Source organism: Anabrus simplex, chromosome 11, assembly GCF_040414725.1.
Source record: "Anabrus simplex isolate iqAnaSimp1 chromosome 11, ASM4041472v1, whole genome shotgun sequence".
NCBI classification, from domain to species: domain Eukaryota; kingdom Metazoa; phylum Arthropoda; class Insecta; order Orthoptera; family Tettigoniidae; genus Anabrus; species Anabrus simplex.
The window spans coordinates 11,492,774-11,754,145 of record NC_090275.1 but is presented as its reverse complement, the minus strand read 5'-3'; the positions used below and the strand labels follow the sequence as shown (position 1 = coordinate 11,754,145).

General features: G+C 41.2%; 1 protein-coding gene across 3 annotated transcripts; it reads right to left on the bottom strand.

Annotated features, from left to right (window-relative positions):
• Window positions 1–31,511: 31,511 nt before the first annotated feature.
• Ork1 (open rectifier K[+] channel 1) lies at window positions 31,512–254,668 on the bottom strand. 3 transcript variants are annotated; one of them, XM_067155657.2, is made up of 8 exons: window positions 254,645–254,668; window positions 143,389–144,729; window positions 99,955–100,116; window positions 98,060–98,181; window positions 96,119–96,326; window positions 92,754–93,013; window positions 73,380–73,948; window positions 31,512–32,599 (listed from the first exon to the last, which is right to left on the bottom strand). In XM_067155657.2, exons 2-8 carry the CDS (start codon window positions 143,531–143,533, stop codon window positions 31,642–31,644), a joined length of 2,424 nt encoding a protein of 807 aa, XP_067011758.2. In that variant the 5' UTR covers window positions 143,534–144,729; window positions 254,645–254,668; the 3' UTR covers window positions 31,512–31,641. The 3 variants fall into 3 exon arrangements, with proteins under 3 accessions (XP_067011758.2, XP_067011757.2, XP_067011759.2); XM_067155656.2 differs by lacking the exon at window positions 254,645–254,668 and adding an exon at window positions 180,359–180,399; XM_067155658.2 differs by lacking the exons at window positions 31,512–32,599; window positions 254,645–254,668 and adding exons at window positions 69,440–69,575; window positions 180,359–180,399.
• Window positions 254,669–261,372: the final 6,704 nt, after the last annotated feature.

Sequence of the window (261,372 nt, the reverse complement as noted above, 5' to 3'; positions counted from 1 at the left end):
CAAGTTCAGCCACCATCACCACGGGGGGATGAGAAAGAGTAAAAAGAAAATGACTCAGATTGTGTATGTTACAGTGTAGGTCTCAATTAAACTTGATAAACAAATGACTTACTATCTGGAGAAAATTACTGTGGGGTTAAGACACCCCTTAGCAGCCCCATGGGTGCCATTAGGGGTTGGGAGGAAGCGATATACAAAAATAATTAAAAACGACCAATATTAATGTTGAATCCATACTTTTCTGTGCCCCTGAAATGAATTGTGGGACTATGGATGTCATTTAAGTCGAAGTTTGGCCTGTCTGTCATATCTATAGGGTGACATGTAAATACATACAATATCACTTCGTTTTTTAATTCATTTGAAAGGATCAACTACTTCCCAGACAATACAGGCTGCAACAAGGACAAAGCTCCATGCGAAACAAATTAATCTACAACTTTAAATTAAATACATAACAAAATAGTTGGTAAAACGTCACAATAAAGAAATCTATGAAAATTCACATGACACATACTTAATTGTTGTTTATCATGTACTTTATCACTTTATTTATATCTTCATCCTTTATTCTAAAGTTTATTTTGTTGTATTTTCCAAAAACTGCTTACTTTGAGATAGATATTAATAATAATTAAAGTAATGCTGTCTTAATATTTGATTCTTACCTTTAGAAGAAGAAAATATTTGTTCATCTTTTGAGCTAATTTTGCATTCTTACTTAGTGAATATTGTGTTAGTCCATAGTTCTTGGAGGGGCTGCCTAGCTCAAGCAGTAAAGGCATGCTCAATTCACCCAGAAGAATGTGAGTTTGATTCCCAGCCAGGAAGCTGAAAAATTTAGAAGTGAGATTTCCACTTCTGGAAGTTCTCTCGGCCTACACCAAGAAATGAGTACCAGGTTAATTTGCGGGGGCAAAGCTTTCAGGTTGTTCTAACATTGTTAGAATGTCTCGGTTTGAAACGTCTTGTGTATTCCCATCCAGCCATTCCTATTTTAAATGATGCATGACTTTTGCTCCACTAATTAGGAAGCTAAATTTGTAACTTTGTCACTCCTCCCGTGAGTGAAGAGGTCTGGTTTTGTTTCCACAGAGTTTATAACATTTATAAATATCCCAGTACCTTCTGTCCCAGTACAGTATTTGTTCTCAACTAAATACAGGGTCATCCAATTAACGCATTACTGCAGCTGAGGCGAGGCTGAGGCCTTGGCTTCCGGTCGCCTGGGCAATGTGAGAGCGAGCTAGCGTGTCTGCCTGGTAACTTCTATTGCACTTTAAAAGTCATGAAAAGGTTCCTCAAGTAGCAGATTAGGTTTATCAGCACTCCAATGTCGGCTGTTTTGATACATACCCACTTACGTAAAACAACAAGACAATAAGGAAAAAGAAGGTGGAATAATTATATATTTTTTACAATTTTCTGTACAGTCGGTACAGAACAACCCAAATATCATTATCATCATATGCAGTTTCCAGTTGTTGGCCTGGTCTGCTTAACCCAAATATGTGATTCTTAAATTGTAAAGAGAAGAGAATGACATTGAGATTATTTCTCCGTCATGCAGTTCGTTCAAAATCTAATCCTGCACACAGGATCACCCAGTACAAGTTCTTGCATCATAGTACATTTATAGGATTTTAACCTAAATAACTTCATAAGCCTTTATACGGAACTATAAGAAATTCCTGTTTCTTGCGAAAAATGGGTAAGAGATTTCTGTGGAGAATTTTTTAGGCTTAAAGATTTTCTTCTGTTAACATTGTATGTTGCCTTCTTCACTTCTTATCATTAATATTTTGAACAATGATTATTGAAATAATGAACGAAGCCATCACATTATAGAAATGTGCTATTCATGAGCATAAATGGAAGGAGATATTACTGCACAAAAACAGAAACAGTAAACAGTAAAAAACATAATGAGGTGAGTCTGAGACACTCTCGTTAGTATTAAGAAAACACTTTGAAAATATCTGGATAAAGAAACCATTTAATTAATAACAAAATGACACGTTTGTTCCCTCAGGTATAATTTAGTGTTTTTGTGATCTTGCATTAGTTCTTACAAACTTAAACTTCAAGGTTATAAGTTAACTAAGTCAAAACTGAAACGAGAACAGCTTCCACTTTAACGAAACAACTCTCTGTTCATCTTCCTTGATCTTTCTTTTTCTTACTTCTCCCTGTATCAAGCTCAAAGTAGATTAATATGAAGTTTCCAACTGACTTAAAATAGAGGTCTTAATTATACTTACCATAATTAAATGGACTTTATCTGAATGCTATGTCATTCAAATCCAAGTATTATTTTTCATAACCTGCACTTTGGTTTGCTAAGCTTGATCAAACTTTACCTTAGTATAAATGTATTTGTCACAATGTAGTTTCTGTTTGTGTTTCTCAAATGTGTTTTATACAGAATGTCCTAGTGTGTGTAGATAAGTGATAAGAAATCCTGTTGCAGATCTGTAGTGAATCTTTCTGCTTAAAAGTAGTGTGCTTGATTTATATACATTGTTATATTTATAAAATGAGGTGGTATCCAATTTTTGTAACATTGTTTACACTATACTAGAGCAACACTATTGGAGCTATAAAAGTGATAGATTGTTTAAATTTGTGCAATTAAATTTATACTATAATTTAATTTTCATTTTGAAATATTTTCTACTGTTTCTTTCCATTTTCTGAAACTGTGTGTGAATGCTGTATGTAAGATGTACTTTTAATTTTGTGAAATTTAATCTACCACTTTGCTGCTTAAGACTACAACCACACAAACAGCATTTATGGCTGGAAATCTGCAACAAACAACGCAGCTTCAGCTGTAGCAGATGAGGTGGCCACATGGAGCTGTCCGCACACCAGTCCTAATGCAGCAACTGTCATCGTCTCAGTGTGTGCAAAATATGATGAATGGTAGACGAGAAGTGTCAGCATTACATTTACTTCTGTCATTGTTTGTGCAGTTGAATTGATACTGTGATTTGATTTTCCTTTTGATATTAAATCATAGCATCAAACAGCATAATTCTTCTCAAATGAGCATCTTAGAATAGCAACTCATTTGTTTCATTTCATGGTAAATACATGGATGCCTTTGAACCTCCACAATTAGAAGTTAGCTGTTTAGCGCCATAGCAATTGACCATCAAACAAAAACAAGATTCAAGTATCAAATAAAGTGTGTTACAAATGAAGTTCATGCAGCCAGACAAAGTTCAGTAGGTGCTCTTTAATCCGGGACCACGTCTGTGCCAGATTATTTTGCTGGATTATCGAACTTGAATACTGTAATTTTAATTTTGTATTCTAGAAACTGAAAAGTTCAAAAAAGAACATGGGAACACAAAATTAAATTTGAACGTTGAATTCTCATTTAATTGAACATTTGTGTTTTAATGAAAAACCCAGAACAAAAGAAAAATGAATACAGTGCAATGATGTTTAAATCAAGAAAAACTACACATTACTGTTCAAAAAAATCTCTGATATTACATTGCTCTCATGATTCAGATCTCTTGTTTAAAAAATCATTACGGATTATACACAAATTATGAGTTCTGCAGAGTCGTAAGTTTTGTGGGATTCGAAAAATGTTATAAATTTATCAGAAGTCCGTTTCCACGAGACTTTAGCTTCTTCTGCCATGACTTCTTCTTCTTCGTCCGATTCCACCTCTTAAATCCAGGGAATCTGTTCATCACTCAGTTCTTTGACCTCTCACCCACTTTTGTTGATTTCAGTCCAGTCTGTAACTTCCTCAATGGGTACATCTGTGAAAGGGTTGTTTGACACAGCTTCTACCAAATCTAACACCATGTTTTGACCATCTCTGGTATTGTTTGGAAGGCAATTGTGAAAATTGCATCTTTGACATTAAACTGGTTTTGGAAGTCTATTACATCACACAGAGTCCAAAATGCTTTGCATAAAAAATCTATCAAAGCACTTGAAATTTTGTATCACGCCTTCATCCATTGGCTGAATCAAGGAAGTTACATTTGATAGTATATAAACTGCAAAACTATTGCCAGAAACCAAACCAGAAACAGGAGGATTCGAAGTACAGTTGTCTAACTACATAAGTGCTCTGTTGTCTTGTCATTCCATGTTTCTGAAAGCTTTTCTTTACTTCTGGTGCAACATGATGAAAAAACCAGTCCTTAAGCAACCATGCGTTGCTATGCACATCATAATGAACTGGCAAGTTTAAGACTCCTTTTAAAGCTCTAGGTTTTTTATATTTGCCAGTCACAGCATATGTCAGCTGTTGTTTGCACACAACAAAACAGTCATTCTTTCTTTTTTCTTGAACACCTTGGCTCATTTTGATTCCCACGTGCCGAGTAGATGTTGGCAAACAGTGCCGTTAAATGCCTGCTTCATTGACATTGTAAAATTGACAATGGGCTAAAGTCCCACCATAAAAGAAGGCTGCTAAAAGTGTCTGTATAATCTTCAGTGGCATTTTCATTGGCTGATTTGCTCTCTCCAGCCATGTCCAGCCCCTGGATTCCTTATTGAATTTAAATTTCTGAAGGCAAGCATCGGAAAACACATTGTAACAGATTGAATAGCAAACTTCTCAAGTTATTCCTTCTTGTTTTTTACATCATAAATTGACGATTTATTATCTCTAGTGTATAGTGAGGATCACATGCTTGCGCTTAGTTTTAGTAGCACTTGAAGAATGCATGCTGAGCTTCGAGAACATCTTACAGCACACTACACTGTAGGTGTGATATGAAACCTACTAGAAAACAGGAAACACTGAGGAGTGAGCTAATGGTAGAGCCGTACAGAGAGCGAGTCTCAGCTCATTTGGTCAGAAAACTGCTAGAACAAACAGAGATACACTCATAAATGAATGAGTCTGGACAGACTCAAACCAGACTCATTGCTGTTCGGTAGACACGTTTGTTCAGTGAAGTTTCTACAGTTCATTTTGTACAGCTCTACACAACGGTTCCGAAATGGGTGTGCTGTCTGATCACAATGAGCAGAAAAGAGTGATCAGACCAGAACTCGAAAATTCAAGTAACCCATTCATTGGTACACTGTTGCCACATGCATTGGTTCTCCAAATACCTTGTACAGCTACTGCATATAACACTTGTAACATACACGTGACTACTTGTGATTCAATCATCCACCGAGTGACTGAACAACTGAGTGGTCTAGTAAAGTGAGCCTATTACTGAGTTTAAGAAAACTTGAACCAATCATTTTAGAAAGAATAAATTAAATTTTAACATAATCATAAATTTGCATGTGACAAAATAAGTAAGGAAATTTCTTTTCTTTTAACAATGTTTCTTTTCAGGTCCTCGACCAATTTTTGCACGATCCTCTCCGATTAAACCGTACATAGCAGAATGTTTATTTTTATAGTACTGCTGTATATTACATTTATTTTTGGGGATGACAATACTACATTTATCAAACATCTCAACCTTTCTCCCATTTGATAGAGGAGTACTTCTCTTCTCCATCTATCTCTTGAGTTAAACTTCCTGAACCTCACCTTTTGTGCATGTCAGCTGCGTTCATGTCCATATTGCAAGGTTAAAGGAACTTAAATCTATTAATTACTTCAGCTCACGGAGTGAGTTGGCTCTGTTGTTTTGGTCACGTAGTTATCAGCTTGCTTTCGGAGATAGTGGGATCAAACCCAACTGTCGGCAGCCATGAAGATGGTTTTTTTTTTTCTTTCTCCACTCCACACAAATGCTGGGGCTGTACATTAATAAAGGCCACAGTTGCTTTCTTTCCACTCATAGCCTTGTCCTATCCCACTGTTGCCTCTGTGTGTCAGCGAGATGTGAAACAGGTAGGGAAAAAAATCTCTTCAGCTCAACCTGTGCAGCATTGCAGTCAGAGCAGTGTAGCCTCTGCCCTGTAAATAAGCCCTGTATGGGTATGGTTGCTCTGTGTGGCCTTCTCATGTAACTCAGGTATTTCCTGAGCTTCATTTATTGCAGATTTCGAGCAGTAAATGTTGCTTATGTGACCATAACTCAACTGTAAATATTTTGTATTTTCAATGTGAGAACTGATGGAAGTATTTATGTGCAACTATATTTTTATTTTCTGGCTCTGAGCTAGTAAAGGAAGAGAAATCCAAAGAGCACAGTCTTGTACTCTTCAAAGTTTAAACAGAACAAAAGAAGCAATGTGCACTTACCAATTCAGTCATTATTTTTATGATTAAGTAATTGTGTGTTTGAATTTAGCTGTAGAGTTGTATATTATAGTAAAATATATATTTATAAACAGAGGAATTAATGAGAATGATGTAAATTTGCATCTGAAATATCAATCATATAATAGAAGTATGTTATATTGATTATGAAAGCTGGAAATATAGTAGTTTAGACCATACTAAGATATCACTTGAAAACATTAAATGATATTACCATTTTGAAAATAAAGTATATATAGGTAAAATGGCTAGAGAAGGAAAAATCTGACTTAATAAACTTTTTACCTTCTCATTCTCTACTTAGCTTTCTATATTGAACCTGTAAAGTGTTAAAGAATTGTTGCTCTTGACAGGTCTGACCTCCACAAAAGAACTGTTACCAGTGGTTGCACTGTAAAGATTTAAGTAGGAAATAAAATAGATTTATTTTATTAAAAGTCATCCATCTCAGTTAGGGTTGACCGCAAGGATCTTAAACTCAGTGTAGATAATTACTGAACACATAAATGCTAACAAAAGAAATCCTCTATGTAAGGGGAAAGAATCCTCGTTAATTTTTAGCTGTATTTTCTTTGCTCAGTTATTAAAGTGAAGATGATAGCGAAGTATTCAAAGAGAATTCTTTAAAATATGTTCAAGTATATTCTCAGTTTCAGAGAAGGGCATACAGAGAGACTTAAGAACTTGGAGTGAAAGATGTGATAATGATCCTCTAGCACCAAAGAACAATTAATTGTGCCACTGTCCAGCTATGACGTGGGATGCCATAATGTGAACTCAAGCATGGCACACATGGCTTTTAAGTCTCCTCTTCAACAGAACCCCATCATATGATACAGATGTTGATTCCCATAGGCAGACATCAATTTTTGGTAATGAGACAAAGTCTTTCAAAGTGCATTGGCTCCAAGTAGCCTACGCAGTGGCCTCCACGGTGTGCTGTTTACCAACTGATGAGCTCAACTTAACACACTGGGGCAAAACTCTGGCAACCAGGAATGAGTTCGCTGGAAAATTTATAATGTCCAAAAAAGGACAATTATATTGGTATTAGAACCCCATCATATTGAAGAGTTTTTGTCTCATTGCCAAGCAGATTTTGATACAGTTTTCATTGTTATATAGAGCATTTATTGAGGAAGGTTTGGATTTATGGAACTAATCTGTGATGACAGGGAGCTGATCAGTGGCAATTTTACTGAAGGTTGTCAAAGTAAAAGCTGCCGTCAGAGCACTTTCTTGGCTTATGCCATTTAAACTGTTGGCAATAGACTCCAAGTACGTGTGAAAGAATTGTTGAGTGTAAGAAGCTCTACAAAAGTTGTGACACTGTACTCCTGTCTGTAAAAGAAATAGATCTCGATAAGCGTTTTTGTGTTATAATATGCAGTGAAAACTCGACCTGAAAGTCTGAAACATTTTGAAGTTAATTTGATAATCCTTATCTAAATAGTTCAGTCATTTCAATAGTCTTATTAAGATAAAAATGCACTCACAGTATGTAATTTCCATGTATGGTTTAGGAGTTGGCATCAGTTTAGTAAAAGCAAATCTTGCCAGGGGAGAAAGGAAGAAGGTGGCCAGAGGGACGTTGGAGAAAATTAATTTATGTGTTGGTCATTGAAGAGCTGTGGAGTTAGTTGGTTGGAATATGAGGGTTTTTTTTCTTTTTTCAGTGTTATTTTTCTTTAAAATCTTTTGAAGTGTTACTACTGGTAACGTGTATAGACAAGACCTTCCACACCACTGATTCCATTACTGAATCATGCTTGGCTTCTTCAGTCATTTTGCTTATATAATTTAGTTCCTTCAAATAAATCATTCAATTCCAAATTGTCCTCTTTTATAATGCTAAACATTCCTTGACTACATTCTTATTAAATGGCACACTTATTTCCTATAATCCCTACTTCCTCCATATTGCTGTCAACTTTGATCAGTTCCAGGAAGAGGCTACAGGGCAGATAGGTTGAAGAATCATCTAGATGACATAGGAATCAAGTACTGCTGAAAAAGAAATTTATCAAGGTATGATAGGAGATTGTGTAAGAAGGTGGTCCAAAGAGTGAAGGACTAATGGTAAGGACAGAATATAACAGCAAGAGAACACTAGTAGAATTCTGTAAAGTAAGTAAAAATATTGCAGTAAGGAATAAATATTAACTAAAAGGGAAAAGAAAGACATTATTTGTTGGTTGATGAAGAGAAGAAGTAAGAAAAATTAAATATTTTTATGCAATAAAAAGATGGAAGTGACACTCTTACTAAAATACTGCAAAGAAAACAAAAAAAAAGACAGAAAAGATCATCATCTTCATCATCATTTTACAGTTCTAATTTCCTGAGCACTGGTGATGAGCCTCTTCCACCCTGTGTTCTAGGTTCTGTTGTTAAGTGGGTTCTTGGTCTTCCTGCCACATGTCTCTCCAAGTTAACATAAGCTGTCCTTGTTGGCTCCATCCTGATTACATGCTGACCCGATCTAACAATGATGTCTCAATTCCAGGAAAGATATAGGTTAAATTCAAAATGAACTTGAACTATTATCCCATGTGATGGCCATGATCATTAAGGTGTCCGACACCGGGGTTAGCTGGTTCGATTCCCGTTGGTCGAAAAATATTTTATATTATATAATGTGGGCTGGCAGGGTAGGAGAGGTGGTGATGTACAGTCTCTAATCATTAGATAACCTTTCCGCAATGTTGATATGGAGTGAGAGCATATGAGGCTGTTGATGACGATTCATCAAGCCGAGGTGTGGTTTCAGCCCCTCTCTCTCCCTACTATCATATGCAGTTCATTTCATCTCATTAACTCCTCTAATGAAGTCGATGTCACAAAGGGCAAAATGGGACAAGGGTTGAACACATAAAACTTGAACTTTGCATTCTTGTTAAGTAATTAAACTCAGAATGAGAAAACATAATCAGAAAATGTGGGTGGGGGGCAGTGGAAAGATGCCTGTAGCTAAAAGTAAAGAGGTATCCTAGATTCTGTGATGGACATTTTATAGGTATCTTATAGATTTTAATTTTCTCTAATTATTAAAGATACATCCAAGAAGAATTTAAAGGATAAACATTGTACTGAGTGATTCGAAAGGGTTCGCAGAATCTGGGGTAGCCCACGAAATTGTCAATGTATAACTTTTGAATAGGTATTGGAAAGGAACAATCAAACGTCATATCAAATTATATATAGAGAGAGAGAGATAGGAACAAGGTAAGACAGGACAAAACCAATGGCAGTCAGTGTGGAAAGACACTAGGACATTCACGAAAACAAAAGCACAACGACAATCACCACATTTTCACACACTGCATTTCTCAAATAGATAGGCTCTCTCCTTATTCAGTCAATCCCATTCCTTCTCAACCCGTGACATGCTTGTTTCTGCTTCCCTGTTTCATCAGAATGGAGGCATCAAGATTCATAGAGCAGCCAACTTGACAGATCTTCAGTCTGCATGTGGGATAAGTGTAGGATTAGAAGAAAGCCGGATAAGTACAGGAAGAGGGAAGAAATATAAGACAAAAGATAAATACAGGTGGTAACAGATTAGAAACCCAGACAAATTCAAATGGAGAAAAGGAATCCCAATGGGATAATAATATAAGTATAGGAGAGGAACAAACAAGTATCAGATCAAGTCTTCTACGGCGAGAATAGTGTTGCTCATTGTGCTCGTCCTGTTTTGTTTTCTTCCTATTTCTCCACATGTGATTTGTTTCAAATAAGAATGTGTAGTTCAGGCCAGAACCCTAAATCAGGGCAAGCAATGACAGTTTGAACAGCTTTTGTAAAACACATAACTCGATTAAAATAAAGAAATAAATATACTTACAGGATTAAAGCCACCGTTCTATCTACGGTCCCCTGTACTAACTGGTCTCGGGGATCGTCGCGCTGTGCTGATTCACTGGCTGATGATGACATTTTATGTGTCGAAACCGGTCCCAAGTTGAATAAAAGTGATTAGTAACATCAACACGTAATTAGTATTGAATAGGTGGAACCTAATAGATATCTCATCTCTGTCGACAGTCTCTTGAGTGCGTGCCATGGTGGTGTTATGCATGTATTTCTGGAGTACAGGTCTCCACGTATTTGATAATTGGAAGCCGTATTCCCTTTTGTTGTTATTTGGGTGCAGCTGTATCTCTATGGCTTCCCTTACAAGTCGAGCGTAGAAATCTTTTACAAGCGCAATGACTTCCACGTTCCTTCAAAGAATTTCTTTGCTCACTGTCTAATTCACATACCCTGATGAAAGCCATTGTAATTTGGTGGAAAGCTTGGCTTTGTTAAAGTGGCTTTAATCCAGGCACCCTCAACTCTCGATTAACCGGGATAATATAGGGTTAAGGCTTCCCGGATAAGTAAAATCGCGGTTAACCCGCACAAAGTTAAAAATAGAAAAGGCATACTGAAAGTACAATTGAAATGATAATAAATGGTACTACTGTATTTTTTAAAAATCAATTTACCCAATACGTTGCAGTAAAAGTAGCACTTAGCACAATTAATAACAGCACTTTTCGTTGAAACTAATAAGGCAAAGAAAAATATTCAGACTACCTAACTTTACTGTTTCTAAAACTAATTAGTCATGATTTTCTGCTTTTGTGCAGAGAAACGCTTTTTTAAAATTTTGCTTCTCAAGTTCCTCAAAGCAAGTTTTTCAGTGATGAGAGCATCATCCTGGCCCTCCAGCAATGACTTGGCATTTGCCAAGGCAGCCCCATGCATTACTGTTTGTTGCGCTTGTGCAGCGCAAGCAGCTGTTTCCCCCTCCTCATCACTTTCACTTCCCGCTCCTTTCCTGCCCTTTATGTTGTCAGTAATCTGTTCATCTGTCAGCTCTACGTAGCTTTGGTTGTTCTGGTCACAATCAAAACACTGACGAATATTGTCTTTGTCAACTTCTTCTCCACCTGGGACAGTTTTTAAGCCTTCAGTCACTGTACTAACTGTATCGGCTTCATCAAATCCGAGAAATCCACCGTCTTCAGAAATATCTGGGATGATTCTTTTTCAAGACCGCACAATTGTCAATGGTTTTATTTTTAACTTAAAGGTTGCGCCACCCCTGCTACTATTACGACTCAGCAATATTATCCCGACCCTTTGTAATTCTGTATTACTGTAACTCCTAACACTCGTGCCGCAACGCGGTTGATCAGATTACAGTAAATCAAGAGTTGTGTGTAGTATATTTATTTTTTTATTTTAATACAATGAGCCACGAAAACCTATGTTCATTAACGTAACTTCATTGTGTGCACGAATGGCGCAGCACATCATTGATTGTCAGTTCTACAATTTTTAGGAACATAGAGCATTCTGGAAAAATTAATTGTTCTTTAATGTCGTCTAACATTTCCAGGGTTATCCTGTCGCAGACTCCTTTATGGGTTACTTCAGTTTCTGCACACCTGTATATAAGTAAATTATACTTTAATTATATTTTGCATCATTTTGTTAGTTATAATATCTTCAGTGTTTTACATTATAAACAACCTAACTACGTGTATACTCTCTCTCTCCAATTGGTGGTTATTGGGAGAGAAGAGTATTCTGTTCTATTCTTTTCATTCTGGGAATTTTGTTTTGAAGTATTAATAGTGATCATGTCTTTGGTAGTTATGCACATAGAGCTAATACCTTGTTCATCAGTTGGTACTTCTGAAAATGATTATCAATTGAAGGCAGTGTATGAAGTGTAGACTATTAAGCATTCTGCCCCGTTATCCATCAGAGTTATAAGTAGGGCTCAGATTTTTGCGACATCTCATATTTTTATCCTGGTTCCTTTTTATAAACTTAAACACATTTTGTGCTTTTTTTTTAAAATACACAATAACATGATTTGTATTTGTCGTATAAATGCATATTTTACTGTGTTTTATTATTAATTCATATCTGACCAAAAGAATAATACAAAAGCGTACTTTTGGCCATATTGTAACTGCTTTTATCATTCTCCAAGTATTATTCTCATGTTTTGATACAAGTGATAATGTACAGTGAGTTATTTTAGACAGTTTCAAAGAACTTAGCCTACATAAAATCTAACTTCAGCATCATTTCAGAATTTATCACTCATCTAGAAGTTGTGGGTGCCCAGGTGTGTAAAATAAACCAAAACCGATTGGAAGGAGCTCAAGGTGATCTAGCTGACAGGGTTAGTGCAAAATGACAAAGTGTGATAGTTGAGAACTTGAAAATGCATGATGTTGTCCAGCACAATTCTGCTGAAAAGGAATACTAAAGTGGTGGTGGTGATTATTGTTGTAAGCGGAAGTACAACTGGGCAACCATCCTCTGAAGACTTAAGGCCCGCTCCTGCCAAATGGAATGGAATGGAACTACCCTGTATTAAAAGGTGCTTGTACACAATCAAATTTTTGTTTCGGTGCAATAATATGCAAGAAAGATTGTTTGTCCCATACTTTTGAAGACTTTTGTAATATTTGTCTGCATTTCGTACAAAATGAGGGCTGTACAACTTGCATTTGTAATTGATCTTGGTTTACCTGTAGAATGGAGTTTAGCAAGGAAAAGGAGGAAGACTACAAAATGTTGGCCGAGACCATGAGAACAAACAGACACGTGTTCCAGCTACTGCATTGAGAATCAGAAACAAGAGGATCCAGACGGAAGACAGGAATGAAACAACTTACATGTTACGGTAAGTAGGCGAGAGGGAGGGCTAGGAAAGGGAGAAGTCATGCAAGACAAGTGGGCTAATCTTTTTAAGAGAAGGAAATTGGGGACTAAGGGTTCAGACCAGGGAGTGAATTCAGGAGAGGAATCAGTATGAGTCACTGCGGGTAGAACAGCAGAGAGAAGATGGGAAACAAGGAAATACTACAGATGAGAGGGGAGTTAGGAGGAAAGGGAAGTGTAGAGGATAAGAAGAGGAAGGAGAAAAAGAGTTATGAGAGGGAGACAAGGGAGGAGGAAATAGGTTCTGCAGCTATTAGGGAAGTTAAGGTTGACCAGGAGAGGAGGGAATTTAATGGGGTGGGAGAGGTTGAGGCTCTGGTCATGGGCAACTCTATTGTTAAGCATGTTGACGGAAGGGAATCAGCACTCAAACTGTGGGCAACTCTAGTCTAGCAGGGCCAACCTCTAAGTGGATTAAAGACGTGATGACAAAAGAGATTTTTCCCGCTAGCCAGTTGGGGTTTTGAGCAGGATAGCAATGTGAAGCACTCCTTGAAATTGGGAAAGTGAAAAAAGCTATACCGATGGATGTTTACCACATTGAGTTGCTTGCCCTAAGGGCTAGAACTGTGGAGTTTTTCATGTATACATGCAAAGAACAAGTACTTTAGCTAGGATTTTTAAAACCAATTATTGAGTTTCTTTCTCTCACTTAAGTTTCCTAGCCCTGATAAGTGGATTAGAGACTGCAGCTATCTAATTAGCCTAAAGAAGTGTGTTTACGAGAGATAAAGTGCATCGTGAGCTCTTGTGAAACTAGGGCATGTGAACAACACAAAATCTATATTAAACTTGCAACTATATAAAGTACACTTAAATGTTGATCATTTAACGACCCCATTGGAATGGCATTCCATCCAGCAGCATACCAATGAGAAACTTGTCAACATCTTAGAGAAAAAGAAAAACACGCTAGTAAACAAATTAGATCAAGTAAAAGAAATATATAATGGGTCTAATAAACGTGAAATCAAAAAAGAAAAAGAACTAACCTCACCACTATTAAACATCCCCAACACAATTTACTTATCGAACATTAAATTTTCCAATCAAGAAATGAAAATATTAAATAAAGGAGCGATGTTTATTCGGTCCAACCCACACAAAACAGAAGATCTAACAACGACAATAGCGGAAACACACTGCATCATATCTTCTCCACTTGAAGATTGATGCTGCTGTCTGGGGTCTCATTTGAACAAATATCTCAAGGTTAATAAGATATGGCTAAAGAACGAAATTAAAAAAATATATAAAAATAGTATTGTTCTAAACATCTATAATATTTTGCCAAAAATCTCGTTAATTCCCAGTTTCATATTTTAGAACTACAAAATCATGATTTTTTACGAAAAGTGCCTGGCAGAAAAAATGGGAAGAAGGTATCAATAAAATTCGACAGTTGTGGCAAGAAGTCCAGAAAGGTAATATGGGATCGTTTAGTTACTCCATGAACCAAATATGCAAGGAAGTACTAAAAAACCAAGGAATTTAATATAGGGAAACTGCCGATAGAAATACAAAATGATGTTAAATTTGAAATATAAAAGAAACTCTCAAATTTAGTAAAAGAAATTATAACCGACTCTAATCAGCCCCTATCAAAGCAAATAAAGGAGTTAAAAACCAAAATAAAAGTTATTAACGTGATTGTAACTAAGGCAGATAAAAGCAAAACAGTAGTTCTAGAAAATAAAAATGACTACATTAAAAAATCCAAAGAGTTTTTCTCGGATAAGTCCTATACTGTGGTGAACAAAGATCCGATCCCCAGAATCAAAGAACAAAAACAACAGAAACTGATAAACATGACCCCGAAAATACCTAAGGCAAAGGCTCTGCCCAAAATACATAAAAATAGCATACCTATCCGACCAGTCAGGAATAGCCCCCCTTATAACACATCAAATTTATACACCGATTTCTAAAAAAATATTACAGATTTAATGAATGTCGTATGGCTTTTAGTGCCGGGATATCCCAGGACGGGTTCGGCTCGCCAGGTGCAGGTTTTTCTATTTGACGTCTGTAGGCGACCTGCGCGTCGTGATGAGGATGAAATGATGATGAAGACAACACATACACCCAGCCCCCGGGCCATTGGAATTAACCAATTAAGGTTAAAATCCCCGACCCGACCAGGAATCGAACCCGGGACCCTCTGAACCGAAGGCCAGTACGCTGACCGTTCAGCCAACGAGTCGGACACAAATTTAATAATACTTCTTCAGTCAAACATTTGATAGAATTCTGTGAAAGATTAAAAAAGTTCAACCTGCAGCTCCATCTCAAAATAATCTCATTTGATATTACTAATAATAATAATGCTATTTGCTTTACGTCCCACTAAGTACTTTTACGGTTTTCGGAGACACCGAGGTGCCGGAATTTTTTACCGCAGGAGTTCTTTTACATGCCAGTAAATCTACCGACACAAGGCTGTATTTGAGCACCTTCAAATACCACCGGACTGAGCCAGGATCGAACCTGCCACGTTGGGGTCAGAAGACAAGCGCCTCAACCGTCTGAAACACTCAGCCTGACTTGATATTACTAACATATGTTCAAACATACCTATTAATGAAACAGTTGAAATAATTAAATCCAATTTATCCAAATATAGCCATTTAAGTAAGCTAGAAATAGAAGTATTTATTACATTACACAAATTTGTATTGAACAACAGCTACTTCTCTTTCAATAATAAAGTTTATCACCAATTAAGCTTGGCTATGGGGGACCGCAGCTCAGGGATACTGGCAACAGTAGTGATGGATTTCTTTTTTACATTCCCACAATCTGTGGATAGGGTGGCAGGGAGAGAACACTCTTCCAGCAACACCCACAGATAGGCATCATTCTGGAACAAATTAGTATAAGGATGATATTAATTTAAATCTGCTGGGCCGAGTGGCTCAGGCGGTTGGTGCGCTGGCCTTCTGATCCCAAAATGGCAGGTTTGATCCTGGCTCAGTCCGGTGGTATTCGAAGGTGCTCAGATACGTCAGCCTCATGTCGGTAGAATTACTGCGACACTAAATTCCGGCACCTCGGCATCTCCAAAAACAGTAAAAGTAGTTTGCGGGACGTAAAGCCAGTCACACATTTCTCAGTTTAAATCTGTGTGACTTTTGAGGTTATAAATTTCATTTCAGATGCCACAAAGTAACAAGGAAAGGATGGCAATAACAGAAAAAACTAAATACAGGTGGAATTTTCCCAATTGCACGAGAGGCCTAGATGCCGCATATTGTAGTTAGCACTGGATCATTGTTTTATGATTACAAGAACACAAAGAGCATTGTCCTTTAGGGCTCACTGATGCCAGTTACAAGTTTATTTATTTGGATGTTGGAGTGAAGGGCCATGTTGTAACCGTACAACAGGGTTACAGATTTCATTCAGCATTTATTATTATCATCATCATTAATTGTCCTGATTCATTAGATTTTATATTCTGATTTTCATCATTTAGACTGTAATATAATTAAGTATCATGCATATTATGTCATTTAATCATAGGATAAGGGAATTTTGTTTGTAATTATTTTGTACATAAATAAGTGAGATTTGTTGATTTGAAATGGTCATGCTGTGACTTGTAACTGTGGGTAGGTGAGCTTGCATGAGATTTTGCAACCGAAGCTATGTTTAACCCAGGCTGTATTAGGCAAGTAAATTTTCTGCTGACACATTTAGGTAGTCATCGTTTTTTTCACATGGGGAATCTATTACGACACATGGCTACTTTTGTATAGTACGTGGCCACGTGGTTTCGATAGTGTGTCCGAATTCGCCAGCTACCGTGTGTCGATGTGGAAGGGATGACCAGATAGTAGGGAGATGAGTGGTCATCGCGAGTTTATATAAGTCGATGTAAGAGTGGTGGTCAGTGCGAAGAGGTCTAAGAATTGTCAAAGAGGTGTAAGAGTGGTGGTCTGATCTGAGTAGAGACTTGTACTGGGCTGATTGTGAAGCAGCAACATCTAATTGCAGGGTAGAACTTAGCAATGTAAGTTTATTTTAGTAGATTTACCAGAGATTTAGTGCCGTGATCTGTACAGTATAGGAAATATATTTATATCGAATTTAACCGATATATGCAGTTAATACTCGTCATGGTACTTCGAATTCTTTATTGAATTGTACTAGGCAATTCATGAACTTTGTTTGAGAATCAAACCTAACGTAGATATATCTAACATTGCATAGAACTGTTGCATTTATTTCAACAGTCTCTATATTAGCTATCAGGATGTGTGAAACTAGATAGTATGCCTGGATATTACAGGTTCTTTCAGTAAAGGTTTTTCCAATTTCTAACAATAAATATTGAGTGGACGTAACCACATTGGAGCTTACTACACTTGGACAGGGAATGTCGGTCAACTCCAAGTTACATAAGAAGATAAGATAACAACAGATGGCTTCTGACTTCAACCCAATGGTTTTTCCAGGAATTTCAAGTTCAACAGTGGTGTGTGCAGACATCAGGTAATTACAGTATCAGACATGTTATGCATATATAACATGAAGAAGAATGTAATCAACGCCAATATCATAGTTCAATTCAAGTTCATGCCAATAGCTTTCTTTATTTAGATCAGATTTTCTGTATATGTAACAACAAATCTCACAGGGTATATTTTTAGTGTTAAATTAAAGTACGGCAATGCTAGTTCATTGTAATGTAAAGTATAGTCATAAATTTGGTTTTCTTTTAATAATAATAATAAGAAGAAGAAGTGATTATATTTCCAAGTACAATCCTCAATTGTGGAAATGCAACCATAATCTACAATTGTCCTGATCCATATTCCTGTATATTGCCAGATGTGTGAGTTTATCACCTCATGCCTTGAGATAATTGAGATAAGAGGCATGCTCTCCGAATTTTGTTTCTTATTACAGCAACTGGCGCTCGACCAATTTATAGTATATTGTGTGCAGGATATTACTACTAATGGTAGTGCTAGGAGTAGTGACAATGTAAGCGAAGGAGGTGTATTCAGAGAGAGTGAATTGGCGCAAGTTTTGGACACAAAAACACTCAATCTACTAGTTAATGAACCTTTACAACTAGTAGGTGACCCACTCCTGTTCATTATTGTAGCTGATGATTCATTCCCTCTTCATTTGCATGTAACGAAACCCTTCAGAATTTGTGACAAGAGAATTTTTACTTATCACCTCATCAGGGTGGCCAACGGCCGTAGCCATGTTGAAACACCGGATTCCATGAGATCTCCGAAGTTAAGCAACATTGGGCACGGTCAAGATTTGGATGGGTTGCCACGCGCTGTTGGTGGGAGAGGTAAGGGAATGGAAGAGCGGAAAGGAGCTGGCCATCCTACTGTACGTAAACTCCGGCTCAGGCACACCTCTGCGGAGGTTCGGACCTGCCTTCAGGCAGAATACTACCTTACCTTACCTTCATCAGGGCGTGACTTGTTGTAGAGAATGCATTCAATATTCTACCCAATCGTTTCTCATATCTTCTTCACTGCAATAGCTCTGTCACCAGAGAATGTTGAAACTGTCACATTGGTACATTCAGTGTAACCTGCCACCCAATGTAAACAAATACACGTGAAAAAGGTCATATTCTGATTGGCTGCTAGCTCTGCAGCATTCATCATCATTTTCCACTATCCAGCTGTAGCCGGATAGAGGCAAATATGGTTCCTCTCCACTTTCTTTGGTTTTTCCACCACTCCTCCTCCAACACTGTGTCCCAGTCCAGGTTTCTTTCTCTAATACTGCATTGGATTGTGTCCTTCCATCTCAATCGTGCTTGTCCGCTGCCTTTCCTTCCTTGCATTTGCATTTCCATCACCTTTTTTTGGCATTCTTTCATCATTCATTCGCTTTATGTGCCCAAACCATCTTAATTGGCTCTTCTCAATTCTCTCATTCATTTTTTCCACTCCAATTTCTTCCCAGATTTTCTCATTCCTTATTCTGTCTCTTCTACTCCTCTGTATCACACTCCTCAAGAACATTTCGGCTGCCTGTATCCTTATTTGTCCTTTTCCAAGTTTTTGCTCCGTAAATGGTTAATGGGTACGTAATACATCTTGTACATAGTTTCCTTTGCTTCCATTGGCACATCTTTGTCCCATAACATGTTACTTACACTATGATAGAAACTGCTTCCAGCTTAAATCCTCTTACTAATTTCAGCATCCAGTCAAGCATTCTCCAGTAATTCACTGCCCAGGTATTTGAACGTCTCCACTACTTCAGGAGCTTGTCCGCAAGTCTAATCTGACCTTTCCCTTCTTTTTTCCCTCTAGTCATAACAAGAGTTTTACTCTTTTCTACACTTATTTTCAATCCACATTCTTCTATCTTACCATTCACCACATCTAAATGTTCTTGAACATTCATGTCCTCTTCTCCCCAAATCAGAATATCATCTTCAAACAACAACATGTTCGTTTCTCTTCCTCCATATGCTACTTTTGCTGTTCTCATGATGTCATCCATTACTATTGTAAACAGGATTGGCAATAGAACACTTCCCTGTCTCAGCCCACTAGTGATTTTGAACCAACTTGTCCTGCCAACTTGTGTTTGCACGCAACTACAACATTCCTTGTACATTGCCATAATAATTTTTATTAATCCCTGTCCAATTCGATTTTGCACCAGACTGTCTCATACTTTAGTCCTGGGGACACTGTCATATGCCTTTTCAATGTCAATGAATGTCACACTTCTGAAACAGAACTGATTTTCCTGTATCTGATTTTCAGCCCTCAGCCAGCAGCTTGGGAGATCAGAGTAATTCCCCTGTAGTTCTTCTCTGCAGCATTGTTCAACCAATATTTCCTATTTTATTAAATTTACATCATCCTTTAACTTAACTAAATGCTTTTCAGAATATTATATTTTTGTTGTTGCCTTAATTAGTAAATTTTGTGGGGAGAAATCGTATGACAAAAATTGCACCAAGCATACAGTGATGTTGAATTATGAATAGTGTCGTGTAAGGATAACGAAGTTTGTGAAACATCGGTCTGGCAAGCACTTGAAAAGTGGTAATAAACAATTGGTTTTAAACATATTCCACAAATTTTGTGAAAAGTATTCGACATTAGCTGTGAAAGAAATCGATTTGTTAACTGCAAAATTTTCCTGTGGAAGGTAGTATTTTTCAATGAGCACAACACAACTTTTAGCTTAAAGGACTCACAAGCCTTATATTTAACAAGGACTTGCCCACGTAACAATAGAGAAGGGACCAGGCGTGCATCGACCGTGTGGTGAAGAAACAGGGACAACTATGGATGTTAGACAGTATTACGGGCTCTGTGGTTGACCAGTTTGTAATTAGTGTAAATGGTTCATCATCGCTAAGTGAAAGCGAGGATTCCAACACGGATATGAAGTGAGTCGATCCAGTGATGGAAGAAGACTAACGAGACTACGTAAATACAAAGTACTTTGAGCAGATGTCATATTTGTTCTGAGAGCTTATTTTGATTTCTAACTATGTTGGTACATACGTGTGAGTCTTCTGAAGGAAATTGTGGAGTATTTATTTTGCTTGGTAAGTCGCATTTTGGACCTTTCTGAGATATTGGTCATATTTCTGCTTATCTTCCATTTCCCTGGTCCAGCTCCCGCTGAATTGGTATGTTTATGGCACCTTTCCATCTACCACTACCACTGTTTCTCCTTCTCGTTGTTCCAATCCAGCTTTCTTCTGATCTGATTATACTAGTCTTGATCATTTACAGCCACCTTAGTCTGGGTTTCTCTCTTTCCCTTCTATCTGGGTCTCCATCATCTACTTTGATATCCTTCCCTCTTCCATCCTCTTAACATGTTCAAATCATCTAACTTTATCAATCTCCATTCTATCATGAAACTTTTCCACTGTGATTTCCTTCCTGACATCCACATTTCTTATTCTCTCCTTTCTTGTCTTTCTTATCATATTTCTTAAAAATGTCATTTCACTGGCCTGGATTTATGTTGTCAATGTCCAGGTCTCTGCTGCATTTCCTGTTGAATCCATGTCCAGCCATGCATCCTGCATCAGTTCGCTTCCCAAGTGCTTGAAGCTCCCCACAATTTCTGTCCCTTTATTTTTATTATTCCTTTCTCTATTAACACCGTTGTCTTACTCTTCTGTATGTTAATTTTCATTCCACAATTTTCTACAGTCTCACTCAACATGTCAAGTTCCCCTTGTACTTCCTCTCTGTTTGCTGCCCTCTCCACAATATCATCTGCACACAGCATTACCTTCTGCCCCCTGTCCCCATATTTTACTTTTGTCACCGTCACAATTTCATCCATAACCATCATGAATAACGGTGGTGACAGCACACTTCCTTGTCATCATTTAATTCAGGCAATCCAAAACCAGTCTGTCCTCCCCACATGTGACTGGACATTGCTTGCACACGTTCTATCATTTCCGTTGCATTACTTTCCGTACCCTTACTCCGGGTACACTGAATCAAGGAATGTCATCATCTCTCTTCTGTATTTCCAATTCTTTCCCATTAACTGCCTCATACTGAAGAGGGCTCTAGTGTTGACGTTTCATTTTGAAAGCCATATTGCTCTTCCTGTAATTATCCTTCCACCTTTCTTCTCATTCTTTTTTTCTAATAACTTTTCAAATATTTTTGCTATGTGAGATTTTCAGGTTATTTCTTGATGCTTGGTGTTGAGATGCTGGCTGTATGTTACCGTAATGGGATAACCAGCCAGACAGGCTCCCATGACAGTCACTTCGACATCCTTTATTTCTCTCTTCATGTCCATATCTTCTTTGAATCTAGTCAGAGCTGTATACACTTGGATGAAATGTTAATTCTATATAGAGTCATACTTTTGTCATATTCCATAAAATTTGACATTGGTATGCATCTTTCTGATGCAAACTTTCTTGTATTACTACTGCAACAAGTAGGTGTCTTTCTGTGGAAGAAATATTTTTCATTTTTGTTCTATTTTTAGCAGGTAGCCATAAGAAACATGGGCAAAGGAGGATTATTGGAAATTTCTAATAAGTACAACCTTGACAATCTAAGACAGTATTTTGAACAAGGCAACTTGGCTTGGGGCATCTTAATTTCACTCTTATATGAATGTTCACATTGCCAGGATTTTTGTTTCCTGGAAAAGCAAGGGCAACTGAACTAACCTCCCCTCCTTTTGCCCTTGGTGTTAGATCACTGTTTCAGTTTTTTATTACGATTTAAACATGCCTAAATGGAAGTGTTCTGAGAGTGCAAAACTGAGGAAGTTCATTCAAGAATCTGGGGAACGGATTTTTAGCATTCATAGCATTATTTTACACTGTAAACTCTGTGACGTTAAGGTATCAACTCAAAAGCATTTTAATGTGCAACAACACTATGATACTGGTAAGCATCAAAGGTATTTAACAAAGTTTTGTGTTGCAGAAGAGTCATTCTGCCATTGCAGTGTTGTTTGATCATGACATGCAGCTACTCAGACTGGATGGTGTAATGAGGGAAAACATTCTACGTTTTATAACCGATGCTGCCCCATACATGGCCAAGGCAGTGAAAGGGTTTAAAATACTTTACCCTAAACTGGTCCGTATTACGTGTCTCGCACAGGGTTTGCATAGAGTGGCAGAAGAGGTTCAAAGGAACTACCCCAACATAGACAGGCAAGAAAATGTTTCTGAAAGCTCCTCTTTGAGTACAGAAGATAAAGGAAACAGCCCCTTGCTCTACCTCTTCCTCCTCAACATATTCTTACTTGCTGGGGGAAATTATGATTCCTTTGAGAGGGCAATCTGAGAGTTTGATCCTTCCCATTTGCCATGTAAATTGTGCAAGATATGATTTCTCTTAAGAACTTGGTAAGAAATGTGGCATACATTACATCAAATTTCAGAAGAATATCAAGATAAATCACTCATCTTGAAACTGCAGGGGTTCCACTTTGTGATGCACTGTGGATGATCTGAAGTGAGCAAAAAGTGAAGTAGCTGATAGATTAGTGCAAAGATGCTGTTGTCCAATATAGGTTATTCTATACTTCACTAGATAAGTGGCATTCTTTGTGCACATGAAGAAAAATTTGAGAATTGTGAACCAGAATTTTCTCCAGATGAAATAATTTGATTAAAATTTTATCCCACAACATTATGTGACGTCGATCAAAGTTTCTCGAGGTACAACAACATCCTATCTGCCAAATTAAAAATGCTCATGATTATCCAGTGTAATTTCATTGAGAGGCACCGGTACAGACAGATATTTTTAAATCTCATTTTTATTAATAGTTTTCTGATTAGACACTTGCCATGTTCTTTGTCACTGATAGTTATTCTTTTCTTTACTTTTCAAAGTGCCATAGCCTATATAGTTTGCTACAGCTGAAGGGAAAGTGGAACAAAGAAATTTGTGATAGATGATAGAAATAATGTGTAACCAGCAGGCCTAACAATTCTGAGATGTTAGTTATATCTGAATTAATTAAACTGTAAGATCATATTCTTGTCTTTTTGGGTCATATCTGAATGCTATTTAGGTTATCTTTACTTTCATATTTTTAGGTCATTAATATCCAACCCCTATTATGAGATAATTCTATCTATTCTTGTGTTATTTATTGAGAATGGGTCAGTGGGGTTTCGTTTATAATTTTACCGGTAATATTGTAGGTAAGATGTCAGCGAAATTGTCTGTCTGGTGGCCATGGGTGTTCAGGCGTCAAGTCTATGTGGTCCAAACCTCTCCGCAGTGAGAGCATTTGGGGCATGTGGAGATTCGTCCGTCGGATGGAGACGTAATGCGTTGAACAGACCTCTGATGCTGTTCGACAGGAGCAGGCTTTGTTCTGGCACTGGGTTTCAACTGTTCCCTTCCTACTATCATACATCACGTCATTCATTTCATCTCTTTTATTCCTCTGATGAAGTTGACGTCAGGAAGGGCATCCTGTCGTAAAAACTCGCTACGAATATTCATCTCTCTTCATACCCGACACCGTAGAGAAACGAGACAACGGTTGGACATACAGATCTCGACGAATGGATGAAGTTGGTTCGAAAAATATCGTCGAGTCACGGCAGACTTGCGTCGCCTTAGCTAGCTCAGCAGCGTACCGCATATCTAGTCGGCCGTGGTCGAGTGTACTTCATTCTTCTCACACTCCGCAGGCTGTACATAGCGAACTTCTAGGGTTTAAGAGGCCTATTTTGGATTTATATTCGCTGTACAACTCTCCGCGTGACGAGAGATTTCTAACTAATCAGATTTTTTCTCAGTGGAGGGTTTCACTGGCTTTGTTTACATTGGACAGCAGGTAAAACAGACCATACATATGGTTTTTTAATGTACACAGAGATGAGTATTTCAGCTTTGATATTTACCAAGTGACATTGATATAGACACATCAGTTATTTTCTTGCATGTGTCAGTGGGAGAGTAGATAATCGCTGTACCAAGATTGTAGTCCGTCTTGGCTATACTCGGGATGTTATTTCAGTCAGGAACGTCCTTGTCAAAGAGTATTTATGGAATATTTCAATTTTGTCAGAAGTGTGACATTGCCATGGCAAGTTCAAATGGCGAATTAATAGACAAAAACATTAACTTAGCAGATAGAGATGGCGATTATCTCTCAAGAATATTAACATGGATATGTTTCCAGTGCTCGTCGCCTATGTATACTAGGTCAGCAGCTTTATCTATACGTTGCTATAAGAACGTAAACTGTTGGTTACATGTTATAATTCGCTCTGTGGTCTTCTAACCCTAAAAACATGCCCATGATTCTACGCTTTTTCCGTGTTACGGAGAAAAGTATACGAGTCAATTTTTTTATCCGGAAGAAGCTTAGCACACGGACTCCAGCAGACAATTGAGATAGAAACTTGGTGCAGTGTGATGCTCTTTTCTTATTCCGCGACGGGAGTGCCGATAGGAGCACTGTTGTGGGGTGGGACTGGTCGGACTGGTACTTTTAAACGGAGGTATACCGCAACAATTGCTAATGTTGTACGTGGAGGCTGCGAGTTGGAGATTAGCAATTTTATTCCTTTGGAGAATAATTTGGAGCGTCTGTAAAACGTTTACAAACGGCACGGGTTGATAATAAGAGAGAGTAACTGCAAGAAGTAGGGGGGAAAGTTGAATGTTCTTGGGAACTAATAACGTATTCCGGATAGTGACAAAACCATTGGTCTGGATTGGTTAGGTCTGGCTAGTGACAATACAGTAGGACTCCATTAAGGTAAGTTTCATAGCAAAGTATTCTTGTTCTGTATTCCACATTGTTTCTGTCACGGCATTTTTTTACGTGTGTTTTTATTCCGCGCAGGTTGGTGACGTCATTTTTCATTATGTCAGACAATGGCAATGCTGTAGCAACTGAACAACCATTGCCGTACCCAGGGGGTGGGGGTATGAAAACAAGCAATTGCAAAATAAACAATTGATTTTGACCTATAAAGTCTGCGCGATCTTTAAATGTGTCTCTATGAATTTGGTTAGCAAATTTACAGAAAACATAAGTGGGCATTTTAATTTTGGTGAGATGTATGGATGTTTATCTTAAATGTTCTTAATACATTTTGCACCATCATTCAATTAATTTCACTCCACACCAAGTTATTCATTCTGGAATATATTGCTTGGTCTTTTTATTAGCGTCGTATGGGACTTAATTACAGAAACAGGAAGACTTGAAGTCTATTATCTTAATATTGTATAATAATTGCATTTGGGCAAAATATTTCTAAAATTACTATGACTGTTGAAGATGGTGCAATATTTATTTGCTGCACCCTCGCACAATACAAATGTGGAGAGACTTTTATCATTAACGCAAAGGTAGTGGACCAAAGGCCGGCCCCGTGGTGTAGAGGTAGCGTGCCTGACTCTTAGCCGGAGGCCCCGGCTTGAATTCCCGGCCAGGTCAGGGATTTTTACCTGGATGTGAGGGCTGGTTCGAGGCCACTCAGCCTACGTGATTACAACCGAGGAGCTATCTGATGGTGATATGGCGGCCCCGGTCTAGAAAGCCAAGAATAACGGCCGAGAGGATTCGTCGTGCTGACTACACGACACCTCATAATCTGCAGACTTTCGGGCTGAGCAGTGGTCACGTGGTAGGCTATGCCCTTCGGGGCTGTTGCGCCATGGGGTTTTGTTTTGTTTTGTTTAGTGGACCAAGAAGGCGAACATTTTGGCTGTAAAGTCTTTCAAAAGCATATTTGTTGTACAGTAGGCATGTTTCGTGTAAATGTTTTCATTCTCGCCTACAAATCAATTAGAATTTGCTGAAGAAGATGCGGTCGATAGTAAAATATTCATGGGCAAATGAAAATGGAGCATAATTTATATTAAAAGACTACTGGCAGGTGAGAAGACAGGTTTCAATGAACTCTTTCCCTTATTCACGCCGTGTTTTTAATGTATCGTCGTTGCCAGGACGAAACCTCCTATGTGATAATATTTTTTGTAGATATACTGACCTGCAGCACATACATTATGAAGAGCGAGAATGCCTTGACAATATGCACACAATATTGCACCTTAGATGACAGAACCTTACCGGCCAAAGTTCTGAGCTGAAATATTTCGCATAGGAGGCTTTGTCCCGGCAGCGACGATATGTGTCTCTATGTACCGGTATTGTTGTTATTGTTATAAAGTACTGTATTCATATCTCTATGATAAAAACTAAAAGATTAATATATTAATGTATTAAATTTGCAAGAAAAACAGTTCGCAGCAAGTAACAACATTGTATTAATGGAAATGTGATAAGACAAACATTGGCCGCTTCCTTCCCACTCCTAGCCCTTTCATATGCCATCGTCGCCATAAGATCTGTTTGTGTCTTTTCGGCGTAAAGAAAATGTAAAAAAAAAAAAAATACGACCTTTAATTGTTTTTTACCACCCCTAGAAAAGTGCCGTTCTGGTTGCAGGTCTCTTGTAAAATCGGGCCTGACGATCATGTCAGACTCAATAGGGCTTGGTCAATCTTGCTGTGCTCGTCACTGAAATTGATTGGATTGGGAAATACCTGAGACAAATTTGCTAACGAAAAAAAAACAGCGGTAACCATTAAGCTGATGATATTCGGGATATAGTAATCGTTATACAAGACATATCTGGCTTAGAGAAATGAGACGAAGTATATTTCGAAGTTGGGAGAATGTTAATGGCTTTGTTAGGTTGTTAAAAATTTCCTATAAAAATAATAATTTTCTGTATTTTGAAATTATTATTATTTCCATTTCTCAATCTCTGTACTAACTATATCCCCGACAGTAGGAGCTGTTTTCTGTAGATTACAAATATGTAGACTATAGTAGGCGATGGCACAGTAAGTTTCTTTTGTTTTTTCTTTAATGTACTTCGCTTTCAACCTTCTTTTGTCATCGTGAAACTTCGTGTAATATTTGGTTTTCCCGGCGCTGTTTGTTGTTGGTGTTGTGTAATTTATATTTTAATTGTACTTTGTTGTGATACTACCGTAAGTAAGCATTGCCGCCGAATTGCAATATATTTGTTAATAATAATGTCTTTGAATCTTGTACGTACGGGAAAAGGTTCGAAATGACCCATACAACAATTAATTTTGTATTTGGCGGTAATGTAATAGATACTCGGCTCCATAACTGATTGGTAAGTTTCTTGTTCTTCAGAACTCGGGCCCTGAATTCGATTCTCAGCTGGATCTTGGAATGTTTATTAATATTGGAGAGGCTCGACTAAATCTCCGATCCTGCTAATTCCACAGTTAACAGAGAGAAGTTCTGATCGGCTTATCTCGTACTCTTTGGTCGTGCAGCACTCGCATGAGTCCTTCAAAACGAACATCGGCTCTTATAATTCGGAAACATTTTCTAAACCGATTTCTTTGTTTTGAAAGAAACTGAAATGGAAACAAATTTGTCCGTGATAGAGTGCCTTCAGAATTAGTTTTATCCAGTGTCAATGAAATAATTTCATGTTCCACTCTCCGTTCTAAGACAGTCGAAGTGCCACAATTTGTCCTGCCACAGGTCTCTTAACTGCCAACCAACCAGCTCTTAAAGTGGCTATGCATGTAGTGATAGAAACTCCTTGAACTTGCCTTACCTTCGGGAGCGAGTTTTTATTTATGGGTAGATTTATATTCGTTTGAAATATTCTTTCTGTGGTTGTTTATGTCCCCTAGCACGGGGACTGGGTGTATGCGTAGTCTTAATCATCACTTCATCCTCATCACGACGCGCAGGTCGCCTACAGGTGTCAGATCGAAAGACCTGCACCTGGCGAGCCGAAGTCCTCGGACACACCCCGGCATTAAAAGCCATACGCCATTTCATTCCATTAGACTACTATCAAAGTAAATTTCTTCTGGTTGAAAAATAACTTGATTTCACGCCGATGAAAGCAGAAATAATACTAAGTTATTGCATAGTATTCTGAATTTAAACAGTATTCAATATGTCTGTTGATTTCAACAATGAAATCATTAACAGACTTATCTCTGTCAGATTTTTAGTTTTACTTTACTTGGAGCATTCTAGAGTACTACGTGTAGAAATCATTATCATAATGAAGTCAAATAAATATGAGTAGTCTCTGGAAGTCAAGTTTGTCTGTCAATTGCCAAAATAGTACCTCAATGGTATATGATGTGTCCAATCACTTCTGTCGGGCTGAGTGGCTTAGACGGTTGAGGCGCTGGCCTTCTGACCCCAACTTGGCAGGTTCGATCCTGGCTCAGTCCGGTGGTATTTGAAGGTGCTCAAATACGTCAGCCTCGTGTCGGTACATTTACTGGCACGTAAAAGAACTCCTGCGGGACTAAATTCCGGCACCTCGGCGTCTCCAAAAACCGTAAAAGTGTAGTTAGCAGGACGTAAAGCAAATAACATTATTATTAATATTCCAACCACTTCTTTGACAAATTCCATTTTTTTTTTCTTGAAATGAGCATTCTGGTAGATGGGCAAGCCGCTGGCATATTATCAGTGCAATCTGGAATGATTCCTTCGCGTTCTTCTGTTAGAAGAAATGTATTTTTAACAAAATCATGAAGGAATGGAAGTGTTATCATTTTCAAGGTAATTTTTTTCCCTTTCAAACTGCTGGGTTCAAAGAAAACTTCCTTAGTAGGTTGTTCTTTACAGTCTTATATCTTGTTCCGATCGTAACCTACACGGTTATTCTTTCTCCCTAGTGCCACATTGTTCCAGCAAACAGTGGCGAACTAGTTAAGAATGTTCTTAATGAACATGCGGGACTCAGAACTGATTGTTGGAACAGGTAAAACTCAACTTCAAGAACGTCATCTACGAATTATGTTACAAAACACTTCCGACAGATGATCGATAAATGAGAAGTACATAATCACGCCGCTCATTGGTCAAATGTAATGTGCTTGTCCAGAATTCGTAGTCCCGAGACTCGGTTCCGAGCTTTAGTCGGAACAGCGTGAACTCACAGTTCAGAACGAGTTCTGGATGTCTGTTGGAACAGTATACTGTGTTATATGCTTCGCCAGTTCTAGAACGGTTCTCGCGCTTGTAGGAAAAACCTATTATAAAGGCTTACGGTAATGTAATTTTGTACCGCCAAAAAAATAACATCAGACCAAGTCGGCTAAACTTGTTCACACCGGGCGAGTTGGTCATGCGGTTAGGGGCGCGCAGCTGTGAATTTGCATCCGGGAGATACTGACTGTCAGCAGCCCTTAAATGGTTTTCCGTGGTTTCCCAGTTTCACACCAGGAAAATGCTGGGGCTGTACCTTAATTAAAGCCATGGCCGCTTCCTTCCCACTCCTAGGCCTTTCCTATCCCATCGTCGCCATAAGACCTATCTGTGTCGGTGCGATGTAAAGCCAGTTCTAAAAAAAATTCTTCAGTTGTGCCGTATCTTCTGTACGTCCTGACACCAGCACTTGTCACACACGCTAACTTCGGGAAATGACTTATTTGGTTTTAACACCAAACAAGAAAACGGCATCCTGAGTTCGTAAGGAGAAGCATGCCATTCCAAAACCGGACGACCAACTATAACGTATAACGTTCTCTGAGATACAGAAAATCACAAAACCCGCCAAAGCTAGCTCAAGGAAACGCTGAAGCGCACTTTTAGCTGTTAGGTTTTTTTTTTCTTTTAGTGTTGCCCTTTTTCTTCTTCTTAATGTTATCATTATTATAAAATTGTTTTGTAAACCATGTAAGGATTCGGGGGGGAGACCTAGCTCAACACGGGAAAAAACAGGCCAATAGTCATTCGATTGTTAAATATGCTACAAACATTGTTGAAAAATTCTGCACATATCCCAGTATTGGCATGCTTCCTAGCAATCAGAAGCAACTGCAATAATGTCAAAATTCTAATTATATCATCTTAAATTAAATTTCCCGCCTTTTTAACAATATATCACTGTTTCCCTTATAAGTTCCAAGTTTATAAGAATTTTCGTACTTTTCCTTTTTTTAAGTGTATATCAAACCCCCACCTACAAAATGAACCTCAATCACTAACATAGATTGTGATTTAGATATCTTTGTCGAGTTTTTATTCCGCGCACCTGAAAATACTAAAAATAAATATTTTATATAAAATCTAATACAAACCCCATTGACCTGAATGAGGTACAGATTGTAGGACAACAGTATGGGAAGAAACCCTGAAAAAATCGTTATTATCCGTGAAACAGTAAGAGAGTTATGAAGGAAACCGTGATATTTTGTTAAAAAGGCGGGAAATTTTATTTTAAGATGTTATAATTAGAATTTTGAAATTATTGCAGTTGCTTCTGATTGCCAGGAAGCATGCCAATACTGGGATATGTGCAGAATTTTTTTAACAAAATTTATAGCATATTTAACAATCGAATGAATATTGGCCTGTTTTTTTCCCGTTTTGAGCTAGGTCTCCCCCCTTAATAGACATTTAACGGTAATCTCTTGTTATATTATTTTCCAATTTTCAAATTTTTAAGAATGTTGAGGATTTAAGCAGTATTTAAATACAAATGTTTATAGGCCTACATTCCTAAATATTTTTGAGTGTTTTTTGATAGAAACTGATGATGTTTCAACGATATCTGTCAATCTATTTTAATGAAGTTGTTGTACGGCTCCATGGCTAAATGGTTAGCGTGCTGGCCTTTGGTCACAGGGGCCCTGGGTTCGATTCCCAGCAGGGTCGGGAACTTTAACCATCATAAGTTAATTTCGCTGGCACGGGGGCTGGATGTATGCGTCGTCTTCATCATTTCATCCTCATCATGACGCGAAGGTCGCGTATGGGCGTCAAGTCAAAAGACATGCACCTGGCGAACCGAAAATGTCCTTGGACACTCCCGCCACTAAAAGCCATACGCCATTTCATTTCAATGGAATTGTTCCTTTTTCGGGTATAATTCTGTTACCGTATGTTTTCTCTTTTCAGGCAGTTTATAAATGTATACATTTTAGTTTCGGCAGACTGAATAATTACATGTCTCTTCATACCAACACACGCCATTTCTTGAAAATAATATGATAAATACCCTTTGTCTTCGGGGAATGTACGGATAAACTACGTGAAATGGAAACAGTAGTGATTATAGTTAAGTCAGTAAAACATTTATTTGCGGTTAGAGACTGTTCTTCTGAAACTGGTCTGTACATTTGGTGATGCATCAGTTCAGATATGAAACAGAGACTGTTCTCTGGATGGTCACGAAGTTTCCGTTACGATTTATCTATGAACACATCTGGAACATCTCTCAAACTCTCATGACGAGTCCTCCGTGGTAGGAGGTTCGTATCACTCAGTTGACGTTGGAACATTTCCTGCCTGAGATTTCTGGTCCTTGTTGGAATGGGCGCTGGATTGGCTGTAGGTCGAACAGAGAACCTGCGGGAACCCCTTGTGAATGTCGGTGTGTTGGTTGGTTTGAGTGATGACCGTCTGTACGTTGAAGAAGGTGGCGGGGGCGGAGGCGGTGTGGTTGGTGTCGGTGGCCTCAGGGAAGACCTCCTCCTGTTGAGCAATGCCGGGGGTATCGGCCTCAGTGACGATCTTCGTCGCTGAATAGCAGATGCTGCCGGACTGTTTGGAGAAAGAAGGTTGGATCCTGCAGGCACCGGTCTGAGGGAGAAGCGGCGTTGACTGTTTATTTTTTGGTTGGCCAAACTCGGGGGAGGGACGAACAGTGAAGTGAGAGAAGAGTATGGCGGAGTTAAACTGGCAGTTCCCATCTTCCTGCGAGGAGCTGGCGGCTCTAGCCGGGAGTGTACTGAAGACAGGGCTCGGAAGAAGTCCGCAAGGGAAGTCTCCTCCAGCACTGAGTTGATGTCACTGTTACTGCCACCTGTGGACGAGAAAATACTTCTCCTACCCGCAGCAGTGTTCGCGAGGTAGCTCTGGAGGGGATTGCGTCCTCCAATTTGAGTCAGATAGTTGAGCTGGCTTGCTGTCATGGATGAAGTGTCTTCTTTGGACGGGAGACTGTCCTCTTGTAAAGACTGAGACCGCTTTGCCTTCTGGAAAAAGAACATGTCACTGAACGACCTGGTCTTCTTGCGCCTCTTCGTCGACCGAAGTGGGTTACGCCATTTTGATAACTGGAACAACGAAGATGAGAAACTGCTTCGTTTCTCGTCGGACATCTTCACTGCTTCCATCTCCTCCTTCTCTGTCTTCATGCTGAAAACAATAAACAAATTATATTAGGCTTATCCTACGTAATAATTACAGAACAGTCTTACAACTTCTAGTGCATGTCTGCTGGATACCAGATAACGGCCCTAACCAAATAATTGATTGATAGGTGGAGGCAGGTAGCAACAAGAGATGTTGTGGGCAAACAGAGGCGGCGTATTAAACCAATTTCTCAGCCTGAGAGTGGATAAATTCAGTTGAACTGTTCCTAAAATATTCATCAGAAATGAAAGAAAACATCTTATTTGGATATAATACGGTAGAAAACGTCCGCGGACCGAATCTACCCAGTAACAAAACAGCTCTACGAAGTAGGATCAATAAGTTCGTGGACTGGCCATCTAGTGTCGCTGTGGTGCACTATAGCGGAGAGTTCACACCACAGGATGTTGCCGTGACAGTTCCTCGCTAGTTGCGTGCAGAACTACGGTCTATGTTGTGAAGGGTAGTTGAATGTTAGCGGCGGAACTTCAGAATGTCGTATTTTGAGCAAATGGCAAATTTCAAGTTCTGCCAAAAATTAGGCAAGTCCACTAACGAAAAACGTTTGAGATGATAAATTCAAAATCGCCTGGATCACCACGACGGGAAAAAAGACGCGAAAAGGCAGGTCATGTGATTCTTGAACTGTTAGCGCCAGTCCACGAACTTATTGACTGTAGTGCGTACATAGGAGTACACTGTGTTGCCTATATTGTACTCGTAGGCGCGAGCGCATGAACTTAGCCAGTGTAAGCTGAGTGGCTTCAGCCTTCTGTGGCGAGCGGGCAGTAGGGTCCGCGCGCCTATCTCTAGCTGTCCTGAGTGGGTTATTGTTTACTAGAGTGAAAAGTAGCTTGTCTCGTGGCTATTTCACATCATGTTTATCTGCTTCAAATAGGTATCGTTACTTTATTGCTTCAGTTCTATCTTCAATGAACAGAAACATAAAGATGGGAGATAGTGCAGAGACTTCAATTCTATTGATTTTTCAGTGCCTCATTCTTCCGAGTGCCTGCTTTTCGAGCAACAAGTTAATTTAAAATCAAAAATAGACCTTCATGGGCTAATTATTTCTCAGAAAGATTTAAAAATGTGGAATAAGAAAAAACTTGGCACTCGTACATTTTATACGGAAAAGCATAGAATCATATATTTTTTTGGCTGAGAAAGCGAGCAGATTCCCCTCTTACTATATGGGTGGAGGGGGTGCACTTCCAGGGGTGATAAAAAGTTGCAATAAATTGAAAGAAAACTTACATATTTCTTCTTCTAATAGTAACGTGATTGTGTCTACGTCCCACTTACTACTCTTATTACGGTTCTCGGAGACACCGAAGTGCTGGAATTTTGTTCCGTATGATTTCTTTGACGTGCCAGTAAATCTACCGATACGAGGCTGACATATTTGAGTACCCTCAAATACCACCAGTCTGAGCTACTCAGACTGACTGTTTCTTTCCAATATCGCACCGAGTGCGTTATTCTCTCCGTCCTATATATTTTCCTTTAGGTTTCTTTGCAGTCCGCCTCTGCGGTATAGTGGTTAGCGTGATTAACTGCCACCCCCTGGAGGTCCGGGTTCGATTCCCGGCTCTACCACGAAATTTGACAAGGGGTACGAGGGCTGGAACGAGGTCCACTCAGCATCGGGAGGTCAACTGACTAGAGGTGAATTCGATTCCCACCTCACGCATTCGCGAAGTGGTTTTCCGTGGTTTCCTACTTTTTCTCTACGCAAATGCCGCGATGGTACCTGAATTAAGACCACGGCCTGTTCCTTCCCTATCCCTTCCAATATTCAACCCCACCCCAGGCCCCTGTTCAGCATAGCAGGTAGGGGCACCTGGGTGAGTCACTGGTCCTCCTTTTCATTTGTATCCCCAACCCGAAGTCTCACGCTCCAGGACACTGCCCTTGAGGCGGTAGAGGTGGGATCCCTCGCTGAGTCCAACCCAGGATTGTAAACGGATTAAGAAAGTAAGTTTCTGTGGAAGTTTTGTTTTCCTTGGTAATCTTAGTTTTATTTTCACTAACTAATTGTTTTTCAGGGATAGTGATGGATTTAGAAGTTTCTTTGTCAGCCGGTTGTTATCCATTCTGTGTAGGTGTCCGTAGAACTTTAATCTCGTCTTTCTCAGCGCATCTGTGATTTTTCTGACTTGTTAAATGTCCTGTTGTTTCTTTTTAATCCACATTCATTTTAAGAGTGTGATGCAAATATTTTACCATGGAAATGTTTTTGGACTGGGATTCTGTCGGGAATTAACGTAGACAGAAAACAGACAGTGTGGTAACCAGGGAACCAGTGTTCGTCATCTTCTTCTTCTTCACGTTACATACAGTTTCCACTGTCTTTGACTGGCGTTTCGTCGCTTACACACTGTAACGTCACCGTCTTCGTGATCTATGTACTGTAGCATAAGCTCATTTCTTGTGGTGAACCTCTACACTGCTGCCATCTGTCGCACTACACGTAAACTCGCTCTCTGTTATTATTTCTGAGGATTTTTCTCTCCTGTCTTTCGATGATTTTATTTGCGACCTCCCGCCAGTTGCAAGAAATGAAATTCATATTTCAAGCTCAAAAATCCCTTCGACTCGGCTAAGTACTTCCTGGTTTTGACTGACGTGACTGTCCGACTCGTTGGCTGAATGGTCAGCGTACTGGCCTTCGGTTCAGAGGGTCTCGGATTCGATTCCCGGCCGGGTCGGGGATTTTAACCTTAATTGGTTAATTCCAATGGGTGGGTGTTTGTGCTGTCTCCAATATCCCTGCAAAATCACACACCACACTTAACACTATCCTCCACCACAATAACACCCAGTTACCTACACATGGCAGATGCCGCCCACCCTCATCGCAGGATCTGCCTTACAAGGGCTGCACCCGGCTATAAATAGCCACACGAAATTAAATTAAATTAAATTACTGACGACTAGCTGCAAACACACGTTTACGCAGCTTTCTCTGGTACGTCTAAGATTTTACAGCCCCCAGAAGAGGAAATGTAAGAAATTTAAATTGGACTTCTCGCTGGCTTGCCGATGGGGCCTGAACGTCCAATCTGTCGCTGTTCAGTCTTACTTTGTAGAATGTATTCAAAGCCAGTGACCCAATGCTCTTCAGATCTTCACTGATGGCTCAAAAATACCCTCATCTCCTGCAGTGGGATGCGCTTTTTACTGTTCCACAACTGAAGAATCTCGTTTATTTACTTTACCAAATGACTGTATTATTTTGTCAGCAGAAGCTGTTGCCATTTTCAAAGCTGTAGCATGCAGTTTAATTGTTAAAAAATGATTTAGTATTATTAAGATTTATTTGGGAAAAAATGTAAAGAAAACACAGATAATTATATGTAGTTCCGGAAGAGGTATCCTGGACTGTACAGCTTAGTTAAAATCCAGGAAATACCTCATAAGGATAATGTTGTATACTTTCAAAGATATATTTAAGTAACTATTAAAGAATATGTCTGTGCTAGTAAACTATAATTGAATGTGGTATCAGTTACAAGTGAGTTGCATTTCGAAATTGAACAGAACCAGTGGCATGTGATAGCGATGGATGCGATGATCGGACGGTCTCTCCCCCAGGTTGGTGGCCATCCGTGAATGGGTGAGAGGGATGTCCGTTCCTTGTTTGCAATCGGTCCTGTGGAGTTAAATATATTTGATTTACCGTAATTAATAATTCTGGTCGCATGTGAGTGCAATGGTCGCGGCGGGCGGACCTTCTCCCCCTCCCCGGTGGGTGGTTGTCCCTGACTTGTGGGGGGGGGGTCTGTTCGCTGTTTTTATAAGGATGTATAATGGGGTATGCAACATATACTAACATTATGTAACTGTTAACGAATTTGAATATCTTTGGATTTTTTGTATCTTGCTTTCGTTTATTGGTTTGTTTGGAGTACGTTCAAATTTAACTACATGTAATGTTTTAGAATACGCTCTCCCCAGTTGGTGGTCATCCGTGACTGGAAGAGAAGTGTATCTGTTCATTCATTCAGTTTAAGTGTTAAAACTTCAGCAGTTCTTATAATTACTGACTCTGTCAGTCTCTTGAAGACTCTACAGTCAACTGCTACATACAAACTAACGGTTCATCAAATACAGGTCATTCAGAGATTTCGACAACTTACACGTCTCAATATTGAGGTGCACTTTATTTGGATACCTAGCGATAAAAGCATCATACACAAATAATATGTTGACCGGCTCGCTAGATCAGCAACGCATTTGGGCGAACGCCCATATTCACCAGTGTCAATTCGAGACGATGTGCCACATATCAAGCAGCGTTCCCGGACGCAAATTCAGGTAACGGGAAAAACAATACACTGTAGTCCAACCATACCCTCCTCACTCACCATGTCGCCGATACGTCATTTCTCTTATTCGCATGAGGTCCAAAGACGCCAGTTTTGAAAACCATCCCTAGCGGATAGGAGTCCTAAATTCGCCTTACTGCTCCTATTATCTTCAAACAATCGCTGATCTAATCGCATTTTCTTCTCGTGCCATCTTTATAATGATAAAGATGTTGATTCCCGTAGGGAACCTGAAATATTAGTTCCGAATGAGTAAATAGTTGGTACGTTATTGGACATTACAAATTTTCCAGCTAATTCATTCCTGGTTGGCAGCGTTTCGCCCCAGTGTGCTAAGTTGGGCTTATCAATTGGTAAATAGCACACCTATCAAGACTCATGGCTAGTGCATACCGTGGAGGCCACTGCGTAGGCTACCTGAAGCCACCAGCAGTGCCAATGCACTATGAGAGACTTTGTCTCATTTTCAAAAATTGATGCCTGCCTGGCCATCAGATTAATTCCCATAGGGAATGTGCAGCGGAAAAAATGTATAACATCTTCGCTTTCATTGAGCTTCCAACTCAGCACACAGTGCACTTTATCATTCCAGCAACCAGAGATGTATAATGCAATCGCCATATTAAAAGACATCAATTTAAGACTATAAACTTCGACGTGCTACAACATCGGAAAAAATAACCAAACATACTATAGTTGCAGATGTCAAATTCCTTCTTTATTTCTCTGTGTATTTGTGTGTGAGAGAGCATTCTGTAAGGACTTCGGACGTAATCCAAGTACAATATTGTGGAAGATTCATATGTGTCTATGTATTTTAAGTGTATGTTTACTGTATTTGTAACTGGTCATTTGATCTGGTACCTAAAGCCAATACATTTTTTTTTAAATCTGGCGCTGTGGATAGGTGTTGTCTGGAAGGCGATGTAGTGTGTTGGTAATGGTGAAACCACATACGCTGTCTGGTCTAACGTCCATGCCCAAACGTTGATGGAAAACCAAACCTCGTGATAGGAACGTTGCGCCGTACAGCTTGGGGGATTTTTCTTAACCACACGTACATGTGGCAATTTAGTCCCGCATGAGTTATTTTATGTGCAAGTAAATCTACCGACACGAGGCTGACGTATTTGAGCACCTTCAATAACTGAGCCAGGATCGAACTGCCAAGTTAGGGTCAGCCCGGCAGAGGGCACTCTAGGCATGATTCTGATGTTACTCTTCCTCAGAAAAGAACTGAAAAACAAATTTCCGTCCAGGAACACCAAGATGAAGTGCTCTGATCCATGGCCAGCCAAGAAAGATGACGACTTGTCTAACCTCGTACGAACACATCGAACGTTTTCGGTGCCGGAAGGATTGAGAAAGCAGTGGCCTTGGTCTTAATTAAGGTACAGCGCCAGTATTTGGCTGGTGTGAAAATGGGGAACCGCGAACAACATCTTCAGGGCTGTCGACGGTCGAGCAAGCGCTCACAGCCAGCTCGCTCGGTCGGAAATCTCTGAAAGAAAAAAAATAATGTGGAATGTGACGGGGTCAGAAGAAAATTATATAATTATATAATATAATATAATTATATATATTATATAAGTGATGAGGCGTTCAAAGAGAGAGATAATCGCGTGTCTATTTGGATGCAGACAGATTCTGTGGGCTGCTCATGTCTCCAGAAAGGTCAACAGCAAGGGCGGTAACGGATGAGACCTTCAAGAACAAGATGGAGAAGGACCGAGGGGAGCTAGAAGTAGATACAGACTGGACAGCGCGTGATCTAAGCTAGATATGTATGTGCAGGATGGAAGATAATTCATTCACTGAAACAGGTCTGTTACTATCTGGTGAGAAGTCTGTTCGCATTGTAACCCACACGGCAGCAATATTGAGCCTGGAGAGGCGACAACCTGCTCTACAGCAGTGATAACTCAGGTGTCCCTGTACTGGAACGGCTGGGAGTTAAGGCGGGAACTTGTCCGTGCACGCCGTTAAGCGGCTATGTATACCTTCCAGGCGTTCTGAATGGCGATACGAACAAACTTTTATCCCTACCAGGTTGATCTTAGCGAGAGCAGCTTGTCCCGCTATGCAGGAATATAACTTACTTTATCAAATGATAAACACTGATGTACCGTGGTAATGGCCTATCCGACCTCCCTTTGTCAGTTCTTGTTCTCATTTGACTTTGGCGGTATTAGGCTTTCGATGTCTAGGGAGTCTTTCTATTACCGATACCTTCATTTTTCGAAGGATAGGAACTTTTCTTTCTTGCGTCTGATTAGTGTTAAGTGAGGGTGGTTGCCCAGTTGTACTTCCTCTTTAAACAACCACCACCAAGAACAATATCCTTTACGAGTCTGTTGAATTTATTTCGAAGTAATCTTCTTCAGAGTTTAGGCTGCTTTAGACTCCCGGAGAAAATAGGATTTCTTAGTTACCGAAGCCAGCGGTATCAGGTACCGGCTGCTCTTCACTATCCATTTAGTTGGATAAAAATTATTATTAAATTCATAACACTACCTAATAAAAACAGCGGTAATTATCAAAGAAAGCCACAGGTTGCGAAGTAAACAGCACAGGTATCTTCGATTGTAATCTGGCACAGTAGCTGGCCTAATATCAAATTGAAACGTGTTAATCGTTTTTAAAGAACTACGAGCTTGAATACGTTGATATAGTTTTGAAGAACTGTTGAGATACATACACCCCAGTGCAGTCCCTGCGTGTCAGCAACCTCTCTGCATCACCTGTGCGGCGGGACGGTCTACAGATTCTTTACACAGTCATTAGCACCACCACCACCACCAATGACATACTAGGTGGGATTTGAAGCATTTATTGGCGTTATGACTTCGCTCTCAGCAGAACTTTATTAAACGTTCACGTTACATGTTGTTCGTTATTGAATGGATCAGCGACGTTATAGTAACAAGTCGGTACATACGTTGTTAGATAACAGAAAAGTCGAACAAATGGTTTTCATTTTGTGGGGCTACATGTGTGACATAATTTACGCAATATATATTCCATCCCTAAAACAAGATATCACAGTTAACAGAAAGGAGATATTGTAATACCGTCGGGGTCGGAAAAGAGCAAGTGTTGACCAAGAGAGGTTGGATAGCATAGATGAAAGTGATGAGCCTGGCACAAGTAAGTGGAGGCAATGTCAGGACTCAGCTAAGGACCCCGCGGTCGCCAACCCATGCTCCCAACTTAAGGGGAGGTTGTAAGTTCTCCACTGGCAATAAATTGAGGAACTTTGACTGCAATTCTTTCAGAAACCATTAAGCCTATGAGGTTGAACTTTTATGTAGTTTTCGATACAAGCTGTTTCAATATATTGACTTTTTTGTTTCAACACTTTTGGTCCTGCATTTATTTACCTAAGTTCGAACAAATACGTTAATGTAATAAAGTACAGAAAAATACTCGTTTACAAATGAAGCTTTACTCTTGAGAAGTAAAAAGAATAAAAAGAAGCTATGTACAATATAATGTACATGAGGACTGATTGAGTTAATTCTGAGTGAAAGGATTATTTTCTACATTGTTTTTTTTTATTTTACACTAACTTTACCCCATATTTTCCCATAAAATATTTTATGACTTCCATCATGAAATTATAAACAAAAGACTAAAATATCAAAAACACCACAGCTAAGTATGGAATAACTGTAGAAAATTTCGTACATCTAGGTAAAGAACTTCCTGAGAAGATGCAACAATAAATTACCATGACAATATTTTGAATATTGTCCTTTTAATGCATGCCACTGCCATATGCTGGATTTTTACTCGTCATTTCTGGTTCACTTCAGCTTTCTGGCTCTCTTTGCCACATTTTCCGCATCTAAATCAACTTTTGAGCCTGCACCTTGTGAATGTTCAGCGCATGTCTCATCATCGTTCAGAATCTACCCCACAAATTCCTGTTTTGGATCTTTCCTTTCTTTCTTTCTTTTTCTTGAACATTTTTGTTGGTGCATATCAACCACGAGGATAGAAACAAACTTCGACCAGCTCATGTAACCGCAAACACTAGCGTACCAGGATCGGCCGATAGAGGGGTGATAGAACATGGCACAAGTGAATTATGCTGATATTCAGATTGCAGTAAACTAGAACAAGAACAATACGGTCAACAGTTAACACTTTATAATCTAAAATCCAACTTTCAAGACTTCTTAGAAAAATATATTCAACACATTTCATGTCTCTGAATGTGTATTCAGTTTATTTTTTATTGTCAGTTTATGTTTATCAGACTGGCCAACACACAAAACTCCCCTAGAGCGAAAATCTCAAACAACAACAACGAAAAGAGAACTAATCCAGGAAACAGAAAATACCGCAGTTCTCAGGACTGAAGGAACAAATCTATATCTCTTATATCACGTGGTATTTGAATGGAATTTGGGGTACTTTTTCAGCAAAAAACATTTGCACAATAGAAATGGACTTGAAGCTATCAAAATCATAAAATATCTAAAAGTTGCCAACCCAAAATGGCTTATAACCTTTATTGAAGAGCGCCTGGGGTTCTGTTTGAAAGACCAGATTACCTTAGCGACAAGACAAAAGTCTACAGACTGCCCATTTTATAGCGAATACCGGCGGACAACCAGTAATCATGATCGTTAAGGCGTCCAGTAGTTTGCCGGATCGATTTCCGTCGGTCGAAAACATTTTCGCCATCAGAACATTGGCCAGCATGGTAGGAGAGGTGGTGGTATACAATTTCTATTCACCAGATCTCGTACCAAAAGCCTCTTCGGTGTTGGTATAGAGTGAGGCCATTGGTCCCTTTAACCCTTGGTGCTATTCGACATGAGTAGGCTATGTGCTCCCACCGTGTTTCATTCCCTCCCTTCCTACTGATATATGTCACGTCGTTCATTTCATCTCATTAACTCCTCTGATGAGGTTGACGTCGAGAAGGGCATCAGGTCGTAAAAACTCGCTACGGAGATTCATTTCATTTCATACTCGACTCCGTAGGAAAACGGGACAAGGGTTGGACACGCACCGACGCACAACTGGACGACCTTTAAAAGCTTGTCGTAAGAGAATAAGGCCGAAGCTAGTCACGACATGACTCAGTTCATTCCTGACGAAACATGACGTTCTGTAACAGGATGCCGCTTCTCAAGTTGGTGTTAACGGTATCTCACATCCTCTAGGAAAAGTCTTTCGAACTAACATACGGGCGTTTCCATTGGAAGTGTGAATTGACTCCATATCTTCTTTCTCCTGGCTTTATCCTGTAACAGGGCCAACGCCATATGACAAGCTCTTCTCATCACATCGTGTCCTTAGCATCAGCAGCGAACAAACCAATCAAGGCCAAACGTTGCCGGACTTTAATTTCCACAGTCAGCCTGGTCGTCCTCTATGCATCCTGTTCTCTGAATTACTTGCATCGTGTGATCATTCTCTGAACATGGCCCCTTCAACCAGACCTTGTCGATGATGTTGATTGACTGCACTTGACACGGACAACTTCATTATGACACCTCTCGGCAAATGTGATGCCAATGACCCTCTCAGCACTGTTCCTCCCTCCACCCTAAGAGCCCAGCATTCTGCACGTGTTTCAGATAGATACAGCTCAGTAGTTGCGTGGCCTCGAGTAGTATCAAGATTTTTGGTCCTATCTCCGGAAGTATCGGCAACTTTTCTGCTGTATCTGTGGAGCGGGTCAGTCTGCTCGAAGGCTGAAGACCTTGAGTACTGGAATGAAGGAAACGCTCTTCATGCTATTTCGTTACTGTGTAGTATCATTGTACTTTTTAAATATGTTCAAAATACTCACCTCTTTTTCCGCATCCCCCTATGGGTGGGGGTGGTAGAATAACACCTACGGTAACCGCTACCTCTCCTAAAGAGGCGACTAATAGGGGCCCAGGGGTTCTTAACTTGGAAGCGTGGGTTGGCGTCCACGGGGCCCTTAGTTGAATCATGGCATTGCTAACGCTTATTTGCGTCAAGCTCTTTATTTTTCGTCTATCTTATCCGATCTCCCTTGGTCAACCCTTGTTTCTTTGGCACACTGACGGTATTAGATTTGCGAATACTAGGGAGACTTTTATTTGCAAGCCCTTCGTGGCCCGTGGCTTTCTTTGGCTGATGCCTTCATTCAACGAAATGTCGGACCTCTTCCACATTTCCCCGCTGATTAGTGTTGTTAGAGGATGGTCGCCCAGTTGTTCTTACTCTTAAAATAATAATAATAATAATAATAATAATAATAATAATAATAATAATAATAATAATCACCATTACTCTTGTTCCGTACAAAACATTTGTACACACTACAGAATGGAGGCTGTGACAGTTTCACTTGTTGTTGTAATCTTTCCCACAAGATCGTCACGCATGAATTCCCTCATAATAAATCCATTTCTTAGTTAGTACACTAACAGTACTGTATATCCACTAACTGATCGTTACTACTGTTCGGTCTCGTGTTCGAGTGGATCACTCATGTCGAACGAGGCCTAGCTCTTCGCACAGTCCACGAAATGCATTTCATTATCATTAAGTGCAAAGGGAAGGCCAACATAATGTACATTATACACATAGGACGCTGTGGTCCATGATGTTGCACACCAAACTCACTGACGCCGGTGAGTCGCGTCACCTCGTCTGCTTAGTGCTGCCCTCTAACGGACAAACATACACATGGCGTTGAACAACTACAACATTACATCCAACCGGAACGTTTACTAATGTTCTACTGTCAGGAAGGTCATAATGTGCCTTCATCGAATGCTAGTGTGTTGTGGAATATGAATCTTCAGCATTCGCGTTGATTTAGAGTAGACCGTCCCGCTCCACAGGTAACGCATACAGCTTGCCAACATATCGGAACTTTGGACTTAACACGAGTCTGGTTTGAGCTGTGGCAGAGAGTGGTTCGCTGTAGTCTGCCTTCATTGCGTGTGACGTTGGGGCGTTAATATTTTCCAGTAAAATAAAGTAAAGTGATAATGGCAACCAATAGCATTAGAAGAAATACAATAAAATGTACATTTACCGACAAGACAAATAAAACAGGGCCAGCAGAAATTCATGAGTGGATTCAGCAAACCTTAAAACTTAAAGTTGATCAACTGGAAGCCATTCAACTCGACAATCTGGAAAGCGCTGTCTATAACTAACCAGTAAACTATTGATGGGGAAGATATTACTAACTACAAACGGAAAATCACAGGTACGAAAATTTAATGGTTCCTTCTCTGATGTTGTGCAGATGTTGATAGTAAATTGGTCAGAATAATGGATCTACCAACAGAAATGCCGAACGAGAAGATAATGTCATTTTTAGCAAGTATGGGAAAGTAAAGGAAATAAGAAATGAAAGATGGTCTTCAACCTACATCTACAACATTTACAGTGGTATCAGAGTTATGCGAATAGAACTTAAAACTGCCATATCACCAATCGTGGCAATCGAGGGATATAACGCGCAGGTAATATATGAAGGGCAACCTATATCTTGCCTTTACTGCAACGCTACGGATCACTTTAGACAAGATTGCCCCATAAGGCGAGGCGAGAACGACAACAAAACAGGGCCCAGATTATTCAGTGAGATAGTTGCGAACAGGGAACGTCACATGGATTCACCCGCTGTATTAGAGCTGAATACTATACCCACACCGGTCAATGCCTGGAAAACAGGTTGCAGGTTTTCATTTTCTCTATACCCAGAAGCATACTTCACACAGACAAACCTGCCTCAGTACAAACATAGGCTGCAGAACAACACGAAGTGGATGAGTCACTCACTCCAATACCTTATCGCCAACACAAGCCAGCCTGGCTTTCTCACCAAACGACCAAGCAACAAATACAGCTATCAACACAAGACGAACACGAGCAACAACTAACATCCGATAATAGTCAACACAAGAATGAAGGTCATGTCAGAACGTTCTCTAATACACAACAACGAAATTGTAAACACACCTGTCAGAACTTTATGCCAATTGCAGGGCAGACTGACGTCACTGAGGTATGCTCATGATGTGAAATGCGCAGCTGTAGCGAACGATAAATGGGACACGGCGTTGGCGAATGGCCCACTTCGTACCGTGATTTCTCAGCCGACAGTCATTGTAGAACGTGTTGTCGTGTGCCACAGGACACGTGTATAGCTAAGAATGCCAGGCCGCCGTCAACGGAGGCATTTCCAGCAGACAGACGACTTTACGAGGGGTATGGTGATTGGGCTGAGAAGGGCAGGTTGGTCGCTTCGTCAAATCGCAGCCGATACCCATAGGGATGTGTCCACGGTGCAGCGCCTGTGGCGAAGATGGTTGGCGCAGGGACATGTGGCACGTGCGAGGGGTCCAGGCGCAGCCCGAGTGACGTCAGCACGCGAGGATCGGCGCATCCGCCGCCAAGCGGTGGCAGCCCCGCACGCCACGTCAACCGCCATTCTTCAGACCCTGGCTGTTCCAATATCGACCACAACAATTTCCCGTCGATTGGTTGAAGGAGGCCTGCACTCCCGGCGTCCGCTCAGAAGACTACCATTGACTCCACAGCATAGACGTGCACGCCTGGCATGGTGCCGGGCTAGAGCGACTTGGATGAGGGAATGGCGGAACGTCGTGTTCTCCGATGAGTCACGCTTCTGTTCTGTCAGTGATAGTCACCGCAGACGAGTGTGGCGTCGGCGTGGAGAAAGGTCAAATCCGGCAGTAACTGTGGAGCGCCCTACCGCTAGACAACGCGGCATCATGGTTTGGGGCGTTATTGCGTATGATTCCACGTCACCTCTAGTGCGTATTCAAGGCACGTTAAATGCCCACCGCTACGTGCAGCATGTGCTGCGGCCGGTGGCACTCCCGTACCTTCAGGGGCTGCCCAATGCTCTGTTTCAGCAGGATAATGCCCGCCCACACACTGCTCGCATCTCCCAACAGGCTCTACGAGGTGTACAGATGCTTCCGTGGCCAGCGTACTCTCCGGATCTCTCACCAATCGAACACGTGTGGGATCTCATTGGACGCCGTTTGCAAACTCTGCCCCAGCCTCGTACGGACGACCAACTGTGGCAAATGGTTGACAGAGAATGGAGAACCATCCCTCAGGACACCATCCGCACTCTTATTGACTCTGTACCTCGACGTGTTTCTGCGTGCATCGCCGCTCGCGGTGGTCCTACATCCTACTGAGTCGATGCCGTGCGCATTGTGTAACCTGCATATCGGTTTGAAATAAACATCAATTATTCGTCCGTGCCGTCTCTGTTTTTTCCCCAACTTTCATCCCTTTCGAACCACTCCTCCTTGGTGTTGCATTGTCACTGTCAGTCAGTGTATAATAAGTACTGGGTCACTAGAGAAACCGGAGGGAAGGACATAAGTATTCAACCACTGAACAAGAGCGTTATTCAAGACACTACGACTAATAGCATGCAATGGGTCGATGAGATAGAAGCGGAAACCTCGAATCTTTTGAAAATACAAGATACGAGGTCAGGGAATCAAGAAAGCTTGAAGACCAATGAAGTACCAACCCAATAAATTGTCATTTCGAAAAGCAAAACAAAAGTAAAAGCACATCGACGCTCGAGGGAGGAAACACAGAAGCCATACAACAGCAGAGACCCGCGGCTACAGAGGAGTATAGTGTCCCTCCCCCATCTCCGTTGAATTTATTAGGAGAAAAAAATGCATATTTTCACGAGTATGCTGTTAACATACACACTGATGACACTAAATATAAATTGCATTCAAACTGCAAGTAAACAGTCGCCTTTTAAGCAGATTATTCGTGTCCAGGACGTGGATATAGCTATGTTGAAAGAAGTGGCAACCGAAGACCTTGCTCCCATTCCTGGGTACGATAAAATTTATAATGTTAACGAGCACAAACGCGGTACAGAAATATACATTAAGGACAATATACCATACACCGACACAACACTGCTGCCAAATTATCGAGGAATCAACATACGCATTCGGGACTTACATATTGTAAGCATCTATGCCTCATCAGGCTGACAAGCAAGGACGCAAAGACGGCTGTTCTATACCACATAAATCCTTCGACTTATTTACAGACATAGAGACAATATGATCCTTGGAGGTGATTTTAACGCAGTATTACCACCCAAAGACCAAACAGGACAGTTACATGGATGTCCCGCGGTATCTGATTTAATAGAAGGGTTACGCCTAAAAGACACATGGGAAGTGAAGCAACAGAGGTCAGCTGGATATAGCCTACGTATTATTACGAAGGTGGCGCTTCTCGACTAGATAGAATATAATTATGTCAGTGGGGGACTGGAAAACCAAGTGAGGTAAACAGATGTATGCCCAGTGGAATTTTCGAACCATTGTGCGTTTATCTATAAGATCCGACAACTTGAATGGTGAGCAAGACGCGGACGAGGAATTTTTAGGTTAAATGAGAAGAACATGGATTTAAAAGAAAGATTTTTTGCTGAATTGCAAAAAATGGAAAACATACATACCCCGTATAGAGACACTCTTGATTGGTGGCTGTTATACGCTAAACGTCACACGATCTGGCTATTGAAGACATACAGGCAGTTTAACCAAACGCCAGAATTATGTTATAAATGCTTATGACAGTTTCATAAGAAGGATCCTACCAACCCTGATGCATATCGAGGAATAAAGAAAACAAGAGCGCAGCTACTAACGATACAGCGAAGAGAAATGGAAAGTCTGAAAATTCAAGCGCAAGATCATCAACATCTTACCATCTTATAAGGAACTGCAGAAAAGGGCTTCAAAAATACATCCATCACATCACAACAACTAATAGACAAATAACGAATTGCCCCGAAATAATAAAAGAAATGGCGAAGAGCTTTTTCCAGTCCTTGTATAAAGAAAAGTCGCCCAACCTCACAAATCATCAACATCCATTCTCTGATGGTATAAGAGGAAGAATTCAGCGTAGGGAACAAGAACGTTTGACCCAAGACATCAAGGCAATACTACAAAGCGCACCGAACAAATCTCCTGGCCCCGATGGTCTACGAAGAGCCTTTTACATGACATATTGGTCCATCATTAGAGATGAAATTGTTGCAGCAATGAATGATTCCTGTAATCCAGAAAGGAACATTGACAGGATGAAAGAAGGCCTTGTGTTCCTTCTTCCAAAGATGACAAATCCAACCAAGTTATCTGACTTTCGTCCCATAACGATCTTAAATTTTAACTACAAGCTATTAACTAAATGTGTGAAAAACAGACTAAGGAGAACGCCACATCCGAACACCAGTCTGGGGCGATACAAGGAAGATGTATAATAAATTCTCCGTGTAATTCGGGATATTATAAGCGAGTCATTGGTCAACAATAAAAGGAAACTTCTAATATCACTACATTCTGACCGCGCATTTGACAGGGTAAACCACAATTATATTGAAACACTAAATGCCCTTGGCTTTGACACTCGATTCAAGACTCTCATGGGTAAAATTCTTAATGGAGGCTTTTCAAAGATTAACATAAATGGTTATTTAACAAGGCCAATCCACATCCACAGAGGAGTACGACAAGGATGTCCACTGTCTATGTTGAATTTTGTTCTCTCCATAGATCCCCTTCTTAGCAATTTGCAACAAACTTTCAGTCCTAGTAATATAGATATTGTCGCATTCGCAGATGACGTTACTCTAATACCATATTAGATCAACCATTGACATCCAGCATTTGTTAAAGGTAACGGAGGATTACGGGAGATATTCCAGGGCTCATCTGAACCGCAAGAAGACAAAGGCGATGTGGATTGGGAAAATGGGCCGTGTCCAATGGGCACTTCCAGAGTGTGTAACATTAACACAAGAAATTAAAATTCTGGGAATAACCTGTTTTAACAGTGTGTACAAGATGATCAAAAAGAACTGGGCCGATGCTTTGCATTCTGTAAGGGACATATTGCAACATGTTAGATATAGATCTTTCCTCTTGCAACAAAGAATAATGTATGTGAATATGTACTGCTGAAGCAAAATATGGTATCTGAGCCAAATCCTTCCTATGCCAAGGATGATTGGTAAACGTATAATTTCGGGTGTTGGTTGGTTCATTTGGTAAGGGTCATTCATACGTCTTACCAGAAGTACACTCACCTTACCTAAATCCCAGGGTGGGCTGGGACTAATCGACGTCAAAGAGAAAGCAAAAAACCTTGTTTCTAACAAGAAACGTAAAGATTTTTCACAGAGCAGAGGATCATAAATCGAAGAATTTCCTCACGAGATGGTGCAGTTTTCAACAATGCATTAACCCACCAGTTTATTAGGACATCCATCACCATGCACTTCACGCAAGATATCTAAGAGTCGAGTTAAGTTATTTGCCAACGGACGTCGTCACATCTCCAGATGTCTCACCGGAAAAGGGTTTATAAGTCTATCCTGTCTCAACAATATTTATCCCCTAACACAACGAAAGCAGCTATGATAATCAACTGGAATCGAGTATAGGGGAATGTCTCCAATCGCATACTTCCAGACCCAGCAAAAGAAAATTGGTATAAAGTAATCCATGGCATTATACCGACAAACACCAGACTTCATCATATTCATATGATGGAGACGGATTTGTGCAACTTCTGTCAATATAAAGATACAATCAAACACAGACTTATAAGTTGTGCGAAGATTCGACCGACATGGAATAAACTGAAACAGATGCTGAAGTACATCATCGGACGTGTGAACACATATATCGCACCTGAATGGGTGATCCGCCCTGCACTTAGTTTACAACCACCGCAACTGAACAGTGCTGTCGTGTTACTGTTTGGTTGTTATGTCGACTGTGTGCTGAAATCTTCTGAGTCTTACAGTGAATTCGAAAGAATGTCCGAGATAAGTCACTATGCTATAATATCCGTTCAGTGTCCGAAAAAGAAGAGATGGTTGGGAGAATATGTAGAGCAGCTAAGTAGTGTTCTGTAAGTGTGAAGTGCTGGAAGTGCCAAGGGTAAATTTAAAAAAATCGAGATGGACTATGTAAAAGTGTGATATGCGTTTGTGTGATTCATTCATTTGTTAATTATTCTTGTCATCTACGGATGGGCATTATTGTGGTATTCTGAGACTTCAACATTAGGCAATAAGAAGTTGTAAAGACGGTTTCTCTTTGTGTTTTTCTCTATCTAATTGTGTGTTCATTTGTTAAACAGTTGAAATAATTTTATGTATTAATTATTATATGTAAATAAATCAGATGTGCAAAAAAATCTACTTCGCCGAAGCGCCTGTTAGGTAAGACCACCCAACTTACTGAAGTGCATGCACAGGCTGCATTATGCGTGGGCGAGTATTTTATTTGTAGAATTGTTCCCGCTCTACAATATCCGCTACGTCTAGACAATTGATCTGAGGTATGCCCTTAACATGATTGCTAAAGAATACTGCGATGAGGCAGCTCATACACTGCTGTTTTGGACATGGAAAAAGCATCCGATCGCGTTTCGAGAGGCGTAACATGTTAGGGCCTTTGAAAGAAAAACTTTTTCCTCCTTGGGTTTTCTCGTCAAGATGTGGGATCTGCCAGTCGTCCACTTTGTCTGATCTGTGGCATCGAAAGAAAAAATATTCCCGGGAAATACATCACAGGTGTTTGTCCTGTTACTCTACGGGGTCTGGTGTAGCGAGTTTTTACGATCGGATGCCCTTGTTGACGTCAGCCTCGCCAGAGGACTGAATGAGAGGAAGTGCATGACGTGATGTATGAGGGAGAGGGGAAACCCAGTGCCGGCACATAGCTTACTCTTATCGAATAGCAGCAAGGGGTCTGCTCACCGCTTAATGTCCCCATCCGACGGACGAATCACCACAAAAACATCATATGGTCTCGCTCCATATGGAGAGGTTTAGGATTGAATCCAGGCTTTTGGCACACAATCTAGTGATTAGAAAGTGTGTACTACCACCTCACCTACCCTGCCAACCAACATTCTGATGAGAATTTTTGGAACAATGGGAATCAAACCATCTGATCACGGCATCAGACCATGTAGACTTGACTCCTTAATGAACATGGCTGCTGTGGGAGTCACAGAAAGAGTAGGTGAAGGTTGAGTCTGTTCGGTCTGGTTCAAGATGCACTTACTGAAAACGACCAGACTAAAGGAAAATGGATTTGAGATAGCTATGTGAACAGAGAGTCGCTTTAACATGTTCTTCTGGAATGGCAACCGTTGTTAAAAAGAGACGGATTAATGCTGACTGTTAACAAGATAACATACTGAATGACCCAGACGATGGGCAACAAGTCACCGAGTGTGACCAATACAGGGACCTCGGTAACATAGTGTATGGCTCAGGAAAACTTAATACGAGTTGTGGCCACCTGCCTCAAGCGACTGGTGTTTCATGTGACAGTTTAAGATGACAGGACCTGAGCACCATGACAGAGAACCTCACTCAACAGGAATGAAGACGTTCAGGTGGATGTGCAGCGTTACACAAAGAGCAACAGAATACGCAGTGTGAATGTATGAGGCAGCCTTGGAATTCGTAACATCGCCGATAAGCTGAAAAATATAGAGTGCGCTCTTTTGGGCCTATTCGAAGGAAATCCTCTGATTACGCTAGGAACATGGCCCTAACCCTATCCCCGCCTCGACGGAGATCCTAAGGTAGACGAAAAATGAGGCAGATAATTCTAAATGAGAAGGACATGCGGCAGTGCAAACACTCCGAAGACGATGTCATCGACAGACCGAAGTGCAGGACAATAAGAAAAGCTGACGCCGTCGCCATACGGTATAAAAGTTTGGAAGTAGTGGTGTTTGTGGTGTTGGTGATTGTTGTTTTAAGTAGTACAACTCAACGATCTTTCACCTTTGTCGGCGTCTTCTTGTCCTTAACCGTTCTCGACAATCACGCCACTTCGCCCAACCGTGTTGGACGACCTCTTCTTAAGCCCGAGATCCTCGACGCCAGTGGATCCTGTCTCTAATTTCAGTCTTTATTCCGCTTGCTTTCGGCCTCACTTCCGCTGACAGTACAGGAAAGGACAAAGTGCTGATCCTTGATGCAGTCCACGTCTGACAGGGAAGGGATCTGAGTCCTGGTGCATATCTTCAATCTGGACTCCTCTCTGCTTGAGACAATCCTAAATCAAAACGATTGCCTCGATATCTCGAACAAGTAATCATTGCCAGTGCGATAATGCGGGTGAAGAGGTGGCGAGGTTGCCGGGAACTTTCTGCACTTCTCTGTCATCCTCATGTCTTCGGCGTAAACGGAAATACTCACAGTATATTTCCATTTTCACGTTTGACAGTTTTCACTATAGTGAATAATAATGGGCTCATGAGGTATCCTTGAAGAACATTTTATTGCGCTATTTCCACTCATATTTATAGTTACACAGGAATAAAGCTCGTAACATCGAAAAATACAGGGTTATAAAAAAATATTCTTGGGAATTATTTCAACTGAAAATATATAAATAGTTGTAGGTTTTCCTGCTACGGAACAACGCATTTTTGTATCTGTTTTAAGTCATTTTCCATTCTACAGTATTTTGCCTTTAGTTATTGTTTAGATTTATATGAATTTGACTTTTTTCTTAGCTCTTTTTACTAAGTTGCGTCTTCTTCTAAGCTCACAATCACCTCAAACCATACTGACTGAACATTGTTCCCAATATCACATATAACGTCAAAATCACGAGACGTTACCACAAATATCGGGTATTACGTCACTCCGCATGGTCTTCGAGATGCTCGGTTCCACTAAAAACAGATAACAGACGCGGCGCTATTAGCGACTTTCTCAAATAATTCATCATTAATTCAAGAACGTTCTTTTAAGAAAAGTGCGCGATAAAGTTAAGGAAATGTACGTTTTAAATTTTACTTTTCTGGGTCGAGGAATCAAATCGACACCATTGACGGCTAAGGAGTTATATACATGCCCACATTTCCAAGAAGCCTATCATTTTAAGGCTTTTAATTTAAGTATATTTAGGCAGAGCTTTCGGACAACATAAAATCGTTAAAGTCGTCCGAGAAGAAATAAGTCTTGATGATGATGATGATGATGCTAGATTTCGGCTAGAATGACCTGCACCATACGGCCAGTGAGTGTCCATGTCCTATTATTTGAGTTTCGTGATAATTACTTTCCTGTGGAGAAGATCAAGTAATCGAATGACATTTAAAATAAGATACACAAGTTGAAAACTAGAAAAGCGACTGGAATTGATAAGATTTCTGGGGATATACTAAAGACAATGGGTTGGGATATAGTACCATATCTGAAGTACTTATTTGATTATTGTTTGGTCAAAGGAGCTATACCAGATGAACGGAGAGTTGCTATTGTAGCCCCTGTGTATAAAGGAAAGGGTGATAGACATAAAGCTGAAAATTACTGGCCAGTAAGTTCGATATGCATTGCATATAAGCTTTGGGAAGACATTCTTGCTGATTATATTAGACATGTTTGTGAAATTAATAACTGGTTCGATAGAAGGCAATTCGGTTTTAGGAAAGGTTATTCCACTGAAGCTCAACTTGTAGGATTCCAGCAAGATATAGCAGATATTTTGGATTCAGGAGGTCAAATGGACTGTATCGCGAATGACCTATCTAAAGCATTTGATAGGGTGGATCATGGGAGACTACTGGCAAAAATGAGTGCAACTGGACTAGACAAAAGAGTGACTGAATGGGTTGCTATATTTCTAGAAAATAGATCTCAGAGAATTAGAGTAGGCGAAGCTTTATCTGACCCTGTAATAATTAAGAGGAGAATTCCCCAAGGCAGTATTATTGGACCTTTATGTTTTCTTATATATATAAATGATAAGAGTAAAGGAGTGGAATCGGAGATAAGGCTTTTTGCGGATGATGTTTTTCTCTATAAAGTAATAAATAAGTTACAAGATTGTGAGCAACTGCAACATGACCTCGATAATGTTGTGGGATGGACAGCAGGCAATGGTATGTTGATAAACGGGGTTAAAAGTCAGGTTGTGAGTTTCACAAATAGGAAAAGTCCTCTGAGTTTTAATTACTGCGTTGATGGGGTGAAAGTTCCTTTTGGAGATCATTGTAAGTATCTGGGTGTTAATATAAGGAAAGATCTTCATTGGGGAATCACATAAATGGGATTGTAAATAAAGGGTACAGGTCTCTGCACATGGTTATGAGGGTGTTTAGGGGTTGTAGTAAGGATGTAAAGGAGAGGGCATATACGTCTCTGGTAAGACCCCAACTAGAGTATGGTTCCAGTGCATGGGACCCTCACCAGGATTACCTGATTCAAGAACTGGAAAAAATCCAAAGAAAAGCATCCCGATTTGTTCTGGGTGATTTCCGACAAAAGAGTAGCGTTACAAAAATGTTGCAAAGTTGGGCTGGGAAGAATTGGGAGAAAGAAGACGAGCTGCTCGACTAAGTGGTATGTTCCGAGCTGTCAGCGGAGAGATGGCGTGGAATGACATTAGTAAACGAATAAGTTTGAGTGGCGTTTATAAAAGTAGGAAAGATCACAATATGAAGATGAAGTTGGAATTCAAGAGTACAAAGTGGGGCAAATATTTATTTATAGGAAGGGGAGTTAGGGATTGGAATAACTTACCAGGGGAGATGTTCAATAAGTTTCCAATTTCTTTGAAATCATTTAACAAAAGGCTAGGAAAACAACAGATAGGAAATCTGCCACCTGAGCGACAGCCCTAAATGCAGATCAGTATTGATAGATTGATTGATTGATTCCAAATTTCCTTTCTGGCTTCCCTGATGTCCTCGAGGAGACGTCCAACCGCTTGTAGTGTCGACCTGTTCCTGCGCAATGCAAACTTCTGCTCTGATCTATTGGTTGAGCATTTCCTCGTAGCTGGTATGTTGGTGAATGTACTCTAGGGCTATTCCTTTATACCAATGCGGATCGTCGGTGTCTCCCGTTATTTTTAAACTGTACCATCATCCACGACCTTCTACATGTTTCAAGAGTTTCCAGTCATTCGGCGCATATGTTGAATAAATTTGTCTACGTGACTATGAACCATGACTACCTTTCCTTCAGATGTTCGTTGCGGATCTCATCAGGACTGGCTGATTTGTTCTATTCTGCTATCTTTGCTGAACTTGAAGTTTCCCTTGTACGTAACAGAGTTAGCTTCCGATGACAAGCCCAGTAGTTCGGGGCTGTAGAATACACCCACCCACCCCCTGTTTTAGGGAGACGTGGCTAGATGAAGTGTACTTTCTCGTTGTTGTATCAGGCAAAGACTGCTACTTTATAGACATGGTATTGCCCGAGAGTTACTGCTGCTGTTAACGCAAGGAAATGGCCAACACTGTTGTCAGCGTGAATGGAAGCAGCAACGGAAAAGTACCCAACACAAGAATGTGGGTGTGGAAATCAAAGCCAGAATCAGCACTGCATGAAGCGTGTTCCTGGAATTAAACATCCCGTGAACAGCCGTGAACACCGATGTGAGACTCGTTGGTGTGTTGTGAAGTGTTACTTGTTACTGGTGTTGCTTTACAATGGACACTAAAGAGTCCGACACACAAAGGAGGAAAAATACTCCATAATGGTCGCCAACCTTCTGTGAGCAGACGGTAGCAGAAAAATCCATAGCCAGTCATTATTTCAGGACTGCTACGCTAAATTCAGTCTTAACTAATGTTTCTTAATAATTATTAAGGAAGTTTTTCGAGAAAGAATGTAACAAATCTTTCTCGATTAGTATAAAGTTCACTTTCTGCCCTACATCTTAAGCAACTGGATATATTGCGTATTCGATGATCGAGTATATATTACTTTCTTCACTAACAATAAGATGAATGGCTTTGCCCCTTAACCTTGTTAGCGCCAACTAAAAATGCATTGTTCTATGCTAAAAGTGCCTTGCCCACTTACCTAAAAATGCAGTGTGTTTGGATAAGTGTTTATAATTTCTTGGCAAGTTAGACACTCGATTCCTTTCTTGACAGAAGCCCAACGTCCTCTTCTGTTTAAGAATTACAAAAATCGAGGGAGTTGGCCCTGCGGTTAGGGAATAATAGGTTTGAACCCCACTGTCGGCAGCCCTGACATGGTTTTCCCTGGTTTACCAATTTCACACCAGGCAAATGCTGGGGCTGTACCTCAATTAAAACCAGGACCGCTGCCTTCACACTCCTAACCCTTTCCTATTCGATCTATCTGTGTGGATGCTACGTAAAATAACTTGTAAAAGAAGTATTCCAGAAATCTAAATATTGTTGGTAACAACGCGAATGTTTTTAAATGTCTTCTTCTGAAATTAATGTTCTCTATTTGGTATTCCAAAGACAGCAACTAAATGAGATATTTACTTTACTCTAATTAATAACAAAATAGTTAACAGTTGACAGATATTAATATTTCAGTCATGCGATTGTATTATTTTGGGATCTCTCCAGAAATAAGCCAAGTTGTACATTTTATGAAAGAATCTATTATGAGGAAAGACATCTTACTAGCTACAACGAGTGAATGAGTTATTATGTACCGTATACCATTTCAACATTCACAGGGCACACAATGTTTCAGAATTCTTATTTATGCCATGAGATACAGTTCGAATGTAGTAACAGTCTGTTTCTTGGTTTGGTCAATGGAGCCGAACCCGACACAGTCTTGTTCAACTGTTGGGAAGTTTTATGTCACGAAAAGACAATTAAAGGCTTGTATTTTTAACGTGAGAAAAATTGCCACAATTAATTTCCCTCTTTACTTCAAAGTGCGATTATGTCTTGCTCCTCGAGCCAGCAGTAAGACTGAACGATGCCATCCAGCAGTCACCCAGGTGGAAGATTCCCTATCTGTTGTTTGCCTAGTCTTTTCCTAAATAATTGCAAAGAATTTGTAAATATATTGAACATCTCCCTTGGTTAATTATTCCAATCCGTGACTCCCCTTCCTATAAACGAAGTTTTGCCCCAATTTGTCCTCTTGAATTCCAAGTTTATCTTCATATTGAGATCATTCCTACTTATTAAAACTTATTTGTCTACTAATGTCATTCCACGCCATAGTCCTCACCTTTACATCTTTACTACAAGCCGTAAATACCCTCATAAACATGGGCGTTGTCTGTACCCTTTATTTATAATCCTATTTATGCGGAATACCGCAATGGAGATCTTTCTTATATTAACACCTTAGTACTTTCAGTGATCCCCATCAACCCGTCAACCCATCAACGCAGTAATTAAACCTGAGAGAAGAATTTTCCTAGCAGTAAAACTCACAACCTGACTTTTATCCCTGTTTATGATCATGCGATTGTCCGCTGTCCACCTCTTTAACATTATCGAGGTCTTTTTGCAGTTGCTCACAATGTTGTAACTTATTTATTACTCTGTACAGAATAACATCATCCGCAAAAACCAGTCACAAGACCGACTCGAATACTCAGGCCGTAACATAGAAAAACATGGGGACCGAAGAAGCCAGACTGCTGGTATTGGCTAACACGAAATTATTACGTAGATATTATACCAAAAGCGGTAATTTAACATGATACATATAACAGCACAAGGAAAAATCACATTTGCGCGTATTAAAAACTCTTCGCGAACAACTACCCATACCGAGCTCGATAGTTGCACTCGCTTAAGTGCGGCCAGTATCCAGTATTCGGGAGATAGTGGGTTCGAACCCTACTGTCGGCAGCCCTGAAGATGATTTCCCGTGGTTTCCCATTTTCACACCAGGCAAATGCTGTGGTTGTACCTTAATTAAAGGCACGGCCGCTTCCTTCCCACTCGTAGCCCTTTCCTACCCCATCGTCGCCATAAGACCTATCTGTGTAAAGCAACTTGTAATATAAAAACAACTACCCTCACATATAATAAACTAGAATAGACGGACATCCGCGCAGTGAGAGAAGACACAAACTGATTATTTAGAAATTTCACTCAGTCAAATCACAGCTCGCCTAGGATCGTTAACGAGTCAAGTCTGACACCATAGTTAGCCGGTTCGAGTCCCGTTGGTCGAAAATGTTGGCCGTAAGATTAGGCGAGGTGGCATTATTCAATTTCTAATCACTGGACTGCGCGCCAAAATCCTGGATTCATTCCAAACCTCTCCGCAGTGTTCAGATAGAGTGAGAGCATATGACGCAGTGTCGGAAGGTGTCGTTAAGCCTTGAGCAGTCTCCTTGGTGTATTCGACAGTAGTCTATGTGCCGCCACCGGGTTTCACCCTCTCCCTACTATCATATATCACGTCATTCGTTTCATCTCATTAACTACTCTGATGAGGGTGACGTCAGGAAGGGCATCCGGTCGTCAAATCTCGCCACGAAGATTCGTCTCATTTCACTCCCGACCCCGGGATGTGGATTGGACACAATCACATTTTCTCGTCACTGGATAGATAGAAATACATCATAAAACTGTTAAATTGATATTTATAACAACATTTTTAATGTAAAAAAGAAATTAAGGTGCGAATTCTTCAAATTTATTTACTCTCATGAGAACCATAAAACATAACGTGTTGCCTTAATTTATAAGTAGTGGACAATTTCTAATGTTCCATCTAATGAAAGGGAAGTGCACACGAAATGATGATTCTAACCCAATTAACGCCTCTGCCGATGCTAACCTTTCTTTTTTTTTTGGAAACTCTTAAAGTATATGTTGACGTATGGCATAGCAGCACCTCACTCAATGATGGTAAACTTAGTAATTAAACGTTCAGGTGTTTACCCATTGAGATACATGAATGCAAAAACTCCATTGACTAATGATGTCTAACCTACATGGACGAGCTTCAATATGCTTGATAACAGTTAACCACAGCATGAATAAATAAAAATCAGCTCATTCTTGTATTCCGATCATTTGTACTTCTGAGTAGGCAGTTAAAGTATCCTAATTTATATTTTGCACTCTCGATCTTTCAGTATTTATGAGCGGTTAGCTATTAATAATCAAGTTCCTATATCCCAATAATCGCAATTGAATTGTAGTGTACATACGGTATATTAGATAGTATCTTGCCTGTTGTATTCGTGTGTATCGTTGTGTTCGGTAACCCTTTCCATACTTTAGCATTTAACCAAATGGCACGTTTCATTTCTATTACAGCATAGTAGGATAAAGTAGTACTAATATGCGCTTAACTTTGTTGGTAATCCTTGAGTAGTTCTTGCGAATTTCAAACTTTAGGCCTAATTGCAATTTTCATTTCTATTTGTGCTTAGTAATAACCTGTTGTAATTAGAATACATCTGAACGGAGTTTAAAATTATTGTAGTGTACTATAGTATCTTATTAGAAATGAGTATATTTATTCTATTACTGTGAAATATTTGTGTAGTATACAGTAGTATCTGTTTTACTCTCATACTAGAATTCTGTTGTAGTAATTAGGGTAGACTTAACTGTAGTTTAGAATTGTGTAATTCTTGTGTATTACTTTCAGTTTGCATTAATTAACAGCAATATTCATTCTGTTAGGGTGTTGTAGGAAAAAATCGTACATCTAAGTAGTACTGAAGTGTAGTATTAGCCTATAATAAGTATCCTAGACAATATTTCTTTCCTTTCACTTTTATTTTGCACAGAATAAGTTATTTTATTTTTCTTTTATTTTCATTATTCCATAAAAAATGGCTAAGGAGTGCAAGTGTGGGAAATGTGGGTGTGGCCAGGCATTAAGGAGTATGAGGGAGAGAGTTTGAGGGGGATAATTAGGATTCACTCAGAGGACAGGGAGGGAAGTAGGCCTCCTTCAAAACCGTACAGGATACAGTAGGTGTAAAAGTTGGATGGGAGGGAAAGGGGAGAATTCTAGAAGACAGGTGGTCTAATGTTTTAAGGGGAAGGAGATTGCAGGCTAAGAGCTTTATTCAGGATCAGAATTTAGACCAGGTGTATGTGAGAAATCGGTACGAGTCACTGCAGGTGGAATAACGAGGGAAGATGAGGAACAGGGAACTGTTGCTGAGAAGTGTGGAAGTAGGAGGAAGGGAAAAGGTAGGAAAGGGCAATATAGAGTAGTGGGTAAGAAAAGACAGGTGGAACAGGTTCATGGGAGGGAGAAAAGGGAAGAGGAAGTAGCTTCTGCAGCTGTCAGGAAAGATAGGGCTGACCTGTAGAGGAGCGGATCAAATGAGGGGGGTACGGTTGAGGCTCTGGTCTTGAGGGATTCCATTGTTAAACATGTGGGGAAAATGTGTGGAGGAAAGGGAACCAGGGTAGAGTGTTATCCAGGAACTAGGTTGAGGCAAATGTTGAGGAAAGTAGAAGAGAAGGAGGAGGGAAAGGAGAAGGTGGTAGTGTTTCACGTTGGTACTAACAACGTAAGACAAGCAGGTATAAGTACCAACATACTGTAGTTGGGGATGTGTGGGATCTGGTAAATGCAGCACGGGTGAAGTTTAAGAAAGCGAAGATTCTTTTCAGTGGAATACTGTGTAGGAGGGATACTGACTGGAATGTGATTGGGGATTTAAATGAGACTATGGAGTGGGTATGTGGGAAACTGGAAGTGAGATTTCTAGATCCTAATGTGTGGGTACGGGTAGGGATCTGCGCTCAGATGGCCTTCACTTCAACCGCAGTGGTACATATACGTTAGAAAATTTGTTTAGAAGGGTCATAGGGAGGTACATTCAGGGAAACAGGATGGCCTAGGGAGCGGTGTTAAGGGTACAGGGAAATGGGAACTGGAAGTCAAGTAAGGATGACATAAAAATGTTAGTGGCCCGATGACCTTCGATGTTAGGCCCCTTAAAACAACAGGCATCAAAAATGTTAGTGCTGAACTGTAAAAGTATTGTAAAGATTGGAATAGAATTAAGTAATTTAATAGATATATACTTACCAGATATTGTAATAGGAGTTAAATCTTCGCTGTGAAATGATATAATGGATGCAAAAATATTCTCACGGAACTGGAGTGCTTTCGTAGAGATAGGATAGGAATCGTAGAAGGGGGAATATTCATTCTGATGAAAGAAAAATTTGTAAGCTACGAAAATGTTAAAATGACAAACATGAAATTGTAGGTGTAAGGTTCATATCTATAGATATTAGGCAACTTGATGTCTTTGGAGTGTACAGACTGGGAAAGTGTAGCGCTGAAGCTGATTCAGAATTATTTGATAAGATAATCAGCTATGTGGGAAACGATATGGAAAGGAACGTGATAGTAGCAGTTGATCTCAATTTACTAAATGTCAATTGGGAAGGTAATGCAAACGACAGGAAGCATGAACAACAAATGGTAAATAAGTTAATATGGGAAGTGCATCTGATTCAGAAAGTGATGAAACCAACTAGAGGGAAGAATATCCTGGATGTGGTGCTGGAAAAACCAGATGAGCTCTATAGAGAAACCCAAGTAATAGATGGTTACTAATGATCACGAAGCTGTTTTTGTCGAAGTTAAAAATAAATGTGAACGAAATGAAGGCATTAAAATTAGGACTGTTCGGCAGTACCATATGGCTGATAAAACAGGCATGAGGGAGTTAAAAAAAAGTAACTATGATCGGTGGAAAACGGTAAATAAAAATGTAAACAGACTCTGGGATGGGTTTAAAGCAATTGTTGAAGAATATGAAAACAGGTTTGTAGCTTTAAATGTGGTAAGGAATAGTAAAGACCCGCTTTATCATAACAGAGAAATAAAGAGACTAAGAAGGAAGTGCAGATTGGAAAGAAGTAGGCTGTGGAAGTTAGGAGAAATTGAAGGAACTTACTAGCAAACTAAATCTAGCAATGAAGTCAGCTAAGGACAACACGATGGCAAGCATAATGGGCGGTCATAGAAATTTTAGTGAAAAATGAAGAGTATATATAAGTACTTTAAGGCAGAAACAGGTTTCAAGGACATTCCAGGAATAATTAACGAACAAGGGGAGTGTGTATAGGAGGATCTTCACAAGGCAGAAGTACTCAGTCAGCAGTATGTAAAGATTGTTTGTTACAAGGAAGATAGAAGTATTAACATTTACCTATGACAACAATGACATTTACAGTAAGATACAAACATAGAAAACTAGAAAAGCAGCTAAAATAGATAAGGTTTCAGGGGAAATACTAAATACAATGGGTTGGGATGTAATACTATATCTGAAGTACTTATTTGATTATTGCTTGCTTGAAGGAGCTATACAAAATGAATGGAGAGTTGCTATAGTAGCCCCTGTGTATAAAGGAAAGGGTGATAGACATAAAGCTGAAAATTAAAGCCAGTCAGTTTGACATGCATTGCATGTAAGCTTTGGGAAGGCATTCTTTCTGATTATATTAGACATTTTTGCAAAATTAATAACTGGTTTGATAGAAGGCAGTTTGGGTTTAGGAAAGGTTATTCCAATGAAGCTCAACTTGTAGGATTCCAGCAAGATACAGCAGATATCCCGGATTCAGGAGATCAAATGGACTGTATCGCGATTGCCCTATCTAAGGCATCTGATAGGGTAGATTTCGGAGACTAATGGCAGAAATGAGTACAATTTGACTTGAAAAAAGTGACTGAATGGGTGGCTATGTTTCTAGAAAATAGAAATCAGAGAATTAGAGTAGGCGAAACTTTATCTGACCCTGTAATAATCAAGAAGGGAATTCCTCAAGGCAGTATTCTTGGACCTTTATGTGTTCTTATATATTTATATCAATTATATGTGTAAAGAAGTGGAATCAGAGATAAGGCTTTTTGCAGGTGATGTTATTTTGTACGGAGTAATAAATAAGTTACAAGATTGTAAGCAACTGCAAAATGACCTCGATAATGTTGTGAGATGGACAGTAGGCATGGGATGATGATAAGGTAAGGTAAGGGTTATTCTGCCCGAAGGCAGATCCGAACCTCCGCAGAGGTGTTCCTGAGCCGGAGTTTACGTGCGGTAGGGTGGCCAGTTCCTTTGGGATGATGATAAACGGGGTTAAAAGTCGGGTTGTGAGTTTCAGAAATAGATAAAGTCCTGTGAGTTTTAATTACTGCGTTGATGCGGTGAAAGTTCCTTTTGGGGATCATTGTAGGTGTCTAGGTGTTAATATAAGGAAAGATCTTCATTGGGGTAATCACATAAATGGGATTGTAAATAAAGGATACAGATCTCTGCACATGGTTATGAGGGTGTTTAGGGGTTGTAGTAAGGATGTAAATGAGAGGGCTTATAAGTCTCTGGTAAGACTCCAACTCGAGTATGGTTCCAGTGTATGGGACCCTCACCAGGAGTACTTGACTCAAGAACTGGAAAAAATCCAAAGAAAAGCAGCTCGATTTGTTCTGGGTGATTTCGACAAAAGAGTAGCGTTACAAAAATATTGCAAAGTTTGGGCTGAGAAGACTTGGGAGAAAGAAGACGAGCTGCTCGACTAAGTGGTATGTTCAAGCTGTCAGTGGAGAGATAGCGTGGAATGACATCAGTAGGCGAATAAGTTTGAGTGGTGTCTTTAAAAGCAGGAAGGATCACAATATTAAGATAAAGCTGGAATTCAAAGGGACAAATTGAGGCAAACATTCGTTTTTAGGAAGGGAAGTTAGAGATTGGGAAATGTTCAATAAATTTCCAATTTCTTTGAAATCATTTAAGAAAAGGCTAGGAATACAACAGACAGGGAATATGCCATCTGGCGACTGCCCTAAATGCAGATCAGCATTCAATGTCAATCAATCAATACAATGAAAATACATTATAAAATTGTTAAAATGATATTTGTAACACCGTTTTGAATGATTACAAATTAATTAAGGCGCGAGATTCCTCACTTTATTCGCTCTCATGACATGTTGCCTTAGTTTTGAAGTTGTTGTCAATTTCTTATATTCAGCACCCCATGAAAGGGAAATAATACACCCGAAATAGTAATGTTATTGGCTTTACGTCCCACTAACTACATTTTAACGGTTTTCGGAGAAGTAGGCGTGCCGGAATTTAGTCCTACAGTATTTTTTTACGTGCTAGTAAATCTACCGACACGAGGCTGATGAATTTGAGCACCTTCAAATACGACCGAACTGAACCAGAAACGAACCTGGCGACTTGGGATCAGAAGTCCGGCGCCTTAACCGTCTGAGCCACTCAGCCCAAGTACACCGGAAATGATTATGTTAACCCAGTGAACAGCCCTGGTAATGCTAATGTAAAATTGACACATGGCATAGCAACACTTCACACAATATTGGTAACCTTAGTAATGAAACGTTCAGACACTAAAGATATAACAGATTTTTACCCCTTAAAGAAGATGAGTGCAAAATTTCTATTGACTCTAAATATTGATATTTAACCACATGGACGACCTTCAGTTCGGTGTAGTCTGCTTGATAACAGATAACCACAGCATGAATCGGAAGGTGTTGGTAGAGTAAAACCCTACGTTACAAACCCAGCTAAGCACTATTTCTTCTGTGTAACAATATGCAGATAGTTCCATCTGTCAAGCACAGATTATTGTAAAATACACTTGCATCTAAATCCTCGACACTCTGAAGCACATGAACACTGACGGTATATCACTATACCAATTATATTCTATCTAAATTAATATTTCTTCAGGAACACGTATTGATTCACCGTTTGGAATTAGACTTATTCTCAAAGTGATGCATGCGCACTACAGTTTTGTCAACGACTTCAAAATAGTCACGATGTATATTCCTAACCCATTTCCTTCTTAATGTTTTATACCGTTGAAAAAATAAGAATAGTTATATGAGAGGCATTGTCATAGTTAGACTTAAACCTGGTTCACAACATGATCAAAACAAACATATTCGAACATACTGTGTATAATTACAGATCCTAAGTGTCCACTGAGTCATATAAATACACTCGCACACTTATTTCTATAAATACACTAATATTTATCGTCAAATTTTATGAAATTACACCGAGTACATACAATAACAAACCCACATTTCCAACATATTCGGCTACTCGATTAGCCAACTTTGAACGATCGAGAGTAGCATTAAGGTCTGAGGATTGGAGTCGGTCTTGGAAGAAGCTCATCCTTTAAAATAGTTTCATCATTGCTACAACTACAAAGAAATATCAGCATAATCACCATCACCGCCCATCAAGGGAAAGTCCTGTACAGAGCATGTCATTCGCATTCTATAAACGTGTTGATAAAGCAAAGAGGTTAGACTGATGCATTACTTTACTGCAAATGCATTCTCTGTGACTTACCTGTGTCGCAGCCACCCGATAGTAATAGCTAGCCATGCATGGGGAATTAGTTGAAGGGAAAATTAGTACGCTACATACTCTTTTGGTTAATAGTTTATTGTCGATATTTGTACTGTAGATGCTTTCTAATACTAGACCTTAACACTAGAATGTCGAGCTGAGTGCTATACATTTGTAAGTGCACCTGACTATCTCAGCATTATTAGTAGGGTTACCTTGTCCTTGAGAACACTGTTGCCATATCACAAACTTTACAGAGAATTTGTATCAAAATATTGTCTGTGATTTTGATTACACGATTTAAGTTCAACAAATAAGACAATAGGGTGACAAACCGACCCGATCTGCCTGGGACACTCAAGTAAAGCCTTATGTCTGGGGTAACACTTCACCGGGACTCCCAAAATGCTTTTTTTTTGCTTGTATAATAGAGCAGTTTATCATCAGATGGAGTAAACTTTTAACTCTTTAAGGTCCAGTGTCTGTCCTTGCGAAAAAGACCGATTGACAATATATCGCCAGGGGGCACACTAACCTAGAGCGTGTTTGACATAAATATGTCTTATGGATGGCTGCCATCTGATATTAGCTGCCGTGACTGAGAGACATATTTATGATCGCTTGATTTTCGCAAAGGGAAAAGGGGTTTCACTAATCTGATATATGAATTATTTTTTTATGTCATGTTAAAAGAGAGAGTTTTATCAACATTTTATGAATGAAGAGTGGTATCGAAAACTTATTTATAATCCATGTTATAAATTTATGAAAGGAGAACTTCAGAATAAATAGCTGGTCTTTCAGGAGCAGTTTTCTTGAATATGTCAATGTTATCACCGTCTCAAATTCTAGTTTATCGTGGCACTGAAGTTGACAAGGAAGGTTATCTTTCCTCTCTCTCTCTCTGTTAGCATTTGTAAATTAGATCCCGGTATGTTCTGTCGACGTTTATATCCGTGATCCGTGTGGCGTGAAAATGGGAGATATTTTTGAAATCTAAGACAGCTAAAATAAACTATCATTTAATTTTCTGTATTAACTTAGTAAAAATATTTAATAATAATGACCTGCATTGATTTCCTGTGCAATAATGATTGGTCATTGTCCCGTATTGGCTTTCCGGTAAGTTGGTCACCCTAGATATAAATCCGAAACTACCGTATCTACATGGTAATGTAATGTCGTATGGCTTTTTTTTTTTTTTAGTGCCGGGATATCCCAGGACAGGTTCGGCTCGCCAACATGGTTATAACACGCATCATTTTCAAAAAATACAGTCTTCAATACTAGGGTGCGTATTACATTTTCGTGGAGACGGTAACAAATTCAAATTATGCGCCGTATATGGTACGAGATAAGGCGAGAAGCCGCCGACGAAAACGGCAGTTGCGGATTCGTGTTTTCTTTTCCGCATTTTTCATTTCTTGTTCTTTTACGACCCCGACGGTATTAGAACACTCGAGGCCGAGGGAGTCCTTCATTTTCACGCCCTTCGTGGCCATAGTCTTTCTTTGACCGATACCTTCATTTTTCGAAGTGTCGGATCCCTTCCTTCTTTCTCACTGATTAGTGTTCTATAGAGGATTGTTGCCCAGTTGTACTTCCCCTTAAAGCAATAATCACCACCAACTTGGATAAATGTTCCATACAAATGTGAAAACTAATTCGGTGGTTTTTGAGATTAATCTCTAGTAACACAGACACACAGTTGCCGGGGGCACTATATTCCTGAATGAAATGACATTGGTGGTTCTTTTTTATGCTAATAAACATCACGAATTTATTTCTTAACGCACTTAGAGACATGCATCTTGCTAACACCTTACCAAATTTAAAGTCCCCAAGTTTTATCGAAATCACTGCTTAGTGGCAAAGTGAGCAATTGTCAGTGTTCTCGCAGACCTACTACACACCTCCTAAGGCCACGTTGTGCAATCAGTTTTGTCTGATCTCTGCCCAAGTTTTAGTTTCGGCCGTAAATTAATCGTTTAAAAATACAGCAATACCTCGATAAACCGAATATCAATGGATGACGAGAAATGTTTACATTAACAGTGGTTTCGAATGATTAGGGTTTCAATATAACGAGGTTAAATAAAGTTATCGTTTTAGAGAAAACCTTTTATTCTTCATGTATGGACCGGGGCTCGAACCCCGCAGAGGTAGTCAGATGTTTACAGGGCGGAAAAAAGTCCATTAGCCACTCCATGTCGTACGATGTCGGCATGTGAAAGATCTCTGGTGACATATTTGGTGTTTACCCGACAAAATTCATTAAAACTCGGTCATAGAGTCCTTTTGTCTGATAACTGGTAGAGTAAATGACATCAAATCAAAATCCCTACACACGATATCTGAGGTCCCAACGTTCAACACTATTATTTTAATAAAATTTCATAAAAATAAAAGAACTACCTCTAAGACTAAATTGAATTTTTAGAACGTACAATTTGAAATGTTTTGACAGGTCCCACGGGTACATACGAACTGTTATCGATTAGATTTATAGAGGTTTGAATCGAAAACATTCGATCTGTGCAGATTTCGTTGCCTTGTGGCTAAATTTCTATTGAACACCCTCCAAAAAATTATATTCATCTATTGTTTTTCTTTGCATTATCTACGATTTTGCACTGTAGCAAAAGAAAACTAATAATAATGTTATTTGCTTTATGTCCCACTAACTACTCTCTTACGGTTTTCGGAGACGCGGAGGTGCCGGTATTTAGTCCCGCAGGAGTTCTTTTGCGTGCCAGTAAATCTACCGACACGAGGCTGACGTATTTGAGCACCTTCAAATACCACCGGACTGAGCCAGGATCGAACCTGCCAAGTTGGGGTCAGAAGGCCAGCGCCTCAACAGTCTCAGCCGCTCAGCCCGGCAAAAAAAAAAAAAAAAGAACAGACTAAAACTTCGAGTTACAGAGCTTTTCGATTTATCGAGGATTTACTGTAAAACTTAAACATTACATCTTTGAACAGAACCTAATACTGTTTCGTCATAGAAGATAGAGTAGGTAATATGTACAGTTATTTAAACGTTTGATTATATATGTACAAGAAATATCATTAGTATATTTTACTTTACAGAGATTCTTTTAAGGAAGCACACTATTTTAACAGGAAACAATGACAGATCTTGAACACAAAATTAGCAGATAATAATGAGAATATTTTTGATAGTTATTGTACGAACTTCATAAAGAGACGAAAATTGTCGTTCAGTATTGAGATTTCAGTTTCCTAAAGAAAACGTTTCAGTTCTATTCCTTATTTTGAATAACATTCAGGAATACGCCGCTTATCATGGGAGGCTGAGTTTATGCCTGTCTATTGTGGACTGCAAATCACGATCGGAGGATTTTGATTAATTTTAAATGCACGTGGATCAATTCACATGCTGTTCGGTGAGTTGTGTATGGTCCTGCGCCAAAAGTGTATTTTAAATTTGGCGCAGCCTCCTGCCCCCCTACAACTTGCAATTTCCGAAAGTAACGTTTTTATACTTTTGTCATGAATCATAAGAGCGACCACGTGGGCCTTAGCTGAGTCCTCTTACTTGTACCTCTAACCCTTGGTCAACTCTTGTTCTTTCATTTTGGCGCCGTCCGTGTCTTTCTTTGGCTGATACCTTCATATTTCGAAGTGAGGGGGCCCTTCCATTATTTTTTTCTCTGATTCATGTTAATACAGGATGGTTGCCCAGTTGTTCTTCCTCTTAAATAATAATCACCATCACCGGCACCAGGAAGCATAATAGCTAGAGCAATCGAACTCAGTACCTTTCTTTGTCTAAAAGCTGCAAGCTAGTAAATGTAACTTGTGCCTAAAATATTAGAATCGCACTGACCACCTCCAAATTTTTGACGGAGGAAATTATTTTTGAGAGCCCAGTTTAACAGACTGCGGGCCCCATGGTGTAGGGGTAGCGTGCCTGCGTCCTACCCGGAGGCCTCGGGTTCGATTCGCGACCAGGTCAGGGATTTTCACCTGAATCTCAGGGCTCGTTGGTGGTCCACTCAGCCTGTGGACTGAGATGGCGACCCCGTTCTAGAAAACGTAGAATAACGACCGAAAGGATCCGTCATGCTCACCACACGACACCTCGTAATCTGCAGGTCTTCGGAATGAGCAGCGATCGCTTGGTAGGCCCTTTCGGTCTGTAGCGTCATGGGGTTTAATTGTTTAAACAGTCCCGACAACCTTGCTATATTGTGTCTACATGGCCAGTGCTCTCTTAGCCCGTGAACAGACAATACTTTCTTCTGAAGGTGCGGAGCAAAGTTCTCTGCGAAACATAAACAATTTCATCGTATTTTCCTGACACACCAAAAGCTTTCGAGAGATGAACATACAAAATGCAGCTCAAAACATGCACGGGGCTGTTTCAGTTAAAATAGTGTGCTTCAGCTAAACTACTGAAGAAGAAGAAGAAGAGAGAAGCGCAAGCAGGGACGTCCACTGGAGCGATGCTGTTAGACATGGATGCTGCCAACAAGACATTAGCGACGTTAAACTTGACTGTGAAGACCACGCGGTCAGGAGGTATCTGGCGGGTGTTCGTCTCTTCGTTGAACTAACTATTGTTATCAGTGAATATTAGAATGTCTATGGATTCAATTAGCGAAGATGAACAGCTCGGTTTGGAAATTGTCAGTAACAAGAATATCACTTTATTCCAGTAGATACAGGACTGGTCGTGGTGGATTTCACTCCTCTAACAAACTTTCCTATTTTTTATGACTATCTGAGACTACAAACATTCAATTGCTTTCTCAGTTTAATTAGAAATACCACACACAAAATGGAAAAAATTACATGAAAATCCCATTCTGCAAAAATGATTAGCAGGTAGTCACTTTAAGGTAACTAAAATTCATATTACTTGTGTTGGGAATCAGTAATTAATTTTTTTTGCTAGGGGCTTTACGTCGCACCGACACAGATAGGTCTTATGGCGACGATGGGATGGGAAAGGCCTAGGAGTTGGAAGGAAGCGGCCGTGGCCTTAAGTAAGGTACAGCCCCAGCATTTGCCTGGTATGAAAATGGGAAACCACGGAAAACCATCTTCAGGGCTGCCGATAGTGGGATTCGAACCTACTATCTCCCGGATGCAAGCTCACAGCCGCGCGCCTCTATGCGCACGGCCAACTCGCCCGGTCAGTAATTAATTAGACTTAAACTTTTAAATATAAAACTTAATTAGTTTTATTACTGTTACTATTTATTCGGTGTTTATTTGTTTTAGTTTAATTATTTTTAATCATTCATTGCTCCTCGCATTCATGTAAGATAGTTTATTATGCGGCAGTTGGTCAGACGTGCACTTCATCTAACAATTAAGAACACTTGTCCAGATACCTCCTCTGACAACAGTTAGTAGCACATAATAATTATTAAATGATGGGTAAAAGAGCAATTCTAGCAGAGAAAACTGAACATATTTCTCCCACCGCTGATCGGCTAACAACAAAAAAGTATTTTCATTACTTTCCTGCTCAGAGCCAATAAAACTGCTGTAAATTCTTACGGAAATAAATAATTGCAGAATTCAGTTACTTTTAAGAAGACCATGCTCTCACAATTTCTAAGACTGAAGTTTCTTATGTTCTTTTGACTTCTTTTACCCATCATTATCATAGACAAACAAGGCATTTAACAAGCGACAGAGAGCTGACGGGACATCACAGAAGAAATTATCAGTACGCTTTAAAAGTTATTATATGGCTGAGAGTGCAGATATGTTATTGCCAAAACATTGATTTACATTATATATTACATAATTATATTTCTGTTAGTTTTAAAAATGACCTATGGTACTTGGATTAAGATTTCATCATTAGAGTGAACAAAAGCTATAGAAGGAAATAAATGAGAATATTTCATTATTTACACTTTTCTAACTTTATCTATTGTTCTTCTTTTCAATCTATTTTCAGAAAACTATGACTGATGGATTCTTAAGTAAAATACAACGCATTCTTATATACTAGTGATTGCGATATCAAGTAGGTAAGATATTGGTATGGAGTATTGAGATAGTTTTCCAGGATGGAATTAAAATACTGGGAGAAAGAAATGTGTAGGTCTATACAGCCGTTAGCGGAGAACAAGCTTTGCGAGGAAATGAACTGCTGCCAATTTGAAAGTCATTACTAGTACATTTGTAAGGCTATTAGGATAATATCCAGTAGGCCGAACAGTGGCAAGAACGAATTTGAGTCAAATGTGTAATCTCACGCCGCGGTTCTGCCCGCAGCCGTTAACGAATATCCCACAGGTAGAAGCACCATGCAGAAAAGCAGAGACATCACAGTACTAGTCTAACAATGGCTGCCCCAGTTCAGATAAGCGATCTGTAACTCAGTTTTTGACGAGTGAAATAATCATGAGTCGGTATGGTGATGCGTGTGACCGCATACTGCCCGCTAAACAGTTGCGGCCATTTTGATTGTAGTCCACATCCACCATATTCCCCAGACCTCCCCCTAGTGATTACCACAATCATCTTTGGGGCACTCAAGGAGGCAAGATGAAAGCGATTCACGAGTTGCTATGCTGACAACCAAAGGACTTTGTTTTTAGAGGAATCCATGCTCTTTATAAGTGCTAGAAGACCCACTGAACGTAACGGAGATACTTCCACTCGCCTTCGTGGTTAATAACCTAGTTGGTGTTGGATTACATTCGACATGAATATGTCGTATAGCTGGGGGTCATCCAAAAATTTGTCTAGCTGCGATAAAATGTGTGACGGAAGAGGCGTCACAGTAGTCGTTACCATAGGCCTTCGCCGCCAAACATGCTGCGGCTGTGGATTTGTATAGTGTGTGTTGAAATTGTAAGTGTACGTCAGTGACGTCACCTTAGTCGTTACCGTAGGCCTTGGTCGCCAAAGTTGCTGCGACTACAAGTTAAGTTCCTTACACGTAGGGTTTGCAGTTCTCCTTGATATACCATTGAGTTTCATTTACTGAAAGACATATTGATGATCATTAGCTTTTCGCAAAGGGAAACGTTTCTTTTTAATTGCATTGATCTGTATTATCGCTACTTGCACTGAGATACTCTTTGTTTGACGGTATTTGTTTACTATAAAATATTGGTATCAATAGTAGGTCTTATTAAATCTGCCATATTTGCTTCCCCGACCAACGTCACATGACTTCAACTGCACACTTCACTAATAGATTGAATCCTGCGAGACTTTAAGGCCTTTACTGCTGTTAGGTTAATGAAAAGTTGTTCTATTTTCGTTGAAAACAGTTGGCAATAACCGTTTTTTGGAATCACCCAGAACTTTCGGGCGTACCATCAGTCCGTAGATAAATAAATGTCTAGAAGGTCATATATGTGATTCTTATGTGATCATGTGAGAGCATCAAGTGCAGACGAAAGTGGGGAAATGACAGGCACAATAAAGAATTCCGTTCAATGAGGACCAGACGCTATATTAAAACATCTTACATGGATATTCTTATTTTTTTGTTTAGGAGAGTGTAAAGGTTATATATCCTGCATGTGAAAATTCCTAAATATGATAAATAGATCAGATATACTGGGTGTTTCAAAAATACTCGATTTCCTATATGTAGTGGGTACAAAAGGGTTGTATAAACATTGGTCCGGAAATTCTTAATGTCTGACGGATGCATGTATGTCAGGATGTACTTCATGCATGACCGTACGCCTGCATATTTTACTATTTGTGTCCATGCACACAATCCTGATCGCTGGATAGGTAGACGTTGACCAACTGTTTGGCGTACACGCTCACCTGTGTAACGGTACTAGAAGTCGTTAATGTATACGACTGTATTGGGTAATGAAAACGCACGGAGTGCAACAATTGTGCAGGCCACAACACCGCGTATTTAAGCGTGTTTGTAACGCAATCGGCCGACGAACCGAAGCCTACAGTATGGCAGACAATTCGACCGCTTGTCCTAAGGTAATCGGCATAGTGCATCATTACAGGAAATTCAAACTAAATTTTAGCCGATAGCATTCCTGCTTACGATCCTCGAGTGTCTGATATCTCACTAATCACGGTATAACTTTATTGTCACCTCTAGACATGAGGTACATCCTGTGTTATGGTGTGTGTAGTAGTGTGATCTAATATCCCAGCGATCCTTGGCAATGATAAGGATGTTTTAAAAGTGTGAATCACGAATATGCTTCAAAGTTTTGAGCGTATACGTCTATGGTAATGGTATCTATGAATAATAAATGGACGTCTATGTATGGAAGGTTCAAAACTTGAAGAGGAAGGTAAGAAATGACTTACCTCTTTCGTCGAGCGCGTATCAACTCATGTATCCTCCGCGACGCCACATCCCCTGACCACGTCCACTCGGCGTTGTACGACGTTTTATCGTCTGGCATCGTGATCCGTACTTCACTAGCAGCGCGCCCTCGTATCGGCTGCTGCCTTGGAACATCACTGCCTCCTAACGTCCAGCCAGAACCTGCCCACTTCTCACTAGCCAATATCTCCTCGTCAGTGAAGCCGTGGATTCCACCGTTGTATTTCCGCTCCGTTTCGTCTTGCTCCTCGATGTACTCTTGGCCCCCTCCTAACGCCGTCACGAAGCGGGTTAGGAATTCGACGGGCTCGATCATGGTGGCCGTGGCGAACGTAGCGTCCTTGTCTATGCGGCATAGGTCGGACTCGGACAGCACTCGAAGTGGCGCGATCCCGCGCTCAGGAATCACCTCTGAGTTGGCACGACGTCGCCACATGCCGGCGTCTCCCTGAGCAAATTGAAGTTCCGACGATATGGACAGCGTCGGCTCGCTGTTGCTCCTTGTGCGTTGGAACTCCTTAGGGTGAGTGTCCTCGTCCCGGTACACCGGCTGAAACGGAACGAACAAAGTTAGCGCCGACTTTCGCTAGCACTAACGTGCAGGCCACTTGTTCCCAGTTATTAGCAGTGTTGTTAGACACAGGATAATGTCCTCACAGCCAATGTATTCTATCAAATACTTATGCCCGGTTGCAGAAAAGCCATTCAAAGTTTGACTAGAGTTTGATTGGCAGTTTGTGTGGGTTTGCTTGGTAATCATCCTATGTGAGTTGCAGAAACAGCAATCAGTGTTTGATCGACGATCAATTCCACATCAAATTTGACCAGCAAATTCATGCTGATCAAGCATTGATTCTACAATCAGTGGTGCAGTCTTTAAACTCCAGGATGCTTTTCTTTCATTGAATACGCCTGATTATACGTTTCAATGATAAATATATTCAAGTTCGTATAGAAAGTGCGATTTGAGTGACATACTATTTTGTTTTCCGTAGTCATTATTCTCAATCTTTAACATGGAACAAGTTAATTTATATCAATTAAATCTTGAAGTAAATACTTGTGTCTGGCATATTAATATCCGTGTAAACCCAGAATTTTTAGAATTAATAAGTCAACGTGACAAAACCTGAACCTATCCGCAGCATGCTTGTTTACACTTTTGTAATTTTGCCCACACAGCAACCGTTTTCTTTAAATTTTCAGTTATATGCAAGTACCCCTCAATTATATTAAGTAAGAAGGCTGGCTCTATCATTCAATGAAAAATTTGGCCCTCTCAATTTCTTTGTGGGGATATCACTCATATTGTCGAAAATGAATTAAATCAAACGAAAGACTAAAAATCCGCTCTTTTTTCACCTTTCTGAAACATGATCAGGATCCGATGTTCACCGATTCACTGCCACTTTGATGTCTTTGCTAGACACCAAAGAGGATAAAATAGACACGGCAGTGGTCACTAATTGCGCTGTTGCCAGATTTATTTCCTACTCGGATCTTCAATCAGTAAATTGGAGACAGTTGATCGGGGTTTAGGTTTTCTGCAACGCACTCTGGAATTAAAGTTAATTGGCAATCAGCTGATCGACTGATTTAATGGACCTTTCTGCAACCGGGGATATTATTTATTCAGGCAGAAGAGAAAGTTTACTGCATGGCTGCGATCGCTCCCCCTGATATCCAGAGCGAAGTGAGAGGACAAAGGCGGAGAACAACAGGAGTCACCCGCCAACAAGAAAGAGCTTCCTCAACGTCTCTCCCACTGTAAACAGCACCCCGAGACCTGAGGCGAAGTATTGGATGGTACGTCGTGGATATCAGCTCAGCTGGGCCACTTGGAGGTCACTTAATCATTTGAGGAGGAGTATTGGAAGATCTAGAGGACAACCTCAAGAGGTGGGGGTATTTAGGAAAAAAGACAAAACGTCATGATAGCGGGGAAATACAAACCACCCCACACATGTTTAACTGTCCAGTGTACACTTCAAAACTTCCTTCAAGCGGCCAGCTGTCGCTGGATATATTGGATGGACTCAGTGTGACCGCGCGAATTATATCTGTAAAGTGTCATGTACTGTAACGTGTATGTTATGTATATTTGGATTGTATTAACGCTCTTTCACGAAACAATAATAATAATAATAATAATAATAATAATAATAATAATAATAATAATAATAATAATAATAATAATAATAATAATAATAATAATTCAAGCAGAAATCGTATCCAAGGGAATGTAATTAATGACTACCGTCTTATAAGTCTAATGAGCCACATGCTAAAGATATGTCTGCGTTTTATACATGTACGGATAAGATCAATATGAGAAATGGATGTGGACCACTAGCAAATGTGCTTTGGTTCCCGAGAGGCATTGCTTAGAGTCATGTTCTCCTTCAAGAATGCCGAGAACAACACTGCTTCATGGAGTAGAGACCTGGACTGTCAGATTAGAGGCCTCTGAAATGTGGTTACATAGGAGAATGTTCAGAATAGCCTGGACAGATTTGGTAACCAATAATGAAGTGTTAAGGAGCGCTAGAGCTTAACGTGAGCTGGAAAACATCATCAAAGCCAGGAAAACAGCTTATTCAGGCCACGTTCCACTACGGGCTTCAACACCTCATATTACAAGGAAAGAGAAGCTGGTAGACCAGGTTTCAAAACATCAAAGACTAGACTTGCATCAACAACACCGAACAACTTTTGAAGTTGCCTAAAGAAAGGGGCGCTTTCTCCAGGGGACCGCCAACATCTGGGGGATCGGATATATCACTTGAAGAAGAAGAAGAAGAAGAAGAAAGACTTCTTCAGTAGACGATTCTTTTGCTCAAAACTTACACATTAGCATATTGCAATCCGACTCGTTGGCTGAATGGTCAGCGTACTGGCCTTCGGTTCAGAGGGTCCCGGATTCGATTCCCGGCTGGGTCGGGGATTTTAACCTTAATTGGTTAATTCCAATGGCTCGGGGGTGGTTATGTGTGGCGTATCCGACGTTAGAAATCATCCTAGGTAGGGCCCTCATCTTCACAGACATGTAGGTCGCCTAATAGGCCGTCTACTAGAAAAAGACCTGCACCAGGCCTCTCCGGAGGCCATACACAATTATCATTAGCATATTGTAATCATACACAAGAAAATGTACATTCTAAATAAAATCATTAAATCAAATATAATTGAAATCAAATACTGTAAACTGAAGGAGTAACATGGCTTGTAGCCTTATGACCAAGAAATCAAAGTTATAGTCCTTCAGTTTACCGCTTTTGATTTAATTTCAGTTTTATTTAATATACTGATTTAGATTGTGCAGTATTTTTTAATATATGATCGAACTATGCTAATTTATAAGTTGCTGATCAAACGATTTATGCACCGAAGAAGCCTCTAAATAAGGCCAAACCTGTCTTCTTAGATAAATAATGTATCGATTGTCTGTAAGAACATTATCCTTTATCTGAGATTACTTAATAAATACGGTTGAACATAACTTCGTTTTTCTATTATAATTGTGTTGAGAAATATACTGAATGCAAATACATATTTTTAATCCAGTATACATCTTAATACAACTTAGTAATTACATATTTCTTGTTAAATTAAGATACTTAAAACATGTTTGTTCGTACATATATGTGTATAGAAGTTTGCTGTTAAGAGCATGTTTATAATTTCTTGCGGTGGATACCGTTTTCGAGTTTTGTGGACTTGGGTAAAACACAAAACATGCAGCAGACCATCTCCTTAATTCCAACACCGCAAGGACGTAGTAACCTTGGCAACACTGAACCATACTCAGTGCAACAGCATCGAGCAATTGCAAATATGGAGCTTATTGGCAGTTCGAAGATGCTGGATGCTGGCATGAAAACTATGGACGCAACTAGTGGAAAACGTAGCAGAACATAGTAAACGTCCTTGCAGTGAATAATGGACTTGAGAAGGTAAAATAAATTAGCGAACTCCTTCAAGATTATGTTGATGGTATTACCCTATTGCCCGACATGTAGTTTTGTTCCCTTATTTCTTGAAAGGGCATTTTCTCCACAAAAGTATATTTTTGCGAACACGAGTGTTAGACAAAACTTCCAGCAAAGTCTTCAATGCAGATCTTAGTGGCAAACTGACGTGAACCGGGCTCCTTAGCGAACTATCTGAAAAGAGTCCGAGCAGCAGTGAAGGAAAGCCTGGGACGAAGTCTGTTTATCTGTGAGATCGTAGTGTCGAAACATGACCTGCATCTGTTGTGCATGCGTTAAAGCGTCCAGACGGACTTTCGCGTGTTGGTTGTTTGAGTGAAGTGGATATACAGTGTTTTTTTCTTCAGGTGAAGCCATTTCCTGCGTCTCCTGTGACGTTCATCAACAAGGATCAATCCCGCGTCTGTCCTATTGTCCAGCCCAGTTTTATTTCTCCCGCCCGGTATAATGAAGCACGTCAAACATTATTTTCTTTGATGCCCGTAAGTATGGGGATGTCGTAGATTCAATGTATATTCAGTGCAGAGCTGCTGCAAAAGTTCCTCGCACACCTAACATCAAACCGGTTACTGAGATGGACGAGAGCTTACGTTCTTCGCATCGAACTCTTCTGGCTGGTTTTCGATGGTCTCAGATCCAATTGTGAGATCAATGACGAAGCCTTCAGAACAGGATATCAGTGAGCCGGTTGCTGTCGATACTGGAGAGAACGTGTCCTCTCATTGATCTGAGGTGCGCCGTGGACAGGCTACCAGGACAACTCTCTGTGGCTATTGCCCTGGGATCAGCACACCAGAGACATTTTAAGTGCCTCACGTCATTCTTTATGATCAGGTATGCAGAATGATAGACACCCAGGACTTGTCAACTTGGTTTTTAGGGAAGTGTAGGGAGTAAGAACGCGAGGGGTAGACCAGGGTAGAGCAGATTAGAACAGATGTAGTAGTTACGTATAAATGAAAAGGTGAGCACAGGTTAGGGTGGCATGGAGGGATGCATAAAACCACACATTTCCCATAATGCACAGAATAAATTTCATTTTAGTGTATATCATATCGTTCTGGACATCCATTTCCTTTAATGCTTCTCTGTCCGACGCGTTGGCTGAACGGTCAGCGTACTGGCCTTCGCTTCAGAGGGTCCCGGGTTCGATTCCCGGCCGGGTCGGGGATTTTAACCTTAATTGGTAAATTCCAATGGCACGGGGGCTGGGTGTATGTGTTGTCTTCATCATCATTTCATCCTCATTACGACGCGCAGGTCGCCTACGGGAATCAAATAGAAAGACCTGCACCTGGCAAGCCAAACCCGTCCTGGGATATCCCGGCACTAAAAGCCATACGACATTTCACATTTCAATGCTTCTCTAACTATAATATCGGCGCCATTTATAAATTTGACTGAAATCTTTTGTGGTGGCGTTGTCTAAAATTTGTATACTAAACTCGGACAGATTGATGTGTTCATGATTACAAACTTTTGATCCACAAAAGTGGTGGAGAAATTAAGATCTTTAGGATCGATTTTAGCTTCCTTAAGCCTTCTAATGACTGGAAAGTAATTTAATTTGAAAAATTTACACCCAAATACTTAATAGATTCTCCCTAAATCAGATCTGGTGTATGTTTTTCACCTGTCACGAATAGTTGTTCATCTCATAAGTGACCATGTTTGATGCATACTCCTTTGCCTTTTCCAGTATTGATGTTAAGTCCAATTTCTCGGATATGATGTATGGCGGCATGAGCAAGTAATAAAGCTGACTCAGAATCTTTTCCAGTAAAAACTACATCATCGGCAAAACTTAGTACTGTTACAGCTTCATGCTTTGGACTCAACACAAAGCCACGTTGGGTAGATATTTGATGTTTCGCTGAGGTCATCCAGAATATGATTAATGGCGAGATTAAACAGGGTTGACAACAGACAAGAACTTTGCATAGCTATCCTGGTTATCAAGAGAGCTTTAGTTTTGCTTCCCTTTCTCTGAATTTGTCTGATATTTCCTGTTTGCAGATTCACGAATAAACTCACAAGTTTGATTGGTAGGCCCTATTGGTAACACATTTAGCATCTCATTTAAATTGGCATGACCAAAGTTGTCTAAGAATTTCTGTATATCTAAGAATATAGTAGTTATATTGGCTTCACGGAGAAGAGCTTCGAGTTTGACAATGTTGACGTGCTTGCCAGCGGAGTTGGTAAATCCTCGTTGAGGGGGGGTTTAAGACAACATGTTTACCAAGACGCCTGTCAAGGACTCGTTCAGTTATTCTTCTTATCACTGAATAGATTGTCTTTGATGATACTGACGAGGATCTGGTCCAGACCGGGCGAGCTTATAGTGTTGTTAAATTGTCGATTTGGTCGCTATCAATTTCACTCTTATCAGAGTGGTATTCGGATCGAATCATGTCATTAGGTTTTCTGAGAATTTCAGGGAAATAATGGAATATTTCATCCGAAGGAATTTCACAACTTTCAGCATTCGAATTTAAAAGAGATCTGATAGTCTTTATATGCTGATAGTAAAAGTGGTACTTGTTAACATGATATTTGTATCTTTCGCGGCATTTTGCTCGGTCCCATTTTGTTGCCCGTTCAGGACTGGTTGTCTATTTGTATTTTCTTGGTTGTCCGTGGCTTTTTTATGTTTCCTATATTGGTAGTATGTCCATGAGCGATGTTTGGGGGCAGGGAGTAGGCCAATCACAGAAGCCAAGTACTTGCGACAAGTGTTAATCTCATTGTTAAATTGATCGTTTCTGTGTTAGTAGGAGGGTCACTTTCATGAGTGATCGTTTCAAAATGATGGGATAGATACTAAACTTTGACGGCGAATCTTAGAATGAGCTCTGCTAACGTGTATGTGGACCACACGGCAACTGGATTAATTACATCCGCAGTGTGGGGACTGATGATTTACATTGCCATATGCCTCCCTGGTAGAATTCGCAATGTTGATAGCCTGTAAACTCGAATGAAGATTTTGAGATGTCTGAGGAATTTCTAAATTAACGCGCAATTGCTCATTATCAAAAAAAAAAATTAATCCTGAAAAATCCAGTCGTGAGTTCTTGCTATGTGTACGTTAATGCTCCTCTTTGTAAACTTTCTGCGATATATCTTACATTCAATAAACGGAGGCACAAAACTTGAAGTGCTTGATACTTCGAACGTGCTTTGATGTGTGCGGCTAATATATATAATCCCTATTCTGTGTGTCATTCACAGTGATGTTGAGGAAACAAAAAGATTTCAACAGCTGAAATTGGTACCAGTTATAGGTTTTTATGTACTGTATTATTTAAATTAAATACAATGAACCTCTCAAGACCACGACTTTTGTACTTTTTAAAAGGAAAAATACGTTTCTATCAGCGAAGTTGTTGTCACATATTCGCCATGATGACGTGGGTACGCAGATATATCTATCAGTATGAGTTCGAACTACGCACTTCCTGACTTCTGCTGCCTTCCACAGACATATTGAGAAAACAGGAACGATTGAAAGATTTTGTTACTAGTTATGGGTTACAAGAACAATGTAATGATTACCATCATACTTGAACTGCTCAGTGAAAAATACCATCTTTCAATGAAGTGAATTCAACTTTTTTCTTTAATTTTAGGGTTTATCTGTATTTTTAAGCACGAGGTAGAGCATCGTTAATGCATCAAGTCTATATGGGTTACACTAGATTGCGTGCCAAAAGCCTGCATTAAATTCGAAACCTCTCCGCAGTGAGGGCATATAACTCAGTATGGTTTGTAAGGAAATACTAGAATGCCTGTTTTGGTTCAATTCGAATGCTGTACAAAACCTAGAAAGTGTAACTCTCGTCTCAAAAAATACCACAACAGGATATAAATGGATCAGAGAAGTAAGAGAGGATCTGAAGGAAATAGGCCTTACAACCAGAAGACACCACAAATAAGATAATATTGAATACAAAACTCAAGAATACAAACCTCCGCTTTATCCAACAACACGCATATTTTCAACCGAGGAAAGGGCACAAAGATCGGAGTGTCCGAAGAAGTACCGGGAGGGCCGCAAAGCCCGAACAACTGCTGCTGCTGATTATTGTTTTAAGAGGAAGTACAACTGGGCAACCATCCTGTATATAACACTAATCAGGGGAAAAAATGGAAGGGATCCGTCACTTCGAAAAATGAAGATATCGGTCAAAGGAAGACAAGGGCCGCGAAGGGCGTGAAAATGAAAGACTCCCTAGCCCTCGAAAACCTAATAGCGTCGGGGTCAGAAAAGAACAAGAGTTGACCAAGGGAGGTCGGATAGGATAGATGAAAGTGAGGAGCCTGGCACAAGTAAGTGGAAGCAATGCCAGGACTCAGCAAAGGGCCCCGTGGACGCCATCCCACGCTCCAAAGTTTAGAGCCTCTGGGGCCCCTTTTACTCCCCTCTTACGACAGGCAGGGGATACCGTGCGTGTTATTCTACCGCCCCCATCCACAGGGGGAAGGCCCGAACAATCTCTTCAAAGAGACCTGAACGACGGACTGACTAAAGTGATCCTATGCGGTCATAAAAGAAGAAGAAAAATAATTAATAGTCCATTTAGAATTTCCAATTACTTTGTAGGTAGTAATTTCGACTGTATTAGTCTCTAACAATGTTGTTATTAATGATAGGTCCGCTTGGTCAACGACAGCGTTCAGAAGTCGGCCAACGAAGCTCTCGTAAAAGCTACCCTACAGTGACGTCACAGAGGCTATATGATGGTAATGACACAGAGGATAATCAGACGCGGACCATTAAAATAACCTATACGATAATCATAAAGGTTCTACCATAATACGAATTTCAACCAACAACACCGTAAAATTTGTTATATAAATATAAAATGTCGAGTTGGATGTCCAAACGCAGAAACGACTGTGTGTAAGCAGCACCTAACCTGACTTGTCGGTATTGTATGTAAGTAGGTGGCCACAAATCGGATGGTCACGAGATGATATAGTTCTTACTGATAAGATGCTGCCCTGATTGTCCTAATCGAAGATTGTGTCAGTTAATTATGCCACTACCCCACGATATAAATATCGCTTTCATCTCACCACACTACCGCGCTGCATATGTGGAGATCGAGATGGTGACATTAATCACCCACTGTTCCAATGTCCTGTCTATTCTTCCTCACGATTTGCATACATAAACACCCCTTTCCCAACCAGTGTTTCTTGTATATTGCTTGACCCCACCCCTGTAATGATTCAGATAATCAATCGTTTTCTTGATGACTCTCGCCTAACGTTGTAAACATTACAATTGCATTTGTTTCCTTGTATGCTATTTTGATCCTGCTTCTACTTGTATTTTGTTTATATACACGCATATCTAGGATGGGATAACAATATACGATTATCCGACTCAATGATGTGGATATGTTACTGCCCTCGAGAAGTCTCTGTGTGAATATCGGTAACTTACTTCAATGTTTTTAGACCAAGTGGACCGTGTTATGATGTGTCTATTGTTTTAAAATCATATTTTTGTGACTGGGCGACACGTCAAGAGTTCATAAATTTCCGGAGGAAGACGAAGTTTAAAATTTTCGTAATATAGAGTAACTTAGTAACCATTCGATGATTGTAAACAAACATCACATGCACTAATCTAGAACTATACAAATAAATACTATAAACGCATAAAACAACACAAGCCACAATGTAAAACAGAAAACATAATTCAAAATACCATGCAGACCAGCAGAAAATAAGATACATGAATATTAACCCTAAAGAAATGTTAAAATATCGAGATCAAGAAGTGTGTCTTGACTACCAAGTCAGGTCTTGTGGAGCTTTCTACCGGACTGTATTTGTGTGTGTGTGTGTAATGTGTTTATTTTTACGATATAAATATGAAATGAAATGTCGTATGGCTTTTAGTGCCGGGATATCCCAGAACGGGTTCGGCTCGCCAGGTGCAGGTCTTTCTATTTGACGCCTGTAGGCGACCTGCGCGTCGTGATGGGGATGAAATGATGATGAAGACAATACATACACCCAGCCCCCGGGCCATTGGAATTAACCAATTAAGGTTAAAATCCACGACCCGGCCGGGAATCGAACCCGGGACCCTCTGAACAGAAGGCCAGTACGCTGACCGTTCAGCCAATGAGTCGGACGATATAAATATTTGAATATTCCATGTTGTATTGCTACTGTTTCGTGTTTTCACGTATCCTCTTCGACAGAAATCTTCGTCTCAAAGTTTTAATGCTTATATAAGCGCACATTGCATGCACATTTCTTAACTCTATTCATTAGTTCTACGTGAAGCCTCAATACTGTTGACTATGGTGCAAGGAGTTGTCAAAAGTCTAAACTAACATTGGCTAGAGAGCAGAAGCGTGCAGAATTTAGTTTGAGAGGTTGGACTAAGGCGATGTTAGTAGGTAAAAGGATGGAATATTAGGTTGGGAATACAAAACTGGAACTGGTGGATCATTTCTAGTATTTAGTATGTGTATTCTCCCAGGATGAACCTCAGTGGCTCGGCCTCTCACCGCTGGGTTCAGTGGTTCAAATCCCGGTCACTCTATGTGAGATTTGTGCTGGACAAAGCGGAGGCGGGACAAAATTTTCTCCGGGTACTCCGGTTTTCCTTGTCATCTTTCATCCCAGCGACACTCTTCAGTATGATTTAATTCCATCTGTCAGTGATTGATCATTGCCCCAGAGGAGTGCGACAGGAACAATTCCTATCCTCGTCCCTAGATGGGGGCTTCATTCATTCCATCCCTGGCCCGGTTAAAACTGGAAACAGGCTGTGGATTCTCATTTTCAGTCTCCCAGAATGGTGGTATAGCAACTGACCTGGCAGAATTATGCTTCCTTACATCGGTGTTTCCAGACGTACGCGAGTGAAAGTTGGCTGGACTCTGTATACGTTATTAATAAGTTGAAGTTGCTGGGGTGTGGATGGTGGTGATTATTGTTCTATGAGGAAGTATAACTAAACAATCATCCTCTATTAACACTAATCAGAGAGAAAAATAGAAGGGATCCGACACTTCGAAACATGAATGTATCGGTCAAAGAAACACAAGGGCCTCCATACATAATACCGTCGGGGTCGGAAAAGAACAAAAGTTGACCAAGGGAGGTCGGATAGAATAGATGAAAGTGAGGAGCGTGGCACAAGTGGAAGCAATGCCAGGACTCAGCTTAGAGCCCCGTGATCGCCAACTCACATTCCCAATTGGAGAGCCCCTGGGGGCCCTTTTAGTCTCCTCTTACGACAGGAAGGGGATACCGTGGGTGTTATTTTTCCACCCCTAATCCATAGGGAGATGCGCTGTGTTAGGCATTGACTAGTGCGTCTGATTGTTATGAAAGGTGTTGCTAATAGAGTCAGTCCTTCTGCAATAGCACTTTCTAGCCAAGTGCGGAAAGCAATTGCCAACTATCTCACTCCTCATCTGCGTACTATGCCTCATTCTGTCCGCTATCGGTTGTTACTATTTCCTATAACCACATAGCCTTTGATTGGTGCCGTTTGAGGATTCGACCAGCCTCTGAGCTGATGACCAGACACACACAGATAAGTTGAAAGTACTGTAGCAGACATAAACATACAGAGAACGATTGCTGATACAAATGGATGGGAAGAATGGCAAGAGTACTTGGCATGTAGGGACTGTGGCTAAAATTAGAATGGAATCGATGGTGGGGTCATGTGAGGCGAATGGAAGAGGGGGGAGGGAGACTACGTGGAGGTGATTTGAGGTGTAACTAGGTAGGTACCCCATGGGACATTATGGTGTACTATGCACCACGTTTTTCTTCTTCCGATCAGCCCAGTATTTCTTCCTCCTTGTGGAATGACCTTGTTTACGTTCTTGTTGCCGGTCCCTTTCCTATTCGAGAGATCTTGGTTGATCGTTTGATCTGGGAATTCCGTAATTTTCTTGATGGTCTTCCTGTAATAATGCCTATTATATAACTCCATCCTGGCATATGTTCTTTTCCTCCCCTCCTCCTTGACTCCTTTAAGCCAATTAATTTGCGCCTTCCTGTTCTCCATGTATTCCAGAATTCCTTTACCTGTTCTCCATGCTAGTATTCTTTTCGTGTGTTCGTAGAAACAAAGTCTTCTCTTTTTAAATGACGATGTGATTTTCTCTGACTTTTTGTCGCAGTCGAAATTCTTGTCCCACTTTCGTAAGCCGTAGTATTTTCATCAATATGTTTCTCTACTATTATTTACTTTGTTCACAGATATCTCATCTGGCTATTCACTATAATTACACGGATTAATATTTGCCAAGCACAGTCACACTTTCAATAACTTTCTAAGTTATTATTAGAGTAGGGTGGCCAAATATGGAACATTTGTTACATTTCCTTCGTTTGTATTGTATGTACTGTAAGTAAGAACTTACATTCGTTGCAAATCGTATTATTCGTATGTCCACAGAACGAAGAGAAACAAGAAAACTGATGATAGCCAAACCAGACAAGTGTTCCAGGAGCCGGGAAAATGATGACGATCGTATCTAAGTATTCTCAAGTTGTGAAAGCGCTCCAGTATGAAGCAGCTGACTGTAATTAAGTTTCCACAGGGCAGTTTGGACAGTGAAACACATGCTCAAGATGCACCACAATCGCAAGCAGTATTCCCATCGTTTGAGTGTAGTCGTGGTTCTAGGCATTCCCTTAATAGCATCTTCCAGATAGGCCAAATTTCTTTCTGTTGGCCGATTCCAGTCAGAAAGTTGGGGCTGTTGCTGCCAGAAGTGGTTCCCTGGTGTGATCTCAGACGCCGTTGTAGTACTTGATGACCATAGTGAGGATGACGGTTGTCCACATCTCATTTTTAGCTGCGACTTGCCATCGGATTGAAGGTGGAGCTATGCCACAAGTATGGTATAGCTTTTCGACGAAAATCGAAACCATTTCAGACTTGGATTTTGTGAAAATTGGAAAAACATTGCGTACATAGGATTTTCACAATTACATTGAATTACTTAAATTGTAGAGGTCCGTTGTAATTGGAGACTAATGCTTTTACAAAAATCATTGTATGTTACAGATATAAACGTGTGTAAAATGTTTAGTGCTCTCTTAGACTGCCACTGAACTCAGTCTGCCCAGTGCAACAAACTTCCGCTGTGGACAAAATACGATTTGAAACGACAATTACTTGTCAAGTCTTACTTACACGGTTTGACACAATTTGATTTTCCAATATGAAACAAGAGATGAAGACCTACACGAAACCTCATCAAACTTGAATGTTTCCACGGGTGGACCCAGTATGGTTTACAGCGATACTCCGCGTTTTCCTTGGTACAATAGAAAATCAATGCATCTGTTGCGGCATAAGTCATGGCATCTAATTATTTTTTAGACAAATGCGGGATCTCTCAGACAAGTGCTGTGGAGTGTAGGGGAATAATAACGAGCAGGCGAAGAAACTGTCAGCTATTTGCTTTATGTCGCACCGACACAGATAGGTCTTATGGCGACGATGGGACAGGAAAGTCCTAGAAGTGGGAAGGAAGCGGCCGTGACCTTAATTAAGGTACAGCCCCAGCATTTGCCTGGTGTGAAAATGGGAAACCAAGGAAAACCATCTTCATGCCTGCCGATAGTGGGGTTCGAACCCATTATCTCCCGGATGCGAGCTCATAGCTCCGCGCCCCTAACCGCACGGCCAACTCGCCTGGTGCTAGATAATGTAAACCCTCAGAGTATCCACAACACCGTGTGTGAATTTTGCAATGGTTCTTTCGCTTTGGGGATGAGGTCAAAATCGCACGGAGACAGGTCCTGTGAGTATGGCGGTTGTTCCAGTACTTTGCATTCTCCCCACCCCTCCTTACAGAGGTGAAGTTACCTCCGTATAGCCTCTGCAATATGCGATTTGGCGTTGTCGTGGAGAAGGATGACCTTGTTGTGAACTGTCTCTGCAGAAATGTTCTGTGATATGTTGCTGTTACCGTTGTGCCATGCAATCGCGCCTCCGACGTCGTAAGCCACAATAACCATCAGCTTCTTGAGGAAAGAGCTTTGTCAGAACTTTGTTTTCGTGGTAATCGTCACCATACTGCAGATTGGCATTTGAGCTCCAGGTAATACGTCCTGCCCCAAAATTTTTCAAGGTCACTATTCTTTCCAGGATTTGCTCGGCTGCCAGGTGGTAAGAGGACATAGCATATGTGGCACTCACCGTGTTTCTGAAGATCTTGCCCTAAAATGCTGTGGTTGGTTCATATTTGAATGGCTGTTTTGGCTTCTAACTGAAGTAGTGCCCGTCTTGTATCCATACGCATGCATTGACCTACCACTGCCTTGTGCATCTACATTATATACCCCTTTACGGGAAATTACGACACCCATGGGACTGTCACAGCGACCCAAGGCCACTTTTCACCCCTCGGTGTGCACGTCGCACTTCGACCAGCTCGATATCTCACAAGGTACCACCACCCCCTACAACCGTTCTATCCATATCCTAACTGTCGAAAGCAGCACTCAAGGCCGAATGGTCGATGGGCTAAATTCGCCCAAAGGATCTGGGCTCCGTTGAGATGCGTGGTCTGTCTCTCCATGCATTGGGTAATTAGTACACTTGCACGTCCCTGCCCATTATTCCCCACAGCTTCTAGAAGCTCTCTGTCATATTCTTTGGTACTGTGACCGCGCCGATTAGCCATTTTGATGTACGCACATCCATTAGGCACGGAGCCTGACGCGCAGTCCCATCGCCCTGTGCTGTATCCATGTAGTATGAGTGCCATGTTTTCCAAGACATATGTCCATTGAATGGTAGCACCGGGAGAGGGTAATAGTACCCATGACTTATAACCCAGCCGTCGTAAATACAAAATTACTACAATAATATTATTCCATGCCAGGCTCACCCTTACCTAATTTCGAGTACCATAATGCACTCTTCTTTCAAACACAATAAAAAACTATAAATTAGTAGACAACATATATTTCATGATAAGAACATAGTACCGATATCCATGAAAATTAATTAATAATACATTAATATTTTTTTGTAATTAAAATTGAATGGGTCCCTCCAACAACATTGTAAACGACCTCCTCTGTCGTGGAAATATTTCGTTGTGCGTAAGTTTGAGGTTGGTAGGCGTGTGACCGAGATGTAAACGTTAGAGTTTCCTGCCAGTTCGAAGTAATTACATTGTAATCGCCCGAACGTGGGTAACACAGCCTGAGTTAGAGTAACCTGAAGTCCTGGATATCGCAGGGTATTTCCTTTTAAATCTCTTAACCTGTGGTCGGTTTTAAGTATGGAATATTTTAAAATTATCATTCGCAGGACTTTTAGAAGGATAATGTTTAAAAAGTAGGATATTTTAAAGTTCTGTCTTGTCTGCTCTCTATGGTGAAGATGTAACATGAAACATTTCCTGTTTCGATTTACGTTAACACAACTTTTAAATTTTCAGTCTAACGAAAATTCGAAATGTAAAACTATATAAATTAATCTATTAAAATCACCATTTTGTAAACCACGACAGAGAAGATCTGGTGCGATCTCATACCGATCGTCACTGTGCCGAAAATTAAAGGCAAGCGTATTCTCAAATCTGCTAAGTTAATCGCGAAGTATGACTTCCTGGACAGTAACAGTTGCTCCACTGATTGTCGAATAATAACCATGCTGCGGGGCCAATGTGGTTTTGTAGTGTCGCTCAATGAAATACGTACGAATTTACTCTCCGTCATATTGAGATTATATTACTTATTATTGTTGATAGTCCTGTTACGTAGGCCTTGTATCAGTGTCGATTATTGCCTTATACAAATGTATTTAGGTATTATGATACATAACAATGAATCAAATGGCGAAAACCTAAGTCCATAATTCACTTAATCTCTGTGTCTGAAATTCTCGTCACCCTAACGTGACTAAACTTTCACCCAGGGACGAAAAGCCAAGGAACAAAGGATAAAAAATGGACAATCAGGCTTTCCTAATGGCAACATATTACGAAGAAAGTCCTAAAAATGTTCAAGAAACGTCCTAAAACCAGGAAAAGTCAAGCCCAACACGGTACGAACAACAAGGTTGTAAGTGCCACGTTTGACTCAGCACTTCGGGCAGTATTAATGTGTTTCCATTTTGTGATCGCCATGTCGGCGAAACAAAAATGTGCTTTAATGTTTCAGTTTTTCGCAATGAATTTCAGGCTAGATGGCATATTTAATTTACATGTTAAAAATCGTTCATGTTTCGTATTCATTATAAGGTGTATTAAAATATACCACGCAAACTGCATCAGCAGTGTCTTATTGCATGTCCTGGAACTGTTCAGAGATTGTAAAAATTTAATTATCCACATAAACGAATAAAATATCTTTGATTTGAGTATTACAGTCGTAACTTGGTAAGGACTGTTTTTAGCAATAACGTTGTGACTACAATGTTGTTGCTCTCATAGCTACTTACAAAACACAGTGACAATGTTTCTTTCCGTAAGTTTTTACTTCTCGGTATGCTAGAATAAATCGCACGCAGAAAAACCGTTTGTTTTCGCTACTTTGTCGCTTACAACGTTGTTGGAGGGACCCATTCAATTATGACCGAAGTCAATCAAAGTTTCAAGTCTCATCGAACATTTAACACAAACTGAGTACTTTTCCGGGTCTGTAGCACTAGTTACATGGGTCCAGCTTCTACATTCCTGGCACTGAATCCAGTCAATTTTGGTTTCCAACCACAAGCCACTGCGATCGATGTATTCGCCATTATCATCATCATCATCATCGTTGTCAGTGTTGTCGTCGCCATTACCGAGGTCATCTTTCGTTGTAGTTCGAGACATCAACTCATCACCCGACGAAGAACTGTCGTGATTGATCCTGGTCCTCTCTCGGCGACTTCGTCTGAAACATCGCTTATGTTTCGGCGTGCTCGACGTCGACCTTTCTGACGCAGGTTTCCCAGTTTGTTGGTGTCTAACGGCACACACAGAAGTAGATGATTCGTCTTCAGTTCGGAGATTTAGATCTTCTTGTAGACGTTTAAGGAGAGGAAATAGCGTTTCGCTTGAGACTTGGAGAGTGTCTTGCGTCTGCAGATATCCTCTTGTGTGGACCGCCAACATCGCCGCTCCCATATCAGCTCCATCCCAAGACTGGCTGCGTTGTGGTACCATCTGTAATAACAATAGTAATGCATTATGGATGGGAAGAGGCAAGGGGCTTCCTCGCTGGATTTCGTGACAACGTCCCGCGAAGGCTGAATGACTAATACACGAACATGCGCCACCCTGATTCGTGTAGTCTGAGATGAGTTATTATAGCAGAGTCCAATCACGGGCCTAATTGTCCTCAGTCTAAAGCAATGGTACCGCTATGTCGGACGCAATATTCTCTATTCAGTGATACTCACATACGGGGTCACAATTGCTATTCACAAGGCGATATGAAGAAAGTTATGAAATCCTTACATTCTCAGTCCCTACAGAACGTTGTCCGTTAGAGTCAGAAAAGAACCGATATGGTGCCACCTTCTGGGACCCAGAGAGAGATTTCAAATGGTACCCAAACTAGGGGCTGAAATTAATATTTAGATGATAAAATCGATAAATTTTGAAAACAAAATGCCCAACTTCAAATTTTCAGCCCTTCTCCTGCCTCGTTGTTCTTTTAATATCTGAACTTTTTTGTTATATAATCCTTGCGGTATTTTGATTTCGGAGTTATTACTTGCAAAGTAAATCATATAATTCAAATTCGTTATTTTTAAAACGCTCCCCCAGCCCTTCGCTCACCGTATTTCTCTGATGCCACCTCAACCATCCGGATCGAACCTTTAGTTCCAGAGCTTTAAGGGTAATTACATCGAGGTTCGAAAGTGTGTAGCAGGAATGGACAGACGTTGGCATGTCGAGATATGAGCAGGAAATGTACTAGTTTCCGTAATAGAATATTAAAGCAAAAAGAAATTAAAGTAAAGGTAAAGGCTTCGACAATCCGTAACTTCAGCACTTGGTGGGGTGGCGCCGTCAGCTCTACGTCCAGCCGCACTTTGCCCGCAGGAATTAACCTGCTACTCACCAAACAGTCCCTTATTTCATGTCATTACATGTTAATTATTCCTCAATAAAATTAAGTAAATTAAATAGTACCGGTATACTATGTGAACTGACTTCTGGACCCTCGTAATAAAGCGGAAAACTACCTTAAAACATGAATAAAAACAATCCTTCTAAGTGGTGGTGGTGGTGGTTACTGTTTTAAGAGGAAGTACAACTGGGCAACCGTCCTCTATTAACACTAATGAGAAGGAAAAGGGAAGAGATCCGACAATTCGAAGAATGAAGGTATCAGCCAAAGAAAGACTAGGGCCACGAAGGGCGTGAAAATGAAAGACTTCCTAGGCCTCGAGTGCTCTAACACCGTCGGGGTCGGAAAAGAACAAGAGTTGACCAAGGGAGGTCGGATAGGAGGATCCTGGCTCAAACAAGTGGAAACAATGCCACGACTCCGTTAACGGCCCCGTGGACGTAGGGGATACCGTCTACGTTATGAAGGGGGGAAGGGACATCCTTTTAAGCGGGTTATAGCGATCTCATGAAGCTACTTTACTTGTCAGCATTCCCACCACACCTCAAGTTGATCAGGGAGACTTGTGTTAAGAATGTCTTAGGTAACGTTGCTCCTCCATTTCGCTGTCCACGTCTCTGTATTCCAGTTTTAAGCGTTAATTTCGCCTCTTTTTTTACATACCCAGCCTTAAAATTATTACATGGTAGACCGACGTACGGTAAATGATCGAAAGCATGCCATATTTTTCGAATGATCTATAGCTACATCCCGGGAACGATAATAGTGTTCAGAATCGTTTGCAGGATGTATGTAGTTACAGAGCATTAGTGCCATCCAGGATAGAAGCAGAGAATTATCCTCGGTAGGATCTCACATGTTTGTGGGGCTGCAGAACAAAATATCGGCAGGGGCAGCTGATAACTTTGTCCCGTGGGGCATTATATCGGGCTTAGACAGGGTAATGAGGGGCCGGAATTGATGTTGAGACAGTCAAATTGACAATTTTTCAAAACCAAATATCAACTTGGACCCAACCCTTGTCATTTTGCAAAATATTCGAATCTGTTGTTATGCGAAAGTACGGCATGACATCTTAACTACTTCCGAATGTCATTTGGTTTTGGAGTGATGAAGTAGGCTAATGAATCGCAATCCAAATCATTTTCCTGAAAATGAAAATATTTTTAGAAGCCCCGCTCTCCGGTATTTATGTGAGAGCAACCTTATACCTGAACCATTCAAGTCGGATCTTTTAGTTCCTGAACCTCAAGCGGCTAGCACTAGAGAGCTGTACTGCCATACCTTCAACTTCTGCAGGTACATCTCGTTGATGATGCGCCGCAGGTAGGCCATGTCCTTGGTGAAGCCGTTCCAGATCTTGGACTGGGTCATGCGCAGGTTCTCGGCCAGTTTGTGCTCCAGCCTCGCCATCTTCTTGGAGCGCATGGCCCGCGTGATGAAGCCGAGCAGCATGACGAGGTAGCCCAGTCCGAAGACCACCCAGACGATGAGCGCGATCCGGTAGACCACAAACACTCCGCCCTGTCCCCGACTGGACTGGCCTGCAACAAGACATCGTACACCACAGCCCCGTCAAGTTCTCCAGAATGAAGCCATAATTAAATTTCATCTATTGCAATTGTTAAAGAACATCCAAGCTTCTGCCCCAGTGTAGCAGTCGGCTCATGAGTTAGATTCCTATGCTAGGCAGTCGCCAGCGCCTTGGGAAGTTGAGCCCACTGCTACACTGGTCATTCCACGGTTGAAAAGGCGTAAAGAGTTTGTAGTAACAACAACAACAACTAAGCAGTCGTAAATTTTCTCTGTTAGAATCATGGTTATGTGTTTGGGCTTAGAAGACGAGAGAGTACAGATTATTTAAGGTGGTGGTGATGGTGATTATTATTTCCAAAACAAGTACACAACTGGGCAACCGCCCTCTGTTAACACTAATCACAGAGAAACAAAGTAGAAGGGGTCCGACACTTCGAAATATGAAGGTATCGGCGAAAGGATTACGAGAGCCACGACGGGCGTGAAAATGAAGGACTTCCTAGACCTCTAATACCGTCGGGGTCGGAAAAGAACAAGTGTCGGATAGGATAGATGAAAGTGTGAGTCTGGCACAAGTAAGTGGTACCATTGCCGAGATAAGCAACGGGCCGCGTGGTTGAGAGCCCTGCGTTATGCAGGGGATACCGTCGATGTTACCCACAGGGTTGCATCCGTTGACTCCGACCACAAAGGAAATTAAAAGTTGCCATAAATCAAAGAAAAATGAAATGGTAGAGTAATGAATTGTGAGCATTCTTTATTATTATTATTATTATTAATAATAATAATAATAATACTAACATGTTAAGGAAAAGTCATACTTCATTCCTGAGATCATTTTACCCGAAATCTGAAAAATAATTGTGTATGTCGTGTCCATGACCCCGTTTAAAGCAACGCTGTGTTGTATGTAAATGCACATTTCGGCCACTTGTATTGCTTTGGTCATATTTTGCTCATTGTAGTGATATAAGGTCATGTTTTGGGCATTGTAGTGATATAAGGTCATATTTTGAGCATTGTAGTGATATAAGGTCATGCTTTGAGCATTGTAGTGATATAAGGTCATGTTTTGAGCATTGTAGTGATATAAGGTCATGTTTTGGGCATTGTAGTGATATAAGGTCATGCTTTGAGCATTGTAGTGATATAAGGTCATATTTTGAGCATTGTAGTGATATAAGGTCATGTTTTGGGCATTGTAATGATATAAGGTCATGTTTTGGGCATTGTAGTGATATAAGGTCATGTTTTGGGCATTGTAGTGATATAAGGTCATGCTTTGAGCATTGTAGTGATACAAGGTCATGCTTTGAGCATTGTAGTGATATAAGGTCATGTTTTGAGCATTGTAGTGATATAAGGTCATATTTTGAGCATTGCAGTGATATAAGGTCATGCTTTGAGCATTGTAGTGATATAAGGTCATGTTTTGAGCATTGTAGTGATATAAGGTCATGTTTTGAGCACTGTAGTGATATAAGGTCATGTTTTGAGCATTTCAGTGATATAAGGTATGCTTTGAGCATTGTAGTGATATAAGGTCATGTTTTGTTTAAATTGAGGCGAGCTACATGTTATCTCCGTCGATTCCAAACACAGGATGTTTTCCCGAAAGAGAGAGACGTGATTCCGAGAAAGTGATGCTGTACAAACGTACGTCGACAGATTCTGAAAAGCATGTTGATACTTCATGTTTGGTTATTGTTATTGCGCTTTCAGGCTCTGATACTCAATGAATGTATCAAGTTTGAATTTACCTACTGTAGCTCTGTCAGCTTGTGTCTGCTGCATTCTCGTTCATCACTTTCTGGCTAGTCCACTTGATACCTACCCCTGAAATGCTTTTAAGTCATATTTTACCTTTAATTAGGTCATATTTACCTAGATTTAGGGCATATTTGATTGCATATTTTGAACTTCTGAAGGTCATAAACTTCCGAAATTTTGTTATTATTCTTTATTCGTTTCGGCCTACTAAGGACCACGTTATTGATCTTTCCCCAGTGCTTCCTCGTTCTTTGCCGGTGTTGCTCTTTTCTTTCCTCCGTCCACGTCTTTCCCGTCTTCAACTTTGGCCTTTCTTGAAAACCTTAGTGTTTTTTAGTTTCCTCCTGAGTCTGTTGCGTTCTGGTATATCTTCATAAGTTATCCCCATCTCCTGTAGGTCCCTTTCCACCTCCTGAGTCTTCTTATCTTTACAAGAGGTAAAGATCTGGTTCGATAATCGTGTGGGTTTCAATCTTAGCATGCCCATAAAATGCAGTTCTCCTTCTCCGTATGACATCAGAGATCTTCTGGACGTGAGTACACAGCTCATAGTTATGTCAACGTGTATATTCATCTTTGTCTTTAATTGGACCAAGAATTTTCCTTAAGATCTTTCTCTTTAATTTCTAATTATTCTCTCAGGCCTTTCTTGTTCATAGCACGGCATTCCGCTGCATACAAAGCCTCTGGTCTTATGACAGTGCAGTAATACAGAGTTTTGCGTTCAAGGATATGGACATTTTGTTGTAAACGTCTTTGGTCAGTTGATAAGCCATTTCCATTTTATTCATGCGTGACACGAAAGCTTCTTTTTTCAGAGATATTTGGTTCTATCCACTCGCCTGTCCGTTTGATTGCCTCCTGGTTTACTTTTAGCTCTCTTCGTGCTGGCTTGATGTTAGTTATGAACTGCGTTTTCTCCAAAGATATCTGGAGCCCTGCTTTTTCCGCCTATGTCTTAAGGCGATTAATTTTCTTTGTAGTCACGTCTAAAGAATCAGAGAAAATTGCTAGATCATCTGCGAAAGCTAAGCAATCAACTGAAAGGTTCATGTTCTTGTAACCCAATCTCACACCATTTTGGAGCCCATCATTATTCATTCCTTTCTTTCTTTCTTTCTTTCTTTCTTTCTTTCTTGACGCGTCTTATTCCAAGGCCCTGCCTTCGGTTTTCGGCCAGTTCAAGGATTTTAAACCTTGACTCAGGAGAGAACGGACTTCAGCTGATACAGGCTCTTACTTACAGGAAGAAAGCGCACAGTGAGAAGATGTCGCTACTGGTTGTCATGGTTACAGTGGTGTCGGGGGAGTTGATGACGATAATTCGAGATGTCGCTACTTACCGGCCACGAGGTCGCCGAAGCCGATAGTGGTGAGCGTGACGAAGGCGTAGTAGACGCCCATGTCGTAGGTCCACTCGTGCTCAACGTAGGTGAAGACGGCCGCGGGCAGGAAGATGAACACGATGAAGCCGGGCACCAGGTAGCGCATGATGTCCATGATCATCAGAGTGGCTGACTCGTGCTTGTGGCGGTGCCGTGCTCTCAGCAGCTGGAATACAACACGGTCGTCAAACTCTGGCGGCAAGTCAAAAAACTTCGAAATACAAGAGAGGAAAATTCTCAGAAAAATCCTAGGACCAAAATATGAACTTTGTACAGCCTTTCTTTGTGCCAACATTCCCTTAAATAAGCTGAAACATCCAAAATTTCGTGAATTCTTAGAAAAATACACCGGCAAATCTCTTTCCGATCCTTCCACTTTAAGAAAGGACTACATCAGCCGAAGCTTCGAAAAAACTATGCAAGAAATCATGTAACGGGTTGCAAATAAGAAAATATGGGTATGAATTGATGAAACTACAGACTCTGATGGTCCAGGTGAAACGTTTCTAATAAACTGCGAACAATTAGAAAAGGTCAATTTTTCTACCATTAGTAAACTGTTTGACTGATCTATGCGTGCCATGTAGATCGAAGGCGTTCAGTATGACAATGTACTGCTCTTCGTAACGGATGCTGCGCCTTATGTGGTGAAAGCTGCCAAATCACTAAAAGCATTATATAGTAAAATGTGACTTGTTTAGCTCACGCCTTACACAGAGTTGGAGAAGAGATTCGTATTCAATTCAGTGAGGTTGATAAATTGATTGGGTGTGTCAAGAAGGTCTTCCTGAAAGCCCCTTCACGTGTTGCATCATTTAAGTTGCTATCTTCAGACATTCCTTTGCCGCCTTCTCCCATTTTGACAAGATGGGGATCCTGGATTGAATCCTGCAACTATTACTGCCAGAACTTCAACATTGTGAAAAGTACAAATGATTCATTTGATAGCAGTGAAGCCGCTTTAATTGGACTAGCCCAGGAATTAATGTCGAATTCTGACATTTCTGGTCAACTTTCATACATCAAATCTAATTTTGGTTTTCTTCCTGCTACTACAATTGCTTTGGAGCAATCAGAAGTGCCACTAGCGAAGCAGATAGAACTAGTGGAAATAACTTTGAATAAAATTAATGTTGTTTCTGGTAAAGTGGGGCAAGAAGTATGAAAGAAAATGGAAAAGGTGTTAGGAAAAAACGAAGGGCATCACACATTGTGTTGTTGTTGGGTGAAAAGTTTTCTCTTAACCATTTAGAATTAGGTTCAAAATGATATTGCCCGTTTCAAATGTGCTCCTCTTGTGTCAGCTGAAGGAGAACGAAGTTTTTCAAAGTACAAGGCTTTGTTGACTGAAAATAGGAATTTTTTTAATTTGAAAATTTGAAAAGGTATTCATTGTATATTGCAACTCAGGGCTCATAAACTGAAGGTACAGTAGCATGTGAAAATAATCGCTGCAGGCGTAAACTATGTACTGAAAATTTTAATAAAATCAGTATCAAATATCAAATTGCATAGTTTAACTTCTCTTGTGTATTTTATTCATAAATAAATGGTTCGCTGTCATAAACTGACTTATTGATTTTGCAACTGGAATTTTACCCCGAATATAATACTGTTAGGTCATATTTTTTATATTATTGGGCATATTTTGCTAAATTTTAGGTTATAAGAGTATTTTGTTTTCTGTGCATGTTATGGTGATTTTAGGTCATAAAAATCCTAGCCCTAGTGGTCAGTATAGTTCTAAGTTGTCACTATAAGTGAAATCCTTAATGCACTTTCACTGGAAAACCCGGACCTAATTCTCAGAGCAGATTGAGACACGTATGGAAAGCCTGGATCTTTGAACAAAACTTGAGATCAGCATAAACTGAGCCAGCTGCAACGAAATTCACTTACCGTGATGCTGAAGAACTCGCCCAGCGAAGCCAACAAGATACCGTTGATGGGGATACCGATGAGCGCGTACAGGATCATGAGTATCCTACTGAGAGGACACGTCGGTGCGAGGTTCCCGTAACCTAGAAAACAAACATATAGACAATCAGCAGAGAGGTGACGAATAACTTGAACTGCGATTTTAAAAGGAAAGAAGATCAATTTGGAATTCAAGAGGACATAAACTATTCGTTTATAGAAAGGGGAAAGCGAGTCAACAATAATAACAAGAAGAAGAAGAATTCTGTTTAGAGGCCTGGTGCAGGTCTGTGGAGTTGACTCCCTATCGGCGACCTGCGGTGTGAACGCCAACATGTTGGACCTAAGTAGACGTCTGCTTTCTTCGTAGAATTGTTAATGGCAGCGGTACATCTTCCAGCGATGCACAGAGGCAACCAGTCTCCGGAATTCCTAATCGGCCAACGCTTGTTCTCACGTATCAGAGAATAACGCAGGTCAGCGAGGACAGAAATCTCGCCCAGAGCACAAGGGCATAGTACGCATAGGGCGCCAGGCCTGTAGGGACCGCTGCGGCTTTCGGAAGGATCTCTCCTCAGAGTCGGGTTGCTTGAGAGTGCAGTCCTTCTGACCACTGGTGCCAGCAGCCGCGGTAATTCCAGCTCCAATAGTTGTTGCTCTTAGTTGGATTTGTGTCCCACGCTATTTGTTCATCGCTCGCCTGTGTCTAACTGACATGTTTCGTGGGACGTTCTGCCGGTGGTGGCGTGCTTATGCACGTAGGATCTGAAATGTTCCTCACGTGCGCCTAACAGCCCAGGAGACCAAATGTCCTGCACGAAACTGACAACTTCATACCCTGTGATCTCTTCAAAACCGAGCACAAAAGCAGTTACCTCTCGATTCTCTGTTCACAACCTGACCAGAACGCTATCAGTGATATGGACATGATTATATTTGTTTTTCGCTTATTTCTTTCTTGTTTTTATTTCGTAAAAACCGAGCGAATCGGCTGTACGGTTAGAGTCGCGTAGCTGTGAGCTTGCATTTGGGAGATGGTGGTTTCGAATCTCACCGTCGGTAGCCCTAAAGATGGTTTTCCGTGGTTTCCCATTTTCAAACCAGGCAAATGGTTGAGTTGTATCTTTATTAAGATCACGGCTGTTACCTTCCTCATCCCTTCAATGTGTCAGCGGGACGTTAAAGCACATCTACAAAAACCTAATAGTAGTAAGTCACTCCTTGTAACCTCATAGTGTTTGTTTTTCTTATTGTTAATATTTTTTAAAATTTTCAAAATCATCCTCCGCTTGTATGCTGCCTGAGGCAAAGAATACTGTACATTGAAAGAACTTCTTTAAAAAGTAAATTATAAGTTCATGATCTAAGTCTAGCGGTTACCCTGAGCGCCATCAGACCCCAGTGGATGAATTGCTTGGTACTGTTGCTGTCGCACGTCGTCCACTATTCCTGTGAGGCCAGCGGATTTGTATCGGAGACGGTGTAAGGGTTGGCGGCCGTGGCCTATACTAGGGACTATCCCCGCATTCCCCTTAGTGTAAGATAATGGACAACCACAGTCAACGGTGGGGACTAGCCCCTCTCCGTATTCCGAATACAGAGGCGTAGAGTCCGTCCCCTGCTCGGCTGGTCGGTCGGAGTCCACAGCTGTCGCTGTGGGTCGGGACCCACCGACGAGTCGTCCAGCACTTTAGATGGACCTGTGCCTGTATTTGAGTACGGTACTCAAGCTGTACAGAGGCGTAGAGTCCGTCCCCTGCTCGGCTGGTCGGTCGGAGTCCAGAGCTGTCGCTGTGGGTCGGGACCTACCGACGAGTCGTCCAGCACTTTAGATGGACCTGTGCCTGTATTTGAGTACAGTACTAAAGCTGACTCACCAATAGTGCTCACCACCGTGATCACAAAGAAGAAGGAGTTGTAGAAGTTCCAGAGCATTGGCTCCAACTCGGGCTCCTCTCCGCGGATCACCATTGGCTTGTGGCAGTACTTCTCCAGGGTGCCGATCAACTCCGCCGAGTAGTTCAAGTGGCTCAGCAGATCTGGAACAGAGTCAACTCCTTAAAGTTGGAATTCAAGAGGACTAATAATTGGGGCAAGAAGTCATCCATGCGAAGAGGAATTGGGGATTGGAATAATATATCAAGATAGATTTTCGATAAATGTCCAACTTCTTTGAAATCATAATTGCCCTAATATGCCCGGGATGGGTACACTAAATCGCGCCCAACGTGGGGCAGGTTTTATATCCACTTCTTGGCACTTATAATTTTTGGGATGATAGGTCGTTTAAAACTTAGTGACCTGCAACCAGGATCATCTTCAGAGCAGTAACAAAGAATTTAGTGGTAACAGTCATTAGACTCAAGATAGACAGACCCTGTTAAAAATCTAGTTCATTCGAGGGCCTCCTGAGTCAGGGAGAAACGTGTTGAAGACTCTACTGGAATAGAATACCCCCATCCCCCAGTTTGGGATCACCTGAAATTGAAATCCAAAATGTGTTTTGATACCTGCATTCCTTTCGTTATAACAATTAAACTTACTAACGATTTCCATCCAGTTTCTAAATTGCAGTTGTTTTAAATTTATTTATTTTGTCCTAGACATTAACAGAGATATCATGTAGGACAGAGGTGACAAAACTTTACCGACTAGCGTGTCAGTTTAGTTTACTTGTTACTGTCTATGTGCCATCGGTTATTTTCTTTTAAACTCATCGACTTCATTTAGTTCGCATTATACATAAATCCATTCAACTGGCTGTTTCATGATGTTATTTTGCAAACATCACTGAAAAATAACTTTAAAAAACAGGTAAATGTTAAGAATAAGGTATTTTATGCTTTAACCAAATATGTTTTTAATGTGGTCATAGAATTCAATGAGAGAGAGAGAGCGAGAGAGCTGTTTATCTTAGGATAAAATGAACTTATATATTTTTAAATTTTGAAATTCCCTTGTACGACTATCCTCGATCAGGAAAACTTTATTTTTCTTTACATACACCTTATAAATAGTGATTTACCATTCGCAATGAATTACGTAAAACATCTAAACAAATGTCTTTTAGCAACGAAACAGGAATACGAAAACGAAGGAAGAAATTAACAGAAAATGTTGTGACAAAACCTTCCACCAATCATCTTCCAGTAACTGGCGGATATGTGATACTTTTCTACAAAGTACTTAAAACAGAGTTCGTAGTGTCACTTCTTTTAAGAATCGATTTCTTTGGCCTGTGAATTGTTACTCTGAAATGGTATTGTTATTCTTTACTAAAGCGTAATACTAAAATATCCTTTGTTGCTACATTTCGGACTTATTTCATTACAGTCATATTACAAACATTCAAGTCTGTAGTCTGACGTGCCAGAGACGTCTGCTCTAGGACAATTAGTGCTTACCTTTGTGTCACAATTACAACATACATTAAGAATGAAATGAAATGTCGTATGGCTTTTTTTTAGTGCCGGGATATCCCAGGACGGGTTCGGCTCGCCAGGTGCAGGTCTTTCTATTTGACACCCGGAGGTGACCTGCGCGTCGTGATGAGGATGAAATGATGATGAAGACAACACATACACCCAGCCCCCGTGCCATTGGAATTAACCAATTAAGGTTAAAATCCCCGACCCGGCCGGGAATCGAACCCGGGACCCTCTGAACCGAAGGCCAGTACGCTGACCGTTCAGCCAACGAGTACATTAAGAATGATATGAATGAATGACTGCATGAATTGGTGAATGAACTATTTCCTGATTGAATTGTGTTCGTGCACTCTTCTCACGCAGTCACGGATAGTCACCAGGTGGGGAGAGAGCATTCATTGAATGAATGAGTGAACGACTGAAATGAATTGAATGAATGCTCTCAGCATACCACTGCGGAACCCAGCAGCAGGTAATTATTGTTGTAAGAGGAAGTACAACCATCCTCTAAGTAACGAGAGAACATTCCATTCTGTACGAATGAGTGAGTGAATGGATCGAACAAAGTCCTCTCTCCCAATGACGGATAACCACCAACTAGAGAGAGAGGTTCATGAATTAATGCGAAGAGTTAACTATGGAGGGTAGCTATGATCTACTCCGTATATAGCCGTTCCTTTTGTTAAAATTATTCGCGTCGGCATATAATAAGTATTACACGACCTAACATCCTCACAATTGTGTATTTTAATGTCATTTAGTGGCCGTGAGAGTCTACGTCTTAAGATTCTTTGAAATTATTTAAGAAAACGTTAGGGAATCTCCCACCTGGGAGAGAGCACTAAATACAGATCAGTTCTGATGTGAATGTAATTACAATTAAAGACCTAATTTTTGCTGAAGAGTGTCAGCAAAGTGAGAGAAGAAGTTTTTAATACTAAAAATTGAATTAGAATGACATTCTCCCATTATTCACGTCATTATAGCATTAACAGATTGAGGTGGACAATTTCTGATCCCTATCTGTATTTAATAAATATCAGTCAAAAGTAGATTTTCCATAAGTATTGAGCCTTCTATTGTAACAATTTACCCGAACTATCCATTTATAGTACGATCGTTTATATGGTTCGACACCGCGGTCAATGATGGTGATTATTGTTAAACAGGAAGTGCAACTGGGCAACCATCCTTTATATAACTCTAATCAGAGAGAAAAAATGGAAAGGGTCCGGCACTTCGAAACATGAAGGTATCGGCCAAAGGAAGACAAGAGCCACGAAGGGCAAGAAAATGAAAGACTCCCTGGGCCTCCATACGTAATACCGTCGGGGTCGGAAAAGAGTTGACCAAGGGAGGTCGGATAGGATAGGTGAAAGTGAGGAGCATGGCATAAGTAAGTGGAACCAATGCCAGGACTCAGCTAAAAGCCCCGTGCTCGCCATCCCACGCTCCAAAGTACAGAGACCCTGGGGGCCCTTTTAGTCGCCTCTTACGACGGGCAGGGGATACCGTGGGTGTTATTCTACCGCCCTCACCGACACACCGCGGTCAGCCGGTTCAAGTTTCGTTGCTTGAAAGAATAAAATCACCATCAGAATGTTGGCCGGCAGAGTGGGAGAGCTGGTGGTGCACAATTTCTAATTACTTGATTCCGTGCCAAATCCGTGGATACAAGACATATGACTCTGTTGATGGTGATTTGTCCCTCACATCGGTTATTCGACAGGAGTAGGTTATCATTTTAGGCCGTGCCAACGAACTACATTATACTACATAATGGCTCATACAGCGCTCTTAGCTGAGGAAAGTTGCAACACGTCCGCCATGTTTCCTGGTGGCACTCGTCAGCTGTTAGTTGTCAACAAGGAAAGATGCGAAAGGCCGGTCTCCACTGATTAACATTTAACAACAACATGTTAAAAATGACATGCTGAAATTGACATGTATACGAACATTTCGTTCATAGTTGACTAAACATGTTGAAGTTAACATATTTAACATGTTAGCGTGTTTTCCGGTGGGATTAGAAAACATGTTAAATCAATGGCTTCGATAAAGTTCGTATAGCTAAACTACATTAAAAGGATGCCCAGACATTCTCAGAATGTTTAATTCCAAATATGCCTTCTACGTTTAGCTCATTCAGAATGTCATCCACATTGTGCCTTCTATTTAGATCTTTCCATACGCACATTTCCCTTTCATTCCTTCCCAAGAAAGGCCGATGACCTAAATGTTAGGTCCTTTAAACAACAAGCATCATCATCATCCTTCTCAAAATCCTGTAACAAGTTACAGTGACAATAAAAAGCGCCAGATTTTCATCTGAGTCCATTGTCCTTGTTTGAAAATGCAAGACAGCACCTGAATGTTTTAGCGCAAACTGATATGATAAATTAGCTGCGTATAAACAAAGGAAGTTTAACATGTTCATAAGTGTGGACACAATGCTTAAAAAAACAGTATTTAACAGTTAACATGTTGGTGGTGTCACCAGTTAACATTTAACATGTCGTTGTTGTCCGGCTCCATGGCTAAATGGTTAGCGTGCTGGCCTTTGGTCACAGGGGTCCCGGGTTCGATTCCCGGCAGGGTCGGGAATTGTAACCATCATTGGTTAATTTAACTGGCACTGGGGCTGGGTGTATGTGTCGTCTTCATCATCATTTCATCCTCATCACGACGCGCAGGTCACCTACGGGTGTCAAATCGAAAGACCTGCACCTGGCAAGCCGAACATGTCCTCGGACACTCCCGGCACTAAAAGCCATACGCCATTTCATTTCATGTCGTTGTTAAATGGTAATCAGTGGAGACCGGCCTTAAGTCGTCTGCAATTAATTGCATGAATATAGGTAGGCAATATAAGAAGAAATTATATCAGTTTGCAAGTGGGTATTTGTTCCTTGCTGCCATCAGAGAACATAGCGGAGCAGCTTCCAACATTTTTCTGTGTAGATCGTTGCTCTGGACACAGGAACACTGATCGTCGCCTCTAATCAAAGGAGTAACGAGCTCCTTGATCAAAGATGGTGCACACAAATAAATGAAGATAGCATCATTCCTTGCTTCCAGCGAGCTTGTTAGTGTTTACTCTGTGGCTGTACAGAGGGCTATGATTCAGGAAGTCTGGTCTAACCAAATACTTTAATATGATAATACCGGACAGCTTGCTGTTTTCAGTGAGAAAGTCGATAGTGCTGCTACCTACATGGCTTGGTGTGACCAACTCTTCAATAACATTGTCATCTGTATGATTCTTGGCGCACTGCCGTGTTGTTTATAATGTATCAGTGTTTGTCACTAAATAATCTTATATTGCAGTTATATTCCAAGAAAAGTGTTATGCGCTGAACAAATTACCCACAAGCTAATGAGCATGGGAACTGATAAGGACAGCAAGTATTAAAAAAGTTATGACCTCGCATCTGTGTTGAGGTTACATTCTATGACCCTTATATTAAGAAAATCAATCAAATACTCTACTGAAATGTTAGTGGGACGTAACAACAATAATATTAACATATATGGAACTCTAGTATACTCAAACTTGAGGGTCTACATTGTTAAACAGTACCATAAATTTCACAAACGAAAACTTGTGGGCCTGTAGCGTAATGGTTATCGCGGTAGTCTTGAAATTGAAAATTGATGGCCATGAGTTTCGAATCCAGTCTTTTTTTACTGTAAGATAATAATAATAATAATAATAATAATAATAATAATAATAATAATAATAATAATAATAATAATAATAATAATAATAATTTTCTTTACGTCCCACTAAGTACTTTTACGGTTTTCGGAGACGCCGAGGTGCCGGAATATAGTCCCCCAGGAATTCTTTTACATGCCAGTAAATCTGCCTACACGAGGCTGAGGTATTTGAGCACCTTCAAATACCACCGGACTGAGCCAGGATCGAACCTGCCAAAATTGGATCAGAAGGCCATCTCATCAACCGTCTGAGCCACTCAGCCGGGCGTAAGAAAATTCTTCTTCATCTGTTTACCTTCCAGGGTCGGTTTTTCCCTCGGACTCAGCCATCGATCCCACCTCTACCGCCTCAAGGGCAGTGTCCTGGAGCTTCAGAATCTGGGTCGGGGGATATAACTGGGGAGGATGACCAGTACCTCACCCAGGCGGCCTCACCTGCTATGCTGAACAGGGGCTTTGCGGAGGCATAGGGAGATTGGAAGGGATAGACAAGGAAGAGGGAAGGAAGCGGCCGTGGCCTTAAGTTAGGTACCATCCCGGCATTTGCCTGGAGAAGGATGGCCACTTCCAGGATGGCTGAGGTGGGAATCGAACCCACCTCTATTCAGTTGACCTCCCGAGGCTGAGAGGACCCCGTTCCAGCCCTCGTACCACTTTTCATTTTCGTGGCAGAGCCTGGAATCGAACCCAGGCCTCCGGGGGTATTAGCTAATGACATGAACCACTACACCACAGAAGCGGGCAAGACAATTATTTCAGTGTATTACAGGCATAGGCTTGAGCACCAGTCCAACCAATTTAATACGTGTGTATGGTAATGCTTCATGCATAAATTTGTGAAAGAGACTTTAGGAAATTCTGAACACTTCTTCCTTGTCAAGAACATCCTAGTTCACTCACCGTAACCCCAATGTATTATACATATTATGTATTTCTGTCTTCAGAGGTAAAACAGAAAATTCAAAGTACAGCAAAAACGAGAGAGCAGCGTGAGCTGAGTTCTCCTGTAGCATTCGGGAAGATAGGCCGTATCGAAGAAGAAGAAGAAGAAGAAGAAGAAGAAGAAGAAGTCAAAATAATGGATCAAAACTCCTGTTCCTTAATTACAGCTTTTCTTTCCCAAAATTGAAATAAATCATGGATGTTGTTAAGTTATCTGCCCGCTCTGGCGCTTTGGCTGAATGGTTAGCGCTTCGTGCCCCCCGTTTTTATGTTACCTTCATTCTTAGGAGTGTTGGATCTCTTCCAGTTCCCTTCTGATTAGTGTTAATAGAGGATGACTGGCCAGTTGTACTTCCTCTTAAAAAATAATCACCACCACAGAAAGGTCAGCGTACTGGCTTTCGGTTCAGAGGACCCTGGTACGAATCCCGACTGAGTCGGAGATTTTATTTGGGTCTGTTAATTCCTGTAGATCGGAGGCTACGGGTTTGTGTTCGTATTCATACGCATCTTCATATATATACAACATATCACACGAGAAACAACCACAGAAACACGAGGTAGTGAATATATATCCCTCCACATACGACTGGTGGTAGGAAAAGCATCCGGCCGCAAAACTAGGCTAAGTCCATACAACGTCCTTCGCCAGGCTAGAAAAAACTGGAGAGAGTAGGTAGTTGTTAAATATTTCCCCCAGAGGATGGTTGGATTCTCAAACAAATGCTGCTTTTAATTTTCAAGACATAGCGAAAGGCACGGCTAACATAATGCTCGTTTGGAGGTTTATGAAAGAGGCATTTCATATTTTAAAATGTCATTTTTAATTATAATGATTATTCAATTTATTATTTTAACAAAAATATTTCCAATGAGTGTAATGCATTCCTCTCAACTGTAGCATAGACGATTATGCAGTTCACACCAACACGCTAGATGTCACCACCATCGCTGTTCGCACTCGACTCAATGCTGTTGAGATAGAGCTGTCCGGTATTGGTGTATTAAAGTATTTGGTCTAACTCAGCGATAATATTCATTGTTCGTGTGTTTTTCTTCATACGGGTACGTAGTGAAGGCCACGGTACATATTACAAAATACTGATAACGAATAGACGTTGAGGTACGGTGGTGGTCGTTGGCTCAGTTATCTCCTTCAGGACACCCAACTACTTGGCTACGGGGACATTTATCACGATTTCAAATTGTGATCATGATAAAAGATATTCAAGCATGAAGCCAATTTCCTTACAATTAATTCTATCGTGATTTGTAACCATGATGAAGCACAAACTCTCAAAGATAAAATGACCGAGCTCGATAGCTGCAGTCGCTTAAGTGCGGACAGTATCCAGTATTCGGGAGATAGTAGGTTGGAACCCCACTGTCGGCAGCCCTGAAAATGGTTTTCCGTGGTTTCCCATTTTCACACCAGGCAAATGCTGGGGCTGTACTTTAATTAAGGCCACGGCCGCTTCCTTCTCACTCCTATCCCTTTCCTGTCCCATCGTCGCCGTAAGACCTATCTGTGTCGGTGCGACGTAAAACAACTAGAAGGGAAAAAAAAGATAAAATGTGTGGCAACAGCGAACCAGTTCGTGGCACACCACCAGTAAATGAATACTGTTCAATTATTCTAATGTTGCTTATAAAACAGGGGCGTAGCCTGGGGGATTGGGCTTACTGGAATTTTCACAAAAATAATAAACAGAAACTGACAATAAACTAAATAAACATTCAGAGACATAATTGTAAAAACAACAGATCTATTGAATCTATTTTCGTAAGAAGAGTAGAAAATTGGATTTTAGATTGTAAACTGTTGATGGCATTGTTCTTGTTCTGTAGTGTACCGCACATCCACAAGCACCTTTATTACGTTCTATCCACTATCGGCTATCCGGCTCCATGGCTAGCGTTCTGGCCTTTGGGGACAGGGGTTCCGGGTTCGATTCCCGGCAGGGTCGGGAATTTTAACCATCATTGGTTAATTTCTCTGGCACGGGGGCGGGGTGTATGTGTCGCCTTCATCATCATTTCATCCTCATCATGACGCGCAGGTCGCCTAAGGGAGTCAAATCGAAAGACTTGCACCTGGCGAGCCGAACATGTCCTCGGACACTCCCGGCACTAAAAGCCATACGCCATTTCATTTCATCCACTCTCGGCCGATCCCGACTACGCTACTGTAATATCATTGGAGTTCAGTGTGCCACGGTAACCCCTGGTTGCAAGAGGCAACTAAAACTGGCCGCAGGAGCTCTTAACTCTGGAGCGTGGTTTGGCGACCACGGGGCCCTTGGCTGAGACCTGGCATTGCTGACACTTACTTGTGCCAGGCTCCTCACTTTCATCTAACCTCTCTGACCTCTCTTGGTCAACTCCTGTTCTTTTCCGACCCCGACAGTATTAGAGAATTCGAGGCCTCGGGAGTCTTTCATTTTCATGCCCTTCGTGGCCGATAGCTTCATTTCGGATCCCTTCCATTTTTTTTGGTCTCTGATGAGTGTTATATAGAGGATGGTTGTCCATCTGTACTTCCTCTTAAAACAATAATCACCACCATCACCACTCATTTTTGCACTGTGGTTAGGTATCCAGCCTTCCACTGGGTTGCTCGACCACGACGTGTAGGTACCAGAACGACTAAGAGAACTCCGTTTTTGAGTTCTTATACTCGAAACACACCTCCATTCAACCAGAGTGTCAAGGGCGTTTTAGAGATTCTCATCAGTACATGATAACCTGGAGTGGGGTGTGACCACCTCGGGTTCGAACCTCTCAAGTAAATCTTATCTCCCTGGGTCGTGGCCCTACTATCCTCTGCGCTTCTTATCACTGGAGTGGTTTTCTTATCGGTCACGTGCTCGCCGAGATGGTCGTCACGTTATATACCGGAGGTAATGTGTTGCCCAGACCCACAGAAGACTACTTCTAGTAGTGGAATTTTAACCCACTTCTCTCTTGAATCGTTTTACACAAGACTGCGTGTATGGCCAATCATTTCCGAGTCTTAGATCAGTCCCTCATTGTTGTGGTAGCTTGCAGGTGACTGGCATCCTCCATAAAGTGTTACTACACTGTTATAAAATGCTCAAGGCCTCTGTTAATAAACAAAGGAAACATTTTGCTGTTCTAAATCTACGCGAGTGAGTGTTGTTTGTAAATACCAGACGGACGAGTTCTACAACTCTGTGGACCAGTGTTCGTGTCCATTCCACATTCCATGTCGTACGATGTTGGCATGCAATAGATCTCTGGTGACACATTTGAAGTTTACCATTTGAAGTTTACCTCATAAAACTATTTAAAACTCAACCATATATCTCTGTCATCTGGTGGAGTGAAATGGAATATCGAAATTGACAGGCAGGCAGCCTAGGGGACGTCATATCAAAATGTTTGGACATAGTAGCTGAGGCGAGTTCGCCGTGCGGTGAGCAGCGTAGCAGCTGTCAGCTTGCATCGTACATATAATGGGTTCGAACCCCACTGTCGGTAGTCCTGAAGATGGTTTTCCGGGGTTTCTCATTTCCACACCAGGCTGTAACTTCATTAAGGTCAATGCCGCTTCCTTCCCAGTCCTAGCCCTTTACCCCTGTGGGTGGGGGCGGCAGAATAACAGCCACGGTATCCTCTGCCTGTCGTAAGAGGTAACTGAAAGGGACCCAGGGATTCTTAAATTTGGAATATGAGTCGGCGACCACGGGGCACTTTGCAGGGTCCTGGCATTGCTTCCACTTGTGCCAGGCTCCTCACTTTCATCTATCCTATCCGGGCTCCCTTGGTCAACTCCTGTTCTTTTCCGACCCCGGTGCTATTAGAGCACTCGAGGCCTCGGGAGTCTTCATGGCCCAGGTCTTTATTTGGCTAATACCTTCATTTTTCGAAGTGTCGGATCCCTTCCATTTTTCTCTCTGATTAGTGTTATATGGAGGATGAATGGGTAGTTATACTTCGTCTTAAAACAATAATCACCACTATCAGCACCCGCTGTCGCAAGCAGGAGTTAACTCGGATTTCAGACAATGTGCTGTTCATCACATGCTCCCTTCTTTCACAGCTGAGATGGGTGTAAAGAAAGCGTGCAGGTAGATTATATGAGCCTGACTGGAGATAAGGTGCAGTGTGGCACAGAGAAGGCATCAACTCATGCTTTATAGAAACTGAATAGTCAAGGAAAGGAAGTGTTGAAAACATTTCTTAGCTGACAAATTAGGGGTCCCCATAAAACATAACATTAACCAATTTCTTCAACTGTTGAAGGTATACAGCGCCCGGAAATTGCGACTCTTGGAGAGCTCTAGCAAACTTTTAAGAAAAGTCGCAAATCACTTCCGGCCTAAATCGCTTATTTCTTTACTCGTTTCCTGGCCAAAATTAACTTATTTACATAATTATTTCTGTAATATGTTTCTTGTTTCAAAACCCTCAGGCATTTATTTTTTATTTTTTTCAAAAATGTCCACACCGAATGAAGTTATAAGGGCTTAAGTGAAACTCTGCATTGACTCGCATTAGCGCTCCTAGTGGTAGAAAAGGTCAAACTCCTAATCTAATCGGCCGGATAACGATGATTAAGAAAAGGGTTGTAATTTTAGGAATAAATAAAGAATATATTCTCATAATTTATTTTATTTACCAGAAATTCGTAGCTCATATCCCTAGGAGTTGCGTGGTTTCTAAATGCACTAACTGTTCTGGTAGCGATGAAGTCCGAACTGCTTAGAGGTACGCGCACTTTTTCTTGAGCCCTAGTTCCCATTCGTTACTATGGAGATCCGGGCTCAAGATAAAGTGCGCGTATAGTACAAAAAGCTGCGACATGCCGGCTCTCGCTCCGATCATCAAAGCAGTGACTGATGTATCTGTGAGGTGTTATGGTTCTTTGAAATATTCAACAGTAGGCGACAGTCCTCGGATTGATTGACGTGAGTGACTTATACAAATATCTTTAGAATGTACTATTGACATATGACGTTGCATTTCTTCTATGTACATATACTATGTATTGAAAAGGATGCGTGACAAGCTTCTGTCCTGATTTCTTAGGTTTGTGTACAGTTCCGTAAACAATTAACATTATTTATTCACATATTCCCGATACAAATACACGTGCGCCAAGGCTGATTAGTATAAGTGGTCCTGAGAGTCGGCATAGCAGTTGCTGGCCTTCACGGACATTGTCTGATCTCTCCTTGTGGCAGTCGCGGTTTCCGGCAGCTTTACGCAACCACCACTTCCTATATTGTTTTAATTAATTAATTAATTAATTCGAGATTTTAAGATATTATTTCTGAGCAGCGTTTCGTTCGTTTAAAGCTCTCTGCATCAACATCTGTACATCTTGGTTTCTGTTCCGTCCAGTAGAATGTAGGTGGTCCATGTTTGCATATTGCATACTCCACTCATTTTTCATGCGCGCGTATCTCGCTTCCTAGTGTCTGTAGCGTGTATGTTGCTGTCTTAGAAGCTCTGCCGTGGGTACCAACTCGTTAAGTTCTCTGCAGTCTACTGACACCTGTTTCCCGCAACACCAATTGGTGCAGCAGATTCATGACCTGGTAGCCACGTTGTGTGATGCTGGCACGAGAATCACTTTCGCGATCGTTTCCAAGCCACGTTGGGATTGCGGGAAATGAACTTGCGGCTGAAGCTGCAAAGGGAGCCGTACTTTTACTCCCTAGACCCGTGAATGTACCTGCTAGCGATATTTGTTGTCAGCTACGTCGAAGCATCCTGGCGTCGTGGGAATCGAGAGGTGTATTCGAGAGGTGTGTGTAAATAGTATCTTAAAGATAAGTTGATGTGAAGGGATTATACCGCCATCTTGACCCACGACGACTTGGCTATGAACATGAACATTCTCATGGTTTTCGATTTGGACAGTTATTAGTAGGATGTGTACCTGATCTTGTTATATTTTGTTATGTTTGTTATATTTCAGTGGCGGCGCGTGACTTTCGTCACTGGGGGTTCAACAGATGGAAGAATTCTTGTGCCGCCGCCCCCTCACCGCCCTCTTTCGCCACCATATAATACCACTCCGACTTTGGTCCAAGTCCCTTCGCTTTCATCACTCACAAAAAATAAACAGGGAAAACAAAGCATCCTGTTAGTAATTTCGCACCCACACATCCACTCGATTCTTTTTCATAGGGCCTATATCCATTCTGAATTTACGCACGATTTCGCTACTTTTAATCTGCATCGTTATATCAAGATCAGGCAGTGGGCGGCCGCAATTCTTAATCTCAAGTTTGCGCTCAAGAAAGAGAGAAGAAAATTTTGTCTTTCTGGGTATCTGGACACTGTTCATACTCATTTTGTAGCTCCTTACCTTTCCCGGGCACAAAGATTGTGGACGCAAGCACAATGCACAATACACACACACCGACATAAGATTGTAACTTCTTTATGTTCTAAAAATTAAGTTTCTGTACGGCACAACAGTACACTGTCACGCTTGCACAGCGTACAATAATACAACGAATTGTGATAAATACTGCAAAGTTTTATAAACACTAGTATCACATTTGAAAAACAGAAGGAAACTTACGGGATGTGTATTCGCACTGTTGACAACGTTGGTAACTTAATTTTACTAACTCGTGTGGGTTAGGCAGTTAGCATATTCATTGGTATTATCTTCCCGCTATTTATTGCCTCAATGATTTTTAAGTTAAGTTTCTCTCCAAGAAGTAATTACTCCAAAGAGGGCAAATGAATACATGTTCAGTAAGTATTAGTAATATATTTGGGGCAAAATATCAATCGGAATTTGGCAGTTTAATGTGACTTTTGGTAGTAATGATGCTTTCCAACACTTGTGTTAACTATACGTACTATTCTTTGCTGCCGTAGTTAAATTCATGTAAGGGCAACAGATGGCAGGCATGTACTAGTTTTCTAACCCCAACAACACGACTTGCGATTACGAAGACGGGTGAGAGAGAGTGACATACTGCGCATGCGTAAATCACGGATATTCGTTTCTGCGATATCCTGGTCTTGTCTACGTGTTGGTCGGCATCTCCCCGCACCTCCCCACACCCTTCACCAAGGTACGGACGGAGATGTGGCCTTGCATAGGGGGTGCATTCCAGACGAGTATCCAGCCAGGACTTCGCGCGGCTCGCTTGAATTGAAAGTCAGTACGAGTATATTACGGATAGATGAGCTTACCAAAGGCTTAGAGATTGACAAGGCAGTTGTGAAAATTAAGTAGTTAAGTACAATGTGATATAAACTGGAGGTTCATTGCTCCATTGCGCTATACCAGAAACCGCCACTGTTATATTTTATTATGAAAGTTTAAGTTTGTTAAATAGTCTGTTGACAGTGCAAGTGAAATTTGCTCAGTGTAGCTGTATCTTGTGCTTCGTGAATAAATAAATAAATAAATAAATAAATAAATAAATAAATAAATAAATAAATAAATAAATAAATAAATAAATAAATAAATAAAATAAATCCTCACAGACTGGCCTAAGACGGAGCCTCGGCCCGGATGACGTGACTAGTGCTCAACTCGTTATTCGCTTTATGGGTGAGAGTTGATTAATCAATTTCAAGTGTTCTGTTACTCAGGGAACTTACCTTCCATTTTTGAACCGTATGTGACCTTTTCGGCATAATACAAAGGGCACTAGGAAAGTTTTGCAATGTGAGTGAACGCTTTAGACTTTTTCAAAATCATATCCACCACACTCAATACACTTCTCCATACGTCGAATCCAGTCACTGAACCAACTCTGTCACTTTCCTTTGGTTACATTTTCACACTCTTGATCCCATGCTGCCAGACGCTCATCGTCGGATGCAAAACGCCGCTCTTTCAGCTTCATCTTCACTTCTGAGAAGAGTGCGAAGTCACATGGGGCAAGATCAGGACTGTATGGAGGGTGATGAAGCATAGTCAACCCTGATCTGGCAAGAAAATTCATTGTTACATTAGCACGATGTGCTGGAGTATTGTCCTGATGCAAGAGCCTAGTGTTGAGCCGTGGCCTTGGATGGAGCTGCTTGACAGCCTGGATGACTTGAGGCAGACAAGTCTCACTGTACCACTTCGCAGTAACTGTCCTTTGTGTTTCTAGCACAACCCGAGTCAGGATGCCCCGTTTAGTGAAGAATACTGCAATCATCTTTTTCTTCACTGACCTTGACTTTCGCACAGTCACAGGAGTACCCTCATCTTCAAAGAGTCACACCTTGTTCTGGTATTTTGTTGGGACATCGTAATAATACAGCCAAGTTTCTTCACCTGTAATGATGCTATTGACGCAACGCGCAGTCCCATTTTCAAACTGTTTTAGCATTTTTCGACACCATTTCACTCGATGTGCCCTTTGTTCCTCTGAAAGTGAATGGGGCACCCAAAGGGAACAAACCTTTCTAACATGGAGATGGTCGTGTAGAATTGAATGTATAGATGGTGCAGGGATGTGGAGAGTCTCTTCTACGTGCCGATATGTCTACCGCCTCTCTTACTGCAACATTTTCCTCACAGCTTCAATGTCTTCCTCAGTCACTGATTCAGACGGTCGCCCAGAACGAGAATCGTCTTCAAGCCCAAAATTTCCCCTCTGGAACTCTTTGTACCAGCGGAAAATTGTTGTCCGATGTGGACAGTCTTTCCCCAGCACAAGAGTCATTTCCTCCAGGCACTAGTCAACAGTTAATCCATGAGCAAACTTTTAGCTGATAATTGCGCGATATTCACCTTTAGACCACACTGACATCTTAACTTGCTTTCAGTCCCACTGCTTGGTAACAACTGGTGTGACGGTCGCATCTTGCTGTCTTCTAGACCGATTTTCACCCCTCTTTTCATCCCTCACCATAACAGGAGTCTCGAACCAACCGTTTTTGCGTATTGCAAAACTTTCCTAGTGCCCTTTGTACAATATTGTCTGTTGTATTTTGTGATTCATTTTGAAATTCCTTCGTTGAATTTTTCCCTGACTTAATTTGTTCAGAGAGGATGATTACCTAGTTGTACTTCCTCTTAAAACAAACACCACCACCACCAACACCTGCTCCCCACAAGGACGGGGAGTCAACTGCGAACCAGTGAGGAGTGCGGAGTGATGCTGTCATTTAAATTTTAATTCAACTACGATCCAAGTAATGCATTTTCACAATTAATTTAGTGCCCAATTTACTGCTAAAACCCGTTTGCTTGCAGTCTGCAGAAGAGAAGTTAGGATGTGCACGCCAATACTAAACGCAGATAAGACAGTACAAAGTATTACACGTACGGTCAAAACAGCTGTTTCGCGCAAGTGGCTGCGCAGTTTGGCAGGTCTGGGTTCGAACCGCGCTGTACCTCAATTAAGGCCATGGCCGCTTCCTTCCTACTCCTAGGCCTTTCCTAATCCATCATCGACATAAGACCAGTCTGTGTCGGTGTGACGTAAACCATATATACAGGATGTATATAAATTGTTGTCCATGAATTTCGGGATGTACAGTATTCCTGACACCAAAGCATTTGTTTTTCCTTTATTTCCTCGGATTACTGCTTGTTGTTTAAAGGGGCCTAACATGTAGGTGATCGGCTCGTCATGGTCGTCTAGTTGAACTGACGATGTTCACCACCACCACCGTCACGAAGAGTCAGGAAATGAATGACGATTAGGGGCCCTTAAACCTACTAACGTGGGCAAGAAAAGTGGGAGAGAAAAATGAAAGGGGTGAGCCTGGTACAAGCAGTGATTAAGCTCAACTAGGAGCCTCGTGAACGTTACGTCCCACTTACAAGCTCACAGCCTCTTGCGGTGGCAGGAAGGGATACGTTGGTTGTTTACTCACAGACTGAGTGTTCCATTGTCTATAAGAAAAACCCATGTGTTGTCCATCAATATACTGTACCCCTAAACGTGTCATTTTGAGAATTGAACGGTACCAGGTTGGTAACTCTGTAAGTCGTGATCTCGGAAATCACGACTATCACGACCGGCGTGACGTCTTCGTGTCCGCAGCTCTGTGATCAGCCCGATCTGATAGCACCGCAAACTGCAGCTCTATAGAGACTGCGCTCTGTCACAGCTAGACTCCGGATGTGCAGGGAGGAATAGGCTAGAATGCAAACCAATTTGACGAGTAGGAAGCGTAGCCTAGCCTGTTCTTCCCTCATGTACACATAGGGTGTAGGGGTTCTGATGGGCCGTACCGTAAGATAAACTATACTTGTTAGCCACCTCAATAAGTTTGCATTCTAACATTTTACCGCCTACAAAGCCGGAGTCTAGTCATAGTATACGAAGATGCTTGCCCGCTTGTTAAATTCCGACTAACGCGCCTGGAATCCAAGCACCGTGTGTCCGTTATTCTGGGTCGCTACGTGGCGCCGCAGAGGCTCAGGAAAGCACGGCGTCCAGTGAGCTTCCCTGGCAGTCTACGTTCTCTTTATATAACTGCTGATTTAAAATACCCTCCAAATTATTGTTGTTTTGGGGCGCGGGACAATGCGATTCTCAGTCCTCTTCACAAACAATTAAAACAGAGAAGAATAAAATCAACATTAAATACCGGAATATTGGTCTTCTGACCTCAACTTGGCTCACTACGGCCCTGTTTGAAATACGTCAGGCTCGTGTTCCCCCGGGTTACTGACGCGTAAAAAAACTCCTTCAGGGCAAAATTCAGTCACATCGGCCCCCCTGTCGATGGGGGAGGTACAATAACACACACGGTATCCCCTGATTGTGGTAAGGGGTGACTAAAAGGGGCCCCGGCGCTCCGAACTTGGGAGCGTGGGCTCGCGACCACGGGGCCCTTCGCTGAGTCCTGTCATTGCTTCCTCTTACCTGTGCTAGGCTCCTCACTTCTATCTACCCTATCCGATCTTCCTTGATGACCTCTTGTTCTTTTCCGACTCTGACGCTATTAGGTTCCGAGGCCTAGAGAGTCTTCCATTATCACGCCTTACCGTGCGAGTTGGCCGTGCGGTTAGAAGTGCACAGCTGTGAGCTTGCATCCGGGAGATTTGGTTCGAACTCCACTGCTGGCAGCCATGAAATGGTTTTCCGTGGTTTCCCATTTGCACCAGGCAAATGGTGGGGCTGTACATTAATTAAAGCCACGATCGCTTCTTTCCCACTCCTGGGCCTTTCCTGTCCCATCGTCGCCATAAGACCTATCTGTATCGGTGCAACGTAAAACAAATTGGAAAAAAATCTTCATGCCCTTCGAGGCCCTTGTCTTTATTTGGCCGATACCTTCATTTTTCGAAGTGTCCGATCCCCTACATTTTTTCCTCTGATGAGTGTTAATAGAGAATGGTTGTCTAGTTGTGCTTGTTCAGCACCACCACCTCAGGCCCTCGGTACTCCCTGTGCGTAGGGGCGGTGTCCCCTGCCTGGCGTAAAAGCCGACTAAAAGGGACCCCAGGGGCTCTTAACATGGGAGAGTGGGTTCGCGACCACGGGGCCCTTAGCCGAGTCATGTCATTGCTTCCAATTACTTGTGCTGGGCTCCTCACTTTCATCTATCCTACCCGACCTCCCTTAGTCAACACTTATTCTTTTCCGATCCCGAGATATTAGAGCACTCGAGGCCTCGGGAGTTTTTCATTGCCACGCCTTTCTTTGGCCGATACCTTCATTTTTCGAAGTGTCGGATCCCTTTGATTTTTCTCTCTCTGGTTACTGTTATATAGAGGATGGTCGGCGTCTTAGAAAACCGTAAAAAAATAGTATAGTCAAAAGGACGTAAAATTTAATGATATTTATTATCATTTATTTCGTCGCTGCCAGATCGTGATAACTGCCTAACTGCTTTAAGAGGAAGTACGACTAAGAAACGCCGGTAAGGGATACACCGCCATGAGACAGATGAGAATGGAATATGTTGATGGGACAATGGGCAGTGCACGTCGCAGAAGGCTCATTGGATAATCTTATTAAAGTTACGAGATGCTATTCACCAATCTTCCTATATCATGTGACCGTATCATTAACCAGTTAGTTACGACGAGTGGCCTTTCAGTCTGTTCGTCTTTTGCTAAAAGTCCGGCTCCATGGCTAAATGGTTAGCGTGCTGGCCTTTGCTCAGAAGGATCCCGGGATCGATTCCGGGCAGAATCGGGAATTCTAACCAACATTGGTTAATTTCGCTGGCACGGGGGCTGGGTGTATGTGTCGTCTTCATCATGATTTCATCCCCATCACGACGCGCAGGTCGTCTATGGGCATCAAATCAAAAGACCTCCACCTAGCGAGCCGAACATGTCCTCGGACACTCCCGGCACTGATCCCCCTGTGGGTGGGGGTGGTAGAATAACACCCACGGTATCCCCTGCCTGTCGTAAGAGACGACTAATAGGGGCCCCAGGGGTTCTGAACTTTTGAGCGTGGGTTGGCGACCACGGGGCCCTTAGCTGAGTTCTGGCACTGCTTCCACTTACTTGTGGCAGGCTCCTCACTTTCATCTGTCCTATCCGACCTCTCTTGGTCAACTCTTGTTGTTTTCCGACCCCTAGGGATTCTTTCATTTTTACGCACTTCGTGGCCCTTGTCTTCTTTTGGCCGATATCTTCATTTTCGAAGTGTCGGATCCCTTCCATTTTTTCCCCTCTGATTAGTGTTATATGGAAGATGGTTGCCTAGTTGTACTTCTCTTAAAACAATAATCACCACCACCTCCCGGCACTAAAAGCCATACGCCATTTCATTTCTTGCTAAATCTGATATTTTCGAGACCTTTGCTGCCTACGTAACTGCTATGCGTTACAGTAGCAAGTTTCGTCCATATTGTTCACATGAGAACAACGAAATGAATTTATTTTGTTTCCGCTTGGGAGAAAGGAGACGAGCTGCTTGACTAAGCGGTATGTTCGGAGTCGTCAGTGGAGAGATGCCGTGAAATGACAATAGTAGACGAATAAGTTTGAGGATGTCTTTAAAAGTAAGAAAGATCACGATATGGAGATAAAGTTGGAATTCCAGGGGACAAATTGGGACAAATATTCATTTATAGGAAGGGGAGTTAGGTATTGGAATAACTTACCGAAGATTGAGGTCTAGGAGGAGTTTCCTGAATACAACCGAAGATCTAGACGAATCTGCTCAATCCACAAGGTTGAGATTATGGAGAACTAGAAATCCTCAACTTGCTGGTTGGATGCTACCAATTGAACATCTCCCTCCAGGACACGAGGAACATTGGTCTACTTGGAAATCGTTGAACAGGCTTTGCACTGGAGGTCGTAGATCAAGAATCAATATGGTAAAGGGGGTCTTTTCTGGCACATCCAGACAATGTGAATATGGTGAAGACCAAACCACAGCCCATTTCATGAACTGTAGTCAGTGTCCTTTAAGTTGCACAATAGAGGACTTGATGGCTGCGACACCTAATGCCCGTGATTTGGCAAAATTCTGGGCAGACACTATTTGATATGTATGTCATTAAGTACCATTATGCTATGTAAAATGTATGCTTCTGATACGAATAAGTAAGTACTAAGAGAAATGTTCAATACATTAACAATTTATTTACAATAATTTAAGAAAAGGCTAGAAAAACGTGAGCGAGTGCCCTAAATGCAGATCAGTAGTGATTGATTGATTGATTGATTGATTGATTGATTGAACAGCAGTTGACGGGTTCGTTGAAATAAAATGGCGTATGGCTTTTAGTGCCGGGAGTGTCCGAGGACAAGTTCGGCTCGCTATTTGCAGGTCTTTTGATTTGACTCCCGTAGGCGACCTGCGCGTCGTGATGATGATGATGATGAAGACGACACATTTACCCAGCCCCCGTGCCAGCGAAATTAACCAATGATGGTTAAAATTCCCGACTCTGCCGGGAATCGAACCCGGGACGCCTGTGACCAAAGGCGAGCACGCTAATCATTTAGCCATGGAGCCGGACTCGGGTTCGTTGAAGTTCAGTTAGAGAAGTAATGCTACTTTACGAGCTGGGTTTGCGCTCCGCGATATTAGCGATTCATTGGAGACTTGGGATTCTACCCACATTACTTCTCTCACGTTGTTCTTGCCATGCCACTAGTCTCTTCATTGTGCTCATGAGCACGCATAATCACCACCAATAAGTTCGTAACCATGCGATCGGAAGAGTGCTTCCACCTCACCAATGCCAGCCGTCCATGGACTTGGCAATAAAAATATATAAGTATATACAGAGTGTAAGAACAAGGTGTGGGCACACTCGTCACAGGTTATATGCACAAAAGCCTGGGAAAGAAGTCGTGTTCTTAACATGAATGTTCAAAAATGAAGCGTTGCTCGACGGATGCACAGTGATGCCACGGCTGGGAGACGGAGAGGGGCTGGTCCCCACCGTCGCCTGTCCTGGGAATGGTTTTCCATTCTCCTGAACTAAGGCCAACCCTGTCACCTTCTCCGATACAAATCTCCTGGCCTGAGAGACGTCGTCACCGTCTAGGAGGCCCGCCTCTCCCCTTCAGGGGAGCAGTAGTAGTGTCCTCCGTTAACAATGATACATGCATCAGCCTGCCGTCGCAGTGAGCCCAGGGGTCTGTATATTTGTTAACATATTTTTTAAAATATTTATAAAATCTGACTTATTTCCCCACCTTAAATATTCTCTTCAAAGCAGGGGATAAACTTCGTGTACAGATCTGTGGGGGTTTTCCTGTAATTGTATGAAAGTGAATATATTTGTTAAGTTTTTTCAACTTGTGACTGAACTTAACTCTGACATGCCCACTGTTAATTAGCTACGTAGCAGAGTAATCATTACACTGTCCCAATCTTTTGAAACATTTTCAAGGCCATCAGACCTACGGCCAGCGCGGTTTCCCTCAGTCACAATTCTATGTCATTTGTATATCATTCACGGCCCCATGAATTGGTTAACACAGATGTATTCAAATGTCAAAACTAAAAGCTGGGGTTCATCCGAAAATGTGTGAAACGTAACGCGACAAAATGTGACGTCACAGATGTCAAAGATGCTGCGGCTTAGAAGTTAAGTAGAGTAGCAGTTCTCGTGGATATAATATTGAGTCTCATTTATTGAAAGTTATATTCATTAGTTTCGCAAAGAGAAACGTTTGTGTGCTGGAGGTCACTGTGGAATTAGCGTCGACACACAGCGGAGACCGTAACCAAGCAACCAGTGTGGATGGAAGAACGACGCCATTTGGTGGACCTAAACGACATGTTTTTGGAAATTGTTGATGTTGGATGAATTAGACCTATAAAGGGAGGCTGTAAACAAAGCGACGGAGATTTATTTTAACGGAAATGTAATAATTAACATTCTGAACAGCGCGGAAGGAAGAGAGATGTATCGGAGCGCTTTAGCTCCTCTGTAGGATACATTATCTGTAGCCCTACATGTCGTAAGAGGCTACTAAGAGAGGAACAACACCTTCTCTCGTCTTCACAACTTATCGATGATTCGATGTTTTTCCGTGTAGCGAAGAAATCTACATACTTTATATCTTGTTTCCATTTTGAAATGAAAATAAAATGAACATTTTAAATATTACGTCAATAAATTGCAAACAACCCACTTGAAATCGTTCAAAAGCCTTTATTAGTCTATATGTGTGAAGAAAGCCACTCAATTTTCTGTCTCTGTGGATAACTGAAATGTGAGTCTCGTATAAAAATAATAATAAACGATCATTTTAACTACTCTTTCTGTGAGCGCTATGACAGGTTTCTTATATAATATTGTTTTTAGTCTCTTTAAAAAAAAATTGAAATTCCTATTAAAGCTAAGGGTGTGTTTGGCCTTATTTCGCCCGAATTATCATAAAATGTCTCGATAAAATGTAATCTGTACCTAGAGGTAAACCGGTCACTGGACGTGAGAATCAAACTCCGGAGGTTCACATTATAAAACAAAATTAAATGTTCAGGAAACAGTGTCAACCACAAGAGAGTTCGGCTCTGACTTTTGAGTTGCCAAATCAGTGTATAATCATTTTTTTTTTCAATTTATCGGTACGTCGCATTGACACAGATAGGTCTTATGGCGACGATGGGATAGGAAAGGGCTTAATTAAGGTACAACGCCAGCATTTTCCTGGTATGAAAATGGGAAACCACGGAAAAGTATCTTCAGGGGTGCCGACAGTCGGGTTTGAACCCATTCTCCCCCGAATGCAACCTCACAGCCAACTCGCTCGGTCTGTGTAAACATATACCGCAGCGTTGCCATCATATTCCTTTCGTCAAACAACGAACTTACACAAACCTGTTAATAATTTACTGCGCTGAGAATTGTCTTTAATAATAATAATAATAATAATAATAATAATAATAATAATAATAATAATAATAATAATAACGTATACTAGAAAACACACTTTCAGGACCGCGGAAAAGGATAGCCTACATGATGTGAGGTAAAAGGAAAGGACAATGAAGGAGGCGCTATGAAATTAGAAGCCTTGGTTGACAGAGATTCTTTAATCGAATTCTCTAGAGGGCACGATAATTTAATGAACAGTCACGTACCGTATTAAGATTACAATTGTGACAAACAGCCCGGGTAATACTGGAACAGGACCCTCGCATGGCAGCATTAACTTCTTTTAACGATGATAACACGGCTGCCAGGGAAGTCTTCCCTATAGTTCGTCTTAGAGCGGACGGCATAATCAAATGCCGAGCTGGCTATCTTCATTTATATTTGGTCAAAGAGTTGGTTACTCCTTGTTTCACAACACACAGATTTTTTTGTGGCTTGTTTGTAATCAGGCTTTGGATGATGCAGGATATTCCCACCAGTATACCGGACCAAATACTTTAATATGATAATACCGGACAGCTTGCTGTTTTCAGTGAGAAAGTCGATAGTGCTGCTACCTACATGGCTTGGTGTGACCAACTCTTCAATAACATATTGTCATCTGTATGATTCTTGGCGCACTGCGTGTTGTTTATAATGTATCAGTGTTTGTCACTAAATAATCTTACATTGCAGTTATATTCCAAGAAAAGTGTTATGCGCTGAACAAATTACCCACAAGCTAATGGGCATGGGAACTGATAAGGACAGCAAGTATTAAAAAAGTTATGACCTCGCATCTGTGTTGAGGTTACATTCTATGACCCTTATATTAAGAAAATCAATCAAATACTCTACTGAAATGTTAGTGGGACGTAACAACAATAATATTAACATATATGGAACTCTAGTATACTCAAACTTGAGGGTCCACATTGTTAAACAGTACCATAAATTTCACAAACGAAAACTTGTGGGCCTGTAGCGTAATGGTTTCGCGGTAGTCTTGAAATTGAAAATTGAAGGCCATGAGTTTCGAATCCAGTCATTTTTTACTGTAAGATAATAATAATAATAATAATAATAATAATAATAATAATAATAATAATAATAATAATAATTTTCTTTACGTCCCACTAAGTACTTTTACGGTTTTCGGAGACGCCGAAGTGCCGGTATATAGTCCCCCAGGAATTCTTTTACATGCCAGTAAATCTACCTACACGAGGCTGACGTATTTGAGCACCTTCAAATACCACCGGACTGAGCCAGGATCGAACCTGCCAAATTTGGATTAGAAGGCCATCGCATCAACCGTCTGAGCCACTCAGCCCGGCGTAAGAAAATTCTTCTTCTTCTTTATCTGTTTACCCTCCAGGGTCGGTTTTTCCCTCGGACTCAGCCATGGATCCCACCTCCACCGCCTCAAGGGCAGTGTCCTGGAGCTTCAGAATCTGGGTCGGAGGATATAACTGGGGAGGATGACCAGTACCTCGCCCAGGCGGCCTCACCTACTATGCTGAACAGGCGCCTTGCGGGGGCATAGGGAGATTGGAAGGGATAGACAAGGAAGAGGGAAGGAAGCGGCCGTGGCCTTAAGTTAGGTACCATCCCGGCATTTGCCTGGAGAAGGATGGCCACTTCCAGGATGGCTGAGGTGGGAATCGAACCCGGGCCTTCGGGGTTATTAGCTAATGACATGAACCACTACACCACAGAAGCGGGCAAGACAATTATTTCAGTGTATTACAGGCATAGGCTTGAGCACCAGTCCAACTAATTTAATACGTGTGTATGGTAATGCTTCATGCATAAATTTGTGAAAGAGACTTTAGGAAATTCTGAACACTTCTTCCTTGTCAAGAACATCCTAGTTCACTCACCGTAACCCCAATGTATTATGTATTTCTGTCTTCAGAGGTAAAACAGAAAATTCAAAGTACAGCAAAAACGAGAGAGCAGTGTGAGCTGAGTTCTCCTGTAGCATTCGGGAAGATCGGCCTATCGAAGAATAAGAATACGAAGAAGAAGAGAAGAGGAAGAAGTCAAAATAATGGATCAGAACTCCTGTTCCTTAATTACAGCTTCTCTTTCCCAAAATTGCAATAAATCATGGATGTTGTTAAGTTATCTGCCCGCTCTGGCGCTTTGGCTGAATGGTTAGCGCTTCGTGCCTCCCGTTCTTCATTCTTCGGAGCGTTGGATCTCTTCCATTTCCCTTCTGATTAGTGTTAATAGAGGATGGCTGGCCAGTTGTACTTCCTATCAAAATTAATCACCACCACGGAAAGGTCAGCGTACTGGCCTTCGGTTCAGAGGACCCTGGTACGATTCCCGACTGAGTCGGAGATTTTATTCGCGTCTGTTAATTCCTGTAGATCGGGGGCTACGGGTTTGTGTTCGTATTCATACGCATCTTCAAATATATACAACACATCACACGAGAAACCACCACAGAAACACGAGGTAGTGAATATATATCCCTCCACATACGATTGGTGGTAGGAAAGGCATCCGGCCGCAAAACTAGGCTAAGTCCATATAACGTCCTTCGCCAGGATAGAAAAAACTGGAGAGAGTAGGTAGTTGTTAAATATTTCCCCCAGAGGATGGTTGGATCCTCAAACAAATGCTGCTTTTAATTTTCAAGACATAGCGAAAGGCACGGGTAACATAATGCTCGTTTGGAGGTTTATGAAAGAGTCATTTCATATTTTAAAATGTCATTCTTAATTATTATGATTATTCAATTTATTATTTTAACAAAAATATTTCCATTCCTCTCAACTGTAGCATAGACGAGTATGCAGTTCACACCAACATGCTAGATGTCACCACCATCGCTGTTCGCACTCGACTCAATGCTGTTGAGATAGAGCTGTCCGGTATGGTGTATTAAAGTATTTGACCGGACTAGCACGTTAGTGCCACGTGACGTCATTAATTATCATTATTTATACATAGCTGCTATTTAGAAGCTATTACCATATCAGATGAAACCGTATACCAGAATATAATAGCATTGACTGGTTCGAGCTCGCTACTTCCATACTTCTTGGAGCTACAGCTTTTTCTAGGCTGCTACATTGCTGAGAGGGGCAATCCACAGTGATAATATGAAACTACATGTGAAGACATAGGCCTACGCGATTACACATCGCGATACGAGTCACCGACACTCCTGTCAATGAACATAGATTTCTGAAGCACTTTATGGAGAACCGTATCCAAAAGCAAGTACAAGTGGATCTCGTGCCTGTATAAAGCGCAAATCAGAAGAAAAGTTTGATTCTGCTTTTATTTATTACCGTGCGTTAAAATGAAAAGGAACAGATCAAGAGAGAATACAGAAATTGAAAGCGCAGATCTTTCACTCAAAATGTGTCACCGCTGGTTAAAATGCTTGACACAAAGAAGAAAATGGAATTCAGAGGGAAAAATTTGACCACCTGTATTCAGCAAATGCAACGAAAATAAAATACAGTTCTCAGCCATTTTCAGATATCTTAACGAATCAAAGGGTTCTGATTACGAAATTGGTGATATCGTTTTCGCGAATTATAGCGAATTAAAGGTCAGTTTGAAGCGAAATTTACTTATTTTGCGAAAATGCAGCGAAATTCATGGAACATAACGATCTTGAAATTGTATTCCAATATCACGTGTGTGAAGGGAAACAGAAGACAGAAGTATCTCTTCGTATTAATTTTCTATAAAATACCTTAATGGAATGACCATAGAGAGTGAAAGGGTAATTTGTTATGTAATCTTGATTAGGGCTATATTATAGTTCTAATCAAGATTGCATAAGGAATAATGAATGATTATCAATATTGCTTCTCTTTATTTATCTATCTTTCACATAAATAATTCAGAAATCTCACGAATTAAACCTTGTATTCATAATTTTAGGAAATTAAAGCGATGGGGTCATCCCTACTTCGCTAAATAACGCGAAACATTATTTCCTTTCCGCAAAATTGAACATAAATTAAAGCGAAAAAATCATGCTTCTAAAAATCTGTAACAACTTGACCGTCCTCTTCTACGTCTTTCAAAATCCTGTAACCTCTCACTATATTTTTTGAATGAATGGTTGAACCCAACTGGGGCGCCTTATTTGGAGAGCAGGCGCTATAAGTACGACTTCCTCATCAGAAGAAGACGTATTGAAAACTATTTGTCTACTGTTGCCACTGGTGCTTTCACGACGTCCGTACTTATAGACACGATATAGGCTTTTGGGCTTATGCCTTGTCAAGAAAATAAGGTGAAATTCTTTACGTTTCGCAGATCACGTTAAAGGCTTTCTCGTGGACAGTCGACATTTTCTTCTGATGATGCAGAGCACAGTTCTCTGCGAAACGTAAAGAATTTCACCTTATTTTCTTGGCACGGCATAAGCCCAAAAGCCTTTACAGTATCACGTCTATTTGTCGTATGGCTTTTAGTGCCGGGATATCCCAGGACGCTTTCGGCTCGCCAGGTTCAGGTCTTTCTATTTGACTCCCGTAGGCGACCTGCGCGTCGTGATGAGGATGAAATGATGATGAAGACAACACATACACCCAGCCCCCGTGCCATTGGAATTAACCAATTAAGGTTAAAATCCCCGACCCGGCCGGGAATCGAACCCGGGACCCTCTGAACCGAAGGCCAGTACGCTGACCGTTCAGCCAACGAGTCGGACACCATTTCGGTGTGCGAATACGACAGGTATTCAAGCAGTTGCAATTTCAAACGTTGTGCGGTTTGCCTATACTGTTGGACAAAGGACCTTCCAGTCGAAGTGTACTCGCCTATACAGAGTGTTTCTATATTCCCATTACAAACATTGAGGGCTTGCAGTGGAGACCAAGACAGTTAAGTTTAGGACAGGAACTTGTGTCCGGAAACGCACCGCCTTGCCGTTACCCACAAAAACCCACCACAGCACACGTTCAAATCACCCGCATTTTCGGCGCCACTGACTTAGAGTACGTACGTTATTGAACGATCACGTGGTGTCCCATACCCCTTCAGGTTTGTTGACATTCCATGCCATACAGTTGAGTGTGTGATCCGCACGAAGACCTGCTCTTGTGCTTGTGATCTTCGTTCATACTACAGTACAGCAGTACGCTGTACGTACACTCGTTCATTGGCAGTATGATGGTGTTGATGATGGCGTAAATACGTCGACATGTTGATATTGTACAGCGAAGCTCAGTGCAGTGGTAGAGCTGCTCGTCAGTTGTTCGGGGAGCGTTTTCCACACTGCCGCACACCTTAAAACGCTCTATTTGCTGAGGTGTATCAGCGAGCCTCGGTAACGGGTACATTCATCACCGACAGAGACGAATGTGCTGCCCACGTCGGCGCCGCACACCCGAGTTTGAAGAGGCTGTACTCCACGCAGTGGAAGAGGACAATACTACGAGTATCAGAAACATGGCAAGGACACTGAATGTGGATCACACAACTGCCTGGCGTGCTCTACATGAGCACCACCCCCAGAGGGTACAGGCAATGCAGCCACAGAATATTGCGCCAAGAGCCCACTTCTGCAGGTGATTCTTGCACCGTTGTGTGGATGATCCCCACTACCCAAAGCGGATTCTTTTTACTCATGAAGCAAAGTTCTCCAGGGAAGGTGTTTTCAATTCCCGTAACAGTCATGTGTGATGTTGAAAACCCGCATTTTGCGCGCCCCTATGGGTTTCAGCAACGATACGGAGTGAACATTTGCACAGGGTTCCTGAATGGATGTGTGATTGGGTCATACCTTCTTCCACGAAATCAACGGGAGTCGCGTACTTGGTATTCCTTGAAGACGTACTGCATGAGATCTTAGACGATGTGCAGCTGCATGTGCGTCAAAACACGTGGTTTTAGCACGATTGCGCACCACCCCATTTTTCACTTGCGGTCCGTGATCACCTGCACCAAAGATTGAGCTTACTGCTGTACTGTAGTATGAACGAAGATCACAAGCACAACAGCAGGTATAACACGTCTCCATGAGGATCACACACTCAAGTGAATGACATGGTGGCGCAATTGCTTGGCCTGCACGTTCACCGGACTTGACACGGCAAGACTACTACCTGTGGGGTCACATGAAAACCTTGATTTACGAGACCCCTGAGGAATCCGAGGAAGACCTACTGCGGCGGATGTTGGAGGACCAGGGATTGGTGGTCGTCACATCGAGCCCGACCTGTAATTGGACCCAGACGACAAGCATGAGGAGTCGGACAGAGCGCGGAAAATGCAGGAGCTGTGGTGGTTTCTTGCGGGTAGCGGGAATACGGTACGTTTCCGGACACAGGTTCCTATGATAAACTTAACCGTCTTGGTCCTCCACTGCAAGCCCTCAAAGTCTGTAATGGGAATTTAGAAACACCCTGTAGAATGTGTCTACGCATTAGGAGTCTTTGACTGGCGTCCCTCTGCAGTCTCATATAAAGTAACAATGAAATTGAAAACCTACAACCTGTTTTCCAGTCATTGGCCAGGTATAGGATGTTAGTACGATGAGGTCGCCACTCCCAAAATGATTTATTAATGACTGATAGATGCTATGAAATGAGAATGGAGAGTGTTGCTGAAATGAAAGATGACAGGGAAAACCGGAGTACCCGGAGAAAAACCTGTCCCGCCTCCGCTTTGTGCAGTACAAATCTCACATGGAGTGCCCAGGATTTGAACCACGGTATCCAGCGGCGAGAGGCCGACGCGCTGCCGTCTGAGCCACGGAGGCTCCTATAAAATAACAATATTCCCGGCAAATGTCAAGGTTTTCATTTTCTCTCCTTGGATTGCGATTCTCTTTTTGAATTCGTCTTTGATTTCCTTTACCGCCTTTTCTATATAAACACTGAAAAGTGGGGGGGGGAACAAACTGCAGCCTTGCCTCATTCCTTTCTGGATTGCTTATTCTTTTTTCAAAGCCCTCGATTCTTATCACTGCAGAATGATTTATCTACAGACTGTAGAGAATAATTCTTCTTTCTCGGTACTGTATTTGATTCCGATCACCTTCAGAATATCAAATAGCTTGGTAATAATGATAAACACCGAGCAAGTTGACTACGCAATTCAAGTCGTGTAGCTGTTGGTGGGTTCAAACCCATTGGACATTGACAACGATGTGTGGCTTGTCATAGGATTCCGTTACTGGATGTCCGACTCGTTGGCTGAACGGTCAGCGTACTGGCCTTCGGTTCAGAGGGTCCCGGTTTTTAACCTTAATTGGCGAATTCCAATGGCACGGGGGCAACAAGAAAGACCTGCACCTGGCGAGCCGAACCCTTCCTGGGATATCCCGGCACTAAAAGCCATACGGCATTTTATTTTTACTGAATGAAACACGGGAACACTGTTCACTGACAATGTTGAAAACAATTACTAAAAAGTTACTATTTTCGAAGGTACATAGAGAAACGTCGAATCATTACTATGTTTTTAGGCTTACAAGATGAAATAATTTCCATAAATGGCATTACGTCAGAAAACTGAAGACTAATTCCAGATAGGTGTCCAACCCAATCATGTTAAAATGTACGCATTTCTTTTTCACGTTCATGCACTGGGAAGGTTTGGGTACACTATAGACAATACTAAACTGAGAGACAGTGGCGCACCTGGCGGCCCGACCTTACACATCAGGCGACTACATTGAAACTACAAAAGTTGCATGTTAAAATTGATAGAAGTGATGGAACTCAATAATGATTTAGGCTTTTCAGAATCCTTGGTTGAATGGTCAGCGTTGAGAGCTTCGGTTCAGAAGGTCTCGGATTCGATTCCTAGCCGGATCGGGGATTTTAATCGCGTCTAATCTGGCTCGGAAACTTGGTGTTCGTGTTTTTTACAACACGTTTCTCTTCATATTCAGACAACACTCTACACTACCAACCACCATAGAAACATGCAATGGTGATTGCCAGACCTAGGATTTTTTTTTTTTTTTTGCTATTAGCTTTACGTCGCACCGACACAGATAGGTCTTATGGCGACGATGGGATAGGAAAGGCCTAGGAATTGGAAGGAAGCGGCCGTGGCCTTAATTAAGGTACAGCCCCGGCATTTGCCTGGTGTGAAAATGGGAAACCACGGAAAACCATCTTCAGGGCTGCCGACAGTGGGGCTCGAACCCACTATCTCCCGATTACTGGATACTGGCCGCACTTAAGCTATCGAGCTCGGTCCTAGGATTTTTAGGTGCTTAAATGTTACTTTAGCTGCCTAAAATAGACTCTCAAATAAGTTCTAAAATATTTTTAGTCAACTTCATTTTTACGTATTTTATAGTCATTAATTCAAATACCATGTTTATTTTCCTACTTTTTAATAACTCCTGAGGGTGAAATATAAAACAAGATTCACTCTCGTCTTGGCTCCAAACGTCACAGGATATAATTTTACCACGCGATGTGAAATGGGTAAACTCCTGTAACCAATTAAAGACGACTTGGAACCTGACAGTTTTGGCATAATTCGTAATGTATACTGCACTGCTATACTCAGTTTCAAGGCCGTCCCGTTAGGTGCGCTGGCAATCAATGTCTTGTGATATCTCGCAAATATTTTCTGTAGTGTTATACTCAGTAATGGACGGTAACATAGGACGACGGTGCGAAAATGATTCGCCATTGCTTCATTTACAGCCTCTCATTATACGTCCAACATCAACATCTTGCAAAACATCTCTTTACGTCCACTAAAATGGAGTCGTTCTTCCACCCATATGACGTACACTGGTTGCCTGGTTATGGTGTCGGTCTTCTGTTGACGCAAAATTGCTTACGCTAATTCCAGATAGACCCTAGGTCCAGAAACATATCCATGCTAAAACCGTGAAATTACATTGGCAATGCACAGTTTTCCTCCGCGCTCAGCATGAAATTCCCCTGTAGACTGTCATCCACAGTAGTGTCTAAATTACAGGATGTGATTCGTGAACAAGTTAGTGCAAAAAGCTGCGAAGTAGTAACTGACTAAAATGTAAAGAGTTATGTGAACCCTATACAATGGTTAAGTGTATGAACATCTTTGAAATTTTAGAAACATTCTTATAGCCATTTATGTTTGTAATGGTTAGTCGGTGAACAGTGTGCTTTGTTGCTTAAATTTCTTTTTGTTGAAAATTCGCTTGAAAACAGAATAGTACGAAAAAATGTGAGCCTCCATGACTCAGCCGGCAGCGCGCCGGCCTCTCGCCGCTGGGTTCTGTGGTTCAAATCCCCCTCACTCCATCTGAGATTAGTGCTGGACACAGCGGAAGCGGGACACGATTTTCTCCGGCTACTCGGGGTTTCGCTCTCATCTTTCATTCCAGCAACACTCTCCAATATTATTTCATCTGTCAGTCATTAATCATTGCCCCAGAGGGGTGCGACAGGCTTCGGCAGCCGGCACAAATCCTGTCCTCGCCGCTAGGTGGGGGCTTCATTCATTTCATTCCTGACCCTATCGTAACTCGTAACAGGTTGTGGTTTTTCATTTTCACGAAAAAATGTGCAGGTGTTGCTTTGTAAAGAACGTTGTGAGAATATATTGGTGAAATATATAATTCTCAAGAAAAATGACATAAAAGCCTAAAGAGGGACAAACTGTGAACAAGGCAACGCAGCTGTTCTATCATGTCCATCTCTTTTACAGGAACGTAAAGGAAAAACATGGAAAGTTCCGTTCCGTTTAAAAACAAATTAAAAGAACTGTCAGCTGTCCCCTGAAGTTTGTTTACCGTGAGGTCAAGGTCACTAGGCCTGTCGTGAGAAAACTGTCTGTTAATACCACTTTAAACCAGGCGCAATAAATCAATAAACAATATTTCCAATCAACATTAGCGGGACAGGTTGGAAATTCATAACTGCGTAGGCATGTTTGAGGTTGTGAGATCGAATCCCGACACAATGCTTGAGGCTCGTGTCAAGTAGAGGAGATGCTCAGTACCCACACCAACTGTCTGCAGGCCACTCTACAGCATGGCACTGGCGGTTTGTTCCAACAGGAGGTGTGTTTCCTGAGAAGTCCCACTGTACACACAGCGCTGTGTGGGCCTAGAGACTCGGGCTTGTAAAAGTCTCCTCCCATCGACCGGAAGCAACAATCATTCACCAGTCAATTGAGGGCACGGTGTCCAAACGGATCACTGAGCAGGTGGCTATCAGCTTGCATTCGGGCGATAGTGAGTTCTAAACCTTGAAGATCGTTTTCTGTGGTTTCCCATGTTGATACCAGGAAAATGCTGGGGCTGTACCTTAATTAAAGCCACAGCCGCTTTCTTCCCACTCCTAGCGCTTTCCTAACCCGTCGTGGCCATAATGCGACGTAATGCGAATTGTAAAAAAAAGAAATACAATTGCGAAAGTTGAAAGATATATATAAAATAAGAGTTTTGTCTCTATACTTCTCAGAATTGAAAAAGAATGGTACGGTATTTCTGTATCGGTCGTGTCCACGATAACAGGGAAATGCACTTTTCAGTTTCCATCATTTCTGTCTGTGTTGTCTATCTGTATGTACGCGCATCACGAGAAAAGGGCTGAAGAGAATTGAATGAAAATCGGTGTGTTAAGTCGGCGAATGATCCACTACAATCTAGGCTATAAATAATTTTATTCACGTTAGGTAAAATGGTAGTTTAGGGGAAGGCCTAAAATTTAATTCTCAAATATTTATGTCATTAGTGCTCCTGTCGATAAATAATACATAATTAAAGTTATACAGGATTGCATTTTCAATCATTTATGTCTTATACATTTTTATCGTACCGACTATGATAAGAGTTTTGGTGGTGGTGATTATTGTTTTAAGAGGAAGCACACCAAGGCAACCGTACTCTATAATACTAATCGAACACAAAAATGGAAGGAGTCCGACACTTCGAAATATGAAGGTATCGTCCTAAAGAAGACAAGGATCACGACGGGCGTGAAAATAAGACTCCTTAGGCTTCCATAGGTAACACTGTCGGGGTCAGAAAAAACTAGCGTTGACCAAGGAAGATCGTAAAGAGACAATGCCTTGAAGGACAAGGCAAGAGGGAGTCATGGAAAACGCCCTAATATCACAGAGTGGGAAGAAATTATGGCCTACAATATTGAAAGCTCATAAAATGATCAACAATAACATTACATTGAGCATTGTTTGTTGTGATGTGCTCTGTCTCTTCTCTTACCACTCATCTCCGATAGACGGGATTACTGCTGGCTGCCTGAATATTGGCGGGAAGTAGCTGCGATGCTATTCCTCTGGTTCATACATTTTCTGTTACTACTGGTACGTAACACACTGGTTGGATCCCTACCCCCAGCAGCTTCCATATAATAATAATAATTTCGTGTGGCTATTTCTAGCCGAGTGTAGCCCTTGTAAGGCAGACCCTCCGATGAGGGTGGGCGGCATCTGCCATTTGTAGGTAACTGCGTGTTATTGTGGAGGAGGATAGTGTTGTGTGTGGTGTGTGAGTTGCAGGGATGTTGGGGACAGCACAAACACCCAGGCCCCGGGCCATTCGAATTAACCAATTAAGGTTAAAATCTCCGACCCGGCCGGGAATCGAACCCGGGACCCTCTGAACCGAAGGCCAGTATGCTGACCATTCAGCCAACGAGTCGGACAGCTTCCATATTGTCACATGAGACTGGGACTTCGGTGGAAGCTACACTTTGCCAAGAGACAGATGAACAAGTATTGTATAGGTACCTCTGACCTATTCAGACAACAAAATATTGAACACTGAAATATACTGTTTTGTTTTTCGATTTAAACTCTTTGAACATATCGACTGACTGTGCGCTCTGTGCTATAGTGTATTATTGAAGGGAAGAGATGTGTAAACCAAAGAGCTATAAAGATGTTCAGTACCGGGCGAGTTGGCCGTGCGCGTAGAGGCGCGCGGCTGTGAACTTGCATCCGGGAGATAGTAGGTTCGAATCCCACTATCGGCAGCCCTGAAGATGGTTTTCCGTGGTTTCCCATTTTCACACCAGGCAAATGCTGGGGCTGTACCTTAATTAAGGCCACGGCTGCTTCCTTCCAACTCCTAGGCCTTTACTATCCCATCGTCGCCATAAGACCTATCTGTGTCGGTGCGACGTAAAGCCCCTAGCAAAAAAAAGATGTTCAGCGCGCTGCACGCAGGTGCGATAGTGATAGACTGCTGTTCTTATACCGGATTTATTAATGAACACTGAAGCCGGGCTAAGAGGCTCAAACGGTAGAGCGCTGGCCTTTTGACTCCAACTTGGCTCAGTCCGGTGATATTTGAAGGTGATCAAATACGTCAGCCTCGTGTCCGTAGATTTACTGGCACATAAAAGATCTCCTGCGGGACTAAATTCCGACACTTCGGCGTCTCTGAAAACTGTCAAAGTAGTTAGTGGGGCGTAAAAAGCATTAACATTACATGAGCCTTCGTCAGTGGTCGCGGGTTCGAATCCAACAGATGTAGTCGAATGCTTGAAGGACGGAACAAAGCCCATCTCTTACATCTCTGGTGACACATTTGTTTACCGAATAACATTAAGACTCTGCCATTGATTTCCCAGCAGAGATCCTGTCAAAACTGACACGCAGGCAGCCTAAATAGTGCCGAATGAAAATGCCCGCAACAAAGCGGCTGACGCGGTAAGATTTTTAGTACTTCCCCTCATTTCGATTTGGTCGACTGTGGACCGCGGAATAATAAGTTCAACATATCGGATCGCGTACATTCATCTTTCTCCTTATTGACTTTGATGTCCCGCCACTATTCTTTCATTCGATTGCTTACTTCTTTTCCTCGTTCTTCCGAAAAGATCACCTTTGGAGATTTCCTCCCAACTTCCCGTCGGCAATCCTTCAAATGCGATACCATTCTTCTCAATTTAGTATTAGTAGAGGTCTCTTTTTCTTTCTTATGTCGTATTAATGAGCGCGTTTTAAATTGTTAGCTTGGTCTGACGGGTTTCCCTTTTTCTCTCCCTGTGCGTGGGAGCGGTAGAATAGCAACCACGGTATCCCCTACCTGTCGTAAGAGGCGACTAAAGGGGTCCTGCGGGATCTCAACTTGGGAGCGTGGGTTGGCGACCATGCAGTCGTCAGCTGAGTCCTGGCATTGCTTCCACTTACTTGTGCCAGGCTCCTCACTTTCAACTATCCTATCCGACCTCCCTTGGTTAACTCCTGTTCTTTTCCGAACCCGACGGTATTAGAGCACTCGGGGCCTAGGGAATCATTAAAATTCACGCCCTTCGTGGCCCTTGTCCTTCTTTGGCCGATACCTTCATTTTCGAACTGTCGGATCCCTTTCATTTGCTCCCAATGATTAGTGTTCGATAGAGGAGAGTTGCCTAGTTGTACTTCCTCTTAAAACAATAATCACCACCACCACAACACTCCCTTTCTTCCTCTTCTCATCCCAGAATCTCTATATGAATTCGCTATTTTGTTTCCTGCGTTCCTCTGCCCATTGTTTTTCAGAGTTTCAGAGGCTTTACGATTACTGATGGTATCATCTGTACTTTTATTTCTGATAAATCCTGCTAATTTCTTCTAGCCTGTTGATTATTTAATTATTTGACTTCATTATATTTAATTCTTTAGTAAATCTGTTATTGTCCATTCAACAGATGTGACCACAGAATTTCAACCGTCTCCTACGTTCGGCATCAGTAAACTATTCTTATTATTATTATTGCAGCTTTGTTTATTTAAATGTTCTGCCACTGACCAAGCGCTGTCTGTCCTACACAATTACCACCCACTGGGCTGTAACAATGACATCCCTCTTCACCGCCTCCTCTATGATGAGAACTGACAGATGTCCTTCGCGAGCACATTCATTCCATCAATTGGATGAACATCGAACCACACAGAGAGAAATTCTTGCAATTCGTGAGAGGTCCCCACTGTCGACTTATTTTGTCCCAGCGCGAAGTTCAACGTCTATGATGATTTATTGACTTTGAATACGTCCATAGATATGGAGCCGTAGTTGGGCCGATGAAGGTGAAAACATGAGAATTTCTTACAAAACACGTACGAGAACTGTATTTAATATTTCATTTTGAAGAGGATGTACTAGTGTATATAGCAACAAGAGTGCTTTCCGCGGTATCACGTCATAGGGCGATGCAATCGTCTTCCCATCTTGGGGTTCTGAAATCACGGTGCCGCGCGGCTAACAATTAGTGTAGCTCAAAACTTAGGTGGTAGCACGTCTTGAGAGGTATCATTTGATTTTCACATAAATAAGCTTACAACTGGGAGGCACCGGAAAAAAGTGAATATTTTCTCAGCTATACAGAGAAACATCGAATCATGGATACGTTTTTAAGCTTAGAAGAAAGAGTAGAACTCTATTTCCAGTCGGATCTCCTGAAGCAGCAGCTATTTTTTCATTCAAACTAGTCTTCAGAAGACAGTTGTTTGGTGGACGGTGTCATGAAGTCACGCTAGTGTCACAAAGAAGAAATAACTATGCCATTACGAGAAAATAAAATAGGACATGGCATTGGCCCAGAGCGCTTGATTTTATGTCCGATAAGTAATTGTATCTTCCTTCCGCGGTGTTCAGAATTTTCCCGTTAAAATTATTCGCCATTGCTTTATTTAAAGGCTCTCTTTATAGACTCAAGGAGGCGAACAACATTCCACCTGCCCAAATGTCGGACGGTTGCACATAAAAATTCTAGGTTCATGCAAGCCCTCAGGACCATAAAGCAGCTGGAAAGGTTGCTCACATCTTTCACTACCCTTTCACCGCAATTCGGAAAGCTCTTTTCAAGGCTAGAACGTAATAATTTTGTCAATTATGTGAATAGTCTGTAGAAAACATGTGAAGTTGTATATCTGTATGTTTGTCTATATATGTACCGTATATATGATTTTTTATTAATTTTCTATCACATCTTGTAGGTGATAAATAATTATAGTCTACTCTATATCTAATACGCCGAACATCAACATCTACCAAACACATGTCTTTCCGTCCAACAAAATGGCGTTCTTCCTTACACATGACGTACAATGGTTGCCTGGTTACGGTGTCGGTAATTTGTCGTGCCTTTTTTTTAAAGTTACGTCACACCGACACAGAAAGGTCTTATAGCGACGATGGGAGAGGAAAGACCCAGGAGTGGGAAGGAAGCAGCCGTGGCCTTAATTAAGGTAAAGCCCCAGCATTTGCCTGGTGTGAAAATCGGAAACCACGAAAAACTATCTTCCGGGCTGCCGACAGTGGGGTTCGATCCCACTATCTCTCGGATGCAAGGTCACTGCTGCGCGCCCCTAATCTCACGGCCAATTCGCCCGGTACGCAATATTCCAGATAGACACCTAGCCCAAAAAGAAATCCATGTTAACTTGTGTAACGAAACAGTATCATGTCGCCTAGCAACAGTACAGGCCAAGGATCTGTATGCCATGGCCATCCATCAGTACTTCACATCACAGCTTGCACTGTTGCTATGTAACGTAGCATCACATATTTTATTCAAAAACATATTTATAATCATTTTATTTTCCCTAAGGGAATTTAATAATGTCGTTTTCTCACTAGTTTCTACGCGAATACGGCAAAAATAAATCAAATAAGTTAGTGAAAAATATTGAGGATATCGTGGGGCGGAGAAGTGCGAAAACTTACTTTGTTTCGTAAAATGTCGTCACATAAGGACAATAAGTAGCTTCAAATTTGTTCGACGACACATTGAAGAGAATAGAGTCACAATCAGCCATGTTGAGTGTCAATTGACTTATCGGGAGTGGCGAGTCCCAAGCGGGCTCATTTACTTCCTCATTGCGTTGAGCATGTGGAAATACTAGGAAATAGCATGTCATAAAGATACTTTCAATCCCATACTGACTATCGCACCGCACGCAAACTACAACAGAATGTGACCCCAACACGACAACGCTCAAAATATTTTTGTTTTGTTTCGGGAAACCGTAAAAATAATTAACTAAAGGTTGGGGATCTTTGGTTCCCTGGCAGCGTTAAACTTACAATAGTCTTGTACATTAGGTGAGCCAAATTGTAATTCAAATATTTTCAGTAAGATTTAGAACATTGCTTGTTTAATACTCTTCGAATAAAGGCGCTCGCTTTAGTGATGTTAATAGAACGACTATATTTATATTTATAACAAAGCATTTCAAATAAAGAGATTTATATATCAATATTGTCTATACAAACTTTTTCTTCGTAAAGGTTTATTAGCAGTTAAAATTCATCACAATGAATAATTCTGTTGACACTGACTTTTCAGTTTGATATTTGGGCTCGTTTCATGTAGGACAATAATTTTATTCATGGTCGCAACTTTGAAGGGCAAACACAAAGTTATTTTTCGACGACAAAAACCTAGTTCGTTTTTTTATATTGGTGTTCTTAAAACACGAAAACGCTTGTTCACATAAATAAGATGTGGAGAATTGGAGTAATATATTTAAAGTTTTCTATAAATTTACAGCAAATTCTTTTCTCAATGATATCCGAAATACATCACAAGACTGTTCAGATATTTCTGTTCAGCGAATTGCTCTTCTTATTGCAGCCTCAGTAAATAATCTACCTTTCTTGGATACCCTGTGAAAAGGTCATTGATCCAATCGTAGGTCCTGCATGTCAGATTGTAATAACGAGAAGTAGAAGTAAAGATTCCTGGCGGCAATTCCAGATGGTCGGAAATCTTCATGATTGTTTGTTTGAATCTGAAATCGAGAGAAGTGGGGAAACTTTCAATATTACGTTTCAAAAACGGTGTAAGATTTCATTCTGGGAAAATCATGTGATCATAGATATGTCTCTCGGTCATGACCATCCATAAACGTTGCTAATTTGAGATGACCACCAGCCATAAGATGTAGCCTCACGGTTGCTAGGTAACATTGTCAGGCCATCCATCCATACCTTACATCACAGCCTGCACGGTTGTTAGGTGACATTGTCTGGCCATCCATCAATACCTTACATCACAGCCCGCACGGTTGCTAGGTAACATTGTCTGGCCATCCATCCATACCTTACATCACAGCCTGCACGGTTACTAGGTAACATTGTCTGGCCATCCATCCATACCTTACATCACAGCCTGCACGGTTGTTAGGTGACATTGTCTGGCCATCCATCAATACCTTACATCACAGCCCGCACGGTTGCTAGGTAACATTGTTTGGCCATCCATCAATACCTTACATCACAGCCCGCACGGTTGCTAGGTAACATTGTCTGGCCATCCATCCATACCTTACATCACAGCCTGCACGGTTGTTAGGTGACATTGTCTGGCCATCCATCAATACCTTACATCACAGCCCGCACGGTTGCTAGGTAACATTGTCTGGCCATCCATCCATACCTTACATCACAGCCTGCACGGTTGCTAGGTAACATTGTCTGGTCATTCATCCATACCTTACATCATAGCCTGCACGGTTGCTAGGTAACATTGTCTGGTCATTCATCCATACCTTACATCACAGCCTGCACGGTTGCTAGGTAACATTATCTGGTCATTCATCCATACCTTACATCACAGCCTGCACGGTTGCTAGGTAACATTATCTGGTCATTCATCCATACCATACATCATAGGCTGCACGGTTGCTAGGTAACATTATCCTGGTCATCCATGCATACCTTACATCACAGCCTGCACGGTTGCTAGGTAACATTATCCTGGTCATCCATGCATACCTTACATCACAGCCTGCACGGTTGCTAGGTAACATTGTCTGGCCATCCATGCATACCTTACATCACAGCCTGCACGGTTGCTAGGTATCATTGTCTGGCCATCCATGCATACCTTACTTCACAGCCTGCAGTACTGCTAGGTAACATTGTCTGGTCATCCATGCATACCTTACATCACAGCCTGCACGGTTGCTAGGTTACACTTCCGTCATACGTTCTGTTACATGATACTATTTTGTTTCACAAATATTCGGATGACCGCCACCCGTAAGACATATTTGTGACAAAAAAGAGAATGTTATCTGTTTTCGCGGAACTCTGAATTGAAATCGATGATTTAGAATCCCATTTCTGATGTTTTATTCGTGCAGTCAGTTAAGGCCATGGTTAAGAGCATGGCGGTGCTCAGCGGGAGTTATGGCCCTCTGTTGTAAAGGCTGAACCGTCTGTCACGACTGCACCTTCCATTTTGTAATATGTTAGAGCCAAAGACGTTGGCTAATTGCACCGTTATTTCGACTAGTTTACTTAACCCTTTATAAGGCAGTACTCAATAAAACACTTTCCTTTCTAACTAACTTTATTTACAAGCTCTATGAAGTGCTAAATAATACAATTTGACAGAAAAAACAATCCAGTGCTAAGGAGGTCAGTAATAAGATGGGAACATACTTCCCACTGCCTGCTGTCTGCCATTCAGAAGTGGGAACATATTTCCCACCTACGGACACAATTTCAGTTCAGTCAGTTCACTTTTTATTTAGCAAAAGTATTTCGGACACCTATCTGGGCTATGGGAAGCATATTCCCACACATAGTGTGAAAGAAATTTATATCTCAGAACTCTTCAATTGGTAAAAGAAAGTAAATAATCTCAGACCAAATGAGAAAAATGCACAATAAACAAAGAAAATTCATGTAAATAGTATATAGACTTATCAAATGTTGACTTTTTACCCAATTTTCACTTCATAAATCTTGTTCACATCAGGCGTTGCGCTGACACAATATCGCTCTTCAGATGTTTTCCAAAGAAGCTAAAGATTCCAAGGAGATCAGAATAGTTCCACAGATATTCCCAAGAGTGCAGCACACATCAATACATGGGAAATAAACTTCCAACAACTAGAAATGGCAAAAAACCGAGGTGGGAAAATAATTCCCACCGCCTTATAAAGGGTTAATATTGCTTTCTGATACTGCAAGCACTATGTTTGTTATTATTTGGGATATCATTGTTATATGGTACAGTATGTCTTTTTCTGTGTGATATCAGTTACGATGTACCTTGGCCAGGGTTGTGCAACTACCGTATAAAATGTTTTTTTTCGTGACGCAAAAATAATACGTTCAAAAGCCATTGTTCTCACCTGTTTGAACCAGCAATCATCCTGTTTAAATTCAATAAGCACATAAACTGATTATCCATTTTTAATGAAAGTTTACATTATAAAACTAGAGACGTCCAGAATTTCCACACACTTGGTTTTATTTTAATTATTTAAGTACGACCTGAAAAGTACAATTGTTAATTGAGAGACCACCGCCTCTCACGAGGAACTCACCAGCCTTCACTACCGTAGAGTGAGGTCGATCTGAAAACAGACCGGTGTAAAGATAGTTTCGTCTAAGAACTCATTTCTTTCTTACAGAATACTTTTGACCGCAACATGCGAGCTCACTGGATTAGCTTTGTTGCACCTTGATTCAATTTCACTTAGTGTACTATTACCATGCCGGTCCCGTGATGTACGGATAGCGTGCCTGCCTCTTAGCCGGAGGCCCCGGGTTCGATTCCCGGCCAGCGGAGGGATTTTACCTGGATCTGAAGGCTGATTCGAGGTCCATTCAGCCTACGTGATTACAATTGAGGAGCTATCTGACGGTGGGATGGCGGCCCCGGTCTAGAAAGCCAAGAATAATGATCGAGAGGATTCGTCGTGCTGACCACATGACACCTCATAATGTGCAGGCCTTCGGGCTGAGCAGCTATATGCGGTCCACTGATGTTCTGATACGGTCGTGACCCACATGTTTGTGAATGGTAAATCTGTTGACCCTTGAACTTCGCAGGATATTTCTCAGAAAGGTATCTGACCACATGTAGAAAAAAATATCCTCTCCGAATTGTGAAATAACTTTCCTTCAATGAACAACTGTAGATGAATTTTTAATTGACATTCTAACACTTGAAAGAAACGAATAAATAAAACTTGGCTCTGTGTAAAACGAAACTAACCATCACTCATGCACTTCAAAAACCTGCCTGAAATGTGAACTTGTACGTACTAGAGTGAAAAATCTCTCCCTCTCTCATCGCAGGCCTATCTGGATTACAAGCAATGTCTCGTCTCTCTGTAGAGACGTATATTTACAAAAATAAGGACAAGGGCTGTAGAAGGTTACTTTAATTCTCAGTTCTTCAAGTGAGTAATGAACCTTTCGATGTTTCCAATATTCTCGTTTTCTGAATAGATATTCAGATGTGCTGATTGTCCTACGTAAATGCATAGAAATGACTGAATAACGCAGAACAAAGAAACATTACTAAAAAACAAGACATAAAAGTAAAAAAATGAAAAATTAGGAAAAAATGACTTAAAAAATACTTATTTTAGTAATCAGGATTTATATACGTTAGCAATATGTACGATACACCAGTTAAAAGATAATATGTCATCACTCATCATGTCCAGTACTGAAGGTGACTGTGCGGCGGGGAGGGCTGCAAGCAAATTAAATAGAAAGATATCAAAGGATCGGATAAGACAAAATCTCGCAGGCATGTTAAAGTTTAGCTTCTGCACAGCGAGCAGAAGTCAAGAAAGTACCAAACACAACCTCTGTTATTTAGCTTCATGCCAGTGTAAGATATTACAGTTTTTGTTGTGAACAGTCGAGATTTTCATCTGAAGTCGCCGAGCAAAGTTCTCTGCGAAACGGAAAGAGCACAAAAACTTGTTATCATATCTACAACCTTAATTTTAGCAAGACATCAATGGTGGACTTGGCTTGGTGTAAGTGCCTCGTGAGGGAAGCTGAAAGGCGCTATTCTCTAAATTAACAATTGTACTTCTCAGTTCCTACTTAAATAATTAAGATAAAATCAAGTGTGTGGAAATTGTGGACGTCTCTACTTTAAGACTGGCGATTTTCATTAAAAATAGATAACCAGTTTATGAGCTTATTTAATTTAAACAGACGGACAGACAGAACTTTAAAAAAGTGGAGTATATCATATATTATCAAGCATATTCCAATTCGAACAAGAAAGTGAATGTGCGGACAGACACAACAGTAAGTAACGTACTTACTGTGAATTTGCCAGAGCTCGTTCCGTTCTTCCTGCCGCCTCTGGTGTTCCAGCGGCTCCTCGATGTGGTAGAAGATGGCCGCTCCCAGCAGCAGGTAGGTCACGAACACCGCTAGCAGGGCCAACCACTGCTTCTTCGACATCATCTTGAAAGCCTACACTTTCACCAGCAAAATCCACAGATCCACAGGTTTCGATTTATTTTTCCACAATCTGAGAATTTACTCACTGCAAAATTCGAACACGCACTTTGTTTCACTGCCGACAAACAAACTTCAAAATTCGTTGTTTTGTACAGTAACTTACAATTCACAAGAAACAAACACTTCAAAGATCACTTCACATTACACTTCTTTTTCTTCATCAGTCGCAACGTCTTCGAATGAGCCGTTCATTTCTTTGCCTTAAGAAAACTTATCGTGACAAACAATTCGTTCTTGTATAACGATTATTATAACATCACAGAAAATTTCAACTTTTAAGTTTTGATTTAGTTTCTGACAGTCACTGTAAATTAGTTGAATATTTATATAATATTTCGTTCACTTCATTGTTAGAAAAACATAGAAACTGTTATTAAGATAATTAAATAATGTGTTCTTGTTTCACTTGGATTTGCAATTTGCATCTCTGCCGAACAAACCGAACCGTTATGCAAGGAACGCGATACCTTTTTGCGTACAAAAATGTTCCTCTTCTAGCACTTTTAAAGCCCATTAATTTTTATATCCGTACAAATAAGTTTTACGATGCATAGTGATAGGAACCAACAAAAAAGACAGAATGTAACTGACTAGAAGTACTCAAAGATCTAACAACTTCCAAAAAAATTAATTTGTTTTAATTTTCGTAAATGATGCAATTAACAGGTAACGAATAGTGCATAGTACAAGGGGAAAACGCAGTTTCCCCAGAAACCTTGGTTAAGATGAGCAAATGGCACGATGAATAGCTTCTGTGACAAGAGAAACAAAATGGCGCAAACAAGGCCCCTCGCAGGTGTTACTGGTTCGTATTCCAAAGAACATGGTTCTGCTTTAAGCACGCGATGTACTGTTAACACAGAAGATCCCAGCTGTGGACCAACTTTTATTGCAGACGAGTCCTTGACTTCGATGTTATTCCACTGTTACACCGCACGACTGATTATCTGTTCTCCACGTACCAAGTTGACGGTTCAGTCACGAATGATACGAAGTAACGTCACTTCCCCGTGCAGGCAAAGAAAGCAACTCTATTGCTGCTGTCAGGAGGATGTTTCCTCACGATGACCCGCTCTTGAAGCATGGCTACGGGCCCGAGTAGTGGTCACCTCGTGGTGGATGGAGCAGGCGGGACATAACTGAAACACAAGGACAACATTGTCAGTTAAACAGATGAAAGATAACACCAGTTTTCCTGTGCTGGTGACTCACAACTAGAGCCAGTTCAAACCCTGCGGGAAACTCTTGAGCAGTCCAAATCACGAGCCCCCTCCTGTAGAATGCGTACTTCCAGAGAACCGACTTGCTATACGGACAACTTTATCAGCAGCCAGTGGCGTAACGTGGCAGCAGACCCGGAGCTTAACGGGAGCCCACAGATTTTACATGAGTGAGCATAAATGATTGCCACTCTGTACCCTAAAGATGGCATCATCATGGTTTTGAAGAACGGGTCGAAAGTAACATTTTTTTTCAATTCGTAAGTATAGGAATTGGCAGGAGGTTGCATCTAGCCGTTATTATTATTATTATTTAGTGCCGCGAGTGTCCAAGGACATGTTCGGCTCGTCAGATGCAGATCTTTTTATTTGACTCCCGTAGGCGACCTGCGCGTCATGATGAGGATGAAATGATGATGATGATGATGGCGACACATACACCCAGCCCCCGTGCAAGCGAAATTAACCAATAAAGGTTAAAATTCCCGACCCTCCCGGGAATCGAACCCGGAACTCATGTGACCAAAGGCCAGTACGCTAACCATTTAGCCATGGAGTCGGACATTATTATTATTGCGCTTTCATTTCGTCTATCTATGGACGACGTTTGACAGTGTTTGCATTTTTTAGCCTTCTTTGCCTTCCTTTCCTGTCAGTATCTTTTTTCATCCTTTCTCCTTCTTCCTTCGTCTCTATACGATCTCCCTTTTCTCAATAGTGTCTCCACAGTCTCTTGGAAACCACGGAACTTTGTGAAGAGATGTCTAAATCGATCTCTGTCCATTATGTCATCTTCCTCCTCTTAGTCAAGTCCAACCTCACTTCTCGAAACCATTTAAGCTCTGTGTTCCTCCTCCAAGATTCTCTTCGTTAGAAGGGGGTGTAGCACTGATAACATCTTGGGCTGGTCCATCATACTTCCTCAGTAACGTGCTGCACTGACTGGAAAGGGCCTCCACAGTCACAGGCAAGGGATTCTCCAAGTCCCTACTTATGTAGCATGCGACGTGTAGAGAACCTCCTCGTGGTGTACTCTGGCCGATAGTCTACACAAATAGGCGACCGAACTAGATCCTGGATCTCTCACGGTCAATCAAAGTTACATCAGAAGATGAAACGGTATACCCTGTCTGTCGTAAGACGAGGAGACTAAAAGGGGGACCAGGGAGTGTGGGTTGGCGACCACGGTTCCCCTAGCTGAGTCTTACTTGTGCCAGGTTCCTCGCTCTGTCTGACCTGCCTTGGTCAACTGTTACTCTGTTCCGACCCCGATGGCCTATAGGGAGTTCTTACGTGGTCCTTTCCTTTCTTTTGCCGATATCTTAATTTTTCGAAGTACCGGACCTCTTCCATTTCCCTTCTGATTACTGTTAATAGAAGATGGTTACCAAGTTTTTCTTCCTCTTAAAACAATAATCACCACCAGCACATCATTTTACGTAGCAAGGACGGCGCCTGGCAAGCCTCTCCACCATTTGGCTTGTGGAGTTTTCAGTAGAGATTTGTGTGATATGAAACTATCATTTATGTATCATTTTTTATTTATTAATTCAAAATGAAACTTTGTCTTTATTATTAATACAGTACATTGGAATTATATATGTTTTCTTTCCACTGATTCATTTTAGTACATAAATAACAGCAGAAAATATCCACGACAACATAACAAAGGCAGAGAGGCATTAAACTATCACATAGGCTACGGAAGCTAAAATAGGCAAGAAAGATAAAATAATAACTTGTCCTACCGTTCCCAAACGTACGGAAACATGTTTGTCTCTGTGTGACTCATATATATCCAGATTAAAAAGGCATTTTGTCTAATTTACGGACTCTACTGTACTCACAACGCTAGCGGTGAACTATGTCGCTGCCCCAAGTTAGAAAACGCAGTAATAACAACAATGAAAAATGGTTCCAAAATCTCATATTTTAATTAGAAACTCATATTTTCTCCGTGTCTAGTGTACCTGATATCTAACTCTCGTTTGACGAAGAGTTGACTGAAATTCCTAAAGCGAATAAGAAGTTCGTTTTGAATGAGCTCTCTTTACGATCGGTAAACTTCAGTCGTATCTTGTACGATGCGACGTTTTCTAATTTGCAACAGTTCAAAATAATTCGTATATTATTTGTGCGTTATAAGGAGATGATCTGTGCTATTGATACGTTTTGTTCAATTTTTTGAGGGGCCCTCGCCATACTCGTTATGCATCTGTCAACATCTGTAGAGCGCATGTCTATATTCTGTCGTCCCTACCATGACATCAGCTTCGTTTTATCTATTTATGCATTTTAAACAGTGTTAGGGCAAATAATAATTATCTGTTAGATAAACTAGTAATAATGATAAACACATTGTAAATAGTTACGTAATAATAATAAAACAGTAACGTCCCTTTGTAATTGATACGTGAAGACGACTGAGGGGCGGCCGGGTATGAAGTGAGAGGGATCTTCCTGACGTCAACCTCATCAGAGGAGTGACATGAAATGAATGACGTGATGGATGATAGTAGGAAGGAAGAGGGTGAAGCTTGGTGCCGGCACATAGCCTACTCCTATCGAATAGCACCAAGGGGTCTGCTCAAGGTTTTATGTAGCCATCCAACGGACGAATCACCATCAACAGTGTCATATGACCTCACTCCATAATGAAGTCCGACTCATTGGCTGGATGGTCAGCGTACTAGCTTTCGGTTCAGAGGGTCCGAGTTCGATTCCCGGCCGGGCCGGGGATTTTAACCTTCATTGGTTACTTCCAGTGGTCCGGGGGCTGGGTGTTTGTGCTGTCCCCAACATCCTCACAACTCACACACTACACATAACACTATCCTCCACCACAATAACACGCAGTTACCCACACATGGCAGATGCCGCCCACCCTCATCGGAGGGTCTGTCTTACAAGGACTGCACTCGGTTAGAAATAGCCACACGAAATTATTATTACTCCATACGGATACTGCTCTTAGGCTTGGAGTGTAATCCAGGCTTTTGGCACGCAATTTAGCGACCATCTCTCCTACCCTGATGGTGACCTTTTTTTTCGACTAACGGGGCCTCGAACCGGCTAACCACGGTGTCACGCCTTAATGGTCATGGCCATCAGGCGGGCTCGAGTGTAGTTGATAAAATATTATTTTGAAATAGTGTCCTTGAGATGTTTGTGTGGTTTCACTGTTATGAAAAACGGATTCCAGGTATGATGTTTCGATGAATGTTTTAAACTTGTAATTTTATGAACCAGCATGTTAATGAACTAATTTTATTAAAAATCCAAACATTAACCATATTGTTAATGTTATTAAACAAATTAAAATATGTTATTTTACAGCATTTATTGAACATTAGGCCTGTTAAACAATACTACAGAATATTATGAAACAAATATTTTAAAAAGATCAATTTAAATACAAACCCTATAGACTGTTATGGCTTTCTCCTCCTGTGTGTGGGGGCGGTATTCCCTGCCTGTCAGCGGCTCTCAAGTTTGAGAGTGGTTTGGCTGAGTCTGGCTGCTCACTTTCACCTATCCTACCCGACCTCCCTTGGTCAACTCTTGTTCTTTTCCTACCCCGACGCTAGGGAGTCTTTCATTGTCATGCCCTTCGTGGTCTTTGTCTTCCTTTGGCCGATACCTTCATTGAACGAAGTGTCGGACTCTTTCCATTTTTTTTTCCCTGATTACTGTTAATAGAGGATGGTTACCCGTTGTACTTCCTTTTAAACCAATAATCAGCACCAGCACCTGTTATGCCCTTCAGCGTTCAGTCTGGAAGCATCTGTGAATTAACTACGCGTCTCCACAACCAGCTCTGCGGCCTCGGGCTACCTACCTGTTATCAATAAATCATTAGAAACAAAGTCTAACCATCGTTGTCTTCGTCTCTCTACTTCTCCATGGTCGAGTCCATTATTCTCCTTGACAAACTACGCTCCTCCATACGTCTCACATAACCCCACCACCGAAGCCTATTTGTAGCTACCGTTTCATCCAATCTAATCAAATCAAATCAAAAAATCATTGACTACTGATCTGCATTTAGGGCAGTCGCCCAGGTAGCAGATTCCCTATCTCTTGTTTTCCTAGCCTTTTCGTAAATGATCGCAGAGACCTTGAATATTTTAACATCTCCCTTGGTAAGTTATTCCAATCCCTACCTCCCTTCCCTGTAAATTAATATTTGCCCCAATTTGTCCTCTTAAATTCCAGCTTTATCTTCATATTGTGATCTTTCCTACTTTTATATACGCCACTCAGACTTATTGATCTGCCATGCCATCTCTCCGCTGACAGCTCGGAACATACCACGTAGTCGAGCAGCTCGTCTCCTTTCTCCCAAGTCTTCCCAGCCTAAAGTTTGCAAATTTTTTGTAACGCTACTCTTTTGTCGGAAATCACCCAGAACAAATCGAGCTGTTTTTCTTCGGATTTTTTTCCAGTTATTGAATTAAGTAATCCTGGTGAGCGTCCCATACACTGGAACCATACTCTAGTTGGGGTATTACCAGAGACTTATATGCCCTCTGCTTTACATCCTTACTGCAACCCCTAAATACCCTCATAACCATGTGCAGAGATCTGTACCCTTTATTTACAATCCCATTTATGTGATTACCCAATGAAGATCTTTCCCTATATTAACACCTGGGTACTTAGAGTGATCCCCATAAGGAACTTTCACCCCATCAACGCCGTAATAAAAAATGAGAGGACTTTTCCTATTTATGAAATTCACAACCTGACCTTTAACCCCGTTTATCATCATACCATTGCCTACTGTCCATCTCACAACATTATCAAGGTTATTTTTCTTTACTCATATCACTTATATGTAAGAAAATTAAGGGTCCAATAATGGTGCCTAGAGGAATTCCCCTCTTAATTATTACAGTCAGATAACGCTTCGCCTACTCTAATTCTCTGAGATCTATTTTCTATAAATATAGCAACCCATCCACTGAGTTGATTCCTAACTTAGCCTTTATCTCCTCATTTCTTGTACCCTCCTGCCATTGTTCCCACATATTTGTACCTGAAAACATTCTTGCTACTTTCATGACCGTTGTTATTATGAATGCATAATACATATCTGCCTTAACGTGTCGTTGTTGTAGCTGGAGGTAGCGTTAGGTGTAGGGACATACAGTTTTGTGGTACACATTGCACCCGTCTGTAGCAATGACGATTACGAAATACGATTGAGTAATTTTGTATTTATTTACTACTGTCCTTTCAACATCTGAGTCGATCGACGTCATAACAGTTGTGGAGGACGTGGCTTCAGGAGTCTAAGGGACAAAACACGGCCACTGCCCGTTGGACTCATTACATAGAAATGCGCGCCATCTTACAATTAATATTCGAGGCCATATTGCCTCAGCATTCTGTGAAGGTTTATGAGGAGGTTCATTGACTGGTTTCAACACAGGAAGTAACCTACAAAAAGAGTCAATGTTCACGCTGTTGATAAAAAGACGACCGTGCATTAATTTTCTATCCAGCAATCGGCTAAAACTAAGGGGACTCAGAATGTCTTACCCCGTCGATATTAATGTTGCGAAGTTTATATCTCGTCGGCGTTCTGGCAGAAGTTACTAAGTCCAAAAACATAGTTTTTGAGATAAATTTGTTTTAAGAAATCAGTGATATATGATTCAATATTACTGCGAGGCTATCGCACCTTTTGGGCTAGTTCTTTTTGCAGTGCCTTCTACTATGTTACATATTAAGTGATTATGTACACTTAGTCACTTTTGCCTGGACGTCAATCTTCAAAAATGGACTTCACATTAGAGGGTAGGGTACCCGTACCCACAAAATGGTTCCTTCTATTAAAATAACGACCACGCCAGCGTGTAGAACATGTTCTCTTTATCCCAGTAGTGCAATGGACTTCTGCCTGAACGCCGACGATCTGTTCTGTGTATCTCTGTCATTTCTTCTACTAGAACTTGTAAATTAGCAGCTCTGTATTTACGTTCTCTGAACCAGATGCAAAAGAACAGGCATCACATTATATACCGCACGGTACGGCACTGAAAGACAGGCCAGGCTCTCTGCTCTTCAATCCGAGTTCTACAGCCCTTTGTTCTCAGCACCCGACAAGTTCGTTTCTGCTTCCCAGATATATCAGTTAACAAGGGGCCATCTTGAATGTTACTATGGGAAGCGTAAGATAGAAAGAAAGCCACAGAAATACACAGAAGAGAAGAGTCAACAAGATACAAATGAATATAGCCTATGTGGTGAGAGACTAGGAAGCAGGAACAAAGCAGAATGGTGAAAGGATGTCAACTGTTCAAAAAAAGTAGTGACGTAAGGCTGCAGTTTGTCCCCGCTTCTTTTCAATTTTTATATAGAACAAGCGGTAAATGAAGTCAAAGAGGAATGTGAAAAGAAAATCAAAACCCCGAAATTTACTGGTGCCATTGTTATTTAATCTGAGTTTGCAGAAGATCTGGAGAAATTCCCGAATGGCGTGGACAGAATCTTGGAGAAAAAATAAAAATAAAAATAAATAAGTCCGAAACAAAAGTAATGGAGTGCAGTCGAACAAAATCAGGTGATGCAGGAAATATTAGATTAAGACATAGTCTTAAAGGAGGCAGATGAATATTGTTACCTGGGTAGTAAAATAACTAACGATGGTAGAAGTGAGGAGGACTTGAAATGCGGAGTAGCACAAGCAAGGAAGGCCTTTTTAAGAGAAGGAATCTGCTCATTTCAAACATTGATATAGGAATTAGAAAGATGTTTTTGAAGACTTTCGTCTGGAGCGTGGCATTGTATGGAAGTGAAACACGGGCTATAACTAGCTCAGAAACAAAGAGAATGGAAGCTTCTGAAATGTAGTGTTGCAGAAGAATGTTAAAGGTGAGATGGGTAGATCAAATCACGAATGAAGAGATACTGAATCGAATCGGTGACAGGAAAAGGTTTTGGCTAAATTTGACGAGAAGAAATAGAATGATAGGACACATCTTAAGACATGTATAACTTGTTCCGTTCATTTTAGAGGGAAGTGTAGGTGGTAAGAACGGTAGGGGTAGACGAAGATATGAATATGACAAACAGATTAGAGCAGATGTAGGATGCAGCAGTTACGTAGAAATGAAAAGTTTAGCTCAGGATAGAGGCTGCATCAAAGCAGTCAATGGACTGATGACTCAAACAACACATAATTACGATAATAGTGTGCTCTCAACTAGGTTGCCTACGTGTCAATGTCGACGTTTTGTTTTACTCTGGTAGAGAGCAGCGTAAACAGGACCTCTTTTGGCGATCTTTGCCTAAGTTTTATTTCATTTTGTCCGGTACACTCTTAACGCGTCTTCAGATGCTGACATCGTACGGCATGAAGTGTTGAATGGACTTCAAAAATCTGACAGCTCTGCCAGGTTTGAACCGGCGATCTTTGGATCCATTTATCACCAGAGGAAACTTAACGTAACGGAAAGGAATAAAGAAGTCAAAAATAGGAACACAACACAATGTCAGAAATAACAAGGGCAGTTGCCACATCCTCATACACTGCTGCCTTCAGCCCCCGACTGACAATTAAGTGATTCATGTAAATGAATAATATTTATGAGTTCCTTTCTTAATGCCATCTTTGAAAGCCAATTTTTGAAATGAACAAATAGTATATATGAATCGTTTGTTGCAGAAACAGCACTTCTCCACTTTTTGACACTATATGAATTATTAATACTGCCATGATTAATGCACGAAGGGCTACCATCTGTGCAGAAAAAAATCCACTTCTACCATATATCTCTGCCTGTCAGTCGCGAATGAAAGTTTCCGTTTTGTGCAGAAAGAACACTTATCCTGGAGAGGTGTTGTTTTTACTTCACTTGAGTCGCTAGGGAGAGGTGTGAAAAGAGATGCAAAAGTCGCCTTTCATATAAATCAATTTATGGAGTTTCAGTATGAGGCAAATCATGTCTTAGGAAAATACTGTATTGATGGACTGTGCGTTCATACTTTCAAGTTGCTTATTTCTGCAACCCGTCTCCCTGTGTTACCAACTAGACTTGCTTATCCACAAGGCTTTGTTCCATTGAATGAAAAGAAATTAGCAGACATAAAGAAGTTGGAATCTTACATACCAGAAGAACACCATGAGTTTTATAATGAACTGTTTGCATGGACAACATCAGCGCAATAGAAGTGAGGAGCATTGTTCAAAGATAAGATGTTACTTGTATTATATTGTGTTGTTTTGTTTTACGAACTTTGGAAAGGGACATAAAAGGAGTATTCTTCTGTTTATTTTTCTATACAATGTGGTCTAATCATAATATGTACAAATAAGTAAGTCTTACAAATAACTATTAAATAATGGGTTTAAACACTGTATTTCCTCAGTACAAAATTTGTACTTTGTTTAATAAAGTTCCTTTTGAAATTGAAATGGCGTTAAAATCAATGTTACACTTCCTTATATTCTCAATAATGGTGTTTGTTGCAGAAACAGCACGTCTCCACCATTTTCGACAAAGTCTGTAAAGGAACGTATTGGACTAATTCATACAAACAACCTATCTGCCATAGTCATTTCAACAGTAGAATAAGCATAATAAATATCGGAAGGATAGATATGACATTACACACTACAGACAGTTTTTCCTGTTTTCTGAACAATTTGGTACGTTGGAGAAGTGTCGTTTCTGAAACAAACGATTCATATATATATACATTATTAATTGAAACTGAGGAAGATTTTATTATGATTTTTGTCCATTTGCTTTGTGTAACTGGTTTAAGAAACTGATGACAATTTGAATAATTTTTAAAAAAGTAGTTTGGTTTAGAAGTACTGCCAGCAGGTAAGCTCGAGGTTTGTTATACAAATACTGTCACAGGTGGTAATGTTAATAACTTGTCTTTGATAACACAGTTAATGTGCCGTGTTGCGTTAGCGACCAGTTCCGTTCCGTCAGGTGATAATTTAGTCTTATCGCCACCTACGTGCGTTGACAGTCGCTGTTGTAATCAGGGCCTGCCTCGCAATTGACTCCCAGGTTTTTAAACATGGATACTCTATTTGGTCCATTGCAACCATTTTTTCTTGTTGTCGTGGACAAGTAGATGTAAGCTCCAGACCGAAAACTATACTCTTTCACTCATCTGTTTCCAGTGGAGGGAGCTGCCTTTCTACTCGTATGTCAAGTCTCCGTCAAAGCAATTAGTGCGAATCCGAACTCGGTTGTTCAAAGTTGGCAGCGCCGATCACAAAGAAGTGTCCTTTCGGGTTGGTAGTTTGCTGAGTTCTCGCGAATTAGTTGGTGTCGGTGTTTTGTCCTATGGTTTGGAAGGGTAGGGGGAGCGATATGTGAAGTGTTAGAGATGTGGTGTTGGCGAAGTTCTACTTATGATCATAACAAGGTTTTTTTTAGAGGGAAAGGGGCTATTCAGCTTTGGTGCATGGGCACGAAGGAATGTGCCATCTGTACTGGCCCATTTGTGAGAGCTACGGGAGACTGAGGGATGCCAGTTTTTAAGGGGAAAGAGGGGGAACGGAGAGATCTGGATATAAAATGAATTTGTTAGGAGGGAAACCAATGACTTTGGTAGTTTATGGTTGGGTGAGGCTGTGGGACTTTGTTTGTTCCTAATGAGTGGTGAGGGGGTGGGGGGTGAGACTTAGTAGAGACGGGGATTGTTGAGAGACTGCTTGAGGTTGAAAGTTCTGTTGATGGCGAGCATTATGTGCTTTCATTGGGGTCTAGAAGTAGGGGCAACCAGGGTACAAATCTGCGTGACTGCCCAGACAATTCGCACACTTCGCCCGGTTCCGTCCATAATAATTTTAGGCCTCCCCCATAGGGGGGGGGGGACTTAATTAATTACTGGTACCGGTGCAGTAAACTGCTCCTCACCCAGTCTTGCTTTATAAAATTGTATTTAGAATAACTGTTTACTGTTGTGATATATTTAGTATTTATTTAATAACTTTAGATTGGTATTTAGTGCGAGAAATAATTTAAATATATTAAGATTGAATTAGAATTTACGTATAAGTTAAACTTATTTATTTATTACTGTTGAATGAGAAGTTTGGTTGCTATATACTTATTTTATGGACGAGTCAAGTATTTCGTAAAAAACAATAACACTATTCCATGTCAAGTTAATAAAAGGTGAAATTAAATTTGTAAAAGTCCGAAATAATTTAGTGGGCTATAAAAGAGTCAAGGACCTCGGAATTTGAAGCGAGTATTAAAGCTTCTTGGTCCTTATAATCCTGGATCCGTTGACTGGGCAGAGAGTGTGCTAGGTCAGTAGCGTCATGTCGCTCTCTCCTCTTCTAAGTGCCAAAACATGTCTATCATTCCATGCCTTTCCACAGTTGAGGCAAGCAATTCAACGTTGGAAACATCCCGGGGATGTGAGCTACGAATTTTAAGTAATTACAATATAATAAAGTATGAGAATATATTCTTTATGTATTCCTAAAAGTTACAATCCGTTTCTTAATCCGGTGGATTAGATCAGCAGTTTGCTTTTTCTACCACTACGAGCGCTAATGTGAGTCAATGCAGATTTTCACTTAAGCCCTTATAACTATATTCGGTGTTGACATTTTAAAAAATAAAAAAAGCCTGAGGGAATTGAGCCAAGAAACACATTACAGAAAGATTTATGTAAATAACTTAATTTGGCTAGTATTTGAATCAGAAAGAAAACTAGCAAAGAAACAAGCGACTTCAGACCGTTTTCCCGGAAATTATTTTCGAAATTTGTGTTTTTAGTTGACACAGCTTCAACGTTTGGAGAGCCCTACGTTGATGTTTTCAGCTTTAAACGTCTCTGTACACCAAGCATTTTTTCTATAAACTGGGTCGTGCGCCTTTCGAATGAAAAGGATTAATAAATGACCATCGTAGAATTGACGACGTAGCTATACAAGAGAAGTTGGACGCTAAATCATGTGTGGCCGCTGTCGTAAAATTAATCAGCTCGAGAAAAATTGTGAAGAAAATTTTCGAAAGGGGAAAATTGACAGATTTACATTATCAAATTTTGAAAAAATAGAATTGGTTCTCAAGAAAAGCATTTCCACTCCGAGTTCTCTCCTCTATTACATCCAAATTAGCTCAGAAGCTTCTACCTTCTGTAGGCCTGTTTAAGAATGTTGCGCCGTCATTACTTCGTCTTTTTAACGTAGATTTACGTTCCTCGTGAACGAGTACAAATGAAGGAAATATTTTAAGACGCTTGTAGTGTTTTACTAAAATTAAAAATGTTCCAGACAAACCAGTTTTAAGCTGATCAGCTTCACGCAAACATGCACCTAGATGGTGTTCATAATGTATAACCGAGCTCGATAGCTGCAGTCGCTTAAGTGCGGCCAGTATCCAGTATTCGGGAGATAGTGGGTTCGAACCCCACTGTCGGCAGCCTTGGTTTTCCGTAGTTTCACATTTTCACACCAGGCAAATGCTGGGGCTGTACCTTAATTAAGACCACGGCCGCTTCGTTCCTATTCCTAGCCCTTTCCTGTCCCATCGTCGCCATAAGACCTATCTGTGTCGATGCGACGTAAAGTCAACAGCATAATGTATAGAATCCACTATTTCTAAATACTATTGCCCTGAATCAACGCGTGGATGCGATGTTACCCACTATCTAACAGCAAGGCCAACTCGCTCAGTAATTTAAACCAAATTCTCCTAACTTATAATTATGTTGACTGCGTCACTAAATTTTGTTCAAATGAGACTAAAATTTAAAATGGTACACAATTCATTAGGGTACACCCCTTAACAAGGAAAGATTTGTACCCAGTAAATTGACTGTATTTAGAAGAAGACTACATTTAGAGAGTGACGTTGTTGTGACCTGCTAAGTGAGATATCGCTAATTGTCAGCATACATTGACATTGCCCTTGTTCGTGTGCTAACTAATGCGGCAGCACACACAGCTTATTGCTCTTTAACGCTGCCTAGGACAGTAGTTCTTTACCTCATTTGTGTCAGACACACGTTTCAAAATGCACCTCCTCCACAAGTTCGCCTTAACTTCAACGAGAACGTTGTTGAAACTGTGGAAATGCCTCTGACAAGACAATACGCGTGCATTCAAACCTCATGTACATTTTTGTTTTAATGTGTGACACGATGTTACCTAAACCTTTTCTTTTGCCAAAATCAAATGATCATAAATTTGTCTCCCGATCATGGCCATCCATCCATACCTTACATCACAGCCTGCACGGTTGCTAGGTAACACTGTGTGGCCATCTATCCATACCTTACATCACAGCCTGCACAGTTGCTAGGTAACATTGTGTGGCCATCTATCCATACCTTACATCACAGCCTGCACGGTTGCTAGGTAACATTGTGTGGCCATCCATCCATACCTTACATCACAGCCTGCACGGTTACTAGGTAACATTGTCTGGCCATCCATCCATACCTTACATCACAGCCTGCACGGTTACTAGGTAACATTGTCTGGCCATCCATCCATACCTTACATCACAGCCTGCACGGTTGCTAGGTAACACTGTGTGGCCATCCATCCATACCTTACATCACAGCCTGCACGGTTACTAGGTAACATTGTCTGGCCATCCATCCATACTTTACATCACAGCCTGCACGGTTGCTAGGTAACACTGTCTGGCCATCAATCCTTATCTTACATCACAGCCTGCACGGTTGCTAGGTAACACTGTCTGGCCATCCATCCATACCTTACATCACAGCCTGCACGGTTGCTAGGTAACACTGTCTGGCCATCAATCCTTATCTTACATCACAGCCTGCACGGTTGCTATGGTTACACTCCCGTCACAAATTCTGCCACGTCACGTTACATAAGACATATTTATGTCAAAGACGCAAATTTTTATCATTTAACGCTAATGTTTTATAATTATTGCTATGCATTCCAAAGAAAAAAAAAGTAGAAATATCTCAGACACTCTTCTGATATCCACGATCAAATTATAGTCAACATAAATGTTATAGCATAAGATGAAGTAAAACTCTGGAAGTCACGCGATATAAGCACTAGTTCCGTCAGCTGGTGTGACAGAGAGTAAGAGAGAGTAGATAGTGAATGCCATTACTTAACAAACCGAGATAATATATATTTTTCATAGGATCAAATGTATATCAACAAAGACGTGAGCGAGAGCCACCAGCATACAGGATCTCTCATATTATAAACTAAGACCGCCAAGCGGCGTTTTTACTCTCCGATACCTAAGCTGCAGTATTGGAGGCGCGCGCATAGTTGTTGACCTTGCAAGCATCAGTCGCCAGTCTGAATCTCAGCTGTTAACATGGTGAGACAGTTATCTTTGCAACGCCGTATTTTCGTATGTAAAAGTTATTTTAACTACGAGTCAGCTCGACGGGTTCAACAATTTCCTGGTGAAGTGCCGCCTTCATGAGCACAGATTCATGTAACATAATTTTGAATCAATTTGAAACTACTGACTCAGTGCTCAATAAGAAGCATGCGCGCAAACAAACAGTTTTAACCGAGGAAGAGCTAGATTACATTGGTGAGAATCTTGACTGGTCATAGAATCAGCACAAGAAGTAGGGGGTTTGTACTAGAGAACCCGTACTACTGCGCAGCATTCATCATAAATAGGTGAAATAACGTGTCTTGGTGCACCATGCGTTACCCTGGTACTTTTTTGAAAAGTTTATTTTAGGATTCCAAGAACTGGAAAAATCCAGAGGAAAGCAGCTCGACTTTTTCTGGGTGATTGCTGTGGCGTTACAAAAATGTTGCAAAGTTTGGGCTGGGAAGACTTGGGAGAAAGGAGACGAGCTGCTCGACTAAGTGGTATGTTCCGAGCTGTCAGTGAAGAGATGGCGGGAATGACGTCAGTAGACAAATAAGTTTGACTGGTGTCTTTAAAAGTAGGAAAGATGAAGATAAAGTTGAAATTCAAGAGGACAAATTGGGGGAAGTATTCGTTTATAGGAAGGGGAGTTAGGGATTGGAATAACTTACCAAGGGAGATGTTCAATTAAAGGCTAGGAAAACAACAGACAGGGAATCTGCCACCCGGGCGACTGCCCTAAATGATTACCTGTTAATGTGTCACGTGATATTTTACGAATTGTTTGTACTTTTAAAATTATTGTGTTATTTATTGTTTAAGTTCTTAAAGTTTTAGATTGTTTCGGGTGGAAGTTTGTCCTTGTTCCAGCCCAAATTGTCTGCGAATTAGATGATCCTTTCAGACAAATTAAAAGAAAACTTAAGTGATGGCTGTATGTGTTTTCGCGTCGCGCAATAGATATGGTTTACACGATTCCAAGTGTCACTGGGACTGTCGCCTTAGTTTACTCGAGAACAAGTTCCCACACATTGGAGGAACTGAAATCAGAAACATTACAGTGGCAGAACTCACTAGCGTCACCCAGACTGTGGTTACCAGATACAGTGCCTTTTTTAACCCAGGAAGGACGACATTTCTGACATCTTTTATAAGTTAAGGTGAGAGTTCATACAAGAGTGTATACACGCTTAAGGGAGGGCGGCCGCGCTGAGGCAGCTCCCGTAGCGCAGAGTACAAACACTGTGCCTTCGGTCTGAGTTTATATGAGAGACCCTGTGCGCAGTGACAGACAAAGCGCGGAGCTAGAGAACTTCAATGCTGGCTGAACGGAAACGACTCCCGTGAGAGGAAGGGGAGCCCTGACGCTCGGCCACAATGGGCAATGGCTTGTGACAGGAAACTCCCCTGTACAGATTAGAAAGCTCTTGGTCTTGTATGACAAGAAAGGAGGGAGTTATTCGAAGTTCGCATTTTTTGCGGGGTTTCACTTCGAGATGCCGAGCTCTAAGGCCATTTTAGTCTTGTATCCTCCTCTACTAATGGAAACAGTCCTGAGGGAACGCGCGCAGTTCTTCCTGCGATTTCAGTGTGATCTCTTCAATCCAGGGCGAGCTTCAGTTTGTGGTTTAGAAAAATAGTTCTGCCGGGGATATGTCAGGTGAGTAAGGTGGATGCGGAAGCACAGCTGTTGTCTTCGTGTTTGTCAACAATTCACAAATCAACAGTGATGTGCTTTCATGGTGAGACTCCCCAACTCTGGTCTTTTCCTCTTGATGTTTTATCTCAAACGTCTCAACACTTAACTCTCATTAGTTAATTCTGTTGGTTCAGGAATAGTGTTTGCGCTGTCCGCAGTATTCCTGTAATTCATAACACTATGCTCCACCATGCAGCTTCCAACACACGACATCCTCATGGGAGGGTCTGTCTTACAAGACCTGCAATAGTCACACGATATCATTTCATTGTCATTGTGGGGGATTGCGACAGTAAATATCTTGTGAACGATATATGCTTAACCAAAGATGTAATATACGAAATGCATTGCTCTCCGCAGAAATAGACCAAAACATAGTGGAAATTCTAAGTCGATTAAATAGCAATGCTAAAACGAACTAGATACTTCCCCTTATCTGGTCGTAGTCTGCAGCTGTATGTTCCTCCAAGTCGTCGAAGTACAATATAACGTTAATGTGTTTCTTTATGTTGAATCAAAGATTTATAATATGTTAGTTCGTTCAATAGAGTGTTTCTGTATTAAAAATGTAGTGAATAGGCCTATATGCAATGTAAAGGAAATCACTTCCGGTCAACTACGCACTACCATCTTGTACATCAGTGAATCTAAAAATTACGGATAATACAACAATGAATCCGAATAATAGTCCCAGACGTTCAGAGAGAATGCACAAGTCACAGTCATAGAGAATGCACAAGTTATCAGTTTCATCTCCCACAATCATCATCACTGCTTTGTCTAACGGGCCTTGGCTCCAGTAATGCCTGACCTTAAACTTTAGCCGTATTTACTTTCAAACATGTATAGGCCTGCACTGATAGCTCATGATGTGGCTGATCAGAGTCTGGGTGGATGTTTGTTCGTGATAATCTGGGATAACATTAGATGGACGATATTCCTTATCTAAGACACTTTTCTGCTTTTGAAATGTACAAGTAATGCGAGAAATTACCTCAGAAAGATGGAGCAAGCTGTGGAAGAGTTTGCGACGTCGCAGACATGTTCTCTTATGAGCAGAGAGAGAAACATGAATGGACAGTTCCCTTGCGCTTCCTGCACTGGGTTTTAAGAGGAAAAAGAAAGGTTCATTAGCAGTTTAACGGACCATGGAACATAATAATAATAATGTGCATCAGCTTCATCGTATTCTTCAAATTGAATGACTTGAGCAACGTTACGCCACGGATTGCTCAACAGCACGGCAGGGTAGCTATGAGTTGTCTAAAACCATTCGCACCCTAGTGTTGTCTTTAATGTGATCCTGCACACACACACCAACAGACACTAATTACTTATGCTAAAAGCTACCAACAATTACTGTAAAACAGTAACTTTAATACGATTTTTGCAGACAGTAATGACCGAACATAAACGATAGTTAATTAAAGTAACCACAAACGCCATTGTAATGATCCTGAAACGGAACCTCCTGTTCTGACTCTCTGCTTAGGATTATTAACTGTTGGAGGAAGGAATGAGAGGGGCATTGTACAGTTTTCCGGGATAGCTACGTTTTTAGCTCTAATTCTAAACCGACAAAAAATGTTAACGTTTTCAAGAGCATTCTGTTGCCAGTTTCCCTCTTTTCTTTTGACCACGAGTAATTTACTGAATTAATAACAGAAAACTACATTTCACTCATCGTTATTGTATAAGTTCTTTCCCAGACTGTAAGTTGAAGACCCTTCATCTAAATGAAAACACATAAAAGTCAACAAATTATGGAATAAATATCGAACATGTCATAGTCTAAATGTTACCACAAGTTTTTTATTAAATTGGAAATAGAGGAAAAATTACATATTTGTGGCACTTTTTTTTTTATGAGTTACATGAAATACTTTCTAACAGCACTAGATGTTAGATCACTGTAAACAAGAAGCAAACATCAGCACTTGTTCTAAATGTTCTAGTTATAACCACTAATTATAGAAATACTGAAAACCTCAACATAAGTAAAACTACTGCATCATTTATCTTGCTTCAAACTGTATTTCTTTGTCATTCAGTAGATCCACAACTCTTCTCCAAAGATGCTATAACATGCTTCTTTGTACTTTCAAACATCATGCTGCTGGCAACGGTTACGCTATGTTTAGTTGGAGCTAGATGGCAGATTGTGAACATTCGTAAACACGAGAATTCATTCAAATAGAAAACGAGACAGTTGCAGGACATTTAGAAAATCCCTTAAAATACGGGACGGTTGATCACCCTATCTCTACTTCTAAGAGATAACAGCATGGATTATGGAATGGTTAAGAAAACAGCGTATCTCAGTTGTGGATAAATTTAAAATTAGTTCATTGAAGAATACGACATTAATTATTGTAATTGAACTTACGTTCTTGCCGAGTACATAACCTCATTGTTATACACCTTATTCAAAGGTTCCGCAACCTTCGTGATAAATAACCCCTTCCCTCCTTCGAGTCACAGAGTTGCACTTCGTTGTTACTCATTGTAATATACGATCACCCTGCAGAGACTGAGCCGAATGTTCCCGCCACGTGGAGCATGCGCACAGCTTCTCTCTGCGGCTCGCCCCCTTCACTGGCGCGAGCTACACATTCTTTGTTTTAACATGTTTTTGCTCTCTCTGGAATTTTTCCCGACACTGTTGTAACCATGGCAACCAGTGTTCGTCTATATACACTCTGTCAGTAACGTCATCTTCTCACTGTGCGCTTTCTTCCTGTAACTAAGAGTTTGAGAAAATATCGTACCGAGTGAAGCCTATTCTACTCCTCAGTTCAGAATTAAAATCCTTGAACTGGCCAGAAAACGAACCCAGGGCCTTGGAATAAGAGAGAAACACGGTATATATACACCACAAGGCTAAATAATAATGCTAATAATAATTATGAAATCTAGAATATCTTCGCCGGCCCCATGGTGTAAGGGTAGCGTGCCTGCCTGTTACCCGGAGGCCTCGGGTTCGATTCCTGGCCAGTTCAGGGATTCTTACCTGGATGTGAGGGCTAGTTCGAGGTCCACTCAGCCTACGTGATTGCAATTGAGGAGCCATCTGTCGGTGAGACGGTCTAGAAAGCCAAGAGTAACGGCCGAGAGAATTCGTCGTGCTGACCACACGTCACCTCGTAATCTGCAGGCTTTCAGGCTGAGCAACGGCCGCTTGGTGGGGTAAGGCCCTTCGGGTCTGTTTCGTCATGGGATTTTTAGATTAATCACACAGATCTAATAATAATAATGATAATGAAAGTACCACATTACCAGATTTCTGTACTTTAATGAAGCAAGGTGAGTCCTATCTTCATCACTTCGCTTTCTACAATAGGAATACTTGCTGGAACTGTGGATTTCATCAATTCTTCTTTTGTCTTTTACATTCTTGTGGTAAAAGAGCTCACATGATGAGTTAAACTCCCTCCAGCCGAGTCATTGTCTAGCCTGTTCGTTTTGTCATTCAAAAATGAAATATGAAAAAATAGCCGCTCAGCCTAAGAGGAGTCAGACTGACACACAATAATCTTCGAGTGTCAGATTATTGTAGCAATCTCCGCGTTCGTCCATTGTTGTCTGAAGAAGAGTTCGATGGAAAACATCTCGTTCGGAGCCAATTAGTTTTAGGGCTTTTAATTTGATAGCTCGAGAATGGACTTCTGAGTGTTTCATTGTATTAGTATACAGTAAAACATACAACGGACATGAGCATAATGCATAAATTTTCTTTGCATGAAGTGAAAGTTGGTAATCATTTTCAATTTTGATCCATTTGGGGACATTTTCCGGACACCAGAACAGATGAATGCAGCCTATAAATTTAATTTAGGGTTCCGTGTTGACGTAGCGTTGAAGAGACTCAGTTCTTTAAAAGAATTTGTTAAACAGATCCACCTATTTAATACTTGTAATGATTATATTAAAGTTCATTTTAAACTTCTAGGACATGTTTCAGCCCCCCCCCCCCATTTTTTTTCTTGACCATGTTCACCAAAATCAATATTGATTGCTCACTTATGAAAGTGTTACGTTACGTACAAATCAGAACATCATCAAGCCAAATAAATATCAAGCACTTCATTTCAAGAGGAGCCGCGCTGCCTGTCCTAGTCATCTTGTTTTGGCTGCTCTTTTCAATGGTTTTATGAAAATGAAATGAAATGGCGTATGGCCTTTAGTGCCGGGAGTGTCTGAGAACAAGTTCGGCTCGCCAGGTGCAGGTCTTTTGATAGGCGACCTGCGCGTCGGAACATTTAATAAGAACCGCGTTATGGTATTCCGCAGTTCGTAGTCAGAATTCATCCATTCTGACGTCATCATACTGTCTGTTTGATAAAAATCTATCTATATATTCGCTTTTTTATCCGGCAATAAAGCTTGGTGTTGTGTCGTGGAAGGCAACAGCATTCTTAATCGCAGTTCTATATACAATGGTTGTGTTGTGAGCTTATCGGTTCGTCTCGAAGGAGCGCTTTTTGCCAGGCAGAGATACATAGCCTTCACTCTTCCTAGTGTAGCTAGGTTATCTTTCGATAGGCACTCCCAGATAATGTCAAAGGCGAGCGTCATGATGAAGTCTGTTTGTACGTAGACTTTTTCCCTTAGTGGTTATTAGGAACGCTCTGCCATCTGTTGAATATATTTGGAAGCTGGGAAAGGTTAGAGAATCAAGGAGTATCTAGCAGAGGAAGTGTATACTGTACTCTCTGGCTTGACAGGTAGTAATCAAACATGGCTGCATGCAATGATATTACTAAGGCTGAAAATCATATATCAGAATATTAAAGAAAGTGTTAGTCACTTAGCAACCTGCTAGTACAGAATGTATTGCGGGTTAGGGTAAGCCTTCGCCTTCAATTACTGGGGTGATCATTCGGTGATTTGATTTTATGATTACTCAAAGTTGGCTGAACTTAGAGACCTATCAATGTCTCGTGATTCACGGCAGATAGTTCTGGAGAGAATAAAACAAAGTTGAAGCAAATATGTCCAGTAGAACGGACAGACGGATTTGCCAAAGTTGTTTTTAGTAAACTCTTTTAATACATAGACTATATGTGTGTGTGTGTGTGTTCTTAATGCGCATGTTTTAATGTGTATCTTTGTGAATAATGTTTCACTTTTACAAATGACCAATTAATTTTGATTTTAGCTGAAGATGGCCAAAAGGAGGGCTGAAACATGTCGTAGAAGTTTGAAATGAACTTTTTACATAATCATTACGACAAGCATTGAATAGTAGATCACTTTAATAAATGATTTTAAAGAATGGAGTCTCAGGAACAGATGAATGTAATGAGAATCCGCTCAGTTAATGAGGTCCCGTGGTACCTATACTGGTGCTTCTCCACAGTGAGTAAACCTATTTATTTTGTATAAGCTAACGAGAACAACAGTCCAGTGGGCGGAGCGTGAGAACCAGTTCAATGACTGAGAAAGGTGGTCCAGTTGTTGTTTTCAGAGACAAAACAACGCCGTTGTCACATTCTTCACTATGCCTGAAACAGAGGAGGAATTTTCGACCGACTTTAACCTCCTTGGTCATCGCATACCGTATAACAACCCTAATAATATTGACCCTTGACAGTGAAATAATTTTGATTAGTTACATAACTTTACTGAAGCCTCCGTGGCTCAGGCAGTAGCGCACCTGCCTATCACCGCTGGATACCGTGGTTCAAATCCCGGTCACTCCATGTAAGATTTGTGCTGGAGAAAGCGGGGGTGGGACAGGTTTTTCGCCGGGTACTCCGGTTTTCCCTGTCATCGTTCACTCCAGCAACACTCTCCAATATCATTTCATTTCATCTGTGAGTCATTAATCATTGCCCCAGAGGAGTGCGACAGGCTTCGGAAGCCGGCACAGTTCCTATCCTCGCCGTAAGTTGGGGGCTTCATTCATGCTATCCACGACCCGGTCATTGACTGGAAAACAGGTTGTAGGTTTTCATTTTCACATAATTTTACTCACATTTATGTTTATGGAAATCTAGCTGTTACCCGCGGCTTCGCCCGCGTGAATTTCCTAATTTGATTAATCGTTCCTCGGTATTGCACTAAAACATTATCTGAAAATCCCTAAAGGGTAAAAACTCACCGAAAAATTTAGTTTAATTTACGGCAGAACCCCTTTGTAAACCACGTTTGCGGTATTGCCTTTCGGGGTTGAGATGACCAAGCTACTGGGAGAGCTACATGCGACACAGAACTGTACAAGTGAGAAACAGTCCCCTTTCAATTAAAAAAAAGTGTTTATTTATTGTTAACGGACATTCCAAATACCTATTTCCACGCCTTCAGTTTTGACATAAACTTTAAGTATCCTCATAAAAAGAATTAAAACTCCTTCTACACTTCTCTTCAACACCCCTCTCCCTTAAGTGAATTTTCCGAAAACAGAAATATGTTTTTCTTTATTTTTAAAGGAGATTCCATATATCAATGTTCAGGTCTGCAAAATCTTCAGTTTTTGAGATATAAGTATCCTCATAAAAAGAACACAAAGCCCTTTTCACTTACTTCCCCCCACTCCTTGATTGGATTTTCCGAAAACAAAAACAAAAATGCGTATTCCTTTATTTGTAAAGGAGATTCTAAATACCAATTTTCACATATTTAAACTGTTACGTTTTTGAGATATCCTCATTTTCAAAATTCAGCCCATTAGTAAGCACCTACACTGTAGTATACAGTAGTCTTGGCTCGGCGATGTCTGTCAGGACATGTTATTTTATAAATAGATTATAGTTCTCTTGTTATCTATTCTTCAAGCTAACATACCTTACATTCGTACAATTTCTCCCCTTCACGGGAACGCTGCTATGCTGACCATTCACCGGAGAAGGCGCACATCTGTTGTAAGTCCACTGAACGAGAATTAAGTGTCCTTTATGCTTTGCCTAATATTAACGATTTTCTTGAACACAGTGAGTAAAATTCAGGTAGGAAAAAAATGTTGATACGGTTTTGATCAGCTGTTTGGAACTGTGTCGGCCTTATGGTGCACTGCAGCCATTAGTACGTCACCTTATTTCAAATCGTGCAGAACTCACGAGTAATTAGAGCAACAGACCAGAGCAGCGCAGTCCCTCCCCGCCTGTAATTGGGTAATGATTGCAGAGCCCGCTGGCAGCAGCCTTGCATGTTTACCATCAGTGTGTGTTGTCCTTCCTCTTCGTTACAAATATTGCTTTCTTTTCTATGAGGATTGGTCATCATCGTTAATACGTCAAGTCCTTACGGTGTGACTCCATGATTAGCTACTTGTAGTCCAAAACCAAACCCTATGTCTTAATAGACCAGAACGACCAAGCGACCACCCGACCTGCAGATTACGAGGTGTGTGCTCGGCACTAGCCCGGGCCCGCTATCTCACCATCAGATGGCTCTCAAGGTGGATTGAGTGAACGTCAAACCAGCCTCATATCCAGGAATCGAAATCGGGCCTGCGGGTAAGAGGCAGGCACGCTAACCGTACAACGCGAGGCCGGCTGGTTCGAGTCCTGTTCAATCAGAATGTTGGTCGGCAGGGAAGGAGAGGTGGTGGTATAGAATTTCTAATCAGTAGATCGTGTCTCAGAAACCTGGATTCAATTACTAACTTCTCGGCAGAGTTTATAGGGAGTGAGGGATATGACGCTGTTGATGGTGATTCGTCTGTCCGATGGAGACGTTAATCTTCGTGCTATTCGACAGCAGTAGGCTATGTGCTGACACCGGGTTTCACCTTCTCCCTACCTAATTATTATTGTCATCACTCACTCACATACGCAGACGCAGACGTCGCCCAAGGGCGTCAACTAGAAAGAGCTGCACCAAACCTCTCTAGAGGCCACACAGCATCTAGTATGGTTTTGGGAGGCCATAGCTTTAGATCTGTAGAACTCTTCAAATTACGATTTGCTTTACGTCGCACCGACACAGGCAGGTCTTATGGTGGCGATGGGATAGGAAAGGACAAGGAGTGCGAAGAAAGCGGCCGTGGCCTTAATTAAGGTACAGCCCCAGCATTTCCCTGGTGTGAAAATGGGAAACCATCTTTAGGACTGTCGACAGTGGCGTTCGAACCCACTATCTGCTCAATGCGCGACCGTAACCGCTGGGTGTCAGATGTGAATGTGACCAAAAATGGAACAGATAAATTGGACCGACACAGTAAAAAGAAAGATGCGTGCTCCGGATCGTGAACAATAGAAAAGTGAACTGGATTGGCCACAGTTTAAGAAGGGGATGCTTGATACTGGAAGTACTCGAAGGAGGGATGGAGGGGAAAGTGAGTCAGAAGAAGAAGAAGATAGCACAAGGAGGTAGGAAAGAAGGGGGAAGATAAAGAAGAAGGGTGGGCGATGAAGTGGAAACTGTGTAACTCACTGAGGTGGATCACTACCACGGGGAATTCCAGAGTTACAGCGCGACACTGAGATTTTAGTACCTCAAGATGAAATGAAATGGTGTTTGGCTTTTAGGACTTCAGCTCGCCAGGTGCAGGTCTTTTGATTTGACGCCCGTAGGACCTCAAGATGACAACACTATTGCATTAGCCGATGACGTCATACATTCATCCTTCTTCTTTAAAATGTGATGCTGAAAACTCCCGTGGCCCATTCCGGTCACTGTTCTCAAACTACAGACGTGTTGTACGTCAAACGTTCAAGGACAAATGCATATAGATCAATCAATTCATTCATTCATTAATTAATCATTCACCACTGATGTGCACTTATGACTGTCGCCCGGGAGGCAGATTCACTGTAGACCGTATTACGTCATAATAATAAACGGGTGAACCAAGACCATAGTGGTTTTATTTTACATCCACACCTAGTGAGCCTCAGGGACATGTGCACCTCGGGCAATAGGGGAGTCGAACCCATGGCCTCCGCTAGGCAGCTCCTCTCCCCTCACAAGCATTTGAACCTCCTTCACTGTGACAATGAGTTACAAGGAATAATCAAATATGCAGGTGTTTTGATGTAAATAACATTCTTGTACTTAAGTTTTGCGCCTTAAACTAGTGCTTTGAATGAAATTCAGCATTAAGCCGAAGCTACCAGCTCGATGTTTCAAAGCAGAACGCAATACTCAGGGAGGCTTATCTCACCTCGTGGATTCGTCTTGGCCCGCGGTACACACCGCAATCTCCCGTCACGAGTCGCGTTATATACAGTACTATTATTTCCAGTGTTTTATAGTTTTTAAGAATCGTCGAATGCGAGGTGCGTAACCGTATCGCAAAGTTACAATTACAAGAGTAAATACCAGGTGCGAAGCATCGGTGTCGAGCGTCAGGATGGACGAGAAACTGATTCAAGAAGTCCCCATTCACCCGGTAAGATGGTTATTCTACATCAGATACTCGGGCCCTTGCTTGTATCTCCTATAATGACATGTAGAATCCTGTGAAAAGGGTCCTTTCAGACTCGAAAGTGACTTCTGAATTTAGTTTCACTGTCACTTAGTAACGCCTTTAAGTTCTCAAACTTAACAGAAAGAAAGGAAAATTTTCTGAAGAAGACCCCGGTTCGATTCCCGGCTCTGCCACGAAATTTGAAAAGTGGTACGAGGGCTGCAACGGGGTCCATTCAACCTCGGGAGGTCAACTGAGTAGAGGTGGATTCGATTCTCACCTCAGCCATCCTCGAAGTGGTTTTCCGTGGTTTACCACTTCTCCTCCAGGCAAATGCCGGGATGGTACCTAACTTAAGACCACTGCCTCTTCCTTCCCTCTTCCTTGTCTATCGCTTCCAATCTTCCCATCCCCCCACAAGGCCCCTGTTCAGGATAGCAGGTGAGGCTGCCTGGGCGAGACACTGGTCCTCCTCCCCAGTTTCATCCCCGACCCGATATCTGACGCTCCAGGACACTGCCCTTGAGGTGGAAGAGGTGGGATCCCTCGCTGGGTCCGAGTGGAAAACCAGCCCTGGAGGGTAAACAGATTAAGAAAGAAGGAAAGAAAGAAAATGTCATTGTGCTTAAAAGTTAATTGTGATGGTGATCCCCATATGAAGTAGAACATGAGGTTCATTCCACAGTGTTTCCTGAAATATTCAGGCCGACTATATCGACAACTAATGCTCCGATAGAAAATTATTTCTTTTGCTTGAGAAAAATAAAAGATTATCTTCACAGTGTCCAGCATGAAGAAGACTGGCAGTATTTTCTCTGATAAGATGAAGACTAACTTCTGAGAAATCTAGGCTGTAGTTCTTTATTTGAATGCGATTCCTTTAAAACTTGTTTTACGTCGCATTGACACAGATAAATCTTATGCCGACGATGGTATAGGAAAGGGCTAGGAGCGGGAAGGAAGCGGCCGTAGCCTTAAGGTACAGCCCAAGCGTTAGCCTGGTGTGAAAATGGCAAACCACGGCAAACCACCTTCAGGGCTGCCGATAGTGGGGTTCGAACCCACTATCTTCCGCATGCAAGCTCACAGCTGCGTGGTCCTAACCGCACGGCCAACTCGCTTGTTCATTTGAAGACGATGTGATTGATGACTTTGCACAAATCGGAGAATCCAGCCAATTTACTAGGAGCAGGCTAAGTGTGAGTTGATTAATGTAATTTATACTGTCTGCGTGATCTTCAACGTACTAAACTACTGGCCTGCGTGCTTATCATTTTTGTTTGTTTAGCAATACACACCGTAACGTCACGGACTGCTCAAGGGTTGCAACAAACGGCATTTACTCAGGCCAAAAGCTGCCAACAACTACTGCAGAACAATCACTTGAGTACGACTTTCTCGAGCAGTGACGAACATACGTTAAAACAATAGTTAATTATAGTAAATATAGTACCGAGGTCGATAGCTGCAGTCGCTTAAGTGCGGCCAGTATCCAGTATTCGGGAGATAGTAGCTTCGAACCCCACTGTCGGCAGCCCTGAAAATGGTTTTCCGTGGTTTCCCATTTTCACACCAGGCAAATGCTGGGGCTGTACCTTAATTAAGGCCACGGCGGCTTCCTTCCCACTCCTAGCCCTTTCCTGTCCCATCGTCGTCGTAAGACTTATCTGTGTCGGTGCGACGTAAAGCAACTAGCAAGGAAAAAGTAAATATAGTAACACTATTGCGCATGATCCAGAAACAGAACCTCATGTTCTTTTTCTCTGCTCCAAATAGATGACAACATGTATCGCCAAATTTCTTAGAACGCAGTGTAGATGCTTCTAGTATCTCAGCTGCTGGAGGTTGAAAGTTAATTATGCCTGGTGTTTTATTCAAAATCCCGATCAGGAATACCACATTTTCAGTGAACTTCCTCTCTCTGCTGTACGGCTTATCTCGCAACACCTCTCAACCTTCGTGACAATATCCCTTTTCCTGCACGAAGGAGAGACTGATCTATGTTCCAACCGAATGTTTCCGCAACGTGTAGTGCGCGATGGAGCATGCGCACAGCCCCACGTGTCAAGTTGTGTGGCGCGAGCTGTAGCTCTAGAAACTCGATAAGGTCGAGCAATTAATTCAAAATGCATTATTTCAATGTTCGTTCTGCATAGTACGGCACATATGTTTTATAGAGAAGTTAGTGATGTCATTTTATGTTTAGGTAACATTCCCGAGATTTTTACAATAATAGCTAGATTACATAGCTCAGTCTAGAAAGCAGGTTGTATTTCTAGAGTAGGCTACTTTCCTGCAGATATCCTGTAGCCGGTGAGCTACGTATTGGAGATAGACATACGCTGCTGATTACTTTTTGTAGATCTAGTTAAAATCTAAAAATAATGTCCTTGCCGCTTTTGCTGTTTCCCAGACTTTTTTGTGCGCGAGGCGCCCTCTGCATATCGCAGACATGTCCAAGGACGCCGTAGCCACATAAAATAATACTGTATTCAGTAAGCAAAAAGCAGATTTTTGTAATGTTCGATTGTATTCGTATAATTTAGGACTAATATGTACTTTCCTTTAAACTTGCCGGCCCCGTGGTGGAGGGGGTCCCGGGTTCGATTCCCGGCCAGGACAGGGATTTTTACCTGGACCTGAGGGCTGGTTCGAGGTCCACTCAGCCTACGTGATTAGAGATGAGGAGCTATCTGACGGTGAGATGGCGGCCCCGGTCTAGAAAGCCAAGAATAACGGCTGAGAGGATTCGTCGTGCTGACCACACGACTCCTCGTAATCTGCAGGCCTTCAGGCTGAGCAGCGGTCGCTTCGTAGGCCAAGGCCCTTCAAGGGCTGTAGTGCCATGGGGTTTGGTTTGGTTTGGTTTGGTTTGGTTTGGTTTGGTTTGGTCCTTTAAACTTCATTTACATAAAGATACTTTATATATGCATAGAAATTATAAAACAATGTAACACTTCGGTAATAACTACAACAGTCTGGATCTGAAAACTTTCTTGAGAAAGTGATCATAGTACAGTTGTTGGATCAATGGTGCCCCTCCCCCCTCCCCCCCCCCCCCAGGGATCCGCGGACTGCAGTTTGGGAATGACTGTTGTCTCTTTTACTGCATGAGCCTCCTTTGAGGGTACACTTAAGGACGTACCTCCTGAAACTTTCTTAGTCAAATATTGCGAAGACATTCTCTTTCCTTCTTCTGAACCGTGGAGTGATCTGCCCTCGAGGATCAAGTACTGTGAGATATTGTCTGGCATCAGATGGCTCTTCACTCCAGTGTTACATTTTCATTACCATTTGGAGTCAGAACTCGCTCAGATATTCCAGCCGGCCCCGCGGTGCCTGCATCTGATCTGGTCCCCTCGGTTCGATTCTAGACCAGGTCAAGGATTTTTTGTACCTGGATCTGAGGTCCGGTTCGAGGTCCACTCAGCTTACGTGATTACAATTGAGGAGCTATCTGACGGTCAGATAGCGGTTCCGGTCTTGAGGATTCGTCAATCTGCAGGCCTTCGCGCTGAGCAGCCGTTGCCCTTTGACGCTGTTGCGCCATGGTTTATTTAAAATCTAGATTTTTGGATGACTTGAACAGAACTATAGAGATTGAACGTGGAGAATCTTAGTCGTTCATGGATGTATTAGTTCCTAGGAAATCTGATGGATGCCTAGGTCATTCCGTTTACCGTTAACCCTCCTATAACAATACATGCCTTCAGGAATCCTGTCACCACCATCCTTGCCAACTGCGTGCTATACTGAATCCCCTTCTCAGTCGAGGATTAGAAGATGCGCTTCAGTTCCTAAGCAGAACATTCCGGAGCAATAGCTAATTAGTGAAACAGACTAATGAAGTTCTGCGTCCTGAGCTGAATGATAGATAGTCGTGAGATTCTCCTTCTGTGAGTTAGGCCTTCTTTTCATAGATACATTATAGTACATGCAGTAATTCTCAAACGACAATGTTTTAAAGCCTAATATCATCAAAGGTATTTGCTTGCGACTTGCTAATGATCCCCTAATGATCCCCTTGGTCTAAACTGTGCGGGAATATGTATAGTTCCTTGTTGCTGCGGATCTGCTTATGTTGGCCAAACAGGTAGGAAGGTAACAACAAGCGTTAAGGAACGTCCCAGACATTTACGTCTTTGCCAGCCAGAGAAGTCTTTTTTTTTTTTTTTTTTTTTTTTTTTTTGCTAGGGGCTTTACGTCGCACCGACACAGACAGGTCTTATGGCGACGATTAAGTCTTTTTTTTACCGAGCTCGATAGCTGCAGTCGCTTAAGTGCGGCCAGTATCCAGTATTCGGGAGATAGTGGGTTCGAATCCCACTGTCGAAAGCCCTGAAGATGGTTTTCTGTGATTTCCCATTTTCACAGCAGGCAAATGCTGGAGCTGTATCGTACTTAAGGCCACGGCCGCTTCCTTCCCACCCCTAGCCCTTTCCTGTCCCTTCGTCGCTGTAAGACCTATCTGTGTCGGTGCGACGTAAAGCAAATTCTAATTGTTGAAATCCTTTTTTATGAATAAACACTAATTTCGTTAGAGCGGAGTGTCATACGACCCGCTCTTCCATAATGTAATGAGAGTAACATACATTCTAGGCGTTTTGATAGGCCGTACCCCTAATATGCATGTAGATCTCATAGCATAAGTCCCCCTGTGGGTGGGGGCGGTAGAATAACACCCACGGTATCCTCTGCCTGTCGTAAGAGGCGACTAGAAGGGGCCCCAGGGGCTCTGAACTTTGGAACGTGGGTTGGTGACCACGGGGCCATTAGTTGAGTCCTGGCATTGCTTCCACTTACTTGTGCCAGGCTCCTCACTTTCATCTATCCTATCCGACCTCACTTGGTCAACTCTTGTTCTTTTCCGACCCCGACGCTATTAGGTTTGCGAGGGCTAGGGAGTCTTTCATTTTCACGCCCTTCGTGGCCCTTGTCTTCCTTTGGCCGATGCCTTCATTTTTCGAAGTGTCGGATCCCTTCCATTTTTCCCCTCTGATTAGTGTTATATAGAGGATGGTTGCCTAGTTGTACTTCCTCTTAAAACAATAATCACCACCACCACCACTCTCATAGCATAAGCGTTGTGAGGCTAGAGTATACTCGTCTACCCTAACAAAACTCTGGGCTCTATTGATGAAACATGTATAATGCTTCACACTCGAGTCATTCGTGAGGCGAGAGAAACTGGTAAACACCTGAAAAGGCGATGGCTAAATACAGATCAGACAATGAGTGTCGTTCATAGTTAGGAGTGCCAATAAATTTCCAGTGATCAGATTCATTGTTCTTGCTCAAAAGACTATCTTGGTTACAAGATCGAAACTTGTCAGCCTACACTACTTAAACAATTATGTCATTTAGTGGCTGTCAAAGTCTACGTTTTAAGATGAGCTTTCCACTCACTAGTGTCTGATCAGCCGAGTCCGTCAACATTATAATCACCACTACAAGCTTCAGCAGTGTAAGCAACTACAGCTGTACTAAGTCGGTGTAGAACATGGGCGGAGTTATTAGCGCAACGGGTTGTGTTGAACTTTTCAATTAAATTACATAGCGACCTTAATGAAATTTTATCAGATAAAAATCTCAGACAAACATCCTGAGGAAGTTTATAGTCTACTGGTGGTCGCTTCCTGTACACAATCACGATTCAGATACATTAAACTGCTCTGCAACCCACAGACATTCCGAAGTGAGGAACAGATTAACAATGAAATACATTGAATACCCTGTGGGTGGGGTTGGAAGAATACATCCACGGTAACCACTGCCTGTCGTAAGTGGCGACTAAAAGGGGAACCAGGGGCTCGTAAATTGGGAGCTTGGGTTGTCAACCACGAGTCCCCTAGTTGAGTCGCGCCATTGCTTCCACTTACTTGTTCCAGGCTCTGACTTTCATCATTCCCCCTGTGGGTGGGGGCGGTAGAATAACACCCACGGTATCCCCTGCCTGTCGTAAGAGGCGACTAAAAGGGGCCCCAGGGGCTCTGAACTTTGGAGCGTGGGTTGGCGACCACGGGGCCCTCAGCTGAGTCCTGCATTGCTTCCACTTACTTGTGCCAGGCTCCTCACTTTCATCTATATTGTCTGACCTCTCTTGGTCAACTCTTGTTCTTTTCCGACCCCGACGCTATTAGGTTTGCGAGGGCTAGGGAGTCTTTCATTTTCACGCCCTTCGTGGCCATTGTCTTTCTTTGACCGATAACTTGATTTTTCGAAGTGTCGGATCCCTTCCTTTTTTTCCCTCTAATTAGTGTTATACAGAGGATGGTAGCCTAGTTGTACTTCCTCTTAAAACATTAATCACCACCACCACCTGACTTTCATCAATGGTATCCGATCTCTCTTGGTGAACCCTTCTTCTTTTCCAAGCTCGATGGAGCCTGGGGTGTCTTTCATTTTCACGCCCTTCGCGGCCCTCGCCTTCCATATATCCCCTCTGATTAGTGTTAATAGAGGATGTACTTCCTCTTAAAACAACAAACACCACCACCACTAACAAACAGCCGTGCAATTTGATTAAATCTTATAAGGTGCAGATTACTGCATATAGAATTCCGAACACGTCAGCCAGTATGAAGATAAATTCGGAATTCAAGAGGATGAATAGGAGCAAATATTCGTTTATAGGGAGACGAATTAGGGATTGGGATGGTTTAAATCTGCAACTTCTTTGAAAATCATTTAAGATAAGAACAGGTAAACAACTGATAGGGAATCTACCACGGGTACGCACCAGTGACGGGTGAATTGAATAAAAAATGACAGTTCCCTATGAGAATGTGCAAAATGTCACGAAATTGTAACCTATCGTTTCAGATATGATGTAGTTCGGCCAGCAGACGTCATTTCCGGGCCTTCTCTCCTCTAAGTCCTGCAGCCAGAAAACAGCACTTGCACTTCTAACAGTCGAAGAGATACATTCAAATATAGGACTAAATCAGGAATGCAAACTATCACTTTTTTCTTCATGTCCAGCAATTGGCCGCGGGGTTTGAAACATGTACCTAGCAGCTTACATTCGGGAGAGAGTGGGTTCGAATCCCACCGTCGGGAGCCCTGAAGATGGTCTTCAGTGGTTTCCGATTTTCACACCAGGAAAATGCAGTGGTTGTACCTTAATTAAGACCACGGTCGCTTACTTCCTTCCCACTCCTAGTCCTTTCCTATCCCATCGCCGCAACCCCTCTGTGTCGATGTGACGTAAAGCAGATACATTTTACTAAGGATATTTTAGATAATGAAGGGAAGGAGAATGTGAAAAGTGCCGAGAGTTAACAATAAAGAAATTCCTGGCCTGGTTTTCGCAGACGACATCCTTCTGTACCGTGTAACACCAGTTGGTAAGGCAAAGCAGCATCACATAAACTGCTTAATGTTCCAGAAAATGGAATTTAAAAATTAACAATAAGAAAAGAAGCGTAATGGTATGGAAATAGGGAAATAACCTAAAGGAAGAATAACAAAGTTCCTCCGTAACACAAAGAAGCATGGATATGTTTATAGGTCTAATACGTTCAACATCAACATGTCTTTACGTCCACCAAAATGGCGTCGTTCTTCCATCCATATGATATGACCAACGACCTGTATTATACCTATACTGCATAGGCTGGCTGGAAGGGTTCGTACAGCGTTCCTAACTGACGAAAATTGCAACACGTGCGCCATGTTCCCTGGGGGCATTCTTCAGCTGTCAGTTGTCAACAATTATACGAATTATACATCCTTGCTGCCACCAGAGAACATGGCGGAGCAGCTTTCAACTTTCTTCAAAGATGGCAGGTCTTCCACCAGTCTATGTAGTATGAATGACGAACACTGGTTGCCTTGGTTACGGTGTCGCGCTAATTTCAGATAGATCCCAAGCCCGAAAGTCACATCCGTGTTAAAAGAAATGTGGCGGATAGAATTAGAAGTGCTCAAAACAATACAATATCTAGAAAGAACAAAAGACCAACACACATGAAAGGGCTTGGCGCTCCATCTAGTACGTGATATTTGGAGAAAGAGATGCTTAATACTGAATGTAACGTCTTGAACAATATTCTAAAGGTAGTAAAAAACGAGATGTAGGTAATACGTTCTGCAAAATAATAATGCGGTTATCGGAAAGTAGTGCCTTTGCTGGCGGGACCTAGTGTTTACAGTGCACTATGTCTTCTGGTATAGGCTAGAGCAATTTTGTTACTTTCATTGATCTGTCTCTGTCTTATCCTTGGCTTTGACAATATGAAAGTGACTGAGGTATGAGTGATGCTATTAATACCAATCCTTATGCAGCCAGTCCCTGTTATGAATGGTGTGAAACTATTGCTCATAGGGTCGGTTGGTTCATGCATGTCAGTCGGCTTGGCACACTGATATGTAATAGCAACTTCTGGCTCAGTGAGGAAAGCAACGGGAAACTACCTCACTCCTCATTTCCCTAGTACGCCTCTTCAGTGATGCCTAGGCCATCTATGACAGCTGATGGCGAAGCTGTTGAGGATCCAACCAGCCTTCGGGCTGATGATTAAACATACATACATACATACATACATACATACATACATACATACATACATACATACATACATACATACATACATACATACATATACATACATACATACATACATACATCGGAAAGTAAGCTAATAGTTCAGTTAAAATGTGTGAAGGTTTAAGTATACAAGCAGATATATATAGAAAGGTAACAACATATTATTGGAAACGAGAGGAAAATATTGAATTTATCTTACGAACATCAAATGAAACAATCTACCCGGTGATTACTGAGTTCAAGTTGAATAGCATAGGAAGGGACACTGATAGAATGAACAGATTCAGAACTAATAAAAGAAGCTGAGTAAGAAAAGTAACTATTGGAGTGAAATATATTGAGAAGCAGATGTCAGAATGTAGGACCAGAAGAAAATTACTGGAACTCTGCGAAATTATCCAAAAGTTTTCAATAATGAAAGCAAGACTAACGAATAGAGAAGTAAGAGGTATGGTACGATGGTTAATGGATAATAAGGGTCGAACAGAGACATATGAAGCGAAATGTTGTTTGTTATATGGAGAAATAACAGAAAGAGCACAACTATTGATAGTATATAAGAAGACAGGCTCACGTGGGTAGTGAATCCAAAGCAAAAACAGAAGGAGAGAAAACATTTCACACAGTTGTAAAGTTAAACAAAAAAGGGATCACATTTTTTGCATTAAAAAACGACGTGTCAAAGGAAAATAAGAAAAAATAAGTGCTAATTCAACTAATGAATATCTTAGAATATATAACACTGTTTGACATCCAGGAGCAAAAAGTGACGCGCATGAACATTTACTAGGTTTAATGTAGCAATGTATGTATCAGAAAATAGGAGTCTGAGGACTGCTTCTGAGTGCTAGAAATATTGTCGAATGGCGGCAATCGTACAGACTGAACAGACAAAACTGTTACCACGATTATAACATTTTCACTGGCAATAATGAGGAACCATTTGTATGGTTCATTTCATTTCCTCCTGATAGCATAAAAAAGGGTTCATATTCTTGAGTACATTAATATTTCTTTTACGAAACTTGTCAGCTATTCTGTGTACTTTGACAAACATATATTCGTGTCAAAATACTTGTCTCTGCTCAGTTTCAGGTGATCGGTAATTGGCTTGGTGTACCTTTCCTCTCGCAGCGTACTTGAGCTAGTAACGGAAAAGTAAGGATTTTCACCCCGCACCGCTCAAAGCGCAGTTTTGTTGTTAGAGTTACGCACATTTGTATAGGAAATGTAATTGAAAATCCTGTATGCATGCTGACAAGACCTACAGTTCACTGTTTATCGGTTAGACCACGAGCTGAAACACAGAAAACTGTTGGACTTGGGAAGAAAATGCAAATGAACATTTTTGTAGAAAACTGAATTCGAAGTTCAGACTTTTAAGAGTTCCAGTAGCCAATCAATCAATCAATCAATCAATCAATCAATCAATCAATCAATCAATCAATCAATCAATCAATCAATCAATCAATCAATCAATCAATCAATCAATCAATCACCATTAACCTGCAGTTAGACCTGTCGCCCGGATGACAGATTCCCTATCAGTTCTTTAGCTTAAATGATTCGAAAGGAGTTGGGAATTTATCGTAAATTATTCCAATTCCTGCCCTTCTTATAAACCAATATTTGTCGTCTTGAATTTCAACGTTGTCTTCATACTGTGATCTTTCCTACTTTTAAAAATACCACTCAAGCGTATTCGTCTACTACTATCCTTCCACGCCATCTCTGCACTGATGCCTCGTCTGCTTACTTCCATCCCCCCTATGGGTGGTAGAATAACACCCACGGTATCCCCTGCCTGTCGCAAGAGGCGACTAAAAGGGGCCTCACGGTCTCTGAACTTTGAAGCGTGGGCCCTTAGCTGAGTCCTGACATTGCTTCCACTTTCTTGTGCCAGGCTCCTCACTTTCATCTATCCTCTCCGACCTCCCTTGGTCAACTGTTGTTCTTTTCCGACCCCGATGGTATTACGTTTGCGAATCCTAGTGAATCGTTCATTTTCACACCCTTCGTGGCCCTTGTCTTTCTTTGGCCGATACCTTCATTTTTCGAAGTGTCGGATCCCTTCAACTTTTTTCTCTGATCAGTGTTATATAGAGGATGCTTGCCTGGTTGTACTTCCTCTTAAAACACCACCACCTCCTTACTTCCAGTTCTTTCCAGCCGAAAGTTTGTAACATTTTCGTAACTCTACTCTTTTGTCGGAAATCACCCAGAACAGATCGAGCTGCTTATGAAGCAGTCCTAGTGAGGGTCCCACTATAGACTAATTGAGGTCTAGCCAGTGACTTTTACGCCCTTACTACGTACGACCCCTAAATACCCTCATAACCGTATGAAGAGGTCGGTAACTTTTATTTACAGGCCCGTTATAATGACACCTAGGTACTTACGGTGATCCCCACCAGTTATTGTCAACCCATCAACAGAGCAATTCTACATTTAACAAAATGTTACTCCCCGAAAAGGAGTATAATATAGCCTGCAATAACGTGGGACAAATTTTAATTCTCCCGGCGAAAGAATTACTCAAATCCGTTGAGTGTTTCCTGTTATCAACTTCCGTATGCAAATCAACTTTCTCTCTTAATTATACGTTTATAATAATAAGATGAGTGTACCTGCGGTAGCCTCGCCGTCCATCCTGTCCTGTCCGCACAACACTGGTCCACTGGGAGGCTGTCGCTATCACGAGGAGGGGAGGGGAGGGGGCAATGTGTGGTGGCTGCCCTGCTAACTAAAACGTTCGTGTCCGACATTAGCATCTCTAATGTGACGTTCATCTCCTTGCACCTGTCACTCATCCAGTGTTGGTCACCTTTCTTATGTAACACGTCTCATTGCCCATACCTAAGTTCGTTACCCGAATCGCGTTTCATTTCCGAGTCTATTCATCTCAAGGACCTGAGCATCCTTACAGGTCAATTCGCTGCGATACAAGAATGTCCCTGTGCAAAAATCAAATTGTTAACGATTAATTTATTTGCATCTAACGAATCGGTTTAGAAAGACATCTGTCGGCATGTGAAGGATTCAGTGCCCCGAAACTGACTCGGGGTCTATGAAATTACCACAAATGTCATTCCACGCCGTCTCTCCGCTGACAGCTCGGAACATACCACTTAGTCGAGCAGCTCGTCTCCTTTCTCCCAAGTCTTCGCAGCCCAAACTTTGCAACTTTTTTGTAACGCTACTCTTCTTTCGGAAATCACCCAGAACAAATCGAGCTGCTTTTCTTTGATTTTTCCAGTTCTTGAATGAAGTAATCCTGGTGAGGGTCCCATACACTGGAACCCTACTCTAGTTGGGGTCTTACCAGAGACGTATATGCGCTCTCCTTTACATCCTTACTACAACTCCTAAATACCCTCATAACCATGTGCAGAGATCTGTACCCTTTATATACAATCATATTTATGTGATTACTCCAATGAAGATCTTTCCTTATATTAACACCTAGATACTTACAGTGATCCCCAAAAGGAACTTTTAACCCATCAACGCAGTAATTAAAACTGAGAGGACTTTTCCTATTTGTGAAACTCACAACCTGACTTTTAACCCCGTTTATCAACATACCATTGCCTACTGTCCATCTCACAACATTATCAAGGTTATTTTTCTTTACTCATATCATTTATATACAAGAAAATATAAAGGTTCAACAATACTGCATCGAGGATTTCCCCTCTTACAGGATTGGGATCGGATAAAGCTTCGCCTACTCTGAGCATATCTCATGCGTGTTCAAGGACCCCTTAGCCACTGCATTGAGTAAACAAAAAAACAGAGTTATTTGTAACGGGAGCGTGTTTGATTGTATTCCTATAATTTAGGACTAATATGTACTTTCTTTGAACGTTTAATTTAACTTCATTTACATAAAGATACATTATAAGTGCACAATGCGACACCTGGCTAATTATTACAACAGTGCGGATCTGGAAACTTACTTCACTTGCGACTGTTGGATGAATGGGACGGATGGTGACACCAAGTGGTTTACAAGCGTAGTCACTCTACATGAGCTCTGTTTCTGTACTTTGTGTTCATTTGTGTGAGAACATAAAATACACACTCACACAGGTATGTTGTGAAAGGCATTAAATACAGTATTTCCTTTCTAGACATTGTAGGGTATAGGGGATCTCACGGACCCAGAACTCGATCAGAGACGTGGAGTTGTGATACATTCATGGAACTTCCTCGAGCTAAACATGCCACTCCATTTGATTCTCCACCCACTTCAATTCTCCGCCTACTTCAATTTATTTTTCACATTCTCTCTGCCAAGATAGCAGTTGATGTTTCTCAAGGGAGGGCAGTTCATGTTCAGTTTCAGAGAAGGGATTTCTGATCCACGAGATTATGTCAATCATGTGGTCTGAGTGAGGATACTCGCATTTCCAAGTGTGTCACAATTATATCACTAACAGTGCCTTGTATTTTTTCTTTATTCGCTCCTGACTTGTACCTTCTATCGGCTAAGTTAAGAGTTACATAATTATACTGTATGTAAGTTATACAACAGTGAAGACATACTTCCTAAATTTAGTATAATGGTCTATGAATTGTGTGTGTACAATAAAATTTCACTCTTTAAATATATACTTTCAACTTGCATTATTATTGCAGACTCCTTGGATTATCGTCGCGGCCACCCACGGCTCCGCGGAATAGCTGCTCTAGAATATGATGAATAAAAGAGTCTTCTATATGTCTCTCAGTCATGGCCATCCAACAATACTTCACGGTTGCTAGGTAACAGGGCGCAAACCGATTTTGTATCGCTAATTCACACGAATAAGACATTGTTTGTCCAACCCTTGTCCCGTTTCTCTACGGCGTCGGGTATGAGGTGAGGTGAAATCTGTCGTGGCAGGTTTTTACGACCGGATGCCCTCAACAGAGGAGTTAATCAGATGAAATGAATGACTTGTATATAACAGTAGGAAGGGAGAAGGTGAAAACCGGTGCCGGCACATAGCCTACTCCTGTGGAATAGCACCAAGGGGGTCTGCTCTTAATGTCCCCACCCGACGGACGAATCCCCATGAACAGCGTCATAAGCCCTCACTCTATATGAGCACTGCGGAGAGGTTTGGAATTTATTCCAGACTTTTGGTACACAATCTAGTGATGAGAAATTGTACACCACCACCTCCCCTACCCTCCCCTGATGGTGAACATTTTTTGGATCAACGGGACTCGAACCGGCTAACCACGGTGTCAGATCATTTAGACTTGAACGCCTTAACGATTATGGCCACCAGGCATCAGACATATTTATGTCAAAAGAACTGTCCTGTAGGATTTCCGTGAGGTCGCGTGACGCGCTACATAGTAACATTAGGTCAGGAGTAAGACTCGCTATACAATGACACACATTTGGCGCATCGGAATTTAGAGTCAGAAGTCCATGTGAAGAAAATAAATTAAAAATCTCATATTTTCGACCCCACATAAGTTCGTCCCTAAATTTCGTAGGACAACTTGTAGGCACCATATGGACTTCAGAGTGAAGTTTCTGAAGATACCCCACACTCAAGACGGTCGAACTGTCCATTTTGTAAAAAAGGAACTTCGAATTTTGAGTGCTTCTTTGCCCTGATATTCTTTTTCTCTTGCGTCATACAGGGCTTATCGTGACGTTGGGTTAGGACAAGGCTAGGAATTAAGGCACAGACCCGGGGTTTGCCTGGTATGAAAACGGGAAATATTCTTCAGGACTGCCTGCAGTGGGGTTCGAACCCACTATCTCTCGAATGGTAGCTCACAGCTACGATTCTTTTGCGATTGAGACTGTCCTGTCATGGGGATGTAAGTCGTGTTAAATGTTCAAACTTTTGATATCGGTACGGCTGTTGGTTTTGGAGTTATTTCACGCAAATCGAATCACATACCTCAGAATTGGAATATTTTTAATAATCCCTGGCCCAGCTGGGAATGGAACCCGAGGATCTCTGAACCGCAGGGGATTATGCACCAAGAAGCTGGACTCCGCACATCATCAAAGAGAGACCCGTTGGTCTGCCATCTGGTGGAGTAGAACAGAACTTCGACACTGATATGCATGCAGCGTAAGTGACGTAAATAAAACTGTCTGCAGTTCGGCAGCTGACGCTGTACGATTATTGTTCTTAATGCGTCTGTCTCCTTGGTTGAAGGTTCCCGGTCGGACCAGGGATTTTTAACTGCATATGCTTAATTCTTCTAGCTCGGGGACTGGGCGTTGTTCGTCTTAATACACAACTCTTAAAACAACACAGAACACTCCACACTACCAACCACCAGGGAAACATGGAATACTGAATACATCCATCCACATAGGACATTAAGTACGGCAGGCACACGTTAAGTGCTACCCCACTTATAACCACATCACCCAGGTAATGACGTGAGGTGCTATGTGTCAATCAATCAATCAATCAATCAATCAATCAATCAATCAATCAATCAATCAATCAATCAATCAATCAATCAATCAGTCAATCAATCAATCAATCAATCAATCATATGCATTTAAGGCTCTACGTTGGGATAATAAAATTCATCGACAGAATCCCCTGCCTGTTATAAGAAGTGACTAAGTTTGGTGACCACGGGGCCCAAAGCTAAGTTCTGGGAGCTTCCACTTACTTGTGCCAGGCTCCTCATTTCCATGCCTCCTATCGGACGTGTTTTCTGATCCTGATGTATTAGAACACTCGAGGCCTAGGGAATCTTTCATTTTCACGCCCATCGTGGCCATTGTCTTTCTTTGTTTCGAAGTGCCTGACCCCTTCCATTTTCTCTTTCTGATTAGTGTTAATGGAATAATAATGTTATTTGCTTTACATCCCACTAACTACTTTTACAGATTTTGGAGACGCCGATTTGCCCGAATTTAGTACCGCAGGAGTTATTTTACCAACGCGAGGCTGATATTTGAGCACGTTCAATTACCACCGGACTGAGCCAGTGTTGATAGAGGATGGTTGCCCACTTGTACTTCCTCTTAAAACACCATGTGACAGATTCCCTATCAGTATTTTCTGAAATAATTTCAAAGAAATTGGAAGTCGAACATGTCCCCTGGTAAATTATTCCAATCCCTACTTGCTCTTCCTCGTATGTGTCGTCTTGAATTCCAACTTTATCTTCATGTTGTGATCTTTCCTGCTGAACCTTATGCGCCTACAACTGGTGCTATTTCAGTTAGTCTAACAGACAATGAGGCACTTCCAGCCGCTCTAGACAACCTGGTACCACAAGATCCCTAGAAAAATTATACATCCTCAAATTTCCACGAGGAGGCCAAGCTAAAGGGGAAGGGGCGAATCCAAATCGGTGGCTCAGGAGAAAAAGAGCTTAAGTAGACCTATGCAAGCGCGTGCTTGTTTCGTGGAGTGAAAAACTCGTTTTTCCAAAGGCATAGGGCACATGCAGCTTGCTAGGTGTATATTTGTGGCGCAGTTAGGGCTCACAGCCCTTTCCTACACTTACTGACTTCGATTAGAAAGTACAGCACTACATTTATAAAATATAATAATACAAAGTCGCTTCAAAAAGTACAATGGAACGTTTCCCTTCGCGAAAAGCTAATGATGATGAATATATCTTACAATAAATGAACCTCAATGTTATATCAAGGAGAACTGCAACTCTACGTGTAAGGAACTTAACTTGCAGTCGCAGCATCTTTGGCCACCAAGGCCTACGATAATGTTAATTCCGTCACACATTTTGTCGCTTTACGCCACACAAATTTTCGGATGACCCCCAACCATGAGACATATTCCTGTCTAAGTAAGGTAACAAGAGTTGTCGCACGCAGAAACTTTATTTCACACGCACTCAAGTTATGAGAATGCACATTACGAGAGCACTGATACCACTCTTGCCCATATTCTTGTTCCAACGGTACTCCAAGGCACGGAAGAAATCTGCATCCAGTCGCTGGTGCCACGTCATGACGGCATGAGAAACGACAATATTGTCGTTGAATTGCTTAGGAGCCAGGTGTTTCTCGACTGTCCGAAGGGTTGGAAATCACCGGGTGCGAGATCAGGGCTTGCGGAGGATGGTGCAGATGTTTGAGTTCCTCACCAGCCAAGCGGCAATCAATGTTGTCAGTTACTGTGACACACTGTGTGTGTAGCAGTTCGCAGTAAACGACCTACACTTCTCTCAATAGGCCTCGTGTTCCTGCACGACAACGCTAGGCCACTCACAGCTAATAGCACGTGTAAATTGTTACCGCGGTTTCACATTTTCACTCCAGTAAAGTGTTGGGGCTGAACCTTAATTAAGGCCACGACTTCGCCAGAAGAGTTCTCTGTATCGGCGCGACGTAAATCAAATGTAATCAAACAAGCTTCCTGTGGGAGGTACTTTAACACTATTGTTGATTTGGTTGAGGTTTCTTGACAAAATATGGATTGCATCGTTATCACCACATCTGAAGTGTTGCCAGACTTCCCACAGCACCCAAATCACACATCTCTAGAAATATAATCACTTTGTCGTCCCTTACCGTTGTCTGTGTTATTCTGAACCACCCTGTATGGGCTTACGGACCTATATCGTTTTCATTTGATAATATATACTCTGTAAACCATTGAGATCAGTACAGCATATATTGTTAATAAGAACTTTGCCCTAAATAGTGGGGGGAAAAATATTTCCAAATCATTTGATTTTACCTGGATTTTGAAAATTGGCCGGAAGTACCGCACAGACAGTAAATTGTTCTGTGAAATGTTCATCCGGGGAATTCTTTTTTCTTAACTGTAGTCAGACTTGGGGAAGTATTAACAGGGTCTTAAAACGAAGTAATCTCTAGTTTCCAGCTGTAAGCGTGCTTGAAAAGTCTCTCCATACAATATGCAGTTGTTTGACTTGTACTTGCCTCTCTCGCAACACGCTCCGCACAAAATACCTGCTCCAAATTATTGAAAAATAATTACAGCAATGACAGTTGTTACCAAAATACCGTATTTTATGGTTGGGCCCACGAGAGATGGAGTCTGGCGTTTAGCGCAAGACCGATTCCAATCCTCAGACCGTAATATTTAAAAAAACATGGCGGCCGAAGTAGCCGGATTGCTGGTATTGGCTAACACGAAAATATCACGTGCATATTATATAAACGGCGGTAATTTATCATGATAAATGTAACATGATAGGGGAAATCACTTTTACACGTATGAAAACGCTTCGCCAACAAGAATAACATATATTCTACTAGAAAAGAAACCAACAAGCTGATTATATAGAAATGTTAATTCGACAAATAACGCTTTTTCTTACATTTTACTTCGCCGGATAGAGGAAAATACATGATAAAACTGTTAAAATTATATTTCTAACATCATTTTGATGTTTCAAAATAAATTAAGGTACGAAATTCCTCGATTTATTCGCTCTCATGAGAATTGTGAAACACAATTTGTTGCCGTAGTTTTGAAGTGGTGGACGATTTCTTAAATTCAGCACCCAAAGAACAGGAAGTACACCCGAAATAATGCTGTTATTGGCTTTACGTCCCACTAGCTACATTTGTTACGCTTTTCGGAGATGTCGAAGTGCCGAAACTTAGTCCTGCAGTAGTTCTTTTACATGCCAGTAAATCTACAGACACGAGGATGACGTATTTGAGCACCTTCAAATACCACCGGACTGAGCCAGGATCGAATTTGCCAACTTGGGGTCAGAAGGCCAGCACCTTAACCGTCTGAGTCACTCAGCCCAAGTACACCCGAAATGATTATGTTAACCCAATGAACGGCCCTGGTAATGTTAACGTAATGTTGACGTATGGCATAACAGCACTTCACACAATGATAGTAACCTTAGTAATGAAACGTTCAGACACTAAAGATATAATAGCTTTTTACCCATTAAAGAACATGAGTGCAAAAACTCTATTGACTAAACATTGATATTTAACCACATGGACGAGCTTCAGTTCGGCGCAGTCTGCTTGATAACAGATAACCACAGCATGAATTGGAAGGTGTTAGTAGTGTAAAACCCTACGTTACAAACCCAGCTAATCCCTCTAGGTCACTATTTCCTCTGTGTAACAGTATACAGATTGCCCCAACTCTTACACTTATAAGTTTTGTTATACTCCAAGATCCAGCCAAACATTTCCGCAGGCAAAGCACAGATTATTGTAAAATAAACTTGCATCTAAATCACTCGACACTTTGAAGCACATAGACACTGACGGAATAATAGAGTATCAATTATTTTCTATCTAAATTAATATTTTTCGAGGAACACAAATAGTTTGGAAGTAGAGAAATGGCTTCCCTAACCTCAGACTTATTCTCAAAATGATGCATTCACGCTACAGTTTTGTCATGGACTTCAAAATAATCACGATGTATATTCCTAATCTATTTCTATCTTAATGTTCTATTCCGTAGGGAAACTTAAGAATAGTAGTATGACAGGCATTGCCATAGTTATAAAACCTGGTCCACCTAGTGCACTCATGTTCTTTAATGGGTAAAAACACGATCAAAACAAGCACATTCTCACATTACTGCGTATAATTACAGATCGTATGTGTCCACTGACACTCGCACACTTATATTCTACAAAGAAATTAACATTTATCGTCAACTTTCATCAAATTACACAGACTACATACGATAACAACAAAGCAAAACAAACCCAGATTTCCAACAATTCCGGCTACTCGATTCGCCGTCTTTGAACGATCGAGAGTAGCATTAAGGTCTGAGGATTGGAGTCGGTCTTGTTTAGCACCTCCGGCGAGAAAAACTTGACTAACGCTGCTCGAAAATGGTCTGTTGCTATGGCAACGATAACAGAGATGGAAGCTATCGCCACGTGCGATGACGTGCTCCGTCTTAAATGCTGGAATTATTAGCACGAGTCCGGCTCCATGGCTAAATGGTCCCGGGTTCGATTCCCGGCAGGGTCGGGAATTTTAACCATCGTTGGTTAATTTCCCTGACACGGGGGCTAGGTGTATGTGTTGTCTTCATCATCATTTCATCCTCATCACGACGCGCAGGTCGCCTACGGGATTCAAATAAAAACCTGCACCTGGCGAGCCGAACCCGTCCTGGGATCTCCCGGCACTAAAAGCACGCGCTTAGGAACGGGTCAAAGTTTATTGAATTGCATGAGACCCACATTCAGCCGGTATGAAAGGGTGAAATTCCGCAGAGGGAGGTAACTATGACAACGCAGTTACTGCTTTCGCCGCTCAAATGTCAGACTCCAAATCTCGTGGGCCCAACTATAGTTAGAAAATTATACTTTCTTGATATTTAGTGGACCTGAGATTTATTCGACAACAAAGTATAATGTAGTAGCATTCAACATTCAGCTCTCTGTGCGCGGATGTAATGATAGGTTATCAAATATGCTGTTCGATATTTTTCAAACTTTATTTGAACAGTTTTTTGTTTTACTGTTGTTTACTGTTTTATAATCGAATAAATTATACTAACTGAGACTTCGGTATCGAGTACAGAGTATAGTTCCGTACTTGCTGTAAAATGAAGTACGAACAGCTAAGTGGTGTATGGTTGAGCCAAAGAAAACCTATTAAACAGTATTTGTTAATAATCTTACAATACTGAATTATCCCTTTGTTTATATAATTTGAGAATATGTCACACATTACCTACATGCTTTTGAGGGGGCCCGATGGCAGTTGTTACGGCCTTGATGAACTCTTCTTTCCAGCTACTTTACAGCCCTATTTAATCTCTGTGGCAGATTCAGTACCTCAGCCAAACTTTAAAAATAAAAGTATTTTCTGGTTAGAGACACGAGCATGTGAGGCATCAGTTGCTCCTCATAAATAACAATAAATGTTTCTTAAATATTACTTGTTTGTAGAATTTGAATTTCTCCTCTATTTTTCATTTCTGAAAATATTTTCCTGGAAAGTACTATAAAGTAGGTCTCAAACGGGGAAAGTTTAAATACATGAACTAAGCTAAAAATTCTACTTGTTTCCCTGACACTATTCAGAGTTTGTTTCAGCCGTTCTTCTAACCAACACTCGTCTTTGTTTACGTTACACGTGAGTACGGCAGTGTCCGGTCATAGCGCCATTAACTTCGTGAAATTCTCTGAACCACCCACACATAATGCGTATCACATTCAGTGCAATAATCTTAGCTGAGGCAGGAGAAATACAATAAACTACTTAATACGTGGCGGTTTCAGATACAGGCACACAATTTGGAGGGGTGTCTCATTCGAACTCAGCGAGATGCTGTTGTGCCAATCATTCAGTACTGATCTGCATTTAGGGCAGTCGCCCAGGTGGCAGATTCCCTATCTGTTATTTTCCTAGCCTTTTCTTAAATGATTTCAAAGAAACTGGAAATGTATTCAACATCTCCCTTGGTAAGTTATTCCAATCCCTAACTCCCCTTCCTATAACTCCCCTTCCTATAAACGAATATTTGCCCCAATTTGTCCTCTCGAATTCCAACGTTATCTTCATATTGTGATCTTTTCTACTTTTAAAGACGCCACTCAAACTTATTCGTCTACTAATGCCATTCCGAGCAAGCGGCTGTGCAGTTAGGGATTCGAACCCCACTGTCAGCCGACCTGAAGATGTATTTCCGTGGTTTCTAATGTTCACACCAGGCAAATGTTGCGGCTATATCAACGTCACGGTCGCTTCCTTGCCACTCCTAGCCCTTTCCTATCCCATGGTCGCCATAAGACCTACTGTGTCGGTACGATGGATGCCACAGAAGAAACAAATGAAAACAGGAGGAGTTATTGCCAACTAGAATAAGCTCATAGAAACGGTAAATGAGGCTTGGAGAAGCCTAGGAATTGACTAGAAAATTCACTTCAAGTGATAGCAGATAAAGATGATTTCACAAAGAACTATAATAATAATAATAATAATAATAATAATAATAATAATAATAATAATAATAATAATAATAATAATAATAATAATAATAATAATAATAATAATAATGCTATTTATATCTCACACTTTTCGGAAAAGGCGATTGAAATTTTATGGCCACATTATCAGAATGAACAGTAACTAAAACCAAGAACAGCTGGCTTCGTGAAACTGAAACCGATCTTCAGGAAATCAACATCTCGGAAGATATTATACACAACAGATGCAAATTTGGAACCAAAATCGACAATCACCAGTTTGTTATTTTTTTTACTATTGGCTTTACGTAGCACCGACACAGATAGGTCTTATGGCGACGATGGGATAGGAAAGGGCTAGGACTGGGAAGGAAGCGGCCGTGGCCTTAATTAAGGTACAGCCCCAGCATTTGCCTGGTGTGAAAATGGGAAAGCACGGAAAACCATCTTCAGGGCTGCCGACAGTGGGGTTCGAACCCACTATCTCGCGAATACTACATACTAGCCGCAATTAAGCGACTGCAGCTATCGAGCTCGGTATCACCAGTTTGAAGAGAAACCCAGCACCAGAGCCGAGCCACTATTACTTGGACAGAAGAACGAAGGAAGAAGCTCAGCGAGAGGATGAAAAGATTTTCGGAGGAGAAGAAGGCCAACACATCAGCTAATCTGGTTCAATTGAGCTCCTAATTAGGGCACAACGATGTAAAATAAACGTATTTGCTTTACGTCCCATTAACTACTTTTACGGTTTTCAGAAACGCCGAGGTGCCGGGATATAGTCCCGCCAGTAAATCTACCGACAGATAGCCATCGAGCAGCATCTTCTTAACAAATTAATTCGTGGCCAAGATGCTGCAGGAGGTTGTTACAGATGATTTAATTAATATATTTGGGTATGAAAGAATAGTATCAACGAGACCAGGAGAGGTACAGCTCTCTCTATATAAAAGATACAATTGTCCATACAGATCCCGTATTTCTTCCTAGTTCCCGTGGTATAAGTTTCAACATAAAATTAATTTTAATTGTAAATATTTATGCACCTTGTGGTTCCCAGGCGAGAGCCGAACGAAATTATTTCTATACCAGTGATATCATACCTCTAATTAAAAATCATAGACATTGAATGGTTATTGGCGAGGATTTTAATGCAGTAATCAACGCCAGAGATCAGAACGGGAGTTTTCAGAACTACTGTATAGCGTTAGCAACCCTAGTGAAAGGGCTCAAACTGATAGACACCTGGGAATTACAAGCATCATTCGACCAGTCTGCAAGAGTATGTTGGGAATGCCGATGTGTGCCCTCATCGAATTTTCGGACCATGCAGCATAAATGCAGTGCGTAAAATAAAACAATCAGAGCTGGGAGTAGCTCGGGGAAGGAGTGTATGGAAACTCAATACGAATATTCTCAACAGTGAAGAACTTAAGGAACAGTTTTCTGTGCAGTGGCAACTATGGAGGAAACATACTTCACGTTATAAAACGAGACTTGAGTGGTGGTTATTGTATGGAAACGGTTTAGTGCTCAGTATACTCGACAAATAAATAAAAAATCCGAATTTCTTTACAAGTGCTTACGTCAGCTGTATAGAGAAGATCCTATGAACCCATCAACATATTTCCGGATCAAAGGAACAAGAGTACTTCTCCTCAGTTTATACAGAGAGATGAATAAAGGCCGTAAAATACGAGCAAGAGATCGTCGAAAGAAGACTGATGAAGTGTCATCTCATTCGCGAGAGTAAGCAAAACTGACATCGTCAAGTGGGGAGTCTTCTGATGATGTGAATATCATAAAGAACACAATTGAGCATTACTTTACACGATTGTACGAACAAACAGCAGCAGTGCCTTTTTTGATTCTATTAGAGGAAGATTGACACATGTGGAACAAGATTATCTTATCGAAGAACTGCAGAAGGAAGACATTTATGAAGCCATACAGCGATGTCTACCTAACAAATCCCCTGGAGTAGATGCCCCCTGGAAGAGAATCTTACCTGACTGACATTTTGGCCTTAAATCATGTGTTATATTTTCGACCAAATATAAGTCACCTAAAAGAGGGATTGATTGTACTGGTACCAAAAAAGCTTAATCCTAAATGTATGAAAGATTACAGACCAATTACTCTGCTGAACTTAGATTAGAAGTTACTCACCTTCCTTATGTCCGATGCTTTAGATGCACACCAATCGTAGTATGGAGTTCCCGTTAGAAGCATTATACACTCAGTATGTGCAATAAGAGTCATTATCAGTGATTGTAGGGTAAGAAGGCTGTGTAAACAACTAATATCTTTAGATTTAGATCACTCGTTTGACGGAGTTAATCATACCTATTTAATTGCTGTTCTACGTGCAATGGGACTAGACAACTGATTTATTAACATCCCACAACATGTTTTTCAGGGAGGATCTACGTAAGTCCAATTTAATGGTTTTTCCACTAAAGCAATTAGCATAAAAACAGGAGTAACAACAAGGATGTCCGCTATCTCTTGAACCACTATTGAGTAATATAGCATGTTTACGCGACAGAGATATGATGGAAATCCTTGCCTTTGCTGATGATGTCACCATCATTGTGGACCGCAGAACAAACACACAAGATCAAAACACTATCACTGACTATTGCAATATATCTGGTGCAAAGCTAAATATTATTAAATCGTGTTTCTTAAAATTAGGAGAAAGCCATCTACGTGATAAACATTTGTTAAAGTGGGCAACTGTGCAGAAAGAGATAAAAATCTTAGGACTTAGTTGTTTTAACAGTATTCATAAAATGGTCCAGCATAACTGGGGCAAAACAATGAATGTGATACACGGACTGTTACAGCGCGAAAACTACAGGAATCTATTATTAATGCAGAGAATTCAGTATACCAATACATACATAATCAATAAACTGGGATACATGGGGCAAATCCTACTTATGCCCCGGGAATCATTTATCAAGATAATCTCTGCTATATGATGATACATCTGGCAAGGTTTAATCCTAAGGGTGAATCGTGACATTTTAACTCTGTCAAGACCTACTGGTGGATTAGGACTCAAGAATATCAAGAATCATGTGACAGCCTTATTCCTCAATCGACACATAACATTCTTTATTGGTGAAGGTCATCCGCATTCTCAAAAGTTTCTCCAACAGTGGTGCAGGTTACGCCAGATGCCAAACCCTCCCCCTTTCTATGATGTGAATACATTCGCCCCTCATGTACGATATTTGAGATATGAAATGAACTATCTACCACAAACTTTTATGAACAATAACGTGACGTCGAAAGCAATCTATATGTTTCTGCAGCGTAGCTCCCAGGTTTCAGCAAGTGGAACCGCATCTGGAGGAATATTACACACAGGGTTCTTCGTCTTGAACTTCAAGCAAAGTGGTATATAGTTGTTCATGACACTGTGCCGACAAATTAGTAAACTCTATAATATTAGTATGGCAGAAAGTTCACTACGTACCGAGTGTCGCAGAGGGGAAGACACTCTTCTCCACCGGAATGGACAACTTTAGGTCATTTTACATCTATGCTAGTGTTAGTGATTGCAGTGTACGTGCATACAGTGTTAAAAACCCATGGAATTTGGAACTCTTGACACCATAGTTTGTATCCAGATATCCAAGATGTTTTATCGTCACCAGAAGCTAAATATGTTGAGGAATATAGTCCGTTATAGTACTCCATAATGGAAGACTTCTGTACTAAAATCAATATTAATAATTAAGAAAAACATTTGTTATTTAATCGGTCTTTTGTAATTCTCTGAAATTTATGCTAACGTAATGCCAAAAAGAGTGTTTTGCTATTTTTATATATTTTTATCATTTTCATCATAACTGTTATGTAGTAATGAATACTGTACTAACAAAAATCTCAAGAGTGCCAAGTTATAAGGAGGTAAAAAGAAAATTTATAATTTTTCAATTAGTATATTTTATCAAGACATTGTTTGCTAATTTTGTAATATCATCTATATTATTATTGGTGTATTCTATATGTATACCAACAGTGCCGAAGTATTAGGCAAAAAAACTGTTCATTGTTTCTATCCAAGAACAAGTCGTTACTGGTAATCAATTATTGTCATAGCAATGTAAGAATGTTCAAGAACCAACAAGATAGTGGGAGTAGAAAGGAATTATTATAGAAAAGGAGACATTTACTACGTAAAAATACCAAATGTAAAACTTGAAAAAATGTATTTTATAAATAAAAAGTTGTTAAAAAGTTCAGGATCGAACCTGCCAAGCTGCGGCCAGAAGGCCAGCGCCTCGAACTAATACTGTTCAGTGTGAAGAAAACTGGTGATTATTCAAATTGTTTTTGTCAAGAAAATGTATTGTAAACCCTATAAGTAATCATACAGTACAGGAAGTGTAATCTATACTAATATACCTAGTAAAGTTTGTGTGTAATGGCTAATCTCAGGAACTATTGGGCCGATTCTAAAAATTGTTTTACTAATGTAAATATTCATTATCCCTGATGGACAAGGGCTGTATTTTATTTTCAGAACAATTCGAGGGGGCACGGAGGGGAGATATGAAAATACTAGGCTAATATAGGCGAAATATCGAATTTGTCGTACAAGGACGAGACAAAGCTGAATTTAAGCCCCTTGACGCAAATAACACAACTCGATAAACCCTACGGGCCCGAAAACTGTTTTAAGGCCCTAAAACCAATCGTTATGGAGATATTGGCACCACACTACCCGTACTCTAGGAACCGGATAAAGAAATGAACTGCCGTAACCATGGCAACGCCAGCTCCAGTATTCTTACAGCAGTGAGATTGTCTACAATATATCACAAAAACCTAAAATGTTACAGGCATAAAAATTGGTATTTGGAATCTTCTTTAAAAATAAAAGAACACAAATTTTTGTTTTCAAAAAATCCGCTTAAGTAGTAACGGTGGGGGTTTGAAAAGAAGTGAGGAAGGATTTGAATTCTTTATATGAGGATACATATATCTCAGAAACTGAAGATATTACAGACGTTAAAACTGGTACTTGGGATCTCTTTTAAAAATAAATGAACACATTTTTTGGAAAACCCACTTAAGGGGGTGAAATAATAAAAATACCCGGTGAATTTTTAAAATGAGTATCTTCTTCTTCTACCGTTTTCCCCACACCTGTGGGGTCGTGGGTGCGAACTGTGTCGCAAATGTGGATATGGCCCTGTTTTACGGCTGGATGCCCTTCCTGATGCCAACCCCATGTGTAGGGATGTTATTACTATTGCATGTTCCTGCTGTGGTTGGTAATGTGGTGTGTTGAGTGAATATGAAGAGGAGAGTGTTGGGACAAGCGCAAACAACCTGTTCCCGAGTCAGAAGAATTAATCACACGCGATTAAAAAACCCGACCCAGCCCGGAATAGAACCCGGGACCCTGTGAACCGAAGGCCTCAATGCTGACCACTCAGCCAAGGAGTGGGGCAGTTTATAAAAAAATAGTATTTCTACAGTATATCTCATAAACTTAACATGTTCTTTCTTTCTTGATTCGAACCCCACTTTCGGCAGCCCTGAAGATGGTTTTCCGTGGTTTCCCATTTTCACACCAGGCAAATGCTGGGGCTGTACCTTAATTAAGGCCACGGCAGCTTCCTTCCCACTCCTAGCCCTTTCCTGTCCCATCGTCGCCATAAGACCTATCTGTGTCGGCGCGACGTAAAGCAAGTAGAAAAAAAAACCTTTCTTTCTTAATCTGTTTACCCTCCAGGGTTGGTTTTTCCCTCGGACTCAGCGAGGGATCCCACCTCTACCGCCTCAAGGGCAGTGTCCTGGAGCTTCAGACTCTGGGTCGGGGGATACAGCTGGGGAGGATGACCAGTACCTCGCCCAGGCGGCCTCACCTGCTATGCTGAACAGGATGGCTGAGGTGGGAATCGAACCCACCTCTACTCAGTTGACCTCCCGAAGCTGAGTGGAGCCCGTTCCAGCCCTCGTACCACTTTTTCAAATTTCGTGGCAGAGCCGGGAATCGAACCCGAGCCTCCGGGGATGGCAGCTAATCACATTAACCACTACACCACAGAGGCTGAACTGAACATGTTACAGACGTGAAAATTGGTACGTGTAATCCTCTTTAAAAATAAAGAAACACGTACTTTTTGTTTTCGGAAAATCAACTTAAGCAGGAGATCGAAAATAACTGGAGAAGGAGTTGAATTCTCTGTATGAGGTTACTTATATCTCAATAACTAAGATGTTACAGACGTGAAAATCGGCGTTTGGAATCTCCTTTAGAAATAAAGACCCCCCCCCTTTTTTTTTCTTCCGACTTGACTGTTTCTCACATGCAGAGTTCCATGTCGCATGTTCCAGATTTAGCTCTGCCAGTAGCCTGGTCATCTTAGCCCCAAAGGGCAATGCCACAAACGTGGGTTACAAGGAGGTTCTGAGGTAAATGAAATGCAGTTTTTCGTTGAGGTTTTATACTTCAGGGATTTTCAGATAATGTCTTAGTGCAGTAGCGAGGAACAATTATTATTATTATTTTTTTTTTTTTTTTTTGCTATTGGCTTTACGTCGCACCGACACAGATACGTCTTATGGCGACGATGGGACAGGAAATGGCTAGGAGTGGGAAGGAAGCGGCCGTGGCCGTAATTAAGGTACATCCCCAGCATTTTCCTGGTGTGAAAATGGGAAACCACGGAAAATAATCTTCAGGGCTGCCGACAGTGGGGTTCGAACCTACTATCTCCCGAATACTGGATACTGGCCGCACTTAAGCGACTGCAGCTATCGAGCTCGGTCAATTAATTTTTATCAACTTACCAAATCCTCGCGAGGGAAGGCGTGGGTAACAGCTAGTATATTATAATTACAAAAAATCGGAAAATGTCTTATTTTCCTTGTGCATATAGTAATTTGTCAAAGAAGTGTACATTTGTTAAGAGATTGACGCCACTATTACGTGCAAGTTAAATACTGTATATAACAGTACCACGCAGAGTGGTGAGAGCTTAGTAAGACTAAGTACAAAAATGAAAAGGAACGGTTTGTCTGATGACAAGGAGAGCAATATCCACGTTCTTATTCGTGAAAGCAGTAAATTTTAAATTTTAATCATCATACATTTAGAATTTTTGCCAAATTTTGGGTGTACGATCCAAGCAACCTTCACGCTGGCTGATTACAAATATTACCACCTGCCGATCACTAGAACCCATTGTTACCTGGACTCTGTTTATCTACTGTATACCCTTCACAAATCGGGACCCAGTTTACCTTTCCCGGAGGGTCTGGGTGCTCCGATACCCTTAAACTCCAATTCCGCCTGCAGGAGGTTGGTGTCTTGGCCAGGAATCTAGTCCTGTAATGTCAAGGAAAGGACTGATGTGCCCATCTGTCAATTAAAAGTAGCTGCAGTCTAACAGAAGGTAATTTCTTACTTGAGTGGTTCCGGTCACCAATGATGTGTGGGCTAGCCGTAAACATCCTCCCAGCAGGCCGCACTCCCGACCACAAGACTAACTTTATTACACCTAGAGTTATATGAGTGAATGAGTGAGGTAACTTCCATCCCCAGGTAAAGTATGCGCCTCTCTCGAGTAAAGCTGTTCATGCGCATTAATTGCAGCTCTCTGTCAAATTATTATACTCGCCAGGAAAATGAGATGAATGAGTATAGTGAAGATGAGTTGCAGTGAATCACGACATTGACAAGTTCTGGTAAAGAAGCCAATATGTTGTCTTCCCATGACTGTTCAATATCTGTGTAAATACCACTGTTGAAGCATTCAGAAAAATCTGGCATTGGTAATGCGTGAGGCTGAAAATAACTTAGGAGTGAAGAGATTAAGGCGACTGTCAGTTTCGTCTCAGTCTTCGTCATAAGGCCCGTCTGAGTCGTGCTCAGCCTTGCAGCCGATGACCTAGATGTTAGAAATTACCGAATGGCCTCAACTGCAGCCTGCAGCGATTTAGGCTGCTGGAATTCAACTGGGCGATATATCGTTGAATTTTGGTTAAGTTTTCAGAGTAAACATGGAATGTGTTACATGTCGACATCGTGTAACTGTTGCTTAAGTGCAGCCATTATCCAGTATTCGGAAGATAGTGAGTTCGAACCCCACTGTCGTAACCCTGAAGATCGTTTTCCGTAGTTTCCATTTTCACACAGGGCAAATGCTGGGGCTGTACCTTAATTAAGGCCACGGCCGCTTCCTTCCAACTCCTAGCGGTTTCCTACCCCATCGTCGCCATAAGACGTGCCGGTGCGACGTAAAGCAACTTGTAAGAGAACAATTGTTCAACAATGGTCTTGATACGATTATCTGGGAACAGGCCAAACGAGTGGCAAATATTGCTAATTAAAGTAATATACTTCTTTATCGATCATCCGATTTGAGTATCGTGAAATTGGGACTATGTTTTAATCTTACTTGTAATGTTTACCATACATATCTATTTACCGTCATTCAGACAAACTATAGTAACGGAGCTTTATTTGGATGGCCAAACAATGTTACCTAGCAGTACTGCAGGCTGTGATGTAAGGTATGGATGGATGTCCAGACAATGTTACCTAGCAATAGTGCAGGCTGTGATGTAAGGTATGGATGGATGTCCAGACAATGTTACCTAGCAGTACTGCAGGCTGTGATGTAAGGTATGGATGAATGGCCAAACAATGTTACCTAGCTACTGTGCAGGCTGTGATGTAAGGTATGGGTGGATGTCCAGACAATGTTACCTAGCAATAGTGCAGGCTGTGATGTAAGGTATGGATGGATGTCCAGACAATGTTACCTAGCAGTACTGCAGGCTGTGATGTAAGGTATGGATGAATGGCCAAACAATGTTACCTAGCTACCGTGCAGGCTGTGATGTAAGGTATGGATGGATGGCCAAACAATGTTACCTAGCTACCGTGCAGGCTGTGATATAAGGTATGGATGGATGTCCAGACAATGTTACCTAGCAGTACTGTAGGCTGTGATGTAAGGTATGGATGAATGTCCAGACAATGTTACCTAGCAGTACTGTAGGCTGTGATGTAAGGTATGGATGGATGTCCAGACAATGTTACCTAGCAGTACTGCAGGCTGTGATGTAAGGTATGGATGAATGGTCAAACAATGTTACCTAGCTACCGTGCAGGCTGTGATGTAAGGTATGGATGGATGGCCAAACAATGTTACCTAGCTACCGTGCAGGCTGTGATGTAAGGTATGGATGGATGTCCAGACAATGTTACCTAGCAACCGTGCAGGCTGTGATGTAAGGTATGGATGGATGGCCAAACAATGTTACCTAGCAATAGTGCAGGCTGTTATGTAAGGTAAGGATGGATGTCCAGACAATGTTACCTAGCTACCGTGCAGGCTGTGATGTAAGGTATGGATGGATGTCCAGACAATGTTACCTAGCAGTACTGTAGGCTGTGATGTAAGGTAAGGATGGATGGCCAGACAATGTTACCTAGCAGTACTGTAGGCTGTGATGTAAGGTATGGATGGATGGCCAGACAATGTTACCTACCTACCGTGCAGGCTGTGATGTAAGGTATGGATGGATGCCCATACAGTGTTACCTAGCAACCGTGTAGGCTGTGATGTAAGGTAAGGATGGATGGCCAAACAATGTTACCTAGCTACCGTGCAGGCTGTGATGTAAGGTATGGATGGATGGCCAAACAATGTTACCTAGCAATAGTGCAGGCTGTGATGTAAGGTATGGATGGATGGCCAAACAATGTTACCTAGCAATAGTGCAGGCTGTGATGTAAGGTATGGATGGATGCCCATACAGTGTTACCTAGCAACCGTGCAGGCTGTGATGTAAGGTATGGATGGATGTCCAGACAATGTTACCTAGCTACCGTGCAGGCTGTGATGTAAGGTATGGATGGATGTCCAGACAATGTTACCTAGCAGTACTGTAGGCTGTGATGTAAGGTATGGATGAATGTCCAGACAATGTTACCTAGCAGTACTGTAGGCTGTGATGTAAGGTATGGATGGATGGCCAGACAATGTTACCTACCAACCGTGCAGGCTGTGCTGTAAGGTATGGATGGATGTCCAAACAATGTTACCTAGCAGTACTGCAGGCTGTGATGTAAGGTATGGATGAATGGCCGAACAATGTTACCTAGCAGTACTGCAGGCTGTGATGTAAGATATGGATGGATGTCCAGACAGTGTTACCTAGCAATAGTGCAGGCTGTGATGTAAGGTGTGGATGGATGGCCAGACAATGTTACCTAGCAACCGTGCAGGCTGTGCTGTAAGGTATGGATGGATGTCCAAACAATGTTACCTAGCAGTACTGCAGGCTGTGATGTAAGGTATGGATGAATGGCCGAACAATGTTACCTAGCAGTACTGCAGGCTGTGATGTAAGATATGGATGGATGTCCAGACAGTGTTACCTAGCAATAGTGCAGGCTGTGATGTAAGGTGTGGATGGATGTCCAGACAATGTTACCTAGCAGTACTGCAGGCTGTGATGTAAGGTGTGGATGGATGTCCAGACAATGTTACCTAGCAATAGTGCAGGCTGTGATGTAAGGTATGGATGGATGTCCAGACAGTGTTACCTAGCAATAGTGCAGGCTGTGATGTAAGGTATGGATGGATGTCCAGACAGTGTTACCTAGCAGTACTGCAGGCTGTGATGTAAGGTATGGATGGATGTCCAGACAGTGTTACCTAGCAATAGTGCAGGCTGTGATGTAAGTATGGATGGCCTTGACCGAGAGGCATTTATGATCATTTCATTATCAATAAGGGAAAATGGTTTCTTTTTTATATATATCGATCCGTTGACTACCTACGACGCTCCGAAGTGCATTAAGTGAGCCTATTGTATCACTTATAGTTTGCCATTTGTCAGTTTGTCAGCAACAGACTAACCTTCGTAACTCCAATTTTCTGTGCATTGATGGTATCATGTCAAAAACGTCGAACATTATCTGGACTGAAATGCTGGCAAAGAAATTTCATAACATTCCAACAATTAATGGATAATCTTTCTTGAACGTCGTTTATTAGTATTAGTGTAATAAAATTCATTTATAATTATGATATCAGTGGAAAGTCGGTGGCCTTGAGGCTTGCTTCACGTGATGGATCATAAAATGTAGTTACGCCACTTTGTAGAACACATGTCTTGCAATAGAAGTAATTTATATGCTATGGCCAGTGACTTGTAAGAGATGCGCAAAGAAGAGGTCAGGCTCTCGGAGATAAGGAATACATTTCGTATGCTTCAATCAGGGTTTCCAGAAGTTTGAACAAATGATAGAAACTAGTTTGCTTACTGAGAAAGAGTTTTCAACAACATTTTATTTAACTTACTTCAGCATGTACCATTTTTTTTTAATTTTTCTCTGTCATTCGCATATGAATATGAGCAAATTCACGAATGCATTCCTGATACAGGCAATGACCAGACCTCTAAAATGGTGCTGACTAGCTTCAACGAACAGTGGATTATTCTGGGGCTTAGGATCCCAATAGGGTGGATTTAACTTGGAAACAAAACCAATCTTTGTGAGACTTCGTTGTATATTTTCTGTGTTCGCTGGCCGCGTTAAGTATAACATTTATATAGGTATAGCTGCAAGTTTAGCCTAAAAAAGTTCCCGGCATTGGTTAATAACACAGAAATTAGTCACCATAATGCAAATAACACTTCAAAATAATTCCGTTCCCCAGTGACACTCCGCTGCCATACATCTCCAAGTTCTTTGGAATCATCTAAGAAAAGACTAGTTAAACAATTGATAAGGAATCTACCACTTGGATGATAGTCCTAAATGTAAATCAGTGGTAATTGCAAAAGAATTGGAACGTGTTGAGTTTTTGAAACCGATGCAGAATTTGTTTTCGCTTGTGTGTTGGGCCTTAATAATGAAAATGCACATTCGTGAATACCTCCATTATTGTCGCTCTTACGGTAAACATACATCAAGCATAAAGAATCGGAAATTATCTATTTTTTTCCAACTATTACATATGAAATCAATATTTCCGAAGATACTTCGTAATATGTAAGGAATGTACTATCTCTTTCATTACTCCTCGTACGGTTACGGCGGGTGAAACATCTATTACTACATGGCTCATGATAACAGAGACATTTTGGCACTCATGCTACTGTGTACTAATATAGCCTGGTGCAGGACACGAAATTTGAGTAGCCGCCTTGAATACTTTGGTTGCCTCTGAGTCACAATAATAGAAATAATTAAGTATCATCCCCCTTTCTTATTTTATTTTGTTGTGCACAGTAAACATATTAAAATGAATTACAGTATATTGAAGGCATTCTAACACATTACCACGGCATATCTCAGCAATGTTTACATAGAACTGGCGGTAAAGAAAATCAAAGAGGAATTTGAAAAGTCAATCACAATCCAAGGAGAGGAAATCAAAACTCTGAGGTTTGCCGATGATATTGTTATTTTATCTGAGTGTGCAAAAGATCTGGAGAAATTGCTTAATGGTACGGGCTCAATCTCGGTGAAGGAGTACAAGACTTTATGAATTTTATAGTTGGTTCCGTATTGACATTAACAATATTCAAAATATAATTCTTCAAACTAATTTATTGTGATGTTTCCACCTTTTCAGTACTCCATATCCATTGTTCATACCTAAACTTCTTGTGGCCAGCTTCAGCTAGGTTCAAATAATGTTTTAAGCACATGACATATCACAGCCATCTTAGTAACACTGCTAATTGTAGTATTAATTATAACAGTAAGCGATATGGCAGTCACGAAAAGGCGTGACTATTTAAATTGTTGAACAGTAGATTACCTGCCAAATTATTATGCTCGCAAGGAAAATAAGGTATTTTCTGATTTTTTTCGGAATATATAGTTTAGATGGACTGGGGAAAGATTGCACTTCCTGTATAATATGTTTTACAGTGCATTTTATTGGCAAACACAATTTGAATAATCACCAGTTTTCTTCACACTAAACTGAGTAGAGTATTAATACTTTGTGAAGTCATCTTTAGCTTCTATCACATGAAATGCTTTTTATTATCAGTTCCTGGGCTTCTTCAAGCCTAATTTACTCTTTATATGAGTACGTTTTAGTTGGTAATAACTCCTCCTGTCATAATTTATTTATTTTGTGCCATTCCAATGTTTTTTTTTTTTTCTATTGGACTCTAGTCAAGAGAATTTGCTGGCCAGCCCTAGACATTAATATTTCCTGATTCTCTGCGGATAGCTGTAGAACATTTTGCGTTATATCGGGGTGTAGCACCAATATGACTGTATCAACTTTGTATGTGATAGAAGTTAGTTACCTAAAATGAATTCCTGTTGATTACTCCCCATTGTTCCGTACCCACCAGTGAGTACAATAATCTGGGAAACCATTGCAAGTGGAACCGTCACAAAACAATATTTTTAAGAATTTATTTTTTAATGAAGTCAGGTGATGCATCAAATATTAGATTAGGAAATGAAGTCTTAAAGGAAGTAGATAATGAATGTACCTTGGGTAGTTTAATAACTAACGATGCCTGAAGTAAGGAAGGCATAAAATTCAGACTAGCACAAGCAAGGAAGAGCTTTCTTAAGAAAAAATTGATATAGGAATTAGAAACATGTTTTTGAAGGCTCTCATCTGGAGCAAGGCATTGCGTGGAAGTAAAACATGGACGGTAACTAGCTCAGAAAGAAAGAGAATAGAAGCTTTTGAAATGTGGTGGCCTGGTGCAGGTCTTTTGAGTTGACAGTACACACACCCAGCCCCCGAGCCATCGGAATTAACCGATGAAATTCCCGACCCGCTGTACCAAAGGCCAGCACGCTAACCGTTTAGCTATGGAGCCAGACATGCTGATGGTGAGATGGACAGATCGAATCATGAATGAAGAGGTACTGAATCGAATAGGTGAGAGGAGATAGTTAAGGGAAAATTTGACAAGAAGAAGAGATAGAATGATAGGACACATCTTAAGACACGCACAACTTGTTCAGTTGGTTTTTGGGGGAAGTGTAGGTGGTAAGAACGGTAGAGGTAGAGGTAGAGCACGGAATGGATATGACAGGCATAATAGAGTGGTGTAGTGGTTAGTGTGATCCGCTGTCACGCCCGGGGGCCCGGCTTCGATTCCGGGCTCTGCCACGAAACTTGAAAAGTGGTACAAGGGCTGGAACGGGGTCCACTCAGCCTCGGGAGGTCAACTGAGTAGAGTGGGGTTTGATTCCCTCCTAAGCCATCCTCGAAGTGGTTTTTCCGTGGTTTCCCACTTCTCCTCCAGGCAAATGCCGGGATGGTACGTAACTTAAGGCCACGCCCGCTTCCTTTGACTCTTCCTTCCAATCTTCCCATCCCCCCACAAGGCCCTTGTTCAGCATAGCAGGTGAGGCTTCCTGGGCGAGGTACTGGCCATTCACCCCAGTTGTATCCCCGACCGTGAGTCTCACGTTCCAGGACTCTGCCCTTCAGAGGCGGTAGAGGTGAGATCCCTCGCTGAGTCCGAGGTAAAAAAAACCCTGGAGGTTAAACAGATTAAGAAAGATTTTTTTTTTTTTTTTTTTTGCTATTTGCTTTACGTCGCACCGTCACAGATATGTCTTATGGCGACAATGGGATAGGAAAGGCCTATGAAGTGGAAGGAAGCGGCCGTAGCCTTAATTAAGGTACAGCCCCGGTATTTGCCTGGTGTGAAAATGGGAAACCACGGAAAACCATCTTCAGGGCTGCCGACAGTGGGGCTCGAACCCACTATCTCCCGATTACTGGATACTGGCCGCATTTAAGCGACTGCAGCTATCGAGCTCGGTTAAGAAAGAAAGAAATATTATAGTATATATATATATGGAATGAGGTATTTACGGAGAAATGAAAAGGATAGGATGGCATGGAGGGCTGCATGAAATCACTCTATGGACTGATGACCCAAACAGCAACAGCAACAACAACCATAACACTTCACGTATGTTGCGTTGCGTGACAAGACGTGCCGTGTTTTAACAGTCACTCAAAATGGCCTCATCAGTCTTTGTTCAGCAGGAAGAGATGTTCCCTGAATCCTGAGCTGGCGAGAAAACCACTAAGAAAAGACTGAACGGGAGAAAACAATACCGAGCAGTCCTGCGCCACATTCGAGGAGAGCCAATAGCGAGCTGAACACTTGAACTTAAGTACGCAGTTTCGACAAATTCTGATGAGCTGTATTTTCATGCTACCGGGACAAACAAATAAAAAACAAAGAAACAAACAAGCGAACAGACAAACAAGTTAACAAACAAACAATCAAATAAACAACAAGCGAACAAACAAACAAACAAACAAACAAACAGATAGCTTATTTTCAAATTTTTGTATAATTAATCCGTAGGGGCACTCTTTTTTGCAGAGCGCGTAATCGCAAAATTTTGCAAATTTGGCTTAAAACGTGAAACTACTTTAAAGCAAAATCGCGAAACAATTGACGAAATCATGAGGAATCACTTTTTGATCCAAAAGCATAACTTTCAACATTCTTATGAACTCTCATCTAATAAAAAAATTCACATCCTACGAGAATTTCTAACATAAGAATATCTTGAACCATACACAGTGTTTGGGTTCTAGTTGGTAGTTCATGATATTGATGCGAGTCTTCTTTCCCTAGTTTCAGAATACGGGCATTTTGTGGAAGCTGCGGTGAAGGCTTTCTGGATCCCAGTCAGTGAGAGGTCATATTGTAGTATAATGTCTGACAGGAGAACAGCTCTGACCCCCAGTAATATGATATCTCTTTCTTTTTCAGACTGATGTGTAAATTATACATGCGGGTTTTAAAGTGGCGGGATACCATTTTTCCAGATACATGCTTTGATATATGTAATATGTGTTTTCAGCAGTAGAATAACGTTCATGTTTCTTGTACGTATGTGAAAATAACGTTTTAGTGTAAATATGCTATCAACTATATTTTGATTTTGCTTTTATTGCTGAAAATTGAAAATAACATTTAGCGACATTATTGACAAAATGGAATCAAAGTAGCGAAAAATATACCAAAGTAACCTTTTTAGTCATGACTAAATTAGCCAAAACGTCTCACCGCGAACATGTGTCTCTAACGATGCATGCGGCAAAGTTTGGAGCGTAGTCCTACCGACAAAATTCTAATTGTTTTGTAGTCCTCATGCTCTAAAAGTGAATGACTGCGAGATTTGTGGTCTAATACTTGCCGCTCGTCTTCAGAGAGAACATTGTAGGCACCAACACTTTAGTAAACTAAGTGTTCGTGTGCTCGAGCACGATAGCAGTGCAGCGCGTGTTATCTGCCTGCAAATTGCAGTAGATAGGCCAAGTAAAGTTTGATTGTAATGTGGACTTTCCGCTCGAGGAACATGGTGTTTTCAGTTTACGTCAGTGGAACCAGAGTTTCATGTTTTGGCGTAACAAGGAAGATACATTAATTTTACAAATATGTTTAGGAGAAAAGTAAATTTTAAAATGTTTGTTTGTTCACACCGATTTCTATTGTTGGGAAGAGGAGCATTCCGTATGAAAACAGACAGCAAAAAGGAGTACTTAAAATAATTGAAATAATATCTTAGAAAGGTAAAGTTATTGGAGGCTTAAAATCAGCTTCTTGTGTTCAGGAGTATTTGACAATATTTTAGGATTAAATTCCTCATTTATAAAGAAGAACAAAAAAAATGGGGGTATGACAATGTGGGTCCGGGAGTTGTCCGCGGATGTGTTTATTGAGTGCATGGCGACACGTCCTGGTTGCGAGACAGTGGTTACATTTGTTACACAAGTAATCAATCACCTTGGGAATAGAGTAAAGGAAGCTACATTCGTGATAAATCTTTGAGAAAGTATCATGAACTTCCTTACTGCAGACTCAGCATTACTGCTAGTTCGCTGAGTTCTCAACAGATGTCTCTAGCTACTTAATCGCGTTCATCACCAACTTACCTCTCTTTACCCTACATTTGAGGTGAACCAGACCTCCGCTTCCCCTATGAGTGGAGGTGGAAGTATAACACCCACGGTATCCCCTGCCCCTTGTTGGAGCCGACAAGACCTGCTTACATCAGGAGGAGAACAACTCATGTCGTCTTCAAAGAAATCTTATAAAGTCTATCGCCATTCATTCAAAACTGCTGAATCCAGGATGTACTTAATTTACACGATGTACCTGTAGCGGTGACTAACGCGCGGCCGAACACTCATTGTTTAACTGCACGTCTAGGACTCACCAAGTGAAATTGTCTTGACCTTGCACTCGCTGAAATACAGTACTTCAAAACAAACCGCAGTGAAAATAATTGGTCGAGTTTATAAATATTATATACCTGGTAAGCTTTCTGGAAAGATTTTTTTTTTTTTTTTTTTTTTTTTTGCTAGTGGCTTTACGTCGCACCGACACAGATAGGTCTTATGGCGACGATGGGGCAGGAAAGGCCTAGGAGTTGGAAGAAATCGGCCGTGGTCTTAATTAAAGTACGACCACACGGTCAACTCGCTTGGTTTTCTGGAAAGTATCTCAATGGAACTCACTCTGAAATCTCAACTCATACACTTTAATTATAATAATAACAACAATAATAATGATGATGAAAGCGAGCAAGTGTCCCCGCGTTTTGGGTCACGTAGCTATCACCTTGCATTCGGGAGATAGTGGGTTCGAACCCGACTGTCGGCAGCCCTGAAGAGGCTTTTCCATGGTTTCCCATTTTGACACCCGGCAAATGCTGGGGCTGTACCTTTTATTAAGGCTACGGCCGCTTCCTTCCAACCCCTAGCCTTTTCCTATCGCACCGTCGCCGTAAGACCTATCTGTGTCGGTGCGACATAAAGAAGATTGGATAATAATAATAATAATAATAATAATAATAATAATAATAATAATAATAATAATAATAATAATAATAATAGTGTCCACCCCTGTGGTGTAATGTTTAGTGTGATTAACCGTCACCCCCAGAGGTCCGGGTTCGATTCCCGGCTCTGCCACGAAATTTGAAAAGTGGTTCGAGGGCTGGAACGGGGTCTACTCAGTCCCATGAGGTCAAATGAGTAAAAAGGTGGTGGGGGGTCGTTTCCCACCTCACCCATCCTCCAAATGGTTTCCCACTTCTCCTCCAGGCAAATGCCAGGATGGTACCTAATTTAAGGCCACGGCCGCTTCCTTCTCTCTTCCTTGTCTATCACTTCCGATCTTCCCATCCCCCCACAAGGCCCCTGTTCAGCGTAGCAAGTGAGGCCACCTGGGCGAGGTACTGCACCCCCACTTTAGTTGTATCCACCCAGCCAACGTCTCACGCTCCAGGACACTGCCCTTGAGGCGGTAGACGTGGGATCCCTTGCTCCTGGAGGGTAAACGGATTAAAAAAGAAAGAAAGAAAGAAAGAAAGAAACTAATAAAAACATTAATAATACACGTAATAATGTAAACAGCATATCAGCTATGCCGCAGTGACGACTATTGAATTAAAAAAAAACGCAATCGCTGCAACTCAGACATTACAGAAAGTTCATGTGCGATCGAATACATTTTATTGGGAGGGCTTACAAGAAAACATTGAGAAGAAAAGAGAGGGGAATCTTGAAAAAAATACTAGTGCCCAGGGAAGTCGGCGAAGAATTTCAACTGCGACCAAATGAGGAATTATACTAAAAGAGAAAATCACAGCATAACTTTAAAAAGAGAAAACTTTGTTTCTACGGACACATCAAGAGAATGCCAGCAGAGAGAACAGGTGAAATAATTCTGGAATGAATGGAGAACGGGAAGACACAAATGAATTGGCGGAAAGGAGAACGTGGAGGAAAATAACATACTATAGGATGCAAGACATTATTATTATAGGAAGATCATCAACGAATTTACGTAATTCCGAGATCAAACCGTTGAACCAAGATCATACGAAAAGGAAACGGACCAGCAACAGTTGGTCGTAAGAACGTAAAGAAACTGATACTTCACGTCGTCCAAAGTAGACCCTAAGTAACAAGCTGATGTCTTCAATACTGTGTCCCCGTGGTGAGGCATCTAGTCTGAGGTGAAAACACACCACAGAAACTCCCAATACTGACCAGTCGGCGTCAGGAAGGACATCTGGCCGTAAAGTTGGTGTTAATTCACACCAGTGCCAACCCGAAGTCGTTGGGAAAGGTCCAGGAAGAAGGAGAACACACATCTTAAGGTAAAGACATACAAAACATAAGACTGGAACTTATACTGACACATCCAATTGAATAGGTTATTCTTAAAACCCCGTACCGGTTAAGTCAACTGTTGTAAATTGGTGGGAAAATAAGAAAATGTGAATAATTAATTGCGTAGAGAACTTTAATATGCTTTTATTGCTTCAGAAATGTATATTTTGATTCATCATGCCATAGAGGTATGTAATTTGCCTGTATAAATGTTATAATTGTTGCAAGACAGGTTTAAATCTTCATTACTTATGGGATTTCAAAATTAATTAAGATTATTTTATAATAACATGGCACATGTTCCTTACAATATTCATCTAGAAAATAACGTCCATGTCAATTAGTAAAACCATGGCTAGAAACTTAAGAAAATTGCGTTTTTATGAAAGTACACACCGTAGAAATGATTTTGAAATGGGCAATATTTTTAACCAATCTCTCTGTCAGTGATATTCCTGTCATGCCCGCTCTTCCTTCTGGCATCGCAATGACACTGGGACTGAGGTTTCAGCTTGTAAGACTATCGACGTACTGGGATGTGCTCCCAACAATACACCAAACAGTTATACTGTGACACTTGAAGCTTGAGGCACTCACTTCCCATGGATTTCAATGGACAGGACAGACTTCTTGAACAGTGGACGCCTCCAGGAGTTGCAGCCAACAATAGTTACATTGAGAAACCCCGAAAATCAATGATTTAGAGAGATTCAAAACCATTCCAAAAGTTGCCAGTGTCCTCACATCCATTCTACTGATCAGACTTACGGGACTCCTATACAGAATGATGCACCTATGTTGTATCTTTCATTTTCTCTCATAACATAACAACGAGGAAATGAGAGACGTAAGGGTTTTTAAAAATAACCGATTCAATTATATTGGAACCGGAGCTGAGTAACTAAGGCTACAGCTGGGCGGGAGCCTGCGGGGCTACGGCTCCGGATTTGTATCGCACCGCAGTTTGTTTCGTGTTTCTGTGAGATCAACACATGTGTGCGAAGTGAAGTGAGAATTCTATTCCACATCAAGTGTTGGTATGTCCGCTCATGCTGTTTCAGGTGCTCGAGCGCCAAGTCGTGGGACGGTTCATAGATTGGTTAATAAATTTTGTGAAGCCGGAAGCGAAGAATGTGGCGTGCAGTGCCAACAGAATGAAATCCTGAAGACACTGGATTAACGTGGATAACTCCTGAAAAATTCTCCTAAGAAATCACTTTGCCGTCTTTCTGAGCGAACGGAAACGTCTTACGGTTCGGTATAAAGTGTACGAAGTTACGTAAGTTAAAAACCTATAAATGTATTGTGGTGCGAGAATTTGTGTGCGATTATATTTACTGAATATATTTTGAATAAAGTGCACGACGGAGAAATTGATATGAAGGTAAAGTTGGAATTCAAGAGGACAAATTGGGGCAAATATTCGTTTATAGGAAGGGGAGGTAGGGATTGGAATAACTTACCAAGGCAAATGTTCAATAATTTTTCAATTTCTTTGCGATCATTTAAGAAAAGGCTAGGAAAACAACAGATATGGAATCTGCCACCTGGGCGACTGCCCTAAATGCATATAAGTAGTGAATGATTGATTTCATCTAATGTCAGACGAAGTGCAGTCTTCTCCCTAGGACCTTTTTAATGGGCGCACCATCCTGCTCGCCCGGCTAACACAACCTGGAGACGCGTTAGTAACATAATATTGATACATAGAGTCACTGGGTGCTCCAAATTAAAATGCAAATAACCGAGCTCGATAGCTGCAGTCGCTTAAGTGCGGCCAGTATCCAGTAATCTGGAGATAGTGGGTTCGAGTCCCACTGTCGGCAGCCTTGAAGATGGTTTTCCGTGGTTTCCTATTTTCACACCAGGAAAATGCCGGGGCTGTACCATAATTAAGGCCACGGCCGCTTCCTTCCAACTCCTAGGCCTTTCCTAACCCATCCTCGCCATAAGACCTATCTGTGTCAGTCCGACGTAAAGCAAATAGCAAAAAAAAAAAAAAAATTCAAATACTGTAAAATTGTTCGTGAAAATGATAAATCCCCATTATTGTCAACATAATTGCATCAGTTACGTCGGAGTTTAAATGTTTAGCTTGACTATCACGTTATGTGAGCGAGCGATATCCGGATTAGCGTGGAATCGGATCCGAGCTCGATTCTGCATGACGTCACAAACCCACAACAAACAAGTTGTAAGCCACGGTGTTACATGATTACGAACGAGCAATAGAACACTAGAAGTTCAAAATACTCCTGTCTTATTCGTGAAAATAACACTAAAAGAGTTCAGTTTTGCAATTAATGTTTACCTGTCTGCTCTGACGGAAATACATTGAAATTGGTTATCATATTCATTTTTTTTTACGTAGTATTCCCTGCCCGGTCACTCATTCCTGCCACTCGACTGACGAGTGGTTTCACTTGCGAGGGCACATTCCTAGAACACCATATTGGAGTGCCGAAAAACCTAATCTGCTCCAGGAGGAACCTGTTCGTGGCGACAAACCAGGGGTGAGTACTTTTAAAGTGTATTATAATTTATCAGGTAATCGCTCTAGCTTGCTCTCCTATTGCGCGGTCGGTGGAAAGCGATAGCTTGCGGGCCAAGGGCTCAGCCCCTCTTCAGTTGCAGTTTTGAGTTAATTGGATTACCCTATATTTTGCACATTTTTTGTTATGTAAATTCTTTCAATGCAGCTAATACTTGATAATTCCTGTTTGAGTCCCTTACCTTGCTACAATACTGTACGCTCTCCCTCAACTTACATACTGACGTTCGCCAAGTTCTGTCAAGCCATTTCTGCAGTGATGTAACAAATAAGCGGATAAACAAAGAGACAAAAATTTTGCTAAGTTCTAGACAAATGTTTATATCTATCTAATTTCTTACAGTTCCGTACAAAGGGCTATACAATTACTCAAGTTAAAAAGCTGTAAATGCCCTGCGGTGCTCTCGTATTGCAGACAAACTGTTGTCCAAGTTATTTGTTGGACCGGACCACGCGTCAGCGGTGACGACATGGACACGCTTGGCGCAGGTGTTCTTTACCACGGCCATGGACAGTGAAGTCTGTGTTTGGTAACCGGGATCAGGTTCGAGAGCAGAGATCTGAGAAAATAACATGCTTCACTACATCCTAGCGAAATGAGTTCTGCATACTACCAAAGTAAATGAAATGAAATGGCGTATGGCTTTTAGTGGCGGGAGATCCCAGGACGGCTTCGGCTCGCCAGGTGCAGGTCTTTTGATTTGACGCCCGTAGGCGACCCGTGCGTCTTGATGAGGATGAAACAAACACATACGCCCAGCCCCCGTGCCAGGGAAATTAACCAATGATGGTTAAAATTTCTGACCTTGCCCGGAATCGAACCCGGGACCCTGTGACCAAAGGCCAACACGCTAACCATTTAGCCATGGAATGTTACGTAATAATACTAATAAACAACCGAAACACATCTACCGCATTCTTCAATTTCAAGGTGCAAAGTACATTCAGAAATATGTGTTCGTAAGTACATTATTTCTTTCCTATAAAAGTTGGGCCTATTTCCACAACTTGGTCTTAATGCCGAACAGTGCTAACAGAATGTCCTAAAATTTGAGAAAATATATGATAATGTAGAAATTGACTCCCATACGTAATCTGAAATATTTGTCCTGAATGAGCATTCATGTCCGCCTCTGTGGTGTAGTGGTTAGCGTGATTAGCTGCCACCCCCGGAGGTCCGGGTTCGATTCCCGGCTCTGCCACGAAAATTTGAAAAGTGGTACGAGGGCTGGAACGGGGTCCACTCAGCCTCGGGAGGTCAACTGAGTAGCGGTGGGTTTGATTCACACCTCAGCCATCCTCGAAGTGGTTTTCCGTGGTTTCCCACTTCTCCTCCAGGCGAATGCCGGGATGGTACCTAACTTAAGGCCACGGCCGCTTCCTTCCCTCTTCCTTGCCTATCCCATCCGATCTTCCCCATCCCTCCACAAGGCCCCTGTTCAGCATAGCAGGTGAGGCCGCCTGGGCGAGGTACTGGTCATACTCCCCAGTTGAATCCCCAGACCAAGAGTCTGAAGCTCCAGGACACTGCCCTTGAGGCGGTAGAGGTGGGATCCCTCGCTGAGTCCGAGGGAAAAACCGAACCTGGAGGGTAAACAGATGATGATGATAATGATGATGATGAGCATTCATAATACCAATATAATTGGTCCGTTATTGGAAATTATAAATGTTGCAACTAACTCATTCTTGGTACCAGTCTGCCAGTTTGGGCTCATCAGTTGGTAACAAGCACACCGAGGAGGCCAGTTGTCATAGCAACGGTGTCGGCCGACCTGTTTACGTGTCCCCACTGTTTACTCGACATATTCGACAGACGCCACAAATAGACCAAATTATGTTCACACCTGCCAGGTATTTTATGACACATAACGCCAAGAGGAGATCACGTGAAATTTGTGGGAATCGCGGAAGTCGCTTACAAGTGGAGCAAACACTTTACTACGTGGGTAACGGCCGCAGGGTTACGTAGACAAATATTATGTGGATAATACAGGACGTGGTTCACTTGAAACGTGTGTAACACAGGTCAGTGATGTGAGGAATAAGAGATTTAATATTTATTTTCCATTATTAAATTTGTTGTTCTATTCAACTGACCACGCGCTAGTCAACACAGCGCCATCTTAAAACAGAGTACGCGTGTGACGTCACACTTTGAAGCGCTGTAGCTTCTCTGTCGATTGAGACATTAAACACAATACGCGTTCTACGCGTTGTCTAGAAACCTAAGTCTACGTTAAAATCTCCAGTGGGCTTTAAGTTTTAAGAATTTATATTTTCGGTTTTTAACACAAGCTTTAGACCGTCACATAACCTAATTTACAGAGATCCGTTGTCGTAGCATAATGGCCAAGTCACGGACTCTGTAATGTAAAGCGCTTGAATTCGAGTCTCCGTCCAGAAGGCAATTTCAGGTAGTCTATACGGTCTGACACTGTGGTTATCCGGTTCGACTACCGTTGGTGGAAACAATTCACCATCAGAAAGTACAACGGCAGGGTGGGACAGGTGGTGCCGAAAGACTCTCCGCAGCGCTTTGTGTTTATCACCCTTTCCTTTATACAAATATTACAATTTATATCGATGGAGCAAATATTCATTTATAGGAAGAGGAGTTAGACATTGCAAGGGAGATGTTCAATAATTCTCCAAATGTTGTGAGATGGACAGCGGAAAATGGTATGATGATGAACGGTGTTAAAAGTCAGGTTGTGAGTTTCACAAATAGGAAAAGTCCTCTCAGTTTCAATTACTGCATTTATGGGGTGAAACTTCCTTATGGGGATCACTGTAAGTATCTATGTGTTAATATAAGGAAAGATCTGCAATGGAGCAATCACATAAATGGGATTGTAGATAAAGGGTACAGATCTGTGCACATGATTATGAGGGCTTATAAGTCTCTGGTAAGACCCCAACTAGAATACGGTTCCAGTATACGGGACCCTCACCACGACTACTTGATTCCAGAATTGGAAAAATCCAAATAAAAGCAGGTTTTTTTTAGTTCTGGGTGATTTGCGACAAAAAAGGTAGCGTTAGGAAAATGTTGCAAAGTTTGGACTGGGAAGACCTGGGAGAAAGGAGACGAACTGCTCATCTAAGTGGTATGTTCCGAGCTGTCAGTGGGAAGATCGCGTGAAATAACATTAGTAATCGAGTAAGTTTGAATTGTGGTTTTAAAAGTAAGAATGTTCACAATATGAAGATAAAGTTGGAATTCAGGGGGATAAATTGGGGCAAATACAGTACCGGTCAGAAGTTTAGGACCACGTAAAGAAATCAAGAAATGTCATCTAGAATGTAAAATTGTGCCACGAGATATCTGTAATTTTGTTTCTGAGCTCTCACATCTAATAGCATATATGTCGCCTGATTTCATTGAGTTAGTCGAAATAATGTGGAAGTTATGAATTTTTAACTCTTTGACGGTCACAACAAAAGATCAAAAATTTTGGTTATATAATGCACTGTACACTCTAATTGGTTGCAAGTATCACCACCAAGATTTTTTTTGTAGACTTAGAGATAGGTGGGGGCCATTTTAGTATAAATATAAAACTTCCAAAAATATGCGGCACTTTTTTTTGCGTGTTTTATTTTTTTCGAACCAGGGCCAAAATGGTTGATTTTTCTTTGCCTTTGTCATGTATGGCCCAAGGTCTCAGGACGAGCTATCGGCATGAAACTTATCTGCCCTGATAGTTCCATTTGCACTTTGTAGATTGCAACCAAGAACACATTTCTGATTACGATAGCTCACACTGAGACCCATGACAAGGACAAGAAAAAACTAACCATTTTAGAGCTGATTTGAAACAAAAAATTAAAGCACAAAAGTCGGTGCCGCATTTTTTCGGAATTTTTCTATTTATACCAAAATGACCCCCGACTATTGCTAAGTCTATAAAAGAATCTTGTTGGTGATACTTGAAGCCGATTAGAGTACATAGTACATAATATTTCCAAAAATGTTGATTTTCTGACGTGACCTTCCAACAGTTAAAAATGTATAACTTATACACTACTTGGCGTAAATCACTGAAATCAGGCGACGTATATCATACTAGATGCGAGAGCTCAGGAAAAAGAATACAGAGGTCTAGTAGCAAAATTTTAGATTGTAGATGGAACTTCATGATTTTTTGATGTGGTCCTAAACTTTTGACCGGTACTGTATTCGTTTAAAGGCAGAGGAGTTACAGATTGAATGTTCAATAAATTTTCAAATTATTCGCAGTTATTTAAGAAAAGACTAGGTACACAACAGATAGGGAATCTCGCACCTGAGCGGCTGCCCTAAATGAAAATCAGCGGTGATTGATAATGCGTGTTAAAATCTGCAGCCATGAGATGCCATAGTTTTTACACTTGTCAGCATCGGTTTTCTTGGGAATAGATACAACAACATTCTGCAGAAAATCGGAAGGCACTTCTCCTGTATGACACGTCTTACTCACTAAATGGAATAATCTCGACATGCTGTTCTTTTTATTTTCACGCAGAGACTACTATAGCAACTCCGCTCCTTCCTGCAAACAATAATCAAATAAGTACTTCAGATATGGTACTATATCCCAATCCATTGCCTTTAGTATATCCGTAGAAATCTTGTCAGTTCCAGATGCTGTTATATCTTTCAATTTTTGTATCTTTTGGAAATGTCTTTTTTTTATCATGAGTGTTAGTCACCTCCTCTAAAATGAACCACTGCGGTGAATGTAACACTGCTTTAGTTCCTTTTTGAGTGTCATGAAAACCGTCTGAATTCCGGAGCTCAATCTGAGTGACGTTTAAACACCATCCAACACCGACTGGTTCTCAAGCCTGTAAATTAGCAGATAGGTGTTAATTGTTCGCGACACACAGACAGCACAGTGGGTCTATAACAAGAACTGACAGGTCAAGAGGCAGTTTGTTATGAGCTGTTCCATTTTTCTTAACGAAAGCGCAGGGAATGCACATTTAAAGGAATTTTCTGTCAATAGGAACAGCTCTGTGGTGTTACCGGTTACTGTGATTAGCTGCCACCCCGTGAGGCCTGGGCTCGATTCCCGGCTCTGCCGCGAAATTTGAATAGTGGTTCGAGAACTGGAACGGGATCCTCTCAGCCTTGGGAAGTGAACTGAGTAGATGGGGTTCGATTCCTATTTCAGACGTTCTCGAAGTGGTTTGCTGTGGTTTCCCACTTCTCCAGGCAAATGCCGGATTGGTAGCAAACTTAAGGCCACGGCCGCTTCCTTCCCTCTTCCTGTCTATCCCTTCCAATCTACCCATCCCCCACCAGGCTCTTGTTCATCATAGCAGGTGAGCTCGTCTGGACGAGGTACTGGTTCTCCTTCTGAGTTGTATCCCCGACCCAATATCTCACAATCTAGGACACTGCCACTGCGGTGGTAGAGGTGGGATTGCTCACTGAGTCCGAGGGAAAAACCGACCCTGGAGGGTAAACTGATCAAGAAAGAAAGAACACCTCATGTTCCGAATTAATTTAGGCAGGAGATCACTCCATTCTTAAATATACTATACGTAGTTCTGATAAAAATTTGACTTGTAGTTAATATGAACTGCGGATTTCCTTCACTATATAACTTGGTCGAAGTCCAGAAAATAGCTCAGAAAGCGAAGATTGTCCAAATGTTAAAGATATGTTCAAACAATATTCATGGGTTGTTTACTACTAAAACATTATATTTCAGTAAAATGAAATGACGTGTGGCCTCTGGAGAGGATTTAACTCCCGTAGGCGACCTGCGCGTCGTGATGAAGACGGCACATACACTCAGTCCCCGTGCTAGGGTTAAGATTCCCGACCCAGCCGGGAATCGAACCCGGAACCCGGACTTAAATGTAAACTCGTAACCTCGACCTGAGGTCTTGACAGCTCTTTTCAGGCACCCCCCGCCTCCCAGGGGGTGAGCTGCACGTACCATTTCAACCACATACCACCCCTCCTGCCGTTGTTAAATTTCGGGCAGTACCGGGAATCGAAACCGGGCCTTCGAGAACGGCAGCCAATAGTTACGCTACGGAGATGGACAACCGAGCAAGTGGCCGCGTGCTTTGGGTCACGCGGTTATTAGCTTGCATTCGGGAGATAATGGGTTCGATCCTCAACGTCGGCAGCCCTGAAGATGGTCTTTCGTGGTTTCCCATTTTCACAAACGACACGTTCCCTTCCTTCCTACTCGTAGCCTTTTCCTATCCCGTCGTCGCGATAAGAACTTTCTGCGTCGGTGCGACGGAAAACAAATTGTAATATATACGGTAAGTTATATTAATGATTTCTTGTACCCCTCGTTAGTTTAAATTATCTGTGGCATTTTGTAATAGTAGCAAAACTAACTGCACTTACCACTTTGCAATGATCCGTGATTAGGAGAGAATTCTATTAATTAATTAATTAATTCATTTAACAGTAATAATTGGCACTTTGTTCTAGTGCCTGACAGTCAGCAGCTATCATCGGCTAAGTTCGTGCAGAATATTTAGCCACACCCTCCCTCTGCTTGAGTTTTTCAAAACTAAGGATTGTCACTTTCCTCGAGCTCAGTGTATTGTGAACAGAATTACAGACTCAGAGTACTATAGCATGCCCAGTTTATAATCGGTTCTAATGCTCCTTGGTATTTCTAACACCTTAAAGAGAAAATAATGGCTAATATTATTAGGAGAGTCATACATCTACATATTCATATTCTCATATCGTTTTGATGGAGGACCATATAATATTCTAGATGCAGAAGTCAAATGTAAATATCACTGCTTTCCAGAATGTTTCGTCTTAAAATGAAGAATGAAGGTTTTTTTTTAATAAGTAACCGATATTGAACATACTGAGCACACCAAGTTATTTCTAACTATTTTAGAATTGAACAATATACTAGCTTAATTGATAATTTTACTCCAAAATTCTGAGAGAAAAACTCGAGTCGAGTTCATCTGACTACCGCAAGCTACAGATTACAGACTGAGTTCTTCGGGAACACATGTACTACAAGAAAGGAAAGAAAGCCATATCTATAATCAAAGGATGCAGGAGTAGAACGTACTCCGCACACGAAATTATTCATGACTAATTTAGAATTAAATAATACACTGTCTTAATTAATAATTTCGTTCCAAGATTCTCAAAGAATCAAAGATGAGCGGGACTTGTGAAGACACGATGCGTTCGGCACCATGAGCCGAGTGACGGCGAATATAGCCGATGACGGCTCCTGAGTATCAGTCGCCAGACGGAAGTATAATTGACGGTATATTTTATATTGTTGTTGGACCTGGTTTGATGCAGCTCTCGATTCCACCCTAGCCGGTGCTCTACGTAACTGCTACATCGCTCATTTACTGTATGTTTTGTCATGTTCATCCCTTGGTCAACCCCCACTGTTCTTACCACCTGGGTGTCTGTAAAATGTCACACCTCCTTTTCTGGTCGAATTTCGCCCAATCGTTCTCTAATTATAACTCGATCCATTATCTCTTCCACCGAGCTGACTTCCAGAAACTTCTATAGCACCACATTTCAAAACCTTATATTCTCTTTCCGAGCTAGTTCCATTAGCATACAGTGCCTCACTTCACATAAAAGTGTTCCAAAACATATTTCTAATACGCCGTACTTGTCTATTTAGTCAGCAAGTTTCTTTTCTTAAGAAAGCTCTTCCTTGCTTGTGCTAGTCTGCAGTTTATGTCCTCTTTACTTCTCCTTACTTCATTTCCTACTTTAATATTTCCTTCATCAGTTAACTCCATTACTTTTATTTAGGATTTATTTATTTTCATCTTGTACTCCTTCTTCAAGACTGTGCCCATACCATTCAGCAGTTTCTCCAGATCTTGTGCAGTCTCAGATAAAGTAACAATATCATCGGCAAATCTCAGAATTTTGATTTCCTCTCCTTGGATTGTGTTACCCTTTCCAAATTCCTCTTTGATTTCCTTTACCACCTGTTCTATATAATTCTTGCTTCTCGGTATCTGATACTGATCACTTTTGACAATGTCAAATAGCTCAAAATCATAAATCATGCCTGCCAGATTGTGGCAGCAGAGTTGGCAGGAAACCCCTTAGTCTTGCAAACGATAACGGTCCCTGCACATTTCTTCTCTCTCTGACCGTTCCGTCAGTTCTGAGGATCGTGGTCTCCTAGGAGGCTATTGCAGAGTTCTCTCCATCTCTTGACGTCCTTGGCCAGACGTGCTGCACCAGCGAGGTTCATATACAAATTCGTTAAATGTTACCCCATCGTTCAATATATAATGCAACACATTTTATTTTTCGGCCAATTTCGCTTTGAAAGCACTGGAATTTTGTTTGTGGTGTCTTTGAATATTCCCGCTTCGTCTAGTGGAATTTCATTAATTTCCGATAGGTGGCAGCGCTATAATTAGCCTTCAAAATGGCGTCTGTAACGGAGGTGCGTGCCAAACAGAGAGCAGTTATTGGGTTTCTTTTGGCGGAAAACCAGGGCATCACAGATATTCATAGGTTCTTGGAGAATGTCTAGGGAGACCTGGTAGTGGTCAAAAGCACGCTGAACCTTCTCCACGACAACGAAAGGACACACACAAGTCTGCGTATCCGACAGGAGCTCACAAAACTTCAGTGGACTGTTCTTCCTCATCCACCCTACAGGCCGGATCTCCATCTGTTTAGCACTGCGTGGATGATGCGGCACGACGTTGGCTCCACACAGGCCCTCAGATTACGGTGGCGTAAGGCAGTAGCATTGAACGGTATTGTTGCAAAAGAATTGGGGAATAACATTGTGTATTTGAATCCTGAATAAAACCAACCTGCTTTTAGAAAAAATGTCTTGCATTATATAGTGATCTCCCTTCGTATTATGCTCAAATGTCGCCTCTTGCTTCAACCGTGGAACACGTTCAATTCAATTCGTCTTCGGTAATGCTTGGAAGAAGAGTTAGGTACTTGATCTATTTAGGGTCAGTAATCTGTAACGTAATCCACCTTTTAAGGGCTGGTTTTATCCCGTTTCGTGCGCTACAGAACAACATCGTGGTATCCCTTATCTCTCACACCTACATTCTTCAGTTCTGGAAAAATTTTCTTGTCAGTCTCATGTTCGCCTTGGTGTAACTGAAGTGTCCGAGCATAAATATTGTATCTTATCTGAGATTTGGAGGAATTACGGACTGGCAGGAGAAGGAGTACAAGATGAAAATGATTCGGTCCAAAACAAAAGTAATGTAGTGCAGTCAGGTGATGCAGGAAGTGGATGAATGGTGTCACTTGTACAGCAGAATAACTAGCGATGGCAGAAGTAATGAGAACATAAAATGCAGACTAGCATAAGAAAGGGAAACGTATGTTAAGAACAGAAATTTTCTCACTTCGAACATTGGTATAAGAATTATAAATAAGTTTTTGAAGACTGAAGCGTGGCATTGTATGGAAGTTAAAACTATCTCAGAAAGAAAGAAAGAGAATAGAAGCTTTTGAAATGTGGTGTTACAAAAGAATGCTGAAGGTGAGATGGGTGGGTCGAATCACGATTGAAGAGATACTGAATCCAACACCAGAACTTGTTCAGGGAAGTGTAGGTGGTAAGAACGGTAAAGGTAGGCCTAGATAAACAGATACAGTAGATATAGCAGTTACGTAGAAATGAAAAGGTTAGCAAAGTATAGGGTGACAATGAGAGCTGCATCAAGCCAGTCTGATGAGCCCCACTTCAACAACAACAACACATCAACTTTGAGGTTTTCATAAATATTAGTACCACAAATGCTTTAGAAAGTAATTCCGGTCACGAGCATCGAAAAGGGTTACATCTGACTGAGCAAGACTCCTCTCAGTTAAAGTCTTCCTACCGCACAGATTGCCCAGACTAGCAGACAATGCACCCAACACAGACGCAGTGTTGTGTCCAAGATGGCGTAACCACTTGTGTGAAGTGCCCATTTGATTAGCAGGCCATTACCACTCACTACTGCATGGGGACCTTGTTCAGTATCAGTGATTGTCCAAAAATTATCGCCAGTTTATTTTTCAGCTGTCACTGGCCGGCCAGAGATAACAACACTAGTCTATAGAGATATGATCTTCCTCTTGTCTCCGCTGTGAAGCTCTCATCCTCTCCGACATTCCGGTTGCTTTCCGCCTTAATCTTCTCATTCCACGCTCTTCACTCGACGTAGCCTTCATACTGTTTCTCTGTATGTGATTATGCACATCTTTCCTTTACTCACACATCCTCGAATTTATAATATGAAGCTTTTCAATTTTTTTCACAATTCTCAAATCATCCACGTCTGGCTGTCTCTTATACAAAGAGATCTTATTTCTTCTTAATTTTGTGGTTCGGATTTGCAAAATGTGCTCCACATGCTTAACTTCATAGCCGAGTGCTATCTCGCGAAGACTGGCGTGGTTCGAAATCGGGACTATTTCTGTGAGATTTTTGAAATGAAAAATTCACATACCTGTAAAATGTAATCTTCTTAAAATTGAAGGTCATGTGACTATAATCACGATATAAACAGTGACATAAGTCTGGAGGTTACGTGGTTATAATCACGATATAAACAATGACATAAGACTGGAGGTTACGTGGCTATAATCGCGATATCAACAGTGACATAAGTCTGGAGGTTACGTGGCTATAATCACGATATCAACAGTGACATAAGTCTGGAGGTTACGTGGTTATAATCACGATATCAACAGTGACATAAGTCTGGAGGTTACGTGGCTATAATCGCGATATCAACAGTGACATAAGTCTGGAGGTTACGTGGCTATAATCACGATATCAACAGTGACACAAGTCTGGAGGTTACGTGGTTATAATCACGATATCAACAGTGACACAAGTCTGGAGGTTACGTGGCTATAATCACGATATCAACAGTGACACAAGTCTGGAGGTTACGTGGCTATAATCACGATATCAACAGTGACACAAGTCTGGAGGTTACGTGGCTATAATCGCGATATCAACAGTGACACAAGTCTGGAGGTTACGTGGTTATAATCACGATATCAACAGTGACACAAGTCTGGAGGTTACGTGGCTATAATCACGATATCAACAGTGACATAAGTCTGGAGGTTACGTGGTTATAATCACGATATCAACAGTGACACAAGTCTGGAGGTTACGTGGCTATAATCGCGATATCAACAGTGACATAAGTCTGGAGGTTACGTGGCTATAATCACGATATCAACAGTGACATAAGTCTGGAGGTTACGTGGCTATAATCACGATATCAACAGTGACACAAGTCTGGAGGTTATGTAGCTATAATCACGATATCAACAGTGACACAAGTCTGGAGGTTACGTGGCTATAATCACGATATCAACAGTGACATAAGTCTGGAGGTTACGTGGCTATAATCACGATATCAACAGTGACACAAGTCTGGAGGTTACGTGGCTATAATCACGATATCAACAGGGGCATACGTTTGGAGGTTATGTAGCTATAATCACGATATCAACAGTGACATAAGTCTGGAGGTTACGTGGCTATAATCACGATATCAACAGTGACACAAGTCTGGAGGTTACGTGGCTATAATCACGATATAAACAATGACATAAGACTGGTGGTTACGTGGCTATAATCACGATATCAACAGTGACACAAGTCTGGAGGTTATGTAGCTATAATCACGATATCAACAGTGACACAAGTCTGGAGGTTACGTGGCTATAATCACGATATCAACAGTGACACAAGTCTGGAGGTTACGTGGCTATAATCACGATATCAACAGGGGCATACGTTTGGAGGTTATGTAGCTATAATTACGGTATCAACTGTCTCTGATTTCTCTTACTAGTCATTTTACTAGTGGCGGTTTGAGGAACTGAAGTTTATGTTTTTCGTGTGAACTACGATGTTCAGTTCTTCTGTTCCAGGTAAACACGGGTTATCTCTTGAGGCCAATAAGTGGATCAGCATCTGTTCCAATAAGAGCAATACAAGGTGGCTTTCTTAAAGTTAATCTGGTGAGCTTTATCGGGCGGCAAGCCCATCAATCTGGACGTGACAAATGGCAGAGATAAACCAGCAGCGATATTCGCAGAACTGGCGTATTTTGTTTAACACTCCCATAACTTGTGGAACTTCTCCGAACAAGGCGGAGCAAGTTCTCGTCCCATGTACGTCGTCGGAAATTTCCTACCATTCAGAGGGGCAAAGAAGTGTTTCAATATGTTGTTACACCTACCCTTCTCAGCAATGTCGTCCTTTAAATCACTTCGACACCCATTGGCTTATATTTTAAGTTGTCGACGTTATTACCATAGTAGCTATAGTTTAACTGTATTACAATAAACTTAGAAATATTCGTTACTTTGCACTGCATACACGTTTTGAATTAGCTGCCAAAGGTGAAGTAACAAACTGGCGAACACGCTGTTTCCGCTTTCTGAATTTCAAATTCACCCTATAACATTGCAGGTGAATGTGGGTAGATCGCCAGCAGCAAGTAGAGATGAGAGATGAGAGTAAGAGGACAGAATATGCTCTATCCATCTATACGCAAACACAATTATTTATTTATTTATTTATTTATTTATTTATTTATTTATTTATTTATTTATTTATTTATTTATTTATTTATTTATTTATTTATTTATTTATTTATTTATTTATTTATTTATTTATTTATTTATTTACTTTCAACACGTTCCTTTTTCAGCATTCCTCCAACCATTCAGTGGTGATACAACGTGAAAGGTGTAGCGTAAAATAATGGTTTTTCATACAGTGATCTACTTTCGAAAATTGTTGGTATTTCTCACTCGCTAGAACTGGAGTGGGGTGAGGGAAATACATATATATATATATATATATATTACTTTCATCATAAACCAATATGAATTATGTGGCTGCATTTTTTATTAAACCATTTGCATCATTTTAATTCAATTAACGAGTTGTAGATTGAATAATGCTGATATAAATAATTAAAAACGACTTTGCAGGTTTATCCGTCGCGTCCTACCTACCAGCTGAATTTGAAGTGTGTGGTCTTGTGGCACCGACACGATAAATACCGCTTGTCTATGGCTGCACCACGGTAGAAGTCTTCTAACACTGAGTTACGTCCCACTAACTACTTTTAGGATTTTCGCAGACGCCGGGTGCCCAAATTTTGTGCCGCAGGAGTTATTTAACGTGCCAGTAAATCTATCGACACGAGGCTGCGTATTTGTGCACCTTCAAATATCAACAGAATATCGAACCTGCCAGGTTGGGGTTAGAAGGCCAGCGCGTCAACCGTCTGAGCCACTTAGTTCAGCAGATATGGAGATTTTCCCCCTTCTTTAACCATGTCATCTTGTTTAAACCATCCTGACAGCAAAAATCCGTCGCGACAAACACGTAAGCCATCAACTAAAGACAACAGACAAACTTTCCGACACAGCTATCACATATTTCCAATAGATCACAAATTACAAAGGAAGGAACACTTTCACCAAAACATTGCTCAGAATGTATCAAGAATCGTGTTTCTGTATCGGTCGTGCCCTCTGTAACAAGGAAAACGATTTAATGAAAATCGGTATATAAAGTCAGGAAATAAGGAACTATGTACAATCTAGGCTATAAATAATTCTTATTCACGCTGGATGAAATTGTAGTTTAGCGGAAGGTGCGTAAAATGTATTTTCTAAATGCCTATGGCATAGGTCTCATCGAAAAGTATTACATAACAAAAGTTATCTATACTAATATATAAAGAGCTAAAGTTTGTTTATATGTAATGGCTAATCTCAGGAACTACAGGACCGATCCGAAAAATTATTTTACTAATGACGGTATTCATTATTCCTGAGGGACATGGGCTATATTTTATTTTCAAAACAATTCGTGGGGGTGGGGGGCGGCGATATAAATATAATAGTCTACTATAGGAGAAATATCGAATATGTCCTGCAAGGACGAGACAAAGCTCAATGTAAGCCCCTTGACGCAAAGCGGTAAGCCGTACGGGCCCTAAAACTAACCGTCGGAGATATTCTCACCACACTACCCCTACTCTAGGAATCGGATAAAGAAATGAACTGCCGTAACCATGGCAATATCAGCTCCAGTATCCTTACAGCAGTGAGATTGTCTACAGTATATCACAAAAACCTAACGTGTTACAGACATGAAAATTGGTATTTGGAATCTCCTTTAAACATAAAAGAACACAAATTTTTGTTTTCAGAAAATCCATTTAAGATGTGAGGGTGGAGGGGGTGGAAAAAAGTGAGGAAGGAGTTGAATTCTTTATATGATGATACATATATCTCAGAAACTGAAGATGTTACAGACGTTAACATTGGTACTAGGAATCTCCTTTAAAAATTAATGAACACACATTTTTTTGGAAAATCCACTTAAGGGGTGAAAAGAATAAAAAAGGGTGAATTTTTAAAATGAGTGTCATCTTCTACCACTTTTCACACACCTGTCGGGTCGCGGGTTCGAACTGTGTCACACATGTGCATTTGACCCTGTTTACGGCTGGATGCCCTTCCTGACGCCAACTCTATGTGTAGCAATGTTATTACTTTTGCGTGTTCCGCTTGTGGTTGGTAATGTGGTATGTTCAGTGAATATGAAGAGGAGAGTGTTGGGACAAACACAAACAACCTGTTCCCGAGTCAGAAGAATTAATCATACGCGATTAAAACCTCGACCCAGCCCGGAATCGAACCCGGAAACCTGTGAACCGAAGGCCTCAATGCTGACCACTCAGACAAGGAGTGGGGCAGTTTAAAAAAAGAGTATATCTCATAAACTTAACATGTTACAAACATGAAAACTGGTATTTGTAATCTCCTTTAAAAATAAAAAATAAAACGTACTTTTTGTTTTCGAAAAATCAACTTAAGCTGGAGACCGAAAATAAGTGAAGAAGTTGAATTCTCCTTAAAGGATACTTATCTCTCAAAAAATAATATGTTAAAGACGTGAAAATCGGTATTTGGAATCTCCTTTAGAAATAAAGAAACCGTCTTTTTTCGACTTAAAAGAGGACTGTTTCTCACATGTAGACTTCCACAGATTTAGCTTTGCCAGTAGCCCGGTCATCTTAGACCTAAACGTGGGTTACAAAAGCTTTCTGGGGTAAATGAAATGCAATTTTTCGGTGAGTTTGTATGTCTTAGTGCAGTACCGAGGAGCAATTATTTTTGATCAAATTACGAAATCCTCGCGAGCGAAGTCGTGGGTAACGGCTGCTAGATAATAAAGACAAGACGGAGTCAGTAGATGCTGAGTCGAAAGAAAACTAAATATCAAGACATTCAATACTGCAAACTCATAAAACTGATCAACAATGACATTACATTGACCATTTTTGCGATTTGTGGCTCGATCACTGCTGCGTCCCGAGTTAAACAGCCTGGGGAGATGAATTGTCCCATCAACGGCAGCTTCTACTGTTAACTACGCTTTCATTCTTTTGACGACGTGTTTATCTATCTTTTTGTATGTCTTAGTATGTTTCTAGAGTTCAAGTTGAATAAAATCCATTATTGCACTTCAAAAGAATTACCTTATTCAATTTTATTACATTTGAATCTATTTTTTCAAAAATCATTTTATAAGAAAATAAGGTGCGGCGAATATTAGACCCACTGCTTATTTTAAATTTATAATAATTTTCCCCATCATTACTTTTTTAAATAATAGTCGGTGGGTAAATTTTACTTTTTTTTTTTTTTTTTTACAATTCGCTTTACGTCCTACCAACACAGATAGGTCTTATAAAGACGATTGGATAGGAAATTGGTGGTGGTGGTTATTGTTTTAAGAGGAAGTACAACTAGGCAACCATCCTCTATATAACACTGAACGGAGAGTAAAAAAAAATGGAAGGGATCCGACACTTCGAAAAATGAAGATATCGGCCAAAGAAAGACCTGGGCCACGAAGGGCGTGAAAATGAAAGACTCCCTAGGCCTCGGAACCTAATACCGGGGGTCGGAAAAGAACAAGAGTTGACCAAGAGAGATCGCATAGGATAGATGAAAGAGAAGAACCTGGCACAAGTAAGTGGAAACAATGCCAGGACTCAGCTGAGGGCTCCATGGTCGCCGCTGGGGCCCCTTTTAGTCGCCTCTTACGACAGGCAGGGAACACCGTGTGTATTGTTCTACCGCCCGCCCCAGCATTTCTCGGGTATGAACATGGAAAACCGTCTTCAGAACTGCCGACAGTGGAGTTCGAACTCACTATCTCCCGAAATCAATTGTAAATTATAATCTATTTCATTTTGTTTAATCTCATACCATCAGGCTAGGGCCCTTTAAACAACAACCATCATCAACATCTGGACACAGTCTTCCAGTGAGCGTCCAACTTCCGCTCGTTAACTTCTTATCACTTTCCTCTGCCTCCTGAAACGCGCGCCCTCTTCCGTAACGTCATTTCAGCGGAATATGGCATTCGTACAATTAACAAGATGAACACTCATCCGACTTCCACTGAATTAAGCAATTACTCACTGGGTATTATCTCTACAACGTCAGAATTTGTACGAAAAGGAATTACTCGTTAAGAGAAATGTTGATAAGGATATCAGTCTGCACGTCGCCACGAACATTGCTAGCAACATGTGGTCGCCAGCCCTAAATGCAGATCACTGCTGATTCACAGACTGAAAATCTTTTTGATTACATTACACATCAGACTACCATAAACAATACTAGTTTTTTCTTTCTTTGCTAGTTGCTTTACGTCGCACCGACACAAATAGGTCTTATGGCGACCATGGGACAGAGAAGAGCTAGGAGTGGGAAGGAAGCGGCCGTGGCCTTAATTAAGGTACAGCCCCAGCATTTGCCTGGTGTGAAAAGCTGCCGGAACAGTACTAGCATCCAGTAAAGTTATCTAATAGAATTATTTGCCAAGTAGGCTACAAAAAGGCAAACTTTAGCGAATGAATCCAGGATGGGTGCACCTAAGTTCTTTGTGTTCCTGTTGCATAAAATGTATTTATCTTAGTAAGCGATTTATGGAACTGTGAAGGTAGTTCTCGAAACCTAAAGGAAGACTTCCGTTTAGTAAAAGCTCTGTAAATTATGCACGCAATTTAAAAATAAAATAACATGTTATATCTAGTCAATTTTCTTCTTAGTCCTGGCGCATTTCACATAAACGAAGATGGTTACCAAATGTTACTTCCTCTTAAGACAACAATCTCCACCGTCATTTAAAATGATGGACGTTTCTATGCAACGATATAATGAAACCTGTGGCCTGTTCACAAAAGAACTTTGCAACTTTTCACTTTGCACTTTTAAGTTCACGTTTTGTTCCACCATCACTTTTCAGATTTAGTTTGCAAAGTGAAGAGTTTGAAAACTTTTTACTTTTCAAGCCTGTCATGTTCCTCCATTGGTACAGAAATGCAAAGAGCAAAGAAAAGAAGTGAACAATTTTCATAAATCTTGCAAAGAAATGATTCTCTTTTCATCTGTTCATTAACAGGTATGCACACTAGTTTCTCGGCGTGTAATTTTGTTTAGTGATATCAACATGTTGCGAGGAGAGCTTGTGTTATCATCAACTGAGGACAGTGATGAAGAATCCAACAAGACAGGATTAATTTTCATAACCTCACTTGAACGGAATTTCGCGAGTGTTTTCGTATTACACCAACACAGGCTGACTATATTCTTGAAATGCTCCACTACAAGAAGAAGTCAATCCCTTTCCGAAAAAGATCACATTCTTATATGTTTACATTGGTTGGCAAATGGTGCACAGCTGCACGGTCTACAGCAATACCTGGAACATCAGAATCAATTATTTGCAAAACTATTACCAAAGTCGTAGATGTTATAGTAAAATTTAATATTTCCTAACATAGTACGTTGGCCTGATAATCCTCATAATATAGTGAAGGGTGAATTTCCTACTGTGTGTGGATGTGTTGACGGTACTCTCGTAAAAATTGATGCTTGCCATCATTTGAGAGGTTATTTTTAAAGTTGCCAAAAAGGATGTCCCGTTTCTTCTTGACAACTCCTAGCACAGCCAGCTTCTTGTAATTATATTTCTTTGTGATGATCTAAACTTAAAAATACCGGCATCACAATTATACTGTCAAGTTCGCCGCGAAAAGTAAAGCATTAAAATCATGGAGTATTATACAGTTTGCCCATGGAATAAACTTGATCGGATCACTCATTCGCAAAGACTCTTCACTTTACGAAGAAATTGAAAAGTAAAACCTAGATCATGGTGGAACAGAAAGACTTTGCACTTTGCAAGAATTGAAAAGTGGAAAGTACAAAGTTGGAAAGTTCGTTCGTGGAACTGGTCCCAGTTTGCGATGCACACTTACGACGTGGTGATGGTTGTTGTTGTTTTAAGGAGAAGTACAACTTGGAAACCATTCTCTATTAACATTAATCAGAGAGAAAGATGGAAAGGGTCCGGCGAAAGAAAGACGAGGACGCCCCAGGCCTCGTGTTGGGGTCGACCAACAGAGGTCGGAGCTTGGCACAAGTAAGTGGAACCAATGCCAGGACTCACCTAAGGGCCCCGTGGTCGCCTCTTATGACAGGCTGGGGATACCGTGAGTGTTTTTCTACCGCCCCCGGCCACAGGGGGAGCGCACTTGGTGCATGTAAATTCTGTACGTGGAGTGAGGATGAGAAGTACCGTTGTTGTTTTCAGCATCTTTGTGGGTCACGTCAAGAGCTTCACACAGACAACATGTCAATAAGTACGTCATTAGTCTTCTTCAGACTGTCTTCACTACTGAAACATGTTTACAGAGATCTGCATCGGGAAACACATTCCGTATAATGGATATTTGTGAGACTACCAAGTCTGAACGACCCGATGCATCTAGATTACGTTTCACAAACAATTAGAGTATGGTCTGGGATAACATGTAGCTGTTACTTAAGGGGGCAATGCAGCGAAAGAATCCTGGGACCACTAGAAGAGAATACGCTGCCTAAATCATTAATTTGTTGAAAACAGCCTCCAAGTGAGCTTAGAACTCAGTCTAGTACCAAAAAAATGTCTTTCAAGAAATGAAATTCAAACTGATAACGATATTTGCTTCTAACGAATCGTTTTCTGGAGACATATGTATGGATTTTGGAGACGACAAGTGAAGGATTCAGTGCGTCGAAAGCGAGAAACTGGCTCTGGGCCTCGGAAACTACGAGAAATAATCGGTTCCCTACAGTGTGATGAGGTGAGGCTCTTTGATAAAAGAGCCTTCTATATGTCCCTCAGTCATAGCCATCCATAAGTACTTCACATCACAGCCTGCAAGTTCACATCGACATCTGTACTCTAACGCCCCTCTTTGATAATATGTCTCTTAGTCATCGCCATCCATCAATACTTCACATCACAGCCTGCAAGGTTACTAGGTAACATCGCCATAAGACATATGGCGGTTGGCTCTCACTATTGTAACGGCTGCAGGATTTTGAGGGTTTTGTAGACTTACTTATTAGAAACACAAGACGCAAGAAACATCAGTGCGATTCCAATGTTGTTCATGATCACTTTCTTCAATCACGTCCAATTGTGTAATTTTCAAATCTGCTGCCTCTGTGGATCAGCGGTAGAGTGTCGGCCTCCGGATCCCAAGATAGCGGGTTCAAACCCGGCAGAGGTAGTCGGATTTTTGAAGGGCGGAAAAAAGTCCATTCGACACTCCATGTCGTACGATTTCGGCATGTAAAAAATCTCTGGTGACACATTTGGTGTGTACCCGACAAAATTCATTAAATCTCAGCCATAGATGCTCAAGAGAGTTTCGGTTTACTCGGTCTGCCATCTAGTGGGGGCCTAGAGTAAAACGGAACGTCGAAATTGACGAGCAGACAGCCAGATGGCGTCAAATTGAAATGTCTGCACACGGTAGCTGAGGCCATACGATTATTATTATATTATTATTATTTTCAAATCCACTCCACCTTTCTTGTCTTCTAACAAAGTCGCACTTGATATAGATGCACCTTCATTTACTTGTAAACTAGCTATTAACCGCAGCTTCGCTTGCGTGGATTTCATAATTTGATAAAAGCAACCGTTTCTCGGTACTGCACTAACACATTATCTCAAAATCCCGAAAATATAAGAAAATCACCGAAAAAATTTCATTTACCCCAGAACCTCTCTGTAAGCCACGTTTGTTGTATTGGCTTCTGGGGGTAACTGTCAGAGCTGACTGTGGAACATGTGAGAAACAGTCCTCTCTCAAGTCGAAAACAATAAGATACGCGTTTCTTTATTTTTAAAGGAGATTCCAAATACCAATTGTCACGTCTGCAAGATCTTCAGTTTTTGAGATATACTGTACTCATTTTAAAAATTTACCCCCTTAAGTGGATTTTCCGAATACAATAAACGTGTTTCTTCATTTTTGAAGGTCATTGCAAATGCCAGTTTTAATATCTGTAACATCATCTGTTTTTGATATAAAAGTATCCTCATACAAAGAATTCAACCCCTTTTTCGGTCCTTTTCACCCCTAAAAGGGATTGTCCGAAAACAATAAATAAATGTTTCTTTATTTTTAAAGGAGATTCAGAATACCCATCTTCACGACTGTAATATATTCGGTTTTTATATATAAATATCCCAATTAAAGGATTAAACCCTATTTTCAGTCCCTTTCACACCTCCTTAAGTGAATTTTCCAAAAACCTGAAGTTATATGTTTCTTTATTTTGAAAATAGATTCCAAATACCAGTTTTTATTACTGTAACTTGTTGCGTTTTTGAGATATACTCATTTGAAGAAATCATCGCATTTTCACTTCTTTTAACTGCCTTAAGTGGATTTTCCAAAAGCAAAACTATGCGTATTTCTAAAAGTGTTTCCAAATACCCATTTTTACGTCTGTAACATCTTAATTTATGAGATATACTCATTTTTAAAATGCACCTCCATTTTTTTCACTTCTCTTCACCCCCAGCCCCTCCTCGGAAGTGCACTTTCCAAAAATAAAAAGTATGCGTTTCTTTATTTTTAAGGAAGATTCCGTGTACCAATTTTCACGTCTGTAACATCTTCGGTTTTTTTTAGATATAACTCTCCTCATAAAAGGGATTCAACCCCTTTTTCCGATACAATAAAATATGTGTTTCTTTATTTTTAAAGGAGACTCTAAATGCAAATGTTCACATCTTCGAACTGTTCAGTTTATGAGATGTACTCGTTTGCCCGTCATACTTCTAGCTGTATTTCTTAGTGAGACTGACGATTTGTGTTACGAACTTATTTTATACTACAATATTATTTTTACACTCGAATGCACTATCAATGAATATCTAGTCATAACAACAAACAATTTCCACTATTGACTGTTGATTACGGTAAATTATTTTGATAACCTCTGGAAGTAAGATATCAAGCATACAAAATCTCCAATCGGATCTTTTCTTCCGGACGATGAGCAGTTCAAGAATCATCACTGGAGAAACCGTATGATGATCCATATCCAGTGTTCCAAACCTTAATCATCACGTGAACATTTAAATTGATCGTTGTGAAGCCTGACTACTTACTAACTAACGGAAGTGGACATCACTTGGAAACACCAGATCCTCAGACGAACTCCCATGCGTAGAACTGTCCCTTTCCCTTCTCGATATTTGGAAGTTCTGAAGGGGGATCGGCGTGATAGAATACAGGAGAAGGTAATAAAGAAGCGTTCGTGATAGTCGATAACGTAAGCGTGAAAATTCCACCATTCTGGGCCCAGAAGTCGGAAATATGGTTTGCACAAGCTGAAGCTCAGTTTACGATCTCGGGAATCACTTCGGAGATGACACAATTTAAATTGATCTCCTAGCACAGAACGTTGCGTGTTCACATCACGTCGGGGCCACCAATATCTGCAGGAGACTAGCATAACGCAGCACTTCTTATTTATGTTGCATTACAATATTATTGCACACTAGAATGCACTATCGATGAATATCTAGTCATAACAACAAACAATTTCCAAAGAAATCAAAATATCCCATCGCAATTTCTTCTGTCCAAGGAGTACACAATGTGCATAATGTCAAGTAGTACATTGTCATGTGGTCCCCACACGAACTATCCAACAAGGCAGTCCTAACGTCAGTTGATAGTGTAGATACTTCATTGTCCCGTGCCTTACTAATACTTCAACTCTTTGGGGATATGCCAATTCTGTGACAGTTTGCTCGGGGAGACCCAGCTTAACATGGGGAAAATAGGCCAATATTCATTCGATTGTTATATACACTATGCTACACACATTGTTGACAAATGCTGCACATATCACAGTATTGGCATGCTTCCTAGCAATCAGAAGCAACTTGAATAATGTCAAAATTCTAATTATAACATTTTAAAATCAAATGTTCAAAATTTCCCGCCTTTTTAACAATATATCACGCTTTCCTGCATAACTATCTTACTGTTTCACGGATAATTATGATTTTTTCAGGTTTTTCTCCCATAGTGTTGTACTACAATCTGTACCTCATTCAGATCAATAGGATTTATATTAGATTTTATATAACATATTTTTAAATGTTAATATTTTCAGGTGCTTGGAATAAAAAATCGACAAAAATATCTAAATCACAGTCTATGTTAATGATTGAGGCTCATTTTGTAGGTGGAGGTTTGATACAGACTTAAAAAAAGTACGAATATTCTTATAAACCTGGAATTTATAAGGGAAACAGTGATATATTGTTAAAAAGACGGGAAATTTTGAACATTTGATTTTAAAATATCGTAATTATTAGAATTTTGACATTATTGAAATTGCTTCTGGTTGCCAGGAAGCGTGCCAGTACTGGGATATGTGCAGCAATTGTCAACAACAATTGTAGCATATTTAACAATCGAATGAATATATTAACTTTTTTTTTGTTAAGCTGGGTCTTAGCAAAGCGCTGTATTAGTGTCCATATATGCAGGCTTCATCATTCACAATACAGAGCTTCTCCGGCTAACATTATCACACCATAACACGGCAATGTAGATATTGGTTTAGATGAAACCTGTCTCACAACGTTGAATAAGAACGCGGATCTGTACAAGAATGGAAAGCGCAATACAAGGACGAAACGTTTTGCCCCGAAGTATGAGAGTTCATCCATTTCTTGGCCCAACCTGTACATCTACTTCCTGGCCCTAAACACTCGCTATTAGGATTCTCGGATAAATAAGCAAGCCTGCAACATGAAGTACAAAGGTTCCACTACAAGAGAAGTAAAGAAAAGCGTCAATCCTTTATTACATTCAGTGTGGTAAGGCTGTGCGAGCCGGGGTAAAAAAATAGAAGGAAACGTGCAACGTGGATATAAACACCATATACAACCATTCCTCCTCTCACTTTAGCGTGCCACATCTAACCTATCTGAAGTCCAGCAAGTATATTCAGACGACGTTGAAAACACAACTCTCACTTAGCAAGAAGGTGCCGTAGCACGGCTCTAGGGCCAGATCATATTCTTTTTTAATTTCGTGTGGCTATTTCTAGCCGGGTGCAGCCCTTGCAAGGCAGACCCTCCGATGAGGGTGGGCGACGTCTGTCATGTGTAGGTAACTGCGTGTTATTGTGGTGGAGGATAGTGTTATGTGTGGAGTGTGAGTTGCAGGGATGTTGGGGACAGCACAAACACCCAACCCCCGGGCCATTGGAATTAACCAATGAAGGTTAAAATCCCCGACCCGGACGGGGATCGAAGCCGGGACCCTCTGAACAGAAGGCCAGTACGCTGACCATTCAGCCATATTCTTATGAGAGCAGTCAAATGGTGGTGGTGGTGATTATTGTTTTAAGAGGAAGTACAACTGGGAACCATCGTCTATATATGACACTAATCAGAGAGAAAAATGGAAGGGATCCGACACATCGAAAATGAAGGTATCGGCCAAAGAAAGACAAGGGCCACAAGGGGCGTGAAAATGAAAGACTCTCTAGGCCTGGAATGCTCTAATAGCGTTGGGGTCGGAAAAGAACAAGAGTTGACCAAGGGAAGTCGGATAGGATACGTGAAAGTGAGGAGCCTGGCAAAAGTAAGTGGAGGCAATGCCAGAACTCAGCTAAGAGTCTCGTGGTCGCCATCCCACGCTTCCAAGATCAGAGCCCCTGGGGCCCGTTTCATTCGCCTCTTACGACTGACAAGGGATAGCGTGGGTGTATCAGGGATGACATATGTTATGAAATAATTCACTAACTGCACCCAGCAAGGTCTGTTGTCCTGTGAATTCCCTATTCTCGTCTTAGAATCATAGAACGTGTTTAACGAACATTAGTGGACTTCATTCAATATCTGTACGGGTTCATCTGGAACAGAAATGAACACCTCTACAGTATTCTGCCCAGCCAAATCTGAGAAGAATGATTTAGATTTCTTTAAGAGCTACACATGTTAGCGATATAATAGTTTAGACAGCGTTCTAGACATACCATACATTTTTGTATAACGTTTTTGCACTCCAGATAAATTAGAATAATTTTACATTGTCTGTAATAATCTGGAAGAAATCTTTCTAATATTGAAAACGTTATTGAAATCAGTTCGGTAGTTCTGGAGATTACTGTCCGTAAGAGATTCATGGACTTTCTCTCTGTATAATATACATACATCATACATACATTCGTCATTATAAACTGTTACGCATTTCAGCGTTCAGTCTGCAAGCCTCTGTGAATTGATTAAATGTCGCCACAATCCTCTATTTGCAACTAGTGCTGTGGCCTCATTTAGTTCTATACCTCTTATCTTTAAATCCAACCATCGTCTTCTTCTTGGTCACCCTCTACTTCTCTTACCCTCCATAACAGAGTCCATTATTCTCTTAGGTAACCTATCCTCCTCCATTCGTCTCACAAGATATTAGTGCGTATATTATGCTGTAGATGGTGACGGTGAAGAAGGCAGCAAACTAGCTCACTCGTCATCTTACCTGAGTATAAAGAACGCCACAACCGGCCTGCACTCTGACGATTTACCAGACAGGTATTTGTTAACAAGAATATAACATATCTGAAGCTGGTTATATACCCAACGTGTGAACATTGCTAACGCCATTACTGTATCAACTCAGAAGACCTGAGGATGTGTGTTACGACAGTCTTAGGACACCGCACACGAGTATTGCTTCAAGTTATGGAGCACATGGTCAAAGTTAATAGGTTAAGGAAATAATTACGAAAAAAAAAAAAAAAAAGCAAAGCAAAGCAAAGTCACCTCCGCACAGGCCATGAAGGCCCTTGGAGGAGTGGAAGGTAAAGGCTTCTACCATTGTTAACCTCGGCACGTGATGGGGTAGAGTGGTTAGCTCTACGCCCGGCCGCCTTTGTCCCCAGGAATTAACCTGGTAGTCATTTTTGGTGTAGGCTGAGTGAACCTCAGAGCCATATGCACCTCCGGAAGTGGAAATCTCGTTTCTTAAATTTTACGACTTCCTGACGTGGATTCGAACCCACGTCCTTCCGGGCGAACCGGGCACGCCTTTACCGCCTCGGCCAGGCAGCCCCTAATTACGAAAACAAGTCTGCTGAAATAACGTACATATTTCCCATTTCCAGGAAAGGTGTAAGGTGGATGTAAACAACATTTATATAACAATTTTTCCTCTCAGATTTCAGTACCGAGTAGTTGTGAACATGCGACCTATCCGAAATCTAGCAAGTAGTATATTTAGACAACTCAACTGTCACTAAGGAATAATTTGCAGCAGCAGTCGAGAGTATCGGCTCTAGGGCCAGGGATGATATTATAATAGATTATGAGGTAATTGCAAACATTGCATCGAACGTGGTAGCAAAGTCTGTTGTCCTGAATGTTTGATGTGACACCTCTGATCTCTTCTTACGATAAGAATAAGAGAGCGTGCGTGTTCGTAATAAACGATTTCTGATATATCAGCGTGGCTTCTCCTGGAACACGTCTATGCTAGAATCAGTATTATCCCCAACCGAACTAAGGAACGCGTTTCATCTTCTTGTCTTCGCAAAATCTCTTCATCCTTTCGCTGTGCTTCTTTTTATGTTCTTCTGCCCATCCTGTACCTTGTCTTTTAGGTTCATCAGCAAATTCGTGTTTGTTTATGAGATTTCTGATTTTTTTTCTGTCTTGCAAGATTTCTTCATTTATACCAATTTTCTGAAGATCTTTGTTTATTTCTGTAAGCCAGTTGCAATTTTTAGAGATACTGCGAGGATTAGTAATTTGTTTGTGAGTCAATTGTTATCCATCCTGGTCAGGTGACCATAGAATTTTAATCTTCTTTTTCTAATAGTGTCTGTAATTTTTCTGTTACTTGATATATTTCCTGTGATTTCCTTTTCATCCAAATGCCATTTTCGCATTTAGGTCTTAGAATTTTCCTGATCATTTTCCTCTCTTGTTTTTCGATGTTTTTATTTGTGATCTGACACTAATTATGCGAGTTTCTGATGTATAATGGGTTTATTATTATTATTATTATTATTATTATTATTATTATTATTATTATTATTATTATTATTATTATTATTATTATTTATGATGTCGCTTAAGTGCGGCCAGTATCCAGTATTCGGGAGATAGTGGGTTTCAACCCCACTGTCGGTAGCCCTGAAAATGGTTTTCCGTGGTTTCCCATCTTCACACCAGGCAAATGCTGAGGCTGTAACTTAATTAAGGCCACGGCCGCTTCCTTCCCACTCCTAGCCCATCCTTGTCCCATCGTCGCCATAAGACCTACCTGTGTCGGTGCGACGTAAAGCAAATAACAAAAAAAAAAAAAAAAAAAAAAATGATGAGCCCTGCTAGGACCCTCATGTCAATTTTAATTCATTCTTCCTTGGAATCGTTCCATTTTTAAACTTTCTCTCTCTCTCTCTCTTTCTATAGTTTCCTCTTCTGTTATTTTATTCCTTGCCGCTCGTTGTGGATATTTTCTCCCGAAGACACCTGAATACGAGCTTTGTCAATCTGTTATCAATTCTATGCATATGTCCAAAAAATAAATAAATAATGTTATTTGCTTTACGTCCCATTAATTACTTTTACGGTTTTTGGAGACGCCAAGGTGGCGGAATTTTGTCCGCAGGAGTTATTTTATGTACCGACACAAGGCTGACATATTTGAGCGTGTTCAAATACCCCCGGACTGCCGCGTTGGGGTCAGAAGGCCAGCATCTCCACTCAGTCCGGCAATGTGTCCAAAAAATAACAATATTATTTCTCTTATTGTTTCTGCCTTATTTTAAGATATTTAGATAGACATGTTTTGTTGTAAAACTCTTTAGTGGTGCCATACGCACTTTCCATCTTGTGTAACCTTACCTCTACAGCAGATTTTTCTAAACAATTGTATTAAATTAATTTTCCAAGATATTTTAATTTCTTTACTTTCTACATTAAACTAATATACGTATGTCGTAAAAAATTGGAGCGTGTTTTATTTTTGTAATAAATTTGTTTGTTTTTTCTACAGAGATGCTCAAAGCTGTTTGGTTGGCTATTTCTTGGAAGACATTGATTTGCCTAAATGCATGTGTCAGCCTCACTGAAAGTATTATTATTATTTTTGAACTTAACATTTTCGCGTATTCTGTACCGTTTCATCGTGTCGACCGGACGAAACGTTCGGCGGGCTGTTGTTTCATGGAGTTAGCTCATTCTGAAACAGCGTGAACCGGGCGTATGAGCGTTACAGATTTGGTCACACTGATAAGTTATCTCACGCCCTTGTCAATGTATTAGCTGCTGAAGATCGCTTCGCAGGCGAATTTAAAGGGGCTGTACGAGGTGCTTGAGAGCACCAATGGAACACGGAGAAACCAACAGTTTGACGCTGATTTCTCGGCGTGGCTCTCCTTAGCCACGTGCAGATTTAACACCCCCACCTCACAAAGTCCCCGCGAAGCGATCTGATTGGCTGATAAAATGACACGGCTTGAGATGCCCAATTATTTTTTCAAATTATTTATCAGTGTGACGAACCCTCTAACGCTTATATACTTGCTTCACGTTGTTTCGGACATCTCTGATTTGGATTGCACCGAACTTCGTCGCACCTTCTAATCATTTTTGCTCGGCCCGATGGCTCACCACCCATAACTTAGCTTCCCGCTGATACAATCAGCATATTGCGCCGACACTTAGTTGGAAGTCAGCCCCCCGCCCCCCAACACCATGTCAAGCTGCGTGCTCCATGTTATTGATTCCCCCCCCCCCCTTTCTGACCAGGACTTACTTCTCAAACTCCAACTGGCACACGTCCCAGCGCGAAGCGTCTCAAGGATACTCCAAGACTTCGTTCCTCCGGGCGAGTTGGCCGTGCGCGTAGAGTCATCCGGGAGATAGTAGGTTCGAATCCCACTATCGGCAGCCCTGAAAATGGTTTTCCGTGGTTTCCCATTTTCACACCAGGCAAATGCTGGAGCTGTACCTTAATTAAGGCCACGGCCGCTTCCTTCCAACTCCTAGGCCTTTCCTATCCCATCGTCGCCATAAGACCTATCTGTGTCGGTGCGACGTAAAGCCCCTACACGTCGGGTCCTGCTTCATCTCCATCCAGCGGACGGAGTCTACTTGGACCGCCAGAACCATCGAGTGACGTCTAGTCCTTCGTACTTTGCCGAAGAAGCACCACCACAGTGGGCACCGCCCCCACCATCTTCCTCTCACTCCCATCACCACCATCACCACTACCATCACAACGACCACCACGCCATCCTTCTCCTCTCATGACTTCTTCCATCCCTCTCTGCCGTACCCCTGAAGGACCTCAACCCCCGTACCAACCCACTGAGACATCTCGTCTACAGACGCAGCACTGCCTTCGTCACCACCATCTATGCACGCCGCCGACGCCGCAGCTCCACCGCAACACCATCCACGCAGTCCTCATCGACCTGTCACACCATGTACAGTTGTCTGATCAGCGGAGTGGATCCTGCTCTCTCAGCCCGAACGATTCTCCAGGAACTTCAAGCCGCAGGCGTCCCAGTCCGTCGCGTCTTTCGGATCAAGAACTCCTCCGGCCCAACGTATATGGCCGAAGATGTCCAACGACTTATTGCCAATGGAGCCTACATCTATCGCCATCGTCATGAAGTTGAGCCCTCTAACTCAACCTGTTCACCAAGATTTCAACCCACCATATCGCCGCCCCCGGCTAGCCCCTCCTTTTCAACCTAGTTTCTTCCCCCAACCACCTCCAACGCCAGATATCATCCGACTCCCCATCACTTCCCTCAACAATATCACAACAATTCTGCAACTCCTCGCATTCCATCTCCACCCTGCTACATTCATATAAACTTCACTCCTAGCGCAAAACTCCCATCATTCCCATCTCCCCAGCTAAGAAGACCCACTGTTACTTTTCACATCGCGATACCCATCTTCTTCTTCTTCTATCCCACCTCCTAATTTTCCCTTCTCCCGGCCCGAGAGAGCGCGTTACGCTTTAAGGGGCCCGCCGCGTCCTTCGGTCGGGGAGTGAAAACGAAACAACAACAACATGTTTCGGACCTCTTTGTATAACGTGTCGGAAGCCAACGATGTCGTGATGATGGCGTTCGACATTTTAAACAATATCCCCCTGTGGGTGGGGGCGGTAGAATAACACCCACGGTATCCCCTGCCTGTCGTAAGAGGCGACTAAAAGGGGCATCAGGGGCTCTGAACTTTGGAGCGTGAGTTGGCGACCACGGGGCTCTCAGATGAGTCCTGGCATTGCTTCCACTTACTTGTGCCAGACTCCTCACTTTCATCTATCCTATCCGACCTCTCTTGGTTAACTCTTGTTCTTTTCCGACCCCGACGCTATTAGGTTTACGAGGGCTAGGGAGTCTTTCATTTTTACGCCCTTCGTGGCCCTTGTCTTCCTTTGGCCGATATCTTCATTTTTCGAAGTGTCGGACCCCTTCCATTTTTCCCTCTGATTAGTGTTATATAGAGGATGGTTGCCTAGTTGTATTTCCTCTCAAAACAATAATCACCACCACCACCTTTTAAACAATACCAGTTAGGGAAGAGTTTTTCATTTGTTACGTACAATACACAGACAGAACGGATTGAACACACTGTGAAAACACTGTGCGTGTTTCGTCCGAGGGTTGCTGCATTACACTGTGTTTCCCGTTGTACGTTTTGGTTATTGCATATCACAGTCTTTTTCACTGTTATGAAGGTATTTCTGCAGGGACAAGGGTGATTGGAGTAACAAACCGGATAAATCACAATTACTTTGTAACCAGCCACCGGAGACCACGGCTCAGATGGTATCGCTGAACAACCTCCGGAACTTTGTCGGTGAAGTTTGGCCTCACCCTGTACATGGACATGCACCACGCTATGTGCAACATAATACCCATTGTATACATCATGCATTTTCCACATCTGACCTCTACTTACAGGCTGATGCATATTCTTAGCACAGTGTACATTATTGTGTTGTAGCAACGCTTGATGTCTTCATTCCCGGCGGTTAACTTTTAACGTAGAACTCCTTTATTCCTTTTTCTTGGTCATAAACGACACGCGAACAGCCGTATATCGCATGCGTGTGGTCTGCCGTGGTCATAGTTAGTGTGTAACTTACTTACGTTAAGTAACTCGTGAACTGTTTAAGATATCGACATTCTTTTCGCTTTCGTTAACGATATTAGAATCATAAGTGAACTTGCAGTCCTTTTTTTTTTTTCAAAGTGTCAATATCTGCTGAGATACCGTTGCTTTGTTTTGTTTAATAAAACCTCATTAATCTTGCACACCTAGCTTTTAAACTTTATAGTCATTACAAATTCAGTGCTCTGATTACTTTTAAAATCGAATAATTACTTGTCTAGAAAACGGCAACATTATTCTTATTCAGACTGTCAATTGGCCGATAACGATAAAGGCTATTTTGAATGTAACCCCACAAGAAATAATCTGGAAGCGTGAGATCGGGCGATCTGGGAGGCCATAATATCTGTGAAATTATTCGACCGTCGAACAAAGAATGGTTTAACGACTGGCGTAGGAACAACCTATCTCCTGAGACAAACTCAATCCCCATGGCGCAACAGCCCCGAAGTGCCATGGCATACCAAGCGACCACTGCTCAGCCCGAAGGCCTGCAGATTTTGAGGTGTCGTGTGGTCAGCACAACGAATCCTCTCGGCCGATATTCTTAGCTTTCAAGAACGGGGCCGCCATCTCAAAGTCCGATAGCTCCTCAATTGTAATCATGTTGAATGAGTGGACATCAAACCAGCCCTCAGATCCAGATCTCTGACCTCACCGGGAATATAACCCGGGGCCTCCGGGTAAGAGGCAGACACGCTACCCCTACACCGCGGGCCAGGCTCCTGAGACAAACGACGTAATAATTCACGAGGAAACTTCTCTAGATGGGCCCGGGCATCTTCCGTCGCCTTTTTAGAAACGAGGTGTGGGATGATTGCCAGATAACCTCTTGTTTCCAACTCTAACTCCAGGATTGCGTCTGGAATGCGTGCACCATATTCTCCTGGGAATGTCCTTGGAGTTGGATGAGTGACGTATGGACATCAGTTAAACACTTTTCAGAGTTTCAGTGTCGTTTAAAACAAATACCGTGCGGACAGTATCCAGTATTCGGGAGATAGTAGGTTCGAACCCCACTGTCGGCAGCCCTGAAAATGGTTTTCCCTGGTTTCCCATTTTCACACCAGGAAATGCTGGGGCTGTACCTTAATTAAGGCCATGGCCGCTTCCTTCCCACTCCTAGCCCTTTCCTGCCTCATCGTCGCCATAAGACTATCTGTGTCGGTGCGACGTAAAGCCAATAGCAAAAAAAAAAAAAAAAAAACCTCCGGAATCGGTGCAGTATGTATAAAAATATGTTATTTTTAAACCACCTGGATTAGAGTCTATGTGTTTTAGCGTAAAAATCAGAGGATCGACTATTTTCCCATTATGGTCAGGTTTCCATTGCAGGCAGGGCTCCATGAGGCACCCTGCGCGGCGCAAGAGCAGTGTGTCCGCAAGCCTGGGGGTGGATTACAAAACATCCTGCGTGTCGTAACAGGGGGCACCTTGCTGAGTTTGCCAACCTCCTTTCTTTATGGATACATTTACACTTCAAACGACTGGACTAATTCCAGTTTCATTTGTGATGGCTGTCTCCTCTGAAAGTAACAATTACTGCACCACCATCAGCACTGCCAGAATCGTTCAGAAGTTCACTGGGGCGATCACATTCACGGACTTGTAAATAACGCTTACAAGTCTCATCAAAAGGTTATGAGGGCATTAAGGGGCTGTAGTAAGGATGTAACAGAGAGGGCGTATAAGTCTGTGGTAAGACCCCAATTAGAGTATGGTTCCAGTATATGGGACACACGCCAGGATTACGAGAAATAGAAAAGATCCAAAGGAAAACAACACGGTTTGTTCTGGGTGGTTTCCGACAAAAATGTAATGCTACTAAAATGTTGACAACTTTGTGCTGGGAAGATTTGTGAAAAAGGAAACGAGCTGCTCGACTAAATGGTATGTTCAGAGCTGTCAGCGGAGACCTGGCATGGAATGACAAGTAGACGAATAAGCTTGAGTTGGAGTTTAAGGGATAAATTGCGGCGAATATTCGTTCATAGCAAGATAAATCGCCACTGGTCTGCATTTAGAGCAGATTCCCTGTCAGTTGTTTCCCTAGCCTTTTCTGAAATGATTGCAAATAATTCGCAAATTTAATGAACATCTCCCTTAGTAAATGATTCCAATCCCTAAGTGCCCTTCCTATAAATGAATATTTGCCCCAATTTGCTCTCTTGAATTCCAACTGTGTCTTCACACTGTGACCTACCTTTAAGAAGGAGCTATACCAAATGTATGGAGAGTTGCTACAGTAGCCCCTGTTTATAAAGGAAAGGCTGATAGACATAAAGCTGAAAATGACAGGCCACTCAGTTTGACGTAAGCTTTGGGAAAGCATTCTTTCTGAAATTCCCAAGTTCTTTGAGATCATATAAGAAAGTAACTAGACAAACTATTGAAAATAAATCTGTTATCTGGGCGACAGCCCTAAATACAGATGAATCGTCATTTATTTATTTATTTATTTACTTATTTATTTATTTATTTATTTATTTATTTATTTATTTATTTATTTATTTATTAATATGACAGTTGCCCCTCTCTCTTACTGTCGTTCTACTGACTCGACTATCTACTGTACGTCTCTCATTTCAACCTAAGTCTGTTTTACGCTGGGCGGCGTTGTCAAGAAAATCCAGCCGGACCGTCCCTCATCCGTGCCCTCTTGTATTTCTAGTATTTTTTTCAAACATTGTACCCATCACAAAAAATGTATTTTAAATCCAACAAATAGTTGTGAGTACGGGAATGAAGTAGCGGCAGTGCCCCTACCTGGCTGCTGCGGCTTCCTGCAGGTGGAAGAGAACACAGAACTAGCTCGGACAAAACACTGACCTATGTATTTATACCGGCAAGGTCATGGGAATCATGAATGGCGAGCATGCATGCCTCTGATAATGAGAAGTTTAATCACAGAAGACACATCGGATAAAACAAGTTCCAAGTCCTCCTGTGTGGCCGCTGCTCTCGCGTCCAAGGCCCTCTTGTTGCGAACAGCGCTCATTGTTGTGCGAGGTGTGGGTGACACCCAGCTCATTTCCCCGTTTACAGACTACTCCCTGTCAGTACAGGCTGACAAGCAAGTTCACCGCCATCCTCTTTGCATTTTAATTTATGCCTAGTACAGCCACTGATACACTTACCATACGAGCGTATTTGATTCACGCCACCCCCATGCTTCTAATAATTGGAACTGTGCACGGGGCAAGTACTGATTGAGCTGCTCCAGTGGGAAACAAATCATTCAGCTGAGTCCGGATGGTTGGACGTTGAACTTACCGAGCCTTTCTTCAAGCTTGCCTTAGTCTACATTTTTCTGTTATGACATGAATATTTCGGCAACAAGAAAAGTCTGTTGATGCTGATGAAATGGCAGAGAGCTAAGTAGGAGGAAGGCACTTGGAATTGATGACATGGCCTCTCAATTACTGACTACCTTATGAGAAACCAGCATGGCGAGGTTATACCATATAGTGTGTAAGATTTATAACACAGGAGAGGTACCATCCGATTTTCGTCAGAATGTTGTTATACCTATTCCTAAGAAAGCCGGTGCTGACAAGTGTGAAAACTACCGCACCATTAGTTTAGTATCTCATGCCTGCATACATTTTAACACGTATTATTTACAGAAGAATGGAAAGACAAGTTGAAACTGAATTGGGAGGAGATCAATTTGGCTTCAGAAGAAATGTAGGAACACGTGAAACAATGGCGACTTTACGTCTGGTCTTAGAGGATCGAATTAAGAAGGACAAGCCCACGTATATGGCGTTCGTAGATCAAGAAAAGGCATTCGATAATGTTGATTGGACCAAGCTATTTATGATTCTGAAGATGATAGGGATCAGATACCGAGAACGAAGAATTATCTAACATCTGTATAAAAATCAGTCTGCAGTGATAAGAGTCGAGGCCTTTGAAAAAGAAGCAGCAATCCAGAAAGGAGTGAGGCAGGGCTGCATCCCCCATCCTTTTCCTTGTTTATATAGACCAGGTAGTAAAGGAAATCAAAGAGGAATATTTGGAAAGGGAATCACAATCCAAGGAGAGAAAATCAGAACACTGAGATTTGCCGATGATATTGTTCCTTTATCTGAGAATGCAAAAGATTTAGAGAAATTGCTGAATTGTATCGACGGACCCGGTGAACCGAACTGGTGAGAGGAGAACATCTTGAGACACCCAGGACTAGTTCCATGGCATGGAGAGCTGCATCGCACCAACCTATGGACTGATGACTTAAACAAAACGACATGAATATGTCTTAAGATTGGAGGTCATCAGAAAATTGGTGTAACGCAACAAAACGTGCGACGAAAATGACGTCACTTTGGCCGCCAATGAGGCAAATAAATCGTCCGTTATCAATATCTAAGTCATTTATTGAAAGACATGTTCATGATCATTAGCTTTTCGCAAAGGGAAATGTTTCCTTTTTAATACATGTTAGGTTCTCCATTCTGTCGACTGTTATAAACGAACTGAATCGAGACTAGAGAGAGATGCTGCTACCAACACGTCCGGCATCATAACCGTATCGTTATTTTATTTATTAAGATACACTTGAAAGAGAAACCACAGGATGAGCGATGGGTGAAAACAGGACAAAACGTTCTGTATTTTATCCATTTCAGAGAATTAGGTTCCAAATATCGGTGATGTATGACGAAATGTACGTAAATGAAGAATGCGGTGACCGATGTGGATCAATGGTGGCTAAGAAGGTTGTGCAACTCGTTTTGACGTAGGTATGTCTTATGGCTGGTGGTCATCAGAAAATGTGTGTAACGTGTGACGGAAGTGTTACCTAGCAACCGTGCAGGCTGTGATGTAGTGTTACCTAGCAACCGTGCAGGCTGTGATGTAAAATATTGTTACCTAGCAACCGTGCAGGCTGTGATGTAAATTATTGTTACCTAGCAACCGTGCAGGCTGTGAAGTAAAGTATTGTTACCTAGCAACCGTGCAGGCTGTGAAGTAAAGTATTGTTACCTAGCAACCGTGCAGTCTGTGATGTAAATTATTGTTACCTAGCAACCGTGCAGGCTGTGAAGTAAAGTATTGTTACCTAGCAACCGTGCAGGCTGTGAAGTAAAGTATTGTTACCTAGCAACCGTGCAGGCTGTGAAGTAAAGTATTGTTACCTAGCAACCGTGCAGGCTGTGATGTAGTGTTACCTAGCAACCGTGCAGGCTGTGAAGTAAAGTATTGTTACCTAGCAACCGTGCAGTCTGTGATGTAAATTATTGTTACCTAGCAACCGTGCAGGCTGTCATGTAGTGTTACCTAGCGACCGTGCAGGCTATGTCTTACGGCTGGAGGTTATCTGGATGGTCATGACCGAGAGTGATATTTATGATCATTGACTCTCGCAAAGGGAAAGGTGGTTTATATTTTTCTTTACACCCTCCGGTTAAATCCGGCCTTTCTAAGTGTTACCCGCACTCTTTTTAAATATGGCATGAGTAGTTTGCTGAGTAGTTGTTGTGGACCCGCCGTTGTGATTGCCGCAGTAATGCCATCCAAGAGAGATGAGTGACACCAGAAGAGACAACGAACACCTCAGTAACTCAGTCTGTCCAAGACTAACAACAATTACTTCAGATGTTAACCCAGGAAAACATGGCGGACATCGTTGGCGATATGAGACGTTGAGGGGAAGATTATGTGCGTGTTTATTCCGAGTGACTTAAAGAACGTTATCAAAAGCAACTCACTAACTCAAAATATGAATTCCTTTCTCCTGTCTCTGTCGCAGTTTGACATATTTTAGGTGAACTAATTGTGAAAAACTTGTATTTTTACCGCAGTGTTAATTACTCACCAACTAAGCGAAAATTAACGGGAAGTAAACTAAATCAAATTTTCAATGGGGGTGGGGCTACTCCTTTAAGGATCAAAAAGGTCATTTTTCAATTTACTTTTTTTCTATGTTCATAAAATCTTTCTCTTCAAATCACTGCAACATTTAAAAAATATGTATCATACTTTCGAAGTTATGACCAAAAACGTGCAGCAGAGTTTTACACTGGTAAGTTTGTTTCTCGTTTTCCGAAACAATGGATATCAAGACCGTTTCCACAGTAACTCCCAGCGTTTTCAAGGTAGAGGAATTACATTTGTATCTCATAGGGAAGAACTATATTACCTAGAGCTGTTGCTGTATATGTTACTCTTTAGTTTTTAATTATTGATTTAAAAATCTTGCAAAATGTGCCTCTTGAATAGGGTAAACCTACCTTATTTCGTGACATACTTTATTTCGTGATACGCGACATATTATTGGTCCTGAAGTAAGGTAGGCGTTTTACACTGAGTTCCACCAGTCCTCAATATATAGCAGGAGTGCCTTTACACGGAGAAAATATTTTGAGCGGGAATTGCCGCTGGGTGAAGGACAGGCAGTTGATTTTATGTTGTGTGGATGGAAACACGCTACTTGTTGGTCTGTTCCTGTAGTAATACGTTATCAAGGCAAGTCGGTCAAGTACTTATTCAGACAAATATATGCACTTATATTCTCTAAGGAACTCACTTATAATATCAGTAGTCAGAGTTGGAGTTAAGTGCGTTATTAATTAAATTATTGCTTAGGAAAATGACTACGATTCTTGCGTTTTATGTCCATTTCAGACATAATGGTTCCAGCGTTAAGCAAATGTGTGAAGAAGGAAACAGCAACAAACTAAAAAAAACTGGTCTTGTGACCAAAGAAGACAAGCCTATTCATCAGTTGACCTTCGGGGAGCGCTTCAGAAGGTTTTGGAGGAAAAGTGGTCTATATACAAGGCTGCTAAACATTTCACCGTTCCGTGGAGTACTCTAAAAGAAAATATGTCTACTGTATTTTAAAAATGGGTAGACCATTTGCCCTTACGAGTGAACTGCAGATTAAGTTAGTTAATTTCATAGTAAAAATGCAGGAAATAGGGATCGGTCTGAACGTTAACCGAATAAGATATGTTGCGTATGCTATGGCCAAAAAACAGTATGCAAACAATGACAAAGTTCCCATTCAGTGAAGTGAAAAATTGTGCAAGCTGGAAATGCTGCAGGTGAATTCGGTCCACTTCTAATCATTTTTAAAGGAGTGAGAATGTCAGATTCATTGACGAATGGTGCCTTCCTAACGCCTCAGTAGCCCTGTCACAGAGTGAATGGATTAACAGTGAACCTTTCTTAAAGTGGTTCAAGGAATTTGTTCGAGGCCTTGGTGCAGAAAGACCTGTGATACCGATAATGAATTCCCATGTCTGACACGTGACACCAGAAGTACTGGAAATTCCATCCAAGAATGAAATTATCGTTGTGACTATTCCACCGCATACCAGCCACACGTTCCTGATCAGGCCAGAGCTGCCAACACACATCGAACTACACCTGTTTCTGATCAAGCCGGAAAATCTACTTCACATATCACTCCAGTGAAACCGGTATCTACGGAAAAACAGAAGTAAAACCAGAAAAATGATGACATTTGCGCCTCCTGTAACGACAAGTGCAGTCATGGGAAGAATAAAAGTCCTTGGATTCAGTGTTGCTTCTGTTTGCGATGGTTCCATGAAAGTTGTCAGTCCATTGATTCATCTGGTGCTATTGTATTTATGTGTAGTGTTTTGTGAATACCGATAATAAAATCAGCGAAAAGTGCGTGAAGTGAACTGTAACAATGCTCACAAAAGTTATCACGAAGTTAGGTAGCATGCCCACTTCGCTTATTACATGTTATAACTCCAAATGTTCTGCATTTTTGAACGTTCTTTATCATGTGTTTGTAGAATAATGTATTGGTACTCAGCATGTAAAATATAAAATTCCGAGATCGAGTATTTGACCTGATATATTACTTACAATCCTTAGTATCACGAACTTAGGTAGGTTTACTCTGTAAGTTGTTGAAAAAAATATATTTACTTCATGAATTCCAATGATTCTATGTCATTTTATAGCTACAACATTAGTAATTAAAATGAAAAATAACGAATTCTTGAAAAACAGTGATATTTCTATAAAATATCGAAGAAAAGGTGGAAAAGTCGACAATACAGCCGCCACTTTGAATGCCTAATTTTCTGAAATGTTCTCGCCATATGACATGAAGGGTACATGGACCTATTGGCAAAGAATGATGCGATTGCCACACCAAATGACAATCCATTAGTTGTTTCTGTTGCTTAGGACAAAAAGGTGTAGTTTACACGATCTTTGGTGGTTAAAGGTGTAGGCGCTCCCTTAAGTATATGATGATCACCCGAATTTAAAAGAAATTACCCTGTAGGAAAGATTTTAAATATTGTGAAATGTTTGTTTTCCAAAAGAAACGCCGGTTATGTCGCGCCTACTTCTTTATTTCGAACTGGGTAATTTTATAGGAAACCTGTACTCAGGTTATTGACTGGTCAAGAATGGATCTGTAGGTTATTTCAGACTCGCATTCATTGACGCTTTCCTGAGCAGATTCCAACCTTTAAATCCGAGATTTGAACGTTCGACTGCATTATTGCTATTCATTGCAGCTCCGACCGGCGCGACTCAATCCTTTCTATCATGTACACAAAGATACAGCTCTCGAGAACAGTCCAAAGAGTACTAAACGTTTTGTTTCAAAACCTGTACATATCACTTCACAATGTTTACTAATTGGAGTTGGCCACTTCAATATCTCCTCGTAAAAAGAGCTGTGCATCTTCTTAAATATGCTGTATTTCATTAATTTGCGAATATCTTCGATTTTACTTTTGTTTAACTTCTGTTTTTCTTCTTTGTTTGAGGTCTTAGGCCAACCACAATGTGGACGTGCCATGTTATCACAGCGAACAAATCTCCATCACTGCATGTTCTCATCGCCTTCGGTCGACTCTTATATTGTACAGTACTTCAGTCTGACTGTACTGATGTAGTTGTCGACACAAGTTAATGAGTTGTTCCCAGAAGCATATCTCCATGGCACATCAATGTTAGGTTTTCTTATTATATAAGAGATTGTTCTGTATCTTTAGTACTCTTTGGACTGTTCTCAAGTGCTGTATACACCGTATCTTTGTGTACATGATAGAAAGGATTGAGTCGCGCCGGTCGGAGCTGCAATGAAAAGCAATAATGAATCCAGTTGAACCTGAACGATATAAACACGAACGTTCAAATCTCGGATTTAAAGGTTGGAATCTCCTCAGGAAAGCGTCAATGAATGCGAGTCTGAAATAACCTACAGATCCATTCTTGACCAGTCAATAACCTGAGTACAGGTTTCCTATAAAATTACCCAGTTCGAAATGAAGAAGTAGGCGCGACATAACCGGCGTTTCTCGCATGGTCTCTAAACATTTTTGACGACTTCTGGTAAATTCTTGTACTTTTCCGATGGTATTAGATTTCCCAGACCTAGGTTGTTTTATTTAACTTTCCTACCTTACTGATACATCCCTTTACAGGTTGAGTTGGCCGTGCGGTTAGGGGCACGCAGCTGTGAGCTTGCATCCGGGAGATAGTGGGTTCGAACCCCACTGTCGGCAACCCTGAAGATGGATTTCTGTGGTTTCCCATCGTCGCTATAAGACGTATCTGTGCCGGTGCGACGTAAAACAAAATTGTAAAAAAAGAAACATCCCGATCTTTAATCGATACCTTCTTTGTCGAAGGGATGAATGTCGTCCATTCTCTAGCGCGGTTTCTCTAAAATATTCACATTTTCTCCCTTAAAGCAAAAAATGATAACCACCACTGCTTAGGATGTGTATTCTCCCAGGGTGGTACTGAGCCAAGGTGCGGCAATGCCAATTGCGATCAACAGTATTCTGTAAAAAAGAAGCCAGCTCTCGCACAAAACTATTCTTACGTCGGTCTGTTTTCAGACCCACTTTACTGGAATGAAAGCTGAGTGGATTCAGGATATCTTATTCACAAGTTAGAAGTGTTCCTTTTTTTCTTACAGTTTGCTTTATGTCGCACCGGCACAGATAGGTCTTATGGCGACGATGGGAAACCACGGAAAACCATCTTCAAGGCTGCCGACAGTGGGGTTCCAAGCCATTCTTCCCCGAATGCAAGCTCAGAGCTGCGCGCCCGTAACCGCACGGCCAACCTTCTAGGTCAAGTTAGAAGTGAAGATGATGATGATGCTTGTTGTTTAAAGAGCCCTAACATCTAAAGTCATCGGCCCCAAGTTAAAAGTAAAAGACTTGAAAGTAGTAAGAATGATCGCTGATACAAACAGGTGGGAACAATGACAGGAGGGTATTCGAAATGAGGAGATGAAGTTAGGAATAAACCTGGCGGATAAATCTATGCATATAAACTGAGAGAATCGTGTGACGCGAATGGAGGAGGATATGTTGCCTAACAGAATAATGGACTCAGCCATAGAGACAAGAGAAGTAGGTCAAGACAATGATGGTTAGATTCAATTGGTAATTATTTAATTATAATTGTATTAACAAGAAAACTGCGTTTAAATGGAGCAATAATCTACAGAAATAAAGAACATTGGTTTAATCTTTGCCATAGTCTGTCTTACAGAATTTTTATTAATAATAATAATAATAATAATAATAATAATAATAATAATAATAATAATAATGTTATTTGTGATTTACGTCCCTCTAACTACTTTTTACGGTTTTCGGAGACGACGAGGTGCCGGAATTTAGTCCCGCAGGAGTTCTTTTACGTGCCAGTAAATCCATAGACACGAGGTTGGCGTATTTGAGCAGATTCAAACACCACCAGACTGAACCAGGATCGAACCTGTCAAGTTGAGGTCAGAAGGCCGTCAGAGCCACTCAGTCCGGGAGAGATTTTGTTCTCTTCGCACATGTGATATTTCCCACCGTTCTGTGCGCATAGTACACACTGACATTCTTCGTTCGGTTCTTAGTCTCTTGATGAAAATGAAATAGCGTATGGCTTTTAGTGCCGGGAGTGTCCGAAAACATGTTCGGCTTGCCAGGTATTTTGATTTGACGCCCGTAGGCGACCTGTGAGTCATGATAAGGATGACATGATGATGAAGACGACACATATACCCAGCCCCTGTGCCAACGGAATTAACCAATGATGGTTAAAATTCCCGATCCCATGGGGAATCGAAACCGGGACCGCTGTGCTTATAGGCCAGCACCCTAACCAATCAGCAATGGACCGGATCTCTCTTGATAAGACACGTGGAATTAAACGAGATCACAGGGTTAGTTACAAAGAGAGGGTTTAGGAGGTACAGTACTTCGGTAATTGACAGAGTCTTGCAGACTGAACGTAGGAACGCGCCACAGTCTATAATGAAGGTAAAAGTGAAACTCTATAATGAAGAACGTTATGACAGAAAAATGACTATCTTCTCTCGTAATTGCCGGGAATATACCCAAAGAATATCCCTGGAAAGGGATTCTATCAGCTTGTCCCACGTTACGTGAGATGATACAGTCACCGCGGCATCCTGTGTTCCATATGTGAGACATGAGGGGGCAGGTGTAAAACACATGCTGTACCGACATCTTGCATATGTTGCCGCGTACTATATTAAACTTAACATTTTAGTTTTAATGTTTTCCTTCATTTTGTTATGGTATTCAGTACAGTCATTGTACAAAGGGCCACAGTGGGAAAGTTTAATCAGTAAATTCAAATTGGAATCCATAGTGGATCTCGTGTTACAAACCCTGTAAGAATATGAATGCGGTATCCATGGAGACTCACCTGTGTGTTGCGGTACCTCGCGCGGGACAACTCAAGGCGCATCCCACATCCACTCTTATATGTGAGTGTCTTATCGACAGGTATCTCGAGTACGTACTTCTCCCTTCTCCTCCTGTGTGTGTTTGTAATTTTCCTCAATGTTGCATGCATCTCGCCAGGCAAGAGAACTTTTTGTCCGTTTCGATTTAACGGTTTTTCGGTTAAAAGTGCTTCGGATAACAGAGGTTCTTAATCATAACCATGTGTTTATGAAGGCCTTGTCCGTCACTGTGAATTAGAGCTTGCTGCTACCATTTACAAGTGTTATTTACTCTACCACGTTTCTCACAGACTTTGCTCCAAAAAATCACCACAAAAAAATGGATACAATATAGGGTACATATGACAGATAAAATGCTTAGAAATTTTAGAAAGAAAACAGGAGAAAGTAAACACCAAAATCATGACATGAAGGACGAGAGCAAACCATTAATTGGAGAATCATCATTCCAAGTTTCCAAAGCCGCCAAAAAACAGACATGACCTCCTCGACATTAACAACCTGGGTCAGGTTCTACCACGCTCAGTCAGTACACCAGATACATTCTAAAAGACTGGTGTGTATAAAATAACTGTAGAAACTGTGAATGTATTCCTTCCTTCCTTCCTTCCTTCCTTCCTTCCTTCCTTCCTTCCTTCCTTCCTTCCTTCCTTTCTTAACGGTCGAGGGTTGGTTTTTCCTCCGGAGTCAGCGAAGGATTCCACCTCTACCGCCTCAAAGGCAGTGTCATGGAGCGTCACAATTTCAGTCGGGGATGAAACTGGGGAGGAGGACAAGTACCTCGCTCAGGCGGCCTCACTTGCTGTGCTGAACAAGGGCCTCGTGGGGTGGGGGGATGGGAAGATCGGAAGGGATAGATGAAGAAGGGGGAAGGAAGCGACCGTGGCCTTAAGTTAGGTACCATCCCGGCATTTCCCTGGAGGAGAAGTGGGAAACCACGGAAAACCACTTCGAGGATGGCCAAGGGGAAATTCGAACTCCCCTCTAGTCACTTGACCTCACCAGGGTGAGGCGACCTCGTACCTGTTTTCAAATTCCGTGGCAGCGCCGGGAATCAATCCTGGGCCTCCGAGGGTGGCAGCTAATCACACTAACCACTAGACCACAGAGGTGGACATTGGATAAACTGGAAGACGATTTGGCATCAGATTTCAAGGACATCTGGCAGCAAAGCAAAACAAACTAAAGCAAAGTCACCTCCGTACAGGCCATGAAGGCCCTTGGAGGAGTGGAAGGTAAAGGCTTCCACCATTGTTATACTCGGCACGTAATGGGGCAGAGTGGTTAGCTCTACGCCCGGCCGCCTTTGCCCCCAGGAATTAAACTGGTACTCATTTTTGGTGTAGGCTGAGTGAACCTCAGGGCCATATGCACCTCCGGAAGTGGAAATCTCGTTTCTTAAATGTTACGACTTCCTGACAGGGATTCGAACCCACGTCCTTTCGGGCGAACCGAGCACGCTTTTACCGCCTCGGCCAGGCAGTCCCTACATCTGGCGGCATAAGGATGAAAAACCAGCAGTTGCCGACAGAGAACATAAATGAAAATCCACACCCGGTTTCCAGAGTGAACCGGGTCAGGGCTGGAATGAATGAAGCCCCCATCTAGCGGCGAAAATAGAAACTGTGCCGGCCGCCTAAGCCTATCGCACTCCTCTGGGGCAATGATTAATGACTGACTGGTGAAATGAAATAGAGTGTTTGTAGAATGAAAGATGACAAGGAAAACCGAAGTATTCGGAGAAAACCCTGTCCCGCCTTCGCTTTGTCCAGCACAGCGACTGGGGTTTGTATCACGGAACCGAGCGGTGAGAATATACAGAATTCTCTGACCATTTTACAGGCACATTCAAAAGGAATGCAAGTGAACATTCTAGAAACTATGATAAAAGTCTGCCGCGGTCTTTTCTCACTCCTGCTAGACGTTTCGACTACTGCTGCGGTAGTCATCTTCTGTCGCGACGTCGAAGTACTGTCGCCAGCGGGACACGGCAGAGAGTATTTCGACGATGACTACCGCAGCAGTAGTCGAAATGTCTGGCAAGAATGAGAGAAACAGACGACGGCAGACTTTTATCATAATGACTCCGGCCGTAAAGTCCTTCATATTTTGATTTTAGAAACTCTAGAAATATATAGACATTAATTAATAGATCCAGAACACGTAGTCAATGATGAAATTGAAAATTAATAATTAAAAACAATATTAAAAATTTGGCACCAACTCTACATGTCTGAGAAGACACGCCTATAGTTGACCAGAGCTCCTAACTCTTGTGTACTGTAGGCCTATCACAGCACTTCACCTTGGAGCGAAGTCTTGTTGAGGCGCTGGTTCGACCCTGGCTCAGGGCGGTGGTATTTGAAGGTGCTCACAAATACGTCAGTCTCGCGTTCGTACATTCACTGACACATAAAAAGGAGCTCCTGCGGGACAAAATCCCAGCATCTCGGCGTCTCAGAAAATTATTAAAAGGTAGTTAATGGGACGTTAAGCAAATACCTTTGTTATAATAAAACTTGTGACTAGTAACAGTTTTTACTATTTCATAAAGAACAGTTCCATAAATGTAAGGATTTATGCTATGAGCGGTACTTCTTGTAACCTACAGGTCTTCGAGCTGAGGAGCGGTCTAGGGCTCTTGCGCGATGGCATTTGTTTGTTTGTTTGTTTGTTTGTTTGTTTGTTTGTTTGTTTGTTTGTTTGTTTGTTTGTTTGTTTGTTTGTTTGTTTGTTTGTTTGTTTGCAACTACCTCTCATCGAGTAGCTCCTCACAGCCGGTGCTGGACGACATTCCAGATAAGTTGCTGTACGTCGCACCGACACAGGTAGATCTTATGGCGACAATAGGATAGGAAAGGCCTAGGAGTAGGAAGGAAGCGGCCGTGGCCTTGATTAATGTACGGCCCCAGCATTTACCTGGTATGAAAATGGAAAACCACAGAAAACCATCGTCAGGGCTGCCGACAGTGGGGTGGTGGTTGTAAGAGGAAGTACAACTGAGCAACAATCCCCTATTAATACTAATCAGAGAGAGAAAAGAAAGAAAGGGAACCGACACTTCGAAAAATGAAGGTATCGGCCGAAGAAAAACAATGGCTACGAAGGGCGTGAAAATAAAAGACTCCGTAGGATTCGCAACCTAAGACTGTGGGGATCGAAAAAGAACAAGAGTTGACAAAGGAAGGTCGGATAGGATAGATGAAAGCGAGAAGCCTTGCACAAGTAAGTGGACTCAGCTAAGGTCGCCGTAGTCGCCAACGCACCCTCTAAAGTTCAGAGTCCCTGGGGCCACCAGGGGAACCGACAGTGGGGTTCGAACCCACTATCTCCCGAATGCGCGCCCTCGACCGCACAGCGATCATGCTCGGTGGGCTTTCTAGACACTGCCCGTACGTCCAGATAACAAAGTACGTCAACTGCGCAGATAACTTTCTGGTATTCCTTGAAATTATCTTTTATTGCTTCGCCACGCATTTGTACATGACCGTGGCAGATGCTTTATTGGTGTACTTTCTAAGAGTAATGCGATGTCAGTCTGAAAATGTTACATATGAGTTGATCTTCTTATTCTTATTCTTGCGCTTTTCCCACACGTGTGTGGTCGCCGGTGCGAAATGTGGCGCACATGTGGGTTTGGCCCTGTTTTATGGCCGAATGCCCTTCCTGACACCAAACCTATATGGAGGGATGTAATCACTATTGTGTATTTCTGTGGTGGTTGCTAGTGTAGAGTGTTGTCTGAATATGAAGAGGAAAGTGTTGGGACAAACACAAACAACGAGTCCCCGGGTAAGAATCAGAGGCGGGAATGGAACCCGGGACCCTTTGAGCAGAAGGCCTCAACGATGACCATTCAGCCATTTAGTCCGACTATGGCCATATTTTCATTAATTGTATTCGTCAAAGCAAAAATATATATTTTATTCTTAAACTTTGAAATGTCATCTCCCGTGATGTTTGCAAAATAAAACCGCGAGACACTCAGTCGAATGTAATGCAAACCAAACAAGGACAAGTGAGGGTTTCCCAAGATGGCACACTAATAAACAAGACGCTAGTCGATAAAGGTTTGCCACCCCTGATCTAAACTTTTCTTAAATATTTTCAAACAACTTGCAAATTTATCCAACAGAACCCTTAGTATATTATTCCATTCCCTAATTCTTTTTCCTATAAACGAATATTTCCCACAATTTCTCCCTTGAATTGCAATTTTACCTTCACATTGTGACCTGTCCTACTTATTCGTCTACTCATGTCATTTCAGTGCGGCAATACTCACACCCTGAATTCTGACACCCATTCACAGGCACGCAATGACTTTGCCTTATACAATGTTCGTTCCTATAAATATGGTAAAAACAGCACCAACATTGGCAACATTCAAACAAAGAGTGAAGCGTTACGTGTGGGAAAGGTACAGAGCTGTTTGAAACAAAAAATATCGGTTGTCATTTAGGTCATTCTCCCAAACAATCTTGCAAAGAGTCCGGATCTGTTCTTGTACCTCTACAACTCTTATTTTATGTAATTGTAAATACTCTGTAAATACACTCGGAAATAATTCGCTGTAATCCTCATATTGATCATGTATATAGTTCATATTGCCCCCTTTTTACCGGGCATGCTCAGCCGGAGAACGACAGTCTCACGGGTGGACCGTTCGTTGTCTGACTTTGCTTATTTTGAAGGAGGGAAAGAGACAAGGACTAGCGACAATAATACAAAAATATCAAAACAACAGGTTCTTGACATTTATTATCTAACAATTAACAAATTAAATTAAACAAATCTTGATGCTAAATTATAATTTGGATTCTTCTCTGCCAGTTCCTTCAAATACAGCATTTAATTCCTCCAATAACTTTGACGTCAATAATTCTGCAAATATACAGATGGATATTAGCCTACTTCTGGCTCAACGAAACACAAAAACAATAAACTTTCCATGGGATGACCTCCTCTCAATAATGTCGTTATTATTTCCAAGTTGAAAATAATTTCATCTCAAAAAGCTGTCTATCTCATACTAGTTTAAGCCTCAAAAATATCAGATTCATTTATGTTAACATTCATTACCTCGAATGAAAACTTTACTCCTTTAGAGTACTGAATTAAACGTGATATCCATTAAATTTGTTAAAATAAATAAACAACATTGTTATCGGAAACATTACTCAAAGAAGTCTCTATCTGACTCAATTTCATCAAATTATGCTTGTACAGTAATCATTACTATGAAACTTTCTTTAATTTTCGATTGAACAAACCATGACGTCAATCTTTAGCCTCTGACGTCTTGAGAAAATTTAGCATCGTAAGCTTTACAATAATAATGAGCCTCTTATTCATTACTGTCTGATACTCTGAACTTATCTCAACTTAATTTCAAAATAAAATTTACTAAAGGTTCAACTCTCAAAAAGTTAGATCAACTCAAACAACGATGCTGATAACCAGGACCCAACGTAACGAACACGTGGCTGGGTCACAACCACAGTCAAAAAAACATATCACAATTCACTGAAATTACTACCACACACACAGCATTCACACTAAGGCACACGAGAATTATTTACATTATTTACAACGAATTCTAGACTTTGAATATTACTTGTTGCCTTTTATCGTAGGCGCATGAATTCTCACGATGACGGTATCGGGTAAAGAAAAATCCATTCACGTCTGTCGGAAATGTGATGAAGTCTGGATGATCACTTGGTCAAGGGTGATGAAATTTACAACGTTGGTCATGATAACAACGGCGGTTGATATCTGGAAAAATTGTCGTCTACAGAAACGCACACAGTACAGGTCAAATATTAGAATTCGCTTTCATGGTTCATGAGTCACGACATTATTATTACTCAACTGCACGTCTATCAATTAACACGTGCTCACGCTTGAAGAAATTACGTCTTACCCCACACGTATTCTTCAAATAAATTCAATAAATTAATTCACAAGTCAATAAAAATACAGTAAATCATTCGTCAGGATTCTACCATATTCCAGGCTCATATTCATTCTAATTGAGCACACATTAACATCTCACACACAAGATCAAGCAATATTTAACTCGTGACCCTTATTCATTCATTTAACCCTTGGTGAAAAATTTTATTATTATTATTATTATTATTATTATTATTATTATTATTATTATTATTATTAGATGTGCTAGATATCAAATTCGCGTGAACTAGGGTTGGACAATATGCCAGATGACACTAACACGCCTTAAATCCCACGAGAAGAATTTTTATATAGAAATCCGGCGTAACAAACATGCCGTAAATCTGTTCCACACGACTTCCGATAAAAATACTTTCAAATTAAATTATTAATTATCGATGAGGACAATGATTTTTAAATCACACTAGACTATTAAATGGGACAGTTAGAGCAATCGTAGAAGACAGACGCACGTACTAGCTATTCTAATAGAGACCGATAATCACTAACACACAAATGACAACACTACCATTTCCCATATGAAGAAGAATAAAAAATATTCAAGACTAGAAGAAATACTACCACTAATGAATAAGTAAGCATTATTTCTACAAAGATGAACAGATAAACATTAGAAAAATGGTACTTAAATGTATGATGAAACTGCATCTCTGCCGGTGATCTGGAATCTCTGGATTGCATGTAGTGGGTTATCTGGTTCCGTCGTTAT

Excerpts from the sequence above, each read along its gene's own strand:
- Ork1 (XM_067155657.2), bottom strand. The coding sequence starts at position 143,533 with ATGATGTCGAAGAAGCAGTGGTTGGCCCTGCTAGCGGTGTTCGTGACC. Across the intron at positions 100,117-143,388 it reads CGAGCTCTGGCAAATTCACA|ATCTGCTGAGCCACTTGAAC; the intron begins GTAAGTACGTTA and ends ACTCTGTTCCAG. Across the intron at positions 96,327-98,059 it reads GCGAGTTCTTCAGCATCACG|CTGCTGAGAGCACGGCACCG; the intron begins GTAAGTGAATTT and ends GTTGTATTCCAG.